This window comes from Pleurodeles waltl, chromosome 11 (assembly GCF_031143425.1).
Source record: "Pleurodeles waltl isolate 20211129_DDA chromosome 11, aPleWal1.hap1.20221129, whole genome shotgun sequence".
NCBI lineage: Eukaryota > Metazoa > Chordata > Amphibia > Caudata > Salamandridae > Pleurodeles > Pleurodeles waltl.
In genome coordinates, this window is record NC_090450.1 from 222,879,609 (window position 1) to 223,123,401 (window position 243,793).

General features: G+C 44.4%; 1 protein-coding gene across 1 annotated transcript; it reads left to right on the top strand.

The window, feature by feature from the left end:
* Positions 1–143,415: 143,415 nt before the first annotated feature.
* On the top strand, positions 143,416–239,905 carry LOC138266597 (nucleoplasmin-like). The gene is made up of 6 exons (XM_069215433.1): positions 143,416–143,760; positions 146,611–146,693; positions 216,518–216,634; positions 230,867–230,960; positions 236,107–236,206; positions 237,912–239,905. The coding sequence occupies exons 1-6, from the start codon at positions 143,697–143,699 to the stop codon at positions 237,937–237,939; spliced, it is 486 nt and encodes a 161-aa protein (XP_069071534.1). The 5' UTR covers positions 143,416–143,696; the 3' UTR covers positions 237,940–239,905.
* The last annotated feature ends 3,888 nt before the right edge of the window (positions 239,906–243,793 follow it).

The window sequence follows — 243,793 nt, forward strand, 5'->3', positions numbered from 1 at the left end:
GGGGGCATCACAGCAGCAACAAGGGGGTGAGTACAGTGCCCTTCATTACAACTTACGCCTGGTGGGGTGGTATCCATGTGGCAGGTGTGGGCCTTGTGGGTGCCACTGGGCCAGGCCTGACATTGCAGAGTAGGTCCCATGTTGGGTAGGATTCTGATGTGAAGGTCCTCCAACCAAGCTAGTAGGCATCCACTACTGGGCAAGGGTCTGTGAGTCTCAGGTGTGCTGCAATTGGTGTTAGGTGTCCCTATCCATGGGCTGGTGACTAGCATTGTGACTGGCAGTGCATTGCTTAGTGCGTAGGGCTGTTCCCTGTGTGTGAGTGTGTTGTGTACTCCAACGGTGGTGTTGGTGCCGCCATTTACCAAGTGTATCCTTTATCTCTCCCTCCATTTTTGTTTTGTCACCCTGTCCTTATGTGCATTAGCATAATCTGGTGGAGGAGCAGAGGCACTGGCAACAGAGGGAGCTGCATCCCACAGGACCTAGAAGGCCGAACCCACCGATGGTGAGGGCACCAGTGGGACGGAGGGTGAGGGGGAGCACCACGCCGGAGACAGGAGGGGACAGTTCGGACACGGAAACCTCCTCTGATGGAAGCTCCCTGGTGGTGGCGGACACCTCTGTGCCTACCCCAGCTACAGGTACAGCTGCCACCCCCGTACTAGCACCGCCCTCCCAGAAGTCCCTCAGCAAGTTTCCTGTGCCCGCTCACCCAGGAGGGTGGGCATCTCCTTCGCCCCAGGCACCTGAGCCCCTGCCCCAGTTAGCCCTGCTGCCCTGAGTGAGGAGGCTATTGACCTCCTGCGAGCCATCTCTGTTGGGCAGTCAACATTGTGAATGCCATCCAGGGGGTGGCAGCAGTCTAATGCATTTCTGGAGGGCATTCACACTGGCTCAGCGGCCCAACAGAGATCAATCCAGGCTCTGGCCTCCTCTCTGATGGCAGCCATTGTCCCTGTTTCCACCCTCCCCGCTCCAACTTTCTGCACCCAAACCCATTCCCCTCAACCACAACCTATCCCAAGCACACAGGCAGACAAGCAAGTACCCAGGAGTGGACATGGCAAAAACAAGCACCACACTTCATCCCACAGGCACTCACACAAACACCATCCAGATGTAGACATACCAATATCCACTGCCTCCACTGTGGCCCCCTCCTCATCCACCTCCCTCCCAGTAGCGTCTCCACTCACACCTGCATGCACTACATCCTCCTCCATTGCTCTCATCACCAGCACACCTATCAGTACACACCCCTCACTGGCAGTAACCACCCCCACATCCATGCACGCGTCCCCTGTGTCCTCTCCCACTGTGTCTGTGCCCCCTCCTCCCAAAGTACACAAATGCAAGCACTCAGAAACCCAACAGCCATCTACCTCACAGCAGCGTCCAGACCATGCACCTTCACCCAAACACAGCAGACTGACACCTCCTACAACCACTCCCTCTTCCTCCACTCCCAAACCATCTCCCTCTTCCCGCCCCAATATCCCAAAGAAGCTTTTTGTCTCCACCATTGACCTCTTCCCTACCCCTTCCCCGTCCCTCACGTCAGGCCAGGGTGGTCAAAACCCAGTCAAGCACCTTATCCACCAAGTCCACAGGCACAGTAGTGTCCCTAGCAACTCCATGTGGGAATGGATTCTGGCAGCCAGCCAGCCAGCCAGACGGAAAGGGTGCCTGCCACTAGTGCTTCAGGGAAGGGCAAGGAGCCAGCCCCAGCTGCAGGAAGGAAGGGCAAGGAGCCAGCCCCAGCTGCAGGTAGAAAGGGCAAGGAGCCAGCCCCAGCTGCTGCCAAAAGGGGCAAGGAGCCATCCCCAGCTGCCGGCAGGAAGGGCAAGGGGCCTGCACCAGTAGGCAGTAAGGTCAAGGGGCCTGGTGCTGGGACTCACTCGGAGCCCCCACCACCATCCATGGTGGTGCAGCCATCTGAGGCTGCAGGAGATGGGCTGGAGCCTCCCCCCACCACCACCAGCACGACCAGCAGCAGCAGCACCCCCAGTGGGCAGCCGTCCGAGGCTCCAGGGGATGGGCTGGAGCCTCCCCCCACCACCACCACCAGCACTGCCACCAGCACTACCACCAGCAGCAGCAGCCCCAGTGGGCAGCCGTCCGAGGCTGCAGGGGATGGGCTGGAGCCTTCTCCCACCACCACCAGCAGCACTGCCACCAGCACCACCACCAGCAGCCCCAGTGGGCAGCCGTCCGAGGCTGCAGGGGATGGGCTGGAGCCTCCCCCCAACCACTAGCAGCACCGCCACCATCACCACCACCAGCAGCCCTAGTGGGCAGCCGTCCGAGGCTGCAGGGGATGGGCTGGAGCCTCCCCTCACCATCACCAGCAGCACCGCCACCAGCACTACCACCAGCAGCAGCAGCCCCAGTGGGCAGCCATCTGAGGCTGCTGGGGGTGGGCTGGAGCCTCCCCCCACCACCACCCACAGCACCGCCACAAGCACCAGCAGCAGCAGCCCCAGTGGGCAGCCGTACAAGGCTGCAGGGGATGGGCTGGAGCCTCCCCCACCACTACCAGCAGCAGCAGTCCACCACTGCCACCACTGAACAGCCGCCACAGCCGGCGGACAGTGAGTAGTCCTGCATCCATGGGCTATCGTGTGGCCTGGCTCCTGCAAATCCTGTGGGTCTGACACCCAGCTGAGAGACTGTGAACTTGCACTCCCCAAGATCTGCATCGCATGGCATGGCAATATGCCCCTTCCAGAACTAGTGGAGAAGACATCCACTCACTCCATCCTCCCCAGGATGATGCTCACTGGGCACGATGCCCCCTCTAGAACCAGTGGAGAAGACATCCACTTGAGAGACTGTGGCCTTGCACTCCCCAGGACCAAGTAATGGGCATGTTGCCTCCTCCAGGACCAGTGGCATTGTACCATCTTCCGGCTGAGGTGCCCCCCGTTCCACGTCCCCCTGAGGAGCCTAGCTATTTTCGATCTGATGCCCCTGCAGTGTTCTCTCCGTGTTGTTGCAGGAGTGAGGTGGGGCCTTGGACTTTGTGATGTGGCCCTGAGGCTCACGAACATTGAGGACTGGGCTGTGTCCCTTGATTTGTAAATATGTATATACTTTTTGATTTGGATGAATGTATTCCTACTATATTTATCTGATTAAACTCACTTTAATCTATTGTGGTTGTCCTTGCATAATTCCTGAGGGGTACGGGGTAAATATTTTATGTTACTGCATCTGCTTGTGTATGGTGTTGCGGATGGGGGTGTTGCGTGTTGCGTGTTGCGTGTGTGTGTCACTCTCTTTTTCCTCCCCCCCCACCCTGTGTGCTAGGCAGCTGTACTCTCCGTGGTCGTCTTCGCCATTGTTGGTGTTCATAGTGGAGCAACACGTAGAAGAGCATGGGGAAGACATGCAACTCGGGCTCCATGGCAACGTGGTTCTTCCCTGAGTCTCCTTAGGTGAGTCGTTTCCCTTCTGTGCAGTGTTTCTGCCAGGCTTTTGATGTCGTTGGTACCACCCCGGAAAAGGTGGTGGATTGGTGTGTTATCATACAGTGGGCGGAACATTATCTTCCGCCTGGCTGTAGGCGGTTAGTGCTGTGGTGCCTGTTGTTTCCGTCATGGCGGTTGGTGTGTTAATGTGGCTGTCTGTACTTTATCAGTGACAACCAGGGTTGTAATGAGGGCCTATATCTCTTTGTATGTTTTTTAGCTATTGACTTTTAACAAGTTTTTACATGTGGTTTTTAACTAGTTTTTATGCTTTTAGCTTTTAGTCCAAAGCACCTTTTAGCATTGGATTCATTCACCTTCAGTACTTGTTACGGCAATGGGGAGGGTGTAGTGAATCCTATGCTGCTTTAATGGGAAACAGTAGTAAGCTTAGCATTTGGCTTGCAGACTCGTCCCCCATCACCTAGTGACTTTACCTTACCTAGTTTGGTCTGTTTTAGCGCATTTATTTAATTACATCTTTTAAGATGGCTGCCTTGTTTCTAGTTAGGCCAATGTCTTAGTTTCACGTTATTAGTGCCACTGAGCTAAGGCTTCAATATCAAGTGACAAATATAAACAAACTGTTGGTATTCACATTAAGCACGTTCCCTCTTCACGCCTTAGAGGGAACTGTTAACATAAATTGCCGCCCCAAGCATGTCTTTTTATCTATTGTTTGGGAACAGACCAACATCAGGGGTGCGAGCAGATCTGTATAAATGCATCTCACTTAGCCAGATAGTAAGAGGGATTCCGATCAGATTACATCATTGCTATGGATGCTGCACATCGCCTTGACGTGGACCCAGTCTTCGGGTCCCTACGGAATCTGAGCTAAAGACCTCATTCCAAGGTAACGAGGTTTGTGGGCTCTTCTCATGGACTTGGTATTGGCAGATTAGATTTAGCACACTAAGGGCCAGATGTAGCAAAAATAAAAATTGCGACTCACATTTTGCGAGTTGATGCGACTCGCAAAATGCGAGTCGCAAATTGGAATGCCAGAAAAAAAGCGATCAAATTTTGCGACTCGCAGCCGGACTCGCAACGCTGTGTGCGAGTCCGCAGTTTGCGAGGTCGCTGTTTGCGAGTGTGCAAAAACGAACTCGCAATTAGCGAGTGGGTGTCGCAAATTGCGAATACCTTCAAAATTGCTTGCAGATGCAGCAGAACACTCCAGAAAGCATACCAGAACACCCTGGAAACACTTCCGGGCACATGATGATGACATCACAGCCAGGAAGTTAACAAATACACCTGGGAGGAGGGCTCAACAGTGAGCAGTGTCTCTGCCACTCACAGTAGGGTGCTGAGGAGTGGTAGGCACAGCACCATGGACGCAGCAGGGACCAGCCAGGCTGGCAGGAGGGGCAGGAGATCATAGATAACAGCCAGGACAGATTCATGTGGCACATGGCGTTAATGTGCCACATGACTGGTTGGCATTTTCCTTCCCATGGACAATTTCAACTTGTATATAGTTTCTTCATGACATTAATAAAACAGTTATTTTTGTTCCACTTAACAAATGGTTAATAGGTGAGTATGGTGGGAGTTGACACGTACCGTCCAGAATATTGCGTTGCAATGTGGTCCCGTCTCAGTCTGCCTTGATTAGCTAGACTCCAATCCCCATGATGGCGATGTGGTTGTTCTTGCTCTTCATCATCAGGATCTGGGTCTGCAGGGGTGAGAGGTAGCCCACGTCGGGTGGCTATGTTGTGGAGGATGGCGCATGCGACCACAATTTTGAAAGCGGTAATGGGGGTGTATTGGAGGGCGCCTCCGCTGCGGTGGAGGCATTGGAATCTTGCCTTCAGGAGTCCGAAGGTGCGCTCTATGAGGTTCCTGGTCCTCTTATGCGCACTGTTGTATTGCCTCTCTGAATCATTGCTGGGTGTTAAGAATGGAGTCATGATCCATGGCCTTAGAGCATATGCACTGTCACCTGTCGGGCACAAAAGTACACTGTTAGTAAGTCCAGATAGTCGTGCACAGTGACCTGTGTGTATGTCTGCAAGGTGTATGCAGCTCTACCTAGGAGGTATCCGTCTCCAAACTCCCCACGTTCCAGGCGTTGATGTATCCCACTATGTCTAAAAATGTATGAGTCATGGGTACTGCCTGGAAACTTAGCTACGATGTCCGTGATGACGTAATGGGCATCACAAACAACCTGTATGTTGAGTGAGTGGGTACACTTTCTGTCGCGGAAAATATGTTCCAGATTAGCGGGGGCATATTTGAATGTGTGTCCCATCTACACATCCAATGACATGGGGGAAGTGGGCAATGCGGTAAAAGTCCAGCTTTGTGCTGTTAATTTCTGCCTCATTCCTTGGTAAGTATATGAACTGAGACCTGTGCGCTACTAAGGCATCTAGGAATGCCCTGAGGAACCTTGACACTGCACTTTGGGATACCCCACCTGCCACGGCAATGACCCCCTGATAGCTCCCTGAGGCCAAGAGGTGCAGTGCGCATAGTACTTGCACATGCGTAGGGATGGCGCAGCCACGCAGAGTCTTGTGTTCTAGCTGTGGTTTTAGTAAATCTATTAATTCTAGAATGGCAGCGCTGCTAAGGCGGTATTTATCATAGATCTCCTCTTCAGTTTGCTGGAAAAGGGTCTGCCTTGTTCTATATATCTTCTCCTGTCTGTGGCCCCTCCTCCTCCTCTGCTGGGCTGCGTAGACTCTCCTCCTCACTGCTATCAGGTATATGTCCGCCATCTTGAGTGACCCAGATGCCTTCTGGGTCTCCTTTTATACTTTGGTAATGGTTACCACCTGCTCTGAGTTAGTGGTAAATGCGACTTGCAAACTGGGCTTTTTGCGACTAGTCGCAATTTGCGAGTTGCAATTGCATAAGGTTTGCGACTCGCAAATTGCGACTTGCAATTTGCGGGTCGCAAAATGGGGTCGCAACAGATGCGACTCGCAAACGGGTCCCATCGCTTTTTGCGAGTCGGAAATGGGCTTTTTGCATCCCATTTCCGATTTTGCACTGTCGCAAATTGCGAATCGGCCCGTTTGCGAGTCGCAAACGTTTGCTACATCTGGCCCTTAGCTCTCTTTTAGGTTAGAGATTAGGTACATGACATTAAGGTATTAGGACATATTTCACATCTCATGTCATTTTATGTTACTGCAGGATGGTGGGGGTCTTTGCATTAATGACTCTTGTCTTTACAATCCTGTTTCTTGCATTACTGATTATCCTAATCATTGCAGCCCGTGCAACTTATCGTAGAGTGCAGTTTTCGTAAATAAAACCTGTTGAAACTTTACTGCACCTCATTCATTGCCTGTGTTTGATTGAGACATGTTGTTAATGTGAGAAAGGGGTAATCTAAGTTTAACCACGAAACTCCCTGAGATGTCATACTCTTGAGTCCATGCATAAAGGCTGACCCAAATCACCTTCTACTGTTTGGGTTTTTGGTGAGGTGATGATTGTGAGCTGGGAGGGTTGGGATGACAGTTGCAACTTGTTGTAGGACTGGCATAGTCATCATTGAACCAGCAGTCTTGACTAGAGCAAGAGTAAAACTACGACAAAAGAGACAGAATGACAGAGCTAGCCAACTAGTGGCTAACTTTCAAATTTTGTAACCAGATAAGCTGGAATCAATACCATCTTCCCTGCTCATCTGAATTGTGACCTATCGGGCACATATTCTAATTCATAGAGCATCCATTTTCTTTACTATCACATATAAAGAACTTTTGAATATTTGGGTTCAGGGTGAGCACTGTACAACATCTCTTATATGTGATCAAATAGGCTAGGTTGTAATGTTGTTTTGTCTATAACAATCTAGGATGCTTTTAGGATTTTTAAGATTACTGACTTGCCTAATGGCATTGATCTTCGGGGCGAGCCATGAATGCTTCTAAAAATTATCACTTTTAATAAATATCTGTTGATGCAGAGATAAAATCTGATGTACTAAGACTAAAACGCTTCCACATGTTAAAGAAACACACTTTTCAGAATTTTGAAGAGACTGCATCATTCTTTTACATTATCTTACACAGCAAAGGTTTTTCATGTGTTACACAGCTAGGTTGGAGAAACTGCACAGACTCCAATGCAGTGACTGAGCAGCAGGCCAAGCCCCTCAGACAAATCCTGGTGCTGCCCTCATGCTAAATTTAGCATGAGAACAGCACCAGGATTGCATGGGGAGCCTTTGCTGGTGTCCCAGGGACTGCTGGGACACCAGAGGAGCAGAGGAGTGAGGCGGCAGGTGGTGGAGGCAGGAACAGTAATTTTTGTTATTATTATTATTTTTTTATTTCATCCCTCTCCCGGCCCCCCCACCTATCCCTACCCTTGAGATTTGCAGCGGCTGCCGCTGATCAGTCCATAGACAACCTGTACCTGCAGCCTTTCACAGCCAGCTCCTGCTGTTCCAGAGGCGGGCCTTTACAACTTAACAGTGCAAGACAACTCTAAAACCAGCAACGGGTGCCCAGCTAGTACCACACTGGACATTGCACTACCAACACTGGCTTCTCACCACCCTACCTGTGCGGTCCCCAGTCTGCTCATGCCACCCCCAACACGTTAGGAAGCTATTGGGGTTTTCAGGGCAGGGGAGCTAGAAAGGAGAAAATTCCAGGTCCAAACACTAGCAAAACATTTGTTTCTGAAATAGGCTGCAGATCTTCACTCATCTCTAGATCCCACGCTGTACACACTACTTGGCAGCAACACAGTTTTGGAACTCCACCCCCTCACCATCAAGATCATAATACAGAAGACAGTGTAGGGTCACTTGTGAATAAAGTGGCATGGTACGAGCTGGTGCCCTGATTGCTCAGCTTCCGACAGACAGCATGGGCAATACAGACGCCTAGCAATCTAAGCTATACCTTGACACCAAACGTTCGGCTTGGGGCCAGCCAGGCACAATTGATCAAACCCTTTCTGATGAATCTTCTTCACACAGCCAAACCCATGAGTCAGAAATAAAAATGCTCTTGTTGGCTATGCAATAAAGCCTATCCTCCATTGAGACCAAAATGAATGCAATGTGTACCCATATGGACACCATCACTTGGAAAATGTAAAACCAGAACGACCACCTCAAGGAAGCGGAGCAACGCCTGTCAACAGTGGAACATATGGTAAGAACACGTGATGACCAGCTACCCAGCATGGAAAAAGTCCTCAAATTAATTGCATCCAAAAATGAAGAACTGGTAGCTACGTCTCATTAGAATAATCTAGGTATTATGAACATTCTAGAAACTGCAAACACAGGTAGAATGGCAGCTCTTGACCATGTCATTTGGCGAATCCTCCTTCTTCAAAGTACTCAGCGTAGTGCACATGCATCCCTGATGACTAGACCTCCTCCAGTTGTACCACCAAGTGCAATTATAGCCTGGCTACTAAATTACACGGATTGAGATACGGCATTACAGCTGGCACACGAGAAGTGCACACTAGATTTTGATGGACTCAAAGTGGCGATCTATCTAGACGTTATAGTCTCAGTCCATGAGGCATGAGAACATTTACTTCCATCATCAAAGAAAAGCTTCACCAAGCAGCAGTACCATATGCTATGCTTTACCTGGCACGATTGTGTGCATCTCCACAAGGCAAGTACTACTTTTTCACCAACACTAACACAGCCGCTGCCTTCGTCAAGAATCACATGAAACACAGCTGCCAGGCGAACACATCACCCCCATCCTCAACATCTCCTTCCCACGCACACCTGAGACAAATCCATGTGCTATGCTATTGATCACATGCACTGCCTACACTTTACAAACCTATTGCACATACCAATACACAATTCACCTAATAGTACCACTACTATAGTGCAGTGCAGTACCACTAATAGTGCACTACTAATCTCGTCCTTAGTAATCCCTTCCACAGGTTGCAGTGAGAGTCACTTAGTCATACCAGTGCTACGTCCCAAAGATATTCATCTGTGTTGGCGAGCGTTGACCTGCAAGTTGTGTATAAGGTTTTATAGTATATAGTGAATGTAGGAAGGTTTACTAGAGTGTCTCTATGTAAAGTGTCATTCTCTTCGTAAATTTCCAATACATCGTTTGCCAAGTGGGAATTGCATATCATTCTAGGAAGGATGTAACTCGGATACGTGCATATTTGTCACTATGAAGGCATTCCTTTTCCGCTTCTTGATATTCGGGAGTGTTTCTCTGAACTGCTGGTCAGCTGTGGGTTCTTCTGCCGTTTGCGATGGGCTTCCAAAGACGTAAGTGTGACTTCCAGCTGATTTAGGTGATTGCGTAGTGAGCTGAGTACCCCTCCACTTTGGCAATGCAAAGCCATCAAATTGTGACTTCTATATTGTGCCCATACTGGGCACAGTGTCTTTCTTTCGGGCAAAAAAGTTAGCTATTTCTGATTGTAAATCTTTGCAAGAAGGAGTGTCTAAGAGGGTGCAAGGGGAAAGTCTCCATGCTGCATAGGGATTGGTGTTTGTGGGTACATACAATGACATTAGTTCCAGGAAGTGGTCTGAGTACGTCCTGGGAAAGTGAGTAACATTGTGTATCCAAGGACCTATCCATCTTTAAACTATCCAGTAATGAAGGCAGAAGCAGGCTATTGGGCACACCAGAATAAAATGTGCCTTCTCTGGTACCTAGATGACATATCCTCCATGCTTCTGGTAAATCACTGTCCTCCATGAGACCACATATGTGTAGTGCGCCAGACAGTGTTATCATTGGAGGCTGTGGGAACGATCAAGAGTGGCATTCAAAGCCACATTGAAATCACCCCCCCCCCCCCGAGAATGTGAGCTGGGCTCAGTTCCACCATGCATCCCATAATCTATCAAGAAATGCGGGATCATCTGTTTTGGAAAAATAACGGTTTACAATGAGTAGCACATGAGAGGATAGTCTTACCCAGGATAATGAATAGTGGCTCTGCGTGTCATTGATGGAGCCCTGGGGCTGTGGCGGGTGCATCCCAATCTGTGGGTATGACCAAAATATAAGTTGAAACAAAAGTATACAAGCTCTTGATGTGCCATGATGTGCAGTAAAGAACAATTTCAACAAGCCCCTACACCGCCCCTCACCCTAGCAGCCTAATCCCGCTAGGGACAGGTGACCCTCCCACCCACCCAGGTAATGAAGTACAAACAAGTCTAAACGTCAGGATAAAAGTACAATGTGGAAATTACAGTAGGTATTTTAACGAATATAGTGAGATGCAAATGGCGTCTATCAGACAATATCAAACTTCTGAGCTGATTCAAAGTCGATTGGTACTGTGAGCCTCAAACAGTATAGGGGTAACCTGTGGAGGTCAATCAGAGAGCCAAGCGGGTTTCCCCTCATGAGAACAAGGGTGTCCAGGGTAGCACTGCAACCTGTGGAAGGGATTACTAAGGACGAGATTAGAGAGGCCATTATGCAGTTAAAGTCCGTCAATGCCCCAGGACCGGATGGACTGCCTACAGATTGTTTTATAAAACTTATGTAAATACTCTAACACAGCTTTTAAAATCAGTATTCCAGGAGGCAAGCTCTAGTGGCCTGCTTCCCCCTACCACGAGGGAATCTGTGATCATCACTCTACCCAAGCCTGGGAAACCAGCTGATAAGTGCGATTCTACCACCCACTATCCCTTGTCAATTGCAATGTTAAAATACTAGAAAAAGTACAGGCCAACCATCTAGTCCCTCTCATGTCCTTCTTAATCAGGCCAGATCAATCGAGATTCATCCTGGGTAGATCTACTTCCGACAACCTACGCAGCTTATTTGCATTATTGTATATTAACCCAGATCTAGCTGCGGCCGCTGTGTTTTTACATGCAATAAAGGTGATCGACTCATTTGAATGGGATTTTCTTTTGACCATCCTCCGCCGGATGGGATTCAATCCACCCTTTGTGAAATGGATCACCCGACTATACACATACCCATTGGTGAGGGTCAAATTCAATGGCTCAATCTCAACTCTGATACATATTACTAGAGGCATGCGACAGGGATGTCCACTGTCGCCGCTATTATTCACCCTGGTGGTTGAACCCTTAGTGGACAAGCTACGATAATGTCACCAGGAATGCATGATCAGACCCACCCAGACATATTCTAGTACCTCTTTACCTGAATGAGATTACTCTTTATCTGTGAGACCCACAGATAAGCCTCAATGGGTGATCCTCGAATTCCTCTGTGTTGGCGAATACGAATCAATTGGGAAAAATCCAATATATTTCCTCTCACACAAACACACCATTGTTCATTCCTAATTTCCCATTGAAATGGTGCCACATCGAACTCCACTACGTAGGAGTGGTGATATCGAGGAGTAATGAAGGAGTGATTAGAGCAAAGTATGGGTTCGCATTAAATACTATTACAGAATGCATCAAAGGCTGGATATCATTACCTTTATTGTTGGCCGGTCGCATCGCACTCATGAAAATTATAATCCTGCCTAAATTTCTCTACCTGTTCTTAAACATTCCTAGACCCATACGAGACAGGTTTTTTTCAGCTCCTCAAAGCTCAAAAAATAAGGTTAGCATGAGCAGGTAAACAAGCCTGCATAAAATTGGATACACTTACTAAGCCATTCACCAAAGGAGGATTCAGAGCTCTGGATTTAGAACTTCATTATCTATGCGCACAAGCTCATCATGCAATCAATTGGTACCATCCCACACCATTCATGCCCCACTTAGCCATTGAACAAGGATACATGGCTCCTGTCCCCTCATCCTCATATCTAGGTTCTCTGATGGATTTCACTACAGTGGTGGACTCCACTGTGGCATACCCATCAGGCACATGGTACCCCTAAAATTTAACAAACCATTACTCCACTCCCCACTAGTCCTGCTATTATATCACCCCTTACTCCCAGTCACACACAAAAACCTCTGTAGATGCTTTCTCCAGGTGAGAGCCATGACAAGATGGGGAGATCTTTATAGCGAGGGACAATTTTAGACCTAATATTTCTTATTTGTAGGGAATACTCCTACGCTGTTAGATGAACTCTTCTACATTCGACTGCATCACAATGTACAAGCAGTTAGGCAGTTAGGCATGACTTCCTGAGTAAACCCCCATTCTAGGGACGCTACACACTTTCCTTCAGATGGAGACATCTAGCCATCTAATTATGCATCTTTACCAAGCAGCACAGCTAGAAGCTCCATCAGCTGAGACACATGTAAGAATCACTGGGAAGCAGATATGGAACTTACCATCACAGACGCAGAATGGCGCTACTGTTGCCTCCAAACGTGTAGGATTACCTTGAGTACCATATTTCACATTGTACATTGTACATTATAAATTTCGCTATTGTACACACTACGGGCCATATGTACCAACGAATTGTCCCATAGACACAATGGGTAAAACCCTTTGCTACATCTGGCCCTACACTCCAGTCAAGTTCCACTCTTTTTGCCTAAACCCGACTGACAATTGTAATAGTTGTAGTATGGCGGGTGCAGATTTCCTGCACCTGGCATGGTCTTGCAGCCTCATACAGTCTTACTGGGAAGACATATCTGCAGGCCTGACTCTAATGGTGGGTTAACCTATGAGGTTAACTGCCTTAACAGCTTTGTTGGGTTACACTGAAGAAGTGAACGCCAATCACAGAAGATTTCTTGCATTAGCCTTACTTTTAGCCTAATGTGGGATTGCTTACCAATGCGGCAGAGGGAGGACACACAAATTTAAAGAATGGCTAACTGATCTCATTTATTGTAAATATCAACTATCTATAAGTGCTGAACTGCTTCTTCCTTGGCCAAGAGACACCTGGGACCCACCAACTACTTATTTACTCCAGCAGACACCAGACATAGCGACTGATGAGTTATGCAGTAATATACTTTCATAAATAGACTACCTTCAGGAGTACGGACATTGCTACAAGAGTGTTTTTTTGGCCAAGAAATGAATGCACTGTTCAGTTTTAGCAATGATTTACATAAGCCCATGAAAGTTGCACTAACAATGACCCTGTCATTAGCTGAAGCTCAACATACAGTGGTATACCACAGCCACCTGCCAATTATAAAGCTGTCATATATGGAATAACTGCATGCGTACATGAAGGGTGGCTCCCTCTTTCATTGGCTGGTAGGGCTGAGCTACTAACTAACGTTTATAAGGTGATGATCTGATGAATGATGATGCATTTTGTCTCTCCTTTTTGCATTTGTTTCTTTATTTCTGTTAATGTTTTTCACTGAAAATTCAACAATTAAAATAAAAAAACAGTCTTCTTGTAGCAAAGATAAAGAAGAGTGCATGCAGTGAAAATATATTTTACATAAGTGAACCAAGGGCAGCGACTCCAGTTCGCTGTGTCATGCGTGACCCTAGTTATGAGTTCCCAGGGAGAACTGCCAGGCCCAAGTGAGGAGCAGCTTCATCAGGGGTGTTTTGGGTGCTAATCCCCTCAAATGCATTTTTTTAAGTTTGGTTGTTGGGTCTGGGGCCCTGAGTTGGGGCTGCTAGGTCTGTGTCAGTTTTTTACATTTTTCTCATTTCACTAAGAAGGTTTAACTTGTTCATTTTGTGGATTGGGAACTTCAATATTTATAGTGACCGGTGTACCCAAAAAAGTAATTCTGCACCCATAAAAATACTCTATGAATGGGTGAAAATTTACTAGTTTGGGAATTCACAAACATTGACAGTAGTAGGCTTGGAAAGCTTCACTATTAAGTTTCTAGGCATACTTCTGGCAATCAGACACAAAATGGGGCATATTTAGGAGCCTCTTGCGCCATTTCAATTCCACATTAGCATCATTTATTTACACTGTGGAGTTAGAAGGCCAAAAACACGGCGCCATGTTTACAAAGTGGCGCAATGCATGCATTGCGCCACTTTGTAAACCTTTGCGCTACATGATGCCTGTGCCAGGCATAATGTATGCAAAGGGACGTTCCCCTGTTAGGTGGGCCCAAAAAAAAATCTAAGAGTTTTCTTTGCATCTGTTTTTAAACACTTTTAACACCTGCTCAGTGCAGGCTTTAAAAGGAGGCTTCATAGATTACAGTGCGCCTCTGGGTGCTTTGCAGGATTAGCATAAAAATGTTTGATGCTAATCCTGCAAAGAGCTGGAATAGCATCATAATTCTGACGCTAGTCCCCTAACTACCGCCAATGGTGGGCTGTATTTCAAATACCGCACACACCTGGTGGTGTTGGGGTGCTAAGTGGTGCAACAAAAGTGTTGCTGCACTGTGTGCAGCCCCACATTTCTTATATATGCCCCACATTGTGATGGAATAAATGCTTACAAATATTCTAACCAGTGGCAACTGCTCAGGTAACAATCCAATACATTTCCACCAATTGTGTCATTACAGACAGAGGCCTAGATAATGCAAATCAGTAATGTAGGAAAATGGTTCCCTGTTGCAGTTACCCCCCACTTTTTGCCTGATATTGATGCTGACTTGACTGAGAAGTGTGCTGGGACCCTGCTACCCAGGCCCCAGCACCAGTGTTCTTTCACTAAAAATGTGCCATTGTTTCCACAATTGGTGCACCCCGGGCACACAGATAAGTCCCTTGTAAAAGGTACCAGTGGTACCAAGTGTCCTGTGACCAGGGGAGGTCCCAAAGGGCTGCAGCATGTGTTGTGCCACCCTAAGGGACCCCTCACCTAACACATGCACACTGCCATTGTAGATTGTGTGTGTTGGTGGGGAGAAAAAGGCAAAGTCGACATGGCATCCCCCTCAGGGTGCCATGCACACAAAATACTGCCTGTGGCATAGGTAAGTCACCCCTCTAGCAGGCCTTACAGCCCTCAGGCAGGGTGCACTATACCACAGGTGAGGGCATAGCTGCATGAGCAATATGCCCCTACAGTGTCTAAGTCTATTCTTAGACATTGTAAGTACAGTGTGGCCATATTAATTATATGGTCTGAGAGTTTGTCAAAACAAACTCCGCAGCTCCATAATGGCTACACTGAATACTGGGAAGTTTGGTATCAAACTTCTCAGAATAATAAACCCACACTGATTCCAGTGTTGGATTTATTACAAAATGCACACAGAGGGCATCTTAGAAGATGCCCCCTGTATTTTACCCAATCCTTCAGTGCAGGACTGACTGGTCTGTGCCAGCCTGCCACTGAGACGAGTTTCTTCCCCCCTGGGGTGAGAGCCTTTGTACTCTCTGAGGACAGAAACAAAGCCTGCACTGGGTGGAGGGGCTTCTCACCTCCCCCTGCAGGAACTGTAACACCTGGTGGTGAGCCTCAAAGGCTCATGCCTTTTGTTACAGCACCCCAGGGCATTCCAGCTAGTGGTAATGCCCTCCCCTCTGGCCACTGCCCCCACTTTTGGTGGCAAGGCAGGAGAGGATAATGAGAAAAACAAGGAGGAGTCACCCACCAGTCAGGACAGCCCCTAAGGTTTCCTGAACTGAGGTGACTCCTGCCTTTAGAAATCCTCCATCTTGGTTTTGGAGGATTCCCCCAATAGGATTAGGGATGTGCCCCCTTTCCCTCAGGGAGGAGGCACAAAGAGGGTGTAGCCACCCTCCAGGACAGTAGCTATTGGCTACTGCCCTCCTGACCTAAACACACCCTTAAATTCAGTATTTAGGGGCACCCCAGAACCCAGGAAATCAGATTCCTACAACCTACAACAACAAGAAGGACTGCTGACCTGAAAGCCCTGCAGAGACGACGGAGACGACAACTGCTTTGGCCCCAGCCCTACCGGCCTGTCTCCAGACTCAAAGAAAACTGCACAGCGACGCATCCAACAGGGACCAGCGACCTCTGAAGCTTCAGAGGACTGCCCTGAAACCCGAAGGACCAAGAAACTCCAGAGAACAGCGGCACTGTTCACCCACAGCTAAATTTTGCAACAAAGAAGCAACTTTTAAAGAACTCGCTCTTCTTGCCGGAAGCATGAGACTTCACCCTCTGCACCCTACGCCCCCGGCTCGGGCTCCAGAGAACCAACACCAACACCAACTGCGACCTCGTGAGCAACCCGAGACGACCCCCTGGACTCCCACAGCGACACATGCAGAGAGAATCCAGAGGCTTCCCCTGACCGTGACTGTCTGTAACAAGGAATCCGACTCCTGGACCAAGCACTGCACCCGCAGCCCCCAGGACCAGAAGGAACCGGACTTCAGTGCAGGAGTGACCATCAGGTGACCCTCTGCCTAGCCCAGTCGGTGGCTGGCCCGAGAAGCCCTCCTGTGCCCTGCCTGCACCGCTAGAGTGACCCCCGGGTCCCTCCATTGATTCCTATACAAAACCCGACGCCTGCTTTGCACACTGCACCCGGCCGCCCCTGTGCTGCTGAGAGTGTGTTTTGTGTGCCTACTTGTGTCCCCCCCCCAGTGCTCTAGAAAACCCTGCTGGTCTGCACTCTGAAGACGCAGGTACTTACCTGTTGACAGACTGGAACCGGAGCACCCCTGTTCTCCATGGGTGCCTATGTGTTTTGGGCCCTCCTTTGTCCTCTGCACCTGACCGGCCTTGTGTTGCTGGTGCGGTGACTTTGGGGTTGCCTTGAACCCCCAATGGTGGGCTGCCTATGCCCAAGAACTTGAACTTGTAAGTGCCTCACTTACCTGAAAAACTAACCCTTACTTACCTCCCACAGGAACTGTTGATTTTTGCAGTGTACACTTCTAAAATAGCTTATTGCCATTTTAACCAAAACTGTGTATGTTACTGCTCTAATACAAAGTTCCTAACTTTCCTGTGTGGAGTACCTTGCATTCTATGTATTTACATAAAATCTTGAAACTCGTGGTTCTAAAATAAATTAAGAAAATATATTTTTCTATATAAAAACTATTGGCCTGGAGTTAAGTCTTTGAGTGTGTGATCCTCATTTACTGCCTGTGCTTGTACAACAAATGCTTAACACTACCCTCTGATAAGCCTACTGCTCGACCACACTACCACAAAATGGAGCATTAGAATAATCCAATTTTGCCACTATCAACCTCTAAGGGGAACCCTTGGACTCTGTGCACGCTATCTCTCACTTTGAGATAGTATATACAGAGCCAACTTCCTACAAGTAATGACCCTGTTCCTCATGGAAGCAGCCCACCTTGCACCTTGGCCATCTCACCCCTCCACTTCATGTCCCTCTGAATTTTTTGTTATGAAATTTGAGATTCACTCACCCCAAATCTCAGTGACTAACTTGCACCCCTGCAGGGTACAGCAGCATGGCTTTTATCAGAGTACAGATTCTGGTCCTGAATATCACGGGATAAAGTGACTAGCAGAATCCTCATAGACATTCTTCACAGAGTGTACATCCATGTTCAGATAAGTACAACTAAAGGCTTGATAGATGGGACATCAGTTACCATATATTGGGAGTGTAAGAAGGTAAGTCAAACCAAGGTCCGCGCTTCCTTTTAAAAAGTAAAGACTGTCCTAAATGGCAGAGAGTGTATCTTATCAGACTTTCCTCCTAGGTTTTTTGGACAGCATGGAGAGGGGCTAGCATCTACCCAGTATGACAAAAAAAGAGTTGTAAGATCACGTGAAGAGATACTGTCATTAAAGGAAGGGGACCTATCTTCTCCTAGCACTTGGTTACAGTACCTAGAGGCAGAGAGCATGCAGAATGCACATCTGTGGGGATGATAAAAGCAACCAGAAAGGGATTGATAAATATATGCAGGCACTTCACCTGTACTCTGTAGGACACCATCATCATTGTCCTGAGTGGCCCAGTCTCACTAAATTTTGTGTTACATGCCACAAGCACAGTATCCTACGCATATATTATGAGGGGGAAGAATGGACCCTCATTATGCAGGTTTGTATGTCATCAGAATGGAACTATGCGCTGGTAAGATAAGTAAAGCATTTTAAAAGAAAGGTTTTAAAAATGTTTTGATTACGTTACCTGCACAGTGCTGCCATTCCTTTTGGTCTTTTTCCAACTCTAGGTCTGTATTCTATTTCCTTGACACATAAACAGACATGGAGTTGGAACAAAGCAGGATACAGGAGTGCGTTGCACAGTGTGCTAAGTTAGTAAAGCATTTTTATGTGTTTCAAAAAAAGCTGTAATGACTTATGGAGATCTGCTTTCTACATAAAAACACAAAAGTTGATGGGAGGAATGCTTGCAATGTGTCTAACCACTGGCAATTGCTTGTCGTAGCATTCCAACTCATCATTTTTCTACTCACTATGCCTCCTCAATTTGGACCAAGCCACATGCAAATCAGTCTTGTCCCGGCTCCAATAGGAGCAGCCCTGCCCAAACTGCAAGGCCAGGTCTTCCAGGAACCAGAACACATGTAACCCAAAAACAGTATTGCCTTGACTGTAGCTTGTCAGTGGGGTAAAGCTTGGTTTCAGTGGTACGGAGAGCACTGAACTCAGGGCTGGGCATACACTAGCCACGTAGAGTGGCACATCAAATACACAAAAGGTGATGAGATAATGCTAACAATGTATTTAACCACTGTTAATGGCTCAGGGCAGACTTCAAACCCTTCAAACACTTTCTTCTTTTGCCCACCATGTAATCGCAGTTTGGACCATACCATATGCAAATCACTTTCAATCCTGTTGCAATAATAAAAACATGAACTGTTGGGCATGGCCTTCCCTGAACAGGAACGCAAGTCACTCAAGACTGGTTCCACCCTGATTGGGGTGCATCAATCAGGTGTATCTTAGTTCCAGTGGCACAGTGGATATGGGGATCAACATCTGGAGATACCCATGCCACTTAGGGCGAAACATTAAGCACACAAATGGTGATGGAAGAATTCTTGCAATTTGTCTAAACACTGGCAATCTCTTGAGAGCATTCAAACTCAACGTCCTTGTTTTGGTATTTCCAGACATGGTCCCATGATCACTGTGCCTTTGGAACCAAGCTGCACTCGCCTGTCGAGCCCCAGTCATGGTGAAACCAGACATGGGTTGCTCCAGCTGATACAACAGGAAGTGAAACATCTAGAGATACTCATGCCACTTATGACGACACATTAAAAGCACAAAAGGTGATGGGAAGAATGCTTGATATTTGTATAAACACTGGCAATTTCTTGAGAGCATTCAAACCCATTGTTCTTGTTTTGGTATTCCCAGACATGGTCCCATGATCACTGTGTCTTTGGAACCAAGCTACACTCCCCTGTCAATCCCAATCAGGGTGAAACCGGACTTGGGTTATTCCAGCTGATACAACAGGAAGTGAAACCATGCTTAGCTTTCTAAAATTACAGTGCAAGACTGACATAATGTGCGGATTGCATCCAGCAACTGATGCTAGAACAACTGCATTATGACTAAGAAACAGTTGTACAGGTATTAACTTATCAGTAGGCATCTGCTTTTCCAGATTGATCCGGTGACACCACAGCTGCCTGTGTTTTCCCACTGGGGTTTCCCCTACTGGGTTTTCTCACTCACCGTTCTTCCCGCCAACAGAAGCCCCGCCCACCCCAGGACCTACTTAATGCAGGCTGCAGTGTACCACATCAGAAGGCACCTGGACACCCAGCCTGCCACTTGCCTGTGGCTTTCAGTTTCTGCTTTTCCAGACTGATCCAGTGACGCCGCAGTTGCCTGGGTTTTCCTTCAGGGGTATTCCAAACTAGATTTTCCCACTCACCGTTCCTCCCGCAAACAGAAGCCCCACCCAACCCAGGACGTCTTTAATGCAGGGCGCAGTGCGGCTGCAGCGCAACTGCACAGCGAACGCATGCAGTGGGTGTGCCGCTGGTGTGCCAAAGGTGTACCAAAGGCAGGCCTGTCTGAGCCCTTCCGCGCCTGGAACACGCCCTTCACCAAAACACGTGGCCCTCCCTTCCCCTAAAGATACACCATCGCCAAGCTCTATACCCGCAACCCTGGATTCCGCAACAAACACTGCCCCCGCACTGACCCACTCTCTACTTTAGGACCCTTTACCCACACCCACTGCCATTTCACCTGCCTCAGCACACGCACCAGCCCAGTGACCAGCCCCACCCGAACACACCACAGACACCACCAGAGAAAAAGCACCACTAGCATGCACCCTTCTCAACACATGCTCACTATGAAAGCATTCCATCGAAAATGGGACCTCATGGTCACCCTTGCACTCAACATCGTCTTCCTCACCGATACCTGGCTGGCTGAACCCCACATCTGCCCCAGACATTGCCACATCATTCCCAGGTGGATATAAAATCAATCATCAGGACCGCACCTACAAGTGGGGAGGAGGAACAGCCATCATCCTCAAAGAGACCATACGGTGCACCACCACCACCGACAACAGCACCACCCTCATGGAACATCTCAACTTCACTCTCCACATGGATGACAAAACAACCATCAGAGGAACCCTTGCATATCAACCCCTTGGCCTGCGCTGCAGCTTCTACAATTCCATTGTAGACTTCACTGTGCCCCTGGCCTTAGGATCCAAGGACCAAGGTCCTAAATTACCACATCTACCACCCCAACAACAAAGCTGGACACCTCCTTGACAGTATGAGCAGCCTCAGATCGACCCTGATCATCCACGACCCTACACACACGCAGTACACACACTGGACCCCATTTTCCCCTTCAGCAGCCACGTCAAATACAGCCATGTTATAGAACTCAGATGGACCGATCACTCCATTGTCCACTTCAGCATCTCCAGCCCCTGCACCTCCATCCCCCAATATGGCCAGCAACCCCACTGAAGGTGAGCAAAATCTTAGAGACCAGCTGGGCAAACGTCCTCAACACCTCCAACCCCACTACCACCACCAATCTTGAACAGGGAATAAAACACTTCAATGCCTGGATCACTAATTACGCTGACAGCATTGTCCCCATCAAGAGCAGCATCCAAAGAAAATATTCCAAAATGTTCAGCTGGTATACCCAGGAACTCAGAACAGTGAAACAAGACAGCAAACAGCTGGAGAGGAGATGGTGCACCAGCAAGGACATCTCCAATAGAGCAGCCTTCAAGACCTCCCTCAACCTGTACCACCACCTGCTGAGGGCAACAAAGAAGCCAGCTAAACACATAGAAACCAGCACCATCAACACCAATGAACTATTCAACATCATTAAGCAATTCTCCAAAAAGACTGCCAGCAAAAACAGCATCACACCCTCAAAGGAGCTGTGTGACAACCTTGCCCACTTCTTCGCAACCATATACAGAAACTTGGAATTCCAAACCACACCTACATACTTCCTCAACAGATACACCACCACTGTAATTTACACAAACCACATACTGGCCTTGAACATCCTCTCCACCAAGGACATCTCCCCCAGCATGAAATCCTTCCACTCTGGAGCTTCCACAGACCCATGCCCGCACTGCATCTTCAACTTTGGAAACCGAAGGATCAGCCAGGAACTCACTACCCTGTTTAACACCTCTATCAATTCCACCACATTTCCCGATGCCTGGAAACATGCCAAAGTCAGACCACAACTCAAAAAACCCTCCTCCGACCCAAGCAAATCCAAAAGCTACCAGCCAATCTCCCTTCCCCCATTTCCAGCAAAGGTACCAGAAAAGATCATCAACAAGCAACAATGACATACCTGGAGCAGAACCAATTACTCAATGCCTCCCAATCCAGCATCTGCAGCAATCACATCACCGAAATTGCCCTGATCACAGCTACGGATGACATCCAAACCCTCCTCGACCGAGGACAAACAACATCTTTGACCCCCTTGACCTCTCAGCAGCCTTCAACACTAGATCCCACCACATGCTGATCAGAAGACTCCACCATATCGGCATCCAAGGGGACACACTCAGGTGGATCACCTCCTTCCTCACCAGAAGAACCCAGAAGATCTACATCCCACCTTTCATCCCCAAACCAAAGAACATCACCTGCGGTGACCCCCAGGGCTCATCCCTCAGCCCGAACCTCTTCAACGCATAGATGACCCCGGTGTTCAACATTGTCAGATCCAATGGCCTCAACATAATTTCCTATGCAGACGACACCCAACTCATCCTCTCACTCACCAACGACCCCTCCACCACCAGAACCAGCTTCCACAGATGCATGACAAGCGTCGTTGTTTGGATGAAGAAGAATTGCCTGCAGCAGCTGAACACAGACAAGATGGAAGTACTAATCTTTGGCAACAGCAGCAACACATGGAATGACTTCTGTTGGCTATCAGACCTTGGACACACACCCTCTCCCTCCGACTACGCCAGAAACCTCAGAAACATCATTAACAAAAAGCTCATCATGAAATCACAGATCAAGACTGTCTCGACCATCTGCTTCCTCACTTTGCGCATGCTACGTAAGATATTCAAGTGGCTACCTCTAGACACGAGATTCACCATGACACAGGCCCTCATCACCAGCAGATTGGACTATGGCAACGCCCTCTACATAGGAAACACTGCGTACCTTCTGGAGAGACTTTAGAGCAGACAGAACGCCACAGCCAGGTGCATTATGGCCCTCAAGACCTGGCTGCTTAAATAAGCCTCCGGGACCTGTAAGTGCCTGGATGCGCTATAGGGTGATTAGCAGCGCTTTATAAGTCCTGATTGATTGATTGAACTAAATCCATAGACAAGTGGAAGCGGTGTGCCCCTCTAAGCAGCTTTTGGATACTTTTTCATACCCCACATAGATTGGTCAAGTTATCCTTACCTATAGGAGTATGGAGTAGCCTAAAGACAGTAGTGGCTTACTCTCCCAAAGAGTGACTCATGTATGAGTGAGAATCATGTTGGTCTGTGTATGCATATTGTAAGGAAATGCCTATTTTTTCATGATCCCTCTGAGAGTGCACCGAGGCACACTACCCAGACCTCAGTGCCCATGTTCCAACTCTTTACAAAATGTATGTTGAACTGGCAACTCCAAATGGCATAAACTGACTTACTTATAGATCCCTAGTATATGGTTCAAAGGGTACCCAGGGCATGTAAGACAGTGTCCACAGAGGATTTCAGCACTGGTTCTCCCACCCTGTGTGTGACAAATCGCAAAATAGCATTTAAATTGCTAGCTGGGCTTTGCCATTTAAACCAATAGCAAAAAACCCACTTCACTTATCAATATATATGTCTCCCCTAAATAAACCCTATAGATCTATAATGCAATGAGGAGGATATTAATACGTAGGACATTTGCTTCTAATCTACAGCAACAGCAAAGCTTCTAAATTATTGCTTTTGCTGTGAAAAAGTTAATAGCCCCATTGACTAAGTCAGAGTTACCAACTGACACCTGTACCCCCAGTCCAGCTAACTCTGAATGGGACTACTAATGTGGGCACTTCAAGGTACCACAATAATCGTGGCTTTAAGCCTGACTTGATGCCCATGTTGTATTTAACGTCACTTTTACTGAAAGGTTCCTTTTACTGTGTTGCCAGCTTGTCCTCAAAGTGTGTCCAGTGGCCTTGCACAGTTGCTGGCCACCAGACAGACACCTGCCCTCCTGCGTAGTAGTGTGAATGACTCCAAGGCTCATGAACAATTGTAGCTTTCTACAGGGAGAAGTGCTACTTCCCCCTTGCAGTAAGACACTCTGGGGGGTGGCACAAAACGCAAGCATCAAAGGTGAAACTGCGTTTCACGGGCAAATGGTGATCACACTCATAAAGGGCTGCCCCTTTGTTCAGGTAAACAGGCTTGCAGTGGGATCACAGAGGGGAGACCAGTTTTCCTGTAGGGTGGGCTACCGAGCTCCTGGCAGGAATAAAAAAATTAAAGGTCAACCTACATGTGCCATCATTTAAAGAAGGCAGTTTCACCAAGCGGAAAATAATAAATGCCACAATTGGAGAGAGGCATGGTACTGAAGGAATTCCAAGATGGACGCCAGAACAATACTTCGAGAACTGAACTAGTTTTTCTTTTTTTCCAAGCTCAAGATTCTAATGTTTCTAGTTTGACACTAAGGATAATCACCAAAGTAATTATCTTGTTATTCCCTCTAATACTATTAGTCCCACCAGAATGTTTTAGTGGAGAACCTCAGAAAGCTCAGATTTTCTTGACACACTGCTCCTTAGATTTTATGTGTCATCTTTTGATTTTCCCTGATGCACAATCTTGTGTGCATTCATTTTATCCTACCTCAGTGGAGATGCAGCACCATGGTCCATGCCATTGGTTGCAAGGGATGGTACTATTATATGCAACTTCGATGAACTGAGAAAGGAATTTCTCTGAATTTCTGATAGATAAAAGGTTTCAACAACCACAGATAATGAGCTTTTAGAATTGAAGCAAGGAAATAGAGAATTAGGGGCTGATTTAGTTCTGAATCGGGCCCTTAGTCAGTTATCTGGCTCAGTTTACCAAGCAGGTAGTGGAAACAGATTGGCCGGAGAGCAAAAGAGGAGCCGTCTTCTAGTGAGGATTAAAGGCAAACTAAAAGATACATTAGCACAGATTTCCTACAGGCCCATAGAGATTACCGCACCAGTGGATTTAGTATTAGAAATTGACTTTTTCCAAAACAAAAGAAGAGGAGAACGAAGAAAAGAATTCCGACATAGCATGCCAAGATTTGACAGGGTTAAAATAGAAAGTCCAAATGTTACAGATAGAGCCAATACAGATTGGAACTATTTGAGGTCCTTTGACAAAGGAAGAGTAAGAAAATAGACACCAGAACAATTTATGTCTATATTGTGGAGCATGCGGCATTTTGTTAAAATCTGTTTGAAAAAAACAAGGATGTCACTAAGGGAGAAGGAAAGTGTGCAGCACCATCAGTAGGAGGAGTTGGACTGATGAGTACAAATAAGGACACAACTCCAGAAGGACACCAAGTAATAAATACCTTACAATTGTTTTCCCCCATCTGGTTTTATCACTGATGCTTAAGTTTCGGCAAATCTCTATACCACAGATCTCAGTAATGTTCAACTCTGGAGCCACAGGACACTTTTGTAACCTGAAATATACAGCAAAGATTAGGTTAACAGCAATATAGAAACACAAGAGTGACACATTGCAAACAATAAATTGAACTAATCTTTCAGATGGGCTGATTGTGAGTCACACTGAGCAAGTACAGTTAATTACTCAGAAAGGACATAAGGAGCTCATTCAGTTCAACTTGATTGATGCTTCCCATTTCAGATCATACTGGGGTTATGATGGCTAACTGAGCGCAATCCAACAATAGATTGGAGTACCAGATAAATAGCCATGGATTCTAATTTTGGCAAGGAAAACTGTTTTGGAAAATGTGATCCACACCAAGAACAAAATCTGACAATTTTACTGTGTGATGGAGGGGTTTCAGTTTGAGTCATACCCCAAGAGTATGACGATTTCGAGGATGTATTTGATGAAGTTGAAGCAGAAAAGCTCCCACCCCATCAGCCATATGATTGTAAACCAGATCTGGAGTTAGGTTCAAACTTGCCATGTAGAAGAGTTTACGCTTTAACTGCGGAAGAAAATCAGCATCAAAAAGAGTACACCCAAAATTACCCTGCCAACAGATTTCTTAGACCCTCTCAGTCTCCCATATCTTTGCCATTATTCTTTGTTTCAAAGAAAGAAGGAGAATTAAGATCTTGCATAGATTATCGAGCTATCAACTGAGCAACAATAAAAAAAAACTTTACCCCTTGTCTCTCGTATAAATTTTGCTAGATCAGGTGAAAGGAACACATTTATACCAAACATAACTTAAGGGGAGCATACCACTTAATAAGGATCAGAGAGGGCGATGAATGGAAAACTGGCTCCAGGACTAAATATGGCCTTTTTGAATACCAAGATATGCCTTATGGGCTTTGTAATGCTTCAGTTGCATTTCAGCATTTTATCAATAACGCCCTGAGTGAATTCATTGATCAGTGTGCCATAGTTTACATCAACAATATTCTGATCTACTCATCCACTGAAGAAGAAAATTGAGAACAAGTACAGAAGGTCCCACAAAAACTGCAGGAGAATAAGCTGTATGTAAAATTGGAAAGGCATGCTTTCAATATTAGATCTGTGGAGTTTTTGGGGGGTTCGTACTTTCTCCTGCAGGAATCATGATGGACAAATAAAAAGTAAAAGCAGTTACGGAATGGTGATCCCCAACATGCACAAAAGAATTCCAAACGTTTATCAGCTTCTCACATTTTTATCGAAGATTTATCCTAGAGTTCTCACACAAAATTGTTCCACTCACTCGTTTGCTTAATAAAGGGGTTCCATTGAAATGGGATGAAGATGCAGAAAGGGCCTTTGAGTTCCTGAAGAAAGATTTCACCACAGAACCAATCCTATTTCATGCTGATCCCTCTGAACCTTTCTACCTAGAAACAAATGCATCAGGTTTGGTCATATTAGGAATGCTGTCCAAGAGACATAAGACAAGCAGACAACTACATCTAGTAAAAAGAACAAGTGATGGACGGAATGCTGAACAATGTCAAACATTCACCCCCGGTACAGAGATCTGGGCCCAAATCCATCGTTTTTTTGCTGCCCATGCCATTCCAGTTTGGACCCAGCCACATGCAAACCAGTCTTGACCCTGTTCCCCATGGGAACAGTCCAGCCCGAACTGCCAGGCCAGGTCTTCCCTGGACTGGAAACAAGCATCCTGGGACCGGTTTCGGGGTTTCACCCCTCATCAGCCAGGCTAGCTTGAATCCAGTGGCATGGGAAGCACGGGACCCACGTCTGGGCATACCCTTCCCACTTAGGGCGACAAATGCAAAAAGAACAAGTGATGGACGGAATGCTGAACAATGTCAAACATTCACCCCCAGTACAGAGATCTGGGCCTAAATCCATGTTTTTTTTATGCCCATGCCATTCCAGTTTGGACCCAGCCATATGCAAATCAGTCTTGACCCTGTTCCCAATGGGAACAGTCCAGCCCGAACTGCCAGGCCAGGTCTTTCCTGGACTGGAAACAAGCATCCTAGGACCAGTTTCGGGGTTTCACCCCTCATCAGCCAGGCTAGCTTGAATACAGTGGCATGGGAAGCACGGGACCCACGTCTGGGCATACCCTTCCCACTTAGGGCAACAAATGCAAAAAGAACAAGTGATGTTGCTAAACTACATCTAGTAGCCTATCAATCCCAGAAGCTAACCCCTGCAGAAGTTAATTACACGATCACTGAGAAGGAGTTGCATGCCATTAAAGATGCATTTAAGGGAAGGAGAAACTATTTGATTAGAGCCAAACACGCAATCACAGTGTTCACGGACCATGAAAATCTGAAATTTTAAAAAACAGCATAAACCTTGACTCCACAACAACTTCAATGGTCTTTATATTTTGCTAACTATGATTTTGTTATCATATATAGGCCCAGAAACAAGAATGGGAAAGCTGATGCCTTGTCTCGAATTGATACAGAAACCCAGAAAAACTCACTAGAGGCTCAGAAAATTATGTGAAAAATGTTTCCACAGGTTATTCCGCTTTCTATTTGAACTATGGTAGACACCCTAACTCTTTAGTGGATTTTAGAGACATCTCCTTTCCTGCAGTGAAGGATATAGTGCAGCACTTAACATTAGTACACCAATTAGCAATCAAAAATCTGACACAAGCCAAAGAGTGTTATAAAACCTATGCATAGGAAAAAAAAAAGGGCCACATTTGCAAGTTCATAATTCAAAGAACCTTAGACTTAAAGGAAATCGAAAATGTCAACCTTGATTCATTGGACCATATCCAATGGAGAAACTGTAAATCCAGTAACATTTTGTTTAAACCTACCCAAGAGGATTAACGTGCATCCTGTGTTTCATTGTTGAAGAAAGCACCTCCAACTTAAGAATGATACTTCCACCCAAGTGTCTGCAACTAGAAAGTGGAGTGGAATTCAAAGTGAAAAAAAATTTGGATTAAAAAAGGGTCAAAAACCAATCAAATATATCATCTGATAGACTGGAAAGGTTATGGCTCTGAGAAAAGGTACTGGGAATTGCACACTAATGTGCATCACCTAGACTTGTTAAGGCCTTTCATCAAACGTTTACAACAAAATCCCAACCGGAAGGACCACCCTTGCGAGGGGGTATTGTTAGAATTCAAATAGTTAAAGATCAACCTACATGTGCAATCATTTACAGAAGACATTTTCACCAAGAGAAAAAGTATTAATGCCACAATCGGAGAGAGGCATGATACAGAAGGAATTCTAAGATGCTCAAGGTTCTGAAGGTGCTCCTCTGAGACTATACACTTCACTGAACTTCGAAGTACACCTGTATTTCTGGAGGCCCATCATGACTAGATCGATAGCGTAGTGACTACGTAGATAACTTTGGGTCTGTAAACTCGTTTTGTTGGCTTGGAAAAATTTGTGTATGACAAACTTTACGACTGAGCTTTTGGGTCAAAAGAAAATACATTTTTAAGTTATTGAGTCTTCACACCTGAAGGAGAGACGTATTCCACTATGGAGACTCTTCAAGAGGAGTCTCAATAGAGGCTTTGCAGCTGTGGGCAGGCAGTGTCCCAACACAGAAACTCATCAGAAGCACCTCAATAGAACCTGCGTAGTTAGGAGTGAGTTTTCAGCTAAGTAACGCTTCCTTTAGTGTCTATAAAAACTGCTGGAGATTAAAGTGGTCAAGTTTAATAGAAACTGCTGAAGATTAATGTGGTCAAGTCCCACAGAGTAATATTGGAGTGCCTTTGTGAAGGAAGCCTTTGCTCTGGGTTGGTTCCCAAGGATTCAAAGACCCTACCTGTTTGGGACTCACTTCAGAGTTACAACCGGCCATAGTCCTCTAAGGTGGTTGATGCAGATAAGAGAAGAGAACCCCAAAATGTTGAAGGGGTTCATTCCCTACAGAGCATAGACTTTACAGTGGGACAGAGACCTGGGATTGACCATGACGATGCAGTTGGTCTTTCCAGGAGGAAGGAGGGCCATGTAAGGAAATGCCCCTTTTTGCATAATCCCCCCCTCTTCAAAGTTTTAGATTGATGCTGCTGATTTTTGATTCTGACGTGCTAACCAGACCTCAGTGCCAGTGTTCTCAACTTTTACAAAATGTATGTTGAATTGGTTACCCCCAAATGACATAAGCTGACTTACCTATAAGTCCCCAGTATAAGACACTAAGGGTACCCAGGCATGGTATGTAAGACAGAGTGTCCCCCCAGGGCTGCCGCACTGGCTGTGCTACACTGTGTATCATGAAGTACAAAATGGCTCCCAGCCTGCATCTGCATCTGCAGCCTGGAAGAGCAGTTTTAAACTACTAGTTCGGCGTTGCCTTTCAAACCAATGCTATTTAAACCTTCCCTCAGCAATTTATATAAATCTCCACTAAGGAAGAACTATGGAGCCCTAAGGCAGAGAGGTATATATCTTATTAAGAAGGGCATATGCTTCTGAAATGCCTAAACACCAAAGCTTCCAGATTTGTTGTTTTTGCTATAGAAATGTTAGTAGCCCATTGGCTAATAAAAGTTAATGGCTGACATCACCATCTGGCTAACTTCTGAATGGGACTATTAAAGTGAGTACTTCAAGGTATCAATTTAATCATGGCATTGACCGGACTAGATGACCAAGCCAAATTTAATGTCACTTTTAACAAAAGGCAACTTTTAGAAAGCTGCCACTCTGTTGCCCAGGTTGCCCAGTGGCCTTGCCCAGTTGTTGGCTACGAGACAGCCTTCTGCCCTCTTGGGGGTCATGTGAATGACTCACAGGCTCAGAAGCAATAGAAGCCTTCCACAGGAAGAAGTGTTACATCCCCCTTGCTGGAAACTACTCAGGGTGTTGGCCCAAAATGTGAGCTCCAAAGGCGAAGTCAGTTCTGGTGGGCAAATGGCAATCACACTCCTGAAGGGCTGCCCCTTTGTGCAGGTAGACAGGCTGGCAGCAGGAACAGAGGGGGTAGGCCAGTGACAAAACTGTTTTTCCAGTGTGTGTGTAGCTTACAGATAGCTACACCAGCAAGGTCGGCTACTAAGCTCCCAACATCAAGGATGGATTCAGACCCTTTGGAAGTAGGCAGAATACTGCTGCCTCAGATTACTAGATGCCACACAGCCGGAAGTCGTCACAATGCAGGAGGGATCCTGGTAGCCCAGTGGCTAGTGACTGCATCACCCCCTCAGAGCACCCCCTGTGCACCTCAGATCACAAAGGAACTAGAGAAAGGATAGGAGAACTGCCCTTCTTACCCCAGGAATGTAGCAAGGTAGGATGCACTGACCGTTGGATTCCACCTGCCACACCTTAGGCTAACCAAGAAAGGACTATCCCTGTGGCTCCTGGCATGTGGAAAAGACAGGCCTGAGCCCAGACGAAAGAAGTGACTCCAGGAGTCAGGAGTCTGCTTCCCTCCTTGCCCCCCATTTCTGGAAACACCATCATATCGATCAAAACTGAAGAAGCACACTCCAGCAAGTCAGTTGCCACCTTCTTCGAATCGCTAAGGACTGCTGCTGAGCAATTCAAAAGTCAGATCCTTGAAGGCCAAAAGTTGCACCCAAGTCTGCTCAACCCCGAAGTATCGTCTGAGTCTAGATTGATTGCCAAAGAGGGACACCACCCTGCACCAAATGAAACTGCTGGACCCTCTGTGTACTGAAATCCATACCACTGCTGGCCTTCTACTGGCTCAAAGAGGACATCGAGGGACATCAACTCCTGTGGCCAAAGTCTCACACCTTACCAATGGAACGAGGAATAACTGCAATGACACCCCCATCGACCACACAGTACCCCAGAGCATCTTTCAGCAACCTGCATTCCCAGCATGAGGAACATTCCATGAAAAGTCTATACTGGTCTTATTGTAAATTGTGGAACTCGCCTAAGACTGCTTTAGTGCCCAAGTAACTTTCCAAATACTCGTTAGTGTCCCCCATGACCTCTCTGTCAGATCTGGTCACTCCACTTGGGATATAGTATCCTAACACAACTCTTTCAAACTTTTCAAAAGTTTCTAATATTTACAGTAACCAATGCTTGAATGTGCTTTGGCCTAAAACGCTAAGATTTACATTTTACTTAAAAATCTATATGACTTGAACCCTTTAGTGGATTTTGCTCATCTTGATGTCTAAAAATTCATAAAAATACAATCTATTTTTATAAATTGGTGCAGATATTGTTCATGTTGTGTGACTTTATTATTTTGTTGTACGATGCTTCTAAATGATTTACACTAGTGCCTTTGTTCAAGCCTTGCTGCTTGAAGCCACAGGTACCCAGGTGTGAGCTAAAGTTTTTACAGACGAGCTTTATGGGATCCAAGACAGTTATGGAAGTAAATAACATGGTAAGGTGGCATACTATGCCATATAATACACCAGCATATTCACACCTATGTCTAACATTTAGCCGTATTTAGTAATTAAATTACTTTTTTCTTTCCAAATAAAGACACTGGTTGGACAATGAATTATTAATTGGTGTTTCCTCTCTAAATGAGTTATTATTCTCTATTCCACACTACCTTCCTGAACCAGCCAACGACCTTCCTACCTAGCTACCTAAGAGTCAGGTTCTAAAGGAGTAAACTTGGTGTTAAATTGTAGGCTCAATAATAAGGTAATTTTAGGACATCAGAGGCAAAAGGGCTCTTATTGGTACAAACTGAGCCCTGCAATCCTGGGACTCCTAAAAAAGTTCCCAAAATACTTTAGTTTGATCATCTTCCTCTGACAATGAAACAGGCATTTTGCTTGTACTCATCTTGGTGCATGACAAAAAAGAGGATAAAACAGGTTTGGGCAAAGAAAGAACTATGTGAGAAGCACCATTAAGGGAGCACCACCATATGGAGTCCCAAAAGGCTATCTTTGGAGCCATAAGCTGCAGAAACAGGAGTACTTGTGCTCCAAACGAGCAATCAGATGCTGCTCAATAACTAGTGTATTTTTGTTATAGTGGCACAGTGTCTTCTCAACATGGATCGGGTACTTCATTGCTGCCTGCCCCTTCCACACATTGTTTTCCTCTCCAGATCTGCTGTTTTCGTCCCAACTTACATCCATATGGATACATGGGGAGGTCACATTAAACAAACTCAGAGCAGGGTTACTAACTGAAGAAACAGCGAGGGCTCACGCTGTTTAGTATCTTGGATCATTCAGAAGCACAGAGTAGATGATCTGAATAGAGTGGCACCACTGCAGTTTTGGGCAATGTTGTTCGTTGCTTGGTTTTCTTTTGTTTCTAAAATGAACAGGAGGGTCTGTCGACAGTCACTTAATGCATGTGCAGCCTCTTTGGTAGAAGCTCAGTCTAATTCCGAGACACTTTGCCAATTATTGGGAAAAAACCAACAAGGCTGGGTCCAGACTTAGGTGAGATGGTGAATGAAAAATGATGGATGGGGATGCGGCTCGAGAGATTGACAGTGGCTGAGATTAATTCACACATTCCATCCCTCACGTTGTTGTTGTCGTAGTTGATGCCTTAAGTGCAACTGGCATGTTCAGATGTGGTCCCATGCTGATTGTGCCACTGGAATCAAGCTGTATCTGGCTAATGAGCCTTTATCAATGTGAAATTAGTCCTGGGTTGCTTTTTTCTGGTTCAGGGAGGACCTAGCTTTGCAGTTCGGGCTGGACTTTTCCCATGAGGAGCAAGGCCAAGGCTATTTGCATATGACTGGCCCAAATTGAGGTTGGATGGTGGGCAATAAATGATGGATTGGGATGCGGCCTGAGCGATTGCCTGTGAAGGAGATTCATTCAAGCATTCCATCCATCACCTTGTTGTAATTGCAGTTAGCGCTTTAAGTGCAACAAGTATGTCCAGAGGTGGGTCCCATGATCACTGTGCCACCGGAATCAAGCTACACTTAGGTGATGAGTACTTTATCAAGGCAAAAACGGTCCTAGGTTGCTTCCATTCTGTTTCAGGGAGGACATGGCTTGGCAGTTCGGGCAGGACTGTTCCCAAGAGGAGCAGGGTCAAGGATAATTTGCCTATGGCTGGGTCCAGATTGTTAACGCTGAATTTATATTAATGAATATTCATGTATTCCGAATGTTGAATCTGCATAGAAATAAGTTAATGTGGAGAAATAATAATACACGCATTTGAAATTGCGCCTACTTGAGTGGCCACCAATATTCACTAAGTGTACTTATTAACAGCTTATTAATGTAAAATGTTGAGCATGTAATGTAGTAGTATGTCATTTTACAGGTTATGTATTACGTATTTTCTTTATTACTTGTAGGCCTTAATTTAGCGACGTCTTGGGCTTAGTTGCACGGCCTCATCTCAAGCTGCATTTTTTAAGCAAATTATAAAATGGCTGGTTAGAGAATTGAATTATGATTTTCCACTGCATTGACCAAATGCTAGTAGCTAAAATTCTTTCCCATGAGAACTGCTTGCTAGAATGTGCTGTTTTAGCTAGGGATACATTGTGTAACTTAGTGTGTGTAAAGACGGCCTTCCCAGGAGAAGACAATGGATGCACTGACTGGAGTATAAGCTGATACAACTTCTTTACCTGACAAGCCCAATGATGGGTACAGGAGAAGAGGAGCCAATCATCAACATGTGAACCGTGTACTAGTAAAATCTTATTCGGACTAAACATAAACATACAATTCTTTGACCAATAGTAATATGAGAATTAGTTTTAGGAAAACTAACATAGCCAGACTGCACCGAGAGGAGATACGCCATTAGCTCTATTCTTTCAAACTGTCCAGAGAGGCAATTCCGCTATATTCTTTTTAACTGTCTTGAAGCTTTAGTTAGTACCTTTCCGAACTGCATGTAGAGACTTTGCTTTCCTGATTGCCAACAGAGAGAGAGAGACAAACCAGGAGCACCCACTCAATCTGAGCCACAGAACACCATCAGGCATACACCATCCACGCACCTCACAGCACACACCACAACACATCACCCCACACATCCTCACACATACCACTCACACCATATCCATGGCACCCAAAAGACACCCCAGGTTCTCAGACAAGGAGCTAAGGGTCATGGTGGGGGAAATCATGCGGGTAGAGCCACAGCTATTCGGATCACAGGTGCAGCAGACATCCATTGCAAAGAAGATGGAGCTATGGTGGAGGATCGTGGACAGGGTCAACGCCGTGGGACAGCACCCCAGAACAAGGGATGACATCAGGAAGAGGTGGTATGACCTATGGGGGAAGGTGCGTTCTGTGGTTGCAAAACACCAGGTAGCCGTACAGAGGACTGGCGGTGGACCGCCACCTCCTCCCCCACAACTAACATGGGAGGAGCAAGTCTTGGCGATCATGCATCCTGAGGGCCTCGCAGGAGTAGCAGGAGGGCTGGACTCTGGTAAGTCAAATCTTTACCACTATTTCCCCCACCCTACCTGCATGCCATCACAAACTCCAACCCCTACCCTCATCCTCATCACTCCACCACCTCCTCACATATACCCCACTATCACAACCCACCCATCCCAATACCAAGCCCTGCATGCAACACTAATGCATGGACACCCATCACAGACCTGCATGGACACCCATCACTAAAGCATGCCCATTAAAGAGAATCACCTAGCCCACAAAATCACCATGCACACAAGGCAAAGCTGACAGGGCTATCACAACCATACAGGGAAACACTCCCTCCACAAGATAGCACACACAGATACAATAACACTGCATTTACATCCAAAAAGGATCCCCACTCAACGTCACCGGAGAGGAGGTGCCACCAACATCCAGTCCCCCCACAGAAGAGGCCCACAGTGATGACAGCAGCTCGGCACGCCTGGATCACGATGACCAACCTAGCCCATCAGGGACCTCTGGACAGTCGGCTGAAATTAATTCAAGCATTGAATTCATCATCTTGTTATTGTTACTATTGGAAAAAGTCTGAGGGCCTTAATGTGATCTCCCCCTCATTAACAGATAGATAATGATGGGGATGGCAAAATTAACCAGAGCTTCAAAGCAGGAGGCGTGAATCCACGGTTGCAGTCAAATCCAAACCTGTTCCATCCAAAAGAGCTTCAGAAAAAATGCCAAACCATGTGGTGTCTCTTTAAGATGGAACATTGTTGGGAGTGGAGAAGCATCACCAGTGCAATAACCTGCAGACATTGTTTTTCCTCAGCTGGCATATGGAGCAATAGTATCTCGCCTGGCCCCCACATGCCTGTGGTTGCCTTGCTGTCTCTGTTTTCTGCGTTGGAGACAAACGTGCGCTGCAGCTAACTTATTATACCTGTATGTACTGCAGGAAAAGCCTGCAGAAAGCTTCCGGCTATCACAATAGAGGTGCCCGAGCTCTCAGCATATTCCAGGTGTGGAGGCATTAGAAACATAGAAGAAATGGCAATAAAAATGGTATCATAACAATATCAATATAAAGGAGCCTGTCTAGTGATCTGTTCAAGTTACTTTCATTAATGTCCAACCCATAAAGTCATACAAGTATACAAGTTAAATCATTTCAACATGCACATCCATAAAAAGCAGCTCAGTGTGCAAAAGGTCAAGAGAACAGTACAATGTAAATACTAGAAAGATTTAATCAGCAGACAAAATGAAAAACAACAAACACCATGTGCAAATAATCTGTGGACATATTACTAAATAAAGCAACTCTATAGGGAAATTCTCAATACCGGAGGGGATGGGGAAAGCAGTGTCTACAAGGATACACATTAAAAGTAAACTAGTACCTAGAGCTAAAACCCCCAGCCAGAACCATGCCACATATAACAAATTTTAGAAGTAGATAAAAACTACATATAAAAAAATCGGGTCTGGCATGTTTCGGATCCGTGGAAATTTAGGACGAAGAGTATTACATCTGGGGTGTATAAGAACAATGTTCAGGGTATCTAAACTTGAAACCTTGTCACAAACACATGCCAGTTAATCAATCTTTTTGAACCAAACATCTTTTGCAAATAACAGCTGGGGGAATATGCCCAGTCTAAAATATGTCAGTAAATGCTGATGATTAACAGGCACCTCTAACAAGCGGTTTTGTCTAAGGCAGAAGCCTCCCTCTGGGCTGCCACTAAAAAAGAAAAGGCCTGCTTCAGCCAAACAAAGTCAGCTTTAATAATACCAATGGGATTAGTAAATAACTCTGACCACCCTAGAGCTCTAAAATGTAACTTTATGTAATCTAGCCAGGGTATATAAGATATATTGTCCAGAGTTAGGGAGTTTCATATAATTTGTCTGTTTAAATTTAGCTCCTTCTTAACCCAGACTGAACACTAAAATAAGAGACGAAGGTGAATGAAATCAGTAATCAGTATTATAACCAATGCCCAATTCATCATGGATGATCTCTAAGGGAGTCACTTGCCCCACACTTAAAAGCCCCCTCATAAACTTGTTTTCACCCACCTGGATTGGAGCAATGTTTTCATAGCCCCAAATCTCACAGCAAAATGTGGCCATGGGGAAGCACTTTGCTTTGTTGACACCTAACGTATAGGCACTCATTATGACATTGGCGGTAAATCCTGCTTACCGCCACGCTGATGGCCACCAACTTACCGTGGGAGCGGCAGATATCCGTTTACCATATTATGACACACACACACCAATCCGACAGAATTCAGCCACAGACACAAATCCGCTAATCCAAAGGTCAGTGATAAACTGGCAGTATCAAAACCCACACAGTTCCGCCAACAGAACAACACCCACCACATTATGACCCACAAATCTCCACGGTGGACATTCAACAGCGGTAAACCATTGGCGGTGCATACCACCGTGGAGCACCCACAGACAAAACAACTCCACATTGGACAATTCAAACAACACACACCTGACACCCATACACACACCACACCCACACACCCACACCACTATAAAACACCCACCCACATTACCCACAACCCTTTACGTTCACAAATCATTGGCACGAGACCGACACCAAGACCACCTAGCCCTACTAGAGCCACACAATACTCACACCCATTCATCACTCATGCACTACACATCACACACCCCACCACATCACTTAACACACCCTCACCAACACACCTCACATAACACCCATGGCACTAGAAAGACACCCCCGTTTCACAGAGGAGGAGTTAAGGGTCATGGTGGAGGAAATTGTCAGGGTAGAGCCACAGCTGTTTGGAGCACAGGTGCAGCAAATATCTATAACTAGGAAGATGGAGCTATGGCGGAGAATCGTGGACAGGGTCAACGCCGTGGAACAAGGGACGACATCAGGAAGAGGTGGAACGACCTATGGGGGAAGGTACGTTGCACTGCAGCAAGACACCAACTCGCTATCCAGAGGACTGGAGGTGACCCCCCACCTCCTCCCCCACAACTCACAGCACGGGAGGAGCAAGTCTTGGCAATACTGCATCCTGAGGGCTTGGCCGGAGGTGGACGAGGACTGGGCTCTGGTAAGTCAACTTTCAACTACTATCACCCCCATACCTGCATGCCATCACATACCCTCACCCTCGGTCCCATCACTCCAAAACATCCCACACACTTCACCATCACATCTCACTAATCCTGATGCCAAGCATTGCATGCTGTACCAATGCAGGGACACCCCTCACAGCCCTGCGTGGACACCCTTCACAAAAGCATGCCCAGCATAGAGAACTAACAATCCCACCATACGCCAACATACACAAGTAAAAGCTGGCAGGGCAACACCAACCATAGAGGGGTAGCAATAGATGTACAATATGTCATACACATGAACCATAATACATCATGTACATCCCCACAGGTACCCCAGCCAATGTCACCGGAGAGAAGGTGCCAGCACTATCCGGTCCCCCAACAGAAGATGCCCTCAATGATGACAGTAACTCTGTTCTTCAGGATCTGGATGATCTACCTGGCCCATTAGGGACCACTGGACAGCCGGTCACCCAAGCCCAGTCACACACCACCACAGAGCCTCCCCCATCAGGAAACACCACAACAGCACCCACCAAGCTTACCCACACCTCTGTCCCCAGGACACGTCAATCAGCAGTGTGGCCACCTCCACAGGGACCCCAGGCCACACCTCGCCCCCAAGACAATCAGGGACCAGGGGTCAGTGGCAGTGGGTGCCCTGGTCAGGGGACAGAGGCACAGGCCACCAGGGACTGGGAGGACTGCTGTGCACCAGGGGGAGGACAGGCCCAGGAAACCGACTCTCCAGGAGGCACTCTCGGAGATCCTGGGAGCCTATCAACATTCCCAGGACACGATGGGCCAGATCCTGGACAACGTGCAGGAGAACAGGAGGGACAGTACCAGGGGATGAGGAAGGACTTGCAGGCCATCAACAACACCCTGATCCCCATATCAGGGGTGCTGGCAGACATGGCCATCCTTATGAGGGAGGCAGTTTCACACCAATGAGACCCTGTCACTAGCCAGTCATCTGAAAAGCCTTCCACTTCCGCTAGTGGCCAGGCAGCGTTGCCACAGGACTCACAGGCCACCACACCTCTCCCCCTGCAGAGGGTGAACCACCCGGCAAACGTTCCCTGCGATCCAGACAGACGCCAGAGACACATTCCAAGACCCCTGCCAGGAAATGAGACTCTCCTGATTGTCCCCCTTGTGTCCCACTCAGTCAACCTGTCCACCTTGAACTGCATTTGCTCCTCTTCCTATGTTCCCTTGGACAATGCACCTGTGCAGCGAACAGACTGGAACAATACCCTGGACTTTCCTCCATCATCACCCAATCCCATTGCACTTTCCCCCTATATGTTAGCACTTCAATAAACACCCTTTGAAAAAAATCTACTTGGAGTATGTCATGTATATCAAATATGTATTTATTGAAACAGGTACAACCATTGCAAATGAACTGTACATAGAGTGAGCATAGATTAATGACCTGTAGCTGGCTGTAGTGATCACACCAGGAGTATTTGTCAAATCACCAACATCTGCAAAATAGCCAGAGAGAACAGTAAGTGAGCATAGAAGTGGGAAATACCAGCAAGCCATTGCCACACAAATTACAATCAAAGTAATTGAAATGAAAAGTTACACTGTTTTACCTGTGTGTCATCGAATGTATTGACGGATCACGGATGTTCTGTTATCCTCATCCTCATCCTCTGCCTCCTCACCCTCACTGTCCACAGGGTCTACTGCTGCCTCAGGGGCATCTCCAGTCTCCTCCTCCTGCAGAAAAGGTACATGGGGGCATATTTATACTCTGTTTGTGCCGGAATTGCGTCGTTTTTTTTACGCAATTCCGACGCAAAACTAACTCCATATTTATACTTTGGCGTTAGACGCGTCTAGCGCCAAAGTCCATGGAGTTTGCGTAATTTTTTAGCGTGGACACCTACTTTGCGTTAATGATATGCAAGGTAGGCGTTCCCGTCTAAAAAAGTGACTCCGAGGCATGTGCGCCGTATTTACACTCCCGGGCAAAATTCACGCCCGGGAGTGGGCGGGTCAAAAAAAATGACGTCCAGCCGCTTTTGCACCGTTTTTTAGCGCCTGGACAAGGCAGGCGTTAAGGGACCTGTGGGCTCGGAAGGAGCCCAGAGGTGCCCTCCCATGCCCCCAGGGACACCCCCTGCCACCCTTGCCCACCCCAGGAGGACACCCCAGGATGGAGGGACCCATCCCAGGGAACTTAAGGTAAGTTCAGGTAAGTATTTTTTTATATTTTTTTTTGTGGCATAGGGGGGTCTGATTTGTGCCCCCCTACATGCCACTATGCCCAATGACCATGCCCAGGGGACCGAAGTCCCCTGGGCATGGCCATTGGGCAAGGGGGCATGACTCCTGTCTTTGCTAAGACAGGAGTCATTTCAATGGGGGTTTGGAGTTGAAATAAATGGCGCAAATCGGGTTGAGGCGAAAAATTTGCCTCAGCCTGACTTGCCCCATTTTTTGGCGCCCAAGCTCCATATTCCCCTACGCCGGCGCTGCCTGGTGTACGTCATTTTTTTTCACGCACACCAGGCAGCGCTGGCGGCTAACGCGGCTAACGTCATTGAATAAATACGGCGCCCGCATGGTGCTTCAGAATGGCGTTAGCCGGCGCTAATTTTTTTGACGCAAAACTGCGTTACCGCAGTTTTGCGTCAAAAAGTATAAATATGGCCCATGGCGTCTGAGGGCCAGGTTGTGCAAAATGCAGCATGCCACTACTATCTGGCAGACCTTCTTTGGTGAGAAGCACAGGGATCCACTTGTTAGATGAAGGCACCGGAACCTGGCCTTCAGGAGGCCAAAGGTTCTCTCAATTTTCCTTCAGGTTTGCCCATGTGCCTCATTATGACATTCTTCTGCCCTTGTCCTGGCATTCCTCACAGGGGACCGCAGCCATGATAGGTTTGGGTAACCAGAGTCACCTGCAAATATTGAGGGACAACATTTAGCCACACACCATCCTATATGGCCAACACCATACCCATACACCAACATATACTGGGTGGGAGCCAGGGCTCACCTTTTAGCCACACCCTGTGCCTCTGTAGTTGGGCTATCACATTTGGGATGCTGCTATTCCTTAGGACAAAGGCATCATGCACCGACCCAGGATACTTTGCACTGACGTGGGAGATGTACTGGTCCACCAAGCACACCATCTGCACATTCATGGAGTGGAAACTCTTATGATTCCTGAACACCTGTTCATTCTTTCGGGGGAGGGGACAAATGCAATATGTGTTCCTTCAATCGGCCCAATTATTTTGGGGTTGTGTCCGATTGCATAAAACTCGGCCTTCGCTGAGGCCAATTCCTCAACCTGGGGGAAAAAAATGTAGCTCCACATGTGTTTTATCAGGGCAGACACAACTCTTGTCAGCACTATTGAGAACATTGGCTGTGACATTCCTGCTGTCAAGCCCACTGTCACTTGGAAAGAACCAGTTGCCAGGAAATGGAGTACAGATAGCACTTGCACAAGAGGGGGGGATTTCGATGTGCTAACGGATGGCAGATATCAGGTCAGTTTCCAATGAGGCACACAGCTCTGTGATTGTGGCCCTGTTAAGTCTATAGGTGAGGATAATGTGCCAGTCCTCCAGTGTAGCAAAGTCCACCAGGGGTCTGTACACAGGGGTATGTCTCCATCTCCTATTCATCTGCAGCGGTAGGAATCTATGGGACAAAAGAGTAAGGAGCCTGTCACAAACTGAACAATGGAGCCACAACAGTAGTTTGCATGCTGTAAACATGTAATCTGTCAGGGTGATTTCTCCAGTATGTACCTATTTCTCATGTGACGCAGCATTATTCCATAGGCCTGCCCCCCTATGAAATGGCGTCCTCCTGTCTTGTGTGGAGGGACAGGTGGAAGTGAGGTAATTCCGCGGACGTTGTGCGCCGTGGCAGGAGTCAGTCGGGAACCGCTGTGCAATTCTTCATTGGTTAACATTGGGCCCTATGGGGTACAGTGGCCAGTGGTGATCTACGCCAGCAGTGACTGTATGCACCGCCGCGGAAGTGACTGCCATTTTCTATCTGATTCCTCACTTTTTACCTGACCTTCCATAGGAGAGGACCTACACTGCATGTGCTGCTGTGACCTATGTCTGGAACCTTCCATGGCCTGTGTGACTGGATTTGGAGAGACTGGTGGATGGGGCCCTACCCCAACACGGACTGCTGCATGGGCCTCCAGACCAACAGGTGAGTAGACTGTGGGCACAATGCATGTGGCATGCATGTATGGAGGTGTGTGTGATGGCTTCATGTAAGGAGGGAGGGATGTCCTCCTGGATGGGTACACATTGAGTGCTGGGCTATGTCTGTTCCAATAGTGCTATAAATGGGTATGGTGGGTCATATGTGTAACTGGCTGGACTGTTTGTATAATGGTTATTACCTGTCTTTATTGCCTCTGCAGGTCAGCGCCCATCAAAAGAAGGGTATATGGCGTGCCATCGCCAAAGAGGTGCGGACCCTGGGGGTCTATGGCAGGCGGAGCACCCAGTGTCGCAAATGGTGGGAGGACCTGAGGCGCTGGGCACGGCAGACGGCGGAAGCCCAGCTGGGGATGACCTCCCAATGAGGAAGGAGTGCCCGTCGAACCCCGAACCCCCTGATGGCCCGCATACTAACGATGGCCTGTCCAGAGCTGGATGGGCGATTGAGGGCATTACAGCAGCCACAAGGGAGTGAGTACAGTGACTATCATTACAACTTACACCTTGTGTGGTGGTATCCGGGTGGTGGTTGTGTGTCCTTGTGTGCCCCAGGCCAGGCCAGACATAGCACCGTAGGTCCTCTGGAGGCTAGGGGTCTGAAGGGATATTAATGTGTACCTAGCTTGTTAGCTTCCATAACTGGCCAGGTCTGCGTGGGTCCCAGGTGTGCTGCAGTTGGTGGTGTGTGCCCCTCCTCATTCCTTGGTGGCCAGCAATATCAGTGGTGGAGCAATACATAGTGCATAGGCCTGTTCCCTGTGTGTGAGGGTGCTGTGTACGCCAACGGTGGTGTTGGTGCAGTCATTGACCCAGTATATCCTTTGTTTCTCTTACCCCTTTCTTGTTTTGTCATCCTGTCCTTATATGCATTAGCATCATCTGGTGGAGGAGCAGAGGCACCGGCGACAGAGGGAGCTGCATCCTACAGGATCCTGGTGGCAGAGTCCACCGACGCTGAGGGCACCAGTGGGACGGAGGGCGAGGGGGAGAACCACAGCAGAGACAGGATAGGACAATACAGACTCAGATACCTCCTCCGATGGAAGCTCCATGGTGGTGGCAGACACTTCTGTGACCACCCCAGCTACAGGCACAGCCTCCACCCCCGTACCAGCACCGCCCTCCCAGCAGCCCCTCATCGAGTTGCCCGTGCCTGTTCACCCAGGAGGGTGACATCTCCTTCACCCCAGGCCCCTCAGGCCTTGCCCCAGTGAGCCCTGCTGCCCTCAGTGAGGAGGTTATTGACCTCCTGACATCCATCTTTGTATGGCAGTCAACTATTGTGAATGCCATCCAGGGTCTGGCTGCCCAGATGCAACAATCTAATGCATTCCTGGAGGGCATTCACAGTGGATTAGCGGCCCAACAGTGATCGATGCAGGCTCTGGCCTCCTCTCTGATGTCAGCCATTGTCCCTGTTTCAACTGTCCCCCCCCTCCAACTTCCACCTCCCAGTCCCATTCTCCTAAACCCCAACCCATCCCAAGCACACAGCCAGACGGGCATGCACACAGGACAACACACAAGAGTGTTACGGCAAGCACAAGAACCACACTTCATCCCACAGGCACTCACACAAAGACCATCCAGTTGCAGACACTACAAAATCCACTATTTCCACTGTCTCCCCTCTTCCTCCACCTCCCACCCAGTAACATCCACACTCACACCTGCATGCACTACATCATAATCCACTACCTGCATCATCACCACACCAAGCAGAACACACACCTCACTGGCAGACCCCTCCACAACATCCATGCACACGACCCCTGTGTCCTCTCCCACTGTCTGTCCCCCCTTCTAAAGTACACAAATGCAAGCACTCAGACACCCAACAGCCATCCACCTCACAACAGCATACAGCCCATGCACCTGCACCCAAATCCAGCAGATAGACACCTACAACAACCACTCCCTCATCTTCACTCCCCTTGCTTCTCCCTTTTCTGGCCCGATGTCCCTAAAAAGCTTTTCCTTTCCACCACTGCCCTCCTGCACGTATTGCCAGGGTATCAAGAACCCAGCCAAGCACCTCAGCCACACAGTCCATGGGCTTAGTTCCATCCGCACATACTCGTGGTTTAAAGGATTCCAGGCCACAAATACTGAAGGGGAAAGAGTCTGCACCAGCCAGCCGAAAAGGGAAGGAGCCTGCACCGGCCATCCGAAAGGGAAAGGAGCCTGAACCAGCAAGCAAGAAGGGGAAGGATCCTGCACCTGCCAGCAAGAAGGGGAAGGAGCCTGCACCTGCCATCCAAAGAGGAAAGGAGCCTGCACCAGCAGCTGTCATAGAGCCCCCACCACCAACCCAGGCTGTGCAGCCATCGCAGGGTGCAGGGGCTGAGCAGGAGCCTCACACTACCACCACCACCACAGTGCAGCCGTCACCGCCGGCAGACACAACGTGATCCTGCCTCCATGGGCTGCTGTGCGGCCTGTCCCCTTCAGAACCAGTGGGGAAGATACCCAATTGAGAGACTGCTGCTTTACACTCCCCAGGACAAAGCACAGGGCATGTTGCCCCCTCCAGAACCAGTGGGGAAGACACCCACTCCAGACACTGTGGCCATGCACTCCCCAGAACCAAGCACAGGGCATGTTGCCCTTTCCAGAACCAGGGGTGAAGACACCTACTCCAGAGACTCTGGCCTTGCACTCCCCAGTACCAAGCACAGGGCATGTTGCCCCCTCCAGAACCAGTGGTCTTGTTTCCGCATCCTGAGTTGAGGTGCCTGCCTATTTGCCAACTGATGCCCCTGCAGTGTTCTCTCCATATTGATGCAAGTAACAAGTGGGGCCTTGGACTTTGCCCTATGGCCATGTGGCCCACGCAAACTGAGGACTGGACTGTGTCCCTTTTTTGTACATTTGTACATATCTGTTGCAATGGTAAAATTAATGTTTATACAGTGTTGATCTTATTACCATCACTTTAGTCAATTCCTGTTGTCCTTGCGTTGTTCAGCAGATTTCATAGGATTAACTTGTTTTCTTAGACAGCTGGCTGTGTGTGTCTGGGGTGTGTATGTGGTGTGTGTCACTCTCTTTTTCCTCCCAGCTCTCTTGTGTGCTAGGCAGATGTACTCACCGTCGTCATCTTCGCCGCCATTGGTGTTCGTGGTGGAACAGGACATAGAATATCATCAGTTACACTTGCAGTTCTGGTTCCATGGCGGTGTGGTTCTTCCCTGTGTCTCCAATGGTGATTCCTTTCACTTCAGTGCAGCATTTCCACCAGGTTTTGATGTCGTTGGTACCGCCCCGGAAAAGGTGGCAGTTTGTCTTGTCATAATATGGAGGGCAGAACCTTGACTTCCACCTTGCTGTAGGCGGCTACCGCCGTGGTGCCTGTTGTTTACGCCCTGGCAGTCAGTGTTGTACCTGGGCTGTCTTTCAGAGATCTTTCTGCCATGGTCATAATTTGGCAGTAGTTACCGCCAGCCTGTTGGCGGTATTACCGCCACTTTATCAGCGACTGCCAAGGTCGTAATGAGGGCCATAGTCTGTATTGGCTTCTGCCCCAGGCGAAAGGAAAAGTCATTTAGGCTTGCAGTGGCCTTCTTTAGACATCCTGTGGTCTTTATATTCAAAGGCTGCCAACTAAGTTCTGCATCTAATAAAATATTTATGTAGGGAAACGTATCCACCTTACTTATTGCCTGCCCTTGGACTAAAAAACTAGAGGTTGTGGTGTACTATATGCCTACCATCACAAAATATATATATATATTTTTTAATTGTTTACCAGATCCAAACTTCCTATATATATATATTATTAAAAAGGTCCAAAAAGTCTCTGAAGGCTTCTGGCTGTGCATCCTATCAGGACGGTATCATTTTCATAGAACAGAGCGGGCGGCAATCGCACCACCCCGCTCTCGGTATGTCAAAACTATGTTCAATAAGCACCCCCTACAGATTATTAATATACAAAATAAGAGGAAAGGGTGCCAGAATTCAGCCCTGATGGACTCCTTGCTTTAGGTTAGAGTGCTTCATGAATTCTCTGTTACTCTGGAATCTAACCAAGCCCATCCAACCATGATAGAAATCTTTCAAGAAGGCAATGAGAGCAGGCTCAACCATAATGGACCCCAGCTCTGCCTAGAGCTTATCTCTGTTCACCTTGTCAAAGGCAGAGCTAAGGTTCATGAAGGCCAGATGTCCCAAACCCCTTCGGACTCTTAGTATATTTGTTAATTAACAAATATAAGTTGCGGTTCTGCTCTAACGTGCACCTGCTGGGTCTAAACCCATGCTGGAGATCTGACTGAATGCTATGCTTGTCGGCCCAATGGGTTAATCTCTCCAATATGATCTGGCCACTGATTTTTACCTAAGCATCTACTAATGAAATATGCCTATAACAAGTAGGATCCTTTCTATCTCTCTTCATAAAAAATTGGCACTAACACAGAGAGATGGCGGGCCTCTGGGATAGAATTAGAAATAGCTGCGTTGATTTGTAAATATGAATGTGGGCCCATTGATCCACCAAGGACATAAACAGGGCCTCTGGTACCCCATTAGGACCAGGTTCCTTACCTGCTGGAAGGGACAAGATGTCATCCCACAAGGGAGAGGGATCTAAGCCCTTGCCATCATATAACACCAAAGAAACTGTCACTCAAACCTAAGGCTGAACTATAATGATCAGATCTGAGTCCTGTGCCTCATTAAAGAAAGGATGGTTACCAACCCTCCAGAACCTAGTGCTATCCCTCAGGGCACTGGCTGTCACAAGCTCATCCCACAATTTTTTCTTTAGCTCAACCGTCCTCTCCCTTTTTGCCACTCATCAGCAGACCTATAGTTTGTTTACTTCACTTCTATCCCTGGGTAGTTTTTAAAGGTAGCAAGAAGCACCTTAAAAGTCCTCATACAGTTTTTATGGAACTATTTATAGAAGCCTAAAGACTCAGAGGACCCCAACTTAGTGAGGGCAGTATTGATATACAGGCACAGCATATCATAGGCTCCTAAAATACTCTCCTGGGAGACCTCTTCTTCCAGGCAGGTCTGTAATTCTGATTGACATGAGGAGGCCAACTATGCATTAAAGGCCTCAGGGATAACCATGTCCTATTTTTATCTCCAACCCTGATCTCTCAGGCTGGCTGAAGCTTTAAAAGAAGAGTATGCGTCCCTCTGCTTGTTATCCTAGTAAAACGCAGCTAAGAAGGGATTAATGATCATTAAAGGTGTTTCACTCCACTGAGAAACTAAAAAGGAAAGCATGTAAACCAGCTGATACATAAATGTAATCAATAAAGGATCCTATACCGGGGTCCTTAAAAGTTGGAACGCCCTTTTCAGAGTTCAGTACCTTTAAATTCTGAAGTTTTTTTTTATTTAAAAAAAATAAATAATGACATTTTTTTAATAGATACAACCAAACAATACATTCACCATTAAGTCAGTTGAAAGACAGAATGGGCATAACATAGTTGATGAGCCTCATAAGCAGCAGTTAGTCAAAAAAATGAAGGAGACCCCTCCTACTTTTCAGCAAACAGTTTACCCCCAGAAAAGGGGTGCAACTGATCAACACTGCAGATATTGGGATGTAAAAGCCCAATTTTATGTGGCACCATCTATGGCAATCAACATCTAAAGATTAAAAACCTATCAAAAAAAGAGGAAAACAGAGGGGACGAAGGGATAGAGGGTGGGTGTCTGTGCAGGCAGTATCTCATCGCTCCAGAGCGCAGGGGGTGCGCCATCTGCCTCATATCTAGTGTTATGAGTCAGCCTTCCTATGCTTCCTCACAGCTGAGACACAAGGTAAGATTGCAGGGGTGCCCGTATATCACGTGGCCGGGAATTTACCAGCATCAGTTCCCAATAGACCATTAATTGTTCCTGGCACTATGCGGCATCCCTAAGCCATTATCTGCATCGGGGTATCTGTTTCTTCACCTAGCACATTGTCACCCTGCGTTTAGCCAGCAGCAACAGCAGCCCGCCGTTTTCCTATAATCGAAGGGTATCTCTCTGACATATCCCAAAAGGGCAATCTTGGGGGTGTGCGGCACTACGAGCCCAACCATCTCTCCTATCGCCTCCAGCACCTCTGTCCAGTATTCCTGCAGTGCCCAACAGCTCCATGCCAGGTGCAGGAAGTCTGCCTTAGGAGCTAAGCATCTTTCACACCTAGCGTCCAATCTCACGCCCATTCTCCTCAGTCTACTTGGCGTATAGTATAAGTGATGCAGGAAGTTAAAATAGATGAGGCGCAATCTGTAATTAGGGGAGAGTTCTCACTTTTTTACACAGCAATGTCACCATACCTCATCCGTAAGGGTCTCACCTACATCCCTCTCCCAATGGATCATAGCTTTGGACCCAACCGGAGACACCACACTCTGCATACAAACATTTAGGCCTGTGATTAGTCTACGCGGAGACGGCACTCTGTACATAAGCTCCAATGCGCTGCACACCGGGGGTATCACAGGGAAACAGGGGTATCGTGTCCATAACACAGCTTTGATTCTGAGGAAGAGTAAAAGGTATAGCGCATTACCATGCATATCGCCTAGCGTGGCTTCCGATGAGATGAACAATCCCCCTGGAAACCAAGCCCCCAATGTAGTCATATTTAGATAACTCAAGCGTTCACAAAACTAACCTTCCTCCGCTGCCTGCAGGTCCACAATATCCCATACCAGCATCGAAGGTGCAAAGGGCTCCTCAACCTCTGCACGGCTCAGAAGCACCCTCCAAGCTTGCGCCGTGCATGCCACAGTATCCACCCCTATCACCCCAGGCAACCTATCGGGCCAGATTGAATCAAATTCCGGAGCTAGATGCGGTAGGTATCTAGTAGGGTGCAGCCAGAAGTGCACAAAATGGGCCTGTGCACAGTTATAGTAAAGTTCCAGATCCGAGGTCGCCAGACCACCCTGTTAAAATGTTGGTGTCAGTCTTTCCCATGACATTTTTGGTTGTCTACCCGCCCAAGCAAGAGCTATGCGTGAAGATCTAAGTCTTTTTAAGAAGCCAGCCATGAGAACGAGAGGTATGTTACCAAATAAATAAAGGAATTTGGGCAGAACTACCATCTTAGCTAATGCTATGCAGCCCGTTAGGGAAAGAGGCAGGGAGCGCCAGATTGCCCCCTTTTCTTCTAGCCACATAATGGCTTTACCATAGTTGACCTACCACAACTCATCCGCCTCCCTACTTAACCATATACCCAAATATCGCACCGCCCTTCAGCCCAACTAAGAGGATATCTAGAGTGACATTGTATTGTTGCAGCCGACAGGGGAAACAGTACCGACTTCAACCAGTTAATCGTGATCCCAGAAATCTGACTAAATTGTACTCTCTTGTCTATCAGCATATCAAGATGTAGTTGTGGGTTACAAACATAAAGCGCCACATCATCTGCATACATAGAGACCAGTAATGGGCGTTGTCTAAATTCCAGTCATCTTTGGTGCTGCCTAATGTGCGCCGCTACCGGCTCTGTCACCACCGCAAATAGCATCGGCGAGAGGGGTCAGCCTTGTTGAGTGCCCCTAGCTATCGGGAAGTGGTCCGTCACAATCCTGTTAATTCTCACTCAAGCATTTGGAGCCGAATAGAGCAACCGGCTCAGTTGAATGAACCTGGAAGTCAGCCCCACCCTAGCCAACAAGCCAAACATGTACCACCATGCTAGGGAGTTAAGGGCCAGATGTATGCAACTTTTTTGCATTCGCAAATGGTGCGAATCGCAAAATTCGGCCGTTTGCGAATGCAAAAACGTGGTTTGCGATGCATGAAAGGAATTCGCAGACCAAAAATGAGAAATCGCAAAAATTGACATTTTTTGCATTGCAACCTGTTTTTGCAAGTCGCATTTTGTGATTCGGTATTTCCAGTAGGAAATCGCGAGACGCAAAATGCGATTCGCAAAATCCAAGTTGCAATTTGATGCATCCAAAAATCGCAAATTGCGATTTTTCGCAGAATGTCATTTTGCACATGCAAAATACCACTAAGTGAAACCAGGTGGTAACCAGGTGCAACCTATATAAAGAGGCCCAGAATGCCTCAGACTCTTTTCCACAATGGCTGCACTCTACGTCATGGCGAGGAGGATGAGGATCTTGGCAGGTTTGAGGAGAGGGAGGAGGAGACAGGAGCGCATTTAAAGAGTGCGCATTACACTTTTTGACCAGACAGAGGAGGAAATATTTGAGAGGTACAGATTGAGCTCTGCCATGATACTCGACCTGATAGCTGAGCTACAACCCATACTGCAGCGCAGAACACATAGGACTCATAGCATACCCACCCATGTGCAGGTATTATGCTCCCTCCACCTACTCGCCTCACGGAGCTATCAAGGGGTCATAGCAGCAGCTGGAGGTGTCTCACAGAGTACCCTCTCTAGATTTTTCAATGCATTTATCAACGCCATGCTGAGCAGGATAAGTACATCAGATTCCCCCACACCCCACAGGAAATACAGCAGACAAAAATTGATTTTTACCAGATAGCACAGTTCCCCCATGTCCTAAGTGCCATAGATGGCACACATGTTGCAATGTGTCCACCATCAGCCACAGAGTATGTGTACCGCAACCGTAAATACCAACATTCCATGAACATACAGGTGATATGCAATGCCTCCTACATCATAACTGATCTCGTGGCCAGGTACCCAGGGAGCACACATGATTCATACATCTTTCGCCAAAGTGGGATTCACACAAGACTGCTAGCTGGGGAGTTTGTAGAAGGATACCTACTAGGTATTGACACTCTGTACACTGGCGCATTGATGGCGTGCTGATGTCAGATGGCTCAGTTACTCAATATACCCTCTGTCCCTTCCAGGAGACAGTGCCTACGCAGTGCGCACCTACATGATGACGCCCTACCTCAATCCTGCAACACCAGCAGAACGGAGATTCAATGCAGCACACAGGGTGACCCGCAACGTGGTGGAGCGCACCTTTGGGCTGCTGAAAGGTCGCTTCCGGTGCCTCCACAAAAGTGGAGGGGCACTACAGTACAGTCCAGAGACAACATGTAGAATAGTGGCTACTTGTGCAATCTTGCACAATATAGCTACCACCAGGGGCATACCTGTGGAAATATAGGAGCCTGACTCAGATGAGGATGATGATCCCATACCACCCCTACAGCCAGCAGACAGGACCAGTGCAGCAGAGGGAAGGCAAAGGCGTGCTGACATCACACACAACCATTTCAGATGTAAGTATGTTAACACAAATCCACTGACAAACGTACTTGTAGTGAGTAAATTTATTACCTTAATGTCAGGTAATGTTAGTCCAACGAATACCAAAAAAGTGATTAAAAAACAAAACAATTGCAGTTCACAGTAAAGCACTATTCCTTCATAGTGTACTCATTACCCCTGTGGCCACTACAGTCACTTCTTGTGGCCACGTACGCCACTCGAGTGCCCAGTTGCCTCACTGACACCTCGATTGTCTGCCTCTGTGGCAGTGCTGTGCCTGGCACTGTGCCGTCTGGTGTCCACTGCGGGCACAGCTAGGCTGCTGAGGCTGGATGTGTCCTCCCTGTCCCCCAGTCCAAGCTCGCTAGGTGTGGCTGACCTGTTTCCCATGATATTGTCAATCACATTAGTGATTTGGACTAGTCCGTGAGCCACATCCCTGCTGCTGTGTGCTGCCTCAACCTGTGCAGCCACTGCACAACGTGAAATTTGGAAGGTGGAATTAGCCAGCCTAGTGACAGAGCGACAAAATCCCCCGAACATGCTCATGAAGCGTCGCTCCTGCCTTCGGTGGCTCACCCTGTTATGGCGCAGCTCCTGACATAGTTCCCTCACAGCAGAAGTGAGCTCCCTTGTGTCCCTGATGCCTGGACCTGTCCCTCATGCAGCTGTTCAATGTTTGCATTCAGGCACTCCAGCTGGCGATGCAAGCCCCCCATGTTGGCATTATGTTGCTGCATCTGTTTTTGTAATGCAGTGATCTTTTTATTCTGCAGGCGCTGCTGCTGCAAAATAGCCGATTCCAGGCCACCAAAGAAGGAGGTTCCCTCACCTGCCTCATACGCCTGTGCACCTGCATTTGTAGCCATCCTGCAGGGTGCTGTGGTCTGCTGCGAACGGGGCTCCTGCATCTGGGTGCATCTGCCAGTTGGGGATGGTATATGTGGGCCTTCCTGCTGCTCATCGGAGTCCTGACTGAGTTCTGGCAGTGGCAGTGCCCTAGTCCTGCGTCGGAGTGGCGCAAAGTTCTGAGACCCACTCGTATTGGAGTCTGAAGCAGGATGGGTGTCAGTCTCCACTAAACTGGCACTTGCAGATGCTGCTGGGCCTGGCCCACCTGCAACAACAATATACAGCATGTCAGTTATGTTTGTTACAATTACGGTCACACAATGGTAATAAAGATACAGGTACTTCTCTTCAATGTGTTGTGGGTGTTGTGTTCTTCTGGGTGTCGCTCTACTTAATTACACTGTATGTGCTACTTTCAGCTCTGGGTTGTGGAATGCCACTCCCATAATGCATTGTTGTGCTGCTTCTAAGATGTGGAATGGACTACTTATCACACTGTTTTACATTACTTGCTAATTCCTAAGGGGCTTTTGTGCATACACATATGGGGTTACAATTCAATATTGCACTTACCTTTGCTGGTACTTGGTGTGCCTGAGGTGTCAATCTCAGTGACCCCACTGACTGCTTCAGGGAGGAGTGTGGACTCCACTAGGTCCTCTATCGGGGTGGAGGGTGACTCTGTTGGTGGGCCGCCTCCTGTGCTCCTGGCCTCCTGCAGTCGTCTTGCCACCCTCTCCTTGGCACGGGACCGCAGGTCGCACCACCTCTTCTTAATTTCTTCTACAGAGCGCTGTGCCACTCCAACAGCGCAGATCTTTGTTTGGATGTCTGCCCAGAGTCTCCTTTTCTCACTCTCAGGCACCTGGAGTGAGCTTTTGCCAAAAAGCCGGTCATGGCTCCTGACCACCTCCTCCATCAGCACCTCCAGCTCTTGCTCGCTAAATTTCAGCTTACGCTTTCTTTCTCCCTTCTCCTTTTCCTGGGCAGAGGTGTCCGTGCTTGTTCAGCTGTGCTGCTGCCTTCTCCAGGGACTTGCTCAGTGTGGCTGGGCTGACTCTCTCTGAGTGCTGGTTTGGGTGTGGCACCTGAAACTGCCTGGGATGACTCACTTCCTGCTTGTGATGTCATCAGGCTCCTCCAGGTATGCTTTCTCGCAATTTCTCGCAATTTGCGATTTTCAATTACCGAATCGCAATTTGCGAAAATGCAATCATAATACATGGCCTATTACGACTCGGAAATAGCAATTTCTTAAAAATCGCTATTTGCGATTCACAAAGCCATTTCTTCATACATCTGGCCCTAAATGCCTTAGTGGCATAAAGGAATACCACTGCCGCGTGCTCTTCAGGTTCGGTCATGCAAGATACCACAAAAAAGGTGCAGAGGTTATACAAGGTAGAGCATCCAGGCACAACGCCTGACTGATCCGGCAGTGCCATATAAGGGAGCAGGGGCTGCAACATCGTCACGATAAGCTTAGCTAAGATCTTATTGTCTATATTGATTAAGTATAAAGGTCTATATGAACAACACGGATCATTCCCTGGTCTCAAGATTGTCACGATGAGGGCCTCCCACATCGATAGCAGAAGGGCTCTGCCCTCAAGTGCCTCTGCATAGACCTCTAGTAGGATCGGCACTAATAAATCCACGCACTCCTTATAGAAAGCCAACAGCAAATTGTCCAGTCCCGGGGCCTTATCTCCCGGCAAACTGCATGTAGATTGTATTACATCTTCCACAGAAAAAGGAACGTCCAAGTACTGCTTGTGAGAGTTCTCTAGCCAGAGCAGGCTGATGTCCTCAAAGTATTCTGCATATGCCGCAGAGTGTGTCTCTGTCTCCTCTGCATATACGTCGGAGTAGAAATCAGTCAAGACACGCTTGACCTCCTCTGTACCAGTATGGCGTATCCTAGCTGAGTCAAGCATTTCCACAATATAATTCCCTGCCCACAGTCTACGAAGCATTGCAGCCAGTGTTTTACCAGCCCTCTCACCCTCTCCGTATCTCCTTGCCTTGGCTTCCCTTCCCAGAAAACAGACCTTGTGAAGTGCCGCCTCCTCATATTGTGAAATTTTCTCCCTCATTTCAGCCAGGAGACCCCCTGATCTATCCGTAGCCAGTCGTTTCTCCAGCACAGCCAGTTGTGCCTCTAATTCCGCTAAATTGCGACAAAGCACTCTCAGCACACCATGCTGCTTGGCGAGGCAAATCCCTGGAATTACCACCTTAAATGCCTCCCACAAAGTACCCACCGAGTCTACCGAGCCCTTGTTGACCACAAAATATTCCGCCATAGCGACATGAATGTCCTGCCTAAAGACCTGATCATGCAACGCTCCATAGGGTAGTCTCCATGAGAATCCTCAGCAATTCCAGAATGGTCCAACAAAGTGCGTGGCATATGCTTAACAGACTCAGTCTGAAGCTCTACATCTCTGGATCCGAACCATCTGTCGATGCAGGACCAGCTATTATGTACAGAATTGAGTCATGTTCCTTCCCTGTCCACGTCGTGTTTGACCCTCCATAAATCTACCAAAGCACCCTCTGCATAATTTAGGACAAGGCCTTTGCGGCCTCTATATGTTGCCGCCTGTCCCGGCTCTCTCGATCTGCCACAAAGTCCAACACAACATTGAAATCTCCTCCCCACAGCAGGGATCCGGAGCCCAAGGAGGTTATCAGTCACCATACTTCCCCAAAGAACTCCAGGTCATCAACTTTGGGGCCGTATACCGACACCAGACGAAATGGCCTATCCTGTAATGTGTCCCGTAGTATAACATAACGACCATGTGGGTCCGTGAGCACTTTTTCGGTACGCCACTTCAACCCTTTTCGAAGCCATATAGCCACCCCACGAGCATAGTTCGAATACACCACCACATGACTCTCACCAATCCAGCTAGCCTTGACCCTGGTCTTTGAAACCTCAGTCAGGTGAGTTTCCTGTAGCTGACAGCAGTCTCATCTTACGTCCATCATTCAGCCCCCAGACATTCCATGTCAGGCATCTCACAGGAGTCACATTTTTAGAAGCCATCACAGTAACTCGCACAATCATTCCACCCCCCTCCATGCGTAAAAGGGAAGCAGCTGCAGGAAAGGGAAAGAGTAGGGGAGGAAAATCAGGACCAAAATATAAATCTTAGTAACTAACAGTGCAATTACCGCTCTGCCCACTCAGGCCCCCCAAATGGGCCCGGCCACCCCACCCACCCCCACCCTCAAACACATCCCAGCTCAAAATCACAACTGGATGCTTTGGACTCATCCTTTGGGGGCTGACATGGCCGTCGATCTTCCCACCCGATATGGGTAGGTGGGCAAGAGCCATCAAGCAGTTAAAAACACAACGGGGCAGACATCAACGAGGTGCAGTTCACCGACGGGCCCTCAAGGGTCACAGGGCACTGTGCAAGCACACTTCTATGCGGGTCTGATCTCAATCACTGTCGCTTAAGTGATTTCCTTCCTCTTCATGTGCCGGTGTGGGCACAGGGGTCATCTTTTTAATACTTTTGCCAAATTTGGCAGCCAGCTTTGGGCTCGAAAAAAAATTTAATTTACCTTTATGCTGCACACACAACTTCGCCGGGTAGATGAGGGAATATTTGGCCTCCGTATGGCTCAGGGTGTGCTTGATTGGGAGGAAAGCCCGCTGAGCCATCTGCATACCAGAAGTATAGTCTGGAAAAATGCTGAGTTTATTATTATTGTAGATGACGGGGCAGCGGTTGTGAGCCAGGCCCAGAACCGTGTCTCTATCCCTATAGTTAAGCAGGCGCGTGATAACAGGCCTCGCCGGAGTCCCAGGCGGGGGCCACGGGCCCAGCGAACTATGCACTTGCTCCCCCACCATCACAGGGGAGAGCTCACCAGGAAAGAGCACCGTAAGCATCGCCTCTATATAGTCCTCCATACGTCCCGTAGCTGTTGATTCTGGAAGGCCTAACAGGCGGATGGTATTGCACCTGGATCGAGCTTCAAGGTCCTTGTTTTTGTTCCGGATGACTTCCAGCACCCGTTCCATTTGAAGAAGTAATTTGCTCTCCCAGTTCTGGCCATCCTCCAGATCCGAAATTCCAGATTCCGCCTGCTCCAGGCGGGTGTCATGGTCATCCACCTTGTCTTTCATACGATCCATGTGGTCAGTTAAATGGTCCAGCTTGGTATCTATAGCCGCCAGACTATCCTTTAAGTTTATAAACATGTCTTTGACCGAGGGTAGCTGCGGTTCATCCTCCTGAGGAGGTTCCCCCATTGATCAGCCCGCCTGACTGCACTTTTATTTACCATCAAAAGCCAATTTTGCCTGTTTTGGGTCTGCCTTCCCCATCATGACCGGGTACTGTCTCCAGTGGGGTTGTCTCACGTGTAGATGTCGGGCACCGGAAAACAGTCTAGTCGTCAGAACCCAAGCCGGCAGCTCACCTCCTAGGCAGACTCCTCTCAGCCAGAGGGCCACCGGCAATGCGTCAGGTGGACCACACTCCCCACCCGACCAACCCTAGACCAGTTTCACAGGCCCGGTCCCCACAGCTTCCTCTGGGGTGCAGGATCCCCTACTCCACAACTGTGTATCAATGCGACTCCCGGTGCCAAGCAGCTGTCCCTCAACACCGAAGCCTCTCCCTCGCCGCCGCCTTGGGCACACCAACCGGAGGCAAGCACACCCCACGTAGGCCTCGCGGGTCGAGGTCCAACATCCCAGGGCACGCGGCCAGAGGGCCCCTCAACAGCCGTCAGGTGGCAATGTCGAACACCAGGAGCTGCAGGCCCGGCCTCGCCAGACACCAGTACACCTCCAAATTCCAAGTCCCGTCACCGCAGACAGTCAGGGCCACAAATCGGCCCCCGTCTTCAATTCCAAGCCACCTGTGCCCCTCCACTCAGCCACCTCAATGGGTCCAGTGGTTCCCACCACCGACCCCCGCAGATGTCCAGGGGGGAGGAGACAGCAGCCCGGGCACCGTCTCGCCGATCCACTACTGCACCAGGGTCCGAAGATCAGTCGCCAGCGGAGGAGCCACCTCGGGAGTCCGGCCCGCTAGGATTAATAGCAGATTATTGCTCCCGCCCTGCAGCGCCTCATAAGGTAGCTGCCATCTTGCAAGACGGCCAAGCCACGCCCCCAAAATTCTAAAGGTTAACTAGATTTTAAACTTGTACCAAGTTATTCATAAGATCCCCCAAGGCCGTAATTTTAAGGTGAACTTGGTTCTCTTTATCAGTAGCCTGAGCAAAACAGGAAAATAAATAGCATTCCCTACATGGATGAAGATTAAATTCTTCCAGAATCAACAAAGACATGTCCAGAAGGGGTGGGGGGCATGGAGTATGGGAGGCTTTTAAAAAAATTCACCCAGAGCCAACACTACACCATAAGGCTCTTTGCCATAAATACAGTTACATACTTTAACACAGAAAATTCTTAGTTTATTTTCAAAAGAAAGAAGAGCATCAAAAGGATTGGGGGGAAGTGGTAGTAATACGACCTACTCCTAGACCACCTCCACCATATTCAAATTTCTTACAGCACGCTCATGTCAAAAAAACACTGTGCCTTCTTAGAGAATGTTCTCATACAAGAAAGTCCAAAAACCCTCCAAACTACTTAAGGAGAAATGTACAAATTTGTATTATTTAATGTCCTAACTCACATTTCCATATACATAATACTTAAAATAACCAGCATATTAAGATTGCTGAAGCGTTCCAGACATAAGTGAATAAAAATGAATGCTATCAACTGAGCAGGTTGGAGACTTGAGGAGCAGTCAACCACGGGGAGTGTGACCCCCCCTCCCTCGGCTAATTTGGGGAATGGAGCAGTCTAGGCACAGCCCCGCTTTTATTGGGCAATGTTTGGGCTATTTGGGCTCTCCACGTATATATCTGCAGCCATTTTAGGGTGCCAGTCACAATTTTGTTAATAATTAACACCGTGGCTGGCTGCAGCGACAATGTTTTTTTCCCCACTCACCCTTCCCTAAAATGTAGGATTTTTAGTGGAACTCAAAGGCATTTCAGCCCTGGAACTATTGCTTACTGCTTCCTCCATCCCCAGTATGTAGACCCGCGGAAAGGTAGCAAAATAAAGACATTGCTATAGTAGGGCTTGAACTTGCTAGTATTCAATGTCTACTATAGTATTAGCCCTAGCATAATCAGACAGGCTATTATCAGAGATCTTACATAATGAGATTGCTGCCGTAACTTATCGCAGCACTACACAGCACCAAGGGGATAAATAGATTTTCTTACAGGACAAGTCGATTTAAGAAGCAATCTCTCCCATGAACAAGTAGATATTTGATTAAATTCCACACCATTGTAAGATTCAAATGAACTAACATTAACAGAACTAAACACTCAACAATAAAATACAGAACATCAGACGAGTCACCTGATGTACAGAAAACAAGTGCTGTTCATTTCTTACAAGCAATATGGCAATTCAAATGTCATCAAAGTCAAGCAAAATATTGGGCAAAGGAAGCCCTACTGATTAGCCAACCAGGGATAACATGTGTGGGGTAAAAGACACGTGGGCAAAAAAAGATTACAAAAAGGGCAAAACGAGTTTGGAAAACGGAAATCTAAGATAACTGGTTACTAACTAAAGTGGGCAAAAGACAGGTGAAAAGGAAAGGTGTCAGCATTTCAGAAACTCGGTCAAGAGTCTCTTTCTTTGGGTCAAGAGAAAAATCTTTGAGTCTCAGCGAGGCATTTCAAAGGACTAAGGCAGAGAAGGTTATAACACTCCAAGGGGTGCAGCATGCAGCGAAGATAGGGAAAAAGGATTCTAATTCTAGTACAGTTGGGGAACAATATATTAAAGATCATAGGGCAAGATGATTTGTTCATCTATCATGCCACATGACGTTGAAGATGCAACATCCAACAGGAATCAATCATGAGGCAGAGTGCAACATTGCCATGAATTCCCATTACCAAACAGGTAGGAAATATTCCATCGGGTCTCATCCATGAAACTTTGATACTTTTCAGTGTGTTGCCGGTCCACAGTACCAAATGTTCTGGATTCAAGGCCAAATTTACAAACTCTCTATGTCTAAGACAATAAAGCATCTATTAATACGCTAGCTGGAAGAAAGGTTCACGTTAACAAGAATGACTAAACATTTTCTGAACAGTCTGAAGCAGGGCCTTACAGGCCTCAATTGGGCTAATGCAACAAATTAAACCATTTTCATTTATGCATTTAATAGACTTTTAACATTCTAAACCATAACTCACTATTAATAAGCTACTAAACCTGTTTGATTTGAAATGCATTCAGAACTAAAAGATTCTAATAACCCTTTCATGTTGCTACAACGCACTACTGCATTTTCTACATTTTACCCACCATTTTTAAAACACTTCTCATGTAAAATCTATTATCGTTTTAGGGCACATCATTAGTTTGCATCATAAATTATAACATAATTACAAATTGATTCTTTAAACATGAAATTAGAATGTTATACCATCAACTCCTAACCTAAAGTGAATGCACATTAACACAACGTTTCAGTGCACCACTTCACAGCTAAACTATTAGTAGTATGATTAACATAAAGTATAAACTGTCATGTATAGATGATCATTGTGACAAGAAGCACAGTATTAACATTTCTGCTACATCATATCATTGCATGAGTATGTTATTTGAGCTTTTCTATTGACACCACCCATATACCAATTGTAGTCAAGGAAACACAGAGGTTTTCGGACACATGAATCCTAACCATGCACTGTAATTTCCATTGTTGAGCAATCATGGATGGTAGTCAGCAGATGGACATCCTTTTTATCTTAACACCACATGTAGGAGATCTGCACATCTTAATAGTGATGTTTTACCTAATTCTTGCTTTCATGCTACCAAATGAACTGGAATCTTTTTCTTGCTTATTGTGCCACATGCCGGAGAACTGTTGGCATTTAGGGCTTTAACCCGTTTAGTGCGGGCGTCGGCCACTGGCCAATGCCCACACTACCTCCCTGGTGCGGGTCACAAACAGTGCCCCACACCAGGGAGGGGGTTAAAAAATCATTGGGTGCAGATTTTGTATTTTATTTTAAAAACCCCGGGAGACACGGAAGATCTTCTGTGTCTCCCCCCACTCCCCACCTGCCTCTTTGTGACGTCAGCACGCCGCGAGGCACACTGACGTCACAGATTTATTTTCCCCATCGGTGCAGGAAGCGGCCCCAAGACCGCTTCCTACTCCGATGGGGAAAACGGCCCCAATCGGCCTTACCAACGTTCGGGAAGGCCTCGTTTGAAAGGGGAGACTCTCCTCTTCCAAACAAGGCCTTCCTGAATGGTTTTCCTGGCCCTCGGTCGCAGTGCAGCTGCAATCAAGGACCAGGAAACCCCACTAGACACCAGGGATTTCACTTGGGGGGATCAGCCCCCTTGGAAAACGGGCCGGCCCCCACCCGTGGGTATATTTTTTTAAATAAAGGTAGGTGTCCCCTGGGGGGGCGCAATCATGCCCTCCCAGGGCCTATTTATTTTTAAAGAAATTGACAGGGTGACCCCCTGTGGGGGCAATACATTTTTTAGTAGTTGTAGGGTTTCCTTGGGGGGCATTAAGGCCCCCATGGAAACCATACAACCACTAAAAAAATATATAGATCTGTAAATATAGAGATCTATATATAGATATATCCGTCTATGTATTTAGCTCTACCTGTGTAAATATATCTATTGATGTAGATAGATATATCTATCTACATAGATATATCTATATAGATATGGATATATATAGATCACTTTTGTCAATGATTGTGTGGTTTCACTGGGAGCTGTGATCGGCCCCCAGGAAAACCAGACCCACATATAAATATATTTATCTTTGCCACCAGTTGTCTTGCAGTTGAAGCTTGCGCCTTCAAAGCAATGCACATACTTCAACTGAAGCGTTTCAACTGTAGCTTTTAGGCAGCAATAAAAAAGTCAAGTAACTCTTGTGATTATGTTTCTGCTACAAAAGGATCAGACTTTTGTCTAGTGGCAGTTTTGGTGCCATAAAGAAGCGCAGAAGGTTTATATGCCTACTGCAAAGAGCAAATCTGTATTTTATGTAAATAGCTAAGTACATTAGTAAAGTCAGCCATTACATGCGCTTTAATACAAATTAAATGTATGTGCAGGGGGCAGCTATGGAGAGATAAAGGGAACTTTTGCTCTGTGGTAGTGAGGGAATCCGAGGAGGAGGACATGGGAGTGGGAGCACCAATAATGATAGTTGGACTGGGTGCTAGAGGTGTAAAGACTGTGACAATTGGTATGTGACAAGGTGTTTTTTAGGTGTTTTGAAACAACATGCTGATTGAGGGAAGAAGCGAAGGTAAGGTGACCTCTACTGTTGCACGTATCACACACACACCAGCACTTTTTTGACTTTCTACATAGACTAGTGTTTTAGAGCAACAGCTTAGCCAGTAGCAGAGATGGCATTTTATTGGATGACTGCTGCTCACGCCCTCACTCGGATTATAGAGGACAGCATCTGAGGGATAGGACAATGATGCAGACTCTGGGAGTGATTTTTCAGTCGGAGGAGTCCCATTCGATAACGCCTCTTCCAGTAATTATGAGGGAGGTGATGAGGACAGTCCTGCTGTCCCTTCGCAAGCACAGTCTGCAACGGGACAATAGCGGGTTAGCCCAACCCAGAGAGCAGGTGAATGTGGCAGCAAGTACAGAGAGAGAGTGCTCTCTTGGGAGCTCCCCAATTTAGTTCAGCCCAAATTCCACCACCCAAATCGTATTGTGGAGACATCAAAATAATACATCACAAAACAAACTGGTTTTGTAAGGAGGGCACCTGTGTTTTTGGTCCTGGGCTCGACGGCCATATAGGGAAACATACTAAACCCAGACATTTCTGGAAATTAGACATCCGGGGGTATCCACAGAGATGTGACTTTTGTGGATTCCCCAACGTTTTCTTACCCAGAATACCCTGCAAAGCTGAAATGTTGAATAAAAACTCGATTTTTTCTTGCATTTCTGCCACCGAAACTACTGGAATATGCTGGGATCCACAAAATTCCTACCACCCAGTGATTTCTCACATGTCCTGATAAAAACACTACCCCACTTGAGTGCCTGCACCTAGTGCCTGCGTCATGAATGGATCACCCCAGGGTCAACAGTTGCCTCATGTAAGGACCAACCTTGACCGTTGTGTGATCTATTCCTGTCACGGGCACTAGGCCTACCCACACAATTGAGGTACCATTTTTATCAGGAGCCTTGGGAGAACGATGGGTGGAAGGAAATCTGTGGCTCCTCTCAGATTCCAGAACTTTCTGTCACCGAAATATGAGGAAAAATTGTTTTTGGACACATTTTGAGGTTTGCAAAGGATTCTGGGTAACAGAACCTGATGAGAGCCCCACAAGTCATCCCATCTTGGATTCCCCTAGGTGTCTAGTTTTCAAAATTGCACAGGTTTGGTAGGTTTCCCTAGGTGCCGGCTGAGCTAGAGGCCAAAATCTACAGCTAGGCAAAAAACACGTCAGATTTCAATGTAAAAATGTGATGTGTCCGTGTTGCGTTTCCTGACGCGAGCATTAGGCCTACCCACCTAAGTGAGGTACCATTTTTATCAGGAGACTTCGGGGATCACAGAATAGCAAAACAAGTGGTATTGCCCCTTGTCTTTCTCTACATTTTTTCCTTCCAAATGTAAGACAGTGTGTAAAAAAGATGTCTATTTGAGAAAAGGCCTGTAATTCCCATGCTAGTATGGGGACCCCGGAGTTCAGAGATGTGCAAATAACCACGGCTTCTCAACACCTTATCTTATGCCCATTTTTGAAATACAAAGGTTTTCTTAATACCTATTTTTCACTCTTTATATTTCACTAAATGAATTGCTGTATACCCGGTATAGAATGAAAGCCCATTGCAAGGTGTAGCTCATTTATTGGCTCCGGGTATCTAGGGATCTTGATGAACCTACAAGCCCTATATATCTTCCAACCAGAAGAGTCCAGCAGACGTAAAGGTATATTGCTTTAAAAAATCTGACATTGCAGGAAAAAGTTACAGAGTAAAATGTGAAGAAAAATGGCTGTTTTTTTCAGCTCAATTTCAATATTTGTTTATTTCAGCTGATACTTTCAGTAAGAAAATCTTTGTAGGATCTACACAAATGACCCCTTGCTGAATTCAGAATTTTGTCTACTATTCAGAAATGTTTAGTGTTCCACTTCAGCATTGGTTTCACACCCATTCCTGTCACTAACTGCAAGCAGGCTGAAAGCACAAAAAATAGAAAAAATAGGGTATGTCCCAGTAAAATGACAAAATTGTGTTGAAAAATGTGGTTTTCTGATTCAAGTCTGCCTGTTCCTGAAAGTTGGGAAGATGGTAATTTTAGCACTGCAAACCCTTTGTTGATGCCATTTTCAGGTAAAAAAAAACACTAGCCTTCTTCGGCAGCCCCTTTTTCCCATTTTTAAAACATAAACAACATTTTTGCTGTATTTTGGCTAATATCTTGGTCTCCTCCAGGGGAACCCACAAACTCTGGGTACCTTTAGAATCCCTAGGATGTTGGGAAAAAAAAGAGGTGAACTTGGTGTGGATAGCTTATGTGTACAAAAAGTTATGAAGGTCTCAGCGCGAACTACCCCAAATAGCCAAAAAAGGGCTCATCACTGGAGGGGGGGGAGCTAGGCCCAGAAGCTAAGAGGTTAAATCATGTCAGACTAGTAAACAAGTTCAAAAGGATCAACAGAGGGCCATAGAAGCATTTTCTTGTGGGATGCACTCTTGTTCCAATGCTTAACTTGATGGTAATCACTTGGAGTGCTACCACATCATTCTTTTCTTATTAGAGTCTCCTCATTGTGAAGATTAAGAGGCCCTCACTGACCACTTTCATCAGTGTTGTTTTTAAACTTGCTACTGTCTTTTTTATGTGTGTAAATAAAGATTATTTTAGAGGGCAGTAAGCAGTTCTAATATCACTTCGTGGTATCAGCTCCAACATGTTTCTTGGGTTGGACACTCAACCTCCTGGTGGAAGTAAGTCTCTATGACGGAGCTATTGACCATAAGTACACGAGTGTCTACTATATAACACTGAGGAAAGAGGTCAGTGAGGGCCTCATAATCTTGGATCTTTACCTGGGAGTGGCTGAAGAATTTCGAAAGCTGCAATAACAATCACTTAATTTTCAACTGAGTTCTTTTAGAGTCAATTAGGAGAGTTCTTATTAACTTTCAGATTATTTATTTAAAAAATTGATATAGTGTTTATTGATCATAATCATAATCTCAAGTTACAGAAACACACATGAATGGTGTCCTGAATCTGACCGTACTTTATTCATCTTCATCCCACAACTGTAGTATGACTGAATGATTCTGTCTCTTGTCTGGGAAAGGCAGAAAGGAACGTTCAGTCATTTACATTAACCAAGATTCTCACTGTTAAATGTCTCATGTACTTATAGCTATCGGAAACAATTTATCAACTCTCTCTAAGACTTAATACAATCTCTGCAGCAGAAAGAACAACTCTGTTGTATCTAACTGCCCAACAACTAGACTGTTCCCACAAGTCTACATTTAATCCTACTCCCTTAAACTAATAAGCTCAGTATGGTGTCTCTAAATCATCACCTCATACCCTCCATATCATTGATTTAATGCCTACTAGTTACCTATCCTCTCAGCTCCAACAACAGCAGCGGCAATAGTTAGTGGTCAGTCACAGTGGTCACCTCTGGTCTCTGCTTTGCTCTGCTGCCGGTTCTGTTCTCAGGTGGGTCCTGCTTCTGCCGTTCTGTGTCCTGATCTTTCCTTAGGACACCTTTAATAATTAATTGGATTGATATAATTGTTAACGAAGCAATAGTTGCTTCAGATCTAGAACAGTAGACAATGCATCTTCTTGTTAGTAATGTTTCCGTTGTCACACCATTCCCATCTTCTGTAAGAACAATTTTAAAACTTGTACATTTAACACCCACTCATTTCACATCATTCAAGTTGGACCAGGCCCTTTTTGCAGGGACATCCCCAAATGTTTGACTACTTCCTCCTATTTTTATGTCCAGTTTTGTGTTGGCTTTAGGACTCTAGGCACTTTACCACAGCTAACCAGTGCTAATGTGCATATGCTCTCTGTGTAAATTGCATGGGTGATTGGTTTATCCCTGATTGACATATTTGATTTACTAGTAAGTCCCGAGTAAAGTGCACTAGAAGTGCCCAGGGCCTGTAAAACAAAAGCTAGTAGTGGGCTAATAGTGGGCCCGTCACACTGGTTGTGCCACCCACATGAGTAGCCCTGTAAACGTGTCTCAGACCTGGCACTGCAGTGTCTGTGTGTGCTGTCTTGCACTGCCAATTCGACCTAGCAAGGGCACCAACTTTCCAGGCCCAAACTGTCCCTTCTTATACTTATAAGACACCCCTACGGTAGGCCCTAGGTAGCCCCAAGGGCTAGGTGGAGTGTATTTAAAAGGTGAAATACTGCCAAATTCGCCTTTCCCTGTTTCAAGGCCTATCTCTTTCATAGATTAAGATGGGAGCTGTCTTTAAGTAACTTTTAAATGCGGTTTCACTTTGGGAGCAGATGGAGATCTAGAGTTTGGGGTCTCTGAACTCACAATTTTAAAATACATCTTTTTGTAAAGTTGTTTTTATATCGTCTGTTTGAAAATGGTACTTTTAGAAAGTGGGCATTTTCTTGCTTAAACAATTCTGTGACTCTGCCTGCTTGTGTATTCTTGGTCGGACGGGCTGTTTGTGAATCTCCACTAGACAGTGACACAAAGGGAACCTGGTGTAGGCTGCTTATCCTGATGAGCCATCTGGGCTACAGTAGAGAGAGAAGTGTTCACTTACACCTGAATGGACTGTGACCGCCCTCACACAATGCAGTCTCCAATCCCCTGGTGTGTGTCTGGGGCCAGTCCCAGGCAAGACAGGATCTTGTGAACAACAGAGACTTTCCTTTGAAATTGCCTACTTCAAAGGCAGAAAGGGATATAAGTAGTGGACTCAAAACCCCAGACTTTAGATTTCTTCAAGATTACTTCTGGAATCTAGAGGAACCTCTGCCAAGGAGAAGAGCTGGAAGAGGACTACTGCCCCTTCGCCTGCGACTGTACTTTGCTGGGTTGGCCTTCAGTTGCTGCTTCTGCCTGAAAGAGGACAAATACTGGACTTTGTGGTATATTCCTGCTTATGAAGAGTCTCCAAGGGCTTGGATTGAGCTTGCCTCCTGTTTTGAAGTCTTAGGGCCATCAAAGACTTCCTCTGCCAGCACCTGGACTCTCTGCTGAGGCTCCTGCCCTGCCAAGTGGCGCCCAGTCCAGTTTGTGTGCCCTTGAGAGGTGAAGTTGGTAAAACAAAGACTGAAATCCACGCACAGAACACCGTGTGGGGAAAATGTTGACGACCACCTGCAACACGGCTGAAAAACGACACGCCAACCACTTTGCGGCTGAAATCGATGCTCCACCTGCATTGCGGCTGGGAGATCGATGCATTGCAGCTGAAATCACAACATAACACCAGCTTGCGGCTGCTGTTAATTGATGCAAACCCTACGCAGTGCAGTTTTCCAACACTGTTTGGCCGGATTTCTCATGCATCATCGCTTGGCGTCAAAAATCCATGCAAGCCTGCACGATTCCGAAGTGCCCGTCCGCAAATTGGCACATCACTCTCTTGTGGGAGAGAAAAAAGACGCTTTGCAAACCCAACCAGTGAAGAAACAACGCATGGCCTCACTTGTGTGTAGGGAATCGATGCATCACTGACTTTTCTGATGCACACTCGCCGGTGCAGCTTTATTTTTGACGCATACCAGGTACTTTGTGTGAAATCAACATTTCCATTGTTTTCTATGGAGTGAGACTCTTATTCTTTTGAAAATTCATAAATTGACCCGTTTATGTTGGATTTTTGTAGTTTTAGCTTTGTTTGATTTAGATAAATATTCCCTATTTTTCGAGACTGGTGTGGTGTCCATTTTGTAGTGTTTTCACTGTATTACTGTGTGTGCTGGTACAAATACCGTATACATTGCCTTTGAGATAAGCCTTACTGCTTGTGGCAAACTACCAAAGGAGTGAGCAGGGATTATTTTAAGTGTGTATCTCCTCTGCCCTGACTAGAGTGAGGGTCCCTGCTTGCACAGAGTGCAAACTGACTGCCAACCAGAGACCCAATTTCTTACATTGATATCACGTTAATCTTTCAATTCTAAAGCAAAAAGCTATTCTCTAAATAGATGTCAGCGCATTTCAGTGCGATTTAATAGGCAGGGAAGCGTGTAAGTAATACTGTCTCTATTGTTTTAAATAAAGATGTCATACGAAACAAGATGGCCGCTTAGAGCGAGAGCTCCGTGCCGAGGCGGTCCCGGAGGGGTGACGGGGGCGAGAAGATAGCCGGACAACACACCGGGTTCGGTGCCCCTCCACCCCTACAACAGCGGCGACACGGAATCATGTCCGGGGACCCCGTAGGAACGGGACGCAAGGCAGGAAACTTGCGACTCGCCCCAGGCCGATAAGGCCTGGCAAAAGAGGCGGAGTCGCGTCTTCGGAAGACCGGGGACGGCGTGCCCGCAGCGGCAAGGAGCAAGCTGAACAGGCCGCAGGGACTGCGGGAGCCGTGACGACCCGCATCCATCTCCCTACAACGGCAACAAACACCCGCGGACCTTCGTCCCCCCACAGGGAGACGGGGAGACGCAGCAAAGGGGTGCGGCCCCTTCGACAGCCGGGAGAGAAACCCGGCCAGAGAGGTAGGATCGAATCTCTTCAAAATAAGAACGGCATCGCCGGAGGCAGAGGCACGACTTCTCCCCTCTTTTCCATCACAGAGGGACAACAAAAACCCTCCCGCTGGGATAATAAACTTTCGCCCCCCCTCCAGTCAACTAATACTGAGGAGGGCAGAGGGGCACGACGGGAGGCATGACGGGAGGCACGTGGAGGCGAAGAGACGAGAGGGGTGAGCGACTGGAGGGGCATCGGAGATGAGGAGAGCCAGAGGGAGCCAAGAGAACAGAGATACAGGAGAAGGGAGAGGACTGGCACCAGTGTAAGAAATCAAAGCCTCAATCGCTTATACTTATACTTATACTTAGCGCGGGCTACTGACGGGGACAGCCGAAGAGCCACACATACCCCTGTTCAGAAAGACCTGGAGGAAAGTAAATCAGCCCCTTCCCCCTCCCCCCCTCAGCTATTTAACGTCAACCACTGAAGAATCAACCTTGGCAGACACAAGTCACAGCTCTCCAACAATAAGGGCCAATGTAGGCTCAACAACGACCCCATGGCAACTCCTTGAATATAACCTTCTCTGCCCCATAGACATAGACATTGACATTGACAGGCCTCTGCCATTTACAAAAAACGCTAGGAGGATACACTAAAGAGAATGAGGGCAAAAAAGATATACGGAGAACAATAAATAAGTGAACGCGGAGACAGGAGGAGGGAAGGAAAGAGGGGGAAGTCAAGTCTATCACCAGCAACCAAAGACCCATAAAAACGAGAAGAGACAATATAAATTCGAGACCAGGCTGGCACAGAACATCTATATCCTTATCGGAATCCACGGAGGCGAGACTCGGGCCCCACGTGGCCAGACTCTGCAGACAATTGAGGCGATGCCCGGCAACAAACCGAACCATAAACCTGTCAGTAAGCCTGCACGACAACTATTATTCTCAGAAGCGCTACAACACAAACGCCTAACCCCCACAAAGATAAACCCTCAAACATCGCCACCTTTAAACGAGTCCACCACGATGTCTGATAAAGATCAATCCACAACTATGGACAGGATACTACAAGAGATCACCACTGTCAGCCGCAGTATAGAGGGGATGGACGCCTCTATAACTTCATTGACACTAGAAACCAAATCCATGCGATCTGACATTGCAGGCTTTCAATCTAGAGTGACAGGGCTAGAGCAACGCATGGGATCACTAGAGACGCAGATCAACACGTCTCAGGAGCGAGAACAAGACTTCATCTACCTCAGGAGCAAACTAACGGACATGGAGGACAGGAGCCGGAGAGACAATATCCGCGTACTTGGGATCTGGAAAACGAAGAAGGCTCGGATATGCAGGCTTTTCTGACCTCCACTCTTCCAAAAATGATTTCATTGGACTTTGACCCACCGCTAGAATTCCAACGGGCACACAGGATAGGCCCAAAACGCTCTGACAACTCCTCAAGGCCCCGCCCAATCATCGCATGCTTGCTGTGGCATAATCAAACCCGACAAATACTCCAAGTAGCACGCAATCACGGCCCTTTCCGAATAGACCAGCACGAGATCCGAATAACCGCTGATTACTCCAAGGAAACCAACGAACGTAGAAAGGCTTTCCTAGCCCTACGACCCCGGCTTCGCAAACTAGAGATGAAATACGGTCTCTTTGACCCTGCAAGAATGTGGGTTACCAAAAATGGAGTATCCAAGGACTTTTATAACCCCGACGAATTGAGACTCTTCTTTGACTCTTTCCAATCCCAGCCTATGGACTCTCTCAACACAGACAGTGAGCATGACATTGTAGGAGGCAGTGATAGGGCCGAAACCCCCCACTCGGGAATGGAAAAGGTGAAGACAGCTCTACACGACACCGGAGCCAGTCATAGAGGTAGAGACATGGAGAGACTAACCAGATCATATGATGACAGGGGTCAGATTTTACACGCAGTAGTAACCCACACCCAACTATCGGAGAGAGACAAATCCCGCTCCCCTTTAAAGCCTACAACTGGATCTTCTTGAGAAGGTAACGCGACAAGACGACTTGTGGGACTATCGCTAGAGAGTCGAAAATAACAACTATAGACTCCGCGGAAGGATGAGTACCTTTCCAGATCATATGTGTATTACTATTGTAATTGTCTAAGACTGCTAGTATCAATGTTAAAACCAGATACATAAAAAATCTATGTTCTTTATGACTAGAGCCGAGGCCCTATAATGGAAAACTACCAGTAAATCGTTATTTGCCCTCAGTACACAACAGATGATGATTACTAGAACAGGGATCAGACCCCACCAACTCCCTGTATGTTGAATAAGGGCCCGGTCCCGACCCTATAACCCTATAACAAGCTAACAAGGTAACAGGGGCATTAAACAGATAACAAAAAATAAACACTAACTAACTATCATGGAACTTACCTTATATTCCACACACTACAAAATATCTCATGGTATTAAACAACAAAGTATGTGAAATCTTCCTAATACACACCACACTCGACCAGCGCTGACATTAGAACCGTTTAGCCCCCATTATCACCCCAAGGGATGGGACTAGACCACGTAAAGATAAATTAATTCCAATACAACGACACACAATACGATATAACCTGAGACATATCAAAGCTCCCATTACTTGACTTTACTTTATTCTACAATAAGAAAATGGGGAAAAAAATAAAAAATAGAACACAAGGACATAATACAACATAATACCGCATAACAAAGCGAAATAATATGACATTCTACACTGCCACTCCACACCACATTATAACATCACAATGTAAATTATAAACTATTAGCTATTCCTTTCCCCGGATGTTCGTACCTACCCCCATCCTAATCATTATTACTATCTTAAACTATCATCTACAACAGAACGACTATGATGGTGGCACATACCAAGTAAGACCTTAGTAGGTCAGTATTATGATGTAATAATACACGGCAAGGAGTTAGTAATAGGATGAGATACGCATTATCCTCGCGTAACCCGGGGCTCAGCTACACTCATTACCTATCCTACGATTAATAGAGAGACGCTTGGCATAATGGCTCCTAACATGATAATGTGATAAGATACCAGGATATGTTATGTTGATTAACCTAATATGTCATTGAAACGTTGTAAGGCGAGACGAGACGAGGCAGTGTTATAGTTGAAAAGAAATGCTCAGGAAGTATTATATTATATTGTATATTGGTATCTTTATGTACCCATGCATACGCGAGAACTGTAATACTCTGTTTGAGCTCTTTCCCCCCTCCTTCGCCCTGCCCCCCCCCTCCTCGCCAGCCGGTCTCGGTCTTTCTGTCTGCCTAGTCCCTACTTTAATTTACGACCCTATCTTATGAACTCCTAAACACCCTACGATACCATACAACATCAAGTACTAGGCACAACATCCTAAACACCATACCCCATCAACACCCGACACCCGACACCCGCCCCTCCTCTCCAGCGCCGCCCAGGTACTATAGTTATTAACCGACCATTACTTCTGCCAATATACACTTTAGTTATATAACTAATACACTAGCCACTAACCACCGATGAACAGACCCACTTCTCGATACATAAACATAAACACTGCTGTGTACCCCCCCCCACCCCTCCTTATCACCGACATATCGATAACTGGCTGTCTGTTGTTTCCCCCCTCGCCCCCCCGATCGAGATCGCCCGACGGCACGAGAGCTCCGAGAGAAATCGGTCCCGCCGTTTACAGACCTAACGAACGAAGGAGGTTGGACTCCTAACCTCCCTCATCCCTATCCTTCTCCACTTCCTCCCCCCAATTGCACGCTCTCTTGCTATACTCTCAATCTCAACTTCAGCACACGCATCCATCCCTTCCCCCTCCTTCTCCCTTTTTTCTTCTCCCTCTCATTTCTCCTTGTCTTCTTTTCCCCTCATATTTCCCATCCATCTGGCTCTCGTCCTACTTATATTGCCTCTCTTCCTTCACCCACTCCTCTCTCTTCTCTTTCTTCTCCAGAGGACTCCCTTGGCCTCCACCAGCTGCTAACCCCCGTATAAAATAAAACACCGTATCATATCGAAACACAACTCCCACTCTAACATCTAAGTCAATATCTCCCCCCCTCCCTCCCCCCCCCACCAACACCAACCCCGGAACGAGGGTGCTTACTCACAATTATCCAAGATGTCGAAGTCCCACCCTCAAGCGACGCGACCATTACGCATACTCTCTTGGAATGTACACGGCATGACGAGCTATGTTAAGCGGAAAAAGATACTGTCCTATCTTCAATCCAAAAAAACAGATATAGCTCTGATTCAAGAGACTCACCTTGACACCCTGGAATCCAGTAAACTTAAACGGGATTGGGTAGGGAGGGTTGCCTTCAGCTGCCGTCCAACGAGTCAGGAATCTGGAAGTAACGGACCCCGCAAATGTGGAGTGGCTATACTAGTGCGTAAATCCCTCCCGGTCACTATCATTAAAACCTGGAATGATACGGAAGGAAGGTATATATTTGCTAAACTAAAACTAGGGGACACTGTTTTATGCGTGGGATCCATTTACGCACCAACCGGCCCAAAACGCCCATTCCTTCTACAGCTAAATCGCCTCCTGACAGAAATCGGAACTACTCGATACATAATCGGGGGAGACTGGAATCTCGTCCAAGAAGCCATAATGGATAGGACAGGCCCTGTTGATATATGTAACAATCACGACAGAGCGCTTCTGACAGACCTGACCACCGACGTCGGTCTGGTGGACTGCTGGAGAATACAACACCCGAAAGATAAGGAATATACTTTCCTATCCTCCGTCCATGGCACCCAATCGCGTCTGGATTATTTCTTAGTATCACACACTGTAATCCCTCATATACAAGACACCTGCATCCTAGACAGCGGGCTCTCAGATCACTCCCCAATACTAATCCGGATCCAGGTGGGACTCTCCTTCTCTGGTTGTAAACCATGGCGATTGGCTGTACACCGATACCGCTCTCCCCAAGGGAAGGAACAATTAAAAGCTCATGTAGCTACATACATGGCCGAGAATACAGGCACTGTATCCTCAAAATGGATCCTATGAGCGGCAGCAAAAGCAACCCTAAGAGGGAATATGATGCGAGACGCAGCACTGGCCAACAAAGACAGAATAGACCGCCAAACCACCTTAGAGACCACGATACAGGACCTCACTAAACAATATACCGCCCAACCATCCCCTAGGCTGCGACACGCCTTAGAACAAGCCCGCATGGCACACAATGAACTCTATCCATCTCAGGCGGAATACGCACTGCAAAAATTGCGAGGCCGCCGTTACGAACAAGGGGAAAAAGCAGGTCGCCTCCTAGCGGCGCAGCTCCGACAAAGAGAGGCAGCCTCTGCCATTGCGGCCATAACATCTTCTTCAGGAGCAGTGCTAACTCGCCCACAAGACATTGTAAACGAGTTCGCCAAGTACTACCGACATTTGTACACTCCTGAAACAACGACAGATCAAACACAAATGGAGACATTCCTTACTGCGGCCAATCTACCCCGTCTGTCTGAGGCAGGCAGGGCCGTCTTGGACGGTAACATAAGCAAAGAAGAGATAACCCAAGTTATAACAAGCCTCCCCTACCATAAATCTCCAGGAGAGGACGGATTCCCTGCGGAATTCTATAAATGGGCTGGGGAGGAGGCAATAACCGCAGTACATGAAGCACTGACGGAAGCATGTCAAGAAGGCTCCCTGGGCGCTCTATCCAATAAAGCCACGATTGTCATCTTGCCTAAGCCAGGGAGAGACCCCCTTCTCTGCGGCAGTTACCGTCCTATCTCCCTTTTGAATGGGGATGTCAAACTCCTAGCCAGTGTTCTAGCAGCACGGCTCCGCAAGGTGATACCATCATTGATTCACAATACCCAAGTAGGATTTGTACCAGGCCGTACCTCCAGAAATCATATGCGAACTCTTTGCCATACACTGTTTGAATCCATACAATTACCTGACGAAGCCCTAGCCCTGTCCCTAGACGCGGAGAAAGCATTCGACCGCATTGAGTGGTCCTACCTATTCACAACCATGAAGCATTTTGGCCTGGGGGAACAAGTTATCTCTAAAGTACGTTTATTATATGACCACCCCACAGCACAGGTTAACTGTGGGGGCATCATGTCAGACCCATTCCCTATTGGAAGGGGCACACGCCAGGGATGCCCCTTGTCGCCACTTCTATTTCTATTGGCCATGGAACCCCTAGCTGCCACCATACGAAATTCTCACCAAATAAAAGGGATCCATATCACCGGGGGCATATCCAAAATCTATCTCTACGCAGACGACATTCTGTTAACAATGTCCGATCTAGAAACCTCGCTCCCAGCGCTACTTTCCATTTTAGAAGATTTCGCATCCCTATCCGGATATCGGGTAAACTGGGATAAAAGTGAGGCACTACCATTATCCCGCATAACGACGAGGGCAGCGATACATGGCCTCCAATTCAAATGGACCCCGACCCGCCTTAAATATTTAGGAACGTTCATTAACCGAGGTCTAGAACATATGGTCAGGGACAACATAGACCCCCTTATATCTAAAATGAAACAAGACTTTGCCAAATGGTCCCTACTAGGCCTGTCCATGTGGGACAGGACACAGGCGGTCAGAATGGTCACCTTACCACGCTTCACATACGTGCTAGGCATGCTCCCCCTACAGATACCTCTTTCCTCACTCCGATTAATAGACGCATCCATAAGGGCCTTCGTCTGGGGCTCCTCACGCCCAAGACTGAAACCTGCAACAATACTGGCACGACGGCCCTACGGAGGATTAGGACTACCCTCGGTAGAACAATACTCTCTGGCCCTACAACTCTCACAGCTAATATATACACTTCCGGATATAGCCGATCCACCGCAATGGGTGATCACAGAGAAACTCCTATATGGACAGTATACGGAGATGGGAGGAACATACGCCGACCATGTTCCCTTAGCTAACCCCATCCTCAAGGCTACAAACACAGCGTGGTGCAGAGCCCATCGACTACTAGGAGTACACCCCTCCCTGCATACTCAGGCTCCCATAGCAGGGAATAAAAGCATTAAAATAGGAGGGAATATTCTCAGATGGCCCCAATGGTCCGAGGCAGGTATCCACAATATATCTCACATAATAGATGGAGATAGCTTCCGCACATTCGCCTCCCTCCAGGAAGAATTCGGTATCCAAAGTAACCAGGAGTGGCGATATCTACAGCTCAAACACTGTATGCGGAGAACATTAGGAACCCCCGTGCATGCTCAAAACCTCACCCATCGTCACCTATCTTCAGAAATGGGGCCGACAAAAAGGCGTCTTGGCTGGCCTCTATGCCGAATTAACTAACCACCTTTACTCTCAGCCTTTACTTGAACGACTACGCTTAAAGTGGCAGGATATACTAGAGATAACCTACACGGACGAAGAATGGCCAGACATACTCGAAGCCCTCGACAGGGGCGTACGTGAAGCACGCCTGAAATTTTGCCTATTTAAAATCCTTCAGGGGTGGTACTGGACCCCCGTTAAACTCTTCAGGGCAGGGTTGATACCGCACGCGAACTGTTGGAGATGCACAGAGCAATATTGTGACCAACTTCATATTTTATGCCACTGCCCAACAGTACAGTCACTATGGGACGCGGTACGCCTCGCCTTATCGGACTTCATACAGATACCAAAACCGACCCCACCAGCATTTATCATTCTACATGACATTCGCCCGTATCCCTCCCTATCGCGGGCACACAAACGATTAATCCACACGGCGCTTGCCACGGCCAAAATATGCATACTCCGGCACTGGAGATCTAGCATTGCCCCAACACCCATAGAATGGATGACGGCCATGTATCAAACGGCTACCCATGAACGAGTGATTTATAACCTACAGGACCAAGCAGAACAATTTGCGAAGGTCTGGCGCCCATTCTTGAAGAGACCATGAAGCGGCTGGTGGATGACCAACGGATGACCAATGTTCAATGATCATTGATTAGGGAATATCAATTACCAATCACCCTCTGAGAATCCTAGACCCAGGAAACACATTTAATCTCCTACTGTCCCCTCTCTCTCTCCCTAGCTACGCTCTCCTCTCCCCTTTCTCTCTTTTTTCTCTCTCTCTATCAATCCACAGGCCTCTAATTTTGACATATGCCCGAGACCCTGAACTACCCAACATAGTAATACAAGTCGCTTCCTAACACAAACAAGGACTGAGAAATCAACTCATATAAGACGTAGACACTCTCTAACCGACCTCACCATATCTAACATACATACTATCTACCCCTAGATAATAACCTGCTACAGACGGAGAAGTACAGAACGATTTACTTTTAGGCCTGAACAAGCTAGTCTCAGAATACAAAGACCCCTGCCTACCTCGAGTCTCTTCATCTTACATCCCCCCGCGATTACCCTTCCTCTTTCTTCCTCTTTCTTCCCCTTCTCTCCCCCTCCCCATTTCATATGACTATTTCGTCTCTCCCCTATACCAAGATCAACCCCCCCACACAACCCTATCCTCGCTCCCCCTCCCCTTACTACCCCCCCCCATCTGTTTTCCATTTTTCTTCAAAATAAGGGTACAAAACTCAACTATGCAACTGGGAATTTTTACTTACCTGACAGTACATGCATATATGCTCACAATGGAAATAATTGTGGTAAAAGAACAAAAACAATGTTTTGAAAGCGAAACAGTTTGTTTATATGCTGTATGTACCGCCTTATATATTCTTAATAACACTTTTGAAACTTAAAAAAATAAAAAAAATAAAGATGTCATTTCACAAGTCAAGAAGAGGTTACAGAAGAAACATTTTTAAAAAATGTTACCAGTCTCACAGGTTTCGCAAGCCATGCAGCACAGGTTAGACAGAGTTCAAAGCGTTTTAAACGTTCAAGCAACAAGAGATTTTAGGCCTAGCGGTTCTTTCTCATGTTAATGATCGGTATTATTATTCCTAATTTTCTATTGAGGCCTTTTCATAAGTAAAGGCAGTGGTGAGTAGGGCAGCAATGGACGTGGTGAGAAAGGTGTTGGAATCAAGAGAAAAGAAGATGAGAAACAGAGAGAAAGAGAGAGCATGGTGAGGTGGAGAGAGCAGAAGAGATCCAGCCACAGGGTTAGATCTCTAGCAATTTACAGGTAAAACTAGTGGACAGAACCCAGTGGTAGGTATGGTAGGTATGGTAGGTATGGCATGCAGTTCACAAGTGTGCAAGACTATCCAGCATGCCCAGTCCCAGCTCTCAAGAAACCTGGGAGACTCTGGACTATCCCACTCAACTTTAAGGCCTACCCATTGTTCTTCATGGCCATCCCAGATCCCAAATCCTGGAATCTGGCATATCAGGCACGCACAAAGCCTTGCATTCCTGGAGATATGACTGCATTTCTGTGAACAAAGATTAATGTAGGGGAGTGGAATTCCTATAGCCCCACACCCAGGACATATTTTTTGGTGTAAAGAACAACAAGTTTTCATGCCAATTGTGTCCTTGGGACAAGGAGGCCCAACAACCTGCTGCACACACCCTTTGGCTGCTAGTTTACATTATGGATCACAGAAGGAAATTGTCTGCAGTTGATGTAGTATGTGTATCAATATGTTAATGCTTTATAAACTTATATTTATGGATCATAAATACAAAGCCTTTATTATTAGGGTGAGAGCTGCAAGTAAATGCTGTAAGCTAGGTCTTTTGCGCTGCGGCCGCAAGCACGGGCCGATGCGGCGCACTCCAAGGAGACCGCGGTGGCCCGCGGGCGGGCCACAGGAGAAGCCGCGGCTCGGTTCAAGGGTCGCGGCACCCGCCACGGCCCTTTTCACTAGCCGCGAGTTACATTGCAAGCACGGCAGGGCCGGAGACCCCGAATCGGGTCACGGTCCTCGCCGCGCTCAGCGCGCAAAGCCAATTAACGTGCTAAGGATGCCCGGGACCTCCCTCCACATACCCACTTACCTGTTACACCTGCAAAATCCGTCTGCTTACACATGACTAGCTTTTAAGCATGCCTTTCTCCTCCCCAGCATGCTGTTCACTTCCTGTCTTCCCTGCATGCATTGTTTCTCTTTTCTCAGGAGCATGTTTTCTATTTTTACTCATGACCTTTTCCCAAATCAAGATGGTGGTATTACTACTTCCTGTTTCCCACTTCCTATCTAGGGGTATATAAGGGGAATCTATCTTCCTTCTCATTGCGTTGCAACACTCCTACGGTGGTAGTCACGCTCTGGCTGGTTTCCTCTTGTGGCGCCAGTTATTCTTGATCTGTCTTCAGTCTCCAGAATTCCAGGATCTTAAGTTCTAATTCCTTGTGTCCTCCATCTGTTTCAGGGAGTTCCTGTTCGAGGTTTTTTACCCTTTTGGGGTTTTTCCTCTGGGACTCCTTCTGGAGGGCACGGACTGTAGTGGCTTACTATTGTCAAACAGCACTGTGGCTACCGGAAGGGGTCGCCCCTACCTCGGCCAGAGCAGGACTTGCAGGAACCGGGGCCGCTCACCACCTCTCTCCTACATCGACGGTAAGCTCAGGGTGAATCGTGACAGATTGCAACGCCCACAACTCCAGTTGCCATCCGGAACCATGGAGAATCCCGTGATGAGTACAGAACCAACAAGCCAAACCCTGCTCCTGACTATACAACAACAGGCCCAAGAACTCCAACAGCTACGTACCGAAAACACAGTCTTCCGACAAGCCTTCGCCTCTAGAACCACCGATGTTCCTACTGTCTCCGCCACCACGCCTCGCTTCCCCGGGGATCCTAACAAATTACGAGAGTTCCTGGATGCCTTGACGGTCTTTTTTGCATTCCGTCCTTCACAGTTCATGCAAGACAAGACCAAGGTTGGGTATTTGATTAGCGCCCTATCTGGACCAGCCTTGGCATGGGCAACCCCTTTGGTGACAAGCAACGACCCTAGCCTGTCTAATTATTCCAGCTTTGTCACTGCCTTTAAGCAGATGTTTGAGCGTCCTGGACTAGAGTCTTCAGCCGAAGAAGCTCTCTGCGATATTCAACAAGGAAATCAGTACGTCTTACAATACATCTCTCGTTTCAGACAATTGGCAGCTGAGACTTCCTGGGTGGAGCGTACTTTGGTGACCCTGTTTCGCAGGGGTTTCAGAGAGGACATTAAGGATGAACTAGTGCACTCTGCCAGAATAGAGAATCTTAAGGGTTTAATAGATCAGACCCTGACAATAGAATATCGATTAAATGAGCGAAGAATGGAGAAAAAGAAGAGTTGTTTACCATCATACTCGGTGACGTCCCGCACACTTCCTCATCGTTCCGAGGAGGCTCGTTCTGAAACTAAGGGTGCTACCGATGAAGAGCCTATGCAAATCGACATGGCACGAGGGCCATTATCATCTAGTGAGCGGGAAAACAGACGAAAGAAAGGACTTTGCCTGTATTGTGGTGCTGCTGGTCATCTAATTCGCATATGTCCCATCCGTCCAGCCAAGCCTTTGGGAAACGCCAATTCCCGTCCTCAGTGAGAAGGGTGAGGACGGGATATTTCGAAATACCTTCCATTTGTTCCTCAAGGGAGGAAGGAACTGCTCTTTTCCTCTTACCTGTTATCCTCCACTCAACAAATGGCAGTGAAGAAAGGGCACTGGCCTTGCCGGACTGTGGAGCCAGTGGGATCTACCTAGACGAAACCTGGGCCAGGGAAAGACAGATTTTGCAAATACCTAAGGAAGTACCAGAACAAGTTCACACAGTGGATGGGTCACTCTTGGCCTCGGGACCTGTACAGTATACCGCTCCTACCCTATGTCTCCAATTCGGGAAACATCAAGAAAACATTTCTTTTGATTTGATTTCTTCACCACATCACGTTATGATCCTGGGAATTCCATGGCTAACTCGCCATAACCCTTACATTAACTGGGAAACAAGAACCATTTCTTTATCCTCTCACTTCTGCCAACATCACTGTTACTTAGCAGGAGACTATTGGTCCCCAAAGAGTCTCTTAATGACAACCCCTAAGGTGGGATGTTCTATTAACGTTCTACAAGGAGTACCCAGACATTATCTAGAATATGCCGATGTATTCCAGAAACCAGAAAGACCAGAACTGCCACCCCATAGAGAATACGATTGCGTCATTCCTTTGGAACCAGATGCCGTGGTTCCTTTTGGGCGAATGTACTCTCTAACAGAACCTGAGAAGCAGATCCTCAAGGAATACCTAGAGGAGAACATACAGAGTGGGTTGATTGCCCCTTCCTCCTCACCTGCAGGGGCTCCTCTCTTCTTTGTACCAAAGAAGACGAAAGACTTGCGTCCCTGTATTAATTTTAGAGGATTAAACAAGTTTACTACTAAGGATCGATACCCGTTACCTCTTATTAAGGATATCTTAGAAGCTGTCAGAGGGGCAAAGAGATTCACCAAGTTGGATCTTAGAGGAGCATTCCATCTTTTAAGGATTAAGGAAGGTGATGAATGGAAGACCGCCTTCAGAACACCTTTCAGTCATTATGAATACCGAGTAATGCCTTTTGGACTAACCAATGCCCCCTCCATCTTTCAAAGATTCATGGACGCTATTTTCTCTGATCTTCTACATCAAACGGTGGTTGTTTATCTGGACGACATTTTAATATTCTCTGTCCACCCAGAACAACACACTAAACATGTACTCCAAGTCCTAGATAGACTCAGACAACATCATCTATTCTGCAAACCAGAAAAATTTGAATTTGACCGAACAGAGGTAAAATACCTGGGATATTGCATTAACCAAATAGGTGTTGCCATGGATCCAGATAAGATTCAAGCTATTCTGGATTGGCAGTCCCCCTCTTCCATCAAAGAAACTCAGTGTTTTTTGGGATTGCCCAATTTCTATCGACAATTTATAGCGGACTTTGCCCAGAGAACCAGTTATATTACACAAACCCTTAAGAAAGACAATCTAAGGAAAGGTTTTTGTTGGACACAAGATGCAGAGTTGGCTTTTCAAGAATTAAAGAAAGCCTTCATTCAAGCTCACATTTTACGGCACCCAGACACCACCAAACAGTTCATCGTTGTCGCAGACGCCTCAGAAAGAGCCATAGGGCCTGGCTTACTACAGAAACAAGATGATGATGGGTTAGAGCATCCTGTATTCTACCTTTCACACATATTATCCAATTCGGAGTGGAACTATTCGGTGTTAGAACGAGAATTACTCGCCTTGAAGACAGCGTGCACGGAATGGAGACACTTCCTGATGGGCTCGAAAGAACCCTTTGAGGCACGGACAGATCACCGAAACTTACAATGCTTGAGAAACTTTCAGTGTCAAAATAGCCGGCAGGCTCGATGGGCTTTCTTTTTTAGTCAATATGATTTTTACATTACATACATCCCTGGTTCTCAGAATATCTTGGCCAATGCCTTGTCTCGGCGTTACCCTGAGTGTAGCGATTCTCCTGCACAGAACCTATTTGAAAGCAATAAGATCCTTGGTTTAGTACTGACATTCCTAGATCAGGTCAAATCCGAATATTCCCACCTGGAAACTACAGAGATGAACAATTTACGCCTGCAGCTTCATATAGATCAGGGATACTATTACCACAACCAAGCCCTGTTCTTACCTACTAAGATAGTCCAGACAGAAGCCCTACGTTTGTGTCACGACTCCCCCATTGCAGGTCATCGCGGAATGAAAGCTACCCAAGAGCTTTTGCTTGGCTCTTTCTGGTGGCCCACTATCAAGGCTGATACTGAGGACTATGTGTCGTCCTGTCCCATATGTGCACAAGCCAAAACACCCCGTATTAAACCAGTGGGATTACTTTGCCCATTATCTGTTCCCCCAGGTCCATGGCACACTATCTCCACTGATTTTATGTGCTCTTTGCCCTCTTCAGTTGGAAATCGAGTGATAATGGTAACCATTGATTCCTTCACTAAGATGGCACATTTCATAGCGTTAAGAAACTACCTACGGCTAAGGAACTAAGCCAAATCTTTACTCAGGAGATCTTTCGGCTTCATGGACTACCACAGGTCATTATCTCAGATCGGGGTCCTCAATATATCTCCCGGTTTTGGAAACAATTCTGTAAGACCAAGGGAATAGAGGTGGCCTTATCATCAGGGTTCCATCCTCAAACTAATGGACAGACAGAACGGGTGAATCAAGGCCTCAAACAATATTTACGCAGCTTCTGCAATGCTACGCAGAGTAATTGGTCTACATATTTACCACTTGCAGAATTCTCCTACAAGAACAATTGGTTCTTATGGTTTCCATCCTAAGGCTTTTCCTACTCCTCTGAAAAATACTTCCAATCTACCTGCCATTTCCTCATATGTTCGGCAACTACGGGGTATCCAACGTGTTATCCGTTCAAATCTTGTAGCCACAAAGACACGCATGAAAAGGATGGCTGATAAGAAACGTTGTGAGGCCCCGCGTTATCAGGTCCACGATAAGGTCTGGCTTTCCTCTAAATTCTTGCCTCTTCGACTTACCCAGAACAAATTTAAACCTCGTTATTATGGTCCATTCCTGATTCTCCAGAAGATCAATCCTGTGTCTGTACGCCTTCGTCTGCCTCAGACTTGGAAGATACATCCTGTGGTCCATGTCTCACAACTCAAACCTTACCTTCCTGACCCTTTTCACAGACAATTCACCTGTCCTCCTCCTCTGTTGATTGATAATGTGCCCGAATATGAGGTCCAGGAGATCTGTGACTCTTGGATTTTCCATGGTCGCCTCCAATATCTTATTCATTGGAAAGGCTACCCTATGAGTGAGTGTTCCTGGGAGGATGCACTTTCGGTTCATGCCCCTCTTTTGGTCCGTCGTTTCTTCCGTCTTTTTCCTCACAAGCCTGGGGCCTCGGGGGGAGGGGACCTACTGTTGCGCCGCGGCCGCGAGCACGGGCCGCTGCAGTGCACTCCAAGGAGACCGTGGCGGCCCGAGGGCGGGCCTCAGGAGAAGCCGCGGCTCGGTTCAAGGGTTGCGGCAATCGCCGCAGCAGTTTTCTCCGGCCGCGAGTTACTTTGCAAGCGCAGCAGAGCCGGAGACCCCGAATCGGGTCACGGTCCTCGCCGCGCTCAGCGCGCAAAGCCAATTAACGCGCTAAGGATGCCCGGGACCTCCCTCCACATACCCACTTACCTGTTACACCTGCAAAATCCGTCTGCTTACACATGACTAGCTTTTAAGCATGCCTTTCTCCTCCCCAGCATGCTGTTCACTTCCTGTCTTCCCTGCATGCATTGTTTCTCTTTTCTCAGGAGCATGTTGTCTATTTTTACTCATTACCTTTTCCCAAACCAAGATGGTGGTATTACTACTTCCTGTTTCCCACTTCCTATCTGGGGTATATAAGGGAAATCTATCTTCCTTCTCATTGCGTTGCCACACTCCTAAGGTGGTAGTCACGCTCCGGCTGGTTTCCTCTTGTGGCGCCAGTTATTCTTGATCTGTCTTCAGTCTCCAGAATTCCAGGATCTTAAGTTCTAATTCCTTGTGTCCTCCATCTGTTTCAGGGAGTTCCTGTTGGAGGTTTTTTACCCTTTTGGGGTTTTTCCTCTGGGACTCCTTCTGGAGGGCACGGACTGTAGTGGCTTACTATTGTCAAACAGCACCGTGGCTACTGGAAGGGGTCGCCCCGACCTCGGCCAGAGAAGGACTTGCAGGAACCGGGGCCGCTCACCACCTCTCTCCAACATCGACGGTAAGCTCAGGGTGAATCGTGACAAGGTCTGCACTACTGACAGAGGTTCCAGTAAAAAAATGTGTACACACACTTTTGAAACGTTTAACAATATGAGGGTGTATATAATGCTCCTAGAATGCTCTCTGATTAGTTGCAAATACTACCATAAGCTTGAAAGCAAGCTTGATGATTCTTTGCTTACAAAATAAAATGTTTACTAAAAATTTAACTAAAAATGTTTTGCAAAATTACTGTGAAATTCAAGGCACCATTTCTTTGTAACACCATTTAGTAAAATGTATTGATGCATGGCAGTAATTTAAAAAAATATACATAATGGAAAATCAGTGCAACCAGTTTCAACAAGATTGTGGAAAGCCTGAAAATAAGGAAGCATTGGCAAAGCCAATAGGTTTGACATTGGCAGTCAGTCTTACGGCCAGGGCCACTGGAATTATGCGATTGTGTGGCTGCAGTTATTTTCCGCAGAATTATACATTTGTGGCAATGCCACATAATCCAACATCTGCCGCATAATCTGCAGAATTTAAGAAAACAAATTGTTTCTGGCTCAAACTGTCCTTTGCAAATCTGGATTGGTATTGTTTCTATTGTTTATATATATATTTGGGAGTTAAACTGGTTCTAATAGGTGCAACCAATGCCCAGAGAGTTTGACCACATTTAAAAATGACAAAATAATGAAGTAATACTATTACAAAATGTGCAGCATAATTTGCCGTTCCTTGACGCATAGTTTACTCAACTCTGACGCATGATTTGACTCTCTCCTACTGCATAATTCCAGTGGCCCTGCTTATGGCTTTGACAATGCATGTCTTATTTTTGACATGGCTTTTGTAAAACTTCATTGTTGTGGGAGCTGTCAGGCCCTCACCTTTGTAACAAACATAGGCACAAAGCAAAACCACACATTGCCACAATAGTTCCTGGCACTGAACAAAACTACTTTGTGCGCAGATATTCTCCTTGTAAAACAGCAGGTTGCTATCACTCACAGTGAGTGAGAAGGAGAGAGAGAGATGGAAGTTTAATGAAAACAAAAGGTCTTGGTTAATGCCAGATGTAATTAGGGGCCTAATTATTGAAGAAAGTCACCAAAGTGCACTTAAATTATGTCGTTGCATTAGTGCAGAATTCTGTATTTCACAAAAACACAAGAATTTATAGACATAGTCCAGGAAATCGCACTCCTAGCAAATATTTGTGAACTGGATTTTAGCACGAGTAAGTGTGGGTCTGTAGATTTGCTCATGCGAGAATCTGTTAAGTGTTTACAAGTTCACTTTCCCTCTTTCCACTTTTTTCCAACCCTGGAAGACGTTTTACTTCTGCCCTTGTCAGGAGTAACTTTCTAACCTTTTTCAGTGTGGGAAACGATTAGAGAAGAGCTGGTGAAAACCCTTAAAACATGCTAGATGGTTGGTTTCCACAGACTTCAAGGCATTCCAGCCCTGGAACTATTGATTACTGCTTCCTCCAGCATCAGCATGTACATCTGCAGGAAGGTGACAAACTAAGGAAATTACTACTATTCAAGCCCTTTTATAGCATTAGCCCTGGCATAATCAGAGAGGCTAAAATCATAGCTTATATAAAAGGGGATTACTGTCATAATTTGTTGCTGCACTACATAGGCACTAAAGGGTCAAGTAGATTTCTTTACAGCACAAGTAGATTTATGAAGCATCCTGTCCCATGGACAAGTAGATATTTGATTAAATCCCACACCCTAAGATGATGTTATAGTTAGATATGGTAATAAGATCTTACCAAACATAAAAAAAAAAAACGCACAAAACAAAAGTTAGAATGACCTTGTAGTTCAGTGTTGAAATGAAATAAGAACTATGATTCAAAAACTGGAAAACCACTGAAATTCATGAATTATAGTTTAGATGTTTAGAGAACTAACTATACCTTGTGCTGCATAATGCACTGCATATGACTGCACCTACTAAATCACTCATGACATTTTAAATAACATAATTGAAAAAAACTGCTCCTTCTTTGCCTTGGAAATCGAAGTTGCAGATCCCTGTGCTATGTGCGAGTGTCTGACGGAAATGAGAGCCTCTGGAAGTGAATAGGAAACCCAATGCTCTGTGAAATTGGTTTCCATTTCACTGCAGAGGTCTGCAGCTCTCTGGTGGGGAAGTGTGCAATTTTCAATCGCTGTCTGGCATCTTTTTAGTTGGTTCTGCCAGATAGGAGACAGACGCCAGGAACCTGGAAGTGAAGCAGAAACCTGATGCTCTCTGTGATTGATTCTGATTTACTTGTTCCCAAAGATCTCAGGTGGAGTGCACACTGCCTGCCAAGGGGAAGCAAGCATTTAAAATTCCTCCCGGCGAATATGACATAAATACAGCATAAGGGTATCCTGTGGGTCCTTTGGTTTTAATGTTTATGTTTCCATTGGGCAGTAAAATGGTTAAGGGTGCTTGATCTTCTGACATGAAATTCTTAAAAGTCATTGGATCTTTTCACTGTTTCCTCCTTTGAGCCCAGCCATCCTGCTTTGCACTCATCCTCACCGGTGTGGGACTTCCTTTTTTATGTAGAAAACCTCAACGAGTTTTGAAATAGAACTTCTTTGGATAGTCCATTTGCCAAAGTAATATTTAATGTCTGTCACCTCTGCCATTCTGTTGAAGAACCTCGACTCCCTTACGTCATCATCTGCATTTCAAGCTTTTTTAGGGTAAAGCCAGCTGACCAGGACTAGATTTTGGCGTGGAATGTCTTGTTCACTTTTCAGTTATGCAAGCTAATGCACTACTGTGTTTCTGATCGAGATTCCCTAGAGGATCATCTTCTCTGCTCTATGAATGCACGTTGACCCAGCAGATTTAATGAGCTGCTGTTTTCAAAATGGTGGCTCCTTGTTCATCACCTTTAGAATGGTTCTGAAATGAAAGACAACTTCTTTAGTAACTCTGACCACGAGGATTCAGATACCAGTGAGCCCAGATTACTTATTTCACGGGTGGGTCTCTGAATAGCAGTAGGGTCTTTCCACTAGAAGAACGGCAGCCCTCTTTGGCTGTTTGTAAAGATCTATATATTACGGACATGAGCAGCACCAAGAACTGGAGTTGATGTCATATGTTTGTAATTCAATCTAAGGTGTCAGTTTCGGTGGTCTTCTCTTTGAGGCTTTTGTTTTCATTGCCTTTAACTAAGTTATCATTTATATTTGAGAAACAAACCTTGTGCTTTTCTACAGATGGGCTTCTGGGGATGTGCAACACTACATTCATAGTCTGTCATGGGCGCACCATCACCTGGTGTGACCCTTCCAAATCAGGACCAGGTGACTTTTTAGCTAAAGAATTGTGCAACCCCTCAAAGCAGATACAAACTCATGCCGGCACTCAGACTTGTGCAGCTATGAAAGACGGAGCACCAGATTCAAATTGGCACTTTGTCTTTCTCTGAAGCAGGCTGGACTGATACTGAAGAGGGTAGCATCGTTCCCACCATAGGCTGATCCAGTGTGTGAGTGCATCTGCATGCCAGGGGCTATCTGAGGGGTCCTTATGACAGTGTGCTACTTCTTAGCTGGCACAGAGTTAGTACGCCTTCCTCAGTCTTTTGGACCTGTCTCATAATGCAGCACAGGCAAAAGGACAAAAATGTCCCTAGACAAATGAGGCAATACCCCTTTGAGATAGTGTAGGTGCAAAATGGGTTCCTATCCAATTGCTATCATAAATCAGGCAACACAAGGGTCTATGTTCCCTTATGTAATACAAGCATGTCCTTGGGTGTTAAGAAAGGGCATTTATTGGGCCTGTGGTTGACTTCTGTAATATGTCGCCAGGGCCCTCATTATGCAATAGGTGCACTGTCCCAGTTTCTGCCAAAGGACACATTTAAACAAGTGCGTCGGGTCAAACAGCAACAGGCTTCCCTATTACAAGGTGTGCACTGCCTTCAGGGCAACTGCAAACTTGTGCTTCTCTGAGGGCAGTGCATTGGTCAAAGATGGACCAGCTAATTGAAGAATCTGGTCCATCTTTCTCTGTGCAGGTGGCACCCTCCTACACTTCAAACGAGGACAGAGATCCCCCTTAATGCAGGTGCAGTGAGTAACTGTACAGTCTTGCGGGGGTGTCTGGAACATTAATGGGACCCACTTTCCCCTGCATAAGGGCTACCTCATGGGGTGCAATGATGATGCTCCCCCTCTTTGTGAGATATAGTTAGTGCACCTCCTGACAGCCCCTTTGCCTCTGCACCCATATTTATATTATGACGTGGACCCAATGGCAAGGTGCTTTCTCCATTTGCATTGGGTCACACCCCTTTAAAACGAAGAAACACTCCCCTTAAGGTCCTGCAGGTTCTCAATGTGCTCCAGACCTATCTGTATTATAGAAGGGGCCGCTCAAGAGTTTATGGAACCTTCTGTAATATTACAGTGTCGCAGGGGTGCAGAAAACGACTGCACACACCTATTGCGCTTTCAGGGTAATGCAGCCTTAGATCTTATAAGAGCACTGGTAGCTGCAAACAACAGGCACCTGTATAGTTTTTACTCATACATTAGGAGTGTGATGAGGGACAAAAATGAAATGGTAGTGGGAACATTACATACCATAATCTGCATTACAGTGAGTTCTTCTCAGTTATTACAGTGTTCATGTTGTCTCCCTTCCAAATTCAATGCCTTATTGCTTGTTTCTTTTATCTATAAGAAACAAACAGCATTGCCTCTCCACAGGAGTCAATATAATATCAGTGGGATTAATTTTTCCCACTGACTTACAATGAAGCAGAAGCAATATTGGGTGAAGGACAGCTAAAATATAGCAATTTCAGGCTTAAAATTGGGAGTCCTCCCTCTAAATTGGGTCTTTTGGCATGCAAACCTGTCTCCCTCTTGTGTGAACTTATCCTCATAAAGGTGTGACTTTGACAAGTAAACAGCAAAAGTGTATCAGTCTTGTCAAGTACTGGTATTGTCCTATTAAAAGAAGCAGCTTAATTAGAAGTGCTGATTTTCTTAACAGTTAACAGTATCTGTCCTGCTGAAAAGTGCTATTACTATCACCATTAAATGAAAGCAATACTGCTGGGAAATGCTGAGACTGCCCCATTTAAAATACACTAGGGAAGGATGGTGCGCGGAAGTTGGGGGGGGATAAAAATTAAATTAATTAAGAAAAAAAACACTTACCTCCTCGCCGTTGCGACGCTCCGGTCCGCTCTGCTCCGCCGTCTTCTTGCTGCAGGCACAGGCTCCCAGCCTGCCCTGCAGCCAATGCTCCCAGGCAGACTGGGAACCTGTCCAGGCTCTCTCCAGCCCAGAAACTGTGTTGCTGGGCTGGAGAGAACCCTGTGCGCTTGTGTGTTTGGTCAGCACTAGACGGCCGGCCAAACATACATGCACAGTGAGGGGGAGTGCTGTGCACTCACCCTCAGTGCACGTCAACCCACTGGCCCCGCCCCTTTCAAAGAAAATGATAATAAATATAGTTTATTATTGTTTTCTTTGAAAGGTTTTGTTGCTGCTCCTGGCGAGGGGAGAGGCTCCTCTGCCCTAATGGAGGAGCCGCCCCTGCAGGTAGTTGCTATGTTGACTGACCTATGAATACCGATCAGATATTTAAATGTAATACTGGTTTTGCCCCACAGAACTGCCTTGATGAGAAGTGATGACTTCCTCACTTTAAGAATAACTGTGAAAAAGTGCTTCACTTTATAAAAAACAATGATACTGTGCTTTCTTCCTCCTAGGGTTCGACTGAGAGTCCTGGAGCTATGTGGTAGTCGGTATGGTCCTCCCTCCAGCTGGCGTTAACTCGATTGTTCGTGTTATATATACTGCTCTATGCGTGGTTCATCCCTGGGTTGAGGGATGGTTTGAATATACATTGCTGAGCACAGCGTTGCCTGTGCTAATGTTGGGCCGCTATGAGTACCAGTACTCTCCTTTGTCCTAGGAGAAGTTCCGGTACTCAAGGGGAGAAAACTAAAAAGTGCTGGTGACTACAGCACCATTTCAAAGCACTATCGGCCAGATGTATCAAAAAACCTAATTGCATTTCTTAAATAGCAAATTTTAAGAAATCACTATTTAAGAAATGCAAAATGGTATGTATGAATTTTGCGATTAGGTAATACCGATTTCTTAAAAGTCGCAAATGCTATTACCGAATCCCAAATAGAGAATCCAACCACATTCGCACTTCTGGGCCTGTAGGTCCATAGTTGCAAACGTTTTTGCATTTCCCAAATTGCGAATTCCAGTTAGGAATTCGCAAATTAGGAAATGCAAATCCCAGGGTGCTGGGGGCCTAAGGCCCCCCTGCTGCACCCCAAATAACAATTTAAGGACACGTGAATCACACACATGCCTTAGGGGCATGTGTGTATTACATGTCAATTTTAAAAATGCATTTGTAAAATTTGCACATGGTTACCACCAAACTTTAATTTGTGGTAATTGCATTTCCTAAATGCCCAATTCGCTTTTAGGAAATGTTTGGTACATGTGCTTTGGAAATCACAAATAGGAATTCTCTATTTGCGATTTCCAATTTAGAGACTCGCAATTTGCGATTCTCTAAATGGGGTCGCAATTTTAAGGATTCGCTATTTTAGCGATTCCTTAAAATTGCACAGCGACATTGTGAAAGGCATTTTTGCATTCGCAAACTGCCGAATTTTGCAATTCGCACCAAAACTCCATACCAACCCAAAACGTCTTAATACCCAAACCAGAATAAAAATCGAAGTCTTATTGTCTTTGTCGATACCTTTTTTTTAATTGGCTATACACAGTGCTTGAAATGGAAAAATTGAAGTGCAGGTACTCTGAACCAGAGTACCTGCTTGTTTATGAGAAGTGCTGATACCCTCCAATTAAAACTATTACGTTTTTCTTGAGAAAAGACCTCTCAAAATAAAATAGCGCTGGTACTCAGTACCGGACAGAACCGGCACATTTAAAGCACTGGATATACAGTATTTTGAAAGAGAAAACTCAGTGTGAACTTTTCTGACAGTTCGCTCTGTCTGCCTCTCTCTACACAATTTCCTCATAGGCTAGGAGCCAATAGCCAGGTTGGAATGTCTTGCTGTCTCTTTCCATTGGCGCAAAGCACGGACTGTCCTCTGCAGTGGCTCGAGGTGTTGGGACTGGAGACGAAACATTTCGCACAGCTTCGCTCTTAGTCAATCCAGCATAGAAACCGTGCAACTAAAATACTGCGGTCACCAAGGAGAGCCCGAAATACCACATATACGGAGGTATCATTTTCGAAGAATTCTGTGGAAATTCGTAGAAGGAAAAAAACATGCGTGTCGTGTTTCAAAAAATACCACTTCTAAGAGAGATCCTGAGCCAACAGTCAAACTTTCTTGGAAGGGCCTGGTACCCCTATTTTTAGCAAGGCACTTGCACTTAAACGCCCCCTAGAATACCAAATACGTGAGAGCACATAAACTAGGAAATAATCGGAATTATTGTCACCTTGAAGTAGCCAAAATGACGTGGTACACTATAAAACTTCAACATTTATTCACCGGAGATGTATGGAAATACAAGGGGAGTCTCAATCAAAAGGCAAAACCGTTTGCTATTCAGGAAAGTGTCCTGCCTAGGTGAAAGAAATCAGCACATCACATACATTGAGAGCAGTAAACTAGCTTTATGAGGCCCAGTTCTCAAAACTATCTGCGTATGGGCACATAGCTTTGTTTTTACACGTACAAAACATATTTTCTAATTAAAAAAAAAGTTTTGCACTCATTCATTAATTTGCTCAAGCAAAGATGTCCATGCAAACAGATCTATGAGGAGAGGTGGGACGTGGGTGAAGAGGGAACATTAAAGGGTGGGAATGCCCGGGGAGTATGTGAACACCGGCATTAGTGGCCATTCGCAACCTCAGCTCCTATCAAATTGAAGAGTAAATCCCTTTCTTGTGTGAGAAAGAGATCTAAATACTTGCAAAATTGGACGGGGTGTGTACGAGGTTTCTGCTCAGCAAAAAATGTTCTCCTTCCTAGGAGGAAAATAAACATAATAGGTAGTACATTTGCACTCGAGCTACTGATTCTTTCATCTGAAAGTAGGCATTTTCATATTATTGCACACAAAAATCGGAATTCACTACCGGAGCCCCCCTGGAAACCGCTGACTGATGCAACTCTTCAAATGTAACCCAGACAACGTGTGTGTGTTTCCAAAGATTTGGAAATCTACACCCTTGGTTTGGAAATGGGCACACGTTTCTGACTTTTTGGTGACTCACGCCCTTGGTGATCATCTTGGTTAAAGTAAGTACGTTTGCGACTCACTACTAGAAAGGGGCATGCCAAGGGCTTCCCTTCCTAATTGCGAAATGCACGAGATGTAAGAGTGTTTTGGGACCGGGAATGCGTTGCAAAACATTCGCAGTTACCACCAACTTCAATTAATTGCTAACCCATTTGTAAACGGGAGGCGATCCCCAAGGGACCCTGTTCCCTTTATGAGTGGTAGGGAAAATGTGTATTCTGTGAAAACTTTCCATTTTTACTTTCAAAATGCATCCCATTTTCCTTTAAGGAAAACAGGCTGCATTTCAAATTAAAAACCACTTTATTTAAAAAGTGTTTTGCTGACTCCAGCGGGCCTCCATCCCTGTGAGTGCGGCCATTCTGAAACGGGTCACAAATTGCGACCTGCCTCATGTATATTAATGAGGCCGGTCCCTTGCGACCCAGTTGGGAATCGCAAACAGTGTGGTTAACACTGTTGTACATTTTGTTTTGCAACTCGCACTTAGCAATTTGCAAACGAATCGCAAATTGCGAGGTGCAAAACAAAATGTCATATATCTGGCCCACTGCTGGGTATTTTAGAATTCCTCTTTGGTTTACTTCGCAACATCGCAAGATTGCATACTAGCGCAAACATCTCCTTGCTAACTTTCCATGAAAAAATTATATTGATTTAAGCTTTCAATGTTTTCCTCTCCAATTTAATGTGAATGCCCCCCTTTTTCCTTTTGCATGCCTCTGGTATATATGGACTATGTTAAATCATATGTGTATCTTAATCTCTCTTTCTTTGAAAGCATATTCCTACAACCTAAACATATCTGTTTATTCCATTAACCATTTGCTTCTCTCATAACACTTCTAATGATCACACCCAAGTCTCTTATGTACAACAAAGAAACTGGAGTAAAATCATGACATGGGGGTCATTACAACCCTGACGGACGGTGTTAAAGCGGCGGTAAGACCGCCAACAGGCTAGCGGTCTTTTTTTTAGTATCATGACCATGGCAGTTACCGCCATGGTCATCCGCCGCTTCACCGTTCCGCCCGACGGGGTGGAGATGACTGCTGGGCTGGAGACCTGGGCCTCCAGCCCGGCGGCCATCACAATTACGCAGCCGGTATTTCGACCCGGCTTACCACTGTGGATTTGCAGCGGTAGGAACCGCCATGAAATCCATGGCGGTAAGCCCTATCAGTGCCAGGGAATTCCTTCCCTGGCACTGATAGGGCTCTCCCCCACCCCCGCCCCCACCCGACTCCCTCCCCTACACCCCCCACCACCCCTGCCACCCCCCAAAGGTGGCAGGGCCCCCCTCCCCACCCCGACCCACAACATCACATAACTAACACACACACGACACGCACGCAGGCACCACCAACACACATACACGCACACACACCAACATACATGTCTTCATCCACACACTCAGTCAGACACGCACACCCATAGACAGACATACATGCACACATCCATACAAACATACATGCACTCATTCCCAACACACGCAACACACCCGCAAGCATACACGCACTCACACCCCCCTCTACATACACAGACGCACACCCCCATGCACCCACACAACACACAACACCTCCCCTAACGGACGATCGACTTACCTTGTCCGTCGATACTCCGGGAGGGGACGGGAGCCATGGGGGCTGCTCCGCCGACACCACACCGCCAACAGAACACCGCTGCGCGAATCACAGGACGTGATTCAGTGGGCGGTGTTCTGTTGGCGTGGCGGTGGAGGTGGAGCAACCTCCACTTCCCCGCCACCCGCCAATATGGCTGTTGGCGGCTCTCCGTCGTAAAAAGGACGGAGAGCAGCCAACAGTCATAATACGCCGATCGGCAAACCGCCACTACTGGCGGTCTTCCGCACGGCGGTCCCTCGGCGGTCTTGTTAAAAGACCGCCGAGGTTGTAATGACCCCCATAGTTTCTTTGAGAACACAAGTCTAATCCCAACAACTAGTCGATTGGCCACTAACTTTGGACTCCCATGTAGCATGCTCTTCTCTGTAAAAAAGCGCTTCAAAGTCTCATTGCTATATATAAATGCAATTTCAATACTGAAGAGGTCAGAAAAAACACGGGGACCCAAAGATTAAATGAGGCAAATATACTGTGTGAGCAATGGAAGCACAAATAAGAGGGACATTCCCAGATTAAACACTTCAGTGACCTCATTATATATAAGTACGTCATAAAAAGGACTTCTGGTCAGCCAGTCTTTGTCTAAATTAGAGATGAACACAACAACAGTTGTTTAATAATTCAATATACATTAAAGATGATTAATATTTGCTGTCCTAGACATTCTTATAGCTTTGGGGGCCTTGAACAGTCTGGATTGTCGCATTTGTAGAAGTGTGATGGTCAGTAGTTATCTTGGTACTGTCATTGGCAGTGCTGGCCGGAGCAATGGGTTGTGCAAGCTTTAGTGGCCTCCTGATGTGGGCCCCGGCACATATGTATCTTAGTAAATTAAGCACTAAGGTCACCCACTCTTAGAAAATCAAAAGGAACAAATACTCTTGACAGGGATTAGCTCCTATAAAAGGAGACTGGAGGAATTAACCATGTTTTCCCGTGAACAGCGGCCCTGTTCAAAAACCTGCAACCTGCTTGCAACAAAGAAACAACTTTCAAGACTTCACGTTTCCCGCCGGAAGCGTGAGACTTTCCACTCTGCACTCGACGCCCCCCGGATAGACCTGCGGAAAACCCACACTTCAGGGAGGACTCCCCGGGGACTGGGAGCCCGTGAGTAGCAGAGACGACCCCCCTGAGTCCCCACAGCGACACCTGCAGAGGAAATCCAGAGGCTCCCCCTGACCGCGACTGCCTGTAACAAGGGACCCGACGCTTTGAACCAACACTGCACCCGCAGCCCCCAGGACCTGAAGGAACCGAAATCCAGTGCAGGAGCGACCCCCAAGCGACCCTCTGCCTAGCCCAGGTGGTGGCTACCCCGAGGAGCCCCCCCCCATGCCTGCCTGCATTGTTGAAATGACCCCGGGTCCCTCCATTACTTCCTATCTAAAACCTGACACCTGTTTGCACACTGCACCCGGCCGCCACCTGTACCGCTGAGGGTGTACTTTCTGTGCCTTCTTGTGTCCCCCCCAGTGCCCTACAAAACTCCCCTGGTCTGCCCCCTGACGACGCGGTTACTTACCTGCCGACAGACTGGAACCGGGACACCCCCATTCTCCTTTGAAGCCTATGTGTTTTGGGCACCTCTTTGACCCCTGCACCTAAACGGCCCTGAGATGCTGGTGTGGTAAATTTGGGGTTGCCTTGAACCCCCATCGTTGGGCAACCTATGCCCCAACTTTGAGACTTGTAAGTGTTTTACTTACCTGCAAACCTAACCTTTACTTACGTCCCCCAGGAACAGTTGATTTTTGCAGTGTCCACTTTGAAAATAAACTAAGAAAATATATTTTTAAATAAAAAAACCTATTGGCCTGGAGTAAGTCTTTGAGTGTGTGTTCCTCATTCATTTCCTGTGTGTGTACAACAAAAGCTTAACACTACCCTCTGATAAGCCTACTGCTCGACCACACTACCACAAAATAGAGCATTAGAATTATCTCTTTTTGCCACTATCGTACCTCTAAGGGGAACCCTTGGACTCTGTGCACACTATTTCTTACTTTGAAATATTATATACAGAGCCAACTTCCTACAGGTACCCTAACCTGGCGTTTCACTTGCAGCTAATTTCCAAATTTCTAAAATTCTCTGCATGTAGTTTTATGCCTACACTTGCCATGAATTCATAGAAAACCTATAAATGTCAGGCAGGCCCGGACTTCCCGTTTATTCCACCTGGCATTTCACTAGTGGGCTAGAGTCCTTGCAGGACGGTTTTTATTATGGCAAAGGGCTGCTGCTGGAGCCTCTGACAATTTCTTCAACATCCCCAGGTGAATTCAGCAGGCACCTGAGGGCTCCAGGAGGAAGAGAAAGAAAAAAGAGGGAATGTTGGGGAGAGATTAGAGAGGGAAGGGGACCGAAGCAGAGCTGGTGTGAACATTTGTTGCCAAGGCTGCTTTTGATTTCCAGTCTAGCCCTGTTGTCCGATAACTGTGTGCTCAGGATACCCAGAGGAACAAAGCCTTGCCAGAAATATGTTACTACGCAAGGAAGGCTGGCGCGAACTCTCATGATTTGGGAAGCAAAAGCAAAAAAATCAGACAAACAGCTGGTTCAGAGTGTTCTACTGGCCAGCTGTTCAGGACAAGGGAGTTATAGCTTGCATTAACAGACTCCTTACCTCATGTCACGCAGAATTAGAAAATGTATATTTTTTATATTTTTCATATAGTTCTTAGTTGATGTCTGTTATCAAATGAACAGTGTGTCATAAGCAGTGATTTTGCCACATTTTTGTGATCTGCAGCAAAATTACATAATTGATTGTCAAACTGCATTTACTAGGAAACCTCATACATATTTGGTGTTGGCGGACTCCAGCTTTTCAAGGTAACATTTCCTTCAGTAATATTCCGGGATTAATGTTTGGCCAAATGATAAATGCAACAAAATACTGAGCTAATTTGTTGGCAAATGAACATATCTCCACATTATTCATTATATTTTTAGGCTGCGATGAGATATTGAGGCAGGGTTTATACGAGCAGATAGCCCTGTGTGTGCACATAGAAATATAAAGTTTGTATGGGTGCCTGAACTGATTTTTTGAAAAGGCATCTGTGGTATACACTACATTTACACAAAAATTGCCAGTCCCGGGCGTGATAAGGGAGGGGCACGGATTCTTTAGAGACTGGTAGCTAAATATAATTTAAAGAGATACAAACAGAAAGCCCCTTATTTAAAATTATAATTATGAAGCCTGGATCACCTCAGTTATTTTTCTGATATTTTCGGTGCATCTTTTTTGCGTCCCTTGCCAGCTTTTTCATGGTTTTATTTATATGTGGAATAGTGGTCACACGATTAATTCCTGCTGTACATCATCATATAAAGCAGGACATAGCATTTGCCTGCCGGATTGCATCAGTTTTGTTGTGTAAAACTAAATTATTTCCAGACATTCTTCACCTTTGTTTTCGGTCTATTTTTATTTATTTTATTCCAGGAGTTTACACAAATTTTATGTTCAGAAGAGGTCAGCAAAAGCTGGTGCGTGCAGGATTAGAAGAGTAACAGGCTGCATATGTAAATAGAACTTGAAAAACAGAAGAATTTAGGTATTTTGTTAAGCCTTCCCTAAAGAGAAGTGCTGAGTATGGTTTTGCAAAGTATTCTGTTAAGAGAATTTGTCTATAGTTCAGAATTGTCCAAGATTGGTAGCTTTTCTTGGATGTAATCTGACCCTGGGCCATAACACAGCAGCTACACATATCCCAAGAGCAACGTCATTCCGGTCATCATTCTTATCTTTTCCGGAGTTATGTTCTTTGATACCTCCTGTTACTGGCGGCGACAGGCTGACTAACACATATGGGGACCATTTTTTATCAGGAGAATTAGAATCCAGGGAACACAGGGGTTATGGCTTTTTCACTTCCCCACAAAATCTGTTGCTATCAATCACAAAAGTGTTAGGAAATTTTCTTTTTAAAGCAAAATTTGATGTTGGCAGGGCAGTCTGATAACAAAACAGTGTTGACATCCACACAAGCCCCACAACCCTGGACAGCGCTGGCCTCTAGTTTGTGAAATGTCACGGTTCATATTTTGCTGATACTGGGCCCAAATACAGCAGTTCAAATATATCCATAAAAATAGGCCATTGTAGAACTAAATGGGAGTCTTGGGTTGGCGCCCTGGAGGACACGGAATGGAGGGAAGCCATGATGGCACCCAGGTAACTGCCAATATCGGCCAACCTCCGCACAGTGCAATTCTATTATTTACACAGTGCTTACCTAGCACCGAACAGGCTGCACCGAGCAGGCTTGCGCCCCTCCGCCCAATGCCCCCGATGCCCAGATGGGCCAGCGGGTATTTTCATATGGTCTGGTCCTGCCGAGTGATACGACTCTTCCGGGACGGGGTGCTCCGGGAGCTGGGTAGAGCCTTGGGGAGGGAGGTGCAGAGCTCTGCAAAATTGGTCTTGCTTTGAGTAATGGAGGAGATGAGTGGATCACGGGTTCAACGGGCCTTGATAGCCACGGCCCCGTTGATTGCCAAGAAAGATATAGCCATGGCCTGGAGCTCTCCCGAAGGCCCATCACTTCGAAAATGAAGAAGGGGAGTTGACTGGGGTGCTAGCCAGGAGAAAGTGGTATATGAATCTAGAGGCTGCCCTCGGAAATTTGAAAAGATATGGGGGAAATGGATGGATATGATGTTTTGAGAGGAAATGGGGACGGGCCTCACACTGTAGTACTGAAACATATACTGTGGTCTGCCCTTTGGCTTGAACTTCTGTCCCAATATCGCTGTCACCTGGGGAACATAATTATAATTGCAACTGTTATCAGTATTGTTATTGCTGATTCTGACTCTCGTTGTAATGTCAATATGTATCATGAAGGCTTTGTTCAAATTGCTCGATGTGCTCCTATGCTTTTTTTTTTTTTTTTACTTTCTTCCTTTTCTCAGAAAATAATAAAGACTTGATTATCAAAAAAAAAAAAATAGGCCATTGACTAAGGACCTTAAAAGATGTTCCAGTGGTTGTAGTTTTGGCCCTTTCCTCTCCCTGGCGATAGGACAAACCACACATATTGGGTACTGTTTTGCATTGGCATAAGTGTGGAAACACTATGCTGGTTGTGCTTTTGGTGCGCCCCATACATTTTGGATGCTTTTCACAGAGATGTGTGAGGAAATTCTATTTTTGAAGCAAGTTTGAAGTTTGCAGGGATTTGGGGTAGAAACAGTGTTGGCTCCTGTGCAAGACAAATTACATTGGAATCCCTGGAGTGTCTCTATGGGTGTCTGCAGATTTGTTTTCAGGGGGGACATAATTTTAACATCCTACATCCTACAACCCTTTTTGACAATGTCAAAAAAGGCAGGGGCATAGTCATTATCACATAACGCACAGGTATGCAAAGGGTTGAGAAACCTAATGCAAAAACTTAATAGAAGGATCAAGCTGCCATTGTCTGATTAGCAATTTCTAATCTGTTTTTATGTTAACCCTATTGACTGCACCACATTATTCATACACACATGGTCAAGGCACTATAACGGAATTATAAAAAAAACATGAAAACATGTAGAATCTGCATTTGGTGTCAACTTGCAGAAACGAATGACAATTAAAATATATGACAAATGTATTTATTTTGAAAATATACGGAATGATATGCGATAGAACTGTTAGCATTGCCTATAAATTAAGGAACAAGTTTTCCCAGAAATATGATGAATTTTGGTTCCTCAAAGTCATTCTGGGTAGGAAAAAGAGATGGCATCCAAGCAAGCCACATCATTTTACATTTGCCTGGTTTCTAATCTTCAGAAATGACTGGGATTCATAGATTTCTCAGAGTGCTGGAAGGCACATAGCTAAACACAGCAATTACTGTCATCCCAAAAAGGACTTTGCAAAATGACATTTGAAGACCTTTCCTGAAAGGGGTCCGGACACAAACTTTCTCATTGCAGAGCATTTGGGGTCAGGAAAGCCGTTGTATTAATGCATGCTATAAGATTTTGGATCCTCCCACCTCTTTAGTTTCTGGAAATGGCTGGTGCTGGTAGTTTTCAGTGAGTGTCGATCAACCTTTGCCCCAAATACCGTACCTACCAACATCCAGTGAAAAGCTTTCGGCAGTGGACCTTTGAAGACTTTTCAGTGATTTCAGTTTTGAGCCTTTTCTTTTCTGGGTAATAGGCTCAAATACACATTAGGAGTACCATTTTTAATCCGAGAATTGTAGAAATGAAGGATGGAAAGACATTTACTATTATCTTTGTAATTTCTCTATATTGTAGGCTTTCTCATGTAGGGAACTTTCCCAAAGAAACACTTGATGAAAAAATGCCCTCCCAAACTCTTGGTATCACTTGTAATCCAGAACTTTGAGTGGTACAAATGTCCAACATCTATGAATTTAGATTCATAAGTACATATGATTATTGCTTGGCTTTTATTCATGCCCAATTTGTATGCATTAGATTTTTCATTATCAAGTAAAATCTTTGTGAGCCAAGGCTCAGCTGTTGAATCTGGGTATCAAAGGTTTGTTTACAAACTGCAATCACTATACCTTACTGTAAGTGGGAGAGTCTGAAGGATGTAAAAATATAACTTCCATGGGTTAGCCTTCAGAGTAAGTGTTACATAAATCCTGCAAAGCAGTACAATACAATGCTAGTTGGTCAGTTCTTAAAAATCTGAATAATAATGACTCAGAATCTGACGAACCTTACAAATATTAATATGGTAGCTCACAAATTACGCCTCACTACAATTGGAGGAAATTACAGGGATGGTGGCCTGCTGAGGTTAGCAGATCCCGAGGTCTGTGATTGCTTTTTAAGCCCTCAGCTGCTGGGCTCTTTTCCCCCCAGCGCTGAGCCCTTTTTCGATTATTTGAGGTAGCTTGCGCTTAGGGCTCTATACGTTTTTTCCCACATAAACTATGTGAATCAAATTTGCATTCTTTTTTTATCAATATCCTGGAGATTCTAAAAGTACCCAGGGTTTGTGGATTCCCCTGGCGAGGACTGAGAAAATAGGCAAGATACAGTTAAAATTTGAGATTTGGGGGAAAAATGGGAAAACAGTGCTGCAGAAGAAATCGTCTGTATTTTTCCCTACAAATAGCATCAACAAAGGGTTTGGGGTGTTAAAATCAACATCTTCCTAGCTTTCAGGAACAGGCAGACTTGAATCAGAAAACTAAATTTTTCAGCACATGTTTTGGCATTTTACCAGGACATACCCCATTTGTATTACTATTTTTTGTGCTTTCAGCCTCCTTCCATTTAGTGACTGAAATAGGTGTGAAACCAATGATGGATCCTGGACAGCTAAACATTTCTGAAAAGTAGATACAATTCTGAATTCAGGATCGTGACATTTGTGTATCTCCTTCAAGGTTTTCCTATAGAAAGTAACAGTTGAAATAAAATAAAATATAAAAAGATTGAAATTGATTAGAAAAACAGCCATTTCTGTCTACTTTTTCAGCTGTAACTATTTCCAGCTATGGCAGATTTTCAAAAGCAAAATACTGTTATGCCCGCTGTCCATTTCTGGTTGTGGGGATATATAGGACGTTTAGGTTCACCAAGAACCCATGGCATCCAGAACTAATAAATGAGCTGCACCTTGCAATGGGTTTTCATTGTGTACTGGCTATACAGCAATTCATTTGGTAAAATATAAAGAGTGAACAATAGGTAAGAAAGAAACCTGTACATTTCCGAAATGGGCACAAGATATGGAGTTTAGAAGCAGTGGTTATTTGCACATCTCTGTATTTTCGGGTCCCCATACTAGCATGTGTATTACAGGGCATTTCTCAAAACGACTCAATTTGTTCGGACTGTCTTACATATGGAAGGAGAAAATGCAGAGGAGGACAATTGGTAAGTCTGCATGTTCTGCTAGTTCCCCCAAGTCTCTCTATAAAATCAAATTTTGACTAAAACACCTTTTCTTCATATTTCTGCGCTGTAAAGTTATGGAATCTGACGAGAGCCACGAACTTCCTTCCATCTAGTATTCCCCAAAATCTCCTAATTAAAAAGGTACCTCACTTGCGATAGGAAATGCAAAAAAATGCAAAGTGGACACCACATTTTTACACCAAATACGTGTTTTTTGCAAAGTGCCTAGCTGAGGTTTTTGGGTTCTAGCTCAGCCGGCATTTAGGGAAACCTAGCAAACCTGTATATTTCTGAAAATTAGACTAGGTGAATCAAGGATAGGGTGACTTGTGGAGTTCTCACCAGGTTCTGTTACCCATGATCCTTTGCAAACTTCAAATTCTGTTTAAAAAGACACATTTTCCACACATTTCGGTGTAGCAAAGTTATGGAATCTGAGGGGAGACACAAACTTCCTTCCATCTAGCATTTCCACATGTCTCCCGATTGAAATGGTACCTCACTTGTGTGGGTAAGCATAGTGCCGGTGACAGGAAATGCCCCAAAATGCAACGTGGACACATCATATGTTTACACTGAAACCGGACGCGTGTTTTGCAAAAGTGCCTAGTTGTGGCTTTTGAGCTCTAGCTCAGCCGGCAGCTAGGAAAACCTAGCAAACCTGTACATTTATGAAAACTAGACACCTAGGGGAATCCAGGATGGGGTGACTTGTGGGGCTTTCGCCAGGTTCTGTCACCCAGAATCCTTTGCAAACCTTCAAATTTGGCTAAAAACACTTTTTATGCTCATTTCGGTGATGGAAAGTTCTGGAATCTGAGTGGGGCCAAAAACTTCCTTCCACCCAGCATTGTCCCAGGTCCCCCGATAAAAATGTTACCTCACTTGTGTGGGTAGGCCAAGTGCCCCCAACAGGGAAAGTCCCAAAACGTATTGTGGCAATAATGTTAACTAAGGTGAGTGTACTAATAGGTCCTGGGATCAGTAACAATTTAAGGAAAGCGATAAAACCCAAACAATTCTGAAAAGTAGACATCAAGAGGAATCCAGGGAGGTATTGCTTGTGAGGATTTCCCAAAGTTTTTTCCCCAGAATGCCCTGGAAAGGTAAAATGTTGAATAAAAGCATAATTTTTCTTTGCATTTCTGTGACGTAAACTACAGGAATATGCAGGGATCCACAAACTGCTTACCACCGAGCATTCCCCAACTTGTCCTCATAAAAATGCTACCCCACAGGTGTGCCTGGGCTTGGTGCCCCTGACAGGAATGGGTCACACACAGTCAATGGTAGTCCTTACATAAGGGCTACTGTTTATGCTGGGGTGATCCATTCCTGACACAGGCACTAGGCACAGGCACACAAGTGGGGTAGCATTTCTATCAGGACAAGTGGGGAAACTCTGGGTGGTAGGAATTTTGAGGATCCATGCATATTCCGGTAGCTTGTCTGACAGAAATGCAAGGAAAAATAGAATGTTTATTCAATGTTTCACCTTGGAAGGGCACTCTAGATAAGAAAACTTTGGGGAACCAACACAAGCCACACGTCTGTGGACTCCCCCGGGTGTCTAGTTTTCAGAAATGTCTGGGTTTGGTAGGCTTCCCTATATGGCCGCTGAGCCCAGGACCAAAAATGCAGGTTATTTTGCTTACAAAACCAGGTTATTTTGTGATAGATAATTTTGATGTCTCCACAATACGATTTGGGCCTTTCCCTCCTGTTGTGGCCCTGTGCAAAGATGGGGTTACTCAAACCGTGTGAATCATCCAGTAGGACTGCAAGGTGGGTTTCTGCACTCATCCCATTTTGAACGTAAGGCCCAAAAATATTGTCAACTCCACCAGCGAAGTGGAAGTCACTGGCATGCCCTAGAACGGGGCCCTTGAGTGCCTCCATGCTCCCTCAGAAATTGTTTGGCACGCAACTTTGTTTGCTGCACAATTTGATGAACGAAGTCAATATCCAACGAGAGAGGGGCACAGTCGATTGGCAAAAAGTTGGCCGTATCTACTCTACATCCAGGGTCACCAGTAAAAGGTGGAATTTGAGGCTGAACTAAAATGGGGGGCTGCCAAGATAGCACTCTGTCTGTGCTTGCCACCGCACACACCTGCTCTCTCAGTTGGGCTAACCGTCTGTTGTCCCGCTGCATGGACTGTGCTTGCGAAGGAACAGCACCACTATCCTCATCGTCTCCCTCAGAATCACTGGAAGAGGAGTCGTCAGATGGGACTCCACCAACTGAAAAATCACTCCCAGATTCTGTTCCATTATCCTGTCCCTCAGATACTGTCTCAGTATCTGCTGTCTCAGTCGCTGATCCTGCCTCACAGTTGTCCTCCATAACCCGAGTTAGGGCTGGAGCAGTAGTCATCCAACGAGAAGCCATCTCTGCTGCTGGCTAAAATGTCCCTTTAAAAACTAGCCTACATAGAAGGCAGATTTGGGCACATAATTGCTGGTAGGTGTGTGTGTGTGATGTGTGCAACAGTAAATGTCAGTCACCTTACCTTCGCTTCTTCCCTCAATTAATAGGTTCTCTGAAGACACAGAAAAAACAAAAAAGACACAGTATTACTTCACCTCCCACATACCCATCATCACAGCCTTTAGCGCTGGTGGCGCCAAGTCGAACAATCACTTTTGACGCTCCCACACCCATGACCGCCTCCTCGGATTCCCTCACTACCACCCAGAAAAAGTGTCCTTCATCTCTCCATAGTCCCCTCGCATATACCTTTCATTTGTTTTAAAGCACAGGTAACAGCTGGCTTTACTAATCCATTCAGCTATTCACATGAAATGCGGATCTGTACTTTGCAGCAGGCATATAAACCTTCTGCGCTACTTTATGGCATCAAAACTGCCACTAGACAAGCGTCTGATCTCTTTATCTAGCATGTAGGAGATGTGCCTGTACTGTAAGAATTAGGCATGGGTGGTGAGTTCAGCCAAAACCTCCGCTAGCCCCACCAGCAGAGCGGAGCTCACAGCATGCACACTGCAGCCCAGTTATGGACCACACAGCACAAGCGCAGACAGGCTGCGCTTGCACTGTGTGGCTCATAAATGGGCTGCAGTGCGCACTCACCCCACTTTGGTGATGGAGCTGCTCGCCGGTGGCTCAGCCCAGCAGCTCCAGATTCCAGGCCTCCCTCCGGCAGCAGCCCTTGCCAGGAGCAGAGGGCAGAGGGAGGTAGAAAGCTATGCCACTGGAAATGGAACCCAGGTAAGTCCTCGTTTTTAATTTTTTTCTTATGTGCACACTGGTGTACGAGAGGCCTAAAACAGCAGCTTTCACTGCTTACGGCCCTGGCCTGAATGCGCCCTATCTCAGAAGTGCTAAGCAAGGTCTGGCTTGGCTAACCAGGCCCAACTCTGCTAAGCGCTTCCGAGATCGGGCACATTCAAAACAGGGTGCCACTAGGGTAGGCGACAGTGGAACTCCTTCAAAGGGGAGCCATTGAAGGATTATTAGTGCAGAGGAAATGTGGTCACATTTCTTGAGACCTATGATGATGTGTGCTGCAGCATGTAGTGTTGCTCTCAATGGGCCTAGGTTAACTTTGGGAATTCCTGAGAGAAATGGCAATTCCACAGTCTAGGCTAGAGAGAATGAGAGACTGCACAACTGTTTTGAGGTCTTGTTCCGGAATAATTTGTCTGATGCCCCAAAGCTCCCTAAGTTGGTGTTGTGCGCTGTTGACCATGGCTGCTATATGGCTGTGAAGATTAAGATGATTATCCAGGGTGATGCCAAGTGGCCAAGTGATCTGGCACTCGTGACGATGGCAGGGCAGCCTATGAAGGTGGGAAAGTTGGCCATTCATTCTTGCACATACGATTTTGCTTTTGGAGTTGAGATCAAAAGAAATTCTGTTTTAGTTGGGTTGAGTGTTAAATGGTGGTTGGACATCCAGTTTTGAATCTGAGAGTGTATTAGAAAGCAGGGCAAGATCCTCTGGGGATGAGATTTTTAAGTATATTGGGGAATCGTCGGCGTAGGGGTGGAAGAGAATCCCAGAGTTTCTGAGAATCACACATAGTGGTTCTAGGTAGACGTTGAAGAGGGTTGGGGAGGGGATAGAACCTTGGGGGTCACCTTGGTGAATGCTAACTGGTCTTGAGAATGAGTTGCCCATTTTTACAATTTGGGAACAGTTAGAGAGGTAAGAGGAAAACCAGTTCAGGACCGTTACTCCACATCCTATATGAACTTCAAGAATACCAAGGAGGTCATGATGGTTGACAGTGCTGAATGTGAGGGAATAAATCGTGCAGGACCAGGTGGAAGGAGTTGCCGGAGTGGAGGATTCTATGGGAGTTATCGAATATTTGGAGGGTCGCAGTTTCTGTACTGTGACACAGGCCAAAACCTGACTGGATAGTGTCTAGAAGGTTCTTTGGTTGGATGTGTCCGGCTAGTTGGGATGTTACGCAGCTTTTGATTAAAATGGGAGTGTGGAGACTGGGCAATAGTTGTTCTGGATCTCTGGATCAAGAGGTTTTTTTTTTAAGAGTGGAGTGATTTGATCCATTTTCAGTCGTTCAGGGAAGAGGCCCTGATTCAGGGAGGAACTGACTAAGGTGGTTCATATTGTTGTGTAGCCATTTTAGTTATAGCTTCATAAACGTTATTTTACTGAACTAGGCCTGCCGCTATGCAATTTAGCCGAGATACATTTTATTCAGCTTTGTTTATTATTTTAACAATAGCCACATTTGTGGTCTTGTTTTATTTCTCTCTTTCTAGCTGTTCTTTGCCTAGGTCAGCACTGCGTTCTTAAACAAGACATTTCTTTAACTCTGTGCTTTTCTCAAGGCTGCAGGTAAGATAGGCTGCTGGTAACCGTGGTAAAGCTTTGTCTCTAGTGTTCATAGAAACATACACATCCTTACGCAGGGACATTTTCACAGAACATCAGCTGTTTCATTATAAAAACACTTCTCTGTCCCATACAGGGTAGAGGGAGATTCCTGTCAGATGACCACAACTGTATGCTGTTTGCTGAGTGTTTCGCTACAGCTGCTTGTGTAGACTACAGGCCTATTGCTCAGGTATGAGCGATGATGCTCCAGATTTCTATGTGTGTGGCCACAACCCTCAGCTGACGCTCAGACTGTAATTAAAGATTTGAAAGTCTTTATCTGCACATATGCTGTTGTGGCTTTCCACTCCGACCAGGGCCCTACTTTTGCCTCAAGGGCATTCAGGGACCCCATGGCTTCATGAGGGGTCTAACTCCATTACTAATCTCTATTTCATCCCGAGGGAAATAGTGTTGTGGAGAGACAAAACTGTGATTTAAAGCAGTACTTAACAGCCAGAGTCTTAGGTATGGGTCTTAGTTGGCGTAATCACCTGTATGATGTCCAGAGAGCACTTAACAGTCAGCCTAGAAGGTCCTTGGGGGATCGTACTTCAAACGAGTCCCTGTTTGAAACTCAAATGTTTGTTTCAGATCTTGATGGTCCTGGTGTGGAGGCGGCAGAAACATTTTTTGACATAAATAAACGTGTCACTGTCTTGCAGGAATTACAACAGTTCTGTGACAACAACACTTCTGCCATGCTACCTCCACAGGAAGTAAGGACGTACCAATAACACCTACCGGCTAGATTCCAAAAGTTGGGGATCTAGTACGCGAAAAAGTTGCTGTGAAAAAGGAGTTTGGTCCTTCTTATCATGCACCGGTCTCAGTCTTGGAAATACATGGTACCAGAACTGTCATTTTATCACGGTTGGCTGGTGCTAAAGAAAATCGCTTTGTGTCTATCAACCAAGTCAAGTTACACCATGTGGCCGATCCTGAACATCCGACCAAGAGGAGTGGCCACTAGCTCTCGACCCCTCTCACTATTGATCAAGAAGTCTCTCTACAAGCTTTAAGCAGCAACGCTGACACATCTCCAAGCTTGAGGAGGGTGTAAAATGATTTTGCATTAGTTCCACTAACATCTGTTAGAACAAACAATACAGAAATTACTGATCGATTTGACTCAACTTCAACACAGACAGATGGCGTCATTTACTATGAACCACCACGGGAGACCCTTACCAGTTCTCCTCCTACAAATATAGCTCCAGCTTTTGCACAAACTGCTTCTGGATACTTTGCCGACATCAATGACACTTGCTCGGACTCATTTGCCTCTTCTACATCTGAACTGCCAAAAACACGTAAGCTGATAAACTAGCTCAGAAGAAATTGCTTTATTCTCCCATAAAACTATCTGTGGCTTTTCTTGACTGTGTTAGCTTTCCTCCTTTGGATTGGCTTTGTCATAACATTCTTTCAATTAATACATGGTAATTTTCTTCCTGAAGGATCAACAGTTGAACTGGTGGATGAGATCCTAAAACCCAATTTTTCTTCTCACAGGGTCCACAGAGACTTGTCCCTTGTGAACATTTCCGCTATACCAATTCCTGATGGGATTGTTTAGGATAAAGTCACATTTGATATATGGCCCCACAAAGGTCATTCAAATACCATATGTGTTTAAACTTTCAATGAATGTTGTAATAATACCCAGAGTTGTTTCTGATGACTGGGATGTGAAAACAGTTGATTCCATGATGACTGAATTGCAGTATTTCACTGTATTTGAGAGTGAAGATGTCTATGAATCTAAAGAGAATTATGGTGATATGTTTTGCTAGAATTATTATGGGCACCACTTCATTCACAGAACAAGTACCCCAAAGGCTATTTTTATTTACACATGTTGGGAACAACAGCCAACTCCACCACAAGGGAGTTCTAAAACATATTCTGAAAAATGTGCATATTTTTCTGGGCACAATGTTAAAAATGCTGAGTCATATTATTTCAAATTGCCATTGATGTAAAATGTACATATATTATTGACAGATACAAAATTCATTTATTCGGATTCCTTTGTTTCCCGGTTGACTATAGAAGGCTATGAATATTGGCTGAAGTGGATTAACTTAAAAAGTGTGTGGGGAACACAAAATTGGCATATAAGGGGGAAGGAAGCTTTGCTTAGAGCATGCTGATACCTGTTCAAATGATATTTTTAAAAGAAACTGTACAACAGACAAGCTGTTTAGGCTTTGCAAAGATTAAGGAATTGAATGCGCCCAGTACTCCTGCCCCTGCAAAATTTTACAAATGGCAAAATTATATAAATGCAACTGAAGATCAGCTCAATGAATGGGTCCAGAATGGCACATTTAATGCTTCACTGTCACGTCCTGGCGGGTGGTTATTGTGGTCAATGTATACCACTGGGTGTCATAAACATTGTATAAACTCCACTGGGGGTTTTAGAACAAGTTTGCCGGACCCTCACTATGTGTCATCGGAACATGCGGGCATCGTAACGACAAACAGTGTAGGGAAACTATGCCAGCAATGGTTGATGAATTCCTCACTAGATGCTGTTAGAGAACACCTCAGTCTCCTGTCTAATAACACTGACTTACAGTATTTCCTGTTAGGCCCCAAAAAACAACGCAGAAAGCGCTTCTTATACTCAGTCTATAAAGAAATTTGGAAGCTTTCCCAACAAGCCGCTGCTGCCCGGTAAAGGCACATAGATCAGGAAAACTTACAGAAGGCATTAGCTGTTGTAGAAAATGGGATTTATACCCTGTCCGGCCGGATAAGACCTTAAACAACATTGTTTCTTCTGCAATAGACATAATACAAAATAATATAGCTTCTTTACAGCATGGACAGAGTCAACTAAGGTCCATCATGCAGGTGGGTTGGACACTTCAAACACTGAAGGCAGGTTACGTTCCCTGGCAACACATTATCGCAAGGGACATATTTTCCACATTTAATTTAACGTGACAACAACAAATAATGACTAAGAAAGAAGCGACTCATGTCATGTGAAAAATTCAAAAAGTTGCCTTTTACTGTGGGTGAAATATCATCTGCTGAGTGGTAATACACAGGGTTATTATTCTGCCTATTTCAACACTTCAATTCATGTCCTGCTTAAAACGCATTCCAGTAGGCAGATATGAAAGGCTAGGACATAGTTACATCCATGAGTTGTGGGAGCTGCCCTTCTCATACAAATGTCTCGGTGGTATGAAAGAAGTCTTTCTTAGCAGTAGTGAATGCAAGACTTCTGTCAGCCATTCGAAGGTTTGTAAACATCTGTCCTTAAACGGGGCATGTAACGCTTCGGCAGCGAACTTGGCTTGTTATCTGAAGGGAGTTCCTGTCCCCTTGATTAGACCTGCGTTCCAAGTGCTCTCAACTGGCAGCTATGATCTCCTCAATAGTGAAAACTGTTGTGGGATGCGAGCCTGAATAGCTTATGTTGTTTAGGTCTATAAGATTGTTACATGCTGCAGGAATGTACTTTTTCCTCCCACAAGACAGGGAGAAGTAGCTGAGATTTGGCCCGATATCACTACTTCTAGTGTGAATTTTGAGAAGCTGAGCAGACTCAAGGCTTTATTGTTTCAAAAACATGTGGCACTCACATCTGCATGTGAGACCTGTGCGCTTTAGGTGGCAAGGTCATCAGCAGAGATAAAGTCCCTTTAAAGTACCAACTTTCTGAGACACTTTGGTGAGCTTGTGGGACAAATATTTAATGCGTTCAGTACTAGTGGAATCCCAAATTTCTTTAAGGCTGTTGGTTCTGGTTTCATTCACACCTTCTCCTCTATATTCGGCTTAATACCATCAGCCATCCACTCAATATTCTCCAATATTTTCAGGGGATTTCAAATAACTTTGGCTATAATCGGTGGCATCTTTCTATTGCTACTTTTTCTGCGCAATGGCTGTTCCGCCACAACACGGAGGACTGTAAGCGCTCCCATCAGCACAGCTGTGTCGTGAACGCATGATGCAGTATTTTAGAGCAACACTCCTGGAGCAATTGGAGTGTGACTGGTCTCTGTCATTCAGACCGGTTTTGCATTGTGTGCAGCGCTTGTTTTGGTGCCTCCTGTGCTCGTTCGAACATCCACTGGAAGTTTGTCTTTCTACGCAGTGCTTGCTTTCATTGGATACTGATCTGTTGATGTTCTTGCTGAAGGCTCATCACCAGACATGTGCATTGAGGGTGTGTTTGCTACGGGAAGCTGCTTAGGAGTTGCCCTTCATGGAGGATGCAGCTCTAAACTCATTGTTGGGCACACCACTGAATGCTCCTGCCTTGGCTGGAGCTCAGGCTTTGGAACACAAATACTCCTTGGTTTTTCTTAGCAATGAATTTCCTACTTTACCACGGGCCGAAGTGGAAAATGTCCTGTCTTCAATTATCCCGGATTCGATTGGCAACTTCCAAAATGACTCTGACTCTTGAAATTCGATCTTTTTTAAGCCACAGTTAACATTTTTAAATTGTCCTTTTTGCATATCCTCATGTGTCTTTTTAACTTGTCATTATTGACATTCTCAAATGTATATCTCAGGTTGAGTTTTAGTAGTTTTTATCCATAATTAGGCTTTGATCCACCCTTGAACCAGCAAGAGGAGGGTGTTGTGTAACCGTTTTAGTTTTAGCTTCATACATGTTATTTTAGTGAACTAGGCCTGCCGCTATGCACTTTAACCTAGATATATTTTAACAGCTTTGTTTATTATTTTGACAATAGCCACATTTGCAGTCTTGTTCTATTTCTCTCTATCTAGCTGTTCTTTGCCTAAGTCAGCACTGCATTCTTAAACAAGACATTTCTTTCACTCTGCTTTTCTCAAGGCTGCAGTAAGATAGGTTGCCGGTAAACGCGGTAACGCTTTGTCTCTAGTGTTCATAGAAACATACACATCCTTCTGTAGGGACATTTTCTCAGAACATCAGCTGTTTTATTATAAAAACACTTCGCTGTTCCATACACAGTAGAGGCAGGTTCCAGCCAGATGACCACGGATGTATGCTGATTGCTGAGTGCTTTGCTACAGCTACTTGTGTAGACTACAGGCCTCTTGCTCAGGTAAGAGGGATGAGGTCTTCCCAAGGAAACCTGGAGGGCAGAAGTAGAGATTAACATGCTGTGCTCTAACATAGCCTATGTAGGAATTATTTTAATGATTTTAGTGACAATATGGTAGAGTTATTTTTATGCTTCACTCTCCTTGTCACAATTTTAATCCTGTCATGCTTTATTGTCCTGGTTATTGCAGTACATGCTTTATTATCTAAGATGCAGTTGCTTCATTAAAGCCTTATTGAAATATGTACTGCCTCTGATTGTCCTTGTATTTATGAGACTAATGTAAATGAGAGAAACGGATTAGATCTGAGTAACCACGATTTCCTTGAGGAATCACTTGTGTCGTGCGCTCGGCTGCTTAATCATCCCTGCTCTTAAGTAGAGATAAGGCACTGCTAGTTAGCTGGAGCAAAACCCAGATTAGGCCGACAGGTGTCACCTGTAGTGGGTTATTCTCAGTCCCCCACAGTGCAAGTGATTCTGCCGCCCAAATCCAGTAGTCTCATTAGAATAATGAAAGCCTACGGGGTAATATGGGGAGTAGGTGCGTGACAAAAGATTTGCTGATATATCCTGGAATGGCGTCCTGATGATGGTTTGAGGGTTTTACTTTGTAGATAGTTCGTAGTAAGCCCTGCTCGGACATTTAGAGAAAGATGACGAAAAATGGACGTCTCTAACTTTTTTATCAAAGAAGTCCACAAAGTCATTGCAACAGGCCACGGATTTGCATAGAAACTGAAGTGATTGCGGGGTTAGTAGTCTGTGCAATATCTTCGAACAGGCGCTTTAGTCTATACTTTGCAGAATTCATGAGGCCTATAATATGGGAGGCTTTAACAATGAGGATTTGGGGGGATCATTCTAACCCTGGCGGTAAAAACCGCCAGGGCGAATGACCGCGGTAGCACCGCCAACAGGCTGGCAGTGCACCGCTGGGCATTCTGACCGCGGCGGTTCAGCTGCGGCCAGAAACGGAAAGTCGGCGGTGTACCGCCGACTTTCCGCTGCCCTTGAGAATCCTCCATGGCGGCGGAGCGCGCTCCGCCGCCATGGGGATTCTGACACCCCCTACCGCCATCCTGTTCCTGCCGGGTCTCCCGCCAGGAACAGGATGGCGGTAGGGGGTGCCGCGGGGCCCCTGGGGGCCCCTGCAGTGCCCATGCCAATGGCATGGGCACTGCAGGGGCCCCCGTAAGAGGGCCCCAAAAGGAATTTCAGTGTCTGCCTAGCAGACACTGAAATTCACGATGGGTGCTACTGCACCCGTCGCACTCCAGCAACTCCGCCGGCTCCATTCGGAGCCGGCTTCATCGTTGCTGGGTCTTTCCCGCTGTGCTGGCGGGCGGCCTTTTGGCGGTGGCCCGCCAGCACAGCGGGAAAGCCAGAATGGCCGCCGCGGTCTTGTGACCGCGGTGCGGTCATTTGGCGGTAACCGCATGGCGGGCGGCGTACGCCGCCCGCCGCGGTTAGAATCACCGCCTTGGTCTTTGTATTGTTTTCTCGCTTTGTGAAGCTTAGTCACACTCAGGAAGGATGGTACTTTTCTCCACCCTTACTTGTATTTTCTGATAAGCTTTCGTTCTTCATAAACCTCTTTAGAGAACCAGGGCCTAGAGGGTTTTGGTCTGGATAATTTGCACTTCAGTGGTGCACATTTGTCAATAAGGAATTCTATGCAGGAGTCGAACTTGTTGGTGGCCTTGATAATGTCAAAATGATGTGTGATCACAATGAGGGTGGGAAAGGCCATGATGGCCATGGCTTCTCTGCTAAGGTTGGATGTATCTCTAAACCATATTTTCTCTTTCTTAGGTTGCCCATAAGTTTTATTGTAAGAGATGGTTAGAAAGAATGGGATCTGCATGTGATCAGACCAGTTGACTAAATAGGGTTGCTTGTCTTTAGGAAGGGGGAATTGGAGATCATCAGATCCAGAATGGTACCTTTGTGGTATGTAGGTTTATGGCAGTGTTGTTGGAGAATGTTGACATGGAGAAAGGAGGTAAAAATGTCCACTTAACTATTGCCTATGTTTCCCCAGTGAATGTTTGTGAAGAGGCCCCCTCCGCCTCCCCCTCCTTACCTGATAAGCTGGCCTTGAGTCCCAGTCTCCCTTTCCTCACAAGGTGCAGCCAGAAACAGCTAAAAGGGAATAAGGACAAAGTGTTAGATGACAGGAAACCAATGGGGGAAAGGACCTGGAAACGAATGAAGGACTTGCCCTTGCAGGACGCGCAGGTCAGAGTCCGGGCCTAAAAAGAGGATCTGATCAGCTGGAGAGAGAGATCACACCCTGGGATTGTCATCAGGATTACAGTGCAGGGAAACAGACTCAGGAGGAAGACATGAGGAAAAATGTGGAGGAGCCAACAGGGAGGGACGTGCAGAAGCCTAGACAGAACTAGACGACAAGCATGAGGGAGAAGAGACAAGTTGTCAGCCTTGCCTCCAGAACAAGGGAAGAAAGAGTGGGACTGAAACCAAGGAGTTACCAGAAATCTTGTATGAAGACTGGTGGATGCGGTCAATTGAAGTCCAAAAGCCCGCCAGAACCTTGGAGAGTTGTGGCCAGTGCAGTGAGTGGGGGGAGGCACCTGAGAGTTTTGTTTTCGGTTTCTATTTCCTCCTTTGGTTCTCTCCCATTATTTTTTTTGTGTTTTTTTCTGAGTCTTTATTTTTTCATAGATTGGTAAAAAAAAGGGAGGACCTGAACTCGAGAGCCTTTTTCTAGGTCACCGAATGTATTCAAAGCGGCATACCTCTAAATTTACACTTTCTTTGCACAACCCTAACTGTCTGGGGCACCTCGCCATTAACTCACACCTCTACTGTGTGATCCTCAACACTATTCTGTTGAGTCATGGAGAATTAACCCTTACGAAGCACCCCGAATGTTAGGGTGAAGGTACCCTTTTGGCCTGAGGCCAACATACTTAAAGCATTTTGTGTGCTCCTTCTTCTGATGGGATTGGCAGTGACAACGAGCAGGGAAGCTCTTGGAAAAGCAACGGATGGGGGAGGCTCCTGGAAAAGAGAAGAAAAGGAAAATGCTCATCATCATTCCAATTCTGAAGAACAGAATAAGAACAGGGACAGTAGACGTTTACCCATAAAGAGCCACTCTACCCCTGAGAACTGATCGAAATTACATTTTTGTTGTTATGTTCTAAGAAAACTTAAAGATTCAGAAATCAAACAAGCCTCCGAAGCCATATTTCCGCCCAGCCCTCTTACAATGTTGAAGTCACCAAGGAAGATATTGCTGTCAGAGCTGATAAGTTGAGAGGTTAAGAAATCTATGCATTCCTAGAGGAAGGTGATGTTTTGACCCAGTGGATGGTAAATCACAATAAATCTGGGGTTGGAGGTAGTGGATGTGGACAGTTCCAATGACAAGCTTTCGAAAGACATATTGAGTCGTTGGGAGGGTTCAGCATATCAGAGAGTTTCAGTGAATGAGACTGAGAGCTTCCTCTTGTCTATCTTCCTGGTGCGCCGCAAAATTGAGTAGTTGGGATGAAGAAGAAGATCAAGAGCATGGTTAGATGAGGCGCTGAGCCACATTTCCGTGAGGATCAGGATGTCAAGATTATGGGTCAGGATCTAGTCTAATAGCTCATTGACTGCAAATCGACAATTGTGTAGCATGCAGTTCAGGGAGAAACTGTTATCTTTCCGACTTGGCTGATCCGGGAGGGTAGTTGGGACTTGTATCAAGTTACGAGGGGATGAGTATGCGCTTGGGTGGTGTGTGTGAGTTTTAATGCAGTCAGGGATGAAAGTGGAAATCTGGCAGCCCCCTACGGGAAGGGAGGAGGAGGGGATAGCGGGCAGATAGGAGGAGAGGGCAGCAGAATTTGAAGCTGCATAGCTCTTTAGGAGATGGAGTAGTTCTGAATTGTCACTGGAGGTTGTGTTAGTTTGGATCTGGATAGGCGTCTCTCAGTATGCTGGAAAGGTGTGAGGGAAGGGTCCGTAGGGGATGATGAGGATAGGAGTGGGAGGAAAACAGAGAGTCACTAAGCTGGAATAACACCAAAGTGAGGATGTCCATTCTTCGAGAGAGGTGTGGGAAAAAGGAAAAAAGTTTGCTGAAAAGAGGCCAGTTGTGATCATAATTGTGGGAGCACTGGGGCTGAACTGTCAGGGATGGGCTCCGCAGGTTTGAGGTGCAAGAGGTGGAAGGTGCTAGTTGTTGGTGTCTGTTGTTTTCTCATCGCATGTGCGTCATTTCTGGCAAGTTGTGCATCGCTTTTTGGAGCACAAGGAGTTCCTTGAAGAGATAACGTTTTTTGGGCCCTGAGACTTCAGAAAACAAGAGCCAAGTGCAATCCAAGCCCTTGGAGAGCACTTCTCAGCAAAGACAGAGGGCAAACGGGCAACAGCAGGGCAACAGTCCTTCTCAGCAAAGCAGTCCAGATGTGTCCATTGGGCAGCCAGGCAGCTTCTTTTGACAGGTTGCAGGTTCAGGCCCAGATGTGTCTGCGTTGCTGGGGTCAGAGACCCAGTTTATATATCCAAAAATGCCTTTGAGGTGGGAGAGACTTCCAAGAGTATTTTTGAAGTGCACAAGGTCCCCTTCCAGTACAGGTCTGTCTGCCACAGTCCGAGTAGGGAGTTTGGCAATCTATTGTGTGAGGGCAGGCCACTAGCCCTTGAAATGAAAGTGTTACGCCCTCCACTCTCCCAGCCCACGAAGATCCATTCAGTATGCAGATGATTGCAGGTGTGACTGAGTATCTTTTGTTTGCAGTTGTCTAGTTGAAATGCACAAAGGAGCTATCAACCAGCCCAGCCCAGATGTGGATTAGAGGCAGGCTGTAAGGCACAGATGGACTTTAAGTGCAAAGAAATGCTCACTTTCTAAAAGTGGCATTTCTAAAATAGTAATACAAAATCCAACCTCACCAATAAGAAGGATTTTGTATCACCATTCTGGCCATACTAAATATGACCTTGTTACCCCTTTCTGATCAGAATCTACCACTCAAACAGTATAAGAGGGTAGCCCTAATGTTAGCCTATGAAAGGAGCAGGTCTCACAGTAAGGGGAAACAAATGTATAGGTTTTCCACTACCAGGACATATAAAACAGACATGTATATATCCTGCCTTTGACCTACATAGCACCCTGACCCATGGGTTATCTAGAGCCTACCTTAGGGGTGATGTAAATGTAGAAAAAGGGGAGTTTAGGGCTTGGCAAGTACTTTTAAATGAATGCCAAGTCGAAGAAGTAGTGAAACTGCACACATAGGCCTTGCAATGGCAGGTCTGAGGCATGGTTAAGGGGCTACTTCTGTGAGTGGCACAACCAGTGCTGCAGCCCACTAGTAGCATTCAATATAAAGGCCCTAGGCACATGTAGTGCACTTGACTAGGGACTTACAAGCACATTAAATATACCAATTGGGTATGAGCCAATGTTACAATGTTTTTAGGGAGAGAGCACATACATGTTAACACTGGTTATCAGTGGTAAAATGTCCAGAGTCCTAAAGCCAATAAAAATGAGGTCAGAAAAAGAAAACGAGGAAGGTAAAAAGTTTGGGGGTGACCCTGCAGAGAGCCCATTTCCAACAGGGGGCATAGCAGACTGTAGGAGAGTCTGGGGTGATAGAAATTGCCTGGGTGGACCGCAAGGGGGCAGAGTGGGTGGAGCGTATTATGGGTGGATGGAGAGGAGGAATGCGGAGGATCGTAGGAGGGCCGAGGGTGAGATAGATTAAGTTGATTGTGTCTAGAATGGTGTCATTGGCTTGGAACATGATGTTTCCATTGTTGTAAATAGATATAGAATGGTTGCCCAAGAGGCCAAAGGGGAGCAACATTTGAGTATGTGTCCAAATGGAATGTTAGAGAAAGAGGATGGTAGAAAACTGTGTAAAGATCTGATCCATAGGTCAGTGTTGTGTGTGAAGAGGAGGAGGTCGGTTTTAAGGGAACCTTTGCTTTTACAGTGGTACTAATCTGAGAAGAGGGTTTCCGGGAAGTCTCTCAAGGTCCTGTGTTTCAAGTTTTTAATTGGATGTTTGCAAAGATTTGGGGGGGTATTTGAATTTGAAAGCTTTCATTCCAGATTTGGAATGAGGCGCTTGTGGGGACCTAGCAGAAGCAAATATCTGCGATTATGTTGGGCACAGATGCCAGTTGGGAACTTATAGGTATTGATCTAAGCAACGTTTGCTAGGTTAAGGATGGACGTCACTTGCAATGACATGGGTATTGGAGGCGGTCGCCCGGGGAGAACAAATGAAAGGCACACACTGTGTTGAGATGAAGTTGGTCTCTTCTGGTCCTGTAGCGTTTTTATGGGTGAAGTCATTCCGTCATCTCGCTTTGTCCTAATTTAAACACAATAGCTATGCACCGATACAGACAGTGTGATGGTTTGGAATTTTGGATCTCTTGGAGGTTACTAATGTAGGTCGTCAGTCACATTTACGCCTTTAGGTGGAGCTCCAGAGCTGTGGAAGAGGCATATTTCTCTTAACTGCTCTGAGTCAAAGATATGGGCTGCTATGGGTTCGTAGTCCTTTATTTGGGTTGAGCGCGCAAGCGCTTTGACCTGTTATAAGTATTGTGGCCTTTTAACCATGCCCACCTCACGTCCATCCCTTTCATTCGTTCATGGGCTTGCCTTTCAAAAATCATTTGATGTCATTGGTAAATGCTTTATGTTTGTCCCGACTTGCGGCGGTTTGATTACCGCTTTGGACACCGACCCTGTTGCAGGGATAATTGCACGATTACCAATATACTTCAGGTTGGGTGAACAACTTTTTTCTTTTGGTGGCACTTCGTGGCTGCAATGGCACTCACAGCTCTCAGAGCACGAACTCGATCGGCGGTATACTTTTGACATTATATGTACTCTGGTCTGCTTAGTACACGTTCTCTGCAGCAGGTATATTAACCCTTTGCACTACCTTATGATGACTCCAAGCTTACACTAGACAAAAGTACGTTCTTTTTGCAACCATGGCGCTCATAGCGCGAGCTCGATCGGTGGTATTATTTTTACATTATATGTACTCTGATCTGCTAAGAACATATTCTCTGCAGCAGGCATATTAACACTGTGAACTACCTTATGATGACTCTAAGCTTCCACCAGATAAAAAGTGTGTTATCTCTACAGGAAGAACATAAAACCCCAGAGTTATTTTGACATTTTCACATTACATCCACTTTGTGATTTGCTAAGTGCACGTTCTTTGCAGCAGACACATTAACCCTGTGCATGACCTTATGATGCCTCCAAGCTTCCACCGGACAAAAGTACGTTCTCTTGGCTGCTATCGTGCTCACATCTTGAAGTCAATGGGTGGTATCGTTTTTACAATATATGCACTCTGATCAACTTAGTACCCGTTCTTTGCAGCAGGCATATAAACCCTGTGCACTATTTTTTGAAGACTTCAAGCTTCCACTAGACAAAAGTATGTTCTCTCCCCAGAAACAACATAAATCATCAGAGTTATTTTGACATTTTTACATTATATGCACTTTGTGATTTGCTTAGTACACATTCTTTGCAGCAGCCACATTAACCCTGTATGCTACCTTATGATGACTCCAAGTTTCCACTAGAAAAAAGTAAGTTCTCTCTCCAGAAAGAACATAAATCGCCGTAGTTGTTTTGACATTTTTAAATTACATGCACTTTGTGATTTGTCTAGTACACGTTCTTTGCAGCAGGCACATTAACTCTGTGCGCTACCTTATGATGACTCCAAGCTTTCACTAGACAAAAATATGTTCTCTTGGCTGCCATGGCACTCACAGTGCTCAGAGCGCAAACTTGATCTGCGGTATTGTTTTTATATTATATGCACTCTGGTATGCTTAGTACACGTTCATTGCAGCAGGCATATTAACCCTGTATGCTTCCTTATGATCACTCCAAGCTTCCACTAGACAAAAGCACATTCTCTCTGCAGAAAGAACATAAATTTCCAGAGTAATTTTGATGTTTTTACATTACATTCATTTTGTGATTTGCCTAGTACACGTTCCTTGCAGCAGGCACATTAACCCTGTGCACTACCTTATGATAACCACAAGCTTCCACTAGACAAAAATATGTTCTCTCTCCAGAAAGAACATAAATTGCCAAAGTTATTTCAACATTTTTACATCACATGATCATTGTGATTTGCATAGTACACGTTCTTTGCAGAAGGCATATTAGCCCTGTGCGTTACCTTGTGATGATTCCAAGCTTCCAGTAGACAAAAGTACATTCTCTTGGCTGCCATGGTGCTCACAGCGCAAACTTGATTGCCTATATAGTTTTTACATTATATACACTCTGATCTGCTTAGTACACGTTCTTTGCAGCAGGCATATTAACCCTGTGTGCTACCTTATGAAGACTCCAAGCTTCCACTAGACAAAAGTACATTCTCTTGGCTTATATGCAGTCTGAGCTGCTTAGTACCCGTTCTTTGCTGCACACATATTCATTCTGGGGCTTGTAGTTTGATTTTTATATCACGATTCAAGCTTGAAACCAGCCCTTGGAGTGGGATTTGTAAAGTTGTACAGCTCCCTATTTCGATGTGTGGTTCACTCATTTAGTTTATGTTTCAGCTTTGCATCCTGGGACTTGTAGTTTTATTTTTATAACGTGATACAAGCTGTGTATATATAAAGCAGAAACTTTACTAGATGAACTACACACGTTTGAGTCTGCGAAACTTGAGCTGTGTGTGCATGTATTTATAAAACTTACCTCGAGGAGAACTTACAGTTGAATATGCTGTACAATGGTCAATATTTTTCAACTAATATTTCAGTTCGAGACTGACTGATTATCAATAATATCATTAATATCATGTGACATGGCTCTCCTCAATCGTGTGAAAAATCATGGGAATTTTGTTCAACTCCCCAGACTGCAATAAAAGGACAGTGATCCAGTAAGCACACATTCTTGGAGCACAATTATCTATTCATTGCCCCGCGGACAATGTCGCCTCTACCAACTGGCAAATAAATATGTTTTGCAGCTGGGAGTAGTTTGTGTTTTAAGGGTCTTGTTTAAAAAAATATTTGAGTAGGCCTACTAGCCCTTTATATATATGCAGGGCCACTGAAATTATGTGACAGAATGGACCAAAATATGAGGCCAGGTTGAGCAATTAATAAGGCAAAAAAAGTCCAGTTATGTATTTACAATGCCAATAGTTCCAACTCAAATGAATGTGAGACCTATTGCACTGCAAATGCTTGTTTGTTTTGAGAAAGATTGAAGGGTAGAAAGAAGATAGCTGCCATGTGGGAGAAAAACATGTGGCCTGGAGACCAATAAAAACCCAAAATGGGGGCAATTGAATTAGGACTTTGCTGAAAAGAACTGAAAGTCTGCTCGTAGGCAACAACAAAAGTGGGATACTCGGCCTCAGTAGCTGAAGGGATTACATTCAGTGAAATGTGGGCAGCTGAAAATGCAGCAAAGGCTTGAACAGCATGACGTAAATTACATATATTGCACACAGGTCCCAGTTTTGAGTGCCTCCTACGCACTTCCAACTCATAGTGGGCTCAGTGATTCTATAATCGAAGGGGTGGTTAGGCAATTGTACTCTCTGGCTCACTAGCTTAGCTGGGAGCGGTGCTCCCGGAAAAAGGGGCTCACCTTGAAGGCGATCGATGTGCCTACAATCGATGTTGAAGGTCACTTGCCGGAGCGCTCGTGTGCAGTAGAAGGAACGAACCCTGCCAGTATCATGGATGCAACAGGCCCGCTGTCCGTGGAGGCACCCCCGCCTGAAGTCCACCACAGCAAAGGAAGCCATCGCGGGGCAACATGTGCTGCACTTGCTCACTGCAAGGAGCATCACAGCGATGTTGTAAATGTGACACTTAAGTCGTACAAACCCCAGGGATGGGTTCGAGAATCTGACGTTAAAGGTCATTCATTTTACCTTACTCTATGACTCTACATGTCTAACTGCTGATGCTCTAACTGTTCTGTGAAATGAGGCCTTCTAGCATGGAAGTTTTCGAAGGAGTGATAATATTAGTCCATTAGTAGGAGATGCTCTCATTTGCATCCGAAATAAAAGTCTGTCTCTGCTTTCTCATCCAATGGGCTGTTTAACCTGTGACTAACTTCAAGAAAAAATAAAGCCAGATACTAATATAATTCATCTTTCACAACTCTGTGCTTTGGCACTATGGCACAGGAAACTAAGATATATTTTTCTAGGCAAGAACATGTTGCCTTGTGGAACTTGTAGTTTACTTTTAACTGTTTCATTATAGCCTCAAAACATTAGCACGCAAAGCACCATTAGCTAAAATGTCAAAGTTGGCTGGATGTATTATACATGACCTGAAATCAATTGCTAGCTCAATCGACAGCCCATCCAAATTTGACATGCCTTTGATCGGTTTGTATTTCAGATTTGGTCTTATTTTATGTGCAATCCTTAGGAGAAGTGTTTGTTGAATTGCAGTATTGGAGAGCAGAAAAGTCTAAAATATAAAACGAATATCAATTTTATAATGCATTTTAGCTGGTTTTGTGAATGATTTCCCTTTTGTGATCCCCTGGCCTGGTTTTTATATTGTATTGCTTACATTTCTAAAGCTGAATCAATAAAGTTGACGTGGTATTGGGTAGTTTGTAAAAGGTTGCAAAGTTGCCTACTCCATTTCAAAAACTGCTTGTTTGATGTGTGAAACCAAAAGTAAACCCTGCTCACATACTCATTCACTCCTATCATGAAATAAAACACAAGCATTGGCAATGTGGATCATTTTTTGTATGCGCGCCATGAGGCAGGAGATGAAAACACCACTGTTTATAGAACAGCAACACCCTGTGCAAAAACAGTGCAAGTTGTCCTCTCTACAAAGGGCAGGTACAGCTATGGTAGCACCAGCACATGCTGTTCTCTTCAAAGAAAAGGCCAGAATGGCAATAGGAAAGTACACAGAGGGCAGTAATTGCAAGCTCTCATTTTTTGCAGAGCAGATTTAGCGGGGCAGAGTTGTACAAGCTTGCATCACCCACAGAACATGCACACTTGAAGCGCGAGGGACCTGTAGCTTCTAGAGAGCTCCCTGGATGATGAATATGGAGGTTCTGACACCATTCTCACTTAAGCGATATTCCATGTCAACACCGTGAAAATCCTGCTGCCATCACTCAAGAAACCTGCTGTTTGTGTTGATGCTTAAGTTTTCCATGTTTTGAGGAACTGCAGTAACCTCTAGTAGGCCAGTGTTATTTGGAGCAGCCTAGGCACAGCCTATGTAACTATGCTCGAGACATGCACAAAGGTGCCAGTGATGACGCAGAAAAAGAAGGTCCGACATATATTCATGTATACCGTGTAATCGAATACACATAATGAAGTGTGATTTTAGTAAAAGAAATAATGTACGAGGGAAATTGTGCCCTCGGGGTAGTTCGCCATCATTATAAACGAGCTTTATTAATCACGAAGTATTAAAATTGTAGTAATCCGTCATAATCGCAAATGTATGCCATGATTTCTTGTTTGAAAACTGTTTTGCTTAGCTTAAATTTAATACAGGCTTTGGCCTAGTTGCTTGGTTTCAAATTCTAACTGCGTGATTTTTTTCCTTGAACTAATGAAACATATATTCTTGCTTGAAGTTGTATTTTTTCCAGTAGAAACTGGCTGGTACACTTATCTCCAAGGTTTCGTGCTAGGCCGGTTACATCCCCTTTGATACAAGGTCAGTCTCTGCAGGTGCGGACAATGAAGGTACAGATAGTAAAATAATTGGCAAACCATGATACAAATTGTGTTCCAAGGCTCCAAGGACAGTGTATGCATAAATGGGCGCTAGTAAAAGACAATTTTTGATTGGACAATTTGAAGCTAACCTATGAACCCTCCAATGGAAGACCCTACAGAATTTGGAATGTTTCTTACTTAAACCCACCGGACAAAGAGAAGTCAGCCATTTTCCTCGATGCCAGTTTGAAGCCTGATGCCAGACTCCATTTTGGACGACACCCTGATGCCCTTTTCTCTATCTGAGAGAAAGAGACTTTAAGAATTCTCACCCTAGAGACTTTAACTTTGATTTGCCCCCGTCTTGCCCATGCAGTAACTTTGCCCCATTCTCCTTGCCGCTGCAAGGAAACTTGCCCTTAACTTTGCCCCTTTGAAATTTGCCCCATGCTGATCAACCGGTACCTGAAGGACGAAGACTTTTCTTGAATGCTGATTGTATTTGGTAAATATGAAAGGATAAATGTATTATGCATTGTGTTTTTCCTGCTATTTTGATAGGGTCCTAGCTAGAAGTTTTCCAAATTTGTGTTAACTAAATTCGTTTTGCATGAAGTCCCACATGCCAATGCTAATTAGAGGTTAGTCGAGGTATTCGTTCAATGTATCATGAAGAATTGAAATCTTGTTATGCTGACCGAATGTATGCAATTAGTCAAATACAGTTAGTCACATTGGTGATTTGCATTGCTATAACAGAGTGTATCATTATCCAGATTTTGCGTAGATTGCGTATCTTCCACCGTTATGGACAGCTAGTAATGTTCATACACATATATCAATTGGTTTTGAGACATATATACATCGTGCTAGCTTTGTTAATATAGGGAAATAAATTCACTAACTTTTAATAAACTGGTGTGGTTATTCCTGACTGAAAGGTCATGGTGCGCCGAAATATCAACTGTTATTGATTTCTGATGTGCTATATTGATTTATTAATTGAGTATTGATTACCGATTACAATAGTTATTGATTATTGATCTGAGTGACTCGACTATTGAGGATGAGGAGAGCCCGACTCGGTTAAAAGATTCACCGACCTCCAACGTGTCCAGGTACAAGTAATTTATAAGGGCTGTTATCAGTAGATGGTAGCAGAGATTGATGGTTTAGCCCTTTGGGACCCCATCCGAACAATAGACAGAGTCAGGTTAGAATTTTCTTTGATAAAACAAGTTGGAGAGATGATGATGCCCTAAGTCCCCAATGACTTACCCGGGATCTCGGAGCTTGCGAATGGAGGACATGGAGGTGTGAGAATGGTTTTGGCGTTTCTAGTGACGGTATGAGTGGAGTTAGGGTTTTGCGCTTGCACAGCTTATCGCCGCAGATTAATTGAGAAGTTTGTGAGGATTTAAGGAGTTAAAAGATAATAGAGGAGTGTTCCTCCAAAGGTGTGAGAGTAGGGAAGTCGTCAAACTTCACGTGTGTGTAGCGCTTTGAGCAGAAAAATTGTCCACGTGGTTGTTGATGTTGAGACGGGCCCTGCGAGGTCTAGAGACTCCGGAGTATGTTGAAAAGTGTATGTGACACTTATTTGATGTTGTGATCTGCTCAGGTTTAATAGGTTGATCGGGCGTGGTCAACAAGTCGGTATGAATGTTGCAGAGTGAAAGAAAACTTCGACTTTGAGATTTGACGAATTCTAAAGTGCACTAGAATAGTTCATTGATCAGTTGAGAGTAAAGTTTGCGGGTCAAATTTTGCTTGCGAAAGTGGGAAACCGAGAAAGATGGAATAACTGCCGAGGCTAGTGAAAAATCCCTAAGGTTTCTGAAGCGATTGTAGTACCTTTCCGGTAGTAAACCGACAGATCTGTTTTGTTCTTTTGGTAAAGTGCTTGCGTTATATTGCAGAAATTAGTTTATGAGTGAAGCCAAATGAAAAGAGGACAAGCCGCTGGACTTTGTCAGCCGCAGTGTGTGAGTGTGACGTCACTAGGAGCCGCGCTGGGATAGGTCGGTTGGTGAGAAGGGTCGCGCACGGATTGGACGCAGTCCGTGAAGCGCAATTGGAAGGGGAAAGGCAAGCGAAGAGTATTCCGGGAATTAAAGTCACTTATTGATTACATATTTTAGAAAAACAAAAGACGGAAAGATTAAATTTTTCAAAGCATTCAAGAGTGCCATGAGGGGAGATGTGTAATAAAGTGAGTCCACACCAGATGAAGATATGTGGTAGGAGGTATTTATTACAGCCTCAACCAACAGCCAGCATATCAACTGTCATGCAGAGAACCCTGCATGACAGAACCTCAGAACAAGCTGGTTCCATGCCCAGTGTTCTGGCATGGAGCCATGTTACATCATTACACTTCTTCCTCTTTACATTAGAACAGAAATAACATGAGAACAAAAACACATTTGAACAGAAAGAAAAAGAGGGTAGAAAGAACTACACAAAATCACGCAAATGTAAAGGAAACCTGCGTGTTCTGACACTCCTACGAGTATTATCAGACCTTAAATCAATGTCAGAGGGAAAACGATAAGAAGTATCATCTCTCCTGTCGGCCACACCACACCCCCCAAAATGTGCTACACGACTATGATTCCAGATGCGACCATCATCCGTCTTGACAGCATTTTTAAACAGCTTAATGATAGTTTTTGGAGAGGTATATTTTGACCAATTTTGACACCCATCAGGAGCTTTGACCTTTACTTTATCTCCAACCTCAAAATTTGTAACTTTCGCATTATTCCTTTTATCAACATACATCTTCCTTTTGCTTTGCAGAGACACTTCTTTGTCTCTCCATTCCCCAATACCCTTGTTTTTCAAACCCTTCCCAGCAACCATCCAGCCAGGACACAAACAAGTATTTGGAGACCTTCCCCTGAGCAGTTCAAAAGGAGTCTTCCCGGTTGATGCATGAGGAGTGTACCTGTAAGCTGTTATACGACCCTGCAGTTCTTTTCTCCAATCTAAACAGTTTACCTTTGCTAATTGTATACTCTCCTTTAAAGTCCTGTTAAATCTCTCCAAAGCACCATTCGCCTCTGGATGATATAACGCAATTTTTTTATGTACAATTCCACATTTTACAAAATACTCCTCCATCTGAGCAGAACAGAACTGCGGACCATTGTCAGAAAGAATAGAGTTAGGAAAACTCTTGCGTTTGAACACAGATTCTAAAAAACTGATCACAGATTGAGAAGTGATCTCTCTCACCAAACTCACCTCCACCCATCGTGAATACAAATCCAGCAACACCAACAGGTAAGGAGTCTGATGTTCTCCATGCAATGGCCCCACAATATCGATAGCTAATTCATCCCATGGACTTTTTGGTAAACTTCTACAAACCATAGGTGAACATCTTGGTTTGAGTACCTTATCACTAGCTTGATAAGGTGTACACTCCCTAACAGTACGTTCCACCATCAAATCTAATCCAGGCCACCAGAAATCCTGACGGATGCGCTCTTTGGTTTTAGAAATGCCCATATGCCCTTCATGAGCCATGTTCACGATGACTTCTCTCAAACTCAATGGGGGAATCATTCTTGTGCCCCTCATTAGAACACCATCAACAACGGCTAACTCATTCGCAACTAACGACCAAAGTTTAACCAGACTTCGAGACTTATGCTGATCCAAAAGAGACATCACAGAACACAATTCACTATCCTTTTGCAACTCATCCCTCCATTCATCTTCCTTTACAGCCCCCAGCGTAACATCACAAACTCTTATGCCACACTCAGCATCACATTGATCATTTTCATCCTGAGATTTATCATTCTCTACCACCTCCACCAATCTCGACAGACAGTCTGCCGTTACATTTGTCTTTCCCGGAATGTATTCAAACATGAAGTTATACTCCTGTAAGGAAATGACCCATCTCCTGATCCTCGAGGAAATCGAGTCCAAACCCTTCTTCTCAAAAATTTCTTTCAGGGGTTTATGATCAGACCTGACTACGAAAGAAGATCCCCACACAAATTTTCTGAACTTGTTTATGGCCCAGAATATTGCCAACGCTTCCTTCTCTATAACAGAATAACATATCTCTGCCCCGTTCAAGCATCTTGAAGCACAAGCTATTAGCACCTCTTGGCCCTTCCTGATCTGAAAAAGAAGAGCACCCAGCCCCTTTATACTCGCATCAGTAACAATGAAAGTGGGATTCCCAGGTACAAAAGCTTGTAAGTTTGGTGCATTCCTGAGATCATTTTTTACTTGTTTAAATTCTGTACCACACTCTTCCATCCAAACAAACTCTGCATTCTTACACATCAACTTCCTTAGATTTACTGTCTTATCTGCAAAATTTCGTATAAATTTGTTATAAAATTCTGCCATACCTAAGAATGAAGAAACCTCATCTTTTGTACACGGTTCTTTTAACATTTTAGGACTCACCCCCTGCCGTGAAATATGATGACCCAAATGGTCCAGTTCAGTGACTCCAAATTTACATTTGCTTCGCCTAAGAGATAACCCAGCATCAAGCATCCTTTTAAGCACAGCATGCACCCTCTCATCATGTTCTCTCACGTTTCTCCCACATATTAATACATCATCCTGGTAGCACTTTACGCCTGAAATGCCTTTAAAAAGATCTTCCATAATCCTCTGGAATACTGAGGCCGCAGAAACCAGCCCAAACGGCATACGCAAAAACTTGAAGGCCCCCATTGGCGTAATAAAAGCCGTTAATTCTTGACACTCTTTACTCAACGGAACCTGATGGTATGCTGATGCCATATCCAGAGTGGTAAAATAGCAAGCACCATCCAACGATGATACTAATTCCTCAATATTGGGAAGTGGGAACTTGTCAACCACCACTTCTTTATTTAAGGCACGAAGATCCACACATAGACGGATTTCATTATTTGGTTTACGTGCCACAACAATGGGAGCTAACCACTCCGTTGCCTCTACAGGCTGTATAACACCAGTGGACAACAATTTATCTATCTCTTTTTGTACAGCGTCTTGGATACAAATGGGAATGCGTCTAACTTTTGCCACAACTGGTACTGCGCCCTGTTTCAACTTAATATGGTGATTGTACCCCTTTAAACACCCCAAGGTGTCACTGAACAATTCACCAAAAGCTCTCACAAACTTGTTTTCGTCACCCTCAATAGATTGTACCTGAACAGATGGATGTGCATTAGGATTGAGAATGACACCCAAGCGTGCTTGATGACTCCAGCTCAACAAATTATCACCCCTCTCAGCAACATAAATCCTAGCATCAGTGAACCTACCATTGTACTCAATGCAGTCATCAAAATAACCTAATAACTTAATTGGCAACCCACCATAACCCGTAGGTTTAATATTAGGTTTGAACAGTTTCTTCCTTCCTTGAAAATTCTTCATAAAAAAAATCCTTTGAGAGAAACGTGATGTGAGAGCACAAATCAAATTTCATTTTGACTCTAACATCCCCCACCAAAACCCACTCAGAGGGATGTTCCACCTCACTCTCACTAACTTGAAAACTGACTTCCTTTATTTCTGATCTAGAATCTCTCCTATTCCTCATCCTACAATTTTTTCCAAAATGTCCTCTTTTTCCGCAAACATTACAAGTAATCCTATTAGCAGGACACTCACTTGCATTAGCCATGTGTCCAAATCTTCCACATCTGTAACAATTTCCTTGAAAAGGTGTTGCAAACCTCCTATTCCCCTGTGTCTTTCCTGCGCTATTTTCTATTACAACACCTTTCTCACGGACACCCTCATACTTTTTCCTTCTCATCTTTTTGTATGACTTGACACTCCACTTCTTGTGCTTTTACACTGACCTTGTCTTCTTTATGTGCTTTACTTAGTTCTCCAACACACTTTAACATATGCTCTACCCTTTTTGCAATACTAACAACCTCATCCAACGGTGGCTCGTCCTTTAGCCAGAGTTCTTCCCTCACTTTATCACTGCAACACCTCAGCACAAACTGATCTCTAATCCTTTCTTCTACCAACGCCCCAAATTTACAACTTGAAGCCAACTTCCGTAAAGCCGTAATATATTCTTAAACACTCTCCTCTTTCCCTTGCTCCCGCAAACCAAAATGGTACCTTTCCATAATAGTACTAATCTTTGGCAAGTAATGTAAATCTAGTTGTCTTGCACATATTTCATATTCATTCAACCCCCTCTGATCAGCTTGCGACAATGGAGGTAGATTTTCCAACACCTCCTGTCCTTCACCCCCTAAACAATGTAACAAAAGTGCCTGCTTCCTTTCACCACTCAAATTCGTACCACACACCCTGGCATAATTCTCAAAAATCTTTTTCCATTTCTTCCACTTAATAACCGGTTCTCCTGGATCTGACAAGAAAAACGACGGTGCCGTAACATTCTGCATACTCACAAGAGGTGTAAAACACTTCTTCCCCACAATATATTCCAAACCCTACTAGTTGCTAAAAGTACTTAAAGTCCAAAAGGTGTGCCAGTCCCTGTATGTCCCAGCACGATGCCGCTATATCAAACACGGGTCTTCAGGTGTGTTTGTCACCGCAGAGACGACCTTTTCAGTTTAATTCATTTTACAACGCCTAATACTTGTATTCCACAAGTGCAATAAAGTTTCCAAAGAAATGTATATTCCCGTGACCACAAACCAATATAGTGATCCTTATCCAGTCTCCGTCTAAGTTTCAACTTCCAATAGACCGTCGATGTTCTTCTTCGATGTCCTCCAACAATTGCGCTGTAAAAAAAAAAAAAAATTAAATAAAAAAAAAATCCTTCTTCCTCATCTAAGATGGCCGCCACGAAACATTTGGTCCGTTTTCTTCAGGCAGTTGGGCTTGCTTTCTCTTTGAGCAAACTCGGATCGTTTTCCTCACTCAAAATGGCCGCAACCAAACATCCAGTCTATTTTCTTCAGTCAATCTGGCTTGTTTTTCTCCTTTCACCACACTCAAGATGGCCGCCAACAATTCCCACAGCTTTCAGTCCTTTTCCAATTGCTCACTGACCTTCTGATGTCCTGAAGCATACAGAGACCACTTTGATCCTCAGTAAACGCTCAAACAGCTTTCCACAAAGCCCCTACAACCGCAATTTCACACTTTTCTCCGCTAGAACATGCTGCAAGACGCTCGATCCTCTCCCAGCACGTCTCTGTAAGTTATCTCCGTTTTTCTCTTAAATAATCCAAGCTCTTCCTTCTTTGTTGTTGTTGAGGCTGTCCCTTCCTCTGTGTTCCTTTCTCCGCCCAAGCATCGCCAGTGTAATAAAGTGAGTCCACACCAGATGAAGATATGTGGTAGGAGGTATTTATTACAGCCTCAACCAACAGCCAGCATATCAACTGTCATGCAGAGAACCCTGCATGACAGAACCTCAGAACAAGCTGGTTCCATGCCCAGTGTTCTGACATGGAGCCATGTTACATCATTACAAGATGTTTATATTAAAGCCAATGTAGGAGAAGAAACACCGCCTGAGGGTACACCAGCTTACATCGTCATTGAAGAAAAGGGTGTAGCGCCATGTCTTTGGCTAAAACAATGGTGCAAATTAACAGAGAAACATGGAAGTGTAGCGTTCCCTATCCACGGGTCGTTTAATTTAAGGGTTTTAGAAAATCTGAGATTTGCGTTATACGACATGAAAGTACCTCCAAGGCCAGCACAGTTTGAGGCATTAGCAATTTGGGAGCTAATAGCTAGAAACCAACAACAAAAGAAATTTGAGACAAGAATAAGAAAAGTAGAAAAGACACTAGCGGATGCTAGATGGGACAGCACACAAAAGGTTTGGAGATCAGACGTATTACAGGGAATTAAATTGTTTCCAGCGATTGCCGAGGAAGCGGAGACGGAAGGAAGGAAAGCCACCTATAAGACAAACAGGAGTCAGTCCAGAGAGGGAGAGAGCAATAGAAACTCGAAAAGGGGAGACGAGTCAGATGATGAGGAGTTCATTATACAATTGCTGAATGATCGCCCACCGCCATATGTGGAAAGCGAAAAAGGCTCAAGCATTAGTACTGCCCCTCCAGAACCAATACAGGGTAATGTAACACCAAATTTGAGAAGATCTCAGAGGCCGAGCAGCTCTGACATGCCTTTCTCACCACGAATACCACGGATTCAGAGAATGTACCCAGACGTGCCAACATTGAAACCTGCTGATAACTATCAGCCACAGGTTCAAAGGCACTGCTGTGATGAGCATAATGTGGGAATGACTTCCGATTCAATGGCGCAGGGAGGACAAAACTATTGATTCAAGCTGAATCAACACAGTTCTCGATGCCCCAAAAGCAGACACAAGAAGTGCGAGTAGTAGAAAGCCAGTTAGGTATGCCAGCAATGATGAACCACAATGTGGGGATTAACATGCCACAGAATTCGGGGAACAGACAGAATCCAGACGCGATATCTCTACCTATCACTGTAGGTCCACCAGTACCACTGTACATACAGGCAAATTCAAGCACCAGCGACCAAGGGTTAATGATGCAGAATGGGACAGGGAGGAGATGCATAGAAACCACTCCAGAGACAACTCCGATAGTGGCACTGCCAAATGGATCTGGGTCCTTGTCGGAATTTAGTCCAATTCCAATTTGTGCTCCGTCAACCGTGGTAAGGTCACATCCACCACTATTAGTACCGTTAACCTCACAGACTGAAACATTACAGAAACCGTCAATGGCAGTTGATGTAACTGCTACACTGATGGGACTGGACACGCAACAGTTAACACAATGGTTCAACAGCCTGAATTCCCCACAGAGTACATCTAGTGGGAAGGGAGAAGAATACCTGAATAAGATAAGGTTGGGTATGGAGGCAGATGAACTGGTAGAGGGAACAATGGGTTTGAACAGATTAGAATCATACACAGAGGAAGAACTAAGATACATGTGCCCTAGGATTACAAGAGAAGTGAGCAACATACATAAGAAGTTACAAGAAATTGCAGACAGAAACGAGATTGATATAGGTAAGACTAAACACCTGAGCAGAAGTTACAGGTTAGACTTTGAGACAAAAGATTTTGAACACATGAGATCCGCAGGGATGAAAACACACCTTAAAGAGATACTGCAGAGTGCACAGGTTTGGAGATGTTTAGACAAGTGGGAAAGCAGGTGGGTCAATAAAAAGGATAAAAAGAAGGAAAATACTTCAGAACGAAGTGAGAAAAAACAAGAAAATGACGATCTGATAACCATGCTACCAATGAGAGAGACAGCAGGGGGAAAACTTGTGCATGTACCATGGCACAGGTGCGATATTCAATCCTTTACGGATGACTTTCCCAAATTAAGAGAGAAGCCGATTGAGTGGTATCAACAAACGGATAGATTTGTGAAACTCGCGAAGTGTCTCTGGGAAGACCTGAATACCTTATTTGAAATTGTGGTTCCAGCTGATTTGTGGGAAGATTGTAAAAGGGCTGTAGGTTGGCCAACGAGTGAACCAGAGAGAGATAGGGACACAGGTGCGCCATCACCTACGGTAATGAGTTTGTACCACAAGGTGATCGAGCACTTGAAAACCAAGGTTGCGTCAAAAAATGTGGATTGGCAAAGGATTGACAGGACCGCTCAAGAGGTTAAAGAATCTATACATGCGTATTATGAGAGGTTGTTGAAAGCGTTTAAAAATTATAGTGGCACGGAAACAATTGAGCCAAAAGACATGCTCCATTTTGTGTTCAGGTTTGTGGAAGGGCTGAGACCCGAAAATAGCCAGATGATTAAATCGCATTTGATTTGTTGGCAGTCAAAGTCGATCGATGAAGTGTTGAATTATGCAAAATACTGCAGTGATGAGATTGAGACAAAGCAGAAAAGATTGAAGGAAAAGGTGATGGTGATGCAGCTCAGAGCAGCTCAGACAGGTTTACAAGGTTTGCAAGGTTTTCAACAACAGATGCCGCAGCAGCAGCAACAGGGAAATGCTATGTTTCAGCCGCAGATGAGAGGCAGAGGCCGAGGAGGGTTTGTGAATAATGGTCCTGATTTGAATACCGATATGATTCCAAATGGTATACAGGCAATGAAGAAGGTGATGCCATGTCACACGTGCGGAATCGTCGGGCATTGGAAACGGGAGTGCCCAATGATGGTGCAGGAAGGTGTAGGTCAGCAAAACAATGATGTCAATGCATTTCAGACTATGAGAGGACCGAAACTGAGAGGTCCGAACCCAAATTTTCAAAACAATATGAACCAGATGCAGGGTCTACAACCCATGCAACCGCAACTGGTGCAAATGCCTCGTGTGCAAATGACACAATTGCAGCCAATGCAACAGCAGTTTCCTATGGTACCTAATCAGCAAATGCAAATACCCTTAGCACCAATGAATCAGCAGCAAGCAATGCTTCCTCAACAGGTCACGGGTCAGGGAATGAGTCAAAATGACACAGTACACCAATTCCCACTACACAGCGAGAATGGAAAAAACGATGTATGGGAGAGTGGAAGTTCAGATGAGGAGGGAAATTGTGTGCTTGCAGCATCTTTGGAAGTTGATCAAAAGGGTCCGTATGTGGAGGGAAGAGTTATGGGTCATCGCGTTTCATTCTTGGTTGACACAGGAGCTACACGTTCAACTGTTAGGAGCATTGAAGTGCCAAATCTGCCACTTTCAGGGAGAACAGTTCAAGTAGTGGGAGTAGCAAACAGGTACCTGACGAACCCAATCACAGATCCAGTACAAGTCAGAATTGGTAACTATCAAGGGTCACATAATTTTGTGGTATGTGACTCAAGCCCGATATCACTGTTAGGGAGAGACCTATTGTGCAAATTGGGATGTTCGATTATGTGTTCGAACGATGGAATTAGAATTCAGACGAGCAGTGATGGGGAAGAAGAGGACAGTGTAGAAGGGGATGAGATGGAGACTGTCGATGAAGAGTATCCTCTGATTACCCTTTTTCCGATGATCACTGAAGCAGATATTCCAGCTGAGTTACAGGAAACAGTCGGAAAAGAAGTGTGGGATATGACAGGAAAAGAGGTGGGATTGGTGAAAGGAGTGGAACCAGTGAAAGTGACTGTAAAACCCAATGTAACCTTTCCCCAGACCCCACAGTACCATATGGCACAAGACACCCTCATGAAAGTCGCCCAACTCATTGATGAGTTTGTAAAGCAGGGAGTACTGAAAGAAGTGTTAAGCAGTCCATGTAATTCACCAATTATGGGACTAATAAAGCCAAGTGGAAAGGTACGAATTGTGCAGGACTTGAGGAAAATAAATGACATAATAATTAAATGCTGCCCTGTAGTACCAAATCCAGCTGTGATAATGTTTCAAGTCCCTTGCGATGCCGAGTGGTTCTCAGTCATCGACTTGTCACAAGCATTCTTTTCGGTGCCTCTTCATGAGGACAGCCAATTTCTCTTTTGTTTCAAATTCTTAGACAGAGTTTACAGTTGGTGTCGAATTCCTCAAGGGTTTTCGGAGTCACCGTCAATTTTCAATCAGATTCTAAAGAAAGACTTGGAAGCATTAGAATTGCCATTCGAGTCAACCCTAGTACAGTACATTGATGACTTACTGATTGCATCCAAGACAGAAAGTGACTGCACAGCCGACACCATTGCCCTATTGAACCATTTGGGAAGGAATGGACACAAGGTGTCTCTTTCAAAATTACAGTTCTGTCAGAAGAAAGTGAAATATTTGGGTCACCAAATAGAAAAAGGGTCACGGAGAATAATGAAGGAAAGAATAACAAGTGTACTTCAAATGAGTCCCCCAAAGATGAGGAGGGAGGTGAGAAAGTTTTTGGGAATGGTGAGCTACTGTCGCCAATGGATTCCCAACTTCTCAACCCTAGCAAAACCTTTACTGAAACTGATCCAGAAGGATGCATTGGATGAAATTGAACTGAAAGGAGAAGAGATGGATGCTTTTATTGAATTGAAAGAATGCATGTGCAGGGCTCCAGCTTTAGGTATGCCTGACTACACAAAGCCTTTCACATTGTTTTGTCATGAACGTGATGCATGTTCCTTGTCTGTCTTGACCCAAGCCCATGGTGGCGTAAACAGTCCGGTAGCATATTTTTCAGCTACTTTGGATCCGGTCGCAGCAGCACTGCCAGGGTGCTTGCGCGCCGTAGCCGCAGTTGGTATCAGCCTCACTCAGAGTGAAGGAATAGTGATGGGACACCCTTTAACAGTCATGGTCCCTCACTCAGTCGAGATACTTTTGACACGTTCCCGAACACAGCACATGACTGGTGCTAGACTCACAAGGTACGAAACAATAATTCTGGGATCACCTAATGTGCAGCTGAAAAGGTGCACTACGTTGAATCCAGCAACCTTGTTTCCCAGTGAAAATGCTGAAATTGAGAACGCTGAAGACATCGAGCACGACTGTCTTCAGGTGACTGAATTTTGCACCAAACCAAGACCTGATATCAAAGATACCCGATTGGAAGAAAATGATCAAATTATTTTTGTTGATGGTTCATGTTTAAGAGATGCACTGGGTGTATTGAAAGCAGGGTACGCTGTATGCACAGTAACAGGTGTTTTGGAAGCATCTTGGCTTCAAGGAGTTTACTCTGCACAAGTAGCAGAATTGGTAGCCCTTACTAGAGCTTGCCAACTCTCTGCATTGATGAAAGTTACCATTTACACTGACAGCCAGTACGGGTTTGGAATAGTGCATGATTTCGGACAACTGTGGTCACAGAGAGGCTTCATGACCTCTTCAGGATCACCAGTGAAAAACGGTGAAAGAATAAGAGAATTGTTAAATGCCATTCAATTGCCAGGGGAAGTAGCAGTGGTAAAATGCAGTGCACATTCGAAGGGACAAGATTATGTTTCTCTGGGAAATGGATATGCGGATCAAGTCGCAAGGTTTTGCGCATTGAACTGTATATTGCTTAGGGATGAATGGAATTTGATAAGTGAACCAGAACTCGAACCAAGCGAAATATTTGCTCTAAAGGGGATAGATACGATGGACGAATTGAAATCCCTACAGAACGATGTCAGTGAGGATGAGAAACTCTCGTGGACTAAATCACAATGTGTAAAGAGACTAGATGAATTATGTGTTTCAAGTGAAGGGAAATTCGTTCTTCCAAATAGCCTTTTGACACAGATAGCCAGATTTTACCATGGACAAGCTCATCTTGGGAGGGATGCCATGATTAGGTTGTTTAAAACTGATTGGTTTAACCCCAAATTCCATCAAGTTGCTGAAGCAGTTTGCCACTGTTGCGTCATTTGCCAACAGATGAACGCAGGGAAGGGAACCGTAGTAAATTTGAGCCACATTGGAAGAGCAGGGGGTCCATTCAGCAGGCTGCAAATGGACTTCATTGAGATGCCTGTGCATGGAGGCTTGAAGTATGTGTTGGTGGTTGTGTGCATTTTTAGTCACTGGATTGAAGCATACCCTACACGCAGAAATGACAGTCTCACAGTTGCAAAACTACTCTTGAGAGAGTTAATACCACGTTTCGGATTCCCGATCTCTTTAGAATCAGATAGGGGAAGACACTTCAATAATGAAGTAATAAAATTGCTTTGTGCAGCACTGAACATTGAGCAAAAGCTGCATTGTAGCTACCGCCCTGAAGCATCAGGTTTATTGGAGCAAATGAATGGCACATTGAAATCAAGAATGGCGAAAATATGCGCATCAACAAACTTGAAATGGCCTGACGCATTGCCTTTGGTACTAATGTCAATGAGAAACACCCCTGACAGAAAGACTGGACTGTCCCCACACGAGATTCTCATGGCCAGAGCTATGAGACTTCCAGCAGTTCCTGCAAATGCGCTTTTGAATATTACAGATGATATGGTGTTAGACTACTGCAAAGGTCTAGCTGATGTGGTTCGATCTTTCTCTCACCAGGTGGAGGCAACCACCTTGCCACCGATCCAAGGTCCAGGACACGCCCTGAAAGCAGGTGACTGGGTCGTGATAAAGAAGCACGTGAGGAAGTCGTGTTTGGAACCCCGTTGGAAAGGACCTTTCCAAGTGATTTTGACAACTACCACCGCTGTGAAGTGTGCGGGAGTTCCCAACTGGATTCACGCCAGTCACACAAAGAGGGTGTTGTGTCCCACAGATGAGGAAGTTGAAGCGCTAAAATTACCAGTACCTGATAACAAAGTACTAAGCGCTGAGGCAGAGCGAAACAGAACTAGAAGCGAACAGGCAGAAATAGAGGAGGGAGAAATATTCTCTGAGGACGAAGAAACTGATTCACTTGGGGAAGGCCAAGGAGGAGCCTCAGACAGCGACGAAGCAGCTGAAGGTAACAAAGAGCCTGAAGCAGCTGAAAGTGACAAAGAGCCTGAAGAAAGTAACTGTGACAAAGGGCTCGAAACAGGTGAAGAAGCAGGAGAGCCTGATCAGAGGAGGGCTTTCCCAGAAGCAAACGGTACAGAAAAAGAAAAGGAAAACCTGATTGACTCCCCAGAAGGAGGGAACACGGCAGAACAGAACAAAACTGCTCAAATTCCTTCAGAAGAGATTGCAGGTCCATCAAATGGACACAGTGCAAAAAGAAGACCAAGTATATCGCCAGTAAAATTAAGAACTAGAGAAACGTTGAACGACAGTGAAGGGCCAAGAGTGAAAGAGAAAAGAAAGGAAGTGTCTGTTGTAGTAACAACACCAAGTGAAGAAAAGGACTTGGCCAAAGAGGAAAGTACCAGTGAGAAAGAATCAAAGAGAGATGCAAAATTGAAAAGAAAAAGGATACCAAGCAGGAGGTATTCCGGTCCGGAGTGGGCGTACGTAGCCAATAACGATTGGTCAGACGAATTCGTATCCCTCAGTCTTGAGAACGAAGAGGCAGAACTTCATTTTGGAAGTAAAAACTTTATGGACTCTGTTGATTGAAACCATTGATCACTTGATTGACTTTTCAACCGGCTAAGACATTGCTAACTTGATTGACTTTTCAACCGGCTAAGACATTGCTAACTTGATTGACTTTGAAACCGATTTTGAGACAACGCTGCTAACCGATAAGAGACTAAGCTGCTAAAGAAAACTGTGTGAACATTGAACTCGTTCAGCTTTGTAAATACCTGCAAACACGCTTTGATAAAGTGTCTTCAACTTTCTGATTCTATACAGATCATGACTAGCTTCACTACACAGGAGCGTAAAATGAAGTATTGTAAATACATGTGTATAGGCTTAATAACCGCATGCGTACTAATAATCGTAGCAATAGTTCTTGGAATGCATGGTAAAAGTGAGAGTGAGACGAATGATGCTTCTACTTCTAAACCTATTATCGTTACTGAACTAACAGCTCTGAAGAGACTCGAGCAAGACGAGAGACACTTGCATGATAAGAAGGAACTTTCATCTAACGTTTTCTATCGCTTACTGAGTGAGTATGTTGAGACCATGGATGCGAAAGATTGTTATGTGTGTACACAAATACCTACCTCAGTAGTGGAGGGGGTAACGTATCACAGCATGCCTCTTACGTATGGAATTACATGTAGTATAGTAGCTTCCAGATTTTATGCTCAAAAAGACATTCACTATTTCTATACTAATTACGATGTTACCTTTGCATATGTCCCCATAATAGGGCATTTAAGTAAAATAGCTCGAGATTATTATGCCAAATTAATGAGGGAATTCTTCGAACCAATGTCACCTTTTCACACAGCTCACGCACATAGAGAGAACCTTACATGCTTGCTTTCACCAGTAGAAATTGAATTTTTAGACCGCACTGATGATAGGAAGAATGAAATGAAAGAGAAATTAGAGAAGGAATTACACGAAAGGACGTCTGTAGATAATTATGCTTTTGCTGCAATAAAGACACAAGGGAAAATAGCTTTAGATACATTGCATGTAGGAAGATTTTGTATACATAGATTTCCATCATATTATGACACAGTTTTTGTGGGAACGAGTGAATGTAAACATACGTATGCATTTCAATCTAAGTGGACGTTCATGCTGAATGGACAAGACCCAGTTATTCCTGGAGTATATTATATTTGTGGACTCAACGCCTATTATCGTCTTCCTAAAGGATGGTATGGAAGGTGTTATTTGGGAATAGTGTTCCCAAAGGTTTACCAACTAGACGACTTAAAGAAATTTCCAAGGCTGTCTGAATCACATCGTGTTCAGAAAAGGGAGACAGCTTCTGGTGTGGTAGGAGATATATTTGGAGTATTGATTCCTTCGGTAGGAGTCATATTGAATTCAATCAAAATACGAAAGTTGTCTACTATTGTGGATAACATGCTGACAAAGTTTTCAGGAGCTATAATCCTGATGGATGCTGAACTTGCTGCAGAAAGAGCTATGACTCTTCAAAATCGGCTTGCCTTAGACATTCTTTTAGCAAAGGATGGCGGCGTTTGCAAAATGCTTGGCACGCGTCACTGTTGTACATATATACCAGACAACAGTGGAAAAATTAGAACGATGCTTACAAATTTAACTAAAGAAAGTGTAGATTTAAAGGAATTGAAAGAACCCGGAGTTTGGGAGAAAGTTGGAAAGGGATTTGCTTCCGTGGGAAATTGGCTCAGCAACGTTTGGAACGGATTGTTACTAAAAATAGTAAAGGGAATATTGATAATATTAATTTGTTTATTAGGCTCTTGGGGAATATGGAAAGCTTTCAAAATGTTAAAAGCAAGGAACAAAAGAAAAAGAGAAGAGAAAATAGAGAACAAAATGGTGGAAATATATAGGGAGAAGTCAAAAGGGACTAAAAGAAAAAGGGAATTGACTGAAGTGCCAAATTACTATACAGAATTTTAGTGGAATAAAATTTGTGGGTAGATTTGATGTGATGACATAATTAGTCATCAGAGGAGGGATTGATGACGCAGAAAAAGAAGGTCCAACATATATTCATGTATACCGTGTAATCGAATACACATAATGAAGTGTGATTTTAGTAAAAGAAATAATGTACGAGGGAAATTGTGCCCTCGGGGTAGTTCGCCATCATTATAAACGAGCTTTATTAATCACAAAGTATTAAAATTGTAGTAATCCGTCATAATCGCAAATGTATGCCATGATTTCTTGTTTAAAAACTGTTTTGCTTAGCTTAAATTTAATACAGGCTTTGGCCTAGTTGCTTGGTTTCAAATTCTAACTGCGTGATTTTTTTCCTTGAACTAATGAAACATATATTCTTGCTTGAAGTTGTATTTTTTCCAGTAGAAACTGGCTGGTACACTTATCTCCAAGGTTTCGTGCTAGGCCGGTTACATCCCCTTTGATACAAGGTCAGTCTCTGCAGGTGCGGACAATGAAGGTACAGATAGTAAAATAATTGGCAAACCATGATACAAATTGTGTTCCAAGGCTCCAAGGACAGTGTATGCATAAATGGGCGCTAGTAAAAGACAATTTTTGATTGGACAATTTGAAGCCAACCTATGAACCCTCCAATGGAAGACCCTACATAATTTGGAATGTTTCTTACTTAAACCCACCGGACAAAGAGAAGTCAGCCATTTTCCTCAATGCCAGTTTGAAGCCTGATGCCAGACTCCATTTTGGACGACACCCTGATGCCCTTTTCTCTATCTGAGAGAAAGAGACTTTAAGAATTCTCACCCTAGAGACTTTAACTTTGATTTGCCCCCGTCTTGCCCATGCAGTAACTTTGCCCCATTCTCCTTGCCGCTGCAAGGAAACTTGCCCTTAACTTTGCCCCTTTGAAATTTGCCCCATGCTGATCAACCGGTACCTGAAGGACGAAGACTTTTCTTGAATGCTGATTGTATTTGGTAAATATGAAAGGATAAATGTATTATGCATTGTGTTTTTCCTTTTAGGTACCAACTGCTATTTTGATAGGGTCCTAGCTAGAAGTTTTCCAAATTTGTGTTAACTAAATTAGTTTTGCATGAAGTCCCACATGCCAATGCTAATTAGAGGTTAGTCGAGGTATTCGTTCAATGTATCATGAAGAATTGAAATCTTGTTATGCTGACCGAATGTATGCAATTAGTCAAATACAGTTAGTCACATTGGTGATTTGCATTGCTATAACAGAGTGTATCATTATCCAGATTTTGCGTAGATTGCGTTTCTTCCGCCGTTATGGACAGCTAGTAATGTTCATATACATATATCAATTGGTTTTGAGACATATATACATTGTGCTAGCTTTGTTAATATAGGGAAATAAATTCACTAACTTTTAATAAACTGGTGTGGTTATTCCTGACTGAAAGGTCATGGTGCGCCGAAAAATCAACTGTTATTGATTTCTGATGTGCTATATTGATTTATTAATTGAGTATTGATTACCGATTACAATAGTTATTGATTATTGATCTGAGTGACTCGACTATTGAGGATGAGGAGAGCCCGACTCGGTTAAAAGATTCACCGACCTCCAACGTGTCCAGGTACAAGTAATTTATAAGGGCTGGACGCGTTATCACCAGTCGCATTTAAAAGGTTTGGAATGCACGCATATTAGGCTGTGTGCAACTCCAGTCCCGGTGCCTCACCTGTTCAAAATGTTGAGGGTCTCCAATGCTGTCTAAAGAGGGATCCTTTACATATCTGCCAAGTTTTCAGAGCCCTTATGCGTGACATTTTTATAGTCTCAGCATGCTCATGTGTGGAAATTGATTGTATTATGGGTGACACTTTGAGTGACACTTTATCGCTAGCAAAATCAAGCAGTGAAATCCAGTAAATAAGAAATATCAAACAGACCCACCTTTTGCTCTAAGAGAAGTTCTGGAATTTTCACTGAAATAGCTGTGCTACCCATGTGTCACTTATGGAAGGCCATAAGCACACCTCCTGCAGTAAAACACAATTGCTTTGGGGGCAAGGCAACAATTCATCATCAGGCGAGTTCTAGCCTCAGGTGTGTGGCACTGACTCAAGGTGGGTCAGTGACTCTGAGGTGTGTGATCTGCTTCACACTTTGCAGTCTGCCATGCACGGCAGGACTCCCATGATGCACGCAAAAGGCCAAGTGCTCTAAGAGTGTGCTGCAGGCAGGATGAATTAATGTGGGCAACTAATCAATGAGGACAACGTAGAAAATAAGAATAGGGTTATGACGTGGCCACAGTCTACCTGTAGCCAGCAAAGTCTATGGCATAGATAGACATATAAAGCGTCATGTAGAAAGACAGAGAGATGTAAGAAAGGAAATATATATATTTATTTTACAGAGAAAGAGAGAGAGAGACAGGTACGATGGGCCGGTGGATAGGTTCATGCTCATGTGCTGCTGTTCTCGTGCGATCGAAGTTCAGAAAAATTGTTGATACAAGAGCGTCCACCGCTTCCCACTTAGAGCACAGCCAGTGCTTAATTTGTGTTGGTGATTTCCCTGGCCACCTACACTTATTTTTGTGGGCCGGCACTTATTTTTTGCCTTTTACTCTGAGCAAGAGACACACATGGGAAAGAGGGAGGAAGAGAAAAACGAAAAAGCGTCACAAAGGGAGAAAGGAGAAGCTGCAAGGGTGAGCTGAAGGGGCGAGGAGTGACTGTAAATGGTTTAAAGAGGCCCGAGATGGCGTCTGGATTAGGCTGCCTCAGTATTCTGTGCCGGCACATTCAATTGCTGCAGTTGGGTGTTTCAGAGGAGAGCTCTGGGCACCGACACGTTTATATTTACAAATTAAGCACTGAGCACAGCACACACTGCGAACATCCCAAGTGGGGGGCCTACACGAGGCGGCCGATATTGATTCTACTCAAATAGCTAAATACTGTAGCATTCCAAAGGCTTGTGCCTTTGTTCTCACGCAGTATTGTGGAGCAGACGATGAACTGAACCTCTGGTGCCACCTTCTGTCCAGAATTAATTTGTTGCCTGCATGTTATGTGAGGGAAGGTGCATGAAAGAAAGTTTAAAAACCAGGTTACCCATGGCTTTTATAAATTAGATAAGGCGATTTAACCCCTCTTGAAATCAATTTTTGCTTGTTGCAGTGGGTTACGCGACATATGGATTCATTTTAAACTATCATTGATTTCGGTTTCTGTAATAGTTTATTAATGACGGAAGAGAGCTAGGAAACGCTCTTGGAATTGGGTGGCAATGTGGAACCAGTGTGGGAATGCGGCAAGGACTAACAATTTGAGTTAGTGGTCTAACTCGTGGTGAGTGGCACTTGGCAAGGCTGCCTTTGACCTCACTCTGCAGCGGGTGCACTCCAGCATTCCTTTTGATACTAGAGTCCAGTCCGTGTTTTATACCACCCATAGAAGTAAATAACCTAACAGAAGTGGGCGGTCTTGCGTGTATGGCTTCAAGTGGACGCGAGTCAAGGAGAGCCAGGCAGCGTGCGCTCGTTTTCACCTTTGACCTAGCTAACTGGAGCTTCGAAAGTTTGATGTGAATTGAGCAAAGACCAAAACCCATTGTTTAGTAATTAGGATCGACATTTGGGCCGTTTTGTCCATAACCCAAGGACTCTGTTTTTCCCCCAGGATGCTCTAAGCAGCTGAGTGCGTGCGGTGTGGTCCAAAACGCGCCCGCACACCTCTAGCCATACAATGGAGTCCTTCAACATGTCCAGCATTCATTCTGAAGAGGACGTACCTGCCTACGTTCTGTGGGGTAAGCACGCACCGTTACGCGAATTACAACACATAGCGGCATTTGCTGTTACATTGAATTGTGTTTACTCTAGTTGTGTTTGCCAAGTGACCCCAATGCACGTGTGGCCCCTTTAACCCCCCTGCTTTTTAAGCCAAGAGTATTTTTAATTCAATCATAATTACTATGAAAAGAAAACTGCTAGTCCCAAAATGCAAACTGCTGCTTTCAAAAAAATCGTGCACCGCAGGAAGTATCACGTGATCAGTCGACAGCAATAAATCGATAGATCGTGCGTTATGCAGGTGAGCATTTGTTTTCTAATATTCAATAGTTTCAAAATAGAACAAATTAAAAAATAGTCGGAGTAATTACAGCGTTTTGACATCAAGCTGTCATTTCCTGGCACTCTATTTCCTTTCCGTGGCGCGAAGAGATGATCTTCTTGTTCCACTTGACGCTTTGAGAATCGAGGGAGGTTGTGTATTACCTTGTTAAATACCGCTGTGTTTAAATTTTGAAAGAACTCTGCCATCTGGTTCTTTGTGCGAGAAAGCAGGTGCTGTTTACGCAAAATGTACGTCCAGGTGTAAATTTGCGTTCATCGTCACCTGGAAGGTGATTGTGTTAAAGCATCTACAAATAACTCTGTTCTTGGCACGAGCGTCGTGACCCGTTCTTAATTTGTGGTGTTCGCTCCTTGCTTTGTGACCGGGAAGCACAAATCGTGGAAACAAACAATGCGTTTGGTGCACCAAACATAATCCCGTTTTGGACATAACGTGAAGACGGCCCCCAAAGAGGCATTCGAGGCCTCATAGTGATTGGGAACTTCGTTGTGTGATTAAAAGTAGTTGTTTTACGGCTTTTCCACATCAAGTTAATTTGTTTGCTATGATGCCAGTTTGTTTGATAATGCTATTTAGGCCATACAAACAGTAAAACCGACAAAATGTAATTTTTAGTATAACAAACTGCTCAAATTAAATATATATTATAAATATCTTCATTGTTGTACATTTAAGTTCCAAACGTGAACAACATCCTTCAGAAAAGTGTACAGTTTTTTCCCCAGGTTTCGCATATCTCTATTTCGCATATTCCTGTTGCCAACATAATGTATTTACTATATAGGACGTAAAAGACAGAAATGCTCAGATCTACTTTTAGCAACAGTTGGGGTCCATTTTAAGAATGTCAAATAGTTCTGTCTACATTTTTAAGTTGACCATTCCCACTATAGCTTACTTCAAAACATGCACACGTGGTGCTGTGTAACTAAGAAGCCACGCCCACGTCCTCCTTCGCATTCACAAAACTGAAAATGTGTTGGTATGACTGAGGGATGAGGAATGAGGAGTAGGGATGATGGATGTGGAGTAGGGATGATGGCTGAGGCATGAGAAGTATGAATGATGGAAGATGGATGAGAAGTAGGGATGAGAAGCAGGGATGAGAAGTAGGGATGATGGAAGAGAAGTAGGGATGATGGATGAGAAGCAGGGATGATGGATGAGAAGCAGGGATGATGGATGAGAAGCAGGGATGATGGATGAGAAGCAGGGATGATGGATGAGAAGCAGACATGATGGATGAGAAGCAGGATAACGTATGAAGGATGAGAAGCAGGGATGATGCATGATGGATGAGAAGTAGGGATGATGGATGAGAAGTGAGAAGTAGGGAAGAGAAGTGAGAAGTAGGGATGATGGATGAGAAGTGAGAAGTAGGGATGATGGGTGAGAAGTAGGGATGATGTACAATGGATGAGAAGCAGGGATGTTGGATAAGAAGTAGGGATGATATATGATGGATGAGAAGTAGGGATGATGGATGAGAAGCAGGGATGAGACGCATGGAAGAGAAGCAGGGATGATGGAAGAGAAGCAGGGATGATGGAAGAGAAGCAGGGATGATGGAAGAGAAGCAGGGATGATGGAAGAGAAGCAGGGATGATGGATGAGAAGTAGGGATGATGGATGATGTATGATGGATGAAAAGTAGGGATGATGGGTTGAGAAGCAGGGATGAGGAGTGAGGAATGAGGATGTCCTAAAATGGATGCTGTACAGCTCAGTGCAGATCAGCTGAAGAATAGTGTCCTGTAATCTGCTGCATCCTAGGCTAAGACACACAGTGGGGGGAGGGGATAAAGCCCTTTAAGCCGAGTGGGGGTTCTGTGCTAGGCCGCACCCACTGAATATAATCGTCTTGCCCTAGCCATTCTAACTACATATGATCATCTTGCCATAGCCAACGCACACTGCATATCGTCTTTCACTTGACGTACCCCTACCGCATACAGTCATCTTTCCTTAGTCCACACCATTTGCATAATCGCATCTTGTCCAAGCAGGCGTCCTTTCATACGACCATCTTGTTTTAGGCCATGCTTCTTCTATTCCTTCTCGTACATTTAAGCAAAATCACGAAGTACCTGCTCCTCGTAGTGATGTGTGAAACAGCATGTCCGAAATGGCAAATCTGACTAAAAATACACCGAACTCTGGGAATCGCTTACTGATTTTGTATTGTGGGTTGAACACACAGTTCCTTGGTCAGAACATTTTCCATGAATTTAATTTGACCTTTAAAATGCTCAAGGTCAATTTTCATACATTTCCCATGTCTGTATTCAATCCAAACTGTTCTGTCTTATTTTATTTGTTAGATCTGTCTCATTCCTGTGCACTGGTGTTCATTCAGTTTCAATTCTCACATCAAATTGCTGATTTGTGTTTTGGTTGGGAATACCCACATGAGCCACAATTTCCCTTTTTAGTCCTGCATCTCTCCACATTTTGTAACACCCGTGTGCTTGAAACAAAAAGCTTTGTTTTGTACCCTAAAATGTGTGTTGTTGTTGGGCAGGCTGTGAACTGAACAAGGAGACGACAACCTGCACTTTTAAAGTGAAGGACGATTTATTGGAGCACCTACTTTTTCTGCGAACGGTAAGAGGATTGATACTGACTGGATCTGGCGTTAAAGCAGTGCTTAATTTGTAATAAAATGAATCCCAAGGAATTTAATTGAAGGTTGCTGTCTTCAGCTTTCACCACCAACAGCCCGGGACAATGCTGCCAAATGCCACTGCTACCTACTAACCCCTCACGCTGTTGCAAATGTGTCAATTTGGACTATTCCAGGTCACCAACAGCTCTGAGAATGGTCTGGGATAGGTATTATTATTTTAATGTATAGAGATTTGTTTTTTTTATTATTCTGCTGAAATTATGTGCTCAAAATAGAGAAACAGCACCACATGTGGTAAACTGTCAGAAATAAGTGCCAGTGTTGAGAAATATGTGCCACTGCAGAAAGCTGATAAACACATGCACAAATTAAGCACTGCCTTTAAAGGGTTACACCAACAACATACCGCGATAAGCAGGCCATGCACCACAGCAGCAAAGGTAGTTCTGCACAGTCTGGCAGCAGACCCCGGTATTGGAGTTTTGTGTGCCTGAGGCCAGAGAAAGAGTATATACAGATACAGTCCTGTGCTGGGACAGAAGAATCGTCGGATATTACAATTCCTAATATTTATGTGTATGCCTGAGTGCTGGTAGATCTTGATCCATAACTCATTCCAAATTCTGACCGTAGGTAGTAGAAGAGGTCCTTGAATGCAGCAGTATGGGTGGAGGAAGAGTCTGGATCACAATGTTCAGTTTCAACTTTTGTGTAGGGGACCATGAAAGTCGGTCCACATCAGCTGACACTTCCACAGCCCACCACTTTTCAATTAATACATCTGCTTTTGTATTTGGAGTACCTGGTCCTCACAGATAAATCATATTTCTGAAGCTACATTCTACCCAGAATGTACATATTTCTAGTATAATTGTAAGACATTGGTGTTGGATGGGTTGGGTAAACTGTGCCTGGATTATGCTGCTGTACAGCCTGCACCACATAGTGGCATTATATAACCGTGCTTCATGTGCAGATGAGGAAGCAACAAAAGAGTAGGAAAGGGGAGATGCAGAGTAACTTGGGGCATATGAAGAACAACTAAAAAGAACAAAGAGAGGACAGCGACTCCACCACCACCTCCTCCACATGCCATCTCTTTCCCAATAAAAGCAGAACTGGTCTAGAAAAGAAGGAACGGGTGTATGACTAAGAAGGGGAGGCAATCTCACCCTGTATTGGTAAACATCTGAGGTAAGTGGGGATTTAACTGTTTGAAGGTCAGTAGCACTTTGCCAGCATCTGAGAACTTACCACAGTGAAAAGTCCTAGAACCCCAAAAGAAGAATTAAAAAAAGTGGATCCTCATTAGAAATTGTTAAACTAATGTGTGGGGGTGTTTTTGATGGTCCTTTCATGTGGACCAACTGCAAATTATTTCACATGCTTTTAATATTGTTAGATTTGTTGCTTTCGAATCGCAAAACTCCTTGCATTCCTGTAAACTGTTCAAACTTTAGAGAACGGGGGTGGATGAAATAGTAGGGGGAGATGTGAGAGCTTGCAATGTCCGCTATGTGCACACATGCGTCATGATGCCCCAGCAGCCATTTTGACTGTTTTACTTTGCCATTCTAACTTGGCAGAAGCCAATTAAAAACCAGTAAGATAAAAATAAAGCTGATGCAAAAGAAATGTCAAAGCCAATAGACTCGCCCTAGTCTTTTTTTTAAAGGGAAATCCTATTACCTTTGCCAATGCTCCTTCTGTTGAGACAGAACTTAGCAAATGCTGAGGTCCTGGGTGGCGGGTTGTGGGGGTGCGAGGGCAGGGTAGAGAGGAGAGGGATGTTGCCAACAACTTTCCGAAAGCTTGTTCTATTTTGAAATGTGTACCTCGAAGTTAAAGGAGGAATGTAATTTCAAACACACTTCTGGAAGACATGCACTCTTGAAATCCATGCCTCGCACCTTCTGCTGGAGTAGTTTCTGATAATACTAGTACACCGCTATCCAAAAGTAGTACATTTCAAGTATGAGCTAGACAAGGTTATGTTTTTGCTTGGTGTATATTTTTGGTTGCCTAGATCGTTGCTGCTTGTAATGTTGGCAGCCATTCTGACAGTAAAGTAGATTCGTGGCATGTGACACATCCAGCCAGTCCTGACTTTTAACCAACAGCGCTTTACTTGTTTGACTTGTGATTTTGAATCAGGCATTATAAATACTGAATTGGCAATTCCAGCCCCGAAAGTACCCTTGCGGTGTAAAACGTTTTTTTCTATTTTAAATTGGATTATAAATCAGATACTCGTCTTCTACAAAAACAATTGCGTACTTTTTAAGGAGTCTCTCAGAATATTTTATATAACCTATATTTAGCCCTACTTAAATTATGCCGTTTATGTGATGGCAAAATGTTTAGTTGCAGGGTGATTCACTGTCAGTTCTTTAGATTACTCAACTGGTGCCTTGCCTTTTGAAACGAAGCCAGGTGTCCTGCCTGGTTATTGCTAGGCTGTCGGTGTGTCAGACTTGCCCCACCTCCTAGCTACTGAGCGAATATTTCTTCATACATATTGAGATTCGAATGTTTTTCCTTGTTCCCTGAATGTACCCTCATCCGGAAAATTAAGGACCTGGTGCTATTTGAGCCGCACTATCAGAAAGCCAAATACATTTTTATTTGCAGTGAAGTCAATGGTATGTTTCTGAAGTCACACAATCTATTTTATGATTCCAGGAATTTTGGGCTGCGTACCAGGCTCCTTATTTATAGATGAAAGACGGTTTAGGTCTGTTTGCACTCACACATGCCTTGGGCAGGAGCAACCTAGCACACCCACAAGATGCCACAAGCCTCTCGCTCTCTAGCATACCTCTCTCCTGGATGTACTTTAGTGAGGCGTTGCGCACCTGGCTCTGCCGCTGCGACCCTTGACCTCAGAGGTACCACAGTCATGAACATGGGGGCAGCTCTTTCTTATGGGTGTTGGTTTTCCACCATTCTTGTTTTCTGCCCATGTTTTATTAATCTAATAGTGAATAATGCAAACCAGACCTCAATGCCAGGCTCTGAAACTTAAACAATTTTTAAATTGGCTTATACCCAATTGGTATACCATAACTTACATGTAAGTCCCTGTTAAATGGTACCAGGAGTTTCTCGGGACTGTAAGTTACGGTGTCCCACGTGAAATGCAGCACTTATTGTGCCACTGCTAGAGTGACAAAATAAAATACGACTCCCAACCCGCCAATGCAGGTTGGAAGAGCGGTTTACAAATTGCTAACTCACTCTAGCCATTTAAAGTAATGGCAAAGCGCAAACTTTCCTTCTTAATATAAAGGCTCACCAGCCATAATGCAGGGTGCAGCATATCAAGAAGCAGAACATGTATTTAATATGTTCTGACAGTAAAATCGCTAAACTGACACTGTTACTGTATGAAGGGTTAGTATCCCGATTGGCCAGTGCAAGGTTACACAACTCAGGAGTGTTAACATTTGAATGGGACTACTAAAAAGAATACTTCAAGGTATTAAAAGTAATGTGACAGTAGATCAGACTTGATGCTTAAGTCGAATTCAATGTAGCTTTGAGTAAAAGGCCACTTTAGAAAGTTGCTACTCTGTTGCCCAAGTTTCCTGTGGCCATTTACGGTTGTAAGGCACAAGAAAGCTTTCTGCCCTCCTGCGGAGGAGTGTGAATGACTCCCTGGAAGCAAAAACAGCCTGTTTTTTTTGATGGGAGCACAGCCCTTAAATAGCCACCTGTCTAGGGTGGGCTACTGATCTCCACTCGCCAAGAACAGGGTTCCCCCATCTTGGGAGTGGGCAGAATATTGTGTCCTTGGATTGCTAAATGCCACACATTGCAGGAAGTTTTCACCAGGCGGGAGGGACCCGAGTAGCCCCTTGGCTAGTGACCGCTGCCTCCCTCAAGGGCACTTTATGGACAAAAATTTGACACCCAGACCTCTGATCACGTCTGGACTGGAGAGAGGTCTGAAGAATAAGTGGCCTGCTTTCCTTGGACCTGGCAAAGAGAGACTGCACCACTGATTAGACTGCACCTGCTGATCCTTGTGCTAGCAAAGCAAGGACTGTGCCAGTGGGTGCCTGGTTCCCGGAACAGTCATTTCTGAGCCACAACAAAGGAGGTGACTACAAGAATCAGTTGGCTGACTTCCTGTTTTCAGCTCCAGGGCCAAAAAAGCTGAAAAGGCCCGTGTTAGTTAGACAGGAGCCACAATCATTTGATCGCCACTGACTTCTGGCATGCAGTCAGGTGACCAAGTGCTGATGCTCAAAAGTTGCACTAGAGTCTGCTTGACCTGGGAGAGTCATTGGCGTGCCACTGGACAACCAAAGGAAAAAACAGCCTCCACCAAAGGAAGCAACCGGCTTTGTTGTGACCGGTAGCTCACTAGCAACTGGACGTTTGATTGACAAAGGCTGTGGACTGAGTAGCCCTTGGCAGCCCCCTTCCATCCACCACACAGCACCCTACAGTAACTTCAGCATACTTTCTCTTGCACCAGGGCCACTCCATTGGTGTCCATGGCATTTGGCCCATAAAACCTGGAACTGGACTGAAGACTGCTTTGGTGTCCAGGTAACTGTTCTACAACTCGTCACTGGCCTGCTTGACATGCTCCTTTCTGGAGGTGGTTGCCCAAAACGGACCTCAGTACTAGGGGTGTGCTGTAAACTCCCCTGCTCCAGTGGAGTTTTGCCACTCCAGTTTGAGCGCTGATTTTGGCAAAAACTCCACACCTGCCGTGTGGCAGAGTTTACTGACCCCCACCTCTGTGTACAGTTCTGGTCTGGCTGAAAGCGGCACATTTATGTTGCCTTTTTTCTCTTTTTAGCTATGCCATGTGTGTGGAATGCAACACACTCATCCCATGCCTTGTTCTCGGCTGGCCCAGTCAGTGTGAGGAAGCACGTTTCCGAAATGTGCGGCTGAGAGGAAGGAAGCTGTTGCATCTTTTACTGACCCTTGGGCACAGCGTGGGCCTGGAGGACATACAGCACAGGGTGGCATTCCCAAAGCTGTTGTGGCGGCAGAACATCCTGGACTTTGGCCTCAACCAGGTTACAGATGTATACCATTCAATGGCCATTTATAAGAAGACAAATGTGTTTGACATTTTGAATCCGATCAGGAGATAGCGTGTGCATCCAGTGTTTATCGTTTTTTAGGGTCGAGCCTGCGTTGCATGCAGTGGCGTAGCGTGGGGGGTGCAGGGGGGGCTGGCCGCACCGGGCGCAACATCTGGGGGGGGCGCGCTCGCACTCACGAGTGCTAAAATCCACGGGTTAGGGGGCGCAAATTACTTGCCTTGCCCCGGGTGCTGACAACCCACGCTACGCCACTGGTTGCATGCGCTCGCGCATGCGTATCGCAGCGAGATGCTTTTGTATTTAGAAAAGGGCTCGGAGCCCTGTCAGTGTTTTTTATTGGTTCGTGGGCTTGCCTAATAAAATCTGCTTGCTTTCATTAGTCGAAGGCACGCATACGTCATGCCTTTTCCGGTGGCTAGCCCTCCTCGAGCGCAGCGACCAAGTACAGAAAACATGCAAGGCTCTCTGTTTTCCATCGGGCTTGTGGACTTCTTTTTCTCCAATTTACGAGCGCGATCTCGCTTGGCAGAAGTCGAGCGCTTTACATAGTTAATTTCACTTTTTCGGGTTAGGTACATAAATGCACTTTTGCCCGATAGATGAAAAGTCGGGTTAGGAGTTTACAACGCGATCAGCTCTAACATGAGCAAACGCGAGACCCGTTGCATTGTAAATGCTTGTTTCATTTGTGGTTCATAGTAGCTGCTAGCTCGATTTGGCCTATTTATTTTATGCTCCTCGTAAGTAGTAAACAGAAAAGGTGACTTCCCTGTAGAAGCCGGATTCATTTCTGCCACTTGAACTATTGCACCTGGTACCCTGATTCATTAACATGCTCCGTGGCTTGCCTATTCCCGCACAAAGAAAACGTGTTAGCATTGCTAATCAACTATGCGAGTTATAGATTGGTGCCACAACCTAAAGGGCAACAGGTGGACGCCACTTTCTAATATTTTCAAGACAGACGGCATAGGCAGCTGGCCTATCCCTATTTTGTTGTAGCTCATTGATATAGCTTTCAATTTAGATGTACATACCGCCGTTCTTTCTTTTATCTTTTTATTTATTTAAATGTTTTCAGCAAAAACCATAGAATGGGCGTCGGAGTGCTTCGTATATAAAGAGTTGCAGGTTTGTACAGTGCTCAGAAAGCTTAGAGAGGATAGATGTTCAAAGTGTTGAAGCAGATGTCATACATACCAAAGCTGCTTCACTCCAGCCGCAGTGTGCAGGGCTCAGAAGAGTAAGAAACAGGTTTCTAAAGCGCGTGATTGCTTATAGGTGTCTTGGCGCTGGAGTGCTCTAGGCGAATATAAGGCAAGAGGCCGTCATTTGAAAATATGAGGGGAAAAAAGGCAGGTTTTTAGTAATTTCCTAAAGTGAAGTAAACTGGATTGCTTTCCCCAATTCAGTTGAAGGGAGTTCCAAGGACTGGATGGGCAATAGGAGAAACGTTTGCCACCCCAACTTTCTTTGTTGTGGGGACCGCTACAAGTATGGCAGAGCTACATCTAAGTGTGGTACCTGGTATATACTAAACAAAAGCCTTTGGTAAGTAATCCAAGCCTGTCCGATGAAGAGCTTTGTGTACCAGACAGAGTGCTTTGAAATTACTCCTTTTCTTACTGGTAGCCAATGCAGGTTCTTGATGAACTGAGAGACTTAAGTAAATTTCAGAGTTTTCAGCAAAGTCTTGGCAGCTGCATTTTGAAGCGATTGAAGATTTTTCAGTAGACGCTTTAAGATGCCCAAGTAGAAGGCATTACAATAGTACATTTTTTAAATGACCAATGCTACAATGGCTGTCTTTTGCAAATGTAGGGGAATATAAGGGAAAATCTTTTAGAATTCTGAAAAGAAAAAGCAGGTCCTTTCTTTCCACACCCTTTGAATATTCTACCTAGGATGTAATTCTTTGCGGGATCTAAACCTAAAAAGAGCTTACCATAGAACGATAAACCAGCTAACCTAACCACTATTGTCGCAGTTGACAAACCTTTGCGAACCAAAAACAGAACAAAACGTATCACTCTTGCCTCTAGCAGTCCCTGATCCCGACTCCCCATTCCTCCATGTTCCCCTCAAAGAACTGAAATTCCAACCAGGCCAGGCAGTAACTCCTCCCAGTGGATTCAGCTAAGGACTTCTCGACCAGCCTAATGAAAGTCATGCTCCCACTCCCAAATCTCTGCTGAAACAGATGTCTTATGTTAATCTGCGCCGGATGCCAGGTGCCAGGCTGCGGAAACATTGCCACAGTGAATGAGATATTGAATCACCTATAGAATTGTTGACACCTCAGGTGAGTGTTGCCTTAAAAACTACATCAGGTCTGAGACAGATAAGCATGAAACATCGAAGCAACTGCAGTACGCTCGGATCCCTTGCCTTTTGCCTGTTCACCAGTTCAGCCACTATCGCGTTATTATAATGCAACATCACTGTTTGGTTGGCCAACTCGTCCCCGCAAACCGCGTGTGCCACCAGCAATGGAAAAAACGCCAAGAAAGCTATGCTCCAACCATCGCTTAGGCCACACTTCAGCACACCTCCTGCCATCCCAAAACAAACCAGAAGCTCCGGCCGTATCCGAAAAGATCTGTACCTGCCCCACTGTGTCCTCTTCACGGAAATCTGTGGAAACCCTGTTGAAATTTGCAAGGAAAGCCTCCCAAACTCTGATGTCCTCCCTCATACCCATGGACACCTGTATCTTGTGGTATAGTAATGATGCTACTAAAATTGCTAGGCCAATTCTTCTGCAGAAGGTCCCCCCCGCACCATTCTGCATGCAAAGTTAAGAAAGTCTAGTAATTGTAGCACAACTTTCAGCTCCACCTTGTTCAATACCAGCATTTGTCGTAGAGAAACCACAATCTCATCCACTTTCTCTGCAGACAGTTGGACCACTAAGGCCACTGTGTCCAATTCGATGCCCAAGAATGTCAGTCCCTCCTAGGACCTCTGTCTTTTCACGAGCCAAAGGAACTGCCAGTTCCCTAGCCAGTGTCTCAAAACACCTCAAAGCCCTGCTGCATTCACCAGACCCATCCTTGCCCACCAACAGGAAATCATCCAGATAATGAGACCCTGCCCGATGTCCGCTCACTTTCATGACCCCCACTGCAGAAAAATACTGAATGCCTCAAACAATGCGCAGGAGACAGCACAACCCAAGGGAAGGACTCTGTCTACATATATGGCCCCATCCATTTGCAGGCCCAATAAAGAAACATCAGCTGGGTCAATGGGCAGTAGCTGGAAAGCTGCCTTTATCATACTTTGCCAGTTGCTACCCCCTACTGCACCTATGAAACAAACAAATAGCATAGTCTCATGTTATAGTATTGGGGGAAGCCTCCTATGGTTATCGGATCGATCTGTGGCCTGCATTAGCACGCTCACCTGGCAAATATTTACTCAGGCCCTCCCAGTGAATTGTTCAGGCAAAATGTGTTGGTTTTCTAACTTCAGAAACCGGCTAAGGGCTGACTGCGCCTATGGCTTTGACGCTTTTTTACTTTTGCCTCTGCCCATCCTCTGCTTCTGCCTGGTCATTGTATGTCTCTGGGGCTAATATATATATTTGCACTTTTGTCTGTTTGGAAGTAGGTAATTCTGCCTGTAGAGCTCCAAGTTGGGCAGTAAATGCTCACTTAAAAGTCAGAGTGCCTCTGTTCTTTATCACTTTTCATGCTATGATTTTGACTGTCTCACACAACAATTTCCCTCTTTTATTTCCTTTTTGTGCATGAACGAGTTGGGCTTACTCATCCATTTTATGCACCTCTGTTAAGGATCTGCTTAACCCGTTATCCACCTCGTCCCACTTGTATCTCCAGCCCACATTTCCCTTGACCTATTATTTATATTTTGACGGGGTGAGGGACCTCTCTGGCACATATATTGCAAATACGTAATCCTCCCTTATCTGAAGTCAACCCCAAAGCTCTGTGGGTGCTCAACCCCAATCATCTTAGACACCCCAAGTTTTACCTCTGCGGCTCAGCACCTTCACATTACTAGATCTAGCAGTTAGACATACAACCCTCTTTCTTAGTCCCCATCACATTAGCAGAGTGATAAACAAAATGGTCAAAAAGTAACTGGAACTACTCAATAAGTAAGTTCTAGACCAGAAATACATTTTAAAAATGTATTACAGGAAATCTCGTAAGACATTACAGAAAATATATTGAAAAATGTCACAAAGACTCGGATACAGATAATACAAAATCGGCATCAGAAATATTAATCATAGTAAGTAGACATTCCCTAAGTTTGTGTTGTACTCCTAAAGATTTCTGACGGCTTTATGGAAATGCCTCTTTTTTAATGTCCCCCCCCCCCCTCCTCTTTTTTGGGTTGATGCTGCTAGTTTATCGACTCAGAGTTAACTGAGGCCTGCTACCCTGGCCTCCTTGTCAGTTTTCTAACCCCTCACAAAGTGTATGTTGAATTGGCTTTCCCCTAGTGTATGCTACCCATGGCATGAAAGGCAGTGTCCACCCAGAGTTGCAGCACTGATTGTGCCACCCTGGGTGTGACAAATTACTAAATGGCTCCCAGCCTAATTATACTTTGTCATTAAAACCAATGACAATGCCCCTTCTTCTCATAAAACTATATGTAAGTCTCCTCTGTGGAAGGCCTATCAAACCCTAAGGCAAGGAGCTGTACTTTATCAGGTAGGACATATATTTTATATCTGTATCCTGACAACAACAATCTTAAATTGTCATTTTGCTGTGGGAGAGTTATGAGCCCCATTGGCTAACACAGAGTTACCAGCTGACCACTCAATCTGGCTAACTTCTGTATGGGACTACTGAGATGGGCACTGTAAGGTATCAAATTAATCATGGCATTGAACTTGATGCATAATTCGAATTTAATTTCACTATAATAGTAAAGCAACTTTTAGCAAGTTGCCTGTCTTTGACCCAGTTTATCCCTTGGCCTTACACGATCACCGGCCAGCAGACAGCTTTCTGCCCTCCTGGGAATTTGTGGAAATGGCTCTCCGGTTTAGGAATAATAGCAGCCTGCTACAGGATGAGGTGTACATCCCCTTCACAGAAAACCACTCAGGGTATTAGCCCAGAATGCAAGCTTCAAAGGCTAAGCTTCCTTTGTGGGCAAATGGTGATCACACGCGTAAGCAACTGCCCTTTGTTTGGATAGAGGGACTGGGGAGACCAGTGGCCAAACTGGATTTCCCATGGGTGTGTAACCCACAGGTAGCCATACATCTAGTGTGGACTATCAAGCTCCTGACATATGAGGTAGAGGGTTCAGACCTCTTGAAAGTGGGCATAATGGTGCACTCTGGGATTGCTAGGTGCCAAACACTACTGGAAAGTCATCACCAAGAGGGAGGGTTCCTGGGAGCCCATTGGCTAGTGACTGTATCATCCTCCAGGCACACTTTCTGGGCATACATTTGGTAACCCTGGCACTCCGAACCTCATATCACTCCGGAATTGGTGAAAGGACTGAAGGACTGCCCTGCTGACCCCCTGGACTTGACAACGAGAGGCTGTACCATCTGCTGGACTACACCTGCCATTCCTTGGTCTATGGAAGAGAGGACTGTCCCTGTGGATCCCATACCAAAGAAGTGACTCAGTCAGTTGGCTGAACCCCCACCCCCTGTCCCCAGAACCAGCACCATGGTCATCAAAGCTGCAGAGGCCCAACTCGAAGTCAGTAGCCACTACTGGCAATCAATGCTGATTGCTGCTGTGCACCCCAAGAGAGCAATCACCAACTGCCAACAGTTGCACCAGAGTCTGCCAGTCCTTGATGTGTTAGAGTCCAGATTGGTCACCCAAGAGGGATCCTAGCCTCCACTAAAGGATATCGCTGGGACCCCTTGGGACGGAGATGAATATTTTATTGCACCAGACACGAGCTATAGAACGAGGAAGACACACAGCAATGGTGCAAGTTTGTTATTACTGATGCTAATTTTATTGGTGTCAATGGTTTCCTGACACTCATGTGAACCGCTCTAGTTTTCATCATCATCCAACCGCACTCCAACTTTGTGTCCCGACCATGTTTGACTTTTCTTCATCATAGTCTCTACCTTGCCCCTGCACCTTGACAACGTGGACATGTGCCATACTCTACCATCACTCAATTTTGCAGAATTATTGAACACTTCTTCCTCACTCAAAGGCGGAGTAAATCTGTCTTGACACTTTCCCACACGTTTGCTACTCTTAACTCTCACATCATCACCCACACTCAGTCTGACCTCCTTACTCTTATGTATAGCATCATAATATCTTACATTTCTTCTGTGCCTTTTCAATGTTTTCCCTTACTTCTTTTGGGGACCATTCAACTATCTTGGCATTCTTTAGCCAACCCACATTGCCTTTGGACAATGGCGTTCTACCCCTCATAAGTTCAAATGGACTTGAACTAGTACTAGCACACATGGTCACTCTAAATGCCTAGTTTTCCATATCTCCCTTTCCCATACCAAATGGTTACGACTAGCTAATTGAGTAATACCTATGAGCACTCGGTTAAACCTCTCAACCGCCCCATTACCCGCAGGATGATACACACAAGTGGTTTGATGCCTAGTCCCGTTCTTCTCAAGTACTCCTTAAACTCCAATGATAGAAATTGAGACCCATTGTCAGACACAATTCTTTTAGGTAGTCCCTCTCTCCCAAAAACATTGTCCAACAATGGCATTCCAGAGCGTGAGACCGCAAATCAAAGTAGCACAACCCAACACTACAGTAGCTCAGCCGCAGCTGACTTTCTACTTTCTCAAAGAGGACTTTGATGGGCTCTGACCTCTGTGGCTAAAGTCACCCCACCTGACCCGTGGACCAAGGAGTAACCGCAGAGGCACCCTTGTCGACCACACAGCATTCTTGAGCATCTTCCATATCCTACATCCCCAGCATCAGGACCACTCCATTGAAGTCTATGGCGGTCGTGCTGTAACTTTTTTGGAACTGAACTGGAAAATACTTTGGTGGCCCTGTTACTGTCCAAATACTTCCTATTGGCTTCCTAGACCTTCTACCTGTCAGATTTGAGAGTAGTCCAACTTAACTCTTACAAACTTTATGGTTGCCAATGCTTGTTTGCCATTAAACTGAGATTTACATTTTCCTTAACAATCTAGCTCTCTGCAACCTTCTGGTGGATTTCTCATCCTGAACTCCAACAATTAAAACAAAAATAAACTATTTTTATAATTTGGTGTTGGATTTCTTTAGTGTTGTGTGGCTTTCTTACTTCGTTGTTTGGTACTGTTAAATGCTTTACACTAATTCCTTTGTTTAATCCTTGCTGCTCGAAACTGTAGCTACCCAGGGTTGAGCTTAAGGTTTTTGACAAATACACATGACTATACCCAAGGCAGTTTTTTGTGAGTGTATTAAATGGGAAGTTTACCCAAATCCTTTTAATCGCATACTCCGGGAAGAAAACTCAGAATAAAATTGGAGAGACTTTCAGTAGTAAAATGAGAAGTCACTCACCAGTCCATCAAACCAGAGTTTGTTTTTTTAAACATTTTGATGCTTAAAGAATTAGCTAAACTGCAAATTTAGCATGGCAAGATCATGTTTGGCTCGTTTTGGACAAATCGGAATAAACAGCGTCGCAAAATATCATTTGAGCACTTGGCAGTTTCTTATGGTAAGGTAAATCTTTCCCTGACTGAAAGGCCTGATATCCTCGTGCCATGCAGAGAAATACAGGAATAGACACAGCAACCAAGAAGCCTATTAGAAGAAAATTGGACACAGAGTTTAGTGACAGCCTCCACATATTCCCTGGCAACCAAGGAAAAGTATTGTCCCAACCTGATAGTGTCATGCTACAGGACGTTGTTAGAGAAAACCAGAGTTTCAAAAGAGAAGATCAGTTTTAAAGTTTAAGGCAAAAGACATGAACAAAGGTCATTGATCTTACATATTCGCACATCAGAACAATGATTAAAACAAACTTGACATCAACACTGTGGCCATATCATCCACCAGACGTTTATAAAGGTTAATTTACAGTGCCTGATTACCTGAAACTTCTGACTAGAGATCCAGAAAACAGAAAGCCATCCAAAAGGGTCACCTTACTCATGCAATCAAATCATTCAGTCAGGACATTGCATATGCAGTCATAAATGGCCAGCAGAATTTCACCCCCCCCAAAGCAATTTTTTCTTCAATACGCGGTAAAAATGCTGACAGGCCATGGTGAAATCAATCGCACTCTAAATAGACTTAGTCATGGGATTTCATACTCCTATCTGGAAGAATAAGATACCTCCTTGTGTCTTCAGAAACCTGCTGCTATCCTAAATGAGCAAATTGATCTTTGAGCCAATATTTAGCCTCAAGTCTTCACAAACATAGCATGGGATGACATTGATAGGCTGGAAGAGACTCTTACTGGTGGGGAGACAACACATTGAGTCAGTGGTATAACTGTACAGTCCAAGTTTTTTTGGACCACAACCTTTTTAAATCTCCTTTCCCAAACACTGAGAAACAGAAGCAAAGAGCACTGGTCACCACAAATCCCGAAGAATTGTTCATGTATGTTTCTGGTGAACAAGTTAGACCTCAGCCGTTGATGACAAGTACCAAAGTCATGCCAGAATGTGTTGCCCAATTGATGCTTACACAAAATAAGAACATACTCTGGGATGTTTGTTACAAGACAAGAAGCGAACCTTGCACAGATAATACCAAGTTGTACCGGATTTAACATCCGTACTAGAAACCTAGTTAGTATATCACAGGATTCCATTGGCTACTTGCCCACCATTAATGCGCTGCAACTTAGTTGACAACTGTTTCTGAAATTTTGAAACCGTAAAACCTGATAAGGAAATCACTGCATTTGCCTAAACTTCTAGTGGTCATGGATCAAGCTCCCTACACAAAAGCAACTGCGATCGTGTGGAAGCATAAAGCAAAGTACGACAGAATCATTCTCCAAATGGGCACCTTTCACACCATTTGCAATGTTATTTCTATTCTTCAAGAACTCATTCAAGACGCTGGCCTTTGCATTAAAGCAGATGTGATAGCAGAAGGGTCAATCTCATCAGTACTAGGTCATATGTACGGTCTTGGAGATTCATTACACAAGTGCATGTATGAAGCTATGTTGAGGCTGGCTTGGTTGGAATGTATCCCCTCGTGGAGTTGATTTATTAGGAGAACATTCAGGAGTCTACACCTTCATTGAGATTGCTAATGACTTTGCGAAAGACCTATGCCAACAGAGATTAGACCACCTCTTGCAGAACGCAATGTAAAACAACTTTGGGATGTATTCCTGGAACAACTTCATCATGACAATGGAGATCTCTCTGCATTTTGGAAGTCGTATGTGGATATTGTGGAAAATGTCTTGCTGGTTCTGCTGCAGTGGCATTTACATCTTACCACCATGCGCCCTGTGATCACATGGTGCTTTGGGTATGACAGGATGAACTACTTTAGCTATCTCACTGTATACTATGCCAAATTGGCATTTCTTGCAGTGAAACATCCAGAGTTGCACCACAACTTCATCAACAGATATTTTTCAGTTCAACTGTCAGATGTTAATCTGTTTGGACAAATTCTGATTGATCAAGTGATGGAGGTAACAGCCAACAAAGACACACAGATTACGGGTGGTGCAACAAGGCTCAACCTCAAGGCAGGCGCTGTGTAAAGGTATTATATGATGGCTGGACACAGAAGTGCCTTTTGGGTAAGATAAGGGTAATGGTTCCTAACGACAGATCAATGCTTACTCATGCAGTCCTACATAAGTCACGAATTGAAAAAGACGAACATGCTGTTAAAAGAGCTGTTAGCCTAGTTCATAGCTAGATAAACCCATGTGTTTGGTCACATGATCTCATTAGTCTCTTCATGGCAAAAAAGGCATCTCAAGATATAGTATCCAACATAATGAAGGCGCATGAAATAGGTGAACAGTGCTATACAGACTTTAAACTTGAAGGACTTGAGAATAATCCACCTATTGAGAAGTTTCATTACCGAGTGAAAATGAACAGACTAAAAACCTTCACTGACCTGTCCAAGAAGAAGGCAGTGAACAGCAATGGCAGGACAGCTTTCATGAAAGCAGACAAAGTACTGTTTAGTCAAATCATTGTGACAGCACAGAATTAGAACCTTCAAATGGCGGATGTGCTCTTTCATCCCTTAGGACCTTTACCATAGGTCTTTAGCAACTCCAAAAGGTCTGTTGCGAAAGACAAAGCTGTTTTAGCAACCTACTTGCAGAAAAATGTTACTCCTGCTGAGGAAATAACTGGAAATAAAGCCACGCTGATTGATGGCATTGTTCTTCTTCAAAGAGTAAAAGGAGCTGAATCAAATTTTGGTGAGATGGTTATGTCCTTGTCCATGGCTTTGCGGGAAGGAAATAAGAGCCAAAGACTCAATGTTATATTTGATAAATATAATGAGACATCTATTAAGAATAACAAAAGTACAATCAGAGGGGAAGAACTCTGGCACCAATTACAGAGCATCTCACCTTCCCAGATTGTCAGACAGTGGAGGAAATTCCTAAGACGTAAGGAATAAAACAACTCTTGTCACGTTTCTTGCTAACGGATGGCAGTAACAAGAGTATTTTGTAAAACTTGAGAATAACGCTGTTCATGAACTGTGGAGATAGAAGCTACAAAATAATATCTGAAGGGAGCCACGAAGTGCCCGATCTTAACAGTTAACACGAAGTAGCAGATGGCTGGTTGTTGCTGCACACACTTTTTTATGAGGGTTATGAGGCAGTAATGATCAGCTCAGATGACACCGATGTGTTTATAATGTGTTTGGGATTCCTTGAGAATCATGGCTAAATTGTTTCTGAAATGTGGTACTAAAATACACATGCAAGTCCTTCACATTGGGGAAAATAGCTTCAACTCTTGATGAAAATGTTTTCAAGCTATGATAGGTCTCTATACGTTTACCAGATGTGACACAGTAAGTGCATTTGTGAGAAAAGGAAAAGTAAGTCCCTTCAAAATCCTGTCAGACATACACAGGAAACATTTTTGCAGTTTGGAGATGAATGGGATCTCTCTGAATAACTAATGGAGAAACTGGAGCAATTCTTGTGCTTTCTGTATGCCCCAAAATCTTTGGTTCCTCACGTGAATGACTTGAGACATCACCTATTCTGAAGGGTGAAATAGACAGTCATTATCTTCCAACTTGCAGGGACTGTCTGAAGAAACATGCTGAATGTGTGAATTTACAAGCCGCTATAAGGCAAGAGATATCTTCTGAATGATCCACAGACACCCATTCCATTTGGGAGAGGGTGTAAGTTGGAAAAACATGAGCAGAGCAACTAGTAGTGGACTGGATGGGGGGACAGCTAGTACCTCAGGCTATTAGATCTACTAGCTTTCAACTGCATCAGGAACTGCAAACTTCCACCATGTGTCTTCTGTCTGAATGACCTCAAGTGCACTGAAGTGCAGACTTCCTGTCTGTGAAAATCAAACAGATGCAGAGAATGATGGCATCTAGTCAGAAGATGACGACGAATGTGAATGATAAAATTGTGTTTGTTCACTCATGATCATAAATATTTTGACATTATATTAAATTTAACCAGTATAGTGGAATTAGATTTATTTTTCCACATATTTAAAATGAAATTGTATGTTAGTTATCAAAAAAATAAAATAAAACCATACTTTTTTTCGGCTATGGTTGCTAATTCAATAATATCAGACAAAAGGCAAAGAGTGATGACTTGCTATCACATATTTTCCATCTCTCGGCATCCATACCTTGCAAAATAATCATGTTAGAACTCATCCCCCTTGAGTGATACCAGTGGACTAAATTTGGTGTCCTGGCTCAAGGCCTAAGATAAGTGCAAATTTGGTGTGAGGCAGGGTCAAATATCTAGGACACGCTATCAGGAAAGGGAATAAAACCTAAATTGAAGTTACTTGAAGCCATAGAGTAGACACCAGCTCCTACAGGCGAGAAACAACTGCTTTTTAGGATTGGCCGAATAGTACAGCAGTTTGCTAAAATAAAATTACATGTGCTCAGGAAAATAGTGTCCGCAAGCATTTGGAAAAAATCAAACTTGAAATGTAGGTGCTGTGGCTCTGAAGCCATTTAATCCCCAAGACGAGACAATTGTTGTTGTGGACACTAGCGTGTATGGTTTACGGATGGTATTGATGCAGAGGAAGAATGGCCGCGAACGGGTTGTTGTGTTTGCTGCACGCATACTGAAGGATGCTTAAAGAACATACTCTGTAATAGAAAGGGAGGCACTTGAATGCTGGTGGGGTGTGACATACCTTAAAACTTAATTATGGGGAACAGCCTTTGAGTTACGGACTGACCTTTTAGTGGAAGTTATTTCCACCAAGGGAGCAGGAAAAGCAACAACTAAAATTGCCAAGTGGCTGCATTGCCTGCTGACATATTATTTTACATTGAAGTATGTTCCTGGTATTAAAAAATGTGAACGCAGATTGTTTATCGCATCTACCATTGCAGAAGCAAAGCAATGTTGTGTTAGAAACCGAGGATAGATAATGGTTGTTGGCAAACGTGAGTGAGTTTTGCAAAGAAGCCATAATACAGGCTGAATGGAAGGGTGCTGTTCAAGAGGGTGATGTTTTAAAGCACGTTATTAAATATTTGTCTTGTGACACCAGTCAGGCGGAGATGGTCAAGAATCATTTGGTGACTACAGAATGGTGTGATCTGAATTGTCATGTCTGGATAGGATAATGCGGAGGGATGAAAAATTATTTATTCCAGCAACTTTGAGACTGTTTATTGGAGCTATAACATGAAGGTCATGGGGGATGATGGGATTGAAGAGAAGAACCTGAATGCACTTTTGGTGGCATGGGATGGACAAAAATGTTGAAAGATTTGTGCATAATGCATGGAATGTATGTGTATTGATAAGTCTCACAAGGTTGAAGAATCCTCTATCATACCAACAAGACTACCAGAGAAACCTTGACAGATTGGCAATGGACACATGGACGATTTAGCAGCAGGGGTATAAAAAGAAAACTATGCAATAGTCTTGGTTGATTACTTTTCCAAGTGACCAGAGGTGGCATTTGTTAAGTAAATGAAGGAATCTTGCATAATAGATTTCTGTCAGTAAGTTTTTAGAAAGGAAATGTACCGTGAATGAGTTGTCACGTGCAATTGACCACAGTTTGTTGCCAGTGAAGTTTGAAGGATGAAGGAATACTTCATCACACAATGGCTGTGTATCATCCGAGAGCAAATGTTTTGGCCGAGAGTTTAAACAGTGTTAAAAGAGTGTATCCAATTGGCTTGTGAATGTGGCCTGGATTGTAAAAGGAGGGTCGAAGAAATGTTGTGGAACTTTCGAAATACTCCACATGCAGCCACCCAGGAGACTGAGTCCCTTCTTTATACTTATGGGTACATTGGCACGGCGAAGGTAACTTCTGCGTGGCTGAGCAGAACTGATAAAAGAATAACTGAGAGTGGCAGTGTTAGAAGAAAGTGTGTCAAACTATCAAGTCAAACTTGCACAAAGATACAATAATAAATTAAATTACGGGGCACTCCAATTTGTTGTGGGAGATTGGGTAAAAGTTATGCAAATGGGCAAACAAAGGGTGGGAAATTCAAAATGGTCAAAACCTAAGCAAGTGAAAAATGTTGTGGGGAATAACATTTGGTTGGAGGATGGAAAGAGTTATAACACAAGAAAAGTAACTTTATGCAACACCTTGGAGTGAGAAATCTGGGTGAAAAAAATGATTTACCGGAGACTGTTCCAGAAGTTGTAAGCTGTAACCAGAAAACAGAAAGGTTCGGAAGGAGTCCAATGTGGTACAAAGACTGTCTGTCTTTTGTTCTTTCATACTGTTGACAATGTAAGTCATTGAATTATTGTTTTCATCATGTTTTTGGTGTTATTTATTCTTTAAATGTATACGAAGTGGTATTAGGTCGTTAATTTGTTACTGTAGGTCATTTTTGCTATTATCTATTTAAAAAAATAAAAAATAAGAATAGGTGATATGTTGTGTCTTAGTAAGGAAATGTTGGAATGTTTTAGTTTCTGATCTCTCAATGGAACCCCAGGATCTCACAGAGCGACTGTCGTTGTGGAGCTTGGGTGTGCTTGGAGGTCATCGTGATATACATAAAATAAACACCCTTTCTTGAAGCTCTGTGTACTGTTTGCTCAAAATGCAACATCGCTGAAAGTTGGGAAATAATGACTGACGCGACAAGCACTGGCTGTCTCATAGCACTTTTTTATTTTTTATTTTGCTGGTGGGACGACAGGGAGAGTGAGTGAGTGAAGGGGAAGGAACAAGTCAAGATGGGTGGCAAGAAACAAACTGTGCAGATGGGACAAGCAACAAGCAAAGCAGAAAGGGTGGCAAGCAACAAACAACGCAGGATGGAGGGGAAGCAAGAATATGGAGCACAACAGATGTTAGTGAGCAAGCACCCACTCCATAAACATAGTAGGAGGACTTCACCCCATGTACATCATTAGGTCTGTCCTTTGTGTAGTGCTGTCGTCTGTTCGTACCCTCGCTTTTAGTCCAATTGCTTCTGCTTTTATGCACTTAATCTGTTTTATGTCCAGTACCATACTGTTTCCTCGCACCTAGTTCTGTTTCCTGTGCAAACGGTTGGAGTGCTTTACTCTGTTTTCTGTACCTCTCCTACAGTGTTCTTAGGACATCATCCTGTGCACAAAGTGCACCTCTTATCGGGGATGCAACTCATTTCCAAATCTGTGTAGCTCATTCTTTTTGTGCTCACTTCACTGAGTGTTGTACAGTGCTGCTCCTGTCCAGATGTTTTTCTTTGAATTCCTTCACTTAAAGTCTTGTTTATTCCATTCTAAAATAGGACTACAAGACCCAGATATTTCTCCTTGCTCGCCGTTTTCTGAACGCCTGGTGCTATGTTAGTCAACATTGTTCATTTTCCTAACAACTATACCCAGCGTAGATTATCGTTACTTTCCTATGTTGATATACTTCAGGTCGTTGTTTGGACAGGTAATACAGGCTGGATGGAACTAGAGTGGTCAGGGGCGTGGAGGCCGGGCCCCAACAAGCAATGAGTACTGATAATGCGAATGGGGGCATGTCAGAGATGCTTCACCCTGAGCATGCAGGATGTGACCAAGGCCACTGTTTGGAAATAAACTGGCGTCTTTACAGAGCGGTTATGTATAGTTGACACTACACAGCCGTAAAAGGGGTACTTCGTGTTAAGTTCAGATGGCTTATCGAATCATAATATCAGTCGCTTAGGAATTCGACGGTAGGTTCCTTTTTCAGAACACATACAGAGAGAGGAATCAACCTTTCTTCTGTTTTGGATCCATTGTGAAATGCATGAATACAGGGAAACGTTTAGTACAAATGTGAGATTAATTAAACCACATCTGTTAATGCAATGCTTCAATAAGTCCATTACCTTTCACTCTGGTGGTTCGTTTAATTAATCAATATTATTAATATAAACAGGTAAAGCAGTGCTTAATTTGTAAATAAAAAGGTGCCGGGGCTCAAAGCCCTCCTCTTAAACAAGCGGCAGCTGCAATTAAAAGTGCGAGCACACAATACTGAGACAGCGTAATCCTGAAGCCATCTCGGGCCTCTTCAATCCATTTACAGCCACCCCCTACCCTTTCCGCTCACTCCTGCTTTTCCCCTTTCTGACGCTTTTTTTTTTTTCTCTTCCGCCGTCTTTCCCACATGTCTTTTGCTTGAGACAGAAAACTAAGCCCCCGGCCCTCAGAAATAAGTGCCGGTGCTCCGCACCAGAAACAACCAGCACAAATTAAGCACTGAAGTAAAGACTATCACTATAAGGTTCTTTTTGTAAATTTCAGTGGTCACCGCAGGACTAAGTTCATGCTCCTTCGAAACAGCTAATTTGTGTACACACAATCCTAGAGACGTTATGGGTCAGTTGTGCAGCTAGGGGCTTGTACAAAGAAGACCCGACACGGTGAATCTTATCCCTAATCCAGCTTCGGATCAAATATGTACAGGACAGTAAAAACTAGAGTACACTGAGAGATTAATAGTTCTACGTCATAACCGTTTTGCTGCGCTTTTCCAGCAAAAATGAAAACGGCTTACTGGGGCATGATAAACAAGGTTACACGATGACTCGGTGCCACTAATGATGCCCTGCTCGAACCTTTGTAGTCCTAGTCCACTTCCACTAAGCCAATGATTTTACACATCTGAACACAGCGATCTGTAAAAGAAAATGCCATGGCTTGAATATTGCATCCTTGGCATGGAGTTATCAATTAACCTTATTTTTACTGCACATGAAACGCCCGAATTTCGTCTTGGTGCTTTAGATACCATGTGTGCTTATTATACAACGTAACAGCCCTTATTTACTCAGGCTTAAAAGAAAAGGATATATCTGCAGCATCATTCAGGCCATTGAGGGAATTGGGCGACTAACCACACAATCTCGCTGGTACAAGACGTGACACTGCTTCTAATGCTGCAGAAGGCAGCCAACACCCCCTAAATCTGAGCCAGCCAGTTCCTGTGAGATATGTGCTCCGGGTTGGAATTGCCTGTAGGACAATTAGGCAGTGCCCGAAGGGCTGGTCTGGCGGGTCAGTGTGTGGGCAGGTTTTTGGCTATTTACGGGCCTTTTCTATGACCTGGTGGGGCATTTTAGAGGTTTCGCCTACAGGGCACATGTGCTGTCAGTGAATGCTATTGTTCTTAAAAATCTTGAATTAGCTTATAGTCCACCCATTACTTAGCTTTACATCCCATTGGTTGACTCCCACGTCATTCTTGTTTCCTTTCTATTGGTTGGTGCCACCTCCTTGCCTCCAACTTCCTTCTGAGCTGCTGTTGAGCCTGGACCAAGTACTGCTTTCAGTGGCCGGTGTCCTTCCACTAACCACACACTCCTTCAAGTACTCTTGGTTTTTTCACTTTTCAGCAAGTCATTCACTCATTCACTTTAACCCACTCACCCCGCCCCAACATTTTTTTTTTTTTTTTTTTCTCCCAGGTTTTATGTAGCACAAACTTCACTCAAAGGTATGGGAGCAATTTAAATGAGCAACAGTTAGAATACACAAGGCCACATTCATATTTGTTTTATCACACAAGGACACATTCATTTTTGTTTTTTAGGCACATGGGGATTAAGTGATCCAAGGCTCAAACTTGTTTCCACAGATCTACAGTCTGCAGCTCTCTGTTAAGCCACATCCTCTCCCCAGAGAAGAGGGTTGCTTGCCACCCCCAAAATCCCAGTGCTGTTTTAAGGCATATTCCACAGAGGCACGGGCTGCTGTGCGGCATGTCTTAAAGTAAATAAAAGCAAAGTATTATGGAACTGTCAGTGCTAGCCGCACCATAGCGCTTTGTTTTTGTTTACTTTGAGGCATGTTGCACAGCAGCTTAAGCTGCTGTGCAAGGTCTTTAAAAAATATCAACAAAGCCAAGTAGCTCCCGCAGAGCGATTTTGCTTTGTTAAAATGTTTTTTTAAATATGTTCCACAGCAGAATGGGCAGCTGTGCAGTATGACTTGAACTAAACAAAAACAAAAAAAACACAATGACACTGTCAACACTGGCTGCACCAAATTGCTTTATTTTATTTACATTGAGCCATATTGCATAGTCACCCGTGCCACTCTGCAACATCTTCTGAATATTGAGAATGTCAATAGGTCTTGTATAGCTGAAATCCATTGGCTTTGCCAATGTTTGTGTAGAAAAGTGGGGTATTATACAGTGAGGCTAGTTAGGCTTCACTATGTAATACCTTCACGTTACCCAAACTGGGACCTTTGGATTCACACAAAAAAAATTCTGAGCTCGGGCCTGGTAGTGTGGCACAGAGCAGTTAGGCCTCACTAGATGAACATGTGTTAAGCATTTCAGAGTACCAACGTGGACGATAACTGACATGACCCAAAAGATATCCGACACCTATTTATAAAAGTAGAGCAGATTTTTATATAATTGTAGGCACCCAAACTAAGACAATCGGATGAACATAACCAGAGTTATCGATTTTTAAAGGAAAAATAAATAGGCACATTTTAAAATTTGCAAAAAGGTAAAGCCCAGAAGCAGCATTCCATAACCACGTTACGTGGTTGACAAAAGCGTTAAGCGTACTTACTTCGTCAAAGCGACAGTCCCGCTTTCTGCCTAATGCTCACCTCACCGGGGTTTGAAACAACGCGGCCCGTGTCAACAATGGGTGACACAGGCCTATGCAACAAATCAGATTTCACACCGCCTGGTGCATCCATTCCAGTAGAAATTCTTGCCTTTGAACAAGCAGTCTTGAAGGACATCAATGAGATTGATTCTGGCACTCTGAAGGTATTCCATAATACAACAAGGGATGAAAAGAAAGCGCTACAAGAACTAGCTAACCATACCAATATGGTAATTTAACCAGCAGACAAGGGGGGCTCCCTCGTTATTCATACCACAGAAAATTATTGGAAAGAATGTCTGAGATTATTGGGCAATACACAAAAATATGAAAAACTACAAGAAGACCCCACTGAATTGCTGAATACTAGGATCTCTAGTATGGTGGAGCAAGCATTAGCGCATGACTGGATTTTCAGTGACTCCTTATTTTTATACCATTCCCAAGATTCACAAAAACTTGGAAACACCTTCCGGTAGACCTATTGTATCTGGAATTAATTCAGTTTTGGAACCTTTTTCCCATTTTGCTGATGGATTCCATTGACCCACAGTCCTAAACACTGACCCATACCTTTAAAGACACGAAAGATGTACTGTGTCTTTTAAAATATAGACCTTTTGATCCTACGTATGAAACACTGTTAGGTTTGGTTGTGGAAAGCCTGTGCACCAGTCTACCTCACTCTGACACTTCACGCATAATAGAGGAGGTCATTTTTTATATAGATTGGGAGCGCCACGTAACATGGTTATAGAATGCTGCTTCTGGGCTTTAACAAAAAACCTTTTTGAGTTTGACGGCAACCTGTAACTTCAAAAACATGGGACAAGCATAGGGAAGCACCTTTGTTCCTAATCTAGCCGGTCTCTACGTCTACCATCTTGAGAAAGACAATTCTAAAAGCCACTAACTCATATAGAGATAACATTCCACTATGCAAAAGATACATTGATGACATTTTGGTATCTGGAAAGGGGAAGAAACACAAGTGGGGTCTTTTTTTTTATTTTTTAGAGTGGCTAAATAGACAGGACCAGTTCCTAAGATTCACTCTGACAAAGAGCAAGGAACAGTTTATTTTTCTGGACCTTAACATCATGGCAACCAAAGGAGCCCTAAAAACCACCACCCATGAGAAACAGACAGCAAACAACTGTTTACTTTTCGATAGTGCCCACCCCCGCCATTTGAGGGAGATCCTCCCGTTTGGACAGTTCCTCAGATTAAGGAGGAATTGTTCTGAGGTGCCATACTACAAACAACAAGCCCAGAACCTTGCATCGAAATTGGAGGTGAGGAAATACCACCCCCCCCCTTAAAATCGCCAATCGAGCCATGAAATGAGTACGCAACAATACCAGAGAGGCTCTCTTCGACACTCCTCCTCAAAAGGGGAAAGAAGAAAAACCTAGTTGTATTACAACATTCAATGTAGCCTCTAATCGAGTAAGCAAGATTATAAACAAACATTGGCACATTTTGAATAGCAGCCTTTTGAACTTTCCCAAATGAGAATATTCCCTGGGGAAAGTTAATGCAACACTAACATCGGGTTCACCCTGACGAGCGTAGCGCCATAACAATTAGCAGTTCACCATTCCCTTTGATAATGTATATAACCATCCTTCCTTACACCCTTTTACAAGTCCATAACAGGGAGTCCTATTATTTTTACTCCACTGAGACAGTAGAGCCTCCAGTCACCTTTTCCATTCTTCCTTTCCCTAATTTTAGATTCCTGTGAAATATCAGGCATTTTTGAGGGCCACCCAGGAAAGGGCCCCCCACAGACCCTCTTCGACAAACCAACGAACCTCCATTTTGGATGTTTAGAGGTCTAGTGCCATACGTGTCAACCAGCTGGGATGGGTGAGCAGCATTAAGCTTAAATACTGGACCCCACAAGAACAGTGTTTCAGACCCCGGGGAGGTGAGCATTAGGCAGAAAGCGGGAGTTTCGCTTTGACGAAGTAAGTACGCTTAACGCTTTTGACTACGTGCAGCTGTAGCAGCCATTCGGTGAGTCTAAATATGCAGCATACATTTTTAGTGTGTGACTACAAGCACACACCCCTGCCGGGGGATCTATGATGCAAAAGCATAGACACTAAAAAGTAGGTCACGCATGCACCACTTGTTTCTTAGAGGTGCCTCACGTGTTGAAGTGTTGACATGTTTTTCTAAGTGTAGTATGTCTTGTATTTGTCTGTTTTATGTGATTCACGTGTGCCTTTTTCCACGAGCAGGGTGGTGGTTGTAATAGGTCCACACCCATAAGTAATACAAGTAGCAACCTTTTATTCTTTCGTTTTCCACGGGTTTTCCAGAAGGTCATCATTACCAATGGGTATTACTTTACTTTAGTTGTATGTACCACATCATACCACAGAGCATTTAATGTTACTGCTTTCACTAGTGGTAGTTAATCAAGGAGTGACACTAGGGAGTCCTCCTTGGTCCTGAAGAGGGGTCTAAGGGTATACTCCGAAACATGTAGACTGTTTAGGAGGTAAGATACATAATATACCCCACCTCCAAAACCCCTCTTTTAACCATACCACCCCTGTGAGACATATTAAATTAGTAATACCATCCAGAGGCAGGTATTTTAATGCACCTAAGACCCCACCAGTCTGATCCCTCTTAGTATTCACATTGATGAAACTACAACAGTGCTCCCACCTTTTCTGTCGATCGTAGCACGCCTCGTTCTGCAGCAGAACGGGAGGAAACCCAATGAAGAAGCATGCCACCAAGGGGTAATCCTGGTGGGTGAAAGCTTTTCACACAAAAAAAATCCTTTTCCCCCCACCCTGTGGAAGTTCCTAGTGACAATTGGTCACTTACAGGCTGAGTTCAGTGGAACCCACTGAGGGTAAAGGTGATGCAGTTCTCAGGATCAGGCTTCGATAGTCAGTTTAATTTTAGCCGGCTCGTATGACCTGGGTGCAGAGTTGTTCTGGCTGTCCCTGGTGCTGAACACTGGCACCATGGGGGCTGGTTTGCTGCTTGGGTTGTGTTGGTGAGGAAGGAGATGCAAAACCTCGACAATGGGGCCACTGAAGCGGCAGGTTGAAGATGCTGTAGGTTCCCTCCAGGCACAATGTCAAATAAAGGTAGTAGTAGCCAGACTGGCAACCAACAAGTCTTGGTAGAAGAAACACAGCCTTAGGTTACTTCGATGTCCTGGAGTCTGTGGCAAAACAGAAGTTACCTGAAACTTGCTGGAGGACAGGACTATGTTTCCCCACAGTGCACTAGACAATTTATTTTAGGAAGACTCCTCGGCGGGCCTGATGGCCAGTCATTCTTTTGTTCCAGGTGAGCAATTTGCCCATAAGCTACAAGGGACTAGTACCTCTAGTCCAAGGGAATTCTGGAGCTGCCATTGGTTTGTAGAGTGGTTCCTCTTTCCTATGGAGCCAAGCTCTAGGCCAGGACATGTCGTGGTCATACAGTTGCAGGATAGTTGCCACAGGTGCAGAGTATTGAACCTTTGCTTTGTGCAGGCCCTGAAGTCATGGGTCTCCTCTTTGTCCTTTGTTACAGGTTCATCAGATATGATGTTCTGGTGCTGGGGGTGCCCCTTAAATCCTGGATTTAGGGGTATTAGGTGTGTGGATGCATGTGGCCCATGGGCTGCTAGCCCAAGTGGCTAATCTGCCCTAGAGGTACCACATCTGGGGCCAGGAAGCTGGCTTTATCCTCCTCTGTGGGGTAGTCTGCTTGCATATCAGAAGCAGTGTGGACTTTGGAGCTCACCGCATTGATGTGCCACTTCACAATCCATCCTCTCAGGGAGGCAGGTGATACCTCCCACCCAGGCAGGCCTTTGTTTCTGACTCATGGGAGTGTTCACACCTCCTGGCAAGGGGGGAGGAGGGGGGGTCAGATTCCTGTCTCTGTTGCAGCATCTGTAGGCTGCCACCCAGGGCAGGGGAAAGGCTGAGGCAACCATGTGGACAACCTCTAAGGAGCATGCCACATTAAATCTGACTTTGGGAAAAAGTCTGATTTGATAAGCGAAGTTGTTTGATACCAAACTTGACACTTTACTGCACGGCCATTATGGAAATGGCAACCTTAGGATGACCAGGTGCAGCCCAGCCTGTGGCCCCCTGACCACTTACAACAGCCCTAATGTAGGGACATATAAGCTTGCACGCATACATGCCCAAACCTTTAAAATAATGCAACCTGCCTCCTTGGCTCAGGAGACCTACACTAGGGGTGACTGGTATATATTAAAAGTAGTGCTTTGACTTTGCCACACATGGTGATGGCAAAGTAGAACTGAAATAATTTGTGCTGCTCATGCAGTCTGCAATGGCAGGGCTACTGTTATCTGTTTACTTAGTTAATCAGAGTGACACAATCAGAGCTTCAGACCCTGGTAACTGCTTTAACTCCCATGCCCTTGATACCACTGGTACCACTTACCAGGGACTTTTAAAGAGGGAGGGGATACACTCCTTGCCAGTTGGGGATACCAATTCACATACATCATATTTAGGGAGAGAGCACTGGCACTCGGGCCTGGTTATAGGCTCTAGTACGCTTTCAGAGTCCTAATCATCAGCATAAGGGCAAAAAGTGTGGGATGACCATACAAAAAAAGGCATTTTCCTACAGCTTACTGTTGATTTCCCCAAAATGAAACAAACATTGCCTGCAGCAAGCTCAAAACCATACAGTCTTCTATACTTTGTGAAACCCTTATAGCGTGTTTACAAGTTCAAAACTGCCCCAACGTGCACAAATGGGGCTCTCTTTGAGCTGCATAATTTACTAATGGGGGCCACTTCATTCTGTTCCTCAGTTAATTTTCTTTTCCAGGCAGACCCTGAATGCGATCCTCAAACGGCTGCTGCATGTGACTTGCACACAGGCAAATCTCAGTGCTTAATTTGTAAAATATGTGCTGGGGCCCAAAGTTTTTTGCTCATAAGCTCATGGGCAGCGGTATTGACTGAATGCCAAATATCAAGATTGCATAGCCTTGGGCTTACCTAATGCCCTTTAATCTACTACCAGACACTCGCTGAGCCTTCATCTCACTCTAGAAGGTTCCTGCTTTCGCTTTTTGCTACTTTTCTGCTTACTTCCTCTCCCTACTTCTTTTGGACCTTCGTTTTTGGGAATGTTTCCCTTCCTTTTTCTGGGTGAATGTCTGAGGAAAAATAAGTGCTAGTCCCCAAAAATGAGTGCTGGTTGCCCCCTCCCCTAGCAATTCTTTGTTGGACCAGTTACCAGGGGATGTTTGTCTCATCACTCTGCCATTGCATAAGAGATGCTGCAACAAAAATTGCATTTCAATGTCCACCTCCCTCCCAGGCAAAGCAACAGCCATGAAATGTGTGTGTACATGTGGGAAGGGGGAAGAACTGTATCTAGAATTCTGGGGGCATGGAACACAGAGGTATCCTACATACGCACAGTGTATGCTTTTCTAAAGAAAAAGTGCTGAGGGTTCGGAGCACAGAAATCTCACGTGCACATGCTTTGGATGCTGATGGTGGGGGAGGGGTTCAACTAGTGACTTTGAGTCACTCAAGTCAAAGTAGAACAAGCGGAGTGGGGTGGTGGGCAGCAAACACTTCAACTCCTTAAAAAAAAAAAAAGAAAGTACTTCTGAAAGTGCAAAGGCAGTGGGCACTGCCAGGAAGCCGTAATTGGGGTGTGCTCCATGGAAGCGACAAACGTACAAAGAGGACGTGAAGCTGACACATGCTGACCAAAGTGAGCAAGGAAATGAGTAACTGTCAACCACTGATCAGCAGTGGGGAGTGTCTAAGCTCCATGTTAGCTAAGAAAATGTCTTGCAGGCAACAGCACATGCGCGGTCTCGAACGAGACCTAAAAACGGCTTTCACGGTCTCATCTCCTTCCAAAGTATACATGCTTTATCTTGCAGCTATGGCATTTTTCTGCACTTTGGAAGTTATGGTTTTCTACTGAGACCGACTGCATGGGGATTGCTGGAGACATGGGCTCTCAAGAGATTACATTGATTGGATAAGAGTTGAGTGCAGCTTGCATCCCACCTTGAGGCTGTTTATAGGCCATGTTTATATTCAGGAAAAAACATTCTCTGCCCCATCAATGTATTTTTCTGCCTCTCTGTGAGTTCATGTAGTAAAAAGTACTTGGTGACTTTGGTTTACTTGGAGAACTGCCAAACAACAGCAATTGTTTACAGAGTGACTGATGCTTAAATAATAATGCACATTTAACTTTCTATCCTAACTGTACCTTGTGTAATTATGATATTTCAGTATTAAAGTAGGTTTTATGGCTGGTCTGTCTAATACTTTCAGTGTTTTTATTTGTTGACAGCCATACATGCAGATATCCTTTTTGGACCCCGAGATGTATGATTTAATTAGTTAGCTGCATAAAGGTGCACTGGGTTGAACCGCATCTTCTCTTACCTCTAACTCAGTACTGGAGCCTTCTGCTTTTCCAAATCACTCCGCTGTTCTTCCTAGCTTCTTCCTCGAAGTTTGCCCTTTCATGCAGTCATCGCACACTTTTCTTTTTTTAATTTTTTTAATTTAATGAATGTTGACCTTTCTTTCCTTCCCGCGCTGGAGTAGCTTGGCACAATTTACATGTATGGATTTACACAGGGACTTGGATGCAGCAGGCAGTAAACGGACTGTCTGGAATGTTATAATTTCACAATCTGCAGAAAAATCACGAAACTGGGACTTTTGAAAAAATAAAAAAAAATCCCGCAGTATTTACAAAAGCCCCTTGTTTGACCTAGCCCTTTCTACAGGGTCATCCCTAAGCGAATGCCTTCCTCCTACTGTTTCAGCTGAAATTGTTTTTGTTGGTGTTAGGTCTCTGTGTACTTTACCACTGCTAACCAGTGCTAATGTGCATGTGCTCTCTCCTCTGAACATAGGAATATTGGCTTATCCCCAACTGCCCTATTTAATTTACCTAAGTCCCTAGTAAATGGGTGCTACCAGTACCCAGGCCCTGTAAAATGAATGCTCTTGGTGGGCCTGCAGCACTTATTGTGCTACCCACTTAAGTAGCCCTTTAAACCACGCCTCAGGCCTGCCATTGCAGAGCCTGTGTGGGCAGTTTTCCACTGCCATGTTAACCTGGCAAAAAACGATTTGCCAGGCCTAGACCTTCCCTTTTCATGCATATAAGTCAATCCAAGTTTAGGCCCTGGACAGCCCAGTGGAGAGGGTGCAATCTAGGTAAAAAGTGGGCCCGGTGCATTTAAGTGTTACCTGTCCTAGTAGTGCAAAACTCTTAAATTCATTTTTCACTACTGCAAGGCCTATCTTTTTCATTGGATAACAGTGGAGTTGCCTTATTACATTTTATTTATAAGAGTAATTTCCAAATGGCAACAGATAATTAGTAAATGTTTAGTGTCTCTGGATTCACAATTTAAAATCCTAATTGATGGTGAAGTCATATATATATTTTTTTTTAATATTTTTTTTATTGTAGTTCTGAAAATGCCACGTTTAGAAAGTTTGTTTTGTGTTTCCTTAGCCGTTTGGTGCCTGCAGCTTGTCTCTGGTCACATGACCATGACTAAGTTTAGTTGGCAGTTGGGCTTTGTGTATTCCTCCTAGAAAGCCGCACACAATCGGAGTTTAGATATAAATTAATGGACCATTCCTGGCAGAATGGGAGAGAGAAGCTGGACCCAGCCTCACTTACATCTGAATAGGCTGTGTCCTGTCCCCCACACAGAGAGCTGCATATACTCTGCAGTTAGTCTGGAGCCAGGGATGGCAGAACATCGGTGCTCTTTAAAGACATGTCTCTAGAAGCTTCTCCTTGACTCAAAGGCACACTGTGTGTAAAAGAAGGACCTCGGACACCACCACTTCAGTACACTTCTGGACATGTAGACTCTGCCAGGTAGGACAGCTCTGTTGCTGAAGGACTGCCACTCTGCTGGACTCCTGCTTTGCTGACCTGCTGTCATGTTGCCTGTGTGAGAATGACTGGACCTGCATCTCTTGACCCGAGAACCCAGAGTGATTGTAAGAGCTAGTTGGCTTGTCTCCTGATCCGAAGTCTCAGGGACAGAAAAGGATTTTTGTCGTTTTGGTTATGTTTTATTTATTACATTTTGATCTATTTTTATTAACCTAGTGTGGGATCCTTTTGTAGTATTTTTAACTGTTCTACTGTTTGAAGTGTTGCACAAATACTATACACATTGCCTCTAAGTTAACCCTGACTACTCTGTGCCTACCTACCAGACAGTGAGCACAGGATAATTTGGGGTTTGCTTATACCATACGGTGAGTAGGATTGTGGTTCCTACCTGACCAGCGTTCACACCCCAGTCAACCAGTAACCCAATTTCTAGCACCACTCCTGTTTTGCTTTCACTAATGACCGAGCAGACAAAAATCTCTGGAATGCACTTGTCAGTTCAAAGAAGACATTTATTATTATTTAACCACGAGGTTCCTAAAAAAGGAGATTAGTAGGTCGAAAGCACACATTCAAAAATAGTCACAGCAATGAAAGGAAAACATACCAAAAAGATTCTCAACTGCCATGTACACAGCAAATATATGTAGTTATGATTATGCAAAGCAAAGAATAAAGTAAAAATTCATCACCGTAAGGCCTGCCAAGCTCTTCATGTTTCTCATGTCAGCAAGAAGATGACCCCGTTCAACTGAGAGGAAGAGATCTCCACCCTCACGGGACAGATATGTCAGGCATTTTACATCGAATGATCGAGGTCTTGGAAATTCCACAGCTATTAAGCAGGGTCACCTTTTTATATCTTAAAGAATCGGAGAGGGCTTTCTGGAAAAACCCCTCCCATAAAAAAGAAATATTCAAACATGCTGGCTAGTGTAGGTCAGAGTTGAAAGGAATGCGTTGAGAATTGGCCTACATCCCAAGGCATTTCTCCCATGGCCAAACCATTCCCTGCTTGCACAAAAAGCAGAAGTCTGGTACATTCTTATTGTGCTGACTGACTAACTGTTCAGTAATAATATGTCCTAGCTCTTCGGTGAGAAAGAATACAAAAACAAGCACAGTTTACAATGTGGGTAAAACACAGACGCATTTAACAAGGTCTTAACTGCAATGTCTAATGCTACGGTAAAGTCAATAGGCGGCTAAAGTGAATGCAAAATGTAGTCTGCAATTGGTGAACACTGAACCACTAATCCAGGTGCAAAGTAGTGCAACACAAAGTCAGTGGTCAAAAACACATATTTCACTACAACTCCAAAAACTTAAACCCTGTGTCTAGCCTCCTTTTTAGTGAGCCTGTAGTGTCATGCTTGGCCAATAAAAGGAGGCTGGGCAGAAGATTGTTGTTTTTAACTCTCTCCCTGCTGGAAGGAGCCTTGCTCGTGATGTAGTGACTGTGTCCTGTAAACACACAGCCAGGAGCAAATGACTGCAGGAGACCAGGACTAAGCCAGGTATGTTAATTTCCCAGCTTATTTTTGGAAGTCCTCTTCTTTAACCCCCCCCCCTAAAAATCTCTCCTGGGCACTTAATTTTCTTTCTCACTGCCACCACTAATTAGTCCGCCCTACCCAGGCAGTCTTTCTAAAGGGAATCTCCGATCCCAGCTTCTTGCCCCTTCCCCTTATTACCCTCTGCCACCAGTCCTTCTCCCCATCACGCACAAATTGCAGTTAAATACATGGCGCTGGAGGGAGCTATTACTTTAGCCCTTAAATTTAACATGGAAGGATCTTGTTTGGTGGCTAAAGTTACTGCTCCCTCCAGCACCATGGAAAGAGCCGGGGAACCAGCAGGAAAGCAGAAGGGTGGCGGCAGAGAGAGCGCACTTTAAAATTTAAATCTGCTCTCTCTCTGGCCACAAACATTTGTTTTCACACCTCTCATGCTGTGCAGTCCTGGTGTACTTCTGAGCCCTGTCATTGCAACACCTGTTCTGTTTCCAGCTTAATTAATCATTTAGAATATCAGGAATAGCCAATGTGATGACACTAACACTCCGACTCGATGTAGGGCGACCACCCGTCTGTTAATTTCATAGACTGTTGTTATTTGGGCTCCATGCCCGTTGCCCATGATGATCCCTTTTGTCTATAATTCTGGGGGATTGAAGTGAGTTATTTTGCTCCCTTTGGAAGCCTCCAAGTTCTGCAGTAGTCACTATTTGGACCACCTTGCACTCCTACTCTGAAGTCAAGGTACTGTAACAGCCTCTACCTGACCTAGAACGGATTGCGATGGGCCCATTTCATTCTGTCTGCCGGTTAGTTGGTACATACAGAATGACAGTTGGCCAGCCTGGGAAGTTACACAGTATGTGATGCGCCACCTCCTGCTGCAGCGTAGAGCGCAGCATTCTGCTTTTGTCCAGGGTCTCATGCCACTCAGGCTTCTGGCCGCTGTGTTTTGAAATTAAAGGGTTAAAGACACAGCCTTCAAAGATTCTTGTGTGGCAGCAGTTTTTAGGCAATAATAAAGATGACTGTTGAACGCTGATGGTTAAAGTATCTGTTGGAAAGATCCAAGTTTTGTCTAGTTGTAGTTTTTACTAATCCATAAAGTATTGCAATGATAATGTGACTCCTGCAAAGCACAACATTTAAAAAGTAGATCAATGAATTGTTTTTTATATGCAGATAGGTCAGCGGGTAACTGCTGTTGTCATAGTTAAATTTTTTTTACTTGCAGTTCATAAATTATAATTCTAATGTAGCCTAGAGGGCTATGAACTGACATCAAAGAACTGCATGCAAACAGCAGTATATGGGTTTAGAATATTGTGTTTTTCACCTATCTTTCCTTATTCTCATGATGCTAAGTAGGGTCCCTTGGAAAATAGCAAATATTTCTTACTAAAGACATTCCAATCACTTATTTTAAACCCTGCGTTTGTAATGCTCCAGACCACGCACTCTTAACAAATAATGTCTACCAGTATGGATAACATGTGACTCCTGCACCTTGTAGCTCTCATTCTCTTAAGTAAAGTTTCCTATACATAGACTAGCACACTTATGAGTTACTGTCTCTGCAATCTACTCTGCATAGTTGGGATGAGTAGTGATAACACGTCAGAACCTTAATAAGCAAACTTACAAGAGACACATCTAGGCCAATGAACCTTTTGACCACATTTAGGGACTTCCCAGGACGAGATATCTTTTGGCATCACAATCAATAATTCTATCAATATGCACACTACTAATCCAGCTAATCAATAACATTTAATATAGATCAATACAACAAATGCACCATGACCTTTCAGCCATGAATAACCACACCAAATCTTGTAAGAGTTAGGATATGTATTACCTATTAGTTACAAGCTAATATCATGTTTATTGGTTTCAGCAATAACAAGCACATCAAAACCATTATAAGTTGGCAACTCGAGCAAAACTTTATCAAAGCATAGATCATGAACATTAGAATAAAGCACAATGTTAACATGAATCAACTTTAGCAGAGTATCATTAGTACATTATTCAACAAAGCAAGAATTCAGTCATTTGTCTATTTGCATCCGATATTAGTGAACTCCTTAACTAACCTCGAATTAGCATCAGCATGTTGGGCTTCATGCAAAACAATTTGGCAACATGAATTTGGAAAACATCTAACTATAGTCTCTATCAAAAGAGCAGTTGGTACCTAGAAAGAAAAGGCAAACAGACAATTATAATTTCATCAGATAGTTACCCATCCGAATGAGTCAGCAAACAGCGTCAGTCTTCGTCCTCAGGACATCAGTCGATTCGCCATCAGCCAGGATAAACAGGTAAGTCTCAGTAGGGCATAACAAGAAAAGGCTCTTCCCTCATAAGGAGGAGAAGTGCATAACAGGCAAGGAATAAAGTGAGGATGGTTTAAGGTATAAGACCGCCAAAGACAAAGTCTCTCAGAATGGCAAGGGATAATGAAGAATGGCTCAATAATTGCTAATTTCTCCTCGGGTCACACCGTTATATCACAACTGTCGAACAAGTCTCTAATTTCCCATTGGGCAATATTTGGTGCATCATTATCTCTGTCCAATAATCCTCCACACACCTTACTGGAATTTTCACCGAACACAGTTGTCATGCAGTTGATTGGCTCCTGTGATTGACGTCTTCATCGGGTGGAATGTCAGGTAGGAAAAGTTACACTTGTAGCTCCAGTCAGTAGTTCCATTGTCTTCTCCTAGTCCAGGCAACCTTGCACCTGTTGCGCATTACACTGTTGCACTTGGGAAGGATGTCTCCTTGAGCAAGTCGAGTCCCATGAGAAAGAATTTACTACGGCTACACACATCTCTAGCTCCTGGAAAAGTACGGCTTCGTCCTTCAGGAAAGCAGCACATCGCACGTTAGAAAAACACAATAAATATGAGACTAGGCAGCTAGGCCCAGACCCCTGCTAACTAAGGCCTAGTGATTAACTTAGCAAAACCCTAATACACGATTCTAATTAAGATACGCTAATACAAAACCATACATTAGTACATTGTTAATTCATTATTAGTCAGTTTCATTAATCATCGTATACATTGGTGGCCACTCCCTGTGGGCACATTTCAAACGCGTACATTATTTTTCTAGGTTAACATATCTTATACGCGGCTTCATTACTCATTATATTGCAAGCTTTTCATGTTAATATTAATTTTAAAAGTCACACTCCAACCGTAGGACTATATAAAAAATTAAATATACATGAGAAGAGGGTCTATGTAGAGATGAGGAGGACCACTGGAACATCGGCGGGTGGTATTGAGGCTGATTGCGCGAGCCAGCCTGAAGCCTGGCTCTGGCTTAGCTTCAAGGTCCCATTGGAACCTCAAGCCCATAAAGAGTCGAGCTTTTATATGGCATCTGTCTGTCACCCTTGTTCATCCTTAATACACACACAGGTAAAAATAAAGCATTTACATCTGAGGTAAAAAAAAAAAAAAAAGAAACAAATGGTTTCCCATTTAGTGGTTTGTTTGTGCAAAGTGAAACCACAAAATCTGGATTAAGCCTGGCTCCTCCCTTAACCAAATTGTGTGATTTTAGGCAAATATGTTTTTACCGATCATCCTTTTTCCTCACTTTCTCATATGAAACAACTTTCAAATGCATGGTTTCAGAATACCACCTGGACAAAAAACTATTGTGCTCGATTTAGTAGAATAAAATGTTTCTCTTTCTATAATAATTTGGCTCCGATGTAGGGTTCACATGTCAACTGTCTTGCCTATTCACCAATGGCACTTTCGCCAGGATGTGGTGGGGGTAGGAACGGTTCTACATTCATGTTTAAAAACTAACATTTTTAATAACTACTTGTCAGTGCGGTGTAATGTTTACAACAAATGGTGCAATGGAATTGAGATTGAAAGCTCTGACATGCAAGTTACACAGTGAAACTCACATAATCTGTCAACTCCTTATTCAATCTCTTCCTTGCTCAGTTCCATTTTCGCTATATTTTCCCACTTCTCTCCTACCTTGCCATTGGTCTTTCTTTTTCACTTCCCCCCCTCATGCTTTTTCTCAATTCTTCCTCACCTTTTATATGTTCCTCTACCTTGTTTTTTGTTTTCAACCTTCTCTCTATCATCCTGGGCATCTTTTGGTATCTGTTATTTTACTCCTTTCTCTGCTCGTCTTCTATCTTACTCTTTTCTCTCTTCTCTGTTTCACAGCCCAGTCTTTCTCACTCTCAGCTGGCAGATTTTACCTTGTTTTTCTCTTCTCTCATTGTTCATTCTCACTGTACCAACATTGTCTTATATAATATATTCCTTTTACACACCCTAGTAGGTCTACTGCCTGTAAACTCTCTAGGTACAGCAGCAGCGCTGCTTCTAGCACTATTATTCATGGTATGGGGTAAAACTGTGAAAACTACCCCTAATGTTTGCTATCAAATTCTGCATTTAGTGTATAGTTTTGCTAGTTTTTAATCTTGAGATACGTTCAGCTATGTGTGAGTGTTTCCTTAATACTCCAATGTATAATGTAATCTAAACAGCATAAACCTGTTGTGGCTTGTACTGTTGTCAGCTAATTTATAATTGTGCGAACTCCTCAGATGTGCCAGTATGCGTGACCTTGGGACCTGTATTTTCGTTCTCAATTTTGACCCTTGGTCCCGAATTTTTATTGTCACTTCTAGAATTTCCTTTATTGCCAGCCGTCCACCCAAACCTGGTGTTCGGTTAGAGCGTATTTTGCTGTGCACACTTCGTGTTCTGTGTTGCACGACTGTACATGTTTTATTTTAAACTATTGGTGTTTCAAGTGTAATGAAGACTCTCCTGGTACCATTGAATTTATCATTAAAGAAGAAAGCTTGTCGTAAACGCACCAATGGATAGGGTGAGCACAGAATCAAGACGAGGTGGGGGGGGATTGGTGGATGGGGGCAATGGGGCAATAGCAAAAGTACGTGGATGAGCACACCAGCGGGAGGTGGAGAAGAAAAGCGATCAAGAGTATCGGCGGAGGATAGGGGAGTGGAGACTATGTGGGAGAGTGCTCAAACGCACACATTATTACGGAGTGCTCGACACAAAAGAAACAAGCATTTGCAATGCAATAGGTCTCGCATTTGCGAGAGTTACAGCTATTGGCATTGTAAATGCCTAATTTACTTTTCTTGCCACATAAATTGGTCAACCCTTCCTCATAATTTGGCCCTTTCCTGCAACATAATTCCAGCGGCCCTGCGTATAACTAAAGCACTTCCATTTACCTTCATCCTGTATCTGCAGCAAAAAATGGCAATGTTGTCATTAGCATCCTAATTTAACCTCTTAGCTGCTGGGCCTTTTCTCCACCCAGAGCAGAGCCCTTTTTTGGCTATTTGGGGTAGTTCGCGCTTAGGCCTTCATAACTTTTTGTCCACATAAGCTATCCACGCCAAATTTGCGTCTTTTTTTTCCAACATCCTAGGGATTCTAATGGTACCCAGAGTTTGTGGTTTCCCCAGGAGGAGACCAAGAAATTTGCCAAAATAAAGTGAACATTTCGTTTTTTTAAAAAACAAATTGGAAAAAGGGCTGCCGAAGAAGGCTTGTGTTTTTTCCCCTGAAAAGGGCATCAACAAAGGGTTTCTGGTGCTTAAATCACCATCTTCCCACCCTTCAGGAACGGGCAGACTTGAATCAGAAAAACAAATTTTTCAACACAATTTTGGCATTTTACTGGGACATACCCCATTTTTACTATTTTTTGTGCTTTCAGCCTCCTTCCAGTTAGTGACCGGAATGGGGGTGAAACCAATGCTGGATCCCGGAAAGCTAAACATTTCTGAAAAGTAGTCAAAATTCTGAATTCAGCAAAGGGTCATTGTGTAGATCCTACAAGGTTTTCCTACAGAAAATAACAGGTGAAATAAAAAAATATTGAAAGTGAGCTGAAAAAAAAGCAATTTTTCTCCACGTTTTACTCTGTAACTTTTTCCTGCCTCTAGATCCCTAGGTACCCAGAGCCAATAAATGAGGTGCGCCTTGCAATGGGTTTTCATTCTATACTGGGTATACAGCAATTCATTTGCTGAAATATAAAGAGTGAAAAATAGGGATCAAGAAAACCTTTGTATTTCCAAAATGGGCATAAGATAAGGTGTTGAGAAGCAGTGGTTATTTGCACATCTCTGAATTCCGGGGTGCCCACACTAGCATGTGGATTACTGGCCATTTCTCAAATAGACGTCTTTTTTACACACTGTCTTACATTTGGAAGGAAACAATGTAGAGAAAGACAAGGGGCAATAACACTTGTTTTGCTATTCTGTGTTCCCCCAAGACTCCCGATAAAAATGGTACCTCACTTGCGTGGGTAGGCCTAATGCTTGCGACAGGAAACGCAACATGGACACATCACATTTTTACATTGAAATATGACGTGTTTTTTGCAAAGTGCCTAGCTGTAGATTTTGGCCTCTAGCTCAGCTGCCACCTAGGGAAACCTACCAAACCTTGGCATTTTTGAAAACTAGAGACCTAGGGGAATCCAAGATGGGGTGACTTGTGGGGCTCTGACCAGGTTCTGTTACCCAGAATCCTTTGCAAACCTCAAAATTTGGCTAAAAAAACACATTTTCCTCTCATTTCGGTGACAGAAAGTTATGGAATCTGAGAGGAGCCACCAATTTCCTTCCACCCAGCGTTCCCCCAAGTCTCCCGATAAAAATGGTACCTCACTTGTGTGGGTAGCCCTGGTGCCCGCAACAGGAATAGATCACACAACGGTCAATGTTGGTACTTACATGAGGCAGCTGTTGGCCATGGGGTGATCCATTCCTGTCGCAGGCACTAGGTGTGGGCACTCAAGTGGGGTAGTGTTTTTATCAGGACAGGTGAGGAATCACTGGATGGTAGGAATTTTGTGGATCCCAGCATATTCCTGTAGTTTGTGTGACAGAAATGCAAGAAAAATAGAGTTTTTATTCAACATTTCATCTTTGTAGGGTGTTCTGGGTAAGAAAACCTTGGAGAATCCACACAAGTCACACCTCTGTGGACTCACCCCAAATGTCTAGTTTCCAGAAATGTTTGGGTTTAGTATGTTTCTCTATATGGCCACCGAACCCAGGACCAAAAACACAGGTGTCTGCCTTACAAAACCAGTTTGTTTTGTGATAGATAATTTTGATGTCTCCACACTACGATTTGGGCGGTGGCATTTGGGGCTGAACTAAATTGGGGAGCTCCCAATAGAGCACTCTCTCTCTCTGCTTGCCGCCGCATTCACCTGCTCTCTGGGTTGGGCTAACCCACTATTTCCCCGTTGCACAGACTGTGCTTGCGAAGGGACAGCAGGACTGTCCTCATTACCTCCCTCATAATTTACTGGAAGAGGAATGCTGTCTCAGTATCTGATGTCTCAGTCTCTGATCCTATGTCAGAGCTGTCCTCTATAACCAGAGTGACGGCAGCAGTCATCCATCAAGATGCCATCTCTGCTATTGGCTAAACTGTTGTTCTAAATCACTAGCCTACGTTGACAGTCACAAAATCGATGGTGTGTGTGAGATACGTGCAACAGTAGAGGCCACCTTACCTGTGCTTCTTCCCTCAATCAGCACTTTCTTTCAAGACACTCAAAAAACACCTTGTCACATACCATTCGTCACAGTCTTTAGCACCTCCTGCGCCCAGTCCAACAATCCATTATTGGTGCTCCCACTCCCTCCTCCTCGGATTCCCTCATTACCACCCAGCAAAAGTGCCCTTCATCTCTCCATAGCACATACATTTCATTTGTATTATAGCGCAGGTAATGGCTGACTTTACTAATGTACTCAGCTATTTAAATAAAATACAGATTTACTCTTTGCAGTAGGCATATAAACCTTCTGGGCTTCTTTATGCCACTAAAACTGCCACTAGACAAAAGTCTGATCCTTTTGTAGCAGAAACATAATCACAATACTTACCTGACTTTTTTATTGCTGCCTAAAAGCTACAGTTGAAATGCGTCAGTTGAAGTATGTGCATTGCTTTGAAGACGCATAGATAGATAGATCTCTCTCTCTTTCTCTCTCTCTCTCTCTATATATATATATATATATATATATATATATATATATATATATATATTTTTTTTTTTAGTAGTTGTATGGTTTCCTTGGGGGCCAAAATGGCCCCCAGGGAAACCCTACAACAACTAAAAAAATAAATAAATATTGCCCCCCACAGGGGGTCGCCCTGCCCACGGACGACCCCCTGTCCATTTCCTTTTTTTTATTTTATTTTATTTTATTTTTTAAAAATAAAATTTAGCCCCGGGGGGGGGGCGCGATCCCGCCCCTCCAGGGGACACCTACCTTTTTTTGTTTTTTTTAAATATGCCCCCGGGGGTTGGGCCGGGCTGTTATCCGAGTGAAATCCCTGGTGTCTAGTGTGTTTCCTGGCCACCGATCGCAGCTGTGCTGTAATGGGGGGCCAGGAAGGAAACACTTTCAGGAAGGCCTCGTAAGGAAGGGGAGAGTCTCCCCTTTCTTACGAGGCCTTCCTGAACATGGGGGAGGCTCTTTGGGGCTGCGTCCTGCTCCAATGGGGAAATCAACTAAGTGACGTCCGCACACCTTGCGGCACGCTGATGTCACAAAGGTGCGGGTGAGGGGGGGGGTTCCGTGTCTCCCGGGGTTAAAAAATAAATAATAATCCTCTGGTGCAACGCACCCGAGGATTTATTAACCCCCTCCCTGGTGTCAGCCACTGGTCGTGACCCGGACCAGGGAGCTAGTGCGGGCGTCGGCCAGTGGCTGACGCCCGCACCCAAGGGGTTAAATCTGCCATGCTGATTACAATAGAATACCACTTTCACCACCACACCATCAGAGTTGCTGGCTGGCTAACACAATTCCCAACAAAAGACACAAGACAGCCACGGAGTAGTAACAAGAGAAATAAACTAGAAGGGTCACCTGCACACAAATGGATGATTTCCTAGTTGAACATGCAAGTGGAACATTTGCACCAGTTCTACTTGCACATCATTCCATAATCTAAAAAAAAAAAACACTCACTGTTGGATGGATGTAATTTATCAAATGCATACTCTGGCTTGTCAGTTGGCACTCTAATCACTGCTCCCACTACCTCTCTGGAACAGAGGTTGCCACCTTTCTCAGAGAAATATACTGGACCCTTGTTTATGTTTTGAGAACATAGAAATGCCCAGGGGTGGTATTTCAATAAGTTTTCAGGAAATTTCTCTATTTTTTAACATGCCAATTCTGTTTAGTAATAATTTCATGACCGTTTAAATCATTTCAAAATACCCTTGAAATGATTTTGTCTTGGAATATTAGGATGTATGTTTACCTTTCCAATGGGAACAATAGTGGCTTTTGCCACCATCTGTGTCACTGAAACACGATTAGTTTTTTTTAATGTAAAGGCCAATAAAAAAACGTGTGTGTAGGAGGGTGATCAGCACACACTACTATTTCTGCCTAGGATTTAAAATGGTGTCTCAAATCTGGAATGACACAGAATTTGTGCCCCATGTTTATCTGCATGGGAATTTCCAATTACGCCGAGGAGATTCTATGCATCAAGATGTGCATTACAGAGAATATCATATGGTAGAACCAGTCGCAAAAGCATTAATCCCAAATGCATGGAAAAAAAACTCATTCAGGATAGAAGCCCATATTATATAGTGCAATGGTGCTATCTTGCCTCTTGATTTACACTGCAATCATTATGAACCAGTAAGATTATTGTTTAATTTCTGTATTTCCACTCTTTGCTCTTATTCTAGCCTTTGGACAGTACATAAAAGGTACAGTATGAAGGCACTAATGTTGGTGCCCACCCGTGTAATGTTGTTACGTATAAAAGGGTATTTGATGTCACTTCCGCTTCTGGTGTTTTGGTGAATAGACATTCTTATGCACAAGTTAGTGGCACCTGTTGGTGTGCCTGACCCTTAATAATTAAACTTACAAGGGGACGCGCATAGGTCGATGAACCTTTTGATTCGCATGGAGTATCCTAGCTATGGTATGACCATTGTTCTCAGTAATCAATACACAAAATTTAATAATCATCAAAACCAATCAATAAAGACAATAGCAACCTACCATGACTATTCAGTCACGAATAACCACAACTCAGTATTCGTTTTAGTAATTTTATTCCCTATTAGTTACGATACTAAATCATGAGATTAGTTCATACTTAATTCAATTTAAACAAAATCCGGCATTAATTCATTAGAAGGTGCCAAAAACATAACCTAATCAAGATTTGCATCAGAGTACATGCCAAAGCATTAGCATAGGTCAACAAATGACTCAAAGGCAATAAGTCATTTTGTGTCATGAAGTTCAGCAAATTAGTCCGTCAATCATTTTTCTCTGTAATCTGTCAATTGTCATGGAAGAAAAACCCTCACCTAAACCAGATTAGCATCAGCATGTGGGACTTCATGCAAAACAATTTTTAGAAACAAAATTTAGAAAACATCTAGCTTAGAAAAACTATTTAGACAGCGCAGATGGTACCTAGAAAGAAAAAGTACAAAATATTATTCAGTCACATTGTCCTATCTACCTATCCTCGGTATGGATCAGCAACAGAGTCATTCTTCGTCCTCAAGTCATGAGTCGATCAGTATCACATCAGGCTCTCAGAGAGTATGAGCCCAATGACAGAATCTCGAATTACCTCTTCGTTCTTGCAGTTTTGCTCACCTAACAGCAACATCATCCGCTCTCTTCCCTCTGTCACTTTGTTATATCAAAGTCACCCAGACTATTCCCCAGTTCCTAATTGGTCAATTAATCATACGTTTTTCACCTAACCAATAAAGTCTGTACATCAAATTCATGAAGTCTAATATTTCATGGTTCACATGTCATTGATTGGTCCACATTACAATGTCCTCATCATCCGGCTCGTCAGGTATCGAAAATGTTGCATCTTCTTCTCCAGTCAGTGTCTTCACTGTTCGGGTACTGGGAAAGTACACCCAGTGCGCTTTACACACCAGTTTTATACAAATTTTAGTTTCATCATCTCCTGTCCGTCAGGTCACAGAGAAGCTTTAGCTAAGCAAATTTTATTAAACAATGAGCAGTTCACGGTTAGTTCATCTTGTCAGCACTTTTCATTAAACGCTAAGAAATACAGCTTCTGCATGAGGCGTAGCAAGAGAAGGCCACGACACTCCCTAAGTTAAGGCCTACAATTATTGCAAAACATAGGGTATATCTTTCAATATGACCTATTACTATATTAATCTAATACATATTCAATATTTCATATAGGTTAGTTACCCATTTAATATAATTTGTAAAATCTGATGGCCATTCTCCGAGGTCACAATTTCAAACATGCACATTATTTTTCTATATTAATAATTTTCTACCAATTTCATTATTCAAAATACATAAACATTCATTTATATTTTCAAATGAACATTTTTGCATTAACACACCCATGCAGATTTACAACATTTTTGGATGCACATTTAAGAGAGAGTTAAAAAATAAATGTGCTTTATTCCAATTGACTTTCGTGCTCAGCGTTTAACCTGGGTTAAAACATCTGTCACTAATGCTTGTTTATTTTTCCTCAGACAAAAAAAAAATGTCTTTAACAAATAAGAAGCGCAGTTACGCAGCAGTTAATAGGGTGTCAGCTGCCAACGTGTTCCAGCGATAATTTGAAACTATAACCCGATACTACTGTTTCCATCCTGGTGCCTGGTCTGCACTCCCTTGTTGCATACTGAACTATTTGAGGCCCACAGGGCATGGAAAGCTCTTGCTGTTTATTAATGTTAAGGCAGACACTGGATTTTGAACAGCAAGCTAGGCACACACCGCCACCCACACCGGAGCCAGCACAGTTCCTGCAAAACATGCAAGTCAGTGAACATGAAACCCTGCTAATGTCAAAATCAACTCAACAGCTAAGAAGCTTGCAGCATACTAAAGCAACAAACTTTCATTAACCCAACAAAACAATACCAGGATATTCTAAGAAAAAACTTGCAATCTTCCAAGTCTGGCAAAAGGCTGACAGAAACCCAAGTTAAATGAGAACACCTCCCATCGAGGTCGCTCTATATGAAACTTCAAAACGGCATGACCGCCATGGTGCGCAAAGAGGACCGACAAAAGACAAGCATATGCAATGCAGCAGGTCTCGCATTTGCTCGAGTGAGAGCTATTAGCACTTTAAACTCCTAACCAGACTTTTCTTGCCACACAAATTACAAACACAGTGTAACCACGCTATGTAAAATGCAGCGCGATCGTGTTGAAATTGAAAACGGAAAAAACTAGCATAATTGCGCTATGTAAACCCCAGCGTGATCGTGCTGTATGGAAAATAAAAAAGACAAAGTAGTCTGGAAACCATGATGAAAACATCGAGCCTCGAATGGTTTCAGTAGTTTACCGGTTCTGTGTAGGTGGGCTAAACACTGGAAAAGGTATGACGTATGCATGCCTTTCACAAATTAAAGCAAGTGACTGACGTGACATGGGCATGGTTAGAAGCCCAAAGAGAGATTGCAGCATTGGACGGAGAGCTTAGCGCTCACCCATAAAAAAGTAGTGCTTGTAAAGCTTGCAGTGGAAGAAAAGGTCACAGCCAATCAGTGAGATTGTAAAGAGGCAATGCTGCATGAGAGGGCACATACAAGATTGATAAGCTGGGGCATGAATCAGAAGGTGGCAAATTGAGTGACAAGATAAGCAAGCAATGTCCTCTATGTTGGTAACCCATAATGTGCCTTGCAGCATGTGCTCTGTAAAGTAAGCTAAACCTAAAAAGGAGACGGGTAATATATTACCATAGAGGTTGCACTTGAAGTACAAGCAAATTAAATGGGGAATTTTTGTAAAGATAATATGTAAAAATAATTTTAAAACTCACCTTCAAAGAGCTTTGTGGCTGTGGAGAAATAAACTATTGTTAAGTGGATAGAAGTAATGTGCACAAGCTTTCTTCGGTGACTCAAAGTGAAGGGAGCTAATGGGTGAAGTTGGCTGACTCATTGCCACATGCTGTGGTGGGAAGTAGGAAAATATGAACCATGATTTGGCAGACCAATAGACAAATTTTTCTGACGAAAAGCCCCTCCATGTTGGTATATTATGTATTTTATTTTAAACAGTAGTCTGGCGAGACTGCTAAAGCTGTCGGAAAGGCCAGACCTGCAAATGAGCCAAAAGGCCTATCGGTGTGTATTGTGCCCTTTAGACTTGCTTGAGTCCATTTCCTGTGGACTGGCTATCCCTTTTCAAGAATTGCAACCATTTCTCGAGACTGGCATCATACCTTCATATTCAAAATCTCTCTCTGGGGGTCTGCCCTACCAATCAATCATTTATAAAATATGGGAGACCTGCAACCAATACACAGTAAGTTTCTAGGTGATTTGCTTATTGCAGTGTTAAGACATTTCAACTTCTCTTTGAAAAGAAAATGACTTGATTATCCATAACTTGTGGCATTACAATTGTCACACCACTCTACTTGATGCTAAAGTGAGAGAGGTCAGTCCCCGGACACAATCAGAGCTGCAAAATATACATACCTTATTACACGGATAATTATAGAACTCCTCATCAAAACACTTTATTCGGTATGAAAATAATCAACCATAGCAATAAATATACAGCACATCATATAAAAAAAAAAATCATTCGGCCAATATATATATATTCCCTTGTACCCCACTTGACAAATACACACAAATAAAAAATTGCAATCTAGATTTCATTTAAGAAGAATAAATAAATAAATCAAGATAAAAATATAAAATCATTTAAAAATACTCTAGATTATTTCCCCAGGTTATGGCTCCCTTAAGAAAAGATCCCAGCCCCCGCAACACCAGCTCATCAGAAGCCATGCGCAGCCACAGAAAAGCTGGGCGATATTGCACAAAACCCCTAGGCCTCAGCAGGGGAGGAAGAAACGCCGCCTAAAGGGTGCATAAAAAACGCAGAACAAGGTAAAATGGATCAGAGTCTGTGGAGACACTCCGTCACAGGGGCAAAGTTTTATAGATTTTTTTCATCATACTGACCTAACGGAAAGCATGAATTACTTCTGATAACCCCTAGACGGAATCGTGAGATAAGAGTCCTTTCCCTCACATTTCTAATCTCCAGAAGAAAGGGCTCAGGACCCACCCCCATCTTCAACATTATAAAATCCCTGACTGATTTTTTTCCTTAACTCCTCCTCCTCTCTTTGAGCCCCCAAATTTTTCAGTAAATTTTCCTTAGCCCATCGTTCATTACGGCTTGTCAGACTCTCAGTAGCCTCAAACATATCTGGCCGCCCCAATACGTAGGCTACTTTTCTTATATACATCACATGATATCGTTCGCATGATCACAGGCCAGGCAATCACGCAGGACCTCTCTGTTAAAAGAGGCACATTCATTTGTCCAAATAGAGATCCATAACAAAAGGGGTGCAAGCTGGATGGTATCTTGTACAAACTCAAGATCTAATTCAATATGCAGACAAAAGCCAGAAGTATTTTGACCAACTCCTAACAGCCTTCTGCAAAGTCGATTTTCCTCTACTACAGAGGCCCTACTATCCGTATACCCCCAAAGTGGAGCCTCATACAGCAGGACTGGGAGGCATTTACGCCTATAGACTTCGAGCAAGGGCTTAATAGGTTTATGTCGACCCAATGGAGGAAAGTCAAACGTGGCACCAAATGTAGCATTAAAAAGCACCCCTCTCCTGGAAACACAAGGTTTCCATGAGCCTTTGTCATCAAAATTGACCCCTGAATAGGGGAAGTTCTGAACCTTGCTAATTACTTGATGTTTAATCTTCAGCTCCCCCACCCTACTGAGAGGTTTCCCAAAGACCATCAAATGTGATTTTTTCAGTTTATCTCTAGATCTAGGGCTGACATAAAGGATTCATAAGCTCTAACTGCATCCCAAAGGCCATTCATAGTATGGGCCATGAGCACCACATCATCCGCGTAGATCAAGATCGGCACACTATTACCATTAATTTTGCGAGCATCCCTACAGTGTTCCGCTAAAACAAAAATCAAACAGTCCATTTGTATACAAAAGAAAAAGTGTAGGTGGCGCACACCCCTGAGAAGCTCAAAAGCATCCAAACATTCCCCATTGGTCCCCCACACTCACATTTGCATTGGTTCCCAGATGGAGGCACCGAAGCAACTCCACAATTTGGGGATCCATACCTAACCGGTTTAACCTCTCCCACACTTAATCCGATTAACCTTGTCAAAGGCACAGCGAAGATCCATGAATGCAAGATATAGGGTGCCTTTCCTGGCTGGCTTGTTTTTCCCAATCACCATCAACAGGTATAAACACTGTTCCTGGGTACCAAGCCCCTCCCTAAAGCCGTACTGTACCCGGCTCAAAATTTCATGAATCAAGAAGGAAAAAAGGGCGATATGACTTAGGATCATTACGGTCCCCCTTTTTGAACAAGGGAATGATCACGCCGATCTCCATGAAGCAGGAATTCCCACACTGACTGCTGCATTAAGAACATTTAACAAGATGGGCACCCATAACTGGGGACGAGATTTATAGAGATCCTTAGGAATTGAATCTGGGCCTGGAGCTTTATGGCTATCACTACCTTGAAGCGCCTCCCTCACCTCAAGGAGTGTAAACCTGATAGCTAAGTTGGGGAAATCATAGGCTGTATACCCAGATTGTTTCCTAATGGACTCCCCTGAAAAATGCTGCAAAAATGATCCTCCAGACCTCCGAGGCAATGTTACAGCACAGGCCTTCAGATGTTTCTGATTCAAAGAAACCCTTACTTACAACCTTCCAAAACTGGCCAGGGTTCTTAAGCTCCACTGCACGTTCCAATTTCTCCCAGGCTAGCTCCTTGACCTTCAACTTTCTTGCCCTCAGAACACTTTTGTACTTAGCACTCACAACTCTAACCCGGTCGATGCCTCTTGGGTACTCCTTTTAAGGCCTTACTCAGGGTTTTCCCAGCTTCATAGCAGGACTTACTGAACCATCCACCCTTATCCTCTCGGGGGGACTGACCATCTAGTATCAAGCAATCTTTAAAAGCTTCATTCATTCTGAGCATCGCCGCCATAACTTCCCCTAGACTAGGAGTCTCTCCCAGAAGTACACTTGTAATCAGTTTTAGGTTATCACCCACCACCCTAACTATTACTTGATGGATATTAACCTGTTTCCATCCAGCTCTCCTTCCCTGGTCTTTTATCCTCACCAAAGCTGGCCCTCCTCGACCTGGTTTGTTTAGAGCCTCTGGGAAGTTGAAGAGGACCGTAAGGAGGTTATGATCACTAAGGTCTTTCTCTACCACCTCTCCACCTATGACCAAATATTTTAGAAGTGGGGACACAAAAATATAATCAATAGTTGTACCAGCCCCTCTACTTACAAAGGTTGGAAACTGGTGAGTGCTCACCACTTCAATGTCACAAATATGCAACAGACCCATATTCCGTAGGTTCTTAATCAAAACCCTGCCCCTGGGATCCTTCCACCATATGCTGAGCAAACCTCACGATCAAAATCAAAGGGATTCACCACAGTGCTGTGTCATCCTATCTTAACATTAAAATCATCTGACACAACAGCACAGAATTCCAAACCCACCTCCTCCATTCTGTGCTTCAGTATCTGTAGAGCTGAGAAAAGGATCTTGATTTGGCACCCCACATCTGAAACAGCATTATGAAAATTGACCAAGAAAACATTGGATTTGTTAGAGAAAACTACCCCGACAATAAGTATACTCTGGTGATTACAATTTATTTGAAATGCTGTCATTGCTTTAGTAAACCGGATTAGGGTAACCAAACCACCTTTGGGTTGGCCACTGTGGGGCCGAACTGCAGGGACTGCAAATCTATAATAACCATCCCAGGCTGCCAGCCCATCCGACCAGGTCTCTTGAAGCATGATAAAATCATAGTGCGCCAAGCACTATATCCATGCCTGGCATGAAAGCTTTGTGTCATACCCTGCAATGTTCCAAGAGATAAGGCAGCACTTTGTAGTCTTCGCCCCCTGATCCTCCCTAGTCTTAACAGCATTAGGGGTACTGCCAAACTCTGTCTGACTACTTGCATAGCGTCAATCCACCCCCTCCAGGTCAGGAGTGCTAATAATATCATTCCTCCAGCTAGCAAGCTGTGGAATACTCTGTCCAAGATGGGAATTCCTACAACTCCTAATTAGCGACTCAGCGCCCTGCCGCATGTGATTATAAAAATAACCCAAAGGGACCATTCCAATCTTTCCCTCTCTCTGGAAAACCATTCTTTGTGTGGAGAGGAGCTATTGGGCCAGTCCAGGATATCTACAGTTTATAATAATGCAGTCCCCATTTCTCTTTTACTTGGGGCCCAACTCAGTCAAATCTTCTGACAAACAATATATCCCTCAGGGTCATTACAAGCAAAATCACAGTTTTTACTAAGCCAATGGCCAGCCTTGTATTTCAGTTGGTCCGTAGATTCACTAGAGCCTGGGGCAAGAGCAGGGACATCTGTCAACATCACCACATAGGGGGCACAGGCCGGGGGGAGCTCCAAGCAAACCAATGGGGAACTTTCTTCATCACATGCCGATTTTGTATTCTGCCATTATATTGGGACTCCCTCCCATTCTCCACTGGCCTGTTGTCAAATTGCCTACCACCTCTTGGTCTAGTTTCCTCCGTTGAACTTACTGAATGAGCAGACGGAACAATTGTGTGGCTCTCTCCAAAACCCTGAGAGCACCCTCATGTACAAGCTCCCCCTCACACAACTGGTTTTGGCAGTTAGGATCCAGGGGACTGCCTATGTCTGGACTAGGCCTCTCTTGTTCACACAGCCGAAAAACTGCTTTTTCAGGAGCCAACAATTTCGCCAAAACTGGAGTCAAACTCGCCTCAATCATCTCCTTGAATTTCGTCAATAGATTGTTTACTCCACCACCTGGGGGCTGGCTAAAGTCAATGCCATCTATCAGGCCCCTAGAATTTGCAGACAGAGATGGATTCAGTTTGCTCCTGACTTTCTTCAGTGCCTTTTTCTTTTTCAGGGGAGGGCAACAGCTATCTAGAGGGCGAAGAGGTGGAGTGACCATCACGAGCCTCTTACTTTTCCTTGAGACCCAGTCCCACCACAAGCCTCCATTTCTGCATTCAGGGGAATTACAGAGGCAGCATATTCCTCCTTCCTGGAAGGAACCACTACATCTTTCAAGACCCCGAAAGCATTGCTTTCAACAGAAGCAACAGCAGTCAACCATTTCCAGAGAAAGACTCCTCTCCGCCAGGTCAATCTCCTTAGTCACAACCCCGACAACTCCTGCAAGAAATGAGTCCATGGTTGTATTTGAGCTTCCCTGCCCTCTGCCACCACTATGGGCCCCAGTTTGCAGGCCCCTTCTCATGCCCATCCTCACAATGCACAGTGAATGGTTTTAGATGGAAAAGCAGGTCAGCAACAGACTCACAAATAAAAGTTGGAGTGATGAATTTTACCCAGGTAGGGAGCAAAAAGGCACTAAATGCACCAAGGCATGGCACAAGTGCCTTCAGATGTCAAATAATATCAAAGCAATAAACTCACACTCGCCCTCTATGTGTGAGTTAAGGGTGGTGGCCCAGCCCTGCCTCTGTTGGTCGCTGATGGGCGAAGGACGGGCACGCCCTTAGCCCAGGCACGGCCCATGCACATCCCACGCAGTGGTGGAAGGTTTGGCTCTTTGAAGCGCTCACCGGGGATTCACTCCTCCCCCTGCCTTCACTCCTTCTGGGACTCGAAGTCCCTTGCCCCCAAACTGCTCACAGCGCGTCCACTGTAGAACTGTCATCTCTCGCTGGCATGACAAAACCAATATGTAAAAAAGTGTGGAAATGCCTTCTCTATGCTGTATAAGAAGCATACACTATGGTTTTTCTGCAGGTGAAGGGTTTTTGCAAGCCTGTGGCGTGTTTAGTGCCCAGGCGAAGTCTGAACTTTGCTGCTGAAGGAAGAATGAGAGAGCTGGGTTTGCCCCGGCCGAGTATCTTGTCACTGACTACCTCCAGAATGGTAATCGGAGACAAGTCAATGACAAATGTGTATAGGAGTCCTCAGGAAAAGTACAGAGTTTAGTTTTACAGTTCTTCCTGAGAGATAGAGGTGAGCTTGCAGGTGAGTCATCCACAGATCAGGCATGCAGGAATGTGGCCCTGCAGCCAGACATGGTGCAAAGTGGGGAACTCTACATCTTAAGAGGACTGTCGACCCATTGGTGCTTCTCCTAGGGTAAGATCCAAACCCTTGAAGAATCAAGGTGTGGACATTCTGGAAAGAAAAACATGCCCAAACCCCTGGTAGTCTGGTTCTACGAGGCAATGCTGGTCCCATCTGGTCATAAAAAGATGCGGGAAATGAATGGGACTCAGAGGAATCCAGGCCCAATTACTTCTTGTAGGCAATAAGCGGGCTACGCGCTATGGGTCATCACTGGCTGGATAGTCATGCTAGTGGTTGAAAGATGGTAGATGGAAACACAGCACCTTAGCCATGAACCCTTCTGAGACACATCGTTTAAGTAGGCAACATCTAGTTTGGTTGCATGGAACTCTGAACATAAATGTCATGAAGTGACTCTTCAGATACCAAAAGGGAATCAGGAAGGGATCTTTATACCCCTACACAAATTTGGCAGCACCTCACTATTGACTGTCTGCAAATTCTAGAGCATCGTCTAGAACTCTTTACTGTTACTGCAATTAAGGGGAGGGGAGTTCTAAGTTCTTTAGCAAGCAAGTGCCAGAGCTAAATTGGCACTTTATGATAACTGAGAGCCACTAGGGCAGGAAGGAGTGAAAGTGATTATGTATTTTTTGGTTTTGGAGGTTCTTGTTGTATAATGCAGTGTTGATGATGCCTAGAATCTTATGCAGAGGAGAGTGTTCATGAGTTCTCCAAAGGGCAGCTGCTGCTCTGCTAGGGAGCAGGATGAGTGGATGTTTACTTGCTCCTCCATAACAGGTGGATTGTCTCTTTACTGTGTTGCTGATGGGATATGTATGCCCCTGTAAAAAGCACAATGAAGAGAAGAGGCCAGTCCACGTGACTTCTCTGTTAAAGTGGATGATCGTAGGATTCTTGAAAACACATGGCTAGTTATTTTACTGGAACACTGAGCTCAAGTGATAGAAGCTAAATAGGCACCTTTCAAGGACAGCTACTGAAGTAAAGCTTTGTGTATAAGTTGAAGTTCGGGACCCATTTATTGGTTAGCTCCACATAGTTGTTAACAAGGAAATTGTCTCACGAGAAGCTTTTCTTTGTCCTGTGTAAGAAATCACAGGCATAGTGGACAAGCACTGGCAAAACCCATAGGTTTCACCTTTGTAAAATATATTGGCTTGTCAATGTTCATATACTGAATATTCATTCAGCAGGTGGCTCCTACTACATATTCAACTTACAGTTTTATTATTGAGGTTGGTGGGCAGCATCCAGGAGAGAGTCTGTTTTACAGACAATAAATCGCCCTTTTCAGCAGGCTGGCTGTTTTACACAACAGCTGACTTTGAAGCTGGGGAACCGGGTTGAAGTCTTAGCGGGAGGCTCAACATCCTGTGATTCTGGGCAAATCACTTAGGGCCAGATACATCAAACTCACATTTTGCATTTCAGAGATAGCGAATTTCAAGAAATCGCAGTTTAGGATATACATAATTCTATGTAACAAAATAGTGATTACCTAATAGCAATTTCTTAAAAGTTGCAATCGTTATTAGAGATTGCAACTCCATTCGTTTGTTGTGCATTTTCTAAGTTGCGATTTCCTTGTAGGAATTCACAAATTAGGAAATGCAAAACAAAGGGTGCTGAGGGCCTAAGGCACTCCCCCAAATAATTGTGCACATGTAAAGTGCACACATGCCCTAGGGGCATATGCATGCTACTTGGCAGTTTAAAAATGCATTTATAATTAACGCTCCCAGTTTTCCGTTTTTACAGTTAAATAGAGACAGAAAACAATGTGTTTCCTGTCTGTATTTATTATTAAAAGCGGAAAAATACGGACAGTTGTGATTCTTGTGAGCAACCTCCCTGCTGTTCTTCATGAATTCCAGGCCAACAGCTGAGCAGCTAAACAACATGGGAGTTAAAAACTAGGATGAGATTACCTTAAATACAAATATATGTTTTCATATATTTGTAAATAATGCTGTTTTTTAACTATGGGTGTAGTGTTTTGATTTATATCTGACCCCTTAATTTGCTGTAACACGACAGACATCAAATTATGAGAGCATGTTTATCAGTTAATTAAATGTGGAATTATACCATTTTAGAACTCCATTAATTTTCAGAATACAAAATAAATATGGATAAATACCAAAAAGATGTCCCAAAAATAAATATGGATAAATACTGACAGAAATGTTAAACATAAATACCATAAAACCGGGAGCCCTATTTATAATGCTTTTTTTTTTTTTTTAAATTGCACATGGTTACTACCAACTTCAAGTTGTTGGTAATAGCATTCCCCATAGGCCTAGGTCGCACTTAAGAAATGCTTGTTACATGTGCATAGGGGATCGCAAATAGAAATTCCCTGTTTGCGATTTCCTATTCAAAGAATCGCAAATTGAAATTCCATATTTGGAGTCGCAATTTTCGGGAATCGCAAACAAATGTGATTCCCTAAAATGGAACTGCAATGCCTTTCATACATTGCGAAAGGCTATTTTGCAATCGAAATGGTGAAATTTACGGATTTGCACCATTTGCGAATGCAAAATCCTTTGGTATATCTGGCCCTTAATCTCTCCGTGCCTGTGAATGTGTCCCATTTGTAATGCAACTGATCATTAAACAAAACTAAGTATATTAAGACGATAAACAGGATGAAAGGGGAGGAGACTGACAAGGAATGGGTCGTTAGACACAAAAGTACACTGGTCAAGCGCACAACAGCGGACACATGATCAAACGGATTACAAGGGGGAAAAAAAAGAAGACAGATGTGGAGGGGGAGATGAATCAGAGGGTGAAGGTGGAAGGGCCAATGTGGTAAAAGAATGGAAACCTGATAGCAGAAAGTTACAGATAACTCACCACCTTTCTTTCCACATTAATAGAAGACTACATGTAGTGCACAGACACTACCTACGGTTGATGAGCCATTGAGGACAGTGGTTGCCCCTTGAACAGTAGATTGGTGAAGATTACTCTATGGTATAAAAGGCAGGACTGGCTTGGCATGTCATCCAAATTGAGACTTGTTCTCTAAACTACAACACAACTGACACGGGCCCCCTCTAGTTTTCGAAGATACACCCCTGAGCAAGGAATAATTTAGTGGCGATGTACTCTGCAACTACTTGAGTCAAAACATTGGTCCGTTCCCTTCACTCTTGCCCCACCCCCTAAATGTGAAATGTTGCTGATTACACATACAAAATACCATTCAACTGCATCAACTCGCCTGCTGCTATTCCATTGGCCTCACTCCTGCCTGTTTTTGGAGCCATATGCTCCAGTGTTGATTGGACATTGCAAGCCCCATATTTGTCACCAGAGGTCACGATTTCTGTCCTACCAAATGTGGCCTGTGACATCTCTTTGGTGTTTCCTTACACACTTCAGCAACAGCCTAACTTCAGTGTGTGACAGGCATTCCACTCAGTCAAATAGACATAGAGCAGAAAATTATGCAAAATCAGTGTCTCGACCAATCGTGCAAGAAAATGGCTCATGGCTGCAAGTGAAGCAGTGGTAGAGCGCGATATATTACAGGAAATAAAGTTTTATAAAAGGAGAGTGAAGTTCACATCAACATGAATAATATTCACTTTTGCGTGGCAGACAACTACCTTCTTATGGTAGACTTCAACTCACAGATTATTACAGTGTTGTGTAAAGTACTCCGACACCTTTGGGCTGAGTTTGGGCTATGTATTAAAAAAAAAAAAAGAGCGGGGATGATAAAGGGAGTGCGTTAAACAACAGCAGGAGGGGATGGGGAGCACTAAAGGAACACTTGCACTTGTATGGTGTGTGGGGAATAGACTTTTCTTAAAAGAGTACCTCGGCAGAGCATGGCCAGTGGAAGGACACTGGCTGGCAGCCACTGATCGCCAACTGGAAAGGGTACTTGGTCAGACCTCCAGGAAACAGCTGAAGAGAGAGGAAGTGAGCACTGATGATGTGGGAAGCTTCTGCCAGTAAGAAGCAAGAAAACGAGTGACCAGAAAGCCTACAAATGGTAACTGACGGGCGGTCAGTAAACCCCCTTTTTTATTTACAAATGATTTCACAAGCAGATCGCGAGTGCTGTGCAGGTGAAACCTAAAAATGATGAGGCAGACTTTTTCTGTATGGCCTAATGTCTTCTGGGTGTACCTTGATAGATGAGAATCACAGGTCCAATTTATGAATATGCTGCAGGTGTGAAAAAACTGCTGCTTCCTCCTATGTTATAAGGGTGAATTCCCCTTGAATATGGATGCAGAATCTCATCCACTTGAATGCAGGGGGAAAACTGGGTCAATGGGCGCTTCATTTTTTCTGAAGATTAATTCGATAGAAAACTAGGATTACAAGGTAGAAACATTTTCTTGTAAATGGTTAGAGGTGACCTAATTGAAAGAGTTTATAAGATTATCTTGACAATTATTGGCAGAACAATATTTAGTTTTCTTTTTGTGGCACGGGTGAAATCAACTCTTCTGCCTCCTGAATCTTCTTTGCAAAATGCTGTTTGTTTTCTAGAAAGGCAGTTCTAGAAGCAAATTGACTGGCAAACATTTATTTGTTTTGTATCACCCCATCTAAGTTAGCACAGATTTTGAATAGCTTGGACTTTGTTGCGTGAGCCCTGCAAATAGGGTGACATTCCTGATAAAAAGGCTTCTGAAGCTCTTGTTCACTCTGTACTTGAAGTCTGATTTACATTACAGTCTGTTGAAAACAGTTGGATCCTTTGAGCATTAGCTGTACCCTTCACTGTAAATGATATTGGTTTTTAAGTGAGGAGCTGAAGAAAAAATGGTAACTTTTATATTGGGTGAATCCAATGCAAATTGCACAGCAGCAAATGGCGTTCCTTCTATGCATTTGTAAGAATGTGAATTAACAACTTGGGCGAATGGAATTCCACCACAAGTAAGTGTCGCTAATGGGGGTGGGTGATAAATTATGCTCCGATAGTGGAGTTGCAGAGTTTTGGCCACCCATAACACAGATCTGTAGCCAAATTATGCCAACCACCGCATGGCAGAGTTTTTACTTGTGCACGGCTCACCAACTGTAAGTTGGTGACTGGGAGTCAGAATTGGCATCCCCTTTTATTATTTCATTTTATTTTATTTTATTTTTTGGGGTGCTAGGAGGGCACCTGGTGAGATTTCATAACACGTGCGGTTGCTGGCAGTCACGACCTTTTGCAGTGAGAAAGCTGCCGCTCACGTGGAGAATCTACTCGAGTGGCAGCAAAATCACCTCAAGCAGCAGCGCCATCTGGTGCACGGTGCAGTGCCACTCGCAATGATTTCTTTTTTTTCAGCGTGTAACGAGCACCTGGCGCTAAAAATCAGTGAAGGCAGGGGGACGTGCCAATTCCTGTCTTTTCGCGGAACTCAGCAGAATTTTCATGTAACTCCGTGAGTTCCACCTACCACCCTCCCAGTCACTAACCTGTTAAGTCAAGGCAAAGGTTTCAGCAATTTATTTAAACTGTGCTCAATCCTTGGTAGCTATAGTAACATTCAGGAATAACTTCCTGAAAATTACTTTTCCTAACTATTTATTAAAAATAAAACTTTGCCATTAAATTGTGCTTTTATTAAATTTATTAAATAATACATTTAGTGGTTGAACTATTTCACTACCTTGGCCCAAACCTGAGATAGAATTGAAATTTAATGTTGCTTCCCAGGATCTCACTTTGGCCCAGCCAGAGCCTTAAAAAGTCAAAATAGATTTTGGGTGCTAGTCACTGTATGGACATGTAAATCTTATGTTTTTACTTATTTAACTTGTAAATACCATATACCATAGTTTGCAGCTTACAAGGCCCACAAAAGAGTAACTTATTACTATTTAAAAAGAACATTTTACCCTGCCAAAAGGTTTCTTTTTGGCACGTAGAGCTGCAGGTTTAAACTGAAGCTGGTATGCAGGCCTGAAGCCATGTCTTCCTTTCACACTAGTGGATGGCACAATAAGTGCTGCAGACCACAGGTGATATTTAACCTTCCATGCCATGGGTCTATTTCTTGGGCATATACCATACCCTTTAGGAGAATTGGATATGCTGATCTTGGATTAGTCAATTTGTGCTTGTGTGCAGCAGTGTCCTGTGTGCAGTGTCAACCAAACAGCCATCAAATTCAGCATAAAAATGGGGGTAACCTCACAAAAAAAAGTCAATTTTCTCTCAGCATCTTGTTTCTTTTCCCTGAGCCAGCCAAATTCATGTTTTGTTTGTTTTCCTACAACATAGCAAGGTTATTTGCCGTTTTCAATGATATTCTTCAAATGCACAACTGTAAATATAAATGAAAAGCCATGGTCATCAGCAACCCTTGAAGCTCCTAAAATTCAAACGGAACAAATTTACTTTAGATGCAGATCACATCATCCTTCACAGTAGTTACCATCTTCCTTATCCCACATCGAGGCAAGGACACACATCTAATAAAATTGAATACAATTACCAAATTAGATCTCCTTTAAACCCAGATTTCAAAATTACAAGCCCCAATCATCAATCTCATGAAATCTCTTTATGCATTTCTAATACCCAACATCCTCATTAATTAATACACTACATTTCAACCCACCTAAAAGGGTACCCAACAAGGATGCTACTTAGTGAAGAAAAAATCAGTATTCTGCGTTTAGGAAGAATTTACAAAATGCATTTATTAAAAAGCTGTGATCATAAACAAATGTCAAGGAGAAAGGCGTGCATCCAAATCTCTCTAGACCCAAATTGATTGCTGAGGTATTCATCGCCTGTGCCTCTCCCTACGGCATCAGCAATTCTTAGGGGCATTTCTGCTCCCATTGGAGGTGTAATGATGCACATGAGCAGTGTAATGACTTATACTTCCGGGATGGAACTTGCTTTCCTTCCATGACACACAAGGTATACTACGACCCTAGAAAACCACTGCCAAATATATAGGATATGGGAATGTCCACGGTATGTACCCCCAGAGGCACAAAAAACAAAATCCCAAAGAGCCCCTAGATAAGGCATGAAATAGCAGTTGGCAATGAACAGAACCTGGGGTTCTATAGGGTGTTCTTACTTACCACTATTCAGAGTTGGAAAACCTTTAATGAAAAAACGGACTTTGAACAAGTAAAATTAAAAATGCTAATATTTTAGATAGAGATGTATAGATATAAATGTAGGAGGAGGGTGTGATGTAATATCCTCTTACCTCTCAGTGGTTGAAGCTGCAATATTGAGCTGCAAATACCAGGTCCGGCTCCTCCATATGGGCGGAGGAGCATTGCACCCCCACTCCCACCAGCAGCAGCTTGGATGATAAACTTTTTATCATCCTTTTGTTCTGAAAGGGGCATTGGGGTGACGTGTACTGAGGGAGAGTGCTGAGCACTCCCTCATTGCGCATATGTGTTTGGCCGGCCATCTTGGTGAGGTAGGCTAGGCGCAGTCAAAAAATTAAGATAGTACCTATGGTACAGTACCAATCGTTATGTTACTTTCCCTATTGTTTTCATTTGTTTTTCTGTGATCTTAATCAAATTGACTTCTTCTCTGTGGAATGGTGAACATCACTATATTTTATTTAATAAACTAGAACTACTTAAAATTAGCCCTCACACCTGTCACCTCTCAATTGTAATTGAAATCAAATGAATCCGCTATTGTAGGACATCACATCGAAATCATCTGATCTATGCATCTAAATCAGAAACTATACTGCAGATCATGGTACCCCAAACGCTCCCAAACAGTGGCTCAGACTTTTAACATGTCTCCAACAGTACAAAATAATAAATAATCTGCAAAATAATTACTAAATGCTCCATATTGGCTTCGATTATCCACAGATCAAGCTGGTCTCCAGGCCAATTGCAAGTATATCGACTACTAGAATCTAGGATCTGTTGGCATTCTTAAATAATAAAGTTTAACATTTTCATTAAAATTCCAAGTGCACTTCACCAATGATGTTGAACTTTGGGGCTCAACGGACAACTTGTGGTGTCATAGATACCTTGATAGATGTGTTAGAGACACTGCTGGGAGGTAAAAGTTTAGTCAGGTAGAACCACACTATACCCACAGGAAGGTTGCTCCCATTTTTGCTAGGTCAAAGAAATATAGTCAACAGAACCTTAGCAAAAGCCATTCGGCTACCCGAGAGGATGCTGTGACACTCGTAGACACACAGAGTACCTCTAATGTACATGTAGATGTTCTCACATCAGAGGCACTTGACATAAGGTCTCAAGCCACTCTGCCTAATAGCACAAATAAATTTGCCATACTTGCTACATTGCCCTCTCTTTTAGACAATGGTTTGGGTGCTACTAGAACCATTATGAGTGATACCCTGCCTGCCCACCATGCACACAGTTCGCTATCAAGTCTGTCCAGTGCTATAATACCCTGAGATGGCTGACACTATTAGCCTTATAACCCATCTCCAGGATGAAGTAGCAGCCCTGAAAGGTCAAGTGGCACTGCTGTGTCCGGTGTTAGGTGAAAAGAAACCTGCTACTTCTAATCCCAGAAATAGATCTACCTATCAAAACCTGTTAACCTCTTACACAGATCTGATGAGCAAACTGGGGGGGGGGGGAGAGAGATAAACTGTGAAAGGGGCGCGGTTGAAATGAGGGCCCCCTCCGCCAGGAGTACATAGGCGTTTATGCCCCTTCTTCAAGACACCGAACTGAGGAACGCCTTCTCCTTCTGTGCCTCCTAGATCTGGCATGAATTATGCCCATTCAAGGGCCATTAATTCCCCTACCCAGGATCCACCAAAGGGCAGTCCGCACAGGGAATGTCAGGTCACGTATATGATAGGGGTCCCCAAGCTGTCCCTGGGCACGTACGAAGGTAAGAATTCTCTGATCGATATATACACCATATAAGGTCAGTCCATAATTGCTATTCGATCACACTCCCTGATATTATGCCTTCCAGTCTGCACTGCGACCTTACTGAGCATCTCGAATCGTATGATTATAGTAAGTGAACTTTAATATCTGGCGCTTTGGTCTAGTGACTAACTGAAATGGAACTACGTAGGGACCCTCCTTTGGGCACTGTTATTCATTTCAAATTAAACCTTCCCCTCGTTTGTGTCCAACAAACCATCCATCGCCTAGCATCTCTCACAGAAACTTCGATGGTGGATTGACTCAGGAATATCCCACTCATGAAGCTATTAGGGGAGAAGGATTTAGCCCCCACTGCTATATCGCGAAGCCAGAATTGTAACATCCCCGACGAGATCCCTACTTCTCCTCCGCGCCCCCGAGGAACAGCCCCGCCCCATTCAATTTGCGTTGGGAAGTGGCTGGCACAAAATCGAAGCTCAGTGAGTCAGAATGCGGGGACTTCATTGATCGTTTTGACATTTGACTCCTACAGGAAACGTGGAGCATCAAACCAGCCTTTAGGCCCCGATCTGTCAATTTATTTTTCTCCCGCACAACACAATGGGAAGGGACGCCCAGCGGCTGCTTTTCTCATCTGGTTTCGCACTACTTTAAAAATTAGAATATGCCCAGTTGATATCGCCATGATATATTGAAATCACAGGGGAGGATTCCTGCACGCATTATATCAGTACCATCTATAATCGTGGAATCATGCGTGGGGGAGTAACACAGACGATGTACAACTTTATTGCTCATAGGAACTCCTTTGCAACACACTAGTCCCTTATTATCGCAGGGTATTTCAATACTACACATGAGCCGTGGAACGTTTTTCATTTCCTGTGGACCTGCTTTATGCAGTATCACGCACCTAGGTACAGGACTGGCAATCCAGGCCGTAACTGGCTGAACAGGCAATGAAGTAGAGCAAAATCTGGTGTGTGTGAAGCCCTTAAGAGCGGTCCTGTTGATGAAATTAGAGCGTGTAGGAAATAGTATAAGGTGTCCCAATTAAAGGCACATTCTGAATGGGACATGCAGCTTTAAACAGATGTACCTGCAGACCCCTTAACCAAAGACAACAGGCAGTTTTGGCACCTTGTTGCAAACAAGAGACAGTGCCATATCTCCCACCTTACAGAAAACCTTAACTCAGATTCCTGGTTTAATAATTTTTCACACCTGTATGGCCCTCCGTTAAAGAGGCACGGGGAGGGTAAGTCTCTCCTAAAGATTGTACTACTAGCCCCCAGTAGTGCATCACATATTGCCCCAAATGAGACTGTGAGGGCAATTAAGGCCATAGCCTCTGGGAAGGCAGCGGACCGGATGGAGTCCCTGGGGATCTCTTTGTCTGACATTGAAAATTGGGCTCTTAAACACATTATCTAATCTTAGACTGGAAGGGATGGAAATGCCACCCAGCTGGAAAGCAGGAGGAATCGCCCCAGTTTACAAAAAAAAGCCCAGGGGACTCACCACTTAATTTTAGACCAATTAGCCTCACAGATGTTGAACAGACGGTTTTTTGCCGACATAGCTTGTTCGAACTAGACCCTCGGATAGAGGACAACAGAGCACTCTTGTATTTACCTGCGGGTGTCAGAACTCAGATAAGCACTTTAGCTCTGGTATTATGATTCATGATCATATACTGGAAGGCAGTTATCCTAGAAAAAATCCCGTCTTTGTCCAGTATTCGTCGAACTTAAATTGGCCTTTGGTCTGGTTCCCTGCTGTAAATTATGGGAGGTCCTGAAGGACAGTAAAGTTTCCCCCGAACTTCTGAATATCATCATACGTCTACACCACGTCAATGGTGTGTCCTTAGCACTACACCCTTTCCTTTTTATTTAAATGATGTGGACACAAATTTGAGTATGTCACGAATGACACTCCTAGGGTGGCTGTCAGGAAGAGCCCCTCTCTTCTGTTTGCAGACAATACCCTGCTGATTTCTAAAACGCCAGTAGGCCTGAAGATGCTACTCAGCAACTTTGTCGCATTTTGCAACTGTAGGGGTCTGAGCATCAACCATCCAAAACAAAGTTAATGAGCGTTAGCCCCCGTAGGTCCTTTTAGAGGCCTATAATGCTAGAGGGGCAATCATTGTCACTGAATTCAACTACCTAGGAATATTTCTAACCAACAATATGTCCTAGGCTCAGCAGCTTAAAAAAAATGCTTTGAATTTAAGTCACTGTGCTGCAGCAATTCTATGACTTTATAGATCTGCGACAGTCAAGCATGTTTCACCCCCATTAGAAATCTAGAGAGCCAAAGCTGAAGGCAGTGTCCTATATGGGCCCAACATTTGGGGCTCAGTTCTTATGGCAGAGCTAGGCATTGTGGAGAGTAACTTTTTGAGAGCCCTAATGAGCTTACCCAAAAGCAGCCCCCTATTGCCACTATTTCATGATATGGGCCTCATGTTACTGACCCACAGCTTAGGCCCTTACTGAATTGGTGAAGGATGAAGTTCACCCCAGCACTCCATGAATATTACCAAGCTTTTAAAGATAGTTACGTTGGATAGGTCACACAAAATTGGATGGGTAAGCTCCGTGAGGGGTAGATTGATGGACCACAACCATGTCCAGTTCTGGTTTGACGATTCACCACATCTCACTAAAGAATCCCTTAAAGAGGCATACTGGAGCTGAAAATGGGAGCGGGATGTGAAGAAAGCTAACCATAGCTCTCTCACGAATGCTTGCCTTGAACACAAACAACATGCTGCGTTTGATTGTTTCCTTGATTTTATCCATAATCCTCGTGCAAGTTAGTTATACATTAAGTTTCATTATGGTTCCTTGTCTCTACAATCCTTCTGTTCCAAAATGGAACCCAACACCTATAATGGTTCTGGGTGTCCAGTTTGCTTTGGGGGAGCAGAGGAAACTTTGGCCCCCTTTTTTTCTTTCTCCTGCCCCAGCTATAACCAGCGCAGAAAAAGCTGGATCATTCTCATATGTAGGACGCTGGGATGTAGAAAATACCTCCCTACGCTACGGTTGTTACAAATTGAAACAAGGTAACTCATTATTTGTTCTGTGGCCAAATATTTTAATTGGATCTGGTCTATGAGACCCAAGGCACTGGGATAGCATCACTTGGGTTACTATAGGCTATTTGATAATTTTAGCATTTTTTACTTTTATGGTTGTTAAAACCGAAACAAAGTACATTGACTGACTGACTGAAAGTTTAACATATCCTAGAAGAATGTTTCAAAATGAATCATTACACAAACCATCTAATCAGCTTCTTTCAATGCCAGTGCCTAGTCCTTCTATCCCCAAGACAAAAATCGGACTTCTTGATAGACTGATGGTGGTACCATTAGTGTTAATACAGCCAATAAATCCCCTGGTCCACTCAGTTACCCAGTAGAGGAAATGTATTTGTCAAATCTACAGAATGAAAGCAAACTGTTGCACAGTGTCTGTTAGACAGGTCAGCCTTAGGGTGTTCTTCCCCCAAACCTTTTGCCTGCTTGCCTCCGTTTTGTCTGAATTTTTGCTCTGTTGGCCTTTTGACTCTGTTGACTACCAGTGCTAAAGTGCATGTGCTCCCTCTCCTAAACATGAATTGATTGACCTATTCCTGAGTGGCATATTTAATTTACATGCAAGTCCCTTGTAGAGTCGTATACCATATACCCAGGCCTGTAAATTAAATGTTTCCATTGGGCCTGCACCACTTATTGTGCCACCCACTTAAGTGGCACCTTAAAACTTGTCCCCGGCCTGCCATTGCAGCCTGAAGGCAGTGTCTCACTAATCTATCAACCTGGCCTTTAAAACCCCTTGCCAAATCTTAAACTCCCCTTTTGTCGCATATGTCAACCCTAAGGTAGGCCCTAAGTAGCCCATAAGTCAGGGGCTGTGTCATTAAATGGTAGGATATGTACCCTTTAGCTTTACATGTCCTAGTAGTGAAAAACTCCCACATTTGTTTTCTCACTACTGAAAGGCCTATCCCTTCCATACAATAAAATTAGGGATACCTTATTAATATTAATAAGTTGTAATTCCTACACCAGAGGTGGTAGATGTTAGAAATGGGGTCTCTATTTGGCAGAGGTACACACCCTTGTCCAAGTAGGGACCACAATCCTAGTCAGGGTAAGTCGCACACAATCCAAATTATCCTGTGCCCACACTCTGGTAGCTTGGCACTGAGCAGTCAGGCTTAACGTAGAAGGCAATGTGTAAAGTATTTGTGCAATAACTCACACAGTAACACGTGAAAACACCACAAAAATACACCACACAGGTTTAGAAAAATATGATATTTATCTAGTTAAAATAAGGGAAAAATGATAAAGATTCAATAAGCACAACTTGAGATATCACTTTTGCAAGATTAAGAAGGGTCTTAAATCTTAGAAATCAACAGTTGTTTCTTGATTACACAAAGTACCTGGTTTGTGTCAAAAATAACATGCAGGGAGACCGCAAAGGAGGAGATGTGGAAAAATAAGGTGTGCGTCAGATTTTCCGACGTGGCACAGATGATTAGTCGTTTCTTTTCATGCCGCAAGGGGCTTTTCATTGTTTCTCGGCATGCAGTCTTGGTTCCTCACTGCAATGCGGGGATCTTTTTGATGCCCAGGGAAGATGTGGGTAAATCCTGGGTGCACTGGAAGTCACAGGTGTTGCGTCAATCCGGTTGGGTGATGTGTTAAATTTTCTGTCGCACGGCAGGTGCTGCATCGATTTTTCACTCGAGGAATTGGCTACATCAATCTGGAAGGGTCGTGCATTGAATTTTCTGTTGCAAGGCGGGCGCAGCATCGAATCTTCACTCTGGAAGTCGGGCTGCATCATTCTGGTTCGGCTGTGCAGTGATTTCTCTGTCCCAAAACAGCTGTGCTCCGTTTCCGGCTGGCTGTGCAGCGATTTTTGGCATACAAGGCGTTTCCTGAAGAGATTGTCTTTTTGTCCCTGAGTCTTCAGAAAAAAGAAGGCCGCCTCAATCCAAGCTCTTGGAGAGCACCTCTCAGCAAAGTCAGAGGGCATTAGGGCAACAGCAGAGCAGCAGTCCTTCTCAGCAAAGCAGTCCAGTTGAGTTATTTGGACAGCCAGGCAGTTCCTCTTGACCAGTTGCAGGTTCAGTTCCAGAAGTGTCAGAGTTGGTGGGGTGAGAGACCCAGTTTATATACCCAAAAGTGCCTTCGAAGTGGGGGAAACTTAAGAGTGGTTTTGAAGTGCACAAATTTCCCCTTTCAGCACAGGCCTGTCTGCCAGGACAGTATCCCAGTATGGGGTTTGGCAGTCCACTGTATGAGGGCATGCCACTAGCCTTTGAAATGTAAGTGTCAGACCCTCCACCCTCCCACCCTTCCTGCCCAGGAAGACCCATTCAGTATGCAGATGAGTGCAGGCGTGACTGAGTATCCTGTGTTTGTGGTTGTCTGGGTGAAATGCACAAGGAAGTTGTCAACCAGCCCATCCCAGCCCAGACGTTGACTGGAGACAGGCTGTAAGGCACACATGGATTTTAAGTGCCATCACTTTCTAAAAGTGGCATTTCTAAAATAGAAATATAAAATCCAACCTCAGAAATAAGCAGGGTTTTCCATTACCATTCTAGCCATACTAAATATGACCTGGTTGCCCCTTTCGGATCAGAATCTACCACTAAAGCAGCATGAGGGTAGCCCTAATGCTAGCCTATGAAAGGAGCAGGCCTCGCAGTGGAAAACGAATTTAGGCTCCTACCCTACCAGGACATATAAAACACACATGTATATGTCCTGCCTTTTACCTACATAGCACCCTGCTCCATGGGTTACCTAGGGCTTACCTCTGGGGTGACTTATATGTAGAAAAAGGAGAACTTTTAAATGCCAAGTAGAAGTGGCAGTGAAACTGCACACACAGACCTTGCTATTGCAGGCCTGGGACATGGTTAAGGGGCTACTTATGTAGGCTGCACAATCAGTGCTGCAGGCCCACTAGTAGCATTCAATTTACAGGCCCTGGGCACATGTAGTGCATTTTACTAGGGACTTGCGAATAAATCAAATATGTCAGTTGGGAATGATCCAATGTTTCCATATTTAAGGGAGAGAGCATATGCACTTTAGCACAGGTTAGCAGTGGTAAGGTGTGCAGTGTCCCAAAGCCAGAAAAAATGAGGCCAGAAAAAGAAGAGGAGGAAGGCAAAAAGTTTAAGGTGACCCTGCAGAGAGGCTATTTTCAACAGTAGACATGTTATGTTTGGTACCCATGAACTTGTAATGATAATTCCGTCTTTACCATTAAAGAGGGTTTATCACCACAAGTTTGAAAATGCCACTTCTAAAAAGCTGGCATTTTCTTGCCCTTAGCCCTTTGTGCCTGTAAAACCTTAGGTCACATGGCTGGGTGTAACTGACAGTTGGGACTTTGGGAATTCACCCCACACAGTCACACAATAGGGAGATTAGCAGAGCCTGATTGGGCCATTAACTGACTTGATGGGGAGGTTGGAGGGGGGGAGGAGCTAAGCACAGCCCCACTTGCATTTGCATAGGCCGGGCTCTGCTACCACACAATAGTCTTAACCCTACATTGTCAGTGCAGCCAGCTAGGAGCAAGAACAGGGGAGGCAGCAATTTCCTGGAACTTCAGAGCACCCTTCTAGAAACTTCTCCCAACTTCTAGGAGAGAGCACCAGGTTATAAAATAGAGCGCTGTCAGACCTGCTCCTCCGTTCACTACTGGACCAATGATAGGGCTCTCAGAGGACTGCCTGCTTTTGTGACCTGCTTTGCACTCTTCCAGACTAATGCTGTACCAGGAAGGACTGATTTGAAGCATGGAACATGCTTGGGGCCATCGGAGCCCAGCCCTGCATCACCTTCTACACCTAGGACTCCATTTCCTTGAGCCACAGGGACTTAACAGGCTCCCACCATCTTAAACATGTACCTGGACCCAGAGTGAAGCACGGGTAAAATTGGTGACTTTTTGTGGTTTACCCTGCACAGGATTACGCTGTTGCTTGACAAGCATTCACACCCCAGTCAACCAACAAACTCAATTTCTCATAGTGACTCAACAGCATCTATCTTGAAACCACTTGTTTGAAGATAGCACTTCACTGTGACACAAAGCATGAAAACAACCATAATCATTCAGCACTGGTTATGAAGCCATAAATCATGAACTCCTTAATCTTCTCAGTATCCTTTGGTCATTTATCTATATATTGAGATTCACCTCTGACTCACACTATTGCACGCTCCACCACCACACAAAGTTTCACCTTATTGAAATATTCAACTGTTCTTCTTTCTCCTATATACCACAAAAAATCCCTCCTCCAGCAGGACCACCAAAATCCTGAATTCCATATCTACTTGCAGGTGTTGCCAAACCATACCAATACCAATTGTCATTGTCATTGTCATCGACCACAATTACCCCTCCTTGCATGTTAGTGGTCTTACTTGTTCGAACAATTGCCACATTTTCTAAATGTATCCTATTCTACTGAAATAATAGAATGCAGAGGCTGATGAGTTACATAGAGGTCAATTGCCCTAAAGGCCATTAATGCCATACAATACAGAATCCGAGACATGCTAAGTCTAAAATGTGCAGTAAATTTGTAAGAAATCAGAAGGCATTCCTAGTAGCATAGGAAAGGTCTCGTGGCTCACCCCCAATTGTAAGGTTTATGTAGCCATTTTTTCCAAAGAGCAATGTTAGAACTCCAAACTTGTGTCAGCAAAGAGATACATGTTCATCAAATCAGAATACAGAAATTTAAAACATCACACAACCCTACCACCTTATTGATTCAGAGGGGCTGAAATAATATCCAGAGGTGTCGGAACAAGCTGGTTACATATACAACAGCGTACCATTGTGAATTAATGCAATGCGATGTGCAAGTGGAAGGTCTTTCAGAAAATGTTACAGTATGTTTGAGAAGCGCATTCCAAATATTTTAGAACCACAACTAACTTTGAGAAAGACAAACTTAATGACATGAGACCGGCGGGTTTTTTTTTTAAAGTAACACTAAATTTGCACATACATGCAGTTTTATTGATGGCAAGTAGTGACTTGTTTTAGTCTGATACTATTAAAATCTTTGTTTTGCCAGAATACTTAAGAATTACAAAAAAGTGCTTTCTTTTTTATTTCCTCTTTTGCTGACTTTGTACAGTGCATTTACAGGCATATACAATGTGGTGTGTGGCAAAAAATGACATCATACAGCCATTTCTTTCACAGTGGTGTACCCCAGCAGGACTGTCACATAATTGACTTTCTTTCTCTGACTCAAAGTGAGATGTTTGTGAACATCAGTCCCCATGTTAACAAAAAATATAAGAAGCAATTTGTCAGAATAAATAGCCTGACATTTGACATCTGTCTTTGAAGCACCCAAAATGTGAAAAGATAAATGAAGAATTGAAAGACATCTATTATTTTTTATTGCTTGGACTTTCACAACCCACTAGAAATCGGCTTGTGGCCCACCAGTGGGTTGCGACCCACAGTTTGAGAAACATTGGGCTAGTCTTCTCTGAAAATAGTCAATCAGAAATAAACAAAACAACATCTTGTTTGAATACATGCACAGAAAAAAGCAGAGAATAAACAGGGGTAACACATCCATTAATGACAAGATGATGCCTACTTGAGGCCTAGTTACAATAAACCAGGAAAATACACTTTAACACATTGCAGCACTTTGGTATCAACTGCATTTGCTCCACGCCAGTATACACGTGAATTCAAATTCAAGAGTAAATTAGAAAAGCACATTTTGATTTAGACGCATAAATGAGTCATTAACTGAGAGTACACATGAAAAAGGGTTGGACTCCAGGCATCATAAACTACTTAATTTGAATGATACTCAAACACATTTTGTCTGTTTGGTTTTGCAGATTTTCCTTGGGGCTGAGGCCAAAGATGAGCTCAACGTCGTAGCAGTGGAATCACAGAGCACATACCATGGCGATCCAGTTCCCATTGCGTCTCTCAGGCCATCCATCCTGCCAATGGTGAATCCTCTCGGATTATAAAGTGAGGGTTGGGTTGAGGTGAGAATGTTATGCTCAAAAATGGACCAGTAACTCAACTACTTAAGTGCCACCCCATAGTGGTAGGTATGTTAGAACAAAACCATTTTCTTAGAAGATTAGGGACGTGTTCAGAATATATAATCAAACACGAGGAGTTTGTAAACTCTGCCACAGTGTTAAAACCGTTCATATTTCACAAGATAATTTTTGGCAACTTTTGCATGATCTAGATGGAGGAAGGGGACAATGTGGTGAGATAAACCTGAACATACTACATAGGTACCTTTCGAAGTAAGTAGCAGATAATCTATGCAGATGCTTTTCTGAGTTCTACAATCAATCAACTAGGGAGCCTAGCATGTACTAAAATTTGTATTTTTTCCATTTTTTTTTTTCTAATTTCCTGTGCCCCTGTGTACACACCTCATACAAAGCCTACTTGCCATGGCTTCCTTGAGGTAGGCTCATTGATGATGCATTTGACCTGATTCGATCATGTTGGAGTAAGATTTCTACTTCTTGCACAGTTAACCTGACTAATTAAGGTTGATTTCCAGTTGGTTAATTTAATGAACGCTCTTTAGAAATGGTAAGAATGAGAATCATTTACCTGTCCTCTGTCCTCAGTGCACCACCGGGGCTCAATGTGCTGACTTTTCAGGTACAGTCTGCGTCCTCTGACTTTAGTGCCCTAAGGGAAGACAAGCCATGTGTTGGAAAATGGGTTATTGGTAAGGGCAGGTAGGTACCTACACTTAGCAATAGGCCACTAACCTCCAGTTAGGTCTCAGTAAATTAAACCCAGCTCAACCCTTGGTTGCTTGGAAACAAGAGTCAAGGCTTAAATTAAGAGACAGAGTGTAAAGCATTCAAATATCACAAAACAGTAATTAAATAAAACACAGCAAACAGTTTAAAAATCCAAAACCAATTTATAAAAATAGATTATATTTTTATCTTTAAAATGACACAAAAACGAATAAAATCGGATAAGGGGAACCGGAGATATGAATTTTTAAAGAATTATTGTTTTTTTAGCGCCTAGAAACAAAAAGCGCCAATAGGGTCATCTGGTTGCACCTCGACCGGGGCAAAGTCAAAGTTTAAGGCCGACCACGATGGAGCCCTGCTCAGCTACTGGCCGAGGGAGGCCTCGGTTAAAAGTTTACCTTCACACTTAGTCTCTTTTCTGAAGATTTTCTTCAGCGGGACGACCCTGCCAGTCCAACCCGATCTCCTGGAGCCCTTGTCCGGATACGCGTCGCGGGAATCCTCGGTGGAGATTTTACCTTCGGACTTAGTTGTTTTTTAGAGGTGAAAATCCTTCGACCGGGGTAAACCTGGATCTTGATCCGACGTCCCTGGAGCCCTCCTCTGATACGCTGGCTTGGAGGGCCCGATCAACTTTTTACCTTCGGACTTAGTCTCTTTTTCAGAGATTTTCTTTACCGGGACGAACCAGCAACTCTAGCCGGCTTGCCTGAACCGCGACCTGGCCTGAGTTGCTGCGGCGGGTCCGTCCCTCAATGGAGCTTTTTTTCAAAAGTTCTCCAAACTTCTGGGGCTTCTCCCAGATGTCCTTTTTAAGGTTCTTTTGAGGTCCACAGCTCACCCCAAGGGTCCGGAAGTTCTGAGATGGTCCTTAGGGGGGTGCGGACTACAACTCCCAGAATGCACCTGGCGCAAACTCCTTTTTGGCCGCTGGGCAGTGGTCAGCTGGTTGATTTCTTCAGGAGTTGGTGCAGGGGACTCTGGTTAGCAATTTTTCACCTGTAGCAAACAGCGAGTCCCTCCTTCAACCAGTTGAATCCAGGCAAAGTCCTTCTTGTGGTGAAGCCCAAGTGTGCAGCTGGTGCAGTCTTTCTGAGTGCAGGTTCCAGGTGCAGGCCAGGGGTCCAGCAGGGCAGTCCTTCTTCTCCTTTGGTTCTTCCTTGTTGGAATCTGATGGGGATCTGGGGAGTGGGTGCAGGTCTGCCAGTTTTATCCTTGCTCCTGGGCAAAAAGCAGGGGGGTCCTGGTTCTCCAATCAGGTGCAGGGTCCTTCCCCCTGTGATGACCACTTCCTGGGCAGTGTGGCAAAAATCAATCCCAGGAGGCAACATTCTTCAAAAATCCATCATGGCTGAATCTGATTTTTGGAGGTTACATCTGGCTGAGCCCACCCACTGGTATGGCTAAAAATCATAAACACACCCCTCTCCTACCCTCTCCTAATCTAATCAAGGGGGCACCTACTTGTCTGGGGTTGCAGGATGTGGGATGTTGCTGGTTGCTCCAAATGTCCTTCTCTGCCTTTGAAGACCAGTTTGGCTGCCCTCCCCCTTCCTGCCTCACCACCCGCTGAGGGGAGATTCCCTCCCACAGGCACATTCCTTTGTGTGAAGCCAGGCCACTTCACACCTCATCAAGGCAGCCTGGCCTGGCTGCCAGAGGCTGGACAATCAGAGCACAGCAGCAAAAACAATGCAGGGCTGAAATTGGCAACTTTTCAGGTAAAGTTTAAAACTCTTTACCTGAACAAATTAGATTTAATCCAACAACTGGCAGTTGTGGGGTTTATTATAACAATTAATTTGATACCAATCTCTTGGTATCCATCATTTAAGGGGACTTTACAAATTAAAATACAAGTCTCCCCATTCTAGCCTATTAAGGCCATTTACTACCATGAGGGAAAAACGAATTTGGCTGTTTTTACCTCACCAGGGCTTATTACACTACTTTTATAAGGTACCTGCTTATAGTTACATGGCACCCAGCCCTAGGGGCACATAGGGCACACCTTAGGGGTGACTTATATGTAAAAATAAGGTAGTTTAATACTTTGGAACTACTTTTAATTCCAAAGTTGAATTTGCATATAACTTTAATTTAAAAGCAGCCAGCAAGGCAGGCCTGCCTTTAAAATGACACTGTGCACCTATGGGTGCACTACCTATGCTGTGGTCCCTAAACCTACATGCCCTACCATATACTAGGGACTTATAGGTAGGTTAACTTAGCCAATTATAATTAGCCTAATGTGCATATCCACTTTACACAGAGCACTGGCCCTGGGACTGGTAAGCAGTACCCAGGGCACAGCCAAGAGCCAGTAACCACCAGTACCTGTCCAAAAAGTGTGGGAGTGACCAGGGCAAAAAGGAGGACTTTACTTCACTGCCCCCTCCCCCGGATGAAAGGTGATGGGTACTAACCTACACCCTGGTAGTCCTCATCAGCTAAGTGGAAAAACCTGGAAAGGCCATCTCCATTGGCATGGGCAGTCCCAGGTCTGTGCTCCATTGTGAAGGCCATCCCCTGTAGGGAAATGGACCACCTTTACGAGTTTTGGGTTCTCCCCCCTCATCTGCATCAGCCATCTGAGAGGTCCGTGGTCAGTTTGTACACGGAAGTGAGTGCCAAACAAGTATGGCCTCAACTTCTTCAGGGACCAGACCACAGCAAAGGCCTCCCTCTCAATGGCACTCCATCTTTTCTCTCTGGGGAGTAGTCGCCTGCTGATGAAGGCAAATGGTTGATCTTCTTTAACTTGTGCTAACACTGCCCCACTCACTTCCTCTGAAGCATCTGTTTGCTCTATAAACTCCTTGCTATAGTCAGGGGCCAGTAACACTGGTGCTGAACACATAGCCTGTTTTAGGGTGTCAAAAGCTTTATGACACTCTGGGGTTCAAATTACCCTCTTGGGTTGTGTCTTGGAGGTGAGCTCAGTCAGAGGGGCCACTATGGTCCCATAATTCTGAACAAACCTCCTGTAGTACCCAGTCAGGCCAAGAAAGGCCCTGACCTGAGTCTGGGTTTTAGGAGCCTCCAATCCAGGATAGTCTGGTTCTTGGGCTGGAGAGGTTGTACATGGCCTCCACAACAAGGTGGCCCAGTACAAAACTGAGTTTTGCCTTATCTGGCACTTGCTTGCCTTGATAGTCAGGCCTGCTTGAAGCAGGGCCTGAAGCACTTCCTTCAGGTGGTCCTCCCAGGTGGAACTAAATACAGCTATATCATCCAGATAAGCTGCACTGAAAGATTCCAACCCAGACAGGACTCTATTCACCAACCATTGGAAGGTGGCAGGAGCATTTTTCAGGCCAAAGGGCATCACCTTGAACTGAAAGTGGCCCTCTGGTGTGAAAAATGCTGACCTCTCCTTAGCTCCTGGACTTAAGGCAATCTGCCAGTATCCTGAGGTCAGATCAAACGTGCTCAGGATTTTGGCAGCCCCCAACCTATCAATGAGCTCATCAGCTCTAGGTATGGGGTGAGCATCAGTCCTAGTGATTGCATTTAGACCTCTGTAGTCCACACAAAATCTCAATTCCTTCTTCCCACCTTGGGGATTACGTTTGGGCACCAGTACCACTGGACTGGACCAAGGACTGTCAGAGGGCTCAATTACCTTGCGCTCCAACATCTTAGCCACTTCAGCTTTGATGTTGGCCTTGACCTGGTCAGACATCCTGTACAGCCTGTTCTTGACAGGCAAGCTGTCACCAGTGTCAATGTCATGGATACCAGTTGGTTGAGTCCAGGGGTCAGGGAGAACGGACTAGCAAACTGCTCCAATACTTGCCTGCAGTCTTTTTGTTGCTGGTCTGTCAACTTTGGAGAGAGTACCACTCCCTCCACTGACCCATCTTGTCCTTTTGAGGACAGGAGGTCTGGCAGAGGTTCACTCTCCTCCTCCTTTTTCAGTGACCATCAGCATGGTCATGTCTGCCCTGTCCTGGTGGGGTTTCAACCTGTTAACAGGCAGGATCCTATGAGGAGTCCTGGGGGTGCCAAGGTCCACCAAGTAGGTGATCTCACCCTTTTTCTCCAGAATTGGATAGGGCCCAGTCCATTTGGCCTGAAGTGACCTAGGAGCGATGGGCTCCAAAACCCACACCAGGTGTCTTGGGTGATACTCGGGCATGGTAGCCTTCTGGTCATGCCAGGTTTCTGCTTGCCTTCTTCATGTACTCAGCCATGCGTGACCGCATGCTCAGCACATAATCTAGCACATTCTCCTTGGACTCTCTGAGAGGCTTCTCCCAAGACTCTCTCACCAAGCACAATGGGCCTCTTACAGGGTGCCCAAACAGTAACTCAAAGGGGCTGAATCCAACCCCGTCTGTGGCACCTCTCGGTAGGCAAACAGCAGACATGGGAGGAGAACATCCAATCTCCTCCTGAGTTTGTCAGACAAACCCATGATCATGCCCTTCAGGGTCTTGTTAAATCTTTCCACCAGACCATTGGTCTGTGGATGATAGGGGTTGGTGAACTTATAAGTAACACCACACTCATCCCACATGGCTTTCAGATAGGCAGACATGAAGTTTGTGCCCCTATCTGAGACCACCTCCTTTGGGAACCCCACTCTGGTGAACACACCAAGTAGGGCTCTAGCCACTGTGGGAACAGTGACTGTCCGGAGGGGTATTGCCTCAGGGTACCTGGTGGCATGGTCCACAACCACCAAAACGTACCTGTTACCTGAGGCAGTTGGTGGGTCTAGGGGACCAACAATGTCAATCCCCACCCTCTCAAAGGGAGTCCCAACCACTGGCAGTGGTATCAAGGGAGCCTTTGGCTTGCCCCCTGCCTTGCCACTGGCTTTGCAGGTGACACAGGAGCTGCAAAACTCCTTGACTTTTTCTGACATTTGGGGCCAATAAAAATGGTGGACCAGCCTGTTCCAGGTCTTGGTCTGTCCCAAATGTCCAGCTAAGGGGATATCATGGCTTAAGGTAAGGAGGAATTCTCTATACTTCTGGGGGACCACTACTCTCCTGGTTGCCCCTGGTTTGGGGTCCCTTGCCTCGGTGTAGAGAACTCCATCCTCCCAGTAAACCTTGTGGGTCCCACTGGTATCCCCTTGTTCTTGCCTGGCAGCAGTCTGCCTCAGGCCCCCAAGAGTGGGACACTCTCTTTGTCCCTGGCACAACCCTTCTCTGGTGGGCCCACCTGCCCTTGCAGTTCTGCCAAGTCAGGCAGAGCTTGCAGGGGAAGTGGCCCTCCCTCAGAGGTCAGATCCTCCCCCTCAGGGTTGGATTCCTCCTGATCCTCTGTACTTGTAGGGGCTGGCAAGCCAGACCCAGTGTCCTTTCTCTTCTTCTTGGAGGCTTGGCCAATTGTTCTAGGGTCCAAGTGCCCAGTCAATTTTTGATGTGCATTTAATCATGCTTAAGCTTGATGCTGAAATAAAACACCTTGCAAACCACAGCATAGTATGTTATTCTGTAGGTTATCTACAGTCTGAGACAGACCCAGGTTGGTCGTGAATGGAAGTGATTTGTTGATGGACGCCTCTCAGCCTGTGTCCAGGTCTAGAGAGAGAACCAAAGAACACTACGAAGCCTTTCAATCATACCGGTTGGCAACCTCCCTCAATAGGGCCTGGGTTTCATGTTATTGAGGTACAGGACATCCCTCAGTGGAGTGGGTGGGAGTAGAACACGCAAGTAGTGTAACTGAGTGGGGGCAAGGGTGATGCCTGGGTGTACAGGTCTTTGTGTTTCGTCAGAGGAGGCAATGGGTCAAAATATGCTATACTTTAAAAGCTTCAAAGCCCACCAGCAGCAACCTTAGTGAAACAATTGGCTTTAAAGGCAATATCGGATTCCTAACTAAATTAAATAATTGTACTTCAACTGCAGAAAGAAAAATACCAGAACTGTGAAAATGGTGTTACCGGTAACTTAAGGTAGTGTAATTGGTTCCCTGTTTACAGAAATGGAGCAATGGACCTCATTCTGATGTGAGCGCCATCTGGCTCGGTTGGAATAGGGCTCGCGAGGTGGGGGGGAAGCAGGGGAAAGTGTCTACAAGAGACAGAGCAATCAAAGAGCCCCATATTTTAAACACTGGCCACTGCGCGCACTGAGGCTTTGCAGACCTATTAATGAGTTTAACAGACAGCTTTCAGACTGGGGTGTTTGAAGCAAGTCGAGAACAGAATACAATGCAAATTCGGTATAATTCAGTAGTGTTCACAGTTCACTTGTGCTTCACGCACAGGAATATCAGTTAATCTAAAGGCATCCTAGAGAAAGGCTCCAGTGAGCTGAGCGTGCGTCTAACAAGGCTCCCCTGTATTTACCAAACCTCCGCTGTATGTGATACAGTTGACTACACCAGAGCTTTTCATTTGTCGACTGTAGCGTCCGTCGATGTGCATCTGCACCCCTTTGCTGCATTATAACTAGCTATACAGTGTTAATCAAAAGAATGAAACTTTGAACAAATGAGGCACCCTCTGAAAACAGCTGATCTCGGTCATTGTATCCCCAGCAAATGTGATGATCTAAGAATCAGATTTGCAGCCCTGCTTACTGAAACAACGCTCTGAGCCTAGGAGCCAGTGAAATCACAAGCACTTCTGAGAATGGCTCTGGAGAAACTCAAGTGCTCATGTCCAGTGCTATTGGCCTAAGGAAAAAGTAGTCCCTTTTCCAGCTACTATAATGAGATCTGTGGAAGGCTACAAGTACTGCAGCTATGCTCCATGTGGGTGAACAACCACTTGGAAGGAAGGAATTTTTAAAGGACGCTGAAACTCACAAATGTAAAGCAATATGCGTGCTTGAAGCCCACAAAGAACATACAACAGATCTCTTAGTGACAGCACAAGCGCTGTCTAGGCTAGACATAAAAAAGCATCAAGAAAGACCAGCACAGCTGCTGTGGACATGGGAGTACGGCGCATGAGCAGGAACCAATGAGAAACGGACAATATTGGGCCAGACCAAGCCCCATGTAAAATGTTTATTTATACAAGGTGCTTATTATGTTAGATTAAAAAGGTGCATGATGTCTTCCTAGTTACAATTATACTTATGTAATTGTGAACAAGAAAGCATTTTATTTCATAGACCTGGGTGTGTCTGTGCCTAAAAGACACTAAGCTGACAGGCTAACTACACCCTCATTTTCCCCAAAATGTTTCTTTTGGTCAATAATTGGTCTGATATCTGGTGTTGGAGAGTGACATAAATCACAGTGCAAGTCATGATGTGATTGAAATGCACAAGCCAAAAAAATAAGATTTTATTTTAAAAAAAGGAATTCAAATCTGACTTGAATTTTTTTTTTTCAGACCAGTGTTAGTTCCTTAATTCACTCACTTGGGCTGAGAGAGAACATAAGCAATTAGCTTATGCAAATGAACAGTTGGCAGTCGAAAACATAGCTGGACAGGAGGTAGTAGGGATTATCTTCCCTTCCTCTGGAAATGGAATTGCCCCTGTGTCCCACAGCTCCTGAATAGCAGTGAGTAGATAGTTTTCACAAACACACGAGGAAAGGCAGTATCATCTGTGCTATGAAACTGGTTGTATATGTGCAAAATATGTTGGCAATGGATTTTTTCTTTATAAAGACAAAAGACCAGCACAACCACTTTGCAGGAACACCAGACCGTAGATAGGTTCAGTTTCAAAAGACTTGCTTTTAGGCATGTGGACCATCAATCTGCTGAACAGATTGTAAAAGGGTGTTTATAACCCTGTTTGGTTGCAATGGTCTGTTTTCTGCAGGGGGGAGGAGGGGGGGGGTGTTTGCAGCTAGAAGCAATGGCCTGGAGAGGGTCTTGGGATTCCATAGGAAGCTTCTGATCTATTTGGTATTTAAAGTCAAATTGAGTGCATAGCCTCCAGGTGGATTACAAACGAGTGTTTCGAGTTAACTGATTAAGTGTGAACTGGGACAGTCCTCTACCTTTTTCCTCAATAAAACTGGTCACATATGTATCTTAGTGATTTCAAGAAAACTGGTAGTGCAAAAAAAACTCCCTTGAAAAGTTTTGAATTGGAGGACCATACTTTGGACCATCACATAACATTGACATTCAGACTGGTGAGCGTGCTTTGAATTAAGCCCACTTGCACCTCCAGACACTATGTACCCTCAATTCAGAAGGAGGATGTCGACAAATTGCATCCAACCCCCCAGGAACCTGATAAATTCTGCAGGTTTGTACAGATTAATGTTTTCCAACGTGAAGCTTTTGGGCTGACCAAGATGTCACACTTTGGGTGCCTTGGCTTTGTGGAACCGAAACTGGATACTTTTTAAAGGGTGATAGCACAGACGATTTTTGAGGGCCATCATTTTTCTACCTGGGAAGGTGAAACTCTTCACCTGCAGAACCTCCAAGCACCCAAACCCCCTCCATTATAGTTGCTCTTATTGCTCCAAACTTTGTTTTTGTAGGCCATAGTCACCCTCAGGACAGCGCTTAAATCCTTTTGGTTCACTTCTTTAAAAATATTTGGCCCATTTTTTAAGGAAATGCCTTTTCCATCCGTTAAATTTCATTTCTATTGTTGGATTTACATTTTTGTTTTTAGAGTGTTTTACACCATTCACCTTGTGCAGCTGTTATCTTTATTTTTGGATTTCCACTGAACTTGAAACTATCATCTTTTACTGTTGAATTATTTGGTAATACGTTTCCCTTTCCAATGACTTTAAACATCCTTTATCTTCATTTTCGCTCAATTTATCTTACTAAATTATTTTTCTTAAAGGTGATGTTTAAATTGATTTTTATATATCCTATTGTATTATGACATGGGTTGTTAAGCACAGTACTTACTTGCATGGCCCTTTGGAATTACCTTTTCAGTCAGGGCAAATTATAATGCATTAACCAGTGGCAGCCGGTAATTTTAGGAGGGAGGGGGGCGGACAGCACACTCACTCATTCATTCACACAAGCACACACACCAATTAATTATGTCCCTGCCAACGAGGGAAGGCAGCAGTCCCAACTTTGTCACAGAGTGGGATGGGGTCAGTGAGACTGCTGACCCCACCCCACTCTGTGACGAGGTGTCACTGATTGACACTCGTCCTGGGCGCTTCAAGGGGATTAAACCTGAGGTGCCCAGGTCGGAGTCAAGATGTGACTCTTCCCCTTGTCACCGAAGGGAGGACCTCGAGGCACCTTTCCTGAGCTGAGGAGGCCAGGCCCATAGGAGCTGTGACCTCTTCAGCCCTGCAAAATTCAGTTCAGGGAGCCGGGAGTCTGTGCAAATTGCGCATGTCTCGCTCCTGGCTGCCTGATCTGAAAATGGAGAGTGTCTGTCAAGCTGACCTTTGCTCAGCCTGCCAGGCAGTATTCATGAGGGGAAAAAGGTGGGGGGGGCATGGCCCCTCCACCCTAAAGGATGGGCCAAGGCTGCCATTAACCAAAGGTAAGTACCTAGATTTTTTTTTTAATCTCTATAAGTTAGACTGCTGGGCACACCCACATAGACCTTTTTCTCTCTGAATACAATGCAGCGCTTTCCCAGAGCGTGAGACACTAGACTATCTTCTATCAAGTTTTGTAGGTAACACTTGTTTTGATGCTGTAACAGCTGATAACGTGCATATATGGATGAAAGTTAATTCAACATCTGTCTTCATCGATAGATGTAGATATTGAGTCCAATAACCAGTCCAACCACTTAGGAAAGAGGTGTCATGATGCTCCTGCAGATTTTAGAGGAAGGCTCTGACGGGTCCTGATCTGAAAACTGTGGAAAAAGAACATCAATTGACCTCTGATATTTTAATAGTTGTATTGCACTGCACGTCCAGGTGCACTCAACAATATTTTCACTGCCGACCAAATGCCAATGTTTCCTTATAACGAGAAAGAGTGAGCTGTCTCATTGCTTTGGGGGACATCTTGTTTTGGGCAATGACCCTACTTGTTTCTAAAATTGGAGCACTCTATGTTTCTCCTAAAGGGTTATTTTATGAACCTCTGTTTAAGTCAAATATCTGGACCAACATTACACATGGCCCAAATCAATAAAATAAAGCTTTACATAGTAGACTAGGGCAATATGTTTGAATGGATGAGAGAAAGGAGCTCCGTTTTAAAAAACAAATAAAACGAAACGAAAATGAAACCAGGAGTTACTTCAGACCTACAATCAGCTTAATACTAATTAGAACTATAATTAACAATTTGAAAGGCATTATTCAAATCAGCTAAGCCAGCTCCGGCTCGGAGCCTGGTGACCTGCTGATACCGAGAAGATGGTGAAGGTTTGTAGTGGCCAGTCATTCTGCAGAGTGCAGGGCCTAAGATTTTGCCTGGCCTTGGTCTTAGCACACCTTCTTTAAAACCCCACTAAACAAGAGTTTTAGCCTGGCTTGGCAGCGTGAGTTGCAGCCAGTGACCTTTGATCAGATTCTGCACTGAGGATCTCTCTCCCACAAACCAAACGGTCATATTCTACCACCAGCCTACATGGAAGTGGGGGTAGGCCCTGCATTTGGCACCCTCCCCACTAATGACCACAGTATGCTAAGAAACATCAAGGCTCTTGACCTATTACACTCGTCACCAGCTTCTAACATTAAATTTAGTCTTAAGAAGTTAGCTTAAAATGTGGATTTGAATTTCCATAATAAAACCAGTATTGGCAAAGTCAATAGGTCTCGCCTATACAAGAGCTATGTGTTTTGCCATGTTGTACACCAGTGTGGCTGCTGTTCAGCATGGCTATAAGTTGGTGGTGTGGAGTGTCAGACTGGAGAGGGAAAGTAGTGTTGTAGAGTGGAGTAGGGAGTGTACAGTGTCAGAGTTGAGTAGAGTTCATTGACAGAATGAAGTGGAGTGGAGTGGGTTGGAGTTGATTAGGTAGTGTGGTGGATTGGATTAGGGTAGAGCGGGGTGACTTGCTGTGGGTTGATTGAAATGGGGTGCGATGGATTGGAGTGGGGTGGATTAGACTGGAGTGATGGGAGTGGGGTGGAGTGGATTAGATTGCACTGCTGGAGTGGATTAGATTGGACTGTAGTGGATTGGGATGTAGTGGGGTGCATTGGATTCACTGGTGTGGAGAGAGGTGAATTGAGGTGGGGTATGATTGTAGTGGGGTATGATTGTAGTGGGGTGGATTGGATTATGGTAGAGTGGGGGTGACTTGGTGTTGGGTTGATTGAAATGGGGTGAGGTGGATTGGAGTGGGTGGATCAGATTGGAGGGATGGGGATGGGCTGGACTGTGGTGGAGTGGATTAGATTGGACTGTGAGGGATTGGAATGGAATGGAATGGAGTGGGGTGGGGTGGATTGGATGCACTGGATTGAGTGAGATGGATTGTGGGATGAAGTGGGATGGACTGGATTGGAGTGGGGGTGGACTGGATTGGAGTGGGGGGTGGACTGAACTAGTGTGCAGTGGATTGGAATAGAGTGTGGTAGTTGAGAGTTGAGGTGGGGTGGATTGAACTGGGGTGGGATCCATTCGATTGAGGTGAAGTGGATTGTGGTGGATTAGACTGAGTGGGTGGATTGGAGTGGGTTGAAGTAAATTGGGGTGGGTTGAAGTAAATTGGGGTGGGTTGGATTGGTGTGGGGTGGATCAATTGGAGGGGGTGGTGTAGGGAATCCTAGTTTGTTTTAATGGGATACAAGAGTTAGCTTGGCCTGTGGCTTGCAGACTTATGCCCCCGTCACCTAATGACTTTTACCCTACTTAGCTTGCTCTGTATTAGCGCATTTATTTAATTAAATCTTTTAAGATGGCTGCCTTGTTTTTAGTTAGGCCCATGTTTTAGTTTGCGTTAATAGTGCCACTGCGCTAAGGAGTCAATATCAAGTGACAAAGATAAACAAACTGTCGGTGTGCACATTAGGTACTTTACCTCTTCACGCTTTGAGGGAATTGTTTATATAAGATACCGTCCCAACCATGCTTTGTTATCTATTGGTTGAGAACAGACCTACACTAGGGGTCCAGACAGATCTGTATAAATACTTAAACAGATAGTCAGAGGGGTTCCGACCAGATACCATCGCCGCTATAATCGCTGCTTTCTATGCTGCACGTCGCCTTGATGCTGACCCAGTCTTTGTGCCCCTACGAAGTCTGAGCTAGAGACCTCATTCCAAGGTAACGAGGGATGGGGGCTCATCTCATGAACATCGCATTGGCAGATTAGGTTTAACATACCTAGCTCTCTTTTAGTTTAGAGGTTAGGCTCATTATGCTAGGGTATTAGGACATGTCTCATACTTTGTCATTATATATTATTGCAAGATGGTGGGGGTCTTTGTATTAATGACTTTTGTCTTTACCATTCTGTTTCTTGCACTGTTCATTATCCTAATCATTGCACCCCATGCAACTTATCGCAGATTGCAGTTTTGCTAAATAAAAACTATTGAAACTTTAGTGCATCTTCTTCATTGCTTGTGTTTGATTGAGACATGGTGTTTATGTGAAAAGGGGTAATCTCTTTTTAACCACAACACTCCCTGAGATGTCACACTCTTGAGTCCATGCGTAAAGGCTGCCACAAATCACCTTTTACTGTTTGGGTTTTTGGTGAGGGTTGGGACGACAGTTGCGGGTTGTTGTAGGGCTGGGGTGGATTGGATTTGATTGGGGTGGATTGGGGTGAGGTGGATTGGATTGGACTGGGGTGGATTGGATTGGACTGGGGTGGATTGCATTGTAGTGGTGTGGATGATGGTGAGACAGAGTGGAGTGAATTGGACTGGAGTGAGATGGGATGGATTTGGGCAGATTGGATTGGATTGGGGTGGTCTGCACGATTGTGTTAAAGCATCACTTCAGAATTCACACATAATCAAGAAACAATGTCGCTGTGCAATATTTAGAACAAGATAATAATCATCTTTTGAGAACAGCACCCATGAGCAAAAACAAAAGAAAACAGAAGTGCAAAGTGATAAAAGACGATTTGGCCAAATAAAAGAAAGTTAGCTGTTAAAAATAGAACCCTGCAATTTTTTTTTAGCAAAAAATGTGCCCAGCAGGGCAATCACAAGCCCTCTGTTTGCAGGGCACTAGAAGTTACAAAGTAGAAAACAGTACTTCAATCATGTCAGGAGCAGCTGACAGCACTAAGTAAGTAATCAATCATTGCTTGGTCCCTGCTACTCACAGAAGAACAGAAATTATGCTTAGACTGCAGTGACAAATAGAGGATGTAAAGAAGCCAACAATGAATAAGAGACAGGTGGGCTTCAAGCCATTTACTGTGCACAACTGTCTCAAGTGAGACGCATTCACTCGCAGATTCGATCCTAAAAAGTTAGATTGTTCTATACAGTTTTGAAAGTTTCCAAGGAAATTTTTTAAGTTTGTGTGGGCTAATTTCATACTTTTGGAAGACCTACTAATCCGAATTCAAAGCAGCGCAAATTGAAAATGTGTAGGCTGTACCCATTTCGGTAAAATCATTTTTTTTTATATATTAGGTTAACGTAATTGGACTGGAACTCACCCCACCTGTCACCTTTATATTAAAATCCGGAACAGGTCCAGTGCATATCTGTGCACAACATCTCACACGTAAGTACAGTAGATACACAACCTTTTTCTATTGCCTTTTGTAAGTAATGTTCAATCTAATATTTCGGTGTACTATCCCTGTCCATTGACTTATCATGCCATTGTGACCTCCACAATGTGCCACTGAAGTCTGCTAAGGCAGAAAAGTAGTGTAATACAACCAAGCATTTTGATGCTTGCAAATTTATTCCACTAATATCATTTTAGCAACCATACATCATGGATTCCTTTGAGTATCTCAGTCAACAGCCAGTGCTTAATTTGAGTGGTGGTTGTAGGTAAGGTCCTCTGGCATTCATTTTTGGGCACCAGCTCTTACGTTTCCTCAGCAGACTAAAGCCCAGGGCAAGAGAAAGAAACACACAAAATGGGGAATTTAGTAGAAGTAAAAGACGGACAAAGGGTTAAAACAGGGATGAAGACGAACCTGCAAGAATGAGATAAAGCAGTATGCTTTTCTGGTGGTATATGAAAGAGGCATGAGATGGCATGAAAAACAAACCGCTTTGCTTTTTTGCACCCCCGACATTCAGTAGTGCTGGCTGTGGGCTTCTGAGAAACATTTTGTCAAAAGGTATCTCCTTCTTCAGTCATTTTCAAGTATTGTTTGTGGCACTGTATCACCTTTCAGATAAACTGCATGCAATTGAATGTCTAGAGAATGTAAGCATTCTAATGATATTTTCATAATTGCTTAGAAATTGAAACTTTGCATCCTAATTAACCATTAGTGCACAAGCTTTTTGTGTTGCATAGCATTTGGGCACAAATTCCCTAACGGAATGTTAGTTTAGCAATAAATATAAATGAGAATACATTACAGATTTGAAGCATAGTATATACAGCTCTATTCCTTCTTGAAAGCAGATTCCACTACAACAAATTAACAAGCAGAGGAGGCGCACACAACACAAGAAGGAAGCATGGATTCGTCTGGCGATTCCAAAAATGGGAAAAAAATAGACCTCATATCGGGCCTTTTGCTGTCATTGTCCCAAGTTATGCAGAGTACTTCCTGAATAGGTAATATTGAGTCCCTGTGTGTTATCCTTCAGGAAGACCCTAAAGCCCACCATTAAATCTTTCCTCAGTCGGAACTGTTAAATCCCTCTTCTATAGTGTTAAATTAAACTTATAGATTACTGCATTCTGTACATGAAGTTTCTTGTGATTCTCCCTTGTCCAATTAAAAACACTGATGCAAAACAGTGAGGGCTTAATTCAATAAATTGAAACAGATGCATGAGGTGGGATTTGTAGAGTGACTGAAGTTGGAACTCTTATGTAAGATTATCTCCTGAATCTACCAGTTTGTGAGGGAACTGACCATTACCATATAGGGACAGGTGAATTTACTTTATCACTTAATGTGATGGTTCTATATTGCCCAGCTTACCAGGAATCATTACAGTATGCAAATGCTTGAACGTAGGTTGAGTTATGCCCATCATTGTGAAAGGCTGGTGTACCTTCTACAATTCAGAGTAGAGCTACTATTCTTTTACTAGTCTCATCTTGAGCTCTATATTTCAAAGTCAATCAGAGGAAGAAGCAATGTGTCTTTCAGGAAAAAGAACAGTGCCAAGGTCAGTGGCACTAAGTGAGGCATCATCTGATCCTAGTTAAATACGGACCTTGACTTTGTGTATACTTGCAGGCGCAACCAGATTTTAAGCTGTTTAGCACTTTGAACTGTCCCTAAGTCTGATCAGAGTCACAACCAGTACCCAAACTGTCTTAGGGGGATGTCCACAAAGTTACCTACAAATATTGTTTTTTGAAGTTACAATCCTGAATTAGTTGGGGCCATAATAAATGGTAACGGTGTCTGTTGGGAAGGTGTGGCCTTCTACGCCGGTGCCCGAGAGAATGCTATGGTTACATCCCTGAGGACATATGCAACACAGTGGAATTGAATATACAGCCCAGATAGCAGATAAGAAGTAGGATCTAGCAAAAAGCCACCCAATACTTGGATGCTCTTAAGCTGATGGGCCCAGGGACTGACACAAGTACAAACATTCTGTAATCATATTAAGACAGCAGCTTGTCCAGTAAATCTATCTGTCCAAATCCAGAAGTCTGGCACATACTAACATTCATACACATGGGACTCCATCATAGATCAAATTTATTCTGTGGTCCCAAGGCCTCAAATGCTGATGTAAAACGGATAATGCCTGAGCACTTTGTGGAATGCAAACTCTCAATAAACATGTAAAGTATGAGATCAAGACTGAACACAGACAAAGGAACTCTTTGAAAAAATTCCATCTCGCTGAGCCATGATACGTCCTAACTGAGGGAGGGGGTTAACTATTTTTCCTCACCTGTAGCAGAGCTCAAGACTAGTTGCTGCCACGGTAGTGTGTTGGACCTTGGGGGGGGGGGAGGAGAATGACCTTTCCAGGGTACCTTTATGAGTTGTAGAACAAGTCAGTAGCATACTTGAAAAAGGAGAGCAATAATTGGAAGACCGTGATGACAGTGACAGTTGCATAAAACAGAAGAGTGTATTCCACCAAGACACTATGGGAGTCCAATAGTGTCCAAGTTGGGAGCTGGAGAAGGATGCAGGAAAGGAATCAAGGTAGATGGCTCCCCACACAAGTACTGCAGGCCTAACAGACACTGCTACCATCATCAAATTCAGAGAAATTCCTCTGATGCAAAAACGTGTGGTCAAAAAGACTAGCAGGTACGCACAGCATCTTAGCACAGATGTTGACAACAATAAAGTGTACTAATATAGCAACTGCACAAAGTGCAGTTTCCACAAGTCAGTTAATATATATTCTACAGTGTGCAAGCTTGCTACTTATACTACCAATGAGATAAAGACCTATTATAGGGTATAGTATGCCAATCTCTGAGTGGGGCCACTGTATATTACTCTAGGCAAGAAGGCAAAGGGTTTAAGAAAAAGGCTGATAAGCAGGCCCAAGTAGAAGTGTTCAAGCCTAATAATGGACATACACAACAAAATAAACAAACAACAAAATATCACATTTGCAGCCGGTGTCCGGAACCAGTCAACAAAATCAAAAAAGGTCCACCATCAATTTGTCAATCCTCTGAACACCTCACTACCCTGAGGTGCTTGTCACAGATGTTGGAATAGGAATGTGGATTCAGTCCTGTAGGCTTAAACATACTGGGCTGCTGTGTCAGCCACTGTGGTAGAGAAGAGATGAGGTGGAGATTAGAGGAGGAACAAGGTATCCACTATTTGCGCTGGAATGGCTGTGGATCTGAATGATGAATAATGCAGTGGGTAGCAGAAAAGGTAAAGACTTGTCTGTAGCAGAGTATACGTCTGGTGCTCACAGTGCTCTAAGTAGTGCTGGCCCATGCCTTAAAGGAAAGTGTAATATTGTTGCTTCCTATGTAGGTCATTGGGTGTGCAGAGCTGGGGGTCACTGATCCGAATGTGCATGTCATGCTGAAACCGCAACGCAAATATTGCATTGGGCCACTCTACCGTGGTGTGCTTGACTTTGAACATTCAGCTACACATTTGCTCGCTCTGCAGAATCATTTACAAAAAAACAACAACCCCTAGTTACAATCATTTCCCACCATATAAACCACATTCCATATACACAAAACGTTACCCTTCATTTATCTCAAAAATAATGTATTACAAATACCAAATGAATGTCTTTCTTTATATACAATTTATGACCCCCCCCCACCCATCATATCACAAAAAATACAGAAGAGAAACCAGTGAAAAAAGATATAAAGTGCTTGTGTTTATAGTAAAGGATGAGAAGTAATAGATATCCCCGCAAACATTCCAAAAATCATTCATAAAAATATATACATTTTAAAATACAGCCTGTTGGTTTAAACTTCAACCATATTAAATCAGCATATTATTTCTTCAAAGTAGAATTATATTCTCCAATTTCCAATTCTCTCCAAAAGCTCAAACCAATCAAGGCTTAAGCAATATCGTCGACGTTTCGACCCCCTCTTGCTCTTGGGCCAAATATCTGCTGCATACGGGTCTTCATCAGGACTGATAGATAGGAGAGCCCATTTAAATCCACACTAGTTACAGTATCCTTCTTCATCCATAATTCTTACTGAATCCATCAATCTTCACTCATATGGTGCCCAATCATTTCCTTATTCCCTAAGTTTCATGCTTCTTCAAGAAACTTTCCAAAGCAATGCCACCTCTGCTACAATTCCACAGCCTTTCACTCGGCAAAACTTTCACGAAAATCAATCTCCTCATTCAAGAAAAGGCATAATCATGTCAGCAGTTTCAGAATGTATCACAACTATAGTGCTTCTGGTAGGGCATACATTTCCAACATTTAACATGTTTTCCTGTAAAAAAAAAATATATATATTTTGTACCTAAATGTTCACTGACTCCTGCTTATACAAGTAACTCAACCTTTCATTAGAAAAGTGTCATTTCGTTTATGTCGATTTTTTTTTTTTTATCATGTCCAGTGAATAGTAATCTAATAAAGTTAGGGGTAACCACAAGTAGCCAGTATTGATGTGACGCACCAGTTTGCCTTTCTTAAAACTAAATGGTAGCAGTGTAAAACTAGTACCGGTCCCCCCTTAGACAACGGGAAGCAATAGGGCACATTTCCTGCTACTGCACTTGACGAAATGCACTGCTTGCTATGAAAAAGCCTCCCCTTTAACCTTGCCAGTTGAATCTCTGCTTCTAGTTGTTATTGGGAATTTTAACTACGCTCCACTCTGTCATGGACATCATCACTTTGAAACCCCAGGGTGTATAAACAACATCATTTAAAAAATAGTCTAGTTAATTATGCCAGTTACTTGTGCTTTAAAGGTTTGCACACAATTACTCTTACTATAATTCTTTTAACGTCGCTAAATCCAAGTCCAAATGCCATGAAAAGCAGTGGTTCATGACCTGCCTAGATGAGCCTCAATGTGCAGCTTTACACTTCCTGTAAAAAGAGACGTAGTGTGTTACGATTCGTGGTGACCAATGGTTCTTTAGTTATTGGACATCTGATGTGCAGGAAAAATTAATTATGCCGTACAGGACATGATACACTACGTTTATTGGCTCCTCCAGTGTTCTGACATCTAACTACTACAAGGTAAAAAGAAAATAACTTTCACTGTGTTTTAACTTCTTTAGTCAAAGAAAATCTGGATGAAGATCTGGATGTAGACCACTTCGACCTAGATGATCTAGAGGGTGAAGAAATCTCTAGGACTCCAATTGTACATGGATATAGGTGAGGAGGCAGTGAGAGGTGTGAGTACTGTCTGTATTTAGGAGTTATGTATTTCTACAAAACATTTTAACAGTTCCCTCATGGCTGAAAGTACACCAAGTAAGTATTTAAAAATGGACGATTCATGAAACAACGCTGCAGAAAATCATCCTCTTCCTCCTGCATGAATCTCCTTCCTCCCTTTGTGAGCCTCGATAATCCCGTTAACATAATGAGGCTGCGCAAAGATATGAGGAAGGGCATTGATTAACTGGGATATCCATTTAATTACTTTATGAGCATTCGTGCCCACCTACCATCTCCCCTCCACACATCATTGGAACCACATCAGGTGCATAACTGGGTGTTTTTGCCAGGGTCAATGTGCACCAGCCATACCAGCCTAATCCCTCTTCCCATGGATCCCTTACTTCTTGGAGACACTTGCCCTCTGCTACCAGACTCTGCATCTGGTCTCACATGGACAGATTTGCAGCAGATTTACAACAGTTCCTACCAGCTGCTCTGGACACTAGTCAGATTGTATTAATCTTGAAGATACTAGAGCTCCCCTTCATGCGTGTAAAAATGTACACAATGAAAACCCGATCTCCCTAGCCGCAGGTCCTCCTGATTTAGAGATCTGTTTGAGAAGATCTCTGTGCTAAACAATGATGCCATTTCCTATGGTCTTTGTCACAGAGTTCATAAGACAACCCCACATCGCTTCCTATTTCATTTGCCAGGGGAGTGCTCAATGCACAACTCATTGTATTTGTCACAGGATTGCCTGAGGCAAGACTCTTCCTCCTCAGAGTATGTTTTAAAATGTATCTTTCAGTTATGAGCATTTGTACTACTTCACAGGTGAGCTAGATAAAGGCTACCCAATTAAACTGGCATCGAGAATTAAAAAGGGGAAATGCCAGAGCCCAATACTGGAGTGTTAATTATTTTGTGAGTAAATAAGGTATAACAACACTTTAAGCTGTCACTAGAAACCTAGGAATTCATTGAAAAAAAAAAAGGTTACAAGGTTGTCAGAGTTAGGATCATGTTTTACCCACACAAAACCATAGAAAATCAGCAGTTAGTTATACTTATATGAAAAAGCTATAACTCTTGTGTTTAACTTTAGGCCGCAGGTTATAGTTTCTTAACATTAATATAACCAAGCATATCTGCTGAATTTCTATGGTTTTTGTGTGGGTAAAACGTGAACCTAAGTATATCGTCCCTGTAACCTTTGTTTTTTTGTAGTGAATTAATGATACGGATAATGGGGCTCAGCATCTCCTGGGAGGATCGTTTACTGTGTGCCACGTACAAAGTGGTGCACAGTTAGTCTATCCAAAATGAGCACTTTGAGAGGGTGCATTATGTGTGTCTTGACACCAACCACAAAAGAACCTCCATAAGGCAGAGACAGTGGCATCTGCCTTCGGGATTGTTCCCATGCCGCCTCATACACTGACATTCAACTGCTTGCAGCAACATATGGGGCAATGGTGTGAAACTGCTGCACCCTTAGTCATAGCAGTTGTCGTCACAATTCAGACGAGCCTTGTGCCCACGCTGTGGACAGCACGCTTTTTTTGTTTTTTAAAATATGCGTCTGGCCACACAGTACTTTGCAATTTGATAAAATGTGTAACAGATGCTAGCAGAACAAAATAAAAAAAAAATCTGATGTTTAACAAAGTGTCTTTTTTTTTCTTCTTTACAGGATAAAACGTTCAGTGGAATTCGAGTGATGTGCTGCTGTTTAGCAAAACACTTGTCTTGATATTTAACTGTTGAAAGTCCTTACTGATTCTGTAAATAAAACTGTATTATGTCTTATCCATTTGGAAACTATATAAACAAATGCCTTGGTCTTTCGAAATGTATGGTTTTAAAGCTGTTTTTTTTTTTTTTTCAAATCTGATCATGTTCCGTACTGTTTGTCTGAACCACATCCTATGCTTCTCAGATGTTTTCGTGATACACATTTAAATTCTTTCCTAAGACCAAGGAAAGTTAGTGATGAGATCAATTAATTGAGACAAGAGCTATCACTTTTACATGGTCTTGTCATCAGTATAGGATTTGTTTTGCAGTAATATGTAGAGAAGTAACAAGGCCCGCTGATGTTTCCCACTCCACTGGGAGGAGAATCACAAGTGGTGATGCTGTGTTGGATGATTGCCAAAGGGTGGGGGCTGTTAGTATCGAGACATTGACAATAAATAATCGAATCAGTGATTCTGTTTTGGCTGGGAACCTGTAGTATTGAGCTCCCAAAAGGTGAAAGGGTTGGAAAGCTAAAGACCTTAGGGACCAAAAGTGGCCCGAAAGATCACAGCTGTATCCGTTTTCCCCAGATATCACTTGACCATAGATTCCACTCAGTCATTGCTTATACAGTTGACTCATGCCTATCCTGAAATTCTGTTACGGTTCCCACCCTTGTAGAGTAGCATTTGTCAAACTTGAACTACAATGTTTTTCACAAGTACAAACTCTCCCTTCCACATTCCCTGATCTTGCTGGTCCTCTTCCCTCACACCTTAACCACCCCCTACTTCAAGGCTGCACCACAACAATCCGTTATAAGAACATATTATAAGAAGGATAGTTCTCACATTGTCTGGCATACAGCATTCTTTATACATTTCAGTGCTTGACCCCATTGTGAAACTTGCAGAGTTTCAATGTCTGCCAACTTTGATGGAGTACTTCTGAGAGGTGCAGAGAAATGTAGTTAGTAAGACATCAAAATAGGAAGCCTTTGCACCTTTTGTCTCACTATTAGGGTAACTGTTACATCATCCATTGATTGACATATTGATGCTGTAGCACTGGTGCCAAATGGCAATATACTTGTAGTTTAAAACATTACCTCTCTCTAAAATGTTGATCAAATACATCTAATGTTTAAGTGCAGATGGAAGATAATCCAACAGATCTAACAGGTGTGTCTTTAACACCCTTGACTAGGGGCTGTAGGATATTTGTTCTTCATCAGGTAAAAGCAAGGGTACAGATTTGTCAAGGTTTTGAATTGCCCTTGTGCCATGCAAGGGTGCACAAGGACAATGTAAAACCTAAGTGAGATTTATCAAGCCATGCAAGGACCCCTTGTGTGGCCCTCCATCGATTGATAGACCGAGTGTAATGCAAGGCTGCTTAAATTGCTGCCTGCGTTACTCTGCTGCATGGAGGAATTCCATGGGTGTAGCATGTGTGTTCCCGCTCATCCAGGCATGGATTTTGGCATATTCCTAAATTTACCATTTGTGGTAGACCTGGGAATGCGTCAAAATGCTACACTTTTCTAGGTGAGGGAAATCGAGGAGAAATATCTTTATATCTCCTCGTCTTTTCCACTTTCTGTGTGTGTGCTGCAAAATGCCTCTCAGGATTTTTTGTAAAGTAAGATGTCCTTTCCTGCACAAAACCAATCCAGCCTACAGCGTTGCCCCGTGACGCAAGGGTGCCTGCATTGGCGCTAGGCAGCTAAAAGTGCCTGGAAGAAGGGAGTGAAGCAGCAGAAATGGAGGGTTCAAATTCAAGTTTTATTTTAATGCATAGTTAATAAAAACCAATACATCACATCATTCGAATTAAAACAAAATATATACAGTCTGGGATGATTACCATAAATTCTTAATGTGCGTAAGGATAATATCATTTAAGAAATTCTTCTAATAAATACCTCCTATTCCGAGGTAAATACAAATTAACAGTACCCTTGTCGGTTAAACTCTAAAATACTATATGGAATAAAAGATAAAAGTAATTCCATAAATTCTGTATGGAGAATTATTATTTTTATGCTAATTATGAACTTGTATTAAAAAAATGTTTGATATTAAACATACAAATTTGGTAAATCTAGCATTCAGAACAACGGCAGAAGGTTTAAAGCAGGCAATCCCCGCTTGCCTGCAGGACCGTATGACCCTTTGATTGAATGCTGCCTTCAATAGACATTTGAGTTCATTTCGTAGGTCGTTACAAATACAGATCCAATGAATTATATTTTTTTGACCACGGCCACACAACCTGCACTGAGGAATTATTGCAGGGCGTTCCCACGAGACTAGATGGGCACCACCGGGAAAAATGCCAAATCGATATTTGATGAAAAGGTAGTTGTCTGATTTTGTCCACCCAGCCTCCAGATATGGCTGATATTTCAAGAGTTAATACTCGTTTATTACCATCCAGGAATGCGATCTGGTGGCTAATTAGCTCTTGTCCATATTTACTGATCTTTTCCTCACAGTTCAGTTTAAGATGTTTTTGAAGGCAAGATAGGAAAAGTTTGAATCCAATAATTGCTTCCAAGTCTTTTAGTTCCTGGTTTAAGTACTGTCGGGATTTGGCATTAGAGTTTGAACTAATCTCTTTCCAGAGTGCTCGGCAGAGCTGATTTTCTTTTGTTAGCTGTAAACATTTCCAGGCTTTGATGTAACTGGCTTTCCTGTCTATACATTGATTTAAATAGCCAATCTCCAACCTTGAGCTTGGGAGGTATGCCTCGGTAGCTGGAATAAGGACCAAAAATGTTCCAGTTATTTTATTTAGGATCATAGCATCTTGACCACACAGGGCTTCACTTCCGTACCCTAAAGTTGGAATTAGTTAAGCTGCAATGACTTGACGGGCCGGTAGCTAGGGCCAGTAAGCAGATATTTTTTTTAGAGTGCAGAAGGCGCACAGTGAAACATTTCCTTTCCTGTATAGCTCCTGTTTCTGGGGCAGAAAAGAGCCCTGTTCAACAAAGAGTACAGCCTGATATCTATACTGATTTACTTGTTCCAAACCACTCTCTTGCATGGACCATTTTTTGACTTTAGAAGTTTATTTACTGATTACCATTATTTTGGTTTTTTTTCTGATTAATTTATATTCCATTCTGCTCAGCTTATTCAAATACCTTTACGATGAGCTGCCGTAGCCCTACTTTGGTTTGACTCCGGATTCTACATCAGCATTTAGAAAGTTTGAAATGGTCATATCGCCGAGTTTTGGAGAGTGCGCAGTTAAATTATTTAGTTCTGCAGTCAAGTCTGATAGAAAGAGATTAAAGAGATATGGTGCCAGTACGCAACCCTGTTTCAGTCCTTGTTTTGTCTTAATTTCCCTCAAAAGGAAGGATCCATCCCATATCTTAACTCTTATCCATGTATCTGTGTATAGCTGCTGAATTGCTTTTAACAGATTCTCTGGTATCTCCCAGGAGGATAATTTCTCCCATAGAAGGGATCGCTGTACGCAGAACTAGAGGGGGCTACCAACAGCAGACAGCAGACGGCTGTGCAGAGGAAGGGGAGCCAGAAGGAAGGAGAGGTGAAAAAGGCACTGCATTGGAAGGAAGCAAGAAGAGATCTAGTTATTAGCTGGTGAGGGAATGACTGAGCAGAGGAAGGGTTGGAGGGGGAAGTTATAGTAACGTTTTAAGGCGAGGAGTGGCTACCCTGTCACAAGAGGGATGGTTTTAACCCCCGTTCACCCCATACCACACAAATTGGCCAGTATTCATTTAGTCCATGTGTCTTGCACAGAGCCACAGCCTTTCATTTCTCTCTGTTTTTCTTAGGGTATTTATGGCGCACAGAGGTACAACATCTTAACAGCATAGCAACAGCAAAAGCCGTAGCTTCTAGGCACTATAAGAGATCAGCGCAAGACTTTCAAAGAGGAACATAGGAGGGGAAAATGGTAGAAAGATGCTCAAGACTTAACAGCAGTGACAACCAATTCTGAAAATGCATGCCTTCACATCCTTCTTATCTTTTTTCATGCAGTTTTTCTGGTAGTGCCTGTAATTCGTCTCCACACTATCCTGTGTATTTATTTCCCTCCGCTCAATTCTGTACCTTTCACCCTGCTGCCCCCTCCCCTCCTCTGTTCCATGTCTCCCTGTCCCTACTATGCTCTTTCTCACCCATTCTCACATATATGGTACTCTGCACCATTCCAACATAAGTGACCAGTGCCTTGAAGCAGATGCAGCATCGATCAACTCCCTAAGTCACCAAAAAACACACTAAGGAGTACGGGGTTCTATTATATATCGAGGGATAGGTTCTGGTGGTACCAGTTGTGCACAGGGTTTCCTCGTGGTCCTCTAGTGGAGGAAGGGGGGTCAGTGTGAGCTAGGAGAGCAGTTAAAGGGGAAAACCAGGGGGGGATTTCCTTTACGGACTAGGTGGTCTCACACACTATATAGTGTCATGCTTCATCATTTGACCACCTAGCCCCACCCAGGTAGGACATTGCCACCTGGGCAGACTCAACCTCACTGTTAAAAGAACAGGAGAGAGTGCGTAAATAAGTACTAGGTCTGGAAAGGTGGCCTACAGGGTATAAAACAGACAGGCAATGAATACAAACGTGAAGCACTGCACAGCAAACCAAACACACACGTGACACGGAAAATTTGCACATGCACAAAAAGAGAGATACAATTATTTTACGCAGTATTCATGCACAGAGTTGCATAAACATATTGTAGGTACTACTACTGAGGGCAAGTAGATAATCTTACCCAATCCCTAGAGGCTAATGGTTGGTCAGCTTGGTGGCGTCGCGTTTACACCGGATCGTGCTCCTGTGCTCGCAGATCCTGGTGCTGACCTTCCTAGTGGTCATACCCACGTATTTGAGTTGGCACGGACATTTGATCAAGTAAATCACGTTCTTACTGTTAGTTAGTAAGGGATTTTTGTACCCATGGGGTCTTTAAGTCTAAGCCTAACGTTGTGGATTTTTGAGTTAGACAACGAACACTACAATTACCACAGGGGTGGTGGCCTGTTAGAGGTGGTAAGTGCCAGAGTGTAGCCTGTCTGGAGTGGGATTTCTCTTTCGGTCTTGTATGGACCACCATATCCCGTATGTTTGTGGCTCTCTTGGAGGCATGTAGTGGCTGCTGGAAAGGTAAGCCACCAGACGTGAGGATCTTCCAATCCTCTTTTATGATCTTCTGGATCCTGTTGGATAGTGGGCCGAAGGTCGTAACACATACTATTTGTTCCATGTCTGGTTTCACTGCCCGAGGTTGCAGTAACTGGTCCCTATTATTAATGCGTGCTCTTTTTCGGGCTCTACTGACCAGATGGGTGGGATAATCCTTTGCTTGTAGCTTAGTAGCTAGTTTGTCCGCATGCTTGCGATAGTCTATTAACGTGGAGCAGTTCCGTCGTAGTCATAGAAATTGTCCCACTGGGAGGTTCTCCTTCAGGGCCCGCGGGTAGAAGCTCTGAAACTGTAGCAAGTTGTTGCGGTCCGTTGGCTTGTAGTATACCTCTGTAGCCAATCCTCCATCATTTTCAAAGATGAGTAGATCTAAGAATGGAAGCTGGTTGTCACCTATGGTCATGGTGAAATTCAGGAAAGGATTGGCCCCATTGAGTCAATAGGAAAACAAAAGTGCCTCTTCTTTAGAGCCCGTCCAGACCAATAGGATGTCGTCTATATAACCCTTCCAGAGTTTGATCTACTGTTGGTACGGGTTGTCTTCAAGAAGGGCCACCTGTCTCTCAAAGTTGTCGACATAGAGGCATGCCAGGCTAGGGGCAAATGTGCTGCTCATCGATGTTCCTTGTGTTTGTAAGA

Coding starts and splice junctions, on each gene's coding strand:
- LOC138266597 (XM_069215433.1), top strand. CDS start 143,697: ATGGAGTCCTTCAACATGTCCAGCATTCATTCTGAAGAGGACGTACCT. Junction 146,694..216,517: donor ACCTACTTTTTCTGCGAACG/GTAAGAGGATTG, acceptor TTGGTTTTGCAG/ATTTTCCTTGGGGCTGAGGC. Junction 216,635..230,866: donor GGCCATCCATCCTGCCAATG/GTGAATCCTCTC, acceptor TTTATATATTAG/GTTAACGTAATTGGACTGGA.